At 38.7% G+C, this 248,067-nt stretch overlaps 5 protein-coding genes and 1 long non-coding RNA gene across 12 annotated transcripts; 3 read left to right on the plus strand and 3 right to left on the minus strand.

Annotated features, from left to right (window-relative positions):
* Nucleotides 1-1,812: 1,812 nt before the first annotated feature.
* znrd2.S (zinc ribbon domain containing 2 S homeolog) lies at nucleotides 1,813-8,413 on the minus strand. 2 transcript variants are annotated; one of them, NM_001086048.1, is given in 5 exon segments: nucleotides 1,813-2,476; nucleotides 3,353-3,437; nucleotides 3,529-3,677; nucleotides 6,244-6,307; nucleotides 8,405-8,413. In NM_001086048.1, coding segments are annotated over 4 exon segments (567 nt in total). In that variant the 5' UTR covers nucleotides 6,257-6,307; nucleotides 8,405-8,413; the 3' UTR covers nucleotides 1,813-2,156.
* Nucleotides 8,414-14,182: 5,769 nt separating this feature from the next.
* Nucleotides 14,183-30,996, minus strand: cnih2.S (cornichon family AMPA receptor auxiliary protein 2 S homeolog). Of its 2 annotated transcripts, NM_001094059.1 has the most exon segments (7): nucleotides 14,183-14,532; nucleotides 15,270-15,321; nucleotides 17,940-18,083; nucleotides 19,831-19,943; nucleotides 22,543-22,590; nucleotides 23,508-23,576; nucleotides 29,944-30,412. In NM_001094059.1, coding segments are annotated over 6 exon segments (489 nt in total). In that variant the 5' UTR covers nucleotides 30,025-30,412; the 3' UTR covers nucleotides 14,183-14,532; nucleotides 15,270-15,287.
* Nucleotides 30,997-37,731: 6,735 nt separating this feature from the next.
* sf3b2.S (splicing factor 3b subunit 2 S homeolog) lies at nucleotides 37,732-57,733 on the plus strand. 2 transcript variants are annotated; one of them, XM_018259956.2, is made up of 21 exons: nucleotides 37,732-37,858; nucleotides 41,982-42,016; nucleotides 43,992-44,039; nucleotides 44,220-44,351; nucleotides 45,592-45,646; nucleotides 45,719-45,813; nucleotides 45,971-46,076; nucleotides 48,467-48,552; nucleotides 48,875-49,078; nucleotides 49,624-49,749; nucleotides 50,079-50,159; nucleotides 50,420-50,647; nucleotides 50,944-51,093; nucleotides 51,297-51,386; nucleotides 53,189-53,296; nucleotides 53,410-53,517; nucleotides 54,820-54,962; nucleotides 55,503-55,604; nucleotides 55,896-55,995; nucleotides 56,269-56,454; nucleotides 57,589-57,733. In XM_018259956.2, exons 1-21 carry the CDS (start codon nucleotides 37,840-37,842, stop codon nucleotides 57,658-57,660), a joined length of 2,274 nt encoding a protein of 757 aa, XP_018115445.1. In that variant the 5' UTR covers nucleotides 37,732-37,839; the 3' UTR covers nucleotides 57,661-57,733. The 2 variants fall into 2 exon arrangements, with proteins under 2 accessions (XP_018115445.1, XP_018115446.1); XM_018259957.2 differs by lacking the exon at nucleotides 37,732-37,858 and adding an exon at nucleotides 37,873-38,013.
* A 30,727-nt stretch (nucleotides 57,734-88,460) lies between these two features.
* Nucleotides 88,461-220,730, minus strand: LOC108715122 (pyruvate carboxylase, mitochondrial). 3 transcript variants are annotated; one of them, XM_018259958.2, is made up of 22 exons: nucleotides 220,601-220,730; nucleotides 208,089-208,124; nucleotides 196,908-197,043; nucleotides 193,534-193,718; nucleotides 192,401-192,566; nucleotides 191,589-191,734; nucleotides 189,447-189,564; nucleotides 189,025-189,176; nucleotides 171,778-171,896; nucleotides 152,018-152,180; nucleotides 122,231-122,413; nucleotides 103,133-103,277; nucleotides 102,927-103,016; nucleotides 101,962-102,183; nucleotides 100,628-100,784; nucleotides 98,401-98,641; nucleotides 96,461-96,710; nucleotides 95,544-95,788; nucleotides 90,609-90,788; nucleotides 90,161-90,406; nucleotides 89,356-89,496; nucleotides 88,461-89,097 (listed from the first exon to the last, which is right to left on the minus strand). In XM_018259958.2, the coding sequence occupies exons 3-22, from the start codon at nucleotides 197,041-197,043 to the stop codon at nucleotides 88,849-88,851; spliced, it is 3,534 nt and encodes a 1,177-aa protein (XP_018115447.1). In that variant the 5' UTR covers nucleotides 208,089-208,124; nucleotides 220,601-220,730; the 3' UTR covers nucleotides 88,461-88,848. The 3 variants fall into 3 exon arrangements, with proteins under 3 accessions (XP_018115447.1, XP_018115449.1, XP_018115448.1); XM_018259960.2 differs by lacking the exon at nucleotides 220,601-220,730 and adding an exon at nucleotides 220,521-220,541; XM_018259959.2 differs by lacking the exon at nucleotides 220,601-220,730 and adding an exon at nucleotides 220,375-220,471.
* Nucleotides 106,632-117,059, plus strand: lrfn4.S (leucine rich repeat and fibronectin type III domain containing 4 S homeolog). Of its 2 annotated transcripts, none has more exons than XM_018259961.2 (3): nucleotides 106,632-106,780; nucleotides 112,514-113,909; nucleotides 116,259-117,059. In XM_018259961.2, the coding sequence occupies exons 1-3, from the start codon at nucleotides 106,771-106,773 to the stop codon at nucleotides 117,040-117,042; spliced, it is 2,190 nt and encodes a 729-aa protein (XP_018115450.2). In that variant the 5' UTR covers nucleotides 106,632-106,770; the 3' UTR covers nucleotides 117,043-117,059. The 2 variants fall into 2 exon arrangements, with proteins under 2 accessions (XP_018115450.2, XP_041416601.1); XM_041560667.1 differs by having other exon boundaries at nucleotides 106,632-106,767.
* Nucleotides 220,731-222,734: 2,004 nt separating the features above from the next.
* LOC121393144 lies at nucleotides 222,735-230,589 on the plus strand. Its single transcript, XR_005960762.1, has 4 exons — nucleotides 222,735-223,144; nucleotides 223,282-223,396; nucleotides 226,175-226,256; nucleotides 230,473-230,589. It is a non-coding gene; the product is annotated as an uncharacterized LOC121393144 (long non-coding RNA).
* Nucleotides 230,590-248,067: the final 17,478 nt, after the last annotated feature.

The raw sequence follows: 248,067 nt of genomic DNA on the forward strand, positions 1-248,067 counted from the left end.
GCTTAATATGTGACACATGTGTAACCCCCACCAGTGTTCTCTGCTAGAGACATTGTATAATTACTTGCAGATCCGAATACTGAACCTTGACGTATTTAAAGGGCATTTTCCCTAAACAAATTCTTACCTTAGCTTTACCCCCTCCCCATCAATTCTTCCATTATGGAAGTTAACACTGTATGTACAGTAAGAAATAGAGAGCTCCTGTCCTTGTCACATATATATATATCTATCTATCTATATATTGACCTGTTTGAATGTTTGCTGCACATGTGCAGTGAGTATTGTGTTAGTGCAAAGGCCAGTGCACATGCGCAGTGAGAATTTGGTGACGTTGGTGTTGCTTGAGTTCATTCATAGTGACATTACCCGGGGGATCGTCAAGCACACAATGATGCCGGCACTGCCCCAGAAAGGCAGCTACTAGCTCTGAAGTGCAAATAAAAGTGCAACCCACCGTGTTCTGTGCACTTTGCGTCCTGCCCTGCACATGGATGAATTGCCACAGGTCTTGGCATTCCAAAATGGAGCACAGAGGACTTCTTTCTCATGATGAATACAGCACTCAGTCTTCATTCAGCAGCTCTGTATTCATGAGGGGTGGGTGGAGAGGTCTAGGCCCTATGGCAGGTGGTAAAGATAGGGCACAGCCAGGGTTGGACTGGAGTTATGGGGCCCACCGGGCATGCCACATGATGGCCCCTCAAGGCAGTCACCAGGGGCCCCCTCCCAGCTTCCCTCTGCACAAACACTGGTGTGGTGAATGAATGCCGTCGCATCACGCGCCTTGACGGAAGAGCAGCAGCGAAGGTTTTGTGAAGGGAGTGCCCAATCGGTGGAACATGGCTGGGCTGGCGGGGCCCACAAGGTTTTTTCCCGGTGTCCCAACGGTCGAGTCGAACACTGGGCACAGCTTTGCATTCACTGATGTTGCACTTTGCACCTCACACTGGATTTTTTTTATCTGGCACAAGTTGCAAATTGCAGCCAGACCCCAAATGGAAGTGCTCTTTGAAAAAGAACCAAGTGGTGTGTTATTGATATATCACTAAATGAGTGGATTGCTACTACATTACATGTCAGCACACAAGCTCCACACACTTATAGGTGTCTGTACTCAGCCAGCCACAGACAACATGAAGTATTAGATGATTTAATGTCCTAAGAAGTACACTAGCCACTTAAAGGAGCTCCTTTAATTTCCCAAATATAGAAATATTCCCAAAAAGCGTGGGACTCAAGAGTACGAGGACTGCATAAACGATATGTTTCAGAGAGAGTTGTTGATCCAAATGTTTGGTATAAGTAGTCTAAAACTGCTGAAAAAAACAGAAAATGAGTGTAAATTGCAAAAGTACTTAGGGAAGCACATTAAACGTACATTGAAACCCTACTTTATATACTGAATCGACAACTTTTATCTAAACATAAATGTGCTGAAAGATTTCCCATAGCAGACATCCCCCCTTGTGCCCCCACGTTTAACTTCATATTGATGCTGCACACGGGATATCCCATTATATTATCTACATGGTAATAGTAGAGCTTTATACAGGGCTTGTTGTGTTCACAGTTTAGCCGGCACCTTCAGGCATGGACCAGGCTGAAGTCAAAATCATCTAAAATCAGAAAGGAGTTGTGCAGAGGCTAGAAAGTAGTCTCCCTTTTGAAAGAATACAATGCTTACAAGATTATCAGTAATGGAAATGAAAGCAGAAGCTGTTCGTCTCTACTTCAGTGTGTACTTTCCTATCCCTGCTGCAAAAAAACTTTATGAAATCACAAATGCTCTTTGTCCTCTTGTGACAATTATTACCACTTTAAATACCTTTATTTATCTATGCAGCAATTTTTGCAAACAGCGGAGGCAAGAGATCTGTTTTTAAATATAGGAAAACCATGACCCAAATCTCTTTTCATTCACTTTCAGGTCAACTAAAACACAGTGAAAGAACATGTTATGGGAGTCTATTTGCACAGTAACAATTCTAAAACCTGGTGATGCTGAACATAAAGTAGCCATTGGTCAGAATGGTATCCGTTTACAACAAATACCAGTCCCCCATTGCCATGACAGCTTGTTTCAGTGGAAGAGGAGTTTTGGGGTGATGGAATAGGGGAGTTTTGGGGTGATGGAATAGGGAATTATATGTCCATCAGTGATTGAGGTCACGGAGAAAGCGCAAACTCTGTGCACAAGAGCCAATAAGTGCACAAAGCTGTGAGCTGAACTCCACAGAGGAGGTTGTTTGGAGCTGGTGAGATGCCCAGCAAAGCTTGTCCAATACAGCACTTTCGGCCAATACAATGGCATCAGTATTTGGCAAGATAGGATCAGACTTGATTGGAGGAGAATCAGCCTTTGGTTTTGGGATTGAAACAGATTGTGCTTCTTGGGCCGGAGGATTTTCCTGGCAAGTCTGGAGAGAAAGCTGATGCTCTCGCACCTGAGACAGAGCTGCCTGATGATTGAGGACTGAAATAAGAACAGAAAAAGACATTTACAAATGTGTGCAAGAAGGAGAATTAGAAATGTACAAGTGTGGTACCTTAAATAGACATAACACTGTAAATAATAAAGCTAATTACAACATAAGAGTGTTTATAAGCAAAGAGAGATTAAGCATAAAGATATAAAATGTGAATGTGTGCTAGTATGACATGTGGATAAATACACTTAAATGGGAAGTACCTGCGAATATTGTTGTAGAGCGCTTTCTGCTGGTTACAATTGAGAGACTAAACAAAGTCTCCCCTACATACGGCACTCGCATCACTTTAAACAAGTTTCACATTTGTTCAGTACAAAACTCGCCTTTATGAAACAATTCGATTTGAGTATAAAGGAGATAAATAGCTGGAGAGATTTCTGGAGATGTTGCCCATAGCAACCAATCAGATCGTTGCTTTTGTTTTCTAAGTTATAGGTGTCTGTTTAAGTCTAACTGCTGATTGGTTGCCATGGGCAACATCTCCAGAAATGTCTCCAATGTTAGTAAATATGCCCCAAAGACTGAAGGTAATGGTACACTGCCTCATATCAGAAATCAAGTGTAATCCCTAAGGGTTCCATTGAACAGACAATTCTAACAAAGACACAGAGGAGTTTTCAGACGACTACAGGGTTAATGCTTCCCAATAATATCAAAGGTACAAGAAGATCCCATTATAGGACATCAGAAGAAGAGAGGCCTGGGTCCTGAATTATTAATTCATATCAGCAGACAAAGGCAGCGGAGGTCAAAGCTCAGAGATAAACAATACAAGTCCATATAAGACAGAAAGTAAACGTCAGAAACAGATAAACAGCCAAAGTCCATATAGAAAGTAACGTTTTCTGATCATAATTGACCTGGATTGTCCTTCTCAGTATCCGAATCAAGTTCTTGACAAGAAACGCACAGCAGCTTCTTCTGTTTGTCTTGTAGTAAAATAGTCTGCAACGAGAAAAGGGTTGGGAGTTGATTTATTTTGAGTATTTTTAAAAGAAATCTACATTTGCCCTTTTTTTAGCAACGACTGACTTACCCCACACGACTCACAACTGTCTCCGAGCATTCTGTAGCCTTTCAGTAAATAGTCTCCCATGAGACGACTGATTCGGTCCTGACGCTCTCGTCGCGCTCTCAGAATCTTCAATTCCGATTCAGAGGGAGGAGTCCAGAAATCATCGTCTCCTGAAAAGAGAAGCAAATAAGAACAATCAGAAGACAAACCCAAGAACAAATCTGACAGAGTAAAGGACCAGTAACAAACTGAAGAAATTGAGCGCCGCACGAAGGATCGCCCATCGCGCAAGTGGAGTTTCATTTATTTCTTACTAAAGACTTAGCGACTTTAAAGTTTAATATGTGTTGGTGTCTTTTTTTGTAGCATACTAAAGAAGAACTTTCATAACTATTTTAAATGTGAGTTTCATTTTTTATATATACAGTTACTGTATATACTCGAGTATAAGCCGAGTTTTTCATCCCCCAAAATATGCTGAAAAACTCTTACCTCGGCTTATACTCGGGTCAAGCGCAAAAATGGTCGCCGGCGTCTAAGAATAGTCGGCGGCGTCCAAGAATTGTCTCCAAGAATATTCGCCGGCGTCTAAGAATGGTCGCCGGCATCCAAAAACGAGACGCTGGCACCTCCAATGGGAGCAGAAACCCTCAATTTTTTGATTGAAACTTACCAGAAGCTGCTGCATTTCTCACCCTAGGCTTATACTCGAGTCAATAAGCTTTCCCAGTTTTTGGAGGTAAAATAAGGTACCTCGGCTTATACTCGGGACGGCTTATACTCGAGTATATACAGTACATCAAGTTATACAGCAGTTTACAGTAATAAAACAAACAGGGGTCTTTACAATAACTTAACAAACAAGGGTTACAGAATTAAAATTTATTAAGATTAAAATTCAATTAGTTTAGATTAAGGGCCCTGTTCACAAGAGCTTACAATTTTATTTCAGCCCTCCAGCTTGAACTTTCAGCATCTATCTGGTTGCTAGGGTTCAATTTGTGAGATATCCAATAAGGATTAAATGTGATAATCGGAGGGATTGTAACAGAAATAAACAATAATAATACAATTGTAGCTTTACAGAGCAATATGTCTTCTGCCTGCTCGGATCACTTACCCCCATTTGCAAACAGGAAAGAGAAAAGCTAATTATTACTTTTAAAAATTAAAGAATAATTGAAAAGTTGTTCAGAATAAGACTTTTTAGAACATACAGGTATAGGACCTGTTATCCACAATGCTCGGGATCTGGGGGTTTCCAGATAATGGATCTTTCCGTAATTTGGATCTTCATACCTTAAAGGGATACTGTCATGGGGGAAAAAAATTTTTTCAAAATGAATCAGTTAATAGTGCTGCTCCAGCAGAATTCTGCACTGAAATCCATTTCTCAAAAGAGCAAACAGATTTTTTTATATTCAATTTTGAAATCTGACATGGAGCTAGACATATTGTCAGTTTCCTGGCTTCCCCTACTCATGTGACTTGTGCTCTGATAAACTTCAGTCACTCTTTACTGCTGTACTGCAAGTTGGAGTGATATCACCCCCTCCCTTTCCCCCCCAGCAGCCAAACAAAAGAACAATGGGAAGGTAACCAGATAGCAGCTCCCTAACACAAGATAACAGCTGCCTGGTAGATCTAAGAACAACACTCAATAGTAAAATCCAGGTCTCACTGAGACACATTCAGTTACATTGAGTAGGAGAAATAACAGCCTGCCAGAAAGCATTTCTCTCCTAAAGTGCAGGCACAAGTCACATGACCAGGGGCAGCTGGGAATTTGACAAAATGTCTAGCCCCATGTCAGATTTCAAAATTGAATATAAAATAATCTGTTTGCTCTTTTGAGAAATGGATTTCAGTACAGAATTCTGCTGGAGCAGCACTATTAACTGATGTGTTTTGAAAAAAACATTTTTTCTGATGACAGGATCCCTTTAAATCTACTAGAAAACCATGTAAACATTAAATAAAGCCAATAGGCTGGTTCTGCCTTCAGTAAGGATTAATTGTATCTTAGTTGGGATCAAATACTTTTTAAAATGGATAATGGATCTTTACCTGTACTAAAAGTTAATTTAAATGAGCCATAGGCCTTAGGTCACTTGAATAACTAGTAGGTACTAAGAGCTATTTAGCTCAATATTTACTCATACCATTCTACTATTAGGCATCTGATCCTGCCCTGTATCTGAGCTGGCCTGTCTATGTCTCCTGTACTTGCAAGGGAGGTATTTATTAAAGTCCGAATGCCAAAAACCTGAAAAATGTGAATGTAAAAATCAGAATTTTTAGTGGGGACAAAAAACTAGAATTTTCCAGGATTGATTATACCCTGAGGATGGAAATATTCCAAATCAGAAAATTCCGGCATCTCAGAACTAAGGTTGTATATAAGTGAATGGGAAATCCCAAAGATATATTCATCTGCGCTGGGTTTTGTGAAATAAATCTGAAGATTGTGTGGTTTTTGGGCAAACTCTGAAAAAGCCAAGAGGTTCGTGCAGAAAATCAGAATAATTGGTACAATCTGAATGTTTCAATCATTTTTCGGGTTTTTTCTCGCACAGGAAATTTATTGGAAAATGTATTGATGAATAAGGGGTAAAAAAACGGTCGGTCGTAGTTTTGAGAAAATAATGAGATGAATTTGGACTTTGATAAATGGGTCTCCCCAAGTTGATTATAATGTCAGCCTTGCAAGTAGCATTGTAGCATTTAATAACTCACCCTGTAAAGCCATGGAAGCTTCTGGTTCTTATAAGACTGGCCCGTATCAATGAGAACAAAAGTTCTGGAAGAGATGAACAAAACAATAGAAATAATCACAAAAGTACAAAAAAAATACATTGCAAACTAAAGTACTGGAATTCACAACATTTCTGATGTTGACAAACCTCGATCTCCACTTGTGAATTTCTCTTCTAAACAGAACAGTTTCCAGATTTTGTCTTTCACACAACATTTTACTGATGTTTTTTGTGAATTTGGGAGAGAAATATCCCCTTCTTGGGCCAAGTTTGTGCCAATAGTTAATTGAATAAGGGTGTGTGTATAGTATCATTGCAGCAGCACACCCTGCAATACTTGATTAAATCACATTAAATCAAATCTGATGTGACAGAAGCACAAAGTGACGTCATCACATGACCACACACAACGTTGTGACATCACTCTGCACACGGCCGGACAAATACACTATTTCTCTGCCCGTGTTGAATGAGATAAAGGTATCTATAGAACTGCAGGTATTATAGGAATTGATAGTACAGTGACACTGGGTATTATAGGGTATTATAGGTATTGATAGTACAGCTTCCCTGACACTGGCCCTTCACCTCCAATGAGGAAGACTGGGAGTATCTCTCTACTCTCCCGATTGGTTCTCACACAACATTTACTCTCTGAAAGGCTCCAGTGCAAGAAATCAGGAGCAGAGAAGGTTTCTCTCTACTAGACACATTAAAGGAACAGTTCAGTGTGAAAATAAAAACTGGGTAAATAGGCTGTGCAAAATAAAAAAATATATCTATTATAGTTAGGCAAAAATGTAATGTATAAAGGCTGGAGTGAGTGGATGTGTAACATAATAGCCAGAACACTACTTCCTACTTTTCAGCTCTCTAACTCTGAGTTAGTCAGTGACTATAAGGGGGGCCACATGGGACATAACTGTTCAGTGAGTTTGTAATTGATCCTCAGCATTCAGCTCAGATTCAAAAGCAACAGATATGAGCCATGTGGCACCCCTTATAGTCACTGACTAACTCAGAGTTAGAGAGCTGAAAAGTAGTGTTCTGGCTATTATGTTACACATTCACTCACTCCAGCCTTTATACATTACTTTTTTGCCTAACTAACTATATCAGATACATTTTTTATTTTGCACAGCCTATTTATTTACCCAGTTTTTATTTTTATACTGAACTGTTCCTTTAAAGCTTCCAAGTCTTCTATATTGTACTGCATGTGACCTGCATCTGATCTCACTGCCACTTTATTTGTGCTACACTTGGACTTCATGGTCACTAAACACTAATTACACCATTTAAATGGGTGGATGACTTTTAAGTTACATTTTAGTATGTTATACAATGGCTAATTCTTCATTTTTTTTTTTTTTATAGTTTTTGCATTATTTATTCTCCTTCCAGCTATCAAATGGGGGTCACTGACCCCATCTAAAAACAAATGCTCTGTAAGGCTACAAATGTATTGTTATTGTTACTTTTTATTCCTCGTCTTTCTATCACGTCCCTCTCCTATTCATATTCCAGTCTCTTATTCAAATCAGTGTATGGTTGCTAGGGGGATTTGGACCCTAGCAACCAGATGGCTGAAATTACAAACTGGAGAGCTGCTGAATAAAAAGCTAAATAAGTCAAAAACCACAAAGAATAGAAAATGAAAACCAATTCCAAATTGTCTCAGAATCTCTCTCTCTCTCTATATCATACTAACAGTTAAGTTAAAGGGGAACAGTCCTCTTTGAGTTGTAGTTGAACTACACCAGCCCTCCCTCCCTCCCTCCAATCACAAGAACAAGGGAGACATAGAAACATGATTTCTGGGGTTAAACAAGACTGAGAAAAAGCCACAGATTACACCTTTACCTCCTGCTGAGACAAAATCAAAAGTCCAGCCATGAAACAATGGAAACAAATAGAATTAGACGATAGAGACAATAGAGACAACAGAAAGAATAGTATAGAGAGTCTCAGGAATGTACCAAGTGTGCAGGGCAGTAGGGGAGACACATAAAGCTGCAGTTGCTATAGGTCACACTTCCCAGCCCCTGTACTAGTAAATCAGTCCCAGACTTAATGTTAATAAGATCAGTAATTGATATGAGACTAATGAATTACAATTCAGCAGAACAGGAGGAACTCACCGGCTCAATCCCAGCACCACATGCGTCTCAACCACAACCAGGGCTGAGTGACATCATCAGTAAGAGACCGGGATAGGAAAGCAGCCATGTCATTGGCTACAGCATATGCCATTCAGCACGTCCTGCCTGGCTCAGACGCATAAGGCAGTTCTATTGTGCACGTGGGACCTCTAGTGGTGAATGTTTGTCAGTGCAAGAAGAGTATTTGTATGGAGCCAATGTCTGTACCTAATACACAGTCAGTCCTTGATATTCAATGTAATGAGAGCTGAGTCCTTACCCCACATAACACTTACTCCACATCTTCATGTTTTGTAATTAATAAAATACAAACATTACTGAGTACAAGTGAAATTCTATAACAAAACGACATCAGTCCATCCAGTGACTTAATTGTCAGAGGGGGGTGGATTGACACCTTTGCTGATGATTAAAACCAAACAAAGGGGCGGGGCAGATAGCAATGGGGGTGGAGCAGTGATGACATAAGAGGCAGGCACAGGGAAGTAGGCGGAGTAATGACTCCAGGGTAGAGTTGTCACCTTTAGGCCCAATTAAATCCAGGCAGGGGGCGGGTCGTGGCTCAATGGGGGTGGGGTTGTGATGCTGTTGGTCGTGACATGAGGGGCAGGGCTATGAGTTGGTGATTGGCCGATCACCACATCAATAATAGAGAATACTGCCTGCTTCTCCTAATTTGGAAAACCAGACAGGCAGTTTTGACCAGGGCAGTCCATCAGAAAATTGGGCTGGTACCATTTCAGAGGTCTTCTGAATCCCCCTAGTCCCTCCCCTGCCCCTCCCCTTTATTGCTCTCCCCTCCCTCTGTCCCTCACCCCTACCTTCTCCCCTCCCCTGCCCTCCCCTTTATTGCTCGCCCCTCCCTCTGCCCCTCCCCCCTACCTCATCCCTGCCCCTCCCCTTTATTGCTCGTCCCTCCCTCTGTCCCTCCCCCCTACCTTCTTCCCTCCCCTGCCCCTCCCCTTTATTGCTCTCCCCTCCCTCTGTCCCTCACCCCTACCTTCTTCCCTCCCCTGCCCCTCCCCTTTATTGCTTGCCCCTCCCCCCTACCTTCTTCCCTCTCCTGCCCCTCCCCTTTATTGCTCTCCCCTCCCTCTGTCCCTCACCCTTACCTTCTTCCCTCCCCTGCCCCTCCCCTTTATTGCTCTCCCCTCCCTCTGTCCCTTACCCCTACCTTCTTCCCTCCCCTGCCCCTCCCCTTTATTGCTCTCCCCTCCCTCTGTCCCTCACCCCTACCTTCTTCCCTCCTCTGCCCCTCCCCTTTATTGCTCTCCCCTCCCTCTGTCCCTCACCCTTAACGTCTTCCCTCCCCTGCCCCTCCCCTTTATTGCACTCCCCCCTCTGTCCCTCACCCCTACCTTCTTCCCTCCGCTGCCCCTCCCCTTTATTGCTCTCCCCCCTCTGTCCCTCACCCCTACCTTCTTCCCTCCCTTTTATTATTATTTAGAATCTCTCGATCTTTGATGACCAGAGTTATCACCTTCTTAGTTTTGACCCAAACAGTTAGGTCTGTTCAGGTATCAACTTTCTGTTTGTTTTTCATCCTTGTGAAAGTCCAACAATAATCTGGCCAATAAATTTCAACCATATAAATAGTAAGATCTTTACCTGAGCTGAGTTTAGATATAAGTGCAGTTACACAGTGTTGTGGGCAGTCACAGTTTCCTTTGTATTGACAACAGTTGGTTTAAATGAGTCTCTTTAAGTTCCATTATGGGGAGTTGTCCTTGTTCTGCTTGTAGGGAAATCTCCCATGTCCTCCCTTGTTCCCCCCACCCAACGACGCCCGTTACAATTTATATCCAAAACTGAAGACGTAGTTATTGATGCACAATTACTTGCTCCATGGAACATACAATGGAGATTTCATGGCTGAGGAATTGGGAGATTAGACACTTGCTGAAGGATAAAAGAAATTCACTTAGGGATTGTCACCAGAAATGCAAAGCAAATGTACAACAGGGAAACACTGGAGATTTTCAGTACATTGTAGATAATATTTAGAGCTTATGAATTTATATTATTATCATCCAGCAAGAAACTCAGATTTGACTATTACATTGTAAAAGAAAAAACAATTCCCTCATTTATCTCTGGCCGACTTCTAATAACGACATTCCCATATTCCAAGGCTCCCGGTCTCTCTGTAGGCTTTTTCTGCACCTCTTTTCTTGTATTCCCATCCCCCCTTTTTCCTTTCCTCCTACTCTCTCTCTCTCTTTCTCATTCTGTCTCTGCGTGTCTCTTGTAATTATGTTAATTTCAGGTCATTTTCGCCCCCTCACAGCAAAGTGAGAATAATAATAGAGGAAAAGAGAGGAAGGAGGGGTGAGGAAAGGATGAAGGAAGGGAGAATGAATGAGATAAAGGAATGACAGATATGAAAAGAGAGGCAGAAAAGCCTGTGAGACTGTCCCTTCTGGATAGAGATCGGTGTCTCAGCTTATGTATCTCTCATTTGTCACCTAAGCAACGACTGTCAGGAGAGGGGAACCAGCTGCTCACACTCTGCTATATTAACTGTACCAACTGTCATCTCCTGCAGCAGCAGTGTCAGCCTCTGTGGTTCTGTACATACATGGATCAGGAACACATCACAAATACACAAACAGATATCAAGGGGCCACAAAACCTAAACTTAAAGGAGAAGGAAAGGCTAAAAGTAAGTAAGCTTTATCAGAAAGATCTATATAAATACACCAGTAACCCCTCAAAGTAATGCTGCTCTGAGTCCTCTGTTAAAAGAAACAGCACATTTCTTTCCTTCTATTGTGTACTCATGGGCTTCTGTATCAGACTTCCTGTTTTCAGCTTAAACCTCCAGGGCTAGGGCTTGAGCATGCTCAGTTTGTTCCTCTCCCCCTCTCCTCTATTTCTCTTCCCCTCCCTGCTTTAATCGGAGGTTTAATACGATAATCTGAAAAAATCTGAATCAAATCTAAAAAGACGCCCCCCATAGGCTAAAACAGCAATTCTGCATTTTTAAGGTGGCGAATAGTCAAATTCGAATTCTTAAAGGGCCAGTACATGATAAATTTAATGTTTTTTTAAAAACGGATTACATTTTAACTAATCCCTAGTCGAATAACCTGCTATTTCTTCAATAAAGAAGTTCTCTGTTTGAAGCAACCACCCTGGAATATTATTACTGTCAGCCTGACTGATCTGAGCACCAGGAGACACCCAGGATCCACTTTTGGTAAGGTGCTTAAAGGGGCATACACACACACACACACTGCTGGGAGTTGCAGAGACTTTCCCACAGCACAAGGGTGTCAGGGATACACTGGCAGAAAGTCACACTCCTTCACGCACTTCTCAGGCCAACCCACGGGTGTACTATATTAGTAAATAACCCCTCAAAGACTCTTTTCAAGTCATGTGCTGGAACTGATGCCCTTCTAACACAAAGAAACGGAACCCATTTCAAGTTATGATCTTTTTGGCCAAATGGATGCTACTTTTGTTGAACACGAGGGATCAGTCATTTATTTCATGGGAGTTAGTTGTAGAGGTTGTTGCCTATAAATACAAAACATATATCATTTAATCAACTATTCACTTGCTGGGGATCCAACCCCTCTCCTTGCTTATCAACACTTGGTTGTGTTTGGGTATAAAAGAACATGGCTGACAATCAACCCATTAATATATCACATTATACCTACTTACGTGTGGCCCATGCCTCATATTTCCCCCTACCCAAGAGTTGATCCTGTTATATTTAGCCCCCTCCTATCCCACAACCTATAGCTACATGGAGGAGGGGACAGTATTAATATTCAGAAGTATGTGAGTGTGCAAAGCTGTTCATTGTTTTTAGTGGTGCCATTACTTTGGGGTGGACATGACGGAAGCAGTGCATGTTACAATGTAGCTTTATAGAAAAAATGACCCCACTGGCTAGTAAGGAAGAACTAATCTGGAGTAGGAGGTTTAGGAGAGAAGTAGAGAAGGGATTTGATGTTGGTAATTCTAAATATATCAGATTATTCCTTCCCCATATACTGCGGGTAAATCAAATGTCAGCTTGTACCTCTGTTCTATCATAATACTTTACTTACCTGGGGAATCAGAGCGCTGCTGCTTGTAACTTATAGACTGAACCAGAATACATAAAGATAATCATATAGGAGCATAACGAGTCAAGCAAACAAGTAGCATAATGGATAGCAGGGGAAAATAATAATAAGGCATGTAGTAAAAATAATGGCTGCCAAAGGGAACTTTCAAACGTGAAGCAGAAAGGATAAATGGAAAGGATGACAAGAACTCAGAACACATTGGGGAAGATATAGAACATAGACGCATAGAAAAGAAATCACATGGGAGGTATGCACAATGATGGACATGGGGATTATACAGAATGATGAGGGAACTATAAAGAATGAATGATGTATGCACAATGATGGACACAAGGGAAGAATAGTTGATTAAAAAGGAGAATGTCAATTAAATAACAGTGGAAGTATGCATACTGATGGAAAGAAGAGAAGCATGCATAAAAAGGGTGAATTAGTTCAATATAAAGGGACACAAGGGAAGATAAATAATGTAAGAAGTGGTAAAGAATGAGAATATGAGAAAATGAAGGGCATGTGTAGAGGACAGAGAGTGATGTTCCTGCAATGTATCCCCTGCACCGGCACAGATCCCCATTGCTAAAGGGTTGTGATCTTGGGCTGCTACACAAGCTCAAAACATATCAAACAATCTCAAATGCCTACATATTCTATAAATGCCTAGAGCTTTATAATAGTATAACCATTAAAGTACAAGGGAAGTAGTAAATGATTATTAGTTGAATGTATTGGGTTTATTTAATGGGTAACCTTACATAAAGCAATTTGGAGAGATAGTTGGATGATATGATGTAACTCTTAATAAAGATGGCTCCCTCTAATTTGGCTAAAGAAAGGATTGCATCTAAAGAATCCTTTGGTGTTTCAGGAGAAGCATAGCAGACATACAGCTGGGAACAATAACTTTCCTTTTCCTTTAAGGTAATCTGTGAGGATTTCTTATTTGCTCCTTTTGATATTGTTGGAACTATGACTGAATGGGTGATACAGGTATGGGACCTGTTATCCAGAATGCTTGGAACCTGGGGTTTTCCAGTTAATGGATTGTTTTGTAATTTGGATCTCCATTCCATAAGTCTACTAGAAAATCATGTTGGCTGGTTTTTCTTCCAATAAGGATTAATTATATTTTAGTTGGGATCAAGTACAAGGCACTGTTTTATTATTACACAGAAAAAGGAAATCATTTTTAAAAATGTAGATTATTTGGATAAAATGGAGTCTATGGGAGATGGCCTTTCTGTAATTTGGAGCTTTCTGGATAATGGATTTCCGGATAACGGATCCCATACCTGTACTACATTTTCATCTGAATTACGAGCTAAGGGGGGTCCTGATCAAATGTTGGCCCTCAAAAGAAGTCTTGCACCAAAAAAAGGCCCTCAACCATTATTCTATACAAATGTGATACAGATTGAAGAATTCATTATGCAGCGGCATTCACGTACGTATAAACATGTTGTTTAAAAACAGATTACATCAAGCAAGTCATAAAAATTTGCTATACTAAAATCTCAATGTAATGAAGAATATTACATTGCAAAATTCTACCTGTTGGTTTTTTAATTTCAATGTTTATTTTTATTACTCTTAATGAATAATGAGAAATGTAGGCATATGCCAGTGAACCCACACAAGCACACTCACACCCAAACACTAATAAAACTAGAGAATATATATATTTATTCTTTATTGACAGTAAACTTTACGTTTCTCTAAAGAAATAAAGTCACAGACTTCAAACAGACAAATAAAAGCTGTAAGCCAGCAGCAGTCTAAAAAGTGTCAGGGATATATAAGAGAGAGGAAGGTATAAAGAGAGAGAAGAAGGGCTATTGAGAGAGAGCTGAATAAAAGGAGATACAGGATAAAAGGAATCCGCAATCAAGGAGAGTAGCAACTCCCTGCAGTTCATTCTTCTATCAGTAAGTATCTCTACCTCTCTCTTAGTTGTCTTTTCTCTGTCTTCTGGATTCAAGGATTTGAAGAGGCGATATTCAAAAAGTGACAAGTGTGTAAATCGTACTGAGAAAGAAGCAGATATGGAAAACGGTTAGGGGAATAACATTCAGAAAGAATAATAAAAAGGGTAGGATGGTGAACTAACTATTAACACAAACTAGTAGGAATTAAGGGACGGAAAATATATTTTCATTACTCAAACTTAGTGCAACTTTAAAAAGGGAGCAAAAGTGCTTTGGACAAGGGGAATACAAGGATCACCAGGGGTATCACATAGGTTTTACATCTCAAGTCAGGTTGAAAAAGGACATTAAGGGGGTCATTTATCAAGCTCCGAATATCCGAACCTCGAATAATTCGTAGTTTATGGAGCAAAAAAAAACAAACTACGAATTATTAGAGATTTATAAAAGTCTGATGGTCTAAAAACTCTGAATCCGAAACCCCTGCATCTAAAAGAGCTCGAGTATAAGTCAATGTGGAAGATCCCAGTGTCTGCGCTGATGTCCGTCCCGATATCCTGTGATTTCGGGGATTCGGAACAAAAACTCTGAAAACTGAAAAAATCCTAGTTTTTTGTGGAAAACTCCGAACAATTCTGAGTTTTCGGGGAAAGTTCTGAAGATTTCGGAGTTTTGCCCGATTCTATTTTTCCTTCATAAATAAGGTCCATTCGGGAATTCGGAGTTGGATATTAGAAATAGTGAGATATTTGAGGTTCCATAACAGCATGCAGCATGTGCAAAAGGGACAGACTAGAAGTGGGGGCATTTACAGGAGGGCCAGGGTAATTCACTCACCAGCAGAGGCTCAGCATCCTACGCGCTGACATAGCGTACAGTGGCCCCCACCCTGCGTGCGAGGAAGAAGTGCCATTAGTTCAGGATGCTGTTTCTATGAAGAGCTTTTGGAATTTATACGTCAGAATTGGTAAATATGGAACCAACGTTTGTACATATGTTTTGCCTAGCACTTTTTGTTACTACAAAATGAGAATAAATATAAATACAAACTGGTGAATGTTGCTGGGGCCCTGAGTCATGAGCCTATTAGAAGAAACCAATTTAAATTCTATGTACTACGAATAAAAACAAAGAACCTATTAATGTGGGGATACGTGTTTAAGAACTTAGCCTGCAACATTTGACTTGTTGTCTCCATTGCCTTGTTAATAAGGTCGCTAAATGGCTAAAACCATAAGTGACAGTTAGGGTTAGGTAGACTTAAAGGAGAAACCCTACTCCCCCAATGCCCACCTCCAAGCTCATTCCCCTTAGAATCATTATTCAGAATTATTTTCAGAAGTCTCCCTGTATCCCAAATTGCTATAAACCTGCAGATTTGCACAGTAGAGTTCATTAGGGCCATCCTCCGTCTGTTTCTGGTCATCTTCTGACAGTTGTCAATACAGATGTTGCAGAAGCATGCGCAGTAGAAGATTATTCAGGACATAGTTAGAACTGCGCATGTTCCTCTAAAATCCGTGTCGCCGCTCTCACAGAAGAGGACCAGAAGATGGCACCTTTGAATTCTGATGTTCAACTCAGCATATTTATAGCAGCTCGTCATACAGGGAGACTTCTGAGAAGATTGGATGCTGCAGGGAGGGAGCTTGCAGGGGGCACTGGAGCAGGCAGTGGAGGGAGGTAGATGGGGACTAGGGTTTATTTCTCCTTTAACTCCAAGCATCTGTAATAGGGTTATACTCCAAGTGGAAAGTAGCTTGCATTGTTTTAGAACTCCATCAATTATTGTGAGAATGGTTATATAGATACTGTGCATTATATTGCATTGTTGTTGATGTGCTGTCAACCACTAGAACCTGTGCATCTGTGTTATAGCTCCTATATATTGCACTGCATAACCATAACCACCCTCCATCTACTACCTCTACTCACCTTCTAATGGCCCATCCTCATTGTAAAGAGTATTAAAGAAACTGTTGCGTCATCTCTAGCTTTTAGGCACCGGCTATGTAGTTCTGTTTGTATGTACTTTGTCTTGCAAAAGTATTTCTCACTTGTTCTTATCATTTATATATATAAATATTGTGTGTGTGATTCAGACATAAGAATCCACTCTCTGAACGTGGTTTTGCAGAGCCACCTATTACAGCAAAAACAGGTTTAAATCTTTATGGGTAACTCTGTACAGGATTTTTTGACCCAATCTTCCAAGCAGAGTTGCAGGTTAGTTTCAGATTTTCAGTTGGATTGAAATCTGAACTTTGACTGGGCAATTTTAGTTCTACTTTGGCCTTGTATTTGGGATCTTGGCCATGCATAATGGTAAACATGCTCCCAGTGTTTTACTGTATTTTGGACCACAATATCTTCTTTTTTAACAAAATGCTCAGACCCTAATGACCAAATCAAGCCCTACAGTAGTAGACCACTATAATTTCCTATTGGTATCGGTTCTGAATACCACTGGTTTGTTGTATAGTGAGGTTAAGCAAAATAACCTATCAATCAAAAAAACCATGTCAGTTGGCGGAAAGCATAAGGGCAAGGCCAGACATGGCGTTTTTTGCGGCATTTTTACGTTGCGTTTTTAAAAATGAACAGCCAGGCGTTAATACGCATAAACTGCACTACCACTGAAACTAATGGAAAACGCACTATGGCAATTCACACAGGGCGCTTGCAAGCTGAAATCCGCCACAGGACGCCAGTATTGGCGTTTTTTAGCAGAAACGCCAATACGTCAAGAAACTACCAAATCAATAAACTCTATGGGATCTGCACGTTTGAAACCACACTGTATGTAAATACGCAGCAGATGTTAAATATGGCGTCCAAATTCAATGAGAACAATGAGAAGTGCATGTTGGGAAAATAATCGTGCGTGCTGTAAAACGCATGATGACGGTCGCGTGTGGTTTCAGTAGCGTATTTACGCCTGGCTGTTCTTTTTTAAAAACGCAAAGTAAACACGCCACGTCTGGCCTTTCCCTAAGAGTGACCCAACTGTGGGAAAGGCTTTGTGACTAGGTGGGACCAAGTTCCTTCAGGCTAAAGTTCTAAGCAATATACTATACTTGGCTGTAACCAAACACAGCCCACATCTAGAGAACACCATACCTACAGTCAAGTGTGCTTATGATGATATCAGTTTGTATGGTTTGTTTTACAATAAAATGAGGGTGTTGTCAAGTGTAGAAAGGTTTTGCAGACATTACCAGTATCTGACTGAAGCACTAGTACCAAGATATAGTATTATGTTGTACATATAGAGCAAGAATGCTGTTAATTTCATGTTCATTATGTTCCTTTAGAGATGAAAGGATCCTATCACTACTTTTACACCCTTTCCCCAGAGTTTCCCACTTTGTCATATTTATTTAGAATTCATCACATTCATCCATAGCAGTCTCCCTGTGCCCAAATTCCTCCTCGCCAACACCAATATTTCATTTTTATCCTTTTATTTATCTCTGTTATTTAAGACTCTCCATTCCTGTTACTCACCTATAAAGGTAATAAAAGAAGGACAGCAAATAGAATGCCAGTTTACACCAGGCTTCCTTTTGGCAGTAGTTCAGAATGTCCACATTCATAATGGAGACTGGATCAAACATTACTTCTGAGCCATCTGCGGGCCGGTGGAAGTACCTGTGCAGTAAATACCAGATATATCTGTTAATAATTAGGTCCTGATACTTTTTTATAAGAAATCGTTCTTTTTTTTCTTAAAGGGGAAGTATCATGAAAAACATAATATGTAATGGAAACAAGAAACGTTCTTAATATAATCAATAAAAAAAATTGTTCTTATAAAATCAATTTACTCTTCATTGTCCCCTGTAGCAATCTGTTTCTATACCTGCAGGAGTCAAATTCTGATTGACAAGGCAACTACAATAAGTCAAATAAATCTTTTGGCAGGCACAAGGCAAAGTCTTTAAAATGAATAAATATTATGTTAGGGGCTTGGTGCCAAGTACTAATTTAAATGAATCACATATCCTCCTGGAAACAAATGTGGCATCTGTAGTTTAGAAGGCATATGAACTTCATGATAATGTAAAAGATTCTGTTTTGGCAGTTATTTTATTTGTAGAACTTACTGATTAACACGGTGGAGTAATTTTATACAGATTTAGCAAATTTAAATCACATATATGGTATTAACCTAAAGCTTTTGTAAGAAACTTACCCTGGTGGTCTAGTGGGTAATGGGGGCCACGCCGCGTCCTTGGCGTGGATGCCCGCTGCGCCCCTCCTGTCCTGCCCTTGCCGGCGCCATCTTTGATTCTTAGGGCGCGCGTGGCGCGTCTGCGCGTCTCTTAAAGGCGCAGGCGCGCTGGCATGTTTGCAACGGCGCGAAATTGTGCACGTTTTGGCGCCAATTGGAGCTCTATTTAAGGCCCATTCAGACCTGTAGCCAGTGCCCGTTATAGGATCATATCCTGTGGTTTCCTGAGCTTTGTGCTACCTGTTCCTGAATTTGCTATCCTGACTGATTATCCGTGTTTGTCCCTGCCTGTTCCTGACTACTCTGCATTCTGTTTCCTGACCCTTGCCTGCCTACGACAACTCTTCCTGCCTAACCCCTTGAATGACAATCCGGTTTGACCCTTGCCTGCCTGACGATTCTGATATCCGCCTGCCTCGACCCAGCCTGTATGACCATCCTTCTGCCTTATCCAGTCTGTCTGATTATCTGGTTTTGACCCCTTGCCTGCCTGACGATTCTGTTCTCTGCCTGTCCTGATCCGGTCTGTCCTGTTTCCATTTCCACCAGACGCCTTGTCCTTGACCTTCTGCCCAAAGACTCTTGCTATCCGGTCGTGCCCCTTTGCCAGCCAGAACACCTCACCTTGTACCCCTCATTAAGTCCAGGTGGCACCCAATTAAGCTGAGGGCTCCTCCCGAAGCCCAAAGGTGGTCACACTACTGGTGAAGCCGAGCCGAGACCAGGGTCCTTGGCATTTGTTCTGGTATTGGATGCCGGGCCGTGACAGCTTTGTACACATGAAGCATAATTAAAAGTTGTTTGTGTGTATAGGCCCTCCCACAGTTTAAATAAGGTAATTTGTAGTTTCTATGGATAGAATCCTTATCCTATATAATAAAGTTCAAGTGTCTCTGCGTCCAGTCCCTGTGTCCGTGGGATTGCGCTACTGCGCATGTGCCCCACGGACATCTACCCAGATGAGAAAGAAACAGTACACAGAGCCTTTTAAAGCGCATGTGCCCCACGGACCTCTAGCGCTCGTTAATTTAACGGGCTTAATGTCTAGTTTAATATAATTTCAATAGTGATGGGCGAATTTATTCGCCAGGCACATTTTTACAGATATCAATAAAAATAAATAAGGAGAGTTGACTATGGTGCAACATGCACTGAGGAACTTACCTCCAAAGATGGTAAAATAGGAGAGGTATATTGAGGCCCAAAGTAACCCACTCAGCAGCACACATAAACATCAAGCAGAACAAGCCGTGGATACAATACTCAGGTACTACCAGCTGAGGAAAGAAAAGGTAGTAGTAAGAATGTGTGATGTTTTAAAAGGGCACAATAGGACAGAGAATAGGAAAAGAACTGCACAGATAAAAAAGAAGTGGGAAGTAGAATAAGGACAAAAGAACAGGAAACATTCTATCCATATTTTAATGTTTAAATTTTAAACAAATGTTAAACAACATAATGCAAAGTAGTTAAAGTACAGTAAGGGGCATATTTCTCAAAGGTCGAAGTTAAAAAAACTTCGAACTTCGAATTCAAAAAGACCAACCAAATGGTGGTCGAAGTTTTTTGGGGTCGAAGTGGGCCTACTTCGATCTACTTCGATTTAAAGTTTTTTTAACATCGACCTCCCAAACTCGCCCAATTGCCTCTATACAGGATCTAGGAGGTCCCCCATATGCTAGGGGAACAGCACTATAAACAGCACTTTGGCAGCTTTTAGGTGGCGAATGGTCGAACTCGAAGTTTTAAAGAGACAGTACTTCAAAAAAATTTGGTGAAATTACTTTGAAATTCAAAGTTTTTAACTTGGAACCTTCACTGGAACACATTCCAATATTTAAAAAGGGATTACGATCTCTGCCTGGCAATTATAGGCCAGTAAGTTTGACATCTGTGGTGGGCAAATTATTTGAAGGCTTGTTAAGGGATCACATTCAAAATGTTGTCCTAGTGAATGGCATTATGAGCAGCAATCAGCATGGCTTTATGAAGGATAGGTCATGTCAGACTAATTTGATTGCTTATTATGATGAGGTAAGTAAGGGGGAGAGGCAGTAAATGTGATCTATTTGGATTTTGCCAAAGCGTTTGATACCATGCCCCAGATAATAAACTTGTCTGTAGCAAGCAATGCCAGTCAGCAGCATCAAGGGCAAATAAGGTCTTGACTTGTATTAAATGGGGCAGAGAGTCACGGGAGGAGGGGGTCCCACTGTATAGAGCACTGGTAAGGCCCCATCTAGAATATGCCGTACAGTTTTGGTCTCCATCACTCAAACAGGACATTATTGTATTAGAGAGGGGACAGAGAAGGGCAACTAAGCTGGTAAAGGGAAAATCTTAGCTATGAGGAAAGACTGGCCAAATTGGGGCTGTTCACTCTGGAGAAGAGGCGCTTATGGGGTGATATGATGACTATGTATAAATATATAAGGGGATCATATAATAATCTCTCTAATACTTTATTTACCAGTAGGTCTTTCCAGCTGATTAAAAGAAAGTAGGTACTGTCTAGATAGCTGTGAAGCTGTGAAGATGTGGAATTCTTTTCCTGAATCAGTCATACTGGATTATATATTAGATAGGTTTAAGAAGGAGGTGGACGGCTTTTTGATGGAATACAGGGCTATGCAAGATAGCTCATAGTATAAGTTGATCAAGGCACTGGTCTGATTGCCATCTTGGAGTCAGAAAGGCAAATTGTAGAAGCTTCAAATTGTTGTTTTGTGCCTTCCATTGGATCAACTAGCAGTTAGACAGGTTATATATAGATTCAAACTTGATGGGCATGTGTCTTTTTTAAGCTAACTTACTATGTTACTATGTCTTATGTGCAACAATGGTCAGATAGCATTACAAACTCCGACAGGTTGAGAAGGTACGGTCAGATTGTCAAAACAGTCAGGTTTAGGAACTTCATGTGACAATTAATTACAAAAGTAAAATGATCAACATGACCTATGGGCAACTTTTAATGTTAATATTTTGAAGAAAAGGTTTTTAGTGACATTATCACCTTAAGCTATGGGACAGTACGGGCTAGTAAGGGAGTAAGAGTAAATTCTCTGTCCATTACATATTACATACCTGAAAGCTAGGTTTCTTGGCAATGCAGTGCTATTTAATGAGGTCTTTCACCTTTCAAAAACATTTGTTGTTTTCAAATGGTTCACCAGAAATGAAGACTTTTTTCAATTACTTTCCATTTTTTTTTCCATTTTTGTGCAAAGACCTGATTTAGAAATGCCCCCCCTTACATTGTAGATCTAAATTTCTAGGTAGTCTCCAACCACCATGCAAACCAAACGACAGCTCCAAGCTCCCTCTCCACATGATACTCTCCCAAATGCAGCTGCAAAAACTGTAGACCTGGGTGCTCAGCCTCCAGCGTCCCGACTGTACCATACACCATAAAGCACAAGATAGGCGACACTCCAGAGAAATGTGTCGTTTATTGCAACAGGCTGCACGCCTAATGTGTTTTGGGAGTAACTCCCTTAGTCATAGGCTCACAGACATTAAAACTCTCCAGCCACCAACCATCAATGATCTTAGACGTTCTTCCACCCTAGTGACCGTCTCCCATGCATATCTAAAGAGCAGCTCCGTAGCTGTGGTATCACAGAACATGAAACATTCCTCCTCTCCAGCAGTTTTAAGTTTATTCATTCTCATTTTTATAAATGCTTGTAATAAAAAAAACATAGTTCACAGTGGTTGAGCACATTTCAAATTACAAAGCACTGCACACAATAATATAAAAAAAACAAATGAAAAAAAACATTTTAACAAGACATAAAGCACAAAGACACCATTGAAATAGCAAAAGAAATCCTGAAACAGAACAGACAACAACACACAGGTTTGGTCGCTAACCTTTCTGAGCAAACAGCAAACCCTTTCCACGTTCTTAATCCTTTCTCTCTGCAAAAAAAAGGTGTGATAGGAAGGAATATATAGAGATGGGCAGAAAAGTGGCAGATCAGAATGTAATAGGGGTGGAAAGAATGATGACAGATAAAAATGGCATAGGGCAATGTGAAAGGGGGACAAGAGAGTGAAATAGGGGAGCGCAACAAAAATAAGAAAGACATTGGACAAAACATGCAAAGAGATAAAAAAAAATGAAAAGGTTAGTTACTGTCCAAAAGAATTGCAAAACATCTCCCTGGCACAATTATTATAAAGTAAAGTGAAGTAAATTTCTGTTCTATTTAGAAACTGTGTGAGGTCTAGCATACGTTTAGTCACACAGCATTATTTGGAGGGATGGAGGAAAACCTATATACTGTATATACTCGAGTATAAGCCGTCCAGAGTATAAGCCGAGGTACCTAATTTTACCTCCAAAAACTGGGAAAGCTTATTGACTCGAGTATAAGCCTAGGGTGAGAAATGTAGCAGCTTCTGGTAAGTTTCAATCAAAAAATTGAGGGTTTCTGCTCCCATTGGAGGTGCCGGCGTCTCGTTTTTGGATGCCGGTGAATATTCTTGGAGACTATTCTTAGACGCCAGCGACCGTTTTTGCACTTGACCCGAGTATAAGCCGAGATAGAGTTTTTCAGCATATTTTGGGGGCTGAAAAACTTGGCTTGTACTCGAGTATATACGGTATATATATATAAATATATAAATATATATGTTGTATGTTTCTACGTGTACATATAGTAAAAAGAGTCCGTTACATTAACATTTTTTGCTTCTTACATTTACAAGACAGTGTTTATAGCAGGAAGAATAATTCGAATAAGCTAATCGCCAATCACCTACATCAACAGGGGAGATGCTTTGCAAGGGAGAAGTTCGAGGAATAATATGTCATTTTATAAAATGGCACTTACTGCTCTGGATGGATTTCCCTGTTCAATAGGGTCCTTAAAGTCTGTCCGTAAATCATCAAAAGCAATGATCTGTATAAGAGAAGGGCTGTTGGTAAGGGTTATTACAGAGCAAGGTACAGCATTACACTGTATATATATATAGGATAACTCTTGTGTTATTATGTAGGTAGGCGTTGCATATGCAGTACTACTATAAACAGTTTTACCTCCTCCAAAAAATGTGCTTTACATTTTTTGTCCTATTCGCTGCTTCTTTATACTACTATCATACCCCCCAGAGCCATTTTGACCCGCCTAACCTGTCCAAACCACACCCTAAACTGCTGTGTAGCCATGGGGGCAGCCATTCAAGCACAGGATACACAGTAGATAACAGATAAGTACTACTATAGTTTATATAAACAAGCTGCTGTGTAGCCATGGGGGCAGCCATTCAAGCACAGGATACACAGTAGATAACAGATAAGTACTACTATAGTTTATATAAACAAGCTGCTGTGTAGCCATGGGGGCAGCCATTCAAGCACAGGATACACAGTAGATAACAGATAAGTACTACTATAGTTTATATAAACAAGCTGCTGTGTAGCCATGGGGGCAGCCATTCAAGCACAGGATACACAGTAGATAACAGATAAGTTCTGAAGAATCTCTACAGAGCTTATCTGTTACCCGCTCTGTATTCTGTGCCTTTTCTCCTTTATCAACTTTGAATGCCTGCCCCCATGGCTTTTTTCATTTACATGCATTTTTTCTTTGTTGTGATATTAGTAGTTTTACACTGCTAATATCATGGGGGAGTCTCCAAACACATTTCTACTCAGCTTTATTGCTCCGGTTACGACGTAGGAATAGAAAAGAGCAGAAGAGCACCAGAAGATTCATTAGTAACCTAAGCTTCTGATATACTGCCACTTTAATGCAACGCTAGCTATACAGGCACACATATTTCATAGAGTTCAATCATATATTGACAGAATTGTTTGATACTCATATATCAAGAGCATGTACCTGTGCATGTGGACCCAAGTGATTACTAAGGCAATGGGTTCATCTGAATAAGAAAGAAACTGCAGACTGTGCTGCTACGTTTTATTGCATGACGTGTTTCAGATCACATGGACCCTTCCTCGTGTGTTTTGCCAGTTTTACCATGGGCTTATCTGTTGGATTAGGGCAGTTTGACAATGAATATGTTTAAAGTCTTTGTACTAAATTTAAGCTATTTGTCATGATGCTCTTTTTGAATTGTTTTTTTTATTCTCAATACTTAAAGGGGAACTATCGCGAAAAATTAAAATTTAATATAAATATTTAACATCATACTGAAATAAGAAACTTTTTAAATACAATCAATAAAATATTCTGCACCGTTTCTGAAATAATCAAGTTTATGTTCACTATTCCTCTCTCAGCATCTGTTTCTCTTCATTCTGTCTTCATGCAGCAGTTGGGTGTCAGATATTCATTGACAGTTAGATCCAATATATCTTATAGGGGGGCTCCTTTCCTAGCAGATGTATTAGAGTTCACTCAAATAACTGATTCCAGTACAAACTAAATCTAACAAAATAACTGCCTTTTGCACAAATTCTGCATGTAGAGAGACATGGGAGTAAATTTATCAAAGAGTGAAGTTCCGCCACTAGAGTGAAATTCTGCAGCTCACAATTCATTTCTATGGGATTTTGAAAGGCGTATTTATCAATGGGTGAAAGTGAAAGTTCACCCTTTGATAAATACGCCTATAAAAATCCCATAGAAATGAATGGGAAGTGGCGGAATTTCACTCTAGTGGCGAAACTTCACTATTAACTTCACTCTTTGGTAAATATACCCCCTAGATGTCTGGTGAGTTTAATAGAGTGAGATCTAATACATCTGCTAGGAAAGGAGCCCCCCTATAAGATATATTGGATCTAACTGTCAGTGAATATCTGACACCCAACTGCTGCATGAAGACAGAATGAAGAGAAACAGATGCTGAGAGAGGAATAGTGAATATAAACTTGATTATTTCAGGAACGATACAGAACTTTTAATTAATTATATTTAGAAAGTTTCTAATCTCAGTGTGCTGAAGCTTATATTAAATTTTCATTTTCCCTTTAAGTTAAAGTGTAGTCACTGCAAAACAATAGCAAAACCTCCTCTTTTTGTTGTTTCCCTTTTTTATTCAACCCCCTCTATAAAAACAACCTCGTTATGTGAGTCTACCCTTTGGACTACAGTTTCCAATGAATATTAATGATCTAATTCTTTTTGACCCCTTAGGTCCCTGAGCTGAGACCTCCACAAGCTCTCTCTATTTACCGCTCGGCTGGTTATTATAATAACAAAGCAGTTTGTATGCAAGTGTTTCAAATTGAATTTATATTTTTTGTCTATGCTGTCTGTTTATTTGTATTTGTAACCTTTACTCTTTCCATTTAATCAACATTTTGGTTAAATGGTTTAATATTGATTCAGTTACTCGAAATATATTGCAATACATGAATTTTAGTCTGAAATAGAATAAATATTGCAAATGCAAAGTGTGTATAATTCCAGCTTTCACAATATGCTTCACTCTTAGGGGGTTATTTATCAAAGTCCGAATTTATCTTAATATTTTCTGGAAAAAACTCTGACCAAATTCGCAGGGGTTTTTTAGGCTTATTTATTAATACACTTTCCGGAAAATTTTGTTTGCAGAAAAAAAATCCGAATTTTCACAATTTTTTTCCGGATTTTTCATCCTATTATCATGATTTTTTCCGATTTTTCACCCAAAAACTCAAATTTTTCATATGTTTTTTGCCCAAAAACCTTCGGGGGCAGATGTATCAAGGGTCGAATATCCCCTCGATATTCGACTGCCGAATTAAAATCCTTCGACTCCGAATATCGAAGTCGAAGGATTTTGCACAATTCCTTCGATCGAACGATCGAAGCAATAATTGTTCGATCGAACCATTAAATCCTTCGATTCGAAGGATTTTAATCCATCGATTGAAGGATTATCCTTCGATCAGAAAAGTGTTAGCAAGCCTATGGGGACCTTCCCCATAGGCTAACATTGGCCCCGGTAGGTTTTAGGTTGCGAAGTAGGGGGTCGAAGACATTTTTAAAGAGACAGTTCTTCGATTATCAATTGGTCGAATATTCAAACGATTTTTAGTTCGAATCAAGTCGAAGGTCGTAGTTGAAGGTCGAAGTAGCCAAAAAAAAACATTTGAAAATCGATTTTTTTTTTTCCTCTATTTTCCTCTATTCCTTCACTCGAGCTTAGTGAATGGGCCCCTTGGTATTGCATGAAACCAAGCGCACATCAAAAATTCATTGGGACTTCTCCCATTGACTTATATTCAACCTCAACAGGTCTGAGATGCCGGATTTTCTGATTTGGACTTTTCCATTCTCAGGGTTTAATAAATTCTGTAAAATTCGTGATTTTTGAAAAGTCCAATTTTATATAAAAAAATCTAATTTTTTTTTGTGATTTTTGCATTCAGAGTTTAGTAAATAACCCCCTTAGATTCAAAACATTAACCTGCGCCTTATTTTGTGCACGTTTTGAAACGCTTGTATATAACTTGAAACATGCAGGCGAGCAGCTTGTTGGACAGATGAAGCATAAGATGTTCAGATGGACAGTTCTTGTAGAGGCTCCCGCTGCTGGCAGACTCACTAACATTACACGATGACACTGAACTAATTGTGCAGAAATACCCAGAGGAGAGACAGCTATTATACATTGACCTCATACAGAGAGCCCAACACAGGAGTGTAGAGGTATTGAGAAATGAAACTAAATAAATAAATAAATAAAAAGGAGAGAATAGTAACATGAAGGGCAACACGATGAAATTAAATAAATTCAGGCAGAAAACAATGATAATGTGAAGCTATTCAGAGCAGGCTCTTTAATCCAACTGTATCCTCTGTTAATTTACTGTTAGACCCATTTTGGTTATACAGTTTATCCGGAAACCTGTTATCCAGAAAGTTCCGAATTAGGGAAAGGCTGTCTCCCATAGACTCCATTATAGTCAAATAAGCCAAATCTTTAAAAATGTTTTGTGTCTGTGTAATAATAAAACAGTCGCTTGTAATTGATCCCAACTAAGTTATAATTAATCCTTATTGGAAGCAAAACTTGGCTTTATTTCATGTTTACATGATTTTCTAGTAGACTTAAGGTATGATGGTCCAAATTACAGAAAGATCCGTTATCAGGAAAACCCCAGGTCCCGAGCATTCTGGATAACAGGTCCCATACCTGTGAAACACTGTGGACTTTGCTGGTGCTCAATAAAAATATAATGATTTTTTTAAGATGAAGACAATAATTGCAGTATTATAGAGATGAATTCCAATAGGATATACGTGTGGGTGTGATGGGATAGTCTAATGTAGAAGGTGTGGTTTGGAAAGGGTGTAGCTTTTTCTGGGTACCACTTTCTAAACATATGCAGTTTCCATGGCTACCAGATCAGTCTCCACAGCAACAGAGAGATGCAGAAACACAAAGAATGGAACATACAAAGGTGGAAATAGGGAGGGGGAGCTGTATGACAAATGGTAGTCACATTTTTTGTAATGATACCCCTGATAGATAGATAATGATATACACACACACATACACTGCTATTCATATTTTGGATCTGTGATAGGCACATACACACTGCAATGGGAAGAAGCTCCAGTGGATCACACACACACACACATTACATACAAAAAAACGTACGCAAACAGATGCGCACAAAATGCACGCAGTGACTCATGCTGAAAAAATAGGGGATGACCACTCTCTCAGAACAAAGCAAGATGCAAAGAATAAAAATCTTTATGAAATCTTTGCACAGTCTTATCAATAGTCCATGTTTTAACAAAAGCATAAAGTGGAAAGCAATGAATTGAACACTATTGTTTCTATTGCTTGACACTTCTACACCCCTTAAGAATTCCGGGTACCTGTACTGACAATAGACATTGTTCCGAGAATATGCCATACTAAAATCCTAATGTTAAAACACAGCTACACAATGATCTTTTATTGCTGTTGAAAATCCAGATTATCCACCGCACAGTGGGACTCATTTTCCAGCACAGGTACAATAAGTACTGTAACCCATAGCAACCAATCAGCAGTAAGCTTTAATTGGTCTAATCTATGAAAGCACGGTTTTGATTGACAGCTGATAAGGTTTCTCCAGTTGGGTTCGCCTCCACAATGTACTGCTCAATATAAAACGTTTTTCATTTAGCAGGCGTCATTGTGGCCCTCCAGCTATTGAAAACTACAAATCCTGGCATTCCTGTGAAGCTGGAATTTGGAGATCCCATCAGATCCAGGAGCATTTGTTTAGTTTCATAAACTGAACAAACTCTGCTACACCATTACTACATTGTGACTTATTCTCAATTATATTTACAATATTTATATGGATATATAGGGGGATTTATTTGTAAGTGGTTTTGCTTTTCTGTTGAATAAAAACAAAGAGCCATGGCAGCTGCTAATATTAGTGTAGAAGGCATACTATGGACACAGTCTGTTAAATACCTATTATGTGTATAAAGTGAAGGATTTCATGGGCATTACTGCATCCAGTGGTACAGTTGCGTTATCAACATTATTCATTACTAAATGATCACCATGTTGTACAGCTAAGATATAAATGCAGACATATAGTCACATGTAGTAACATCTCCGCATGAAACGCATCTGTTACATGCACATTGTAGCATTAAATACATTCAAAATCCATTTTGAAAGAGCAAGAACGTTGCACAGTCAGATGCATTTGAGCATTGTGTGTTGGAGTCAGTGTAATAAAGGTTTAGAGCATGAAAACAGCTGAGACCCGCTCACTGATGTGAAGAGAGGTGCACCTGTGACCTGCCTAAGGGTGGATGTGTATAGACAGATAAATTATACAATTTCTGTTCCATAAACGTTATTGCATTTTTTATTTTTGTTATTATTATTATTATTATTATTATGCACTGGCATTTTCAGCACTGAAACAGATAACAATACGTATTGTTAGAAACAGTAAAGCCAGAACTGTTTGTACATTGTATTTGTTTCTTGCTATTCATCCACCTGGTCTGTTTAACTTTAGAATCGAATAACTAGGTTATTACACCCACTTTATAACATGGTAAAAGTATTGTCTTTGTTCCGCAGGCCCACACATTTCCTGCCTTGTTAATTTAGATCAACAAATATCCATCTGTCTTGCCTCACCCAGTACATTATTTACCCTGCAGTAACCCTGCCTTGGTATATAGGTATATCCCCACTAACTGCCTATCTTAGGATGACATATAATATACTGAGCAAATTATTAGTAATAGTATTTACATTCATTATATTATTTCATTAAAATGCCTCCGTCTTACTACCCATTTTGGTACAGGTGTTGTAGACTGAGGTTGTGAGACTCACGTGCCAGATGATGAAGAAAATGAGAGAAGCACAGAGGACGAGTGTCAGCATGTAGCAGAACGCTGCAAAGGTGAACGCCATGGCTGCTAAAGAGACGGCTGTGAGAGACCTTCCTGAGAGGCTGCTTTTCAAAAGGCCACCGGTAAACCCACTCAGAGAGGCAACTCCTTAAAACAGATGACAGAGGCTGGTCCTTGAATGTGGCAAAAGAGAGCAATAGCAGAGCTTCTAGAAAAAAAAAATCCTGACGGAGGCTGCTAATAGACTTCACAGTTTCAGGGGTGCAAAGATTGTGAGGAAAAGTGCAGCAAAAAAGATATTCAAAAAAAGTCTCATTTAATGAGACTGCTGGCACAGTGATATGCTTGGTGTGTAATAGCCAAAATATTGCTAAGAGGCTACTCTGAGACAGTTGCCATATTCTTCTTACAAAGTGTTTATAGCAGAGAAGCTGCTAGTGAGACAGCTGAGGGTGCTTCGCATTATAAATGAAATACTGCGAGAGTGCAGAAATAACAGTGTTAGAGGACAGCCTACCAAAAAGGAAGACGGCTGGAACACTGCTGAGACAGCCCATCAAAAGCCTTTATGCCTAAAGAAGTATACAAATCATGCGGCCTACGGGGCTGCTCCTCATTCTAAAGCAGAAAAGGTTTCCCACTGTGATCCCTGTGTGTCTCATTGTGTGGCACTGACGTGTATTAGTGGATCTTTGTGTGAGTTTTCATAGAGCTTTCCCTTCCCTTCATTATTTGTGCCCTTCTTTTCCTGGACTCTTTTTTATCTATCTTCTCTTACATTCTTTTGTTAATCTTATTCTATTTTCCCTATCTCTGCCAGCACCTCTCAGTTTGCCTTTTCTTCTTTTCTTTGTCTCTGGCCTCTCTTTATATGCACTCCTTTATGTGTTGTGAGGTTGGAGGAGAAATCTATCTATATGCACAGCTGAAATAGCAGAGCTGTAATCCTGGGCTTCTCTCTGCCTCTTGATTTCTTTCTATCTGATATTCTCTCATCTACCTTTCACTCCTCTCTCTGCTTTGCTTCTCCCTCCCTCTCAACTTCATTGTCTCCCTCCTTCTGGTACACCTCCTCCTCCACTCTGATTCCCTCTCTCACTCCTCTAAGCACATTACTTTCATATATTTGTCTGCTACCTTCCATTGTCTGTTTGCCAGTTTCAAATGTATATTTCTATATTCTTTCCTATCTTCTCTTTGTGTGTAACTCTGCTTCCCAATAAAGAATATTGCAGGCGAGTTTGCTACCCTGGATTTGTTCCACAACAATTTCCATTACTGATGCCCACCCATATCCACATATCAGCACAAAACCAAAATAATAAATCATTCATATAAACCAGAATCTATAGGCCACTTTGTTGTTACATGCAATTGACAAATACAAAATGTATACATTTGCATTGAATCTGCAGTCAGGTAATTAGTGACTTCAGATTTGGCTCAGAATGCGTTGACATCCAGTGACAAGGTTTAGGTACTGCACTGGATATTGACAAATGAAATAAAAAGAATAATGGGATGGATCTTCTCTTTCCTACCCAGAGCAACAAAGAAATCAAGGGGTAGCCACACAACATAATAAAGGGCATTTTGGACCATAGATAAATAAGGGGGGCTGACAGATAAGTCCTTTATTCTAGGGTTTCTATGTACTGGCTCTTGGGTTTACATTCTTACTGCTCATCGTAGGATCTACCAATAAGATCATTCCTTGTCATTTCATGGCTTGAATCCATTCCTCAAAAAACATGAAGACACATTATAAGGCTGGGGTCACATAGAGATGAAATCAGTCTGCTGAGATCCACAGGTCAATTTAAACCCTCACTGCTGCAACGGCAGATTTTGGCATGAAATCCAAAGTCTTGCTTTTCTTTAGAGAAATCAGCCAAATGGTTCCCGGATATGAATTTTTATTTCGTAGGCCCACTCAAGCATATTATTCAAAGGCAAAACCAAATGCGATGTGGGTTTTCTGGAGTCACAGGAATACCCTCAGATCACCCCAATGTGCGCAACCATGGCATCATAGAGGTGGGCGGCTATTCCTTGGAATAAGCCCCGGGTATTGGCAATATACTCTGTCCTGTTCAGCTCTGTGCACATTGACCACAGAGGCTTGACAGTTAATAACCATGTTCCCCATATATTTACCCTTTCACCACTAGTAAAAGAAGGTTTACAGCATCTGGATCCAGCCCTCATGTATCTAGGGCGATTATGGACCAGAGACAACTATGTCGTCAATGCCAGGCTTGGCATGTGTACCCTTGTTGTGGCACATGGCTGGGTATGGGGATTTCAAGTAAGTTCTATCTGCCCTCTACCGCTGTTCACATAACGGTGCCCAGTGAAGTTGCTGAGTTGATCGCTGCCAGATAAACCAATTTAAACGAAACCCATGCATTGAGTGCCTTGTCCTAGCCTGTATACCAGAAACCACTTACGTGTGTCCGAGGCCAGTAGGGAAGCATGTTGTGGTGTAGTGCAGAATCTATAAACATAAAGATAAAAACAATAAGTACACCGCAAATGAACAATAGGCAAAAAAAACTTATCATAGTTCAGTTTGTAGTTCAATAGAAACATCCCAGGGGTAAGGACTCGTTCAGGCCCCTAGGAGACAAAGTATTCAATCTGTGGATTCAGCGGGATTCCCTCCGTAGGAGGGCAAGATAATGGTCACCGCCTAGGGTTGCCACCCAGCCGGTATTTTACCGGCCTAGCTGGTAAAACACCTGCCAGGGCCAGGGCCCGTATTACAAATTTACCGGCAATGTAGCTGCCGGTAATTTGTAATACCATTTACAAAATCCCCTGCCCGCCGATGAAAACTTACATTTCCGTCGGCTTCGGGTGGTGGCCCCGCCCCTTTTGTGACGCTACTCCCCCGTGGCTCCGCCCCCTTTGCGGGGCCCCCACCAGTGGCCGGTAATTTTTTTTTAAAAGGTGGCAACCCTATCCCCGCCCCTGGTGCGGCTGGTGGTCAATAGCCATGCATTTGAAGGTGGGTAGCCCATGGCCTTTAGTTAGAAAATGTCTAGCAACCAGTTCTGTGGACTGTCCCTCCTTTAGAGCACGGCTAATAGCCGATCTGTGGTTGCCAATATGTTCCCTGAGTGTGGTGATAGTTTTTCCCCACATAGTACATGCCACACGGGCAAGTGATGATGTAAACCACGTGTGGAGATGCAGGTTAATCTGTGTAGGATCTTAATTCTCTTGCCTGTATGGGGTTGGGGAAAGTCCAGTCCACTTAGGAGATAGCGACAAGTGGTGCAATCAGGACACCTATAGCAACCTAATTTTGTGTTTTTGGAAAGCCAATTGGTCGAGTTGGAGGATTGTCCCTTAAAGTCTGTTACCATTAGCAACTTCTATAAGTTCTTACCCCTTTTTTATCCCATCATGGGAGTGGGAGCCCCGCATAGCGACAGTGATTCATCCATGTTAATCATGGGCCAATTGGATTTTATTTTCCTTGAGAAATGTTCAGTTGCTGCTGTGTAAGTGGTAGTAAAAATCAAGGGTGATGAGCCCTTAAGGGCCAGTGTCCTTGCACTTAATAGAGAATCCTGTGTGTGCTGCTTAGCCCTTTGTAATTGGGTTTGGTGCCAGAGGTTTGTACATAGAAAGAATTTTCAAAGCGGAAAAAGTTCCTTGTGAGTATGAGTTCAAGTAGTTGCAACAGAAATTCACATGGGGCCTGACTTTCTGTACTATTGGTCAAGGCACTCCTACTGGCCTCAATCCCTTGGTAGTGTGGAATTACCGTGTATAAACTTTTTACGTCCATGGTGACGAGGAGACTGTTGGTAGGAATCTCACCTAGTGCTTGTAATTTTCTGATAACATGTGTTGAGTCCTGTGTGTAGGATGGCATAGCGATTACATGAGGTTGTAAACAGTGGTCTATGTAGGTGATGCTGGTTGATAAAGTGAACCCACAGCGAAGATGACTGGCCTGCCTGGAGGGGCTGATTGGGACTTATGGATCTTGGGTAAAGTGTATATGATAGGGGTGCGTGGGTGTTCCGTGGTCATATATTTCAATATGTCCTCGTCAATCCAGCCAGCCCTATGTCCCATTAAAAGAAAACTGTCCAGTTCCTTTTTAAATTTGGATGTGGGGTCACCAGTCAAAGACTGATAGGTTACAGGGTCAGCCAACTGTGTCAGTATTTCGTTGCGATAGTAAGCGTAGTCTAGTAAAACAATAGAGCCCCCTTTGTCAGCAGGTCTGATAACTAGGTACTTGTCTTCCTTCAGGGTGCCAATCGCTTCCCTTTCAATGCGTGATAGATTGGGGACTGAATGGTTTTGTGTACTAGACATAGCCTCCTTATTAAGTACTATTATTAAAGGGGGGATTGAAGATACTTTTCCCTCTAAAGGGTGGCATGGTCCTGTTAGGGGTGTCCCGAAAATGCTCTTTGCATTTCGGTTTTCTTTGGAACCTGTGTATGTCAACTAATAAGTCAAAGGTATCGGGTTTGTGTTGTGGGATGTATGACAGTCCTTTATTTAGTAAGGCAATCTCCCTGGGGGTGAGTAAGTGTTTGCTTAAATTGAAAATTACAGTCTAATGGCTCTGGGTGGTTTGCATCTTGGGTTTCCTCCCATCCCCCCCCCCCATCTGATGTGCCTTATATATTTATATATATTTTTTTAAAAAAAAAAAAAGCTGCTCCTTGAACTCACGCATTTTTGTGCAAAGTGCCAATGTGCCCCGCGAGTCTGTTTTGAAGAACTGATTCCAGGGGAAACTCTGGAGCTACCTCAAAGGTGCCAGTAGCTCCAGGGTTCTCACATCAGCCTGTATCAATTAATGCAACATACAAAGACTTTCAGAAATAACTTTGTCTGCTTCACATAAGGGTAGGACTACATAGCCGACTCTGATGCCATCTGACGCTGGGCGACAAAACGCACATGTCAAGTCAGATGCGACAGGAACAAGGAAAGTAATGTAAAGTTGGATTGTGTCGCAACGGTAATCCACCGCGACACGACTGTCGTATGCAAACGCAGCTGTCGCATCCGACTTGACGCGTGCGTTTTGTCGCCCACAGTCAGATCGTATGAAAGTCGGCCTTAAAGTTCATACACAAGTGGGTATGTTTTAAAGCAGCACCCAGAATTGTGTCAGGTATAGTGATCTTACGCCTGCATTTAAAGCTACAATAGCCTATAAAACACTGCATTGTGGGTAAAAAATGTTGACTTGCCCTAAAATTGCACTTTGCAAACTGCTCATATATGAGCCCTAAAAAGAATTTGCAGTTCAAGTAGCTATTACAGCACTACCACACACCTTTTTGGGAGACTGTGAAGTTTACATGTAAAGTAATATGTTTACGTTTGTATGGTAAGAGGGTATCTTTGTAGAGTCCAAAAAACTGCTGGAACTTTGTTGAATCTTTGGTATAAGCCAGTGTCCAAACAATGAAGGAGTTCTATTATGACTGTAGCTGCATCACAATGTAGTGCAACGCCCAACAATTCTGCCAATATATACCCGGCTCTTCATGTAACAGGATCAAAAGGTTACTGCTGAAAATGATGACTGATCTACAAAATGATCAGTCTTCTAAAAGCTTTGGGACATAACTCAAGAAAAAACAAGTATAGACAAATACAAGAATCCTCTGCACTCAACCCATTATCAATATATTTAAGACAGAGACATTTTGTGCTACTGCTACTGAAAAATGCCTTACCCTTTAAACAAAACAGGGATTGTTAGTCCATATATTGCAATATATTTAAGCTGAACAACTACGTCAAAGTCATCCCATATCTGGCCAGTCCTACGCTCAATTTTCATCTGATTCATTAAGAATTCTATTGCTTCATTATACATTTTACACAGGGACTAAGTTTTACCTGCAACTTACTTGCTTTTCACTTTCGAAAATTTTTCCATGAAGTAAAATAGGACAGATTCACCCGTAGGGATCCCACCTGTCCAGTATTTTACAGGCCTGGCCGGTAAAAATGATGGCTGATCCCAATTTTATTAATAGGGAAACAATATAAATATATAGGAAAGCTGGTATTATTTTCCAGAAAAAGTGACAACCATATTCACACCTCACCAGGGGGTAACTACAGCGGGGGTCCAGGAGGTATTGGGGTCCCTAATACAAATACAATTTCATTAAATATTGGTAAGACAGCTTAACCTCTAGATATTTTGGTGACAGCAGATTTTTGACCCAAAATTGTCTGAAATCGGGATCACTGACCTTCCTATATATTTCTCTTTATTCCCTATTTATAACATTGGGATCACTGACCTTCCTATATATTTATCTTTATTCCCTATTAATAACATTGGGATCACTGACCTTCCTATATATTTATCTTTATTCCCTATTAATAACATTGGGATCACTGACCTTCCTATATATTTATCTTTATTCCCTATTAATAACATTGGGATCACTGACCTTCCTATATATTTATCTTTATTCCCTATTAATAACATTGGGATCATATCACTGACCTTCCTATATATTTATCTTTATTCCCTATTAATAACATTGGGATCACTGACCTTCCTATATATTTCTCTTTATTCCCTATTAATAACATTGGGATCACTGACCTTCCTATATATTTATCTTTATTCCCTATTAATAACATTGGGATCACTGACCTTCCTATATATTTATCTTTATTCCCTATTAATAACATTGGGATCACTGACCTTCCTATATATTTATCTTTATTCCCTATTAATAACATTGGGATCACTGACCTTCCTATATATTTATCTTTATTCCCTATTAATAACATTGGGATCACTGACCTTCCTATATATTTATCTTTATTCCCTATTAATAACATTGGGATCACTGACCTTCCTATATATTTATCTTTATTCCCTATTAATAACATTGGGATCACTGGCCTTCCTATATATTTATCTTTATTCCCTATTAATAACATTGGGATCACTGACCTTCCTATATATTTATCTTTATTCCCTATTAATAACATTGGGATCACTGACCTTCCTATATATTTATCTTTATTCCCTATTAATAACATTGGGATCACTGACCTTCCTATATATTTATGTTTATTCCCTATTAATAACATTGGGATCATATCACTGACCTTCCTATATATTTATCTTTATTCCCTATTAATAACATTGGGATCACTGACCTTCCTATATATTTATCTTTATTCCCTATTAATAACATTGGGATCACTGACCTTCCTATATATTTATCTTTAGTCCCTATTAATAACATTGGGATGAAGTATAATATTCAGTGGCCAGTAGTGGTCAGGTGAGACTGGTTGGCAAGTTTTGGGCTAGTTCATGTCTAGTGACAGGGCTTGGGCAGCAGTTGTTTGTGCTGTGGGGACACTGAGAGGATTATTAGTAGATTAGAAGTAGAATTGCTTCAGTTTATAACACAGGCTGGTTCCCATGTTTATTCTCAGAGGGAATGTTATTATTTCGGATTCTATTACTTCATCACGATGAGGAGAATGTTTATAGCTTCACACAGCAATACTGAGTGTAACCCACGTCATATCCGGGGCTGTTGTAGTTATACAAAATGTTACAATATCTAAGAGCGACTTGTTGGGACTATAAACGAATATGAATTGTGAATCAAGTCCCATGGGTAGAAGTTATTATCAGGTCTGGACTAAAGTCTCCAGACCCCTCACATTGGACGAAACGCAACGGCGCCGGTTACTAATGAATAAAATCCACTAAACAAACATTTGTGTTGGCGCCAGACTCTCAGCCCGTGACGTCACATCCGCCAGGAACACGCGCACAAACGCGTGACGTACTTTTCCGGCGACTCCAGTCGCGGCCTCCACATCTTTATATATCGCGAACATGGCGGAAACTGCGGACGGTGAGTTGTTGTTTTAAATGAGCCAGACTGTGGTTTAAGATACGTTTGTTTTCTTGTGGGTACAGTGATTTGAATAGTTACTGCTGCTGATGTTGCACCGTCTTTCTTACCAACATTATCCCTTTCCCTGGTTTAATTAGTGTGAGGTTTATATGGTGAGTATCTGCCCCGCCGTGGCCTCAGCACATTCCAATCATTTCTCTTTATTATCCCCTGTGACTTCTCATCACTCCTGTCTCTTCTTCAAGGAGATCAATAGGAATATTGTGAGAACGAGCAGAAAAGGCCATTGGAAGTGACTTTTATAGGCGAGGATATTGGGATATTTACTCTACAGCTGAATGGGTCTAATCTACTATATATATATATATTTATTTATATGTGTGTGGGGCATAGGGTCGCCACCTGGCCAGTGTTTTACCAGCCTGACCTGTAAAAATGATGTTTGACCCCAATGTTATTAGTAGGGAAAAATTCTAAACATATAGGAAGGCCGGTATTTTTTCCAAAAAAGGTGTCAACCCTATTGGGGCAACGGGGTTAAACAGGAGACGCGAGAACTGAACGGGTTTAACCCAACAACTGGTCTGTCTGACTTGGGAATATCTTGTGCAGAATTCATATCATTTGCTTACACAGACCTGGGCTGTATTCCAACAACACCCGAGGGCCCATTGTTAAAGGGACACTGTCATAGGAATAACGCATCAGTTAATAGAGCTGCTCCAGCAGAATTCTGCACTGAAATCCATTTCTCAAAAGAGCAAACTGATTTTTTTATATTCAATTTTGAAATCTGACATGGGGCTAGACATATTGTCAGTTTCCCAGCTGCCCCCAGTCATGTGACTTGTGCTCTGATCAACTTCAGTCACTCTTTACTGCTGTACTGCAAGTTGGACTGATATCACCCCCAACAGCCTAACAACAGAACAATGAGAAGGTAACCAGATAGCAGCTCCCTAACACAAGATAACAGCTGCCTGGTAGATCTAAGAACAACACTCAATAGTAAAATCCAGGTCCCACTGAGACACATTCAGTTACATTGAGTAGGAGAAACAACAGGCTGCCAGAAAGCAGTTCCATCCTAAAGTGCTGGCTCTTTCTGAAATCACATGACCAGGCAAAATGAGCTGAGATGCACCTACACACCAATATTACAACTAAATACACTTGCTGCTTCAGGAATGACATTTTATATTGTACAGTGAATTATTTAAATTATTTATTAGAAATAAAAACTACATCATAAAAATAATGTCACAACCCCTTTAAGAAACTGGTTAGTAGACCTTTCAGGTAACAATTTGAAAAGAAATCGCGCTTCCTCAACAAGCAAGGATTTATAGCGCTATACAAATAAACATGTACACAAGATTATATTGTTTTGTCAAATAAATCCTCTTAAATCTCTGGCTGCAAAAGAATTCTAGCTGAGATTCACTAGTAGGAAATGTAAAGGTTCTCGGATAAGGTAGCTGTGTATTATTGCTCACTCCGTCTTGTAAGTGTTGCAGAATGTTGTACATCTTGGATGGGTAGTAGTAACAATGAGCTTGAAGAGAATATAGGAAAAAAAGAAAGGAATCGTCTTTTGGCAAATAGTAGAGTGTCATGGCCATTGAGCTAATATATTAATTAAAAATACAATACAGGTTTGGGAGCTGTTATCCAGAATGTTTAGGACCTGGTTCTTTCCGGATAATAAGTCTTTATTTAATTTGGATCTTCATCCCTTAAAGGGGAAGGAAACCTCGTCGGCGCTAACCCCCCTCCCCCCTCCCGTGTATTGCCCCCCCTCCCTCCTCCCCCCTGGCCTACCCCTCCCGCTGGGCAAATGCCCCATACTTGTTACTTACCCTTCTGCGCAGGTCCAGTCCAGGGAGTTCACAGGCGACCTCTTCTTCCACGCGATCTTCTTCCTCCTTTGACCGGCGCATGCGCAGTAGGATCGTTTCGCCGGTACGATCTACTGCGCATGCGCGTGACTTTTGGCGCATGCGCAGTAGATCCGTACCGGCGAAACGATCCTACTGCGCATGCGCCAAAACGCCGGTCAAAGGAGGAAGAAGATCGCGTGGAAGAAGATGTCGCCTGTGAACTCCCTGGACTGGACCTGCGCAGAAGAGTAAGTAACAAGTTAGGGGCATTTGCCCAGCGGGAGGGGTAGGCCAGGGGGGAGGAGGGAGGGGGGGCAATACACGGGAGGGGGGTTAGCGCCGACGAGGTTTCCTTCCCCTTTAAGTCTACTAGAAAATAATATAAACATGAAATAAAGCCAATAGGCTGGTTTTGCTTCCAATAAGGATTAATTATATATTAGTTGGAAGCTACTGTTTTATTATTACAGAGAAAAAGGAAATCATTTTTAAAAATGTAGATTGTTTGGATAAAATGGAGCTTATGGGAGACATCCTTTCTGTTATTCAGAGCTTTCTGGATAAGGGGTTTCCGGATAATGGATCCCACACCTACACTGGTTTGTCATAATAGCTTTGAAGTGATTCTGGGAGATTCTTAATTTACCAGTTTAACATTACTTATCTGTGTTCGGTTTGGACTTGCCTTCTCATGTTTTTGTTGAAGGGGTATTTGTCAGCTTTGGGGGTGGAGGCCCTTTTAAAGGGGAACTCCGGCTTCCAAACCAAAATTTGATAAAGAGGCCTCATAACACAGAAACCCCTGATAAACCCATCACAGTTCCCTGTTTCTTCAAAATGTCTGAATAAATGGCATTTTCTATGCTGAAATCCAGCTGTGTAACATTTCTTTTCTTTCTGCATCATTTGAAATCCTGGCAGGGAAGGAGGGACTAAACACTGATGTTACACATTGTACTTACAGACAGCATGCCGGAACTACATAACCCACAATGCATTGCACTTTGATGTTCTTTTCCTTATTGAAATCATGTGTGCAGGGAATTGTGGGGTTTGGAGGATGCAGGTTAAGGACAACTGGCTGTTGATACAAAGTAACAGTGGTCAGACAGCTCAGCAAAGTAGTCAGAAAGATCAGCAGAAGAGCAGGGGGCTGGGCTTAGGGAACTGTCAGAAACCATTAAAAATCATGAAAAGTCTGCATATTTTTTAATTGATGTATATTGCAAAGTTGCAAGAAATGGTGTATACTTTTCAAAAAGCTTAAGTTATGTTTTTGCGGAGTCCCCCTTTAGCCTGCCTTGCCTCCAACCCTTATATTGCAGCTGCAATGTGAATCTGACACAGATAAGTAACGAGGCTAGAGTTGTGGACAAGAGTTTAGTTTTAAAAATATCTAAAAAAAAACACAATGTATTTTGCATGCTGTCCTAGAATGGAGAGCAAACATGTGTGACTGAATGCAGTACACTGTACAGGAGGAGTGATACAAGCAAGTGTCCTCTGGAATGCTCCTACCTGAGGGCTATGAAAGTTGCTAGGGAACGCTGTACTTAGAGACTTATGGCAGGTTTTAATTATAGGGGTTTTTCACATGACTGTGAAGAGCTTTGCACTGGATTTTTTTCATCCAGTGCAGATAGTTGTGGTAGAGCTTGACCTTATAGTGCATAGGACTATGCATTTAGCCCTTTCTAAGTGGTCTCTTCCATGACAATATAATTTAAAGGAGACATTTTGTGTAAAAAAAAAAAACAAGAATGTACCAGTGCATTATATGCTTTTAATATATAAGGAATGTTCTTTAAAAAGTAGTGCTTCAGGCTGATTTATTGAATATTTGTGCATAAAATCCCTCCCTTCTCTTCCACTTCTTGCTCCATGAATTCTCTCACCAATCGGCTGCTAGCAGGACCTGATAGGGAACTGTAATTGCTTGTGTGACTGCAGGGCCATGATTGGCTGCCCCCCTCCTGCTGTGCTTCTGGCAGGGACCCTAAGGACATGCCCACCCCTTATTTGAAACTTGCACAGAGAACATCTATGGGGAGCTCCAATAAAGGGGCAATTTTTAAAAGACAAAATTAATTTACAGCCAAAAGTAAAACCAACACCATATGTTCTACATTATTGCCTACAAAATCAGGGGGGTTTCATTTCTCCTATATGTCTCCTTTAATGTTCTCTAAGCATGGCTGATTGCAGTCTTTCATGTTGGCACATTTTCTTTTTTTCTGCAGGAAGTAGAGAGGATATGATGGATCATACTTCTCAGGTAATGGATTTACTGTGTGTGGTTTTAATTTATTTCTTTTTGTCTTTTCAGTGTTTGGAATATCTTATGTTCAGTTACCTTTTTTCTTAATCTTCCCCTTCTAGACTGGTTAACTGACCCAATAACAAGGCACTAATAATTAATAATCGTAAACCTAGTGGCTTATGGCACAAGTGTATATGATTTTAATTTATTTTTGCAAACCAAAGCATTGTTTCCATCTTTTAGGGTGAGGTAGTGCCTTTTAGTTAAGGTACTGGCCATACACTGTAAGCCCCACGGGTAGTGTCCTCCATCCTTTTCTCTCCTTGACACTGAGCACTTAGCAGTGTAATAATATTTTATATATTTTTTTTTTATGTGAATTGTATTTCTAATAATGCGCTTATCGTTACTTATTAATGCAGTGACCCCTTGTTTGTTTCTAATTTACAGTGTTTTGCCCTCGAGCGCTATACAAATAAAAATATACATACAGTACATACATAGCTGGCATAGTTATTTCTTTAATTAGGAGCTTTCCTTTATTGTGTCCTTAAAGGAGAAGGAAAGGTTAAAACTAAGTAAGCCTTATCAGAAAGGTACACCTAAATATACCAGTAAACCCTCAAAATGGTGCTGCTCTGAGTCTTCTGTCAAAAGAAACACAGCATTTCTTTCCTTCTATTGTGTACTCATGGGCTTCTGTATCAGACTTCCTGCCTTCAGCTTAAACCTCATTGCCCTGGGCAAGAGCATGCTCAGTTTGCTCCTCTTCCCCCGCCCCCTCCCTTCTCTACTGTAATCTGATCCCAGAGCAGGGAGAGACTCAGGCAGGAAGTGATGTCACACCATGTTAATACTGCAGCTCCTATCCTAAACAAACAGAGAGTTTCTAGAGCTTTTTACACAGGTATAGTAAAACATTCTACAGAATAAATATAGCATTCTAGCTTGCACTATTGCAGCTAATCTATTGGCAATAAAATGCCTCCGTAGCTTTCCTTCTCCTTTAAAGGAAAACTATAACCCATAACAATGTAGGTCTCTATAAAAAGATATTACATAAAACAGCTCATGTGTAAAACCCTGCTTCATGTAAATAAACCATTTTCATAATAATATACTTTTTAGCAGGCTGTGCCATTGGGTAATCATAAATAGAAAATTCCATTTTAAAAAAAAAAATAAGGGCCGCCCCCTGGAATGGTACAATTCATGGTGAACACAAACAAACCGAACCTGTTAGGTCACATGAGCCAATTAACAGACAGAGTTGTGTTTTTTGCTTCCACACTTCTTCCTGTTACAGTTGTAGTATTTGTGGTCAGGTGATCTCTGAGGCAGCACACAGACCATCACAAAATGGGCAATATTTACTTTAATATATACACCAGTTTGGTAAGATTCTTTAATAGGCCTTGATATAACTATCTGTTGCTTAAATATTAATTTTGTGGGTTTAGTTTTCCTTTAAGCTTTTTATAAAGAGCAACATATTTTTTACTTCTCTTGACTCCGTTTGAATGGACAACAAATAGGGCCTTATTTGCAAACAGTCATCTATTTGCTTTCTCTGTCTAACTTGCCACATACTAATAAAAACAAATTTTATTGGTTGTTGTTTGTGAAGTTTGACACCTATGGAAGACTATGGCTTATGTTTACTGCATTGCTACATTTAGATTATCTTGAAAAGTTTTCCATGAAAAACCTTGTTTTTTCACAGCACAATTATTTAATTTTCTTCACAGACAGGACACAATAGTTACTGACTTTTCATTATTTTATTTCTTTTACTGACAGGCATTTCATTTAATATAGGGTGAAGGGATTTGCCTGATGGCTCTGTGAAGCAATAATATGATTTCTTCCTGGTTGTGCAAAGAACCCTGTTTGCACAGATCAGAGAACCTTTATGTAGTTTCATTTGCAGCTGCCCCATATCCATTTTATAGAAAAGCTTCATCATGTTTATTTTTTTCTGTTATTTTAGGTGCGGGATGATACTGAAATATCCTCTACTGCTGTTAGATTGGCACAGGTGGGTGTACTGGTTAAATTAGGATCACATTAAGTTCTATTTTTACTTTTCATGTCCATCACATTCTTGCTTTTTGACTTTCTCTTTTTCTTTTGCTTTGTTTTTATTTATATTTATTGAATTCTGCCTGTCCATATTCATTCTTATGTCTAAGTTAGTGTTTTCTTGTCCTCCCTATAGATGGCTGGGATGCCTCTACCCACACTTCAGGCTCCACCCCCACCCCCAGGTCTCGGAAGAGGTTTTCCAATAGGCTTGCCTCCTCGCATCACTACTGACCCTGAAGGGGCAAAGCAATCACAAGGGCCAAAGGTAACATTTTATTTTTTGTCCTAAATGATAAGTCTCTAAACAGTGTCATTAATAAGTATCAGTCTGGGATATGAGGATTCTGAGGACCATACTGAAGTAAGAAACTTTCTAAATACAATTTGCATCGCTTTTGAAATAATCAAATTTATCTTCACTATTCTTCCCTTCCTTCCCCCATCTGTTTCTCTTCATTCTCTCTTCATGCAGCAGTTGGGTGTCAGATGTCATTGACAGTAAGATCCAATATATCTTATAAGGGGGCTAGCTTTTCTAGCAGATGAATTACAGCTCATGCAAATAACTGATTCCAGCACAAATACAATCTAACAAAATAACTGTCTCTCTACATGCAGAATTTGTGCAAAAGGCAGACATCTTCTAGGCAAAAGCAGCCCCCCTATAATATATATTGGATCATTCATCTCACACCCAACTCCTGCGTGAAACAATTAAGAGAAACAGATGATGAGAGAGGGATAGTGAAGATAAACTTGATTATTTCAGAAAGTTACAGAATTATTAATTGATGTATTTAGAAGGTTTCTTATTTCAGTATGATGAAGCTTATATTACATTTTCATTTTTGCGATAGTTGCCCTTTAAATACAAGACTATACTGTGCCATTTATTTATGTAGCAACCGGATTCAGCTATATTTAAGAGGACATTTCTGTTTCATTATTTACTACACCATATTTACTCAAAACTGTTTAAAATGAGGGTTTCACTGTTTATATTTTCACTTGATCTCTTTTTTTATAGTATTACCTCAGGAGGTTTGAGAACAGGGTAATTGTGTAGGGCAAGATGGCAAAGTATTCCAGGGACAAGAGGCAATTAGGGAATATGTTTTTTGTGTTATGACTTGGGCTTATTGGGGGACTGTGGTTTCTGGACAAATATAAAGACTGAAAGGGAGTATAGAGAGTATAATAAGTATAAGATCATAGCAGATAAATGAGGAGAAGATGAGTGGATAACTAAGTAATTTCTGCACCACTTGACTGTGTGTTTGGGTGTATATATAATAGACATTTTATTATTTTATCTATTATTTATATAGCACCAACACATTTACACAGAGAATATACATTATTCACAGCGGTCATATAAAAATGTCTCTAAATAACTGTGGCCCATATGTTTTACTAAACATAAGTGGGGGTTGGAAGATCCATTGCCTTTCAAAAGATTCTGCTCAACACAAGCATTTACTTACATTGTACTTCTTTTTTTCTAGGCGACCCTTATCGATCAGGAAGTCTCCAACACACGGTCCCCACTTCTTCCTAGAGGTAAGTATTGATATATTTCTACTCTAGAAACAACTCTGTCCGCGACAATCTGTAACAGTATCTTCATTTCAGGTACCATCCCCATAACAACTTCAATCCCGCCATTGATGTCCTCCACAAACCGCCCTCGAGTCCAGTCACAACCTTCTGGAGAGGATTCCAAGGATGTGAGTCCAACCTCTTGTCTATTTATTGGTTCCTGTCTTATTTTACAGTCTTTCTTTTTTTATTATTTTATGTGCTGCAAAATACATTTTCATTTTATCATTTCCTTCACTTCTGTTTATTAATCCCTTCTAATTATTTCTCTTTTTAATATAACAGGCAGAGGATAGTTCAGCAGGACCAAAAATCCCTCAAGTCCTTGAAAAGATTCTTCAGCTTAAGGAGCTCAGGCAAGAAGAGCTTGTATCTTTGCCAGTGACTACTGGTAAGCTACCTCTATAATTTATGATTAACATTGCCCAGGAAATAATTATTGCTGTAGCCCAGATAATAATTTAGTCCCCTTGTCACATTTTCTCATTAGAGAAACTAACACATACCGTATATACTCGTGTATAAGCCGACCCGTGTATAAGCCGAGGTACCTAATTTACCTAAGAAAACTGGAAAAATGTATTGACTCGTGTATAAGCCTAGGGGCTGATTGAAAATCAATCTGTACTTTGTACAGGAACGCTCCTCTAGTCATATAGACAGCCCTGCTGAGAATAAGGATTGCACTTCCCCAAGCAAACAGCGTATAAGAAATTCAAATCCCGTAATATCGGATCCCTCACCTCCCTCTCCCATAGCGCATCAGGACTCTGTGACTGACGATCGCCGCCCGGAGCAGGTCCAGGAGCTCCGGGCGGCGCGTCCTTCCCTGCCGGCGTCCTTCCAAAATGGCGGCGCCCATGGCCGCCACTTGGGTAGAGGCGCCGGCGCCGCTACCCACGTGGCGGCCATGGGCGCCGCCATTTTGGGAGCGACGCCGGCAGGGAAGGACGCGCCGCCCGGAGCTCCTGGACCTGCTCCGGGCGGCGATCGTCAGTCACAGAGTCCTGATGCGCTATGGGAGAGGGAGGTGAGGGATCCGATATTACGGGATTTGAATTTCTTATACGCTGTTTGCTTGGGGAAGTGCAATCCTTATTCTCAGCAGGGCTGTCTATATGACAGGGATCCGGTGAGGGATTGGCGTATGACCCGCGTATAAGCCGAGGTCGAGTTTTTCAGCACATTTTGGGTGCTGAAAAACTCGGCTTATACGCGAGTATATACGGTAAGCGGTATATGCTCTTAGGATTCACGCATGCAAAAAAAAAATGCCCAGCATCAAAAATAACCTTTGATATGCATATTTCTTTACTATGGGATTTACTGATTAATTTAAGTGCTGCAGAAAGCACAGTACAGAATTATAACTTTGATACTTGTGTGTCTGAGTTTGTCCCTACAAAAACTAATGTTCATTACTGCAGCACACAACTAAAGACAACAGTGGTATGTCTTTCATTTCCCAGGAACATCTGAGTACTGGGGTGTTTTCTGAAAAAAAGATTTTTAGTGAAGCAGTATTCGGTTGTATGTAATGTGAAAAACTGGCTGTGCAAAAATGTGGGTACCCTTGTAATTTTGCCAATTTGTATGTATGTAACTGTTTAATACTGATAACTGGCAACACCAAATTGGTAGGATTAGCTTGTTAAGCCTTGAACTTCATAGGCAAGTGTGTCCAATCATGAAAAAAGGTATTTAAGGTGGCCAACTGCAAGTTGTGCTTCTGTTTGACTCTCCTCTGAAGAGTGACAGCATGGGATCCTCAAAGCAACTCTCAAAAAATCTGAAAACAATGATTGTTCAGTATCATGGTTTAGGGGAAGGCTACAAAAATATATCTCAGAGGTTTAAACTGTCAGTTTCAACTGTAAAGAATGTAATCAGGAAATGGAAGGCCACAGGCACAGTTGCTGTAAAACCCAGGTCTGGCAGGCCAAGAAAAATACAGGAGCAGCATATGCGGAGGATTGTGAGTGGTTACAGACAACCCAAAGATCACCCCCAAAGACCTGCAAGAACATCTTGCTGCAGATGCAGGTGTATCTGTACATCGTTCTACAATTCAATGCAATTTTCACAAAGAACATCTGTATGGCAGGGTGATGAGAAAGAAGACAGTCGCGTATGCAAAAGCTCATTTAGACAAGCCACATTCATTGTGCTTCAAAGTGCTTTGGACTGATGAGACAAAAGTTTGGTCATAACAAAAAGTGCTTTGCATGGTGGAAGAAGAACATCGTATTCCAAGAAAAACACTTGCTACCTACTGTCACATTTGGTTCCATCATGCTGTGAGGCTGTGTGACTAGTGGGACTACTGGGGCTCTTGTTAAAGTCCAGGGTCATGTGAATTCAACCCAATATCAGCAAATTCTTCAGGATAATGTTCAAGCATCAGTCACAAAGTTGAAGTTACGCTGCAGGGGTTGGATATTCCAACAAGACAATGACCCTAAACACACTTGGAAATCTACAAAGACATTTATGCAGAAGGAAAAGTACAATATTCTGGAGTCACCTGATTTGAAGCAGAATGTCCATGCTCGGCAGCCATCAAATTTAACTGAACTGGAGAGATTTTGTATGGATGAATGGTCAAAAATAGCCACATCCAGAATCCAGACACTCATCAAAGGCTGTAGGAGGCGTCTAGAGGCTGTTACATTTGCATAAGGAAGCTCAACTAAGGATTAATGTAATTCATATACATAATATATATTCACATGCATGTAGTATTGCTTTTCAACCACTTGTTTGTTTGTTTTTCTCAAACAGAGGAGGAAGATATTGATGGAGACTCCCGTTATGTTAATACAGCTTCAGAAGCAGAAGAGGATAATAGTGTCCTAAGTAAAAAAGAGGTCAGATGCCATTCTGCAATCAAACATGTCTTTGTATATTGTATAGAAATGTATAATAAAATCAGGGTTCATTATGTGCATACTTTCATTTATTTTGGTGAAAATTTACCATAACGCCTTTGAGGGCTTAATTTATACTAGGGCAACAGTAGTTGCTAGAACTTCCTGTATACTCTCTTTGTGGATATATAGTGCAGTACACTCTTGTAGTATAATGTCCTCTATGGTTTTAACTTACAAAATGCTGTTTAAATCTTAGTCTTTCACGTTCTGTCATGTTAGGGAAAGTTATAAATATATACTTGTTCATTTGTGTTCAAAGAAAAAAAATCGAAGGAGGAGAAATAGAAAGAAGCGAACACGTAAAAGAATGGTTGCCACAGAAGCTGCAGTAGTTGATGAGCTTAATGAAGCTGCAGAACCTGATCTTGCAGGTGGAAAACTGGAGATAGAGTATGTGACAGAAGAACCTGATATCTATGATCCCAACTTTATATTCTTCAAGAGAATCTTCCAGGCCTTTAAGGTACATTTATGTGAGGTGTTTGTGGCTGGACATCTTCCAGGCACTTTAAATATCATTCTTGGCTTGTTTCATATTGGGAAATTAAAAAACCAGTTGTGCAGCCCCTTCAAAGTTTGTGTGGCACCCTTAGGGGCATGTCTCCTCATGGGTTTTTGAGTGAAATGGCAGTAGATTCCATGTGAGTATTTGTTAAACTTTTTGTTTGTTTATTTCAAGTATTTTCCAGTTTTACTTAAATTTGTATAGTTAAATGAAAAGTGACACTTTTTCCCCATTTATCGGGAACATATCACTATCCCTTTAAACTATCTGGCTGCCTCTATTCCTCCCCACAGATCCCCCATTATGGACCTTTGTCAGTCACTGATACAAATTCTGTCCCTGATGTCTCAGTAGATGAGGTTGCAAATGGAGGGCAGGCTAAAATCTTGATATATTAACAGATTAAGAACATTTTCTGATTATTTAACGTATAAGAACCACTAGATAGCTGTCCTGAGGGCTTGACACACAATCCTTCAATTTTTTCACTTTTAATTATACAGCTGACCGATGATGTAAAACGGGAGAAAGAGAAGGAGCCTGAAAAGGTGGAGAAAGTTGAACCAGCAGTTCCAAGAAAACGATTTGAGGAGGAACTAATGGACAGTGATAGCGACAGTGATGCAGATGTAAAGCATTATTTATTTTCTTGTTAATTATTTCTTGTTTTTAATCTGTAATTGATATAAATGGATATGATTAACATTATATTAGAAAGTAATTTATACAATATTACAAACCTGTAAGAGGAAGAAGAATTTATATATGTATTCTCATCCAGAGAATACAGTAGCCTTGCTCCTTGTCTTACCTACACCTGTATTTTTCATTGAAATGAAAACTTGCATTTCACCTCAACAACTTCCTGTTCCTTTTGAGCTGAAATTGAATTGTGTTGCGCATAATCTAGTTTATTTCTGTTTTTTTGAAACACCTTTTTTTTTAATTGCATCACTAGGAGAAAAAGAATGATGCTCCCAAAATGTCTAAGAAAAAGTTGAGAAGAATGAACAGATTTACAGTGGCCGAACTAAAGCAGGTAAGGGCTAATTGTTGTAAGTAAGGATCATGGTGAAATTACTAAGCAATTTAATTGTTCGAATCTAGTGCTATATTAATAAGTCAGCAATAAAATACTGAACCAGTAACGATAATACATTGGCTCTATTTCTTGGTAGGTATGGTATATTTGTTGTTTAATACAAACTTTTGTGAAAGAAGTATGAAAACTAATTAGAATTGGTGCCTGTGTGCCCTCACCTTATTTTCCTCATTGAACTGTCATGTTTTTCTTATCAGTTGGTTTCACGACCAGATGTGGTAGAAATGCATGATGTCACTGCTCCAGACCCCAAACTACTCGTTCATCTGAAAGGAACTCGAAATTCTGTTCCTGTTCCACGTCACTGGTGTTTTAAACGAAAATATCTGCAAGGAAAAAGGGGTATTGAAAAACCTCCTTTCCAACTGCCTGACTTCATCAAAAGAACAGGCATACAGGAGATGAGGGAAGCTCTACAGGAAAAGGTAGGAAATAGTTAAAAGAATAACAGCAAATTAGGTAACATTGGGTTGGTTCTTGATGAAAATGATAGCGATACTATAACCTATTACTAAGTAATATGTGAGCAGCAACTACAATGATATCATAGAACCCAGAGAAACTTCTTTGTATCAAGAGAATGATACCCAAGGATTTACAATCCAGTCCTTATAAAGTAGTTATGTCAACTTTAACAAAGCAGAACATTTGTGGAGATTGCAGAATATGGTATCCTATTATGTATTTATGAATTCCATAATTGTATCATTTTGCCCCCCAGGAAGAGCAAAAAACCATGAAATCTAAAATGAGGGAAAAGGTGAGACCGAAGATGGGAAAAATTGACATTGACTACCAAAAGTTGCACGATGCATTTTTCAAATGGCAGAGCAAACCCAAGCTTACCATTCATGGCGACTTATATTATGAGGTAAATTGTGGGGGATTTTTTTTTTTGTCTACTGACATTACATTAACCATGTAATTATGTAACATCTCATTTATCTTGCTGGTAAATAATACTTTCTATTGGATATATAATAAACATATGAAATTCCATAATATCAACTTTTTGTTATGCTATGTAAACAGCGAGCGTTCTTATCCAACATGCCACTTTTTTATTAACTCAAGGGGAAGGAGTTTGAGACCCGCCTGAAGGAGAAAAAACCAGGTGACCTCTCTGATGAGCTAAGGATTACTCTGGGAATGCCCGTGGGTCTGGTGAGTTTTTTTTAATTTTATCCCTATCTTTTTTTTTTTTTTTTTTCTCACCATAATAAAAAATACCAAGGTTTGGTAATATACACAATAAAATAGCTTTAATTTGATAACATATATAATGTTGACGCATACAGAAAAATGCTAATATTGTACAATTGTTTATTGATCCGGTATTAATGGCTAGTCCCTCATAGCAATAATTATTTTCAATGGGCAGCCGTAGGATGTTTGTTATGCATGCCAATGTGCCAATCAATGACAACCAAACACAAGATGAGCCTACAGATAAGAAAGGTGTTAGTATATTAATGAGATTTTGTGCCTGTTGGTTTACAGGACCAGCACTTGACATGGGGAGCTTCCATGCTGATAGCACCTTTTTTGTGCCATATACAATATAGATAAGGAGATTTAGTGTACTCACCGTTAAATCTCTTTCTCTTCAGTCGCTTGGGGTATAGCTGGGGTATAGCTGATGCAACTAGGAGGAGGACACAACAATAAAAATACTAGCTCCTCCCTCACTGGCTATACCCTCCAGGAGGCAGAGCCTAAACCAGTTTGTACCAGTAAAGTCTCAGACCAAGATTGATTTGCTCTGCTAACCCACGCGATGCCAAGGTGGGTCGAAGGGATGTGCCCGAGGCTGAAAAAATGGAGCGTAGTAAACAGTCTTTTTGTCCATGGGATCCTTAAATGAGGAAGCATCTGGAACAGGAAGGGCAGTGTTTCTAGACAGGCGAGAAACCGGTGCATCTACTGATGGAGGAGTGGACCACCTTTCTGTGATATCATTTGTGAAGTGGTAGAGTTTTAAAAACCTCCTGTTTGCTTGAAAAGCCTTTTGGGCTTATCCCACTCCTGCTGAATAATGTTGTCAAGCTGTGAGTGAGAGGGAAAAACTGGCGAGACCTTGCTGTGTCTCTTAAATAAGGAACCCGAAGTAGAGGTGGAAGACTCTGGTTCCTGAAGATGAAGGGTATCCAATACTGACAGAATAAGAGAATCTACCGCCTCAGAAGAATGTGGTATTGGTTCCTCCTCGTCACTGACTGATAATTCTCCTTCAGATAGATTGGCGTCTGGAGGCAGAGGGGATTGAATTTTGTCTCCATCATCGCTTTCCTCATCCTTCTTTTATGGGCTTTGCTCGTGGGGTTGTCGAGCCTGGATAGAGCTTATCAATATACTGTGCCAGTTTAGGGATTCCTGTTGCTAATTTGGGATGCCCATTCAGGAATGACCTGTTCCCCAGATTGTCAGTGGAATTGTCCCCTGACGCCCCTTGACTAGCTTGCTGTACTTGAGGAGGAGCCATTCCTAGAGTTTCCGGAACCACAGCCGTAGGTTTGCAACCAGTACATAGTGGTTCCTTGTGCCCGAGGGTAGACGCTTAGGAAAATGAAGGCTGGTTGGTCATTGGCACAGTGCCCAGCAGACCCTGGCGACAATCCCAAATTGGAAGGTGCCAAACAATAACCTCCTACTGTGTGTAGGGGTTGGGACACCCCCCAAATGCCAGAATAAAACTGACTAAAGACACAAGTCCAAAATCACGTCCTTCTCCTGAGGACACAACAAAGAACTGGTTTAGGCTCCGCCTCCTGGAGGGTATAGCCAGTGAGGGAGGAGCTAGTATTATTTTTATTGTTGTTTCCTAGTTGCACCAGCTTTACCCCAGCGTTTCCTGTGTCCCCAAGCAGATGCTGGAGAAAAGATTAGTCTTAGTTTATTCTATATACATTTTATGGGATGAGTATATGTATAATACAGTTCTCAGTTATCTTTTCTGTGTTCCTCAGAATTCCCATAAAGTGCCCCCTCCCTGGCTTATTGCAATGCAGAGATACGGACCACCCCCCTCCTACCCCAACCTTAAAATACCAGGACTCAACTCCCCCATACCAGAGGTATGTCATTTCTTTTCTTACTTGGTTGTATGTGGCTTTTCCCTTCTCTAACTGGTTTTTGCTTCTAACTTATTTTAACATTTGTCACTTCACTCACTCATTCATTTAATTAGGGATGTTCCTTTGGATATCATGCTGGAGGTTGGGGGAAACCTCCTGTGGATGAAATGGGGAAACCTCTTTATGGTGATGTGTTTGGGACCAATGCATTAGATTTCCAGGTATGTATTTACTCCCATTTATCGCTTCTTTCCACACCTGCCTTTTCCAGTCTTACATCACATGGCTCCTATTTTCACATGGACGTATGGTATATGGAAATACTAGATTAAAGGTCGAATATACACCTTCTTTAGAATAATCCAAATGAGTAGTTTTTATGAAGGCATAAATGATTCAGAGAAAAGCACAAACACATTCCAAGAGGCTCACCAGTTGTATATTGACACCTTACCACAGTATTAGGGTTTCTTTCTGGTTATTAATGAGTCTGCTGCTCCCTGGTGGTGTTTTCAGCATCATCCCTGAAATGCTCTCTCCTTATCTTATATACAAGTGTGGAATAAGCTCAAGGTGAGTCCAGCTATACTACACCAGTCACACACCACACTGCCAGCAGGATATACCTTGTTCCAAACCCTATGGACAGGACATCAATTCAGGCCTTAACGTGGGACTTATTTATGCAGACCACATTTAGCCTTGGTAAAATCCCATCAACATTATCCGTCTTAGGAGATGAAGCTCTGGAGATCATAATGCCATTATCCAAAGCGTCTTCAATTCCTTTAATTCCAAAGAGAGCCCTTTAACAATGTAATAGTCTTTTAATATAGCCACAAAAATCACATATCACTCAGCATTCCTTGGACTTGCAACTCTGGGCCAGACCTCAAGAAAATGTATTTCAGAATGAAATGATGCTTTCCCAAAGAATGACAAGACTTGCCAGATCCTTGCTATATAAGGACAGGGGTTGTCCTGTCTGCTGTATCTATATCTGGAAAAAGAAATTAAAGGAGAAGGAAAGCTACCGCGTCAGTTTACCGCCAATAGATTAACCACAATAATGCAAGCTATTACACTATATTTATTCTGCAGAATTCTTTACCATATCTGAGTAAACAGCTCTACAAGCTCTCACTGTTTGTTTAGGATAGCGGCTGCCATATTAACTTAGTGTGACACTCAGATTACAGGAGGGAGGAAAGCAAAAGTGGAACAAACTGAGCATGTTCAAGCCCTAGCCTTGGAGGTTTAAGCTGAAAACAGGAAGTCTGATACAGAAGCCCATGAGTACACAATAGAAGGAAAGAAATGTGCTGTTTCTTTTGACAGAGGACTTAGAGCAGCATTACTTTGAGGGTTTACTGGTGTATTTATATAGATCTTTCTGATAAAGCTTGCTTAATTTAAGCCTTTCCTTCTCCTTTAAAAAACAACTGGGCAGCAGTGATTTCTATAGAAGTTATTCAGATACATGAATGCAAAATCTGCTCACACATCTGTTTTTGCTTGCATAGAGCAAGAATGAAGAAGAAGACATAGACAGAACCCCATGGGGAGAGCTGGAACTATCAGATGACGAATCCTCTTCAGAGGAAGAAGAAGAAGAGAGCGATGAAGATAAACCTGATGAAACCGGCTTTGTTACCCCAGCAGACAGGTGTGCTGCTAGCTTTCATTTTTTTTACATAGATGGGTTAAGTTTGAGAAGAATTTTGGGGTCTTTCCCGTGTAACACAAAAATATCACTAACTCTGCTTACGGTTTGTCAAAAGGTTGTCCCTTTCTTCGCTGTCTTCAAATTGAGATCTTTGTTGAGCCCTTAAAATCACACCAGAAATTGCAAATATTATATATATATTTGTTTAGAATCCACCAGTTTAGTATTTATTGGTTGTAAAACCTCTACTTTGCATGACAGATGTTTACATTCTATATGTGTGTAGAGAGCAATGGATGATCTTTTTTTTTCAGCACTTAACTAATAAGACCAATTGTATTCTCAATAACATTCATCTGGTTTACATAAATACTCCCTATTGACCCCTCAGATAGCAAACCCCATAGCTACATATTAACTAACAATATAAACAATACTGGAGATTCTCTCATAACTGCACAGTTTTCAATTATTACAAATATCTGTTTTTATTTGTTTAACTTTTTAGTCTTTTGCTCATTGTTTTGTTAATTCTGACAGTGGTTTAATTACCCCGGGAGGCTTTTCTTCTGTCCCTGCTGGCATGGAGACACCTGAACTGATAGAGTTGAGGAAAAAGAAGATTGAAGAAGCCATGGATGGGTAAGAATTGTTAATTGTTATGTTCCACACTCTACACCAATTATTATTACTTGGATAAATTCATATATACACTCATTTAATTTGTGGTTGTAATGGAACAAGTTGAGTAACAAATATGAATTAATTCATAGTTTTCTACACTTGGAAACTCATTTGGTTACTTAGCTAATGTTACTTTTTGATTACTCTGTCAAGATTACGTTTAGTGTGTGTTTCGACAGCACGCCTTGTTAGACTATATACTCTTGTTTTTTTATTTTTTCATTTCATTGTTTTTTCTTTGTCTTCTAGAACTGAGACACCACAACTCTTTACTGTACTTCAAGAAAAGAGAACTGCTACTGTGGGTGGAGCTATGATGGGTTCCACCCACATCTATGATATGGCCACGGTAAGAAGACAATTGTTGTATAAAACTTATTGATAAAAGAGACAGGAAAATGGTTTTAGGGAAAGAACTGAAATGAAGAAATTACACAAAGAAGCTGTTTTAAGGGGTAGACGAGTCCAGAGACTTAGTTGGTGGTTGTATAGAATGGATTGATCTGATTTTCCTACAAGATATCAAGGTTTTAATAAGGGTGGGAAAAACCGTGACAAAATAAGGGAACATGATTAGACTTTTCAGTAAACTGGTATTAACTGTATTGTAAATCTTCCATAGGCCATGTCCCGCAGAGGTACCGCCACTGAGCCACAGGGTGTAGAAATTGCCCTGGCCCCTGAAGAATTGGAATTGGACCCATCAGCAATGACTCAGAAATATGAGGAGCGTGTAAGGGAAGCTCAGGAGCAGGTACAGAAAGAAGACTTTAGTGACATGGTGGCAGAACATGCAGCTAAACAAAAGGTAAGTTGAAATTGTACAAAAAACAAAACAATGTATGCGCATCTGGTTATCCTGAAAGTCTCCTAAAAGCATTAGTGAGCTTTGTCATTAGGCCTGTCTCACAGTCGGCTTCATCTCATAGGTATTCTGTTAGTCACACCAGTCAAGATCTTTCACAACCATCTCAGCAAATTGCTTCTGTGTGGTTACAATTGGTGCTATAGACATTGTGCTAAAGCAGTAAAAGGCCTCTCCTAAACTGCTGCCACAGAGATGGAATACTGGAATTGTCAAGTGTTCCCTTTCGCTGGATCAAGGGGCCCAAACTATGAAGTACAGCAACAAACTTTACAGTTATTACTACAAAGGACACATTTGTGGTGCCCAAGAGTTGAGTAGTGTTGACCTTTGTGCCAGTTCAGCTAGTGATGTTAGGCTTGTGTATAACGCTCTGTCCATTTAAAAAAAAAAAACAAAACACACCTCGTGCTGGCGCTGCTTCTAAAAACAGTTTGGAACTCTGCTTTTATATTTCTGTTGTTCCAAGTGTTAATGTAGTCCTTCCCAATTTTATGTGGTATAATGCACTTACTACCGTATATACTCGAGTATAAGCCGTCCCGAGTATAAGCCGAGGTACCTAATTTTACCTCCAAAAACTGGGAAAGCTTATTGACTCGAGTATAAGCCTAGGATGAGAAATGCAGCAGCTTCTGTTAAGTTTCAATCAAAAAATTGAGGGTTTCTGCTCCCATTGGAGGTGCCGGCATCTTGTTGTTGGATGCCGGCGACCATTCTTGGATGCCGGCGACCATTCTTGGACGCCGGTGAATATTCTTGGAGACTATTCTTAAACGCCGGCGACGGTTTTTGCACTTGACCCGAGTATAAGCCGAGTTAGAGTTTTTCAGCATATTTTGGGGCTGAAAAACTCGGCTTATACTCGAGTATATAAGTATATTGGAAGTCACTGGACAGTTACGTACATAACACAAAAACACTGCCTTTAAATGAACCACTGTAACTATATTTAACCACAGTGGGTGAAGTGTTCACTATGTGTATTCATATAGATGCACTCTAGCTGTGTGTGTATGTATTACATTATTATATTCAATCCATTTTATCTCTCCTTATCTTCTGTACAACCTCCAGCAAAAGAAGCGGAAGGGGCAACCACAGGATTCACGAGCAGGTGGCAAGAAATACAAGGAGTTCAAGTTCTAGGCCTAATTCCACACCCATTTTTTTCCCCTCTTCCTTTTACATTCTTTTATTTCTAATAAAACTGTTAAATTAACAGAGGTTTGTCCTTTATTTATGCTTACCCTATTATATAAGTGTAATTGTGTGTGTTAAGGGATTATATTCCTTATAAGATGAATATTGAATGGAGGCGGGAGATAGCGACTAGTCTTTTTAAATGTTTTTGCTTGTCCAGAGTGTCCAGGCATATTACTTCAAGGATTTGAATTTGTTTTCACCAGGCACTATGGATTTGAATGCATATCAGTGCGGATGTGGGTTGTCTATGTGGAATTTGCACATAATCATCTTTTTATAATTATAGAATAACTATACAGCAGCATATTATACACATACAAATACATTGTGGAAAAAGTAATGATCAATAACAGATGGCCCTCTAAATGACAACTTGCAGTGTGCACAGGGGCCCATGTTTTAAATGAAATCGAGCTTGGCCTCGGCATTAGCTAAGTGCACAGAGGCAAATCCATGAGTTTACAAGGAGTTTGTTTAAATGGTAAATCTTTTTCAGGAGTTGCAGCTCCAGTTAATGCGACAGTTGACTAACACTGATCAAGGTGGAGTATGCTTGTGACTTGCAACCAAGTGTAGAAGTTATAAAAATGTAGGTAGAATTGAAAGAAATTCCAATTATTCAGCATTTAAACAGTATAAAAACAAACATTCCAGTGAAGTGATCTTCAATGAATGAAGCAATGATTTTTGTTTGAGCTGCACAGTCCTTGACAAATATGAAGCGTTGGGCACAAATGGTACATTTTATTCATCCAGAGTGCGCTCGTCCCATCTCCAAAAAACAGTGAACAAATAATCCTCCTGGACTCCAGCCAGTAAACCATTTACTACAACGAGGAGGGCGATATACTGCCCTTCTGCCTTGGAAGGAACAAACATGGAGTAGTTTCAATTTCCATTTGTCCTGTTGAGCTCAAAAAAGAAAAACCATTGCAACAATATGCAAAAAGTATGCTTAGTGCAAGACCGGTTTATTGAATTTAACAAATGGCTCTTCCAGTCCAAAGAGTTTTGCAGTTTCACTACCAAAGTAGCTGCTAAATAAAGTAGGATTTGGGCTGTAGTACAGGCTGAATGCGTCAGAGACGGATTAAAAGCCAGAAAATGAATACAAAACTGGATTTAATTCCCTTTCTTTGATTTGGGCAACCTTTTATTGGGAATGCCTGCCCTTAGCTGAATGATAAGAAGAACCATGAATCTATATTATAGGCTTGTTAAATAGATTGGCTGGGGAGGCATTTAGCTGAGAGCAACAGGCAGTGAGACATTACAAATTGCCCTTAGTGGAAGAAAGGTTGGCGCATGATTTGCTCACGGTTCCCTTGGCAAAACGAATCCATCACAGTTACTTGAGCAAATGATTTTCCATCATTTATACCTAAAAAGACAGTAATACGGTAGGCACTCAAACCTTTGGGAAGGAAAATAAGTGATGATAAACATGGAACACAATTGTAATTTGGTGCTATTTATATACAAGACGTGAGAAACATTTCTACATTACTAAAACCCATTTGTGACTTTACTGTATCACAAAAAATGTGTCTGCGAAGTCTCTGTCACTGCTGAGCCGTCCGAGTGCGGAACAACTTGAACTATTTTCATTTTATCTACATTTGCAGCTTGGAGACTGTAATGCAACAGAATAAACGGTGATAAGCAAAACCATCCTCTTGTGAAATGAGTGGTCCCGTTATCTTCCTGTATCTTCCACACAGATAACCGTGGACATTAAATAAATACACAAACGCTGCACATGAAATAGAACATTAAAGTCCGTTTTTAAGGGGTAGAGGGTTACTATCATCTGTTATCTCTTATAAATAAGTCTTTTATGCTTCACTTTGAGCAATTGCTTCAGTCATTTGTTAGATTATTGACATTTTTGATCAAATAGTGTGTTTAAGGTTATTTCAGTGGGAGAAGATGATCTCTGTGTAATATTTAGCAATTTGTGTCCATGATTGCAGCTCTTACACGGCTGAAAATGGAAAAATTCAAGGTAACAAGATGACAGCCAAAATAAAAGACCAATAAATTGGGAATAATATATGTGAAGCTTTTAGGATGTGGTGTTAAAGGTACATGCCAAAAGTAACTCATCCAGTTGAGCCCCCGCTCTGATATTGATCAGGTTGAAAGAGAATTGAAGGATTAAAGGACACCAGTCAAAAACAAAGATATAAAATACACAGGATGAGAGGACAACAAACGGTGCAAATAGTAAATGCAGGTATGGGATCTGTTATCCAAAATGCTGTGGACCTGGGGTTTTACAGATAATGGATCTTTCTGTATTTTGGATCTTCATATCTTGGGGTAAATTTAATAACCTTCGAAAAATTGCCAGCGACGGCTACGCTCATAGCGCAAAACTTTGCCAGGCGTAGATTTGCCAGGACAACGCTAATTCACTAAAATCAGAAGTTGCGTCCAGGGCGCCGAACACTGGCGCAGTTGCGCTAGAATTACTGCGGCTAGTGAAGTTGGGCTAGCATTGACTAATTTGCATATGGCGGGAAGTTAAAGTTTTATGGACGTATATGTTGCAGCAAATAAATGACACTACACAAGCCTGGGAACCTTAATAAAATAAAATGGAGTGGTTATAGTGCCCTACACATGAGCCCACTGTATAGTTTAGGTGCCATATGTTAGGAAATGTAGGGGGGAAGCTGGTTACCCCAAAAAATTTTACGCTATTTTTCAGCCTATCACCCTGAAAAAGGAAAAGTCGCCAGCATATTTTGGGACTTGGAAAAATTTTCAACTATTTTTTGAGGAACTCCTATCCTATTGCACTTTGCATGGTCTGAGGTGGCGAAGGCAAGTCTATCGCAAGAGGAAACGGTCAGTAAAATCCACATCCATTCGCCAAAGCGTAAATTCACCTGCCATTAGGGAGTGAAGTATCGCTAGAGTCTATCTCCTTCGCTAGAGAAGTTACGCGACCATTAGTAAATTAGCGAAGTACAGAAATGACGTCACGCTGGCGAATTTTCGCCTGCGTTAGTCACTTCGCTCTTTAGTAAATTTGCCCCTAGCCTTTAATGGTTTATACTCCACTATTTTTCTATGGAAGTCAGTTTTACCATCTTGTTCCCATCAAAAGACTTGTTTGCTAACATAACGCCTTTCAATTTACATTTTTTCTGGAAAAATAAACCTGAGCATGGAATAGACTATAGAAGCATTAGCTTTTGCACAGTTTAGTGTCATCAATGAACAGACAGAAATTGCTTTTAATGCACTTCTCCAAATTCTTAGATAAACTTGGACTGGGCTGCAAACGTGTGTATCCACAGGGAGAGGGCAAAGTAGAAAAAAATATATTTTTGCCTTTCATCCCTTTGAAATGGGGTGCGCTAATCCATTGGGAGGCTCTCCATGTGGGTCTCCAAATCTAACGTAAATAATCAGGAAAAGGATTGCACACTCAATTTATGTAATTTAATATAATACATTTATTACAGAAAAAGGAAAGATAAAAACAAATACAAAAATCAAAAGTGAGCCTACTTTTTGTATTTCTTTTTTTTATCTTTTCTTTAATACATTTATTATATATTTTTTTTGTAGATTTAGTGTGCAATCCTTTTCCTAATTATTTATATGACATAAAGAGGGCAGGGCCGTGACACGGACAGCTGAAGTAGATGGAGAATTGATGAGGAGACCGGGTATAAGAAGTAATGGGCATGATGGAGGGGAGATGGAACTAGGGCAGAACATAGGCAGGCTAGAGACAAAACATCTAGATGGAATATAAGGGAGACATGATTATTAAGAGCATTTTTATGTTTTGTAGCTCTCCATTCTGACATTTACATACACTAATATAATTACTAGGAAGAAAAGTAAACAGGAGAGAGGCTGAACAGAAGGAAAAGTTACAATATGATCATCTTCACAAGTTGTTCTGTTCTCTACTTCCTGCCATTCTTCTCTGACTCAAGAAAAAAGAAGGCATTTTAAATTTCAGTTTTCATACAAGTAGTACGCGGAAAAAGAAGAAACGTCAAATTGTTTAACGTAGTAGATGCTCACTGATGCATTAATGTTGGATTTGGATGTTAAGCCCCAAATCAGCAGACAAGGGGAGTGGAACATTGTACAAACATTATAGGGCAACAAAAGCAAAACTCAAAAACTTCAATGTTCAGTCCAAAATTACAAAAGTCTTTTTCCAAACATGTACAATGTACATTTCACGCCTGTCTGTCACTTAAATTAAATGACATTGAAGAATAGTCAAACAAAAAATGTCTGAAGAAGCCCTGTAGCCCAAAAAAACTGGAGAAAGCCCATTTCAGCCTGTATAGTTTTCTGCTTAAGAACTAGTGCTATGAGACAAGTTTCTCCTTCAGCCTTCTCTGGGGTACCTGGTGGTGTGGATTCAGAAGATCCATCAACAAATAGTGTTTTTTTCCCTTTAAACTACAACCAAAATATCCTAATGTCTGGTTTTGTAAAGGTGTACTTTGACCTTAACCTGGCAGCCTACAGGAGGCTCTACTTGGCACTATACTAGTTTTTATGCAAGGGGATGGAAAGCAACATGTTGCTCATGAGCTACTGGTTGGGGATCACTGACTTACTGTGTCGGATTAAAGAATCAGTGGCTTTATTAAAAGCAATTTTCTCTTATAAGACTGAACATTTCCTTCACTGATTTTGCTTTGCATAAGACAAGAGGTATCAAGAAAGTCTTTCTTATAATACTGAAGAGCTAAAAATACCTGAGCAAGTAATGAAATAGGAATATGCCACGGGGGATGTGAAATCCTTATCTGCAAAGACTGGTGGATAGAAAACTCCAGCCCTTACTATTGTATGTTTCTACACCTGCATTTTACAATATATCCCTTGGCTGCATCATATCAGATAATAGTTTTATTGTGTTTAAATATATGTATAAAGAGCTAAGACATTGCAATGCACCTAAGGAACTTTGACAGATAATAAAGAACTGATTAAATTTTTAGGGCAGATTTAAACAAGAGGATCAAGCAGCTTAACTGAATTGTAATGCTATGAATTTAATATCAAAAGAAGCAATATCATTTGCATCCAGATCATCCGCTACTTTACAGAAATAAGATCTGCAAAAAACAAATGTAATGCAATACAGTCAAATAACAATTGTAATGTCTTTAACAACCTGCTGCACAGACTCTCTCCTCATTGAACAGTTTGATTTCAATGTTTATTACCACTTCATTTTATTTAAAGGAGAACGAAAGCTTAACAAAGAATTAATCGCAACATACTACCTAAGAGATTACAAAATAAATAGGACATATGGCAACCAATCAGATGTAGGGTACCCTAGAGTCCTGCGCGGAACCAATTTATTAAAAAATGAAAATGTAGTTCTACTAGTGCAGAGAATGCAATAGCGCATGGACAGGGTGTGGGTAACCCCATGTTGTTTCAAGCAAAAACAGCCCCGGAGACAGTGCTGGTCCTAGGGTGGAGGCTAGAAAATTGCTATGATAAAGATTAAAGGAAAACTATACCCTTAGAATGAATACTTAACCAACAGATTAATTCTTTCTTAAGGGGGTACAGGCCCAGGTGCAATTGCACTCATTGCACCCCCCAGTAATTACATTACTGGATCACACTTTTTAAAAAATTACCTGAGGAACAAAAGTGTCTTTGTCAGCTCAGTATTATAACTAGTAATGAGCAAAACACACTTTGCTTTGCCTAAAGATTTTGCTGAAATGCACTTGACATGGGGAGGTTGCAATAACGATCCCCACTTAACATTTACCTTCCCCCTCCCCAATTACACCAATAACCAGACTCCAATCTAAATTCATGGGTGGAAAGGCCGCAGCTCAATTTATTAACAATACATTTAAGCAACTTTGATATCACTCCACTTTCCATAAACAAACAACATACATGAAAATGGTAGCGTAACATTTCGCCGCTGAAGGCTGCTTTACAGTTATTAAACTTACAATAACTTAACTTATTAGAGCTCAACAAAAAATCTGACAAAATAACTGCCTTTTGCACAAATTCTGCATGTAGAGAGACATGATGTTTGGTGAGTTTAATAGAGTGAGCTCTAATACATCTTCTAGGCAAAAGGAGCCCCCCTATAAGATATATTGGATGTAACTGTCAGTGAATATCTGACACCCAACTGCTGCATGAAGAGAGAATGAAGAGAAACAGATGCTGAGAGAGGGATAGTGAAGATAAACTTGATTATTTCAGAAACAATGCAGAATATTTAATTGAGTGTATATAGAAAGTTTCTTATTTCAGTATGATGGAGCTTATATGACATTTTCATTTTCGCAATAGTTCCCCTTTATTATTAGTCTTGGGGCCTTGAAACTTGTCACATTAAAACCCTAAAAATATATAAGAAGTCCTAAAATAAATTAAATAACAAAGCTGGGCTAACTTCTCGTTTTACTGAAAACTCATAAACTCTACCTAAGATCAGTTTACAAGGACCAGAACATGTCTGAAGGCAGAGAATTGAAAATTAAAACTTTCTGGACCCCCGCCTCAACCAACCCAGAAGAGATAACAATTCTGTCATAATTCATTTCTAATCTGTAATTTCCGAATCTCTGCTCAGAGTTCTTGAGGAGATAATTTTTTTTTATAAATTGAAACTTAAAACTAAAAATTGGTTTGACTCTGCTCAGATCTGTAAATACAGAATATGGAAGATATTATTACATTGTCTCTCTCTAAAAACAATTATCTTTTTGACACTAGTAAAAGTATAACTGATTCTTTTACGATAAAAAACTTGTTTCAGTTATTGAAAATAATGTTAGATAAGATATTTTACTCTTTTGAACGAATAATACCATAACAAATTTACCTTTAGTTCATATACGAACCTATAGGGAGATTTAGTCTCCCGGCGATAAATCGCCTCTTCTTCAGGGCGACTAATCTCCCCAAACTGCCTCCCGCCGGCTAGAATGTACATCGCCGATGGGATTCATTTTCCGAAGTCGCCAAACGTTTCCTCATGAGACGATTTACATTCTAGCCAGCGGGAGGTAGTTCAGGGAGATTAGTGGCCCCAGAGAAGAGGAGATTCGTCGGTGGGCAACTAATCTCCCCGAATCTGATCGTGTCTCTGCCGTTAGGGGGTTATTTATTAAGTTTTGAATTTTTCTAGTAGTTAAAGGGGAAAATACAATTTTTTCAGGAAAAAAAAAATAGATTTTTTGTGGATTTATTAAAGTCTAATGAAAATAGTACTCCAACACAGACCTGCCAAAAAAAATTATAGCTTTTAGGCAATTTGTAGGTTTCTAGTGCAAAATCCAAAAAAATCATAGAATTTGAATTTTTTTTTCCTTTAAGAGTACCCCACTATAATTTGTATAATGCCAATATCATTTCTAACCATGTTTTACCAGACATAGTGACTTTGACCAGAGAGTTGAAGTAATACTTCATAGTGGTTGGAATATGGTAGCGATTATTGTGATTATTGCTGTACTAAGTTTTCAAAAGGCTGAATACTATTGTCTTGTAACAGTGCACCCAGTGTCTCTATTCAATGTGCTTCCAAATCTTGTAAGGGTCTTCTTCATCTCAACCCAGTGTTTATCTGGTTTAGAGATTGATAGATATAATATTGTTTCCAATATAATGGTTTTATTATGGTATTCACTGATATATGGCACCCAAATATGTATGAATGTATTATTAGCATTTCATTTTCCATTGTGTCTCCATATGAAATCAAATAAAAGATGTTGCACTGAGAGGTCTAATACAAATAATCGGGGTGCAGAATGGGAGTCGTGCATAAAGATATTCACAAGGCTAATCTGCCTAGCCAAGAGACATGGGTCAGTCTATGTGATTTCAGAGAGAAAGAGGGGGAGAGTAATTTATGGTGGTTGAATAGTGAGTGAAATGTCTAAAGTTAGTTTGATCCCCAAGAAGTTGAGTTAAACTAATCTCCAATCAAAATTATAGACACTCTTTAAGTTGCCTATTATAGTTGACTTTAGGACTATGGGAAGGAGTTGCTTCTTAACTTTGTAATATAAGATTGAGTCAAAGTTTCATAAGATCCGAAAGAGCAGGTTTTTGGTCAGAATAATGTCATCTGCATAGAGACCTATTTTGTGATTGGTTCCAGTAACATTCACACCCCAACATCTCTTTGTCAAATCAAACACGCACCCCAAACCCTATTGTATTTACAGTATACTACTGCTGCCTGAGCATTTGTAATCCATATACACAATATAATGTTCACAAAACATGACTGATCGCTAATGTTTTTTTAGTTCTCCTTTAAAAACCACTTACATCATATGCGTTATAGGGTTTTTTTGCTATTTTTTTAATACTGCCTCATACAGATGAGAATTAACTTCACACATTCCAACATATGTGATTTTATTTGTAATTATTTAAGTTTAACTTTTTCACATCTCACAAAAGGTGCAGGCTTTAAGTCCAAACACTATAGATATAGCTGAGGTTCTACTGACCTTGAAACCTCAAACCCTACTTTATAACTTGCTCATTTAACATTTTTAGAACCTGTAATGTCAATGATGATCAATGTAAAGCAAAAACCATTGAGCTATGCCAAGAAATGATTGGCTGTTCATATGTGAGCCTGGGATTTTTTCTGTTGTATTTGTTTTTCTTGGTTCTGCTTTGGACTGATCAGTTAAACTCCCTGACATAGAAGAAAGTGGATTGAGTTTCAGTGACTGGGGACCAGGAATAACTCGTATTTGTTTCAGTATCAGAGGAGCACGTACAGCGGGTAACCTACTCCCTTTAGAATAAAAAAGCTAATAGCAGGGTTGCCCCTTGACTTCTGAATTAATGATGAGTGTTAGCAGCTCGGGATAACAGTACTGCTCAGCCTGAGCTAAATCAAATCAATAAGTCGTGTTGTGTCCATCAGAAGTTCGCTCTAAGATCAGATCAACGCTAGGTCACTGCTTGATGCGCATCAGCTACAACAAATAATATTCAATTCGATTTGAACCTGTGTTGTTTACCACTGGATGGCAGCAGCACTCAAACTACCCTGTAATGGCACATAGTTATTGACGTTATATATGAGAATATAAACAGATGAAACATTAATGTATATTTACATATGAAAGTTTGCTAGCCTTGCAGGCACATCATTAATACACCCATTATATCTATTGCTAAACTGCATTAGGCCACTTTTGTAGAAGTTTCTCTTTTCTGTATCCCGTTTTCCTGGAATGATCTATTTTTCCTTGGTCTACTAAATTCAGATGTCAAATGTATGAAGCAGAGTCTTTTCCCTGGACAAGTCCATGTCAGGCAGGACCTTCCCTTGTGTTGCTCTCAGAAGAACATAGTCACAAATCTTGCAGCATATTCTTTGTTCTTTTCTTTCTCCTGCTCCTAAATGTATCATGGAAATAGAAATACATCAGAAAATATCTAATTTATCAAAAATAATAGAGTTCTGATGACAGATAGGCTGAGCTTGTCGCTTGGTGAGGCCTGGCTGGTCTTCATGCTTAACTGTAGTTGCTACTCAATACTGCATCCTAACTCCTAACTAGGGATGCACCGAATCCACTATTTTGGATTCGGCCAACCCCAGAATCCTTTGTGAAAGATTTGGCCGAATACCGAACCAAATCCGAATCCTAATTTGCATATGCAAATTAGTGGTGGGAAGGGGAACACATTTCTTACTTCCTTGTTTTGTTACAAAAAGTCACATGATTTCCCTCCCTGCCCCTAATTTGCATATACAAATTAGTATTCGGTTCGGCTGGGCAGAAGGATTTGGGCGAATCCGAATCCTGCTGAAAAAGGCTGAATCCTGGCCGAATCCCGAAACGAATCCTGGATTCGGTGCATCCCTACTCCTAATGCCGTTGCACCCACCGCATCCTCTCTCGTCGCGCGCCGAATCTTAAATGACGCTTCTGGGTTTGACAAGAGTGTTTCGTCTCACCTCATCACGTTTTGCACGAAGTGCAAATATTTAAAGGAGCCATGTCCCTTTTCACTTTGGTCTATTTCAATAGTTCCTGGGTGCAATTTCTGAGTGTTCCTGACCTTGTCTAGATATTGCTCTTGTACTAACTACTCTCTCTCGCCTCTTGAATCTGTTCTGCTTCTCCTGATTGGTATCAACTCGTACATTTGTAGGTTTCTCATTCCGAATTCCGTCAGAGATCAGTTGTCTGATTCTTTCCCTGAGACATGGTGAGGTTTGTCCAAAGTATTGTAAGTAACATTTGGTGCATGTAATCGAGTATATGACAGTTGATGGACTGCCTTGTCTTGTAAATCTTTCTTGTAATGGTTGAAATAAAAACTATTTCTGCACATACTCTTCGTACACGTACAATTGTCGTGGTGGGAAAAGCTATTCACTAAAAGTCTAAACAGTCTTCACAAATGATATAAATGTACGACCACGCACAGTTGCCACAATCCCACAAGGATACGATTGCCAGGCTGTGTTCACCCATATTATCATACTATGTTACTCAATACATGAATTGTGTGTATAGACTGCTGTTTATCCACATTCATATTGTTCTTGCCATACAGTTTGTTTTTTAACTGGTTGTGTTTCTGCGGCTGATCAATAATAAGATCAAATATTTCTGCTGACACAGCTCAATACTAGGATTCATTTCTAGGACACTCAGTTAAGTGCTGCATTTCTAGGATGTTGCGCTGCAGTTTTTCCTGCTCTGTTTCTGCTTTTGAGCCTATATATATATATATTTATATACGAGCCACAAAACAGCATTTTCCCTAAGAATTTTAGTACAATTGTGGCCATGAGATGGTGATACACCTGCTGCAATTCACAATTACACTTCCACTTAATCAAGTAGTTGCAACAAACTGTCACTTTGTGCCATTTAAATGATATCTGTGCCCAATTCTTTTGTCTATTGATTAAGTCATTGCCGCTACCATGACCTGTGAGGTGGCCGTAAATCCAGGTCCCTTGGGTGAATAGCCGCACATTTTATCAATTTGTCGCAATAGGCAATAGTGCAACTAATATGTTTTGTGTGTGCAGGGAGATTCCTGCGTCATCAGAATTAAAGCATGTGGTTCAGTGGTATATTTTTTTCATGATGACAATGATTTAATGGTTTAGCTCATGAAAACCCCATTAAAGTCTTTTAAGAAACCTTAAGGGCTGAACTACACGGTGCAGGTTCTTCAGATCTGACGCAATGAGAGGCGGCACGTCGGATGCTCTGAATGTAATGCAAGTAATACAAATGTCGCATGTACAAACTGCTTGCATACAACACAACACAACTGTCAGATGAAGACCCAACGTGCCAATCTGGTAGGGCTGAGAGGTTCGCTTCCCCCTTGTGTCCTTACAAACTGTGATGCTGGCACTTTAGAAGTAATGAATTCCTGACAATACTCTGCTGGCCTCTGGCAAATGTCACCTGGCAACAAGAAACTGACAGTCAGCCCTAAATGTAACTTTATCTGCTAATCTTGCCAAGTTTGCTAAAAAAAAGAAGAGCCCATTGTAGTGGGGTAATGAAGATGGTTGGACAAAGCTGTAGGTACTTCTGGCTGCAGTTGTGGAAGATTTGGGAATCACTCAGTTGCTTTTCCCACTAACTGGATTTTAAAAGCCCGTCATGGCTGCTTTGTGTGTGTGTCGCTCCATTATCAAAATTCCTTGTATCCAAAAGATAGCTGTCCCAAAGGCTTACTTTTCAGTAAAAAATTTCTTTATTTAAATTATCAAAAAATATTTGGTTACATTCAGTCCCCCCAGGCCCACCTGTGTCGCTCCATTATACAGAGAATTTAGAAGAGAACCTGCTAGAAGTCAACCATGGAGCATTCTTATTTTATTTTGAAAATGTTTTATTTGATTTTCATATTAAACAAGTAATAACATTATGACAGCAAATATTATGCAGATGAAGAAAGACGTATTCAATATGATGGCATAGTGAGATTGAAAACGGAATACAATTTTAAGAGACTGACAACAATAAACTGAAAATAACAAAAATGAACTAAGCCAGTGGAAGTAAACATATTGAAAGAAAGAAAAATGTCCATTCGTTGACTGGAATGTCTGAACACGTAACTTACAAATGAGGAAACCGTCCTATTTGTTTACCTGAATTAGAATTACAAGCTTCAAGATAAGGAGACCAAATCAGTTTAAAAGAGTCAATGGAATTATTCCCTTTGGTTTTGGATAATAAGGCTTCTTGCCAACTAAGCTGGTTCATAAAAGAAATAGCATCTGCTAACGAGGGGGGTTCTTTATGTAACCAAGAATTAAATAAAGCTTTCTTGGAAGCAGCTAGGAAAAAAACTGTCAAAAATGTATCTTCATGGGAAATAAAATTTGTGTTAGGAACTGAAGAACATACTATAAAAGATTTCCCTCCAATATAGGACAATCTTTGGACAGGACCATAGATAATGGAAAAGTGATACATTAATTTCATCACATTTAGGGCAATATGAAATAGGGCTAATAGAGGATTTTTTTGAAAACAGTTTCCCATAGCCTAGATGGGCAAGCTTAAAATGTTGTATCCTCCAATTCTCTGCTAAAATTAATTTATTATAATCCCTAATCGATTTGACCAAATCTGAGGGAGTTATTTGACAATGTAAAAATTCAGACCATTTAGAGGAAGGTTTCGATAACGGGTGTGAACCTGAACTATAATTATTCCAAAATTTTTTCATGGAGCAGTCTTTTGCATGGGGCAGAGAGGAGAAGCTCCGACCCTTTACAGTCACTTGCTTTAGTATAAGTTACAGCCCTGAAAATGTTATATATATTATATTATATGCACAGTATATATATATATATATATCTCTCCTGACGACGGTCCCCAGAGGATTGAAACGCATCAATGTCCACAATTGCTGTGATGCACTAAAGCTATATAGCTATATTTGTTTTAATCAGATTTTTTGAAGTCACTTCTTTCATCCTGTTATGTTATATATAGATATATATAGATATTTGGTACTATGAGACCTAGGGGCACATTTATCAAGGGTCGAATTTCCAATTGAAAAAAACTTCAAAAATTCAAAAAGACTAACCGTAATTAAGTTGAAGGTTTTTTTTTGGTCGAATAGGTCTGTTTTTGATCGAATAGGGCCGAATTCAACCAAATTCGATTCAAAGTTTTTCACAAAAAAAACTTTGTTCAATTGACTCCAAATACGTTCCTAACCCATAGGCAAAAACAACAATTTGGCAGGTTTTAGATGGTGAATGGTCGAAGTCGAATTTTTAAAGAGACAGTACATGATAATTCAAATTTAAATCGAATTTGGACTCTTCCCTAGTCAAAGTACACAAAAAATGGCTCGAATTAGTTGAATTTTTTTCATTCGAAAATTCACCTTGATAAATCTGCCCCCTACAGTCGGACATGGTGGCCTCGCTTGCATTATATCCACGTATGTAAAAAGGAAAGCAGTAAAAACAAAAAAACATATTCAGAAGATTCCCTGTTATGATGGTGGGGGGGCTCTTGTGCAGCGCAGGGGGCTTCTGATTGGAGAGGGGAATTAACCCATTGCAGTCTGAGGAATGACCAAGATTTCAATGAATAAGAGGCACTGGCCAGTTCAAAGAAAACTCAATGAGGGTCATTTATAAAGTTAGCGCATCGCATATTTATTTGCAAATGGTTGTGTTGCACGTGCTTTGTACTAAACGCTAAAATATTGCACTGCTGTGCCCGTCTTTCCGGATTTTGCGAATTCACATTGTGAATATTTTTATGCAAATGAGACGGATGTTTGCAGGAGTGCGCCCAGTTTGCGAGGTTGTTGTGCGCGAAAATAGCGTTCACAGTAACTTACATTTTAGAAACTGTTTTGCTTATATTTTCTCTGCCACCAGAGTTGTGGCCTAACCCAAACGCAGAGTATTCGCAGTTTGCTTTTTTCGCCATATTTAAAACGACATTCCAGTGTGAATAAAATCGCTAATTCTGTTTGCACATTAAGTGCACCACTCGTCTACAGCTTTATAAATATATAACCATGTGCAGGGCAAATATGTGCGAATCATTCTGCCCTGCGCGAGGTTTATAAATGATCCCCAATCTCAACGTTGATTTTAATGCCAAATCGTTTACTATGAAATAAAACATCGAACCGCTCTGCAGTAACATGAAACGTTAATGAGCTGAAAGATCAATCCTGTATGTGAATATGTCAGAGAATAACAAGGTCACAGTGTAATAATGAGTCACTTTATAGCAGCAGTTGTTTCCATATTCCCATGAATGTTCCATAATGTACATACATAGGCGCTAGAATAAAATACGCAATACGTTTTCTGTTCCCAGGCTGCGTTGCTATTCTTTATACAGTAGCACTTTGTGTTCAGCACAATATCCAATGGGCCTTTTGACCCCGTAAAAATCAACAATAATAATAATAATAACGGCAGTGGAAAAACCATAATTCTCCAGGAACCCTATTGTCTTGGCAACGGCGTGATTTGCTGGAAACCATAAATGTGAAATAACTATTGTACAATTGGAATTCATATGCAGAATACCATGAACATCGAATCTGTCCAGTTCCATCAAATATCGATAGGGATAAGAGACTAAAATTCATACAGCTTTATATATATATTTATATGTGTGTGTGCAAAAAGCATCATCTGCACTAACGTTTGAGGGAAAGGTGTCCATAAAAAGATTTTGTTATGGACCATTTCCATTTCCCAGTGATCACAAATCATGTGAAAGTCCTGCTCAAATGCAACAGTGACCCCAGCAATTTTATACTCAATGTAATGCTGATAGGGAGGGACTTCATCCAAGCAAATGAGAAGGATAGGGGAAAAGAGAAGGTGTCTGCGCCATCTTGGAAAAAATATAAATATAAATGGAGAGATGGGGTTGTAAATAAAGATCTTGTGCAGTAACCATGCAGGGATTTCAATTAGAGACTGGAATATAGAATATAGAATAGAAAGATGAGCAATACAAAGTGCAATAACAACACAAGATTTTTTCTGGAAAATGGATTGATTTCAGAAAATAATGAAAAATTTAGCATTTTGATTAATAACCCCCTAAGTAGGGTATTTATTAAAGCTCACATTTTTCTCATTATTTTAAAAATAAAAATTCAACCTAACTCCCAACCCCAATTTGGCGTAATTCACTAAAAAAAGAAACGAAAATTTTACATGCAGGAAAAGTTGTGACAAAATCATGCCACAATTCCAACTGTACGACTGTATCGAATTGTTGCACAAAAAACACTTGTTTTTTCTGATTTCTGAAAACCAGCATCAAACAGGCCAAAACCCTCAAAAATCATGAAGGCAAAAACCATCTTCCAGTTGTAAAAGGGTCATTGACTTTTACATGATTTAAGCTGGAGTTTTTTCAGATTCAGATAGTTCCATAGTTCCATAGTTACATAGTTAAATTGGGTTGAAAAAAGACAAAGTCCATCAAGTTCAACACCTCCAAATGAAAACCCAGCCCCATACACACACCCCTCCCTACTTTTAGAGATTGTCGCCCCGATATGTCCTCCTTGAGGTGGGCAATATCGGGCTGATCCAATTGTGGGCCCTTGGGCCCAACGACCGGATCCTAACGATGGGTAACAGGCGATCGGATCGCGGGACCTCATCAACGAACAGATGCGCCCGCGATCCAACGGGATTTTTAGTCCCCTCTGATCGACAACTGTCCCACTTTCAGCCAGATCTCGATCTGGGAAGCCCACCAGAGAGCCCCATACACAGGCCAATAAACTACTGACTCGGTCTGTCTCCGTTTTTATCGGCCCATGTATGGCCACCGTTAGACCTTTAACCCTCTCCTCCCAATCTGAACTGAGTACAGAAAACATTAACTTCCTATAACCCTTATGTGGCACAATTTAAAAATGCAGATACCAAAAAGTTGCCTGTGTATTTCATTTCTTCAAAATTGTCACTTTGATAAAAGAAACGTTAAAGTGTGTGAAGCCAAATGGAAATAATCAGTTGAGCAAATGTGTCCGTCTGATGGTTCCTTGTACTTCATGTACAACACCGGCTGCTGTGCCAAATGAAACGATTCCTTCATTCACTGGGATCGTCCCTGTATAGCAGCGCTACATTGGTTATAGCCTGCGAATACTAACCAGCTCGTACGATTAAATACTAATAGAAATTCTATATAATTCTATATAATGCAACTGCCACTGCAGAGAAATCTTCTGTTGAGCCCCAATTCCCCAGACAGAAAAAGAAGATGATGATGATGATGAATGAGACGACAGACTTGATATATTCCACGATGAGAACATTTCACTTATTGAAAAGAGCTGACAAGTTGCTTCTCATGTTAATACATATTGATGAAAATAAGCAGAGAGACGGTGAAAGAAAACATCAGCAGAGGTGTGTGTAAATAAATAAATATATATATACACTGCTGAATAACAGGGCCAGATTTCTCTTTCCGGCGCCCCTAGGCCAGCCATGGTCCTTCCGCTCCGCCCCCCGGTGTGTTAGCGCATGCACGCTTCCCCTATTGGCACCAAGGACTGCGTGTGCCAGTAAGTAACTAGGAAATTTGCTGCGCATGCATTGGCTGATGGTGCGGCTGGGCGGCATGCCGCCCCTGATATCGTGTTGCCCTAGGCCCGGGCCTTTGTGGCCTTGCCATGAATCTGGGCCTGTAAGTACATAAATCTATTAAACAATAAAAAAAAAATAGGCTGGTTCTGCCTCCATTAAGGATTAATTTTATCTTAGTTTGGATGAAGGACAAGTTTTATTAATACAGAGAAAAGGGAAATATTCTGATTTTCATTAAACTGGAGTCTATAGGAGATGGAAAAACAACAATAATTGCGAGTCCCTCCAAAAATCGAAGGTAGTACAAAAATATTTATAAGGACATAGTAGGCAACGGCCTAACGCGTTTCGTGCCTGTTGGGACACTTACTCATAGGCTAATGGGCATAACCCTGTACATCTCTTCTATAGAAGTGTGACCAATGAAGACAACATACATCACAGCCAATAACCAAGTAAGGAGCCAAATTACCAATTCAAATGGCTGTTTACATACAGGCTTCACACATTGGCTTACCATATGGCTGCATAAACAATCCTGTACTCACACAGGCGCGTGTAGGCGCCGAACGCAGGAAAAATGCAGCATGTTGCGTCTTAACCTGCGTTTGGCACCTACACGCGCCTGTGTGAGTACAGCCCCATTGGAAAAAATGTAATGCGTCTGCGGCTGAACGCAGAAACAAGGAACGCAGGGGAGCGCAGCTTCAACCGCTCGTCACTAAGAGCCCTTGGGGGAGATTTGGGGATTTCTGAACATTTCTTGGCATTTTCTCTGTAGTTCAATTTGACCTCATTTATCAAGGTTTTTCTTTCATGTGATTAACCATTTAGATTCCATTGTTTCCTACAGACATGGGAACTCTCGCAAAGCTGCGCAAAGTGCAGAATTCGATGAAAAAACGAGCGCAAGAAATAGGGATTGTGCCAAACGTACTTTTTTTGCCAATTGTTTTAATCATGAAAATGTGTTATTTTGTGAGCTAAACAGGACAGAGAAACTGGAACTATTCCAGGCTTGGTCCTTACGAGGTTGATTGTTAGACCCCCAACCTTCCCCCTTTAGGGTTAATCCACACGAGGAGATTCGTGGGGGAGATTTAATCACCTGGCGACTATTCGCCTCTTCTTCTGGGCAAACTGCCTTTACGCGTCTTCCCGTCCGCTATAATGAATAGCACACACGTTTTCCCAAGTTGTCTCACGAGGAATCTTCGGGCGACTTCGGAAAACGAAATCGATGCGTGTGCTTTGGCGCAGGCGACTTTTCATTGTAGCGGACGGGAAGACACGCAAACGCAGTTCGGGGAAATTGTTGCCCAGAAGAAGAGGCGATTAGTCGACAGGCGACTAAATCTCCCCGAATCTCCCCGTGTGAACTAACCCTTAATGTTACTCTTTTGTTTGGAGGAGTCCATAATGTATGTGTGGGGGGTAATCTGTGTTTATATAATCTTATTATCTAACCAAATATGGAGTGGCTTCAACTAATACCAAATAAAACCAACACAACCTGAACCTGAAATCCCATATTTTATAATTAAAGGGGAACTATCGCAAAAATGAAAATGTAATATAAGTTTCCTCATACTGAAATAAGAAACTTTCTAAATACAATCAATTGAAAATTCTGTAATGTTTCTCAAATAATCAAGTGATTCACTTTTTTTCAGTCAGCTGCAGGTAGAACAATGAATGCAGCAATTTGATTAGTTGCTGTGGATTTCTGCCCATGGGCAAATTATTATAGTGTTAATAAATGACCCCTGTTATCCAGAAAGCTCTTAATTACAGGGAGGCCATTTCCCATAGACTCCATTATAATAAAATAATTCTTAAAAAAAAAAAATGGTGTATTAAAAGAACAGGCTTGGTCCTTACTCTGTCTCCATCACAAGAACTGATTTTGTTCTGGCTCATACTCACAGGGTTTATTTCCTAATTGATTCCGTTGATCTACTTGCCTGTACTTATTACTCATCACATCTGTATTTTTGTACATTCACATTAAATTGCATTTTTTTACTTTCTTTATTTCCATTAAAATATGTACGAGGTCTCTGGGTGAAATAACTAGAAACAAGGAAAGATGCAGCAAAATCTTGGACAGAGAACTGATGTCGGCTGCTTTTATTTTGCTGGAGGTTTTGGAAGTGAAATTCCTTTTTAGCTGATCTGCCAGAGGTTTTGTGTTCTAATATGTTTGTCTGTTGCTGAAATATCATTGTTATTCTATAGGGTTTGTGCCCTTCAGCTCCCTCTTCATTTTATACTTTATACAAACTGCAGAGGTTTTTGCATTAGAATTTCTACCTTTGCTGCAGAATCGTGATGTTAATTAAGGCAGTGCCTAGAATGTAGACCAGGTTTTTGAAACCACAACTAAACTCACTTTCTTTGAAACCACAAATGTCATGGAATTTATTCAACGATCCGAATATATAAAAAAAAAAACCACTGAACAAAAGTTGTTTGGACAAGTCATAGTAAAAAAAAACATCTAAAAACGTCAAAAATCCCCAAGCACCGGACGCCTCCTTTTTGCATCTTCTCTGGGACTGTCCCCCAATTCAACAATACTGGATAGAGGTACTTGACTATATGGTGGGCAACCTAGAGTTCCCAAATGTACGTAACCCGGAGGTATGTTTATTGAGTCTTGTAGATGACCTCCTCCCACTGAATAAATCTAGATCTCTGGCCAGGACTTTACTCTTTTATGCCAAAAAAGTTATTGTGATGACATGGATGGGAAACAAGCAACCCAAACTGGAGCACTGGATCAACTTGGTTAATACTATACTCCCTTCTATCAGACTAACATACGAATCTCGAGGCTCCCCTGCGAAATTTCAGAAAGTGTGGGCTCCCTGGCTTGATATTCATTTGGTTGAGGATTAGCTCTGCTTATGTGCTTAGTTACATTTGAATTGTAGTTGGGCCGAATGTAAATTGTTCGTAGCGAGTTGAGCCTACTTCTATGGTGCAGTAACATTTCCTTATGAACTATGATAAACACTGTGCATTCTCTCTTCCTCTATTCCTCCCTTTTTCCTTCTCTTCCTTCCTTCTTTGTTTATATGCAAAATGAAAAATAAAAACCTTTAAAAAAAAAAAAACGTCAAAAATCCAAACTGATAAAAAGCGTTTCAATAAGATCAGAGCAGATCCCATTGACTCTTATAGCAGCTCAATAACTTTAACTTGGCAAAGTTTTGCATTAGAGGTTTTCATGGTTTTTACACTTAGGGGCACATTTACTAAGGGTCGAATTTTCGAAGTGGTAAAATGTCGAAATTTGACCATCGAATTGTAGTAATTTTTTTTTAAAATTAATTTAGCTGTTTTCGATCGAATTCGAATCGTTCGATTGATCGCTGAAATTGTTCGAATCGTACGATTCGAACTATTTAATCGATCGATTGAGCAATTTTCAAAAAAAAAACTTTGACTTCTAAAAACTCACATGACTTTCCCAGCTGCCCCAAGTCATGTGACTTGTGCTCTGATAAACTTCAATCACTCTTTACTGCTGTACTGCAAGTTGGACTGATATCACCCCCCCCCAGCAGCCAAACAAAAGAACAATGGGAAGGTAACCAGATAACAGCTCCCTAACACAAGATAACAGCTGCCTGGTAGATCTAAGAACAACACTCAATAGTAAAATCCAGGTCCCACTGAGACACATTCAGTTACATTGAGAAGGAAAAACAGCAGCCTGCCAGAAAGCAGTTCCATCCTAAAGTGCAGGCACGAGTCACGTGACTGGGGCAGCTGGGAAATTGACAAAATGTCTAGCCCCATGTCAGATTTCAAAATTGAATATAAAAAAATCAGTTTGCTCTTTTGAGAAATGGATTTCAGTGCAGAATTCTGCTGGAGCAGCACTATTAACTGATGTGTTTTGAAAAAAACATGTTTTCTGATGACAGGATCCCTTTAATCCTTCTGTTTCTGGTTCTGTTTGGTGCCAGCTGGAACAAGAAAATGTCTGTTTAGAAATGTGACTTGTAATCAATTAGCAAATAAATCCCAGACGATTATTGCTTTCCAACACCTTCTGATTAATCCATTAGACACTTCAATCTTCAGTTCCGGGTTTCGCAAGGGTAACTGAGCCGTCAGCTATCGCCATGAAGCTGTTTCTCTAGATTCTTTATTTGATTTCAGGATTAAGAGGATTTCAAAGAACTGAGACAAAAATCAAATGCTGCATTTTCAGCAACTGTCAGTTAACTGTGAATGAAGATCAGTAAAGTCTAAGGTTCATTTCGTTTTTTAGTTTGCTGCAGAGGCGGCTGCCAAGAGAAACAGTTGCTGCTCCGATATCTCCAGAGGTTTCCAACATGGTGACCAATGTGAAGATCTGGCCTTGTCCTTTCTCCAAACAAAACTTAGCCGTGACTTACTAGTGACAATACCGGATAACTCGCTGCATAAATAAAAGTGCCCATTTTAATACAATGCTCTTATGATACATGATAGGACTTTTTAGCACTTTAATTCATCCGGCGTCTTTTCACAATCCAATGTTTAATAAAAATCAATGTTGCAAAAGAAATAGTTTCTCCTGGAATAAATTCACCAGTGTGTTTTCCCTATAGAATTGTAGTTTGGAAAGTTCTCTAGAGAATTTACGCCATGAAGAAATCCGTACGTTTCTCACGCCAGAGATAACGAGATGTTAAAGTGTCTTTATCTATTATACCTTTATACAAACATTTAATATTCTAATATTAAATGATTATTGTTGATTATAAGAGTGGGGTTTAGGCAATTGTATTGGCCGTACAGAGTTCTTTTTTTATTATTGTTGAGGTTTTGTAGAAGAGACACTGTACTTATAAGTGATGGGCGAATCTGTGGTGTTTTGCTTCGCCGAAAAATTCACGAATATATAGAAATATAGACAAATTTACAAAACGCCCAAAAATGTGAGAAATGCATTGAAGTCAACGGGCGTCAAAATAAATTTGACACCCAAAAATTTAGTGAGTGACAATTTTTATACGCGCGACTATTTTGTCCAAATACATTAAAGTCAATGGGCGTCTGAATAATTTTGACGCGTGACAATTTTTTTTTTGACGCAGTTGATTTTTTGCCAGCGAGTGAAACGTGGAAATTCGCAGTGAATCCATGCCTGTCGAAATTATTCGCCCATCACTAATACTTATACACGTTCAGCGCTGTATTTTGGTTACCGATGTAGACACCGGACCTCAGCGCCCCCCTTGGCGCAATATGGAAATGATGTAACAAGAACGCAAGGAATAAGTCCCTGCCCTGCAAGGGTGTAACTACTGAGGAAGCAGACCCTGGCTGAAGGGGGGCCCCATGAGCCCCAATAAATGAGCAATTTCAATATAAATTGGTAAAACAACATCTGGATATGTTGGGGCCCTAAAATTAATTTGCTGTGAAGCCCAGAAATATTGAATTACACCACTGCTGCTCTGCATTAGCGATGGGCAAATTTATTCGACAGACGCAAATTTGTGGCAAACTTGCGCAATTCACTGCCGGCAAATAAAGTCACGAAATGGCAGAGAAAATTCACCAGTGGCAAAAAAAATTTCCGTCAGCGCCAGTTTTTTTGTGAAAAAAAATGAGACGCCAGCACCGTTTTGCGAATTTTTTGCCATTTCGCGAATTTCACGTAAATTCACCCATCACTACTCTGCATATCTAATAATCTATGATTTTGGTAGGTAAGGGCAGAGACACACGTTCAGATTCAGGGAGATTAGTCGCCCATCGACAAATCTCCTCTTCTTCGGAGCGACTAATCTCCCCGAACTGCCTCCCGCCGGGATGGCACTCGGAGCGTTTCATTTTCCAATGTCGCCCAAACTTGCCTCGCGAAGAAACTTAGGAAAAAAGAGTGATCCGAGGCAGTTCGGGGAGATTAGTCGCCCTGAAGAAGAAGAGATTTGTCGCTGGGTGACTAATCTCCCCGAATCTGAGCGTGTGTCTCTGCCCTGATTAAACGAAAAGGATATTATAAAGAACCATCAGACTGAAACAGAAAATTTTGTTACAGAGTTTTATTGGTTTACATCAGTGATCCCCAACCAGTATCTCGTGAGTAACATGTTGCTCTCCAACCCCTTGGATGTTGCTCTCAGTGGCCTCAAAGCAGGTGATTATTTTTGACTTCCAGGCTTGGAGACAAGTTTTGGTTGTATAAAAACGAAGTATAGTACCAAGTAGAGTCTCCTGTAGCTGCCAGTTCACATAGAGGCTACCAAATAGCCAATCACAGCCCTTATTTGTCACCGAGGGGCTTTTTCATGCTTGTGTTGCTCCCCAACTCTTTTTACATTTGAATGTGGCTCACAGGTAAAAAGGTTGGAGACCCCTGGTTTACAGAATAGATTTCTCCAAATCAGCTCCGGGGCCAATACAGTGTGTTGTAAAACAGATGACACAACAATTCTTAGTGTAAAGTGCTCATGAGAAAGATTTGACCCATTAGCAACGTTATTGTGGATTAGGGAGCCAAAAAAAACATCGACAGCTTCCATTAACATTCAAACCACAACAGCAATGTTTTTGTAAATATTCATTTTAAGACTCTTCATCTGAAGAGTTTCAATCCATGGAAAATAATCCTCCTTCCATTTCCACCCACAGATATTCCCCCTTGTAGTGAAATGTTGTGTCAATTTCATTTGGACCAAGTCCAACAATCACATTCAGTTCAGACCGAAGCACAAGCCCTTAACTCAGGCTCAATTCTCTTCTAATTACTCCGACGGCTTCTTTTTCTGCACCGTAATTAGATGTTAATTAATGTTTCTTCATTAGTATCTGCAAAAATCCTACAGCTTGGACAAGAATAAAATCAGACAAAATAGGAGTTGTTCTTGAAGAACCTGTTGTGGTGAAATCATTTGGTATTGTCACATCATGACAAACATGAGCTTTATAATAAATTAATAGTCAATTGCACATGTATGATGTCACATATATATATAGAGACATTGAAGGATGACACATTCCTGATGGAATTTTTTGCATCTGTTTTTTTTTTTTGTAAATAGCAATGACCAATGTCATTAATGAAGAAATAAAAGTTTAGTCAATAGAGAGAACCCTGCAGCACCTCAATTAGAAAACTGATTCCATTAAATAATTTACCGCTGACAACTTTCCTCTATACACGACCCTTGAACAAGTTCTCTATCCATGGCCAACAGATACACATATGGGGTGGAAGGTTTCAGCAGAAAATATATATATTTGATGAATGTAAAGCTAAAGCCCCAAGCACTTGACACCTCGGGGCAGATTTACTAAAGGGCGAAGTGATGATTCGCCAGCGTTACCATCTGCAGGGAATTTGTAGATTATATGATCATTATGATCATTATTTTAGATATGCTTTGTTGAAAAGTAAATCTTTCAGGCTTTGGAAAACCCAATAAAAACTTTGAAATAGGAATTTGCCGATTTACTAACGGGAACAGGCGTCACTTCGTTAGCTTTCCGCTCTGGTGATTGGACGTTGCTCCACAAATTCACTAAAATGCAGATTTAACAGAACGTTACAGCCTTTTCCAGCTCAGACCAGGAGAAGTACAATGGAGAGTATAGATCTTCCTCAATCTTCTGTTACTTACATCAGATTTTTTGAGTGGAAAAACTTCTACGTTCAAAAAACGCTGGCGTCTTTTCCTTTTTTTTTCAGGCTACAAAAGTCCTAAATAAATATAATTGTGTAACCAGTTTCCCCCACACATTTTAAGGAACATAAACTATAGAGTGGGCTCATGTGTAGGGCAATATAACAACTCTATTGTCTTTATTAAGGTTCCCTGGTCTTATGTAATTAACACAACTTTAAATTTCCCGCGTACACAAATTAGCCTGAGCGCAAGACCTCAAACGAAGTTGCGGTAGTCAGAATTAAACGCTAGCGCATCTTCGCTTTGATTTTCTCGCATTACCGAAGTAACGGTAGCGAAAATTCATCAGCGATCATCGGCCTGGACGAAACCGCATTTTAGTAAATTAGTGCTGTCTGAGCAAAATTTCACCTGGCGAAGTGTTGCGATGGGTGCGAAGTCGCCACTGTCTAATTTTTGCCGGTTAGTAAATTTGCTCACGTGTCCAACATTGTTAAATTGTATAAGTAAATATGTGTATATAAGGAGCAGTTAATTCCTCCAATGATCCCCCCAGGCCTGTGTATTGCACAGAAAATATTATTATATGTGACCGAAATGGCAATTTCCCGAGACATAAAATACATCGCCGTTCGCAGTTTACATTATCGCTCCTTAAAAAGGAAATGGCTCTAAATAGCAAATTGAAAGTGTGGCTGAAAATTAAATGTGTGAACAATTGTTCTTGAAATATATTCAATGTTGATAACGTGAGCAGTGTTGGGGGAGGAAATATCAGAAAAGCCAATTTCCAAACTGTGTTTAAGGCAAAAGGTCTTCATAGAACTTTGGCAGGAAAAACACATTATTGGGATGTGAGATCCATTAGAACTGCTTCAATAAAACCTTTACTACAAGAATACGACTTTTCCATCAGTCTTTGGAACAATCTAAAACCATAACCTGAAGAAAACAATAATCCATTAGAAGAATGAGCCAATGCCTGAAGCAGGTCCTCAAATAATGGAATTTACTAAGACGAATGGACCAGATGAGAACGGCCTGTGTCTACACATGTATTGACCGGCGGGACATTGGCCAACCACTCAATACAAATGGCGGAGTGTGGAGTGAAAAGAAATACACTACAACCTCCATTTTACTTTATTCAGGGGACCAGAAATCAACGAATATCTGGAAAAATGTAAAATCTATGAATGTAAAATGGAGGTTTCACTGTAGTTTTAAAGGAACAGCTCAGTATAAAAATAAAAACTGGGTAAATAAATAGGCTGTAGAAAATAAAAAAATGTATCTAATATAGTTAGTTAGCCAAAAATGTAATGTATAAAGAAAGGCTGGAGTGAGTGGATGTGTAACATAATAGCCAGAACACTACTTCCTGCTTTTCAGCTCTCTAACTCGGAGTTAGTCAGAGACTTGAAGGGGGCCACATGGGTCATACCTGTTGCTTTTGAATCTGAGCTGAATGCTGAGGATCAATTACAAACTCACTGAACAGTTATGTCCTGTGTGGTAGAGTCCTGCAGCGGGTCAGGTACCTGCAGGTTACCCGAAAAAAATCAGGTAACCTGCGGGTTGCGGGCAGAAGTTTTGGGTGCAGGTATAGATGCGGGTCGGCAGTTCTGCAGGTTTGTGGGTCGGAGGTCGGGTCGCGGGTCTTCGCAATAGTGAGTTTTACTCACTCTTTTTTGTGATCATGCCTACTTCCAATGATGTCACTTCCAGTTTACAATGACAGCACTTCCTGATTCTTGATGGTCAGAGGGTTGCGGATGGGGTTGCACATAAGGTACTTGCGGGTCGGGTAGCAGGTCTAAGAAGGTAAGAATGCGAGTTGTGGGTCGGGTTTAACAAATTGGTTCCGCGCAGGACCATGTGGCCCCCCTTATAGTCACTGACTAACTCAGAGTTAGAGAGCTGAAAAGCAGGAAGTAGTGTTCTGGCTATTATGTTACACATCCACTCACTCCAGCCTTTATACATTACATTTTTGTCTAACTAACTGTATTAGATACATGTTTTATTTTGCACAGCCTATTTATTTATCCAGTTTTTATTTTTACACTACGGGGGTTATTTTTTAAAGTCTGAATGTTAAAAACTCAAAAAAATTGACCTTTACGAGATTTGTTATACCCCAGAGGCTGCAAAAAGTCTGTATCCAAAAATACTCCTTCTTCAACCTGTCGAGGTCCTGTAGAAATCAATGGCAGAGGTCCTGTTTGCAATTTGAAGATATTATTGGCTGCGCTGGGTTTCGTACTATAATCCGAACATTTCAGGCTTTTCCATCGATTTCGAGAAAAATTGGGACTTTTCAGGCGTCAAATCTGAAAAATTTGGATTTTTCTTGCGACAATCCGAAAAAGTGATGGTTTTCAGATCATGATATCTTCCAGTTGTTAAAGGGAATCTGCCATTGACTTCTACATGACCTCGGCAAGGTTTGCAATAGAATATTTTCGGATTTGGATACGAAATTCAAGGGTTTTTTTTTTTTCCCACGAAAAAATTGTTTTACCCTTTAATCGTCAGACTAGAAAAAAATCAGACTTTAATAATGAGAGCAGTATGCTAAAGCGCAATGAGTTCTGAGTTGTCAGTAAGTCCCACACAGGCAAATTGTTGCACTTTATAGAAGTTTTTAGATCTCGGCACTTGGTATAAACAGAATTGCTCCAGGAATTTGCTCCATTCGTTATTTAGCACAACGAACAGATGTAAAGAAAAATAGAAATGAAGAGAGTCTGGTGACATTAAATTCTTTATTTCTAATTAGCATTTTTCAAGTAATTATATCCAAAATCTATATCCAGCACATTTATGACATTTAGGGATGACTAGAACTAGTGGCGTAGAAATGGGAGAGTTAATTAGTCTGTAAACAAAGACATTTCAGTAACGAGCATTGCAGCTCAGTCACAAGTTAATGGCTCACATAGAATTACCGTCCATTCGGCCCTTGCCCAACTGCAACTTTTTTAAAATCTCGGTAATTGTGTTTCAGTTCACGGGAATCATAAAGATTACGGGAGAACTTTTTAAACTATAACGGCATTTTACAGTCTAGTTGAAAATGCAAAAGAATGGTTATTGGAGGGCCCCTATAAGAGATGCCGTTTCACCGAACATTGCCTATTTCTATAAACCATACAGTAAATCTTTAAACAACGTGCATTCCGATTGGTTTTCTTTGCAGTCTCGTGTGGGGGTAAGCGCAAAGACACCATTAAAGGGATACTGTCATGGGAAAAAATGTTTTTTTCAAAATGAATCAGTTAATAGTGCTGCTCCAGCAGAATTCTGCACTGAAATCCATTTCTCAAAAGAGCAAACAGATTTTTTTATATTTAATTTTGAAATCTGACATGGGGCTAGACATATTGTCAATTTCCCAGCTGCCCCAAGTCACGTGACTTGTGCTCTGATAAACTTCAGTCTCTCTTTACTGCTGTACTGCAAGTTGGACTGATATCCCTCCAGCAGCCTAACAACAGAACAATGGGAAGGTAACCAGATAGCAGCTCCCTAACACAAGATAACAGCTGCCTGGTAGATCTAAGAACAACACTCAATAGTAAAAACCAATGTCCCACTGAGACACATTCAGTTACATTGAGAAGGAAAAACAGCAGCCTGCCAGAAAGCATTTCTCTCCTAAAGTGCAGGCACAAGTCACATGACTGGGGCAGCTGGGAAATTGACAATATGTCTAGCCCCATGTGAGATTTCAAAATTGAATATAAAAAAATCTGTTTGCTCTTTTGAGAAATGGATTTCAGTGCAGAATTCTGCTGGAGTAGCACTATTAACTGATGTGTTATGAAAAAAAACATGTTTTCTGATGACAGGATCCCTTTAAATACAAGTTTAATTGATTGAATTTAGAAAGTTTCTTATTTCAGTATGAGGAAGCTTATATTACATTTTCATGATCGTTCCCATTTAAGTTTGCACAATTCTTATGGTCCTTCTGTTACGGTGTGTTGACTTTTTTGTGCACAGGAACACAGGGTCCCCATTTATCTGTATAGGGGCTGGAGCCATATGTGTGTGTGTGGGGGAATACGAATAGAAATGGCCGATGTAAGTAATAAAAGGCAATTTCATGCAAAGGGAAGTTGGTGCAGAAGAAAGGAGAACTCTATGGTTTGTATAGCAGGAAAATGAAAGAATGTAAGGGTTAATGTGGGTGGAGCGGAGAAATGGAGGAGCTACAAGTGTTGCTAAGTGGGAGAGGTGAGGGCGAGTTCTAATGCTCAGAGCGTTGCTTCTCACACTCATTAGAAATACTTAACGAGGTGAGGGAGGTTAGATGGGAAAAACGTTAAAATAGGCAGAGCCCACAGGCACCTGGGACATCCCAGACAGGCAGCTGCCAATGGTTAAATATCCAGCATGTACCCAGAATGCTTAGCAATTGTCCTAAATGACAAGGATTCCTCTTTATAAGAAGAGGTTAATCCAAATGACTCATTCGTTTCACAGTTTGTCGTACATTCGTTATACTGAACGAGGCGATTTCTTTGTGAATATAAATCATTGTGTTCTATTATCATATATTACATAAAATAAACATCACAACATGAAATCTTACTTCCAATATTTCCCATGGAAAAGACACGGCCCTATTCCAGCAGATGAGCCAGTGATTGTTAATGGAGGTGGTACTAGGCATTCTGGGTAATTTACCATTTTATACTCCTAGAAACCTCTACTTTGTACGTTTTATGTGGATTTTCAAGTATTCACAGGGCTACTTTAAAGATCTGATAATGGAGGAAAAGGTCATTACAAACAAACAGATTTTATTCAAGTTCATCTCAGACAACTATTCTCCCTTCAGCAGCAGAACCCTGTAATTCTACATTCACAAATACGTATATGTCGTATAGACTGGGTTTCTCTTTGCTGATAAACTGGTCACACAAAGGCTGTTTGTTTATGGGGTGCTCAGAAATACCTGCCAGACAAATAGATGTCTGAAATCAGCCAGAAATCTCTTGGGAAGGGTTGAAGACTTCATTGGACAAGGACTAGAAGGTTCTGATGTGGTTCTTGTCCAATAGGTCCCTGTAGGCCTACAGCATGATCTGATCATTGGCCCTGCACATGGGTGGCCAAATTGGGCAAAGTAAAGCCAGTTTTAGGCTGCACTGATGTGATCTGAGCTTTATGTGTAGTCTTAACTGAAAATGAAGAATCTGACACAAATAAGGCGAGAGAACCTGATATTTGTGTCTGTCAACTTGAAGAGTAAGGAAAGGGTAATAAATCAGTACATCCATAAATGTACCATCGCTTCTGGGCACACTTCAAAAGCTTGATGTTATAGCCATTCTATGGGGCCTGCAACAGGAACACAAAGAAAAAACAGATGATAATGAAGAATCACAAGCCCTCCAACGACTAAAGTGCCCAACCCAACTCTGGTTCCTAAACCATAACCCTAATAAAAGAGGAGCGGAGAACCCAGTATGAAACTAGAATTTTAAGATGCCGTTGCCTCAAGGAAGCAATGGAAGAGCCCTGGAAATTCTTTAGCACAAATGTAACTATTCTAAATGAATTGTAGGGCAGTGATCATGGCTACCACTAGAGATTCTGGCTATGCACTAGGGTTACCGGGTCGCTTGAGAATTCAGGGACACCGCTAGAAAAGCAAACAAAAAGAGCTACAATGATTGTAGTTCAATTTACCTGCAACATACATGCATTTAGTAGATGCATCGCTGAATTTTCACATGTTCTGGTAACCCTGGCATGCACAAGACTTGAAGTCATACCAGCCTCCAGTAACTACTCTGATCAAGCCAACAGTTAGCCAATATAGAACATTAGAGTCGTATTTATGCTGAAGTTCATTGGAACATTTTATGGATGCACTAAATCCACTATTTGGGATTCTGCCGAATCCTTTGTGAAAGATGTGGTGAATGCTGACCGAATTCTAATTTGTATATGCAAATTAGGGTCAGGAAAAGAAATAGTGGGAAACATTTTTTTTTTACTTCCTTGTTTTGTGACAAAAAAAATCACAATTTACATATGCAAATTAGGATTCAGTTTCACGTTCGGCCAGGCACAAGCATTCAGCTAAATCCGGATCCAGCTGAAAAAGGCCAAATCCTGGCTGAATCCCAAACCGAATTCGGTGCATCACTAGTACATTTATTACTGCTCCCCTACTTTTAATGTATATAATGAAAACCAGACCGCTTGGATGTTTAAACCCTCCTATGTGATAACATTCATTACAGTATATGCTATTTATATTTCTTATGTATAGGGGAAAATTATTCCCCCCTAAAAGGTACATGTTAGTAATAAACTGTGCAATGAAGTAGAACAAAGAAGAGGGACAAGATTCTTACTGGTTCAGCTTTGAAATGAATGAGGGTCTATTTAAAAGGCAGTTGGTCAGAGAGGATTCTATAAAGGGCCTTTATTTCTCTCTTATTCTTTATTAATAGTGTCCTGTGCTTCTAGAGATCATAAAGATTGCGGTCGGTTTTTATTCATGGAAGTCGCATATAAACACAGAGGAAAAGCAAGTTAGTGGCAATGAAATGACAAAATACAGCAGCTCACAAATGGCTCTCTAAGCTCTTCTTTTTAATCTGACACTTGGGTAATGTAATACAAGTTGATAAAAGACTTTCCAGCAAATTCTTCTTAAGAAAGAGGGGAAAACGATCATCAGCCTTTGAATGGGAAAAACTCCCAGGACAGACTTGGGTCCCTAAACCAGCAAACACTGTAAACATCTCATATCAACAATGTCCACAAGCACAAGATGAGACATAACTCTCCCGATTCCAAGGAGAGCGGAGGGAGGGGGAACTTGCGTCTCACATCTTCCAGTATTTCTGCTCATCTGAATGTTTATTCAATTTCCAGTAAAAGGTCCTCGCCTTCCAGATGCATATCAGGTTTTACATAGACTTTCTTGACTGTTCCACTAACAGGTGAGTTGACCAATGTCTCCATCTTCATGGCACTGAGCACACACAGAGGCTGTCCCTTTTCAACCTTATCCCCCTCCTTGACCTTCATGTCAATCACCTTGCCCGGCATTGGGGCACCTATCTGGCCTTTCACATCTTTCAGGGCTTTGGGGTGGAAGTGCATCTCCTAAAATGTAAGAAAGTAAAGCAATTGTCTATTATAACTAAACAAATATATTTTAATGGCAAACGTCATTTGTGTAACCTACTTAACACACAAGAAGAAAGCCATCATTGTTCCTAAAGAGAAGGAGAGTCTTGTGTAGAACTGCAGCCCCCAAACTAAAACTGCTCTGCCTTTTAACAGCAGCTAACATTTGGCTCCTTCATCACACACAGAAACCGAATATAGACCGTCTTTTATTGATTTCTAAGTTTAACTTACCTTCATGGCCTGGGTATCTTTGACAAGGACAGATCTGAGTTGACCATTGAGTTCAAAGAAGACTTCCCTCTGACCAGCTTTATTAAGATCTCCCAGGGCAAGAGCTTTGATGTGTAAAGTCTTTCCTCTTTCTAATTCCACCTATGGTTTGAGTTCGAGAGTGTAAATGATTTGGAAATGTATGAAAATCAGTGACATTTTACTCTATTAGTGACACCAAATGCACAATCTAAGACGCCTACATGTAAAGACACCCTTTCAGCAATGCCTTTTAGAAGATATTACGGTTTTGTGCTTAAATGGAAGCTAAAAACTAACCAGAAAAAACACAGTTATTCAAATCTTTAATACATCTATTCACGGAGATCAACCAAGAATAATGTCATCTTTTCCCAAAAAATGTATTTCAGTCCCTTTTTATTAGGCACCAAATCCGAATTCCTGAATCCTTCTTGAAAGATTCGGCCGAATACGGAAATGCAATATGCAAATTAGTTATGGGAAAGGAAAAAGTGGAAACATTTTTTTTTTACTTCCTTGTTTTGTGACAGTCACAGGATTTCCATTCCTGCCCCTCATTTACAAATGTAAACTAGGAGTAGGATTCGGTTCGAATACAAATCCTGCTGTAAAAGGCCAGAATCCCAAACTGAATCAAGGATTCCGTGCATCCCTACTTTTTATAAATTACAACAACACAAGAACAACTGAATAGATACATTTTTCACTCTTAACTAATGCTTTAGACAATGAATATTTAGTTACATTAATTGGAGTAATGATAGTTGGAGCCAAATAAACCTACCTCAAATTCTTCTGCAATCTTAGGTCCTTCCAAAAAGAGACGGGTGTTAAGACATTCAACGGGCCCAAACTGAGTGCTAAAATCCTTGTATTCCTCAAACACTTTTGGGTACATTGCTGCCGACATTATATCTTCTGGGGTAATGTCATCGTATTTGCTTTTCAGTTTTGTCTCCAGTATTGAAAAGTCCATGGGTGGGAGTGTTGCCCCAGGTCTACCCTCAATGCGTGGCAGATCTTTAAGAACCTAAATGAAACGGTGAAATAAATGCATATTCTACGATTCTGAACATTGCACTTTATCTTTATTTTGAAAATACCACAATATATTGAACAAATAAAGCAGATGAAGCTTTGTTTACACAACAATAAAAGATGGCAGAACACCTTTACAGCCTTTGTCTACAAATATCTAGACTTATGAAATAAATATGAATGAAAGTCATTACCTTAGAACGAAAAGGCTCTGGAAATCCCCCATAAGGGATTCCAACATAGCCTTGCAAATATTCCACCACCGAGAGGGGGAAGGAGAGTTCGTCGGCCATTGTTTCCACTGCTTCCCGATTTAGGTCGTTATGCACCATAAATTGCGCCAGGTCTCCTACAATCTTAGAGGAGGGTGTAACCTAAAATAAAAGTGATAAGGGACTGATAAACAGCTGTAGTTTGACGTGAGAAAGATATTATTAGCAAGAATTATAATGGAATATACTTCCACGTTTGTTTAATTAAACATAATAGTCATTTATTCATAAAACCTCAAATGTGCCTTGAATATGGTATTTTACCACAAATAAGTTTCTGCACATATTGTGTATTTACATCTTCCCCATTTAGTAACCTTCCTACAGACCATTATGATCAAGATTGAAACCAGGGGTAAAGGCACTTTCCTAGGGTTCAATCATTTTAAGAAATGATGGCGCTACTTGATGGCCATTACTGATCAGTCTTTCACAACTGTGTGTTTAAAGGATAGAGATAGGACATTTGCTAGAGCAGGGAGCAGTTCCTAAAATGTCAAATGAAGATTGAGTTCTCTCTCTCTGGTGATCTGGGAGTGGTTTGACTGGAAAGAACTACAAGTACATACGGAAGATTTGCAGAGATGAGCTCAGGACTGAATCCCAACACAATGAGTATTCAGCTAATCTGAAATTTTAGAGCAGTGATTCCCAAATTCTGGGGCTGACCTACTGGGGATGGCTTGTGGCAGGGAGAGATCAGCCTGAAGGACAGTTAGGGTGAGATTTTGATCACCAGCTTGAGGTATATTATGGGGAGCTTTGGGTGAAAACCTATATGATGTCCTAGTTATTCTTGGACCAATAGCTGCTACACCTATAGAGAAAGGAGACCCCACAGCCTCGAGGGACCCAAACTGCTGAGTCTGCTTCCGCTTTAGTTAAGAGGAACCCCCCTTACCCAGCTGCTCTCTTACATACGGCAGGGAAGCAGAGATACGGGCCAGAGAGTGGGTGGGGTCAGGGCATGGCAGGAAGTGGGTGGGAGGATGTAGATCACAGTGGGGAGGGGGTGGCGCACTCTAGTTACGCCACTGGCTACACCAATGTTTTCTTCCTACATTTGTAACCTTTTTATTAAGTGTGGGGGGTCCAGACCAAACATTAGACCTCCAAAGGGGGGCTTGCGAATCACTACCTTACACAGTCTTTTGGCTTTAAAGCAATGAATTACTGTCCTGTATGTGACACTTTTTTTTACATGATGCAATTTTGTGTGGATGAGCTCAAACTTGTATATGCAAATAATGGTTTCCTATAATTCAGTATTCTGCAATCAAGGGAATACAGAGACATTGTTTTAGAAGATGGGCCGCAGAACTAAAGCCTCCCCAAACACGTTTAGATGTTGCCGTACTTGACCGCCTTCAGGAATAGTGATGAGCACAATTTATCGTCCATAAAAAAATTGTAGCGCATCAAAAAAAAGGTGTCGCCCATAGACCGTTTTTTGAATTTCCTCGGTCACATTCACTCACTGCTTTTAATTCATTCAATGTCCATCATTGCTCCTACTTTTTCCTCCACTCCAATAGCCGCAAACCAATCAGATGTATCGACATGGTTAATTACCTGAGCAGTTTTTTTTAATTATACCAAGTCTTTATGCTCTTGTGTCTTATGGTCTGGTCTTTTAACTCATCTATCATCGTTCATTCCCAAGCCATTAGCAACTTTACTCAATTAATCTTAAGAAGGAAAGTGTCAAATTGTATTAATTAAAAGGGATCATAAAATTAGCTCCGCAAATAGTCTGGTATTCATCATATTTATTCAGAATAACATTTGAAACCAATATTTTTTCAATCACAGGAAGGATAATTCCTATAATTATGTGTGTTTTCATTTTGGGTCATAACAGCTTTTAATAGTTTGAGTACTAATAATAATAATAATCATCGAGTTAATTCCTTCACACTAATGCATTTTATAATAATTAGTCTCTCTGCTGACCAACTACCAATTCATGGCTTGCTGGGACTATTTAATAAGAGCTGGGATGGACACACAAAGGCTACAGATGAGGAATTAAAACCAAAAAAAATGTAAAAATAACACAAAACTCGGAAAAGCCGAGAGAGTCTTATTATCACTAATATATATTTAACGTAAGCCCTGACATTCTCCAGACATAAGCGATATAAAAGCCTTACACTTAACAAGATCTTAACAAGCAATGCAGAAACTGAAATGAAATACTGACTTATTAATGGGATCAAAAATCATTGTTCTGTTGATAAAGAACATCAAGAATCACGATTTTCACAAAAAGATACTGTGAAAAACTAAAGCCAGAAAAGCAGAACGGTTTGTCACAGTCAATATCAAAAGCAGGATTGGCAAAAGTTTACCAAAAAAGCAACAAAATATTAAGGGGGTTATTTATTAAAGTCAGAATGTCAAAAACTCAAAAAAAATTTAATAAAACCCACATTTTTAGTGAAAAAAAACCTAAATTTTCTCATGATTTATTATACCCAGAAGACGGAAAAGGTCTGAATCTGAAAATCCTGCCAAGGTTGTATAGAAATCAATGGGTGAAGTCCCAAAGATATCCTGGGTTTTATTCAAAAATCCGAAGTTTTTGGGAAAAAAAAATCTGAGTTTTTGGGCGGAAAATTTGAAAAATGTGTTAATTTTCATGATCTTTTCCCCGAACTGGAATTTTTGGGGAAAATATATTGATAAATAACCCATGCTGATTTGGTCGGAGTATATTTCAGAAAATAATGGGATAAATTTGGATTTTGATGAATAACCCCCTAAAGTTCAACCCTTTGAGTGCCAGTCGTGGCAGCAACTAGAAACACTTGCTGCCTCGCAACTTTTTTTTCACAAAAATAAACAGAACCCAGAAATGTAGATGCAAGTTCTAGCAAGCTGGTATTTCCAAGTCAGTGCTCTAGAGTCTTTGGCCTAGAGAAGTGATCCCCAACCAGTAGCTCGTGAGTAACATGTTTCTCTCCAACCCCTTTAGATGTTGCTCCCAGTGGCCTCAAAGCAGGAGCTTATTTTTTAATTCCAGGCTTGGAGGCAAGTTTTTGTTACATAAAAACCAGGTGCAATGCCAAACAGAGCCTCCTGTAGGTTGACAATCCACATAGGGGCTACTTAATGGCTAATCACCCAAAGAACATTTTTAATTTGTTGCTTGTGTTCTCCCCAACTCCTTTAACTTCTGAATGTTGCTCACAGATTCAAAAGGTTGGGGAACCTTGGCCTAGGGAATGAAGGTGTTGTTTACCCTTTGCTATTAGAGCCCATGTTTTTTTCAGAAATCCAAGTTCTTAATACACATAATTATTACATGGCAGCACAGGAACCAGTGCAATTAGCATCAGAATTGAATAATCAGCAAACCTGTAGCATCAGCTTATATTACAGCCAGGGAAGCTCATTTTCTGATGCTGGATAATTAGTGGCGAGCCCTAAGCTTAGCTTCTCAACAGCCAATCAGAGCCCACTGAGCATGTGAGTGTCACAGACACTTTCCAAGATGGTGACCCCCTGTGACAAGTTTGAAGTCCTGGATCATTGCTGCTATTGACAAGCTCAAACTTTAGCCTCCTGCAATATGTTCCCTACATTAAATATTACATTTTTAGCCATAATCATTGTTAGGATATATTTCTCCTTTAAAGTCAGTGGTATGATATATATATCCAGATGCTGCACCTTCGTTGATGGTTCCAATAAAAAGAGACAAGAGGTGTGGGAGAAGACCGTGTGTAGCAGATCAATGACCTTCACATTAAGAGGAATACAACCAATAGCAATTCAGGTAGGGGACACAAACAAATAAATGGTAAGAAGAATAACAACCCCTATATGGCCTGAAATAATAATTCAAGATATCAGAATAACTAGGGCTTTATCTCCCAGGAAGAATATTTTCATCTTGACTCCCAGCACTGCAGATTAGACTCAGATTAACTAGGCTGATGAATGAGTGTTCATGACATTCTGATGGATCCATTCATACATTTGACTGATGCAGAGATATCATTAAACATAATGCTGAACTAGTGAAATATACATTGTGCTGTCCAGTTAGGCAAATGTGAATCTGAAATTGGCCTATTGTGACTATCAATCAGTGCAGAATGAGTTATTAGATTGGGATTGTGTTATTTGCTAATGTAATGAAACACAAAGCCAACACCATAAAAAGGTTTTGCATTATCTATACTCCCAGCAAATGAAGCAGTAACGCTAACTGACTGGTCTCAGCCTATAATGTACACATAGAAGCTCATTTATTTATAACATGTCAATGTGATGCTTCAAGAGGGAGCAACGGGGAAATAAAAACTTGAATTTACACATAACCTTCAAGGGATCGTTCACCTTAACGGCCAGTATGACGTAGAGAGTGATATATTGAGACAATTTGCAATTGCTTTTCATTCTTTATTATTTGTGGTTTTTGAGTTATTTAGATTTTTATTCAGCAGTTCTTCACTTTGTAATTTCAGCCATCTGGTTGCTAGGGTCCAAATGACTCTAGCAACCATGCACTGATGTGAATAAGAGGTTGGAATATGAATAGGAGAGGCCTGAATAGAGAGTAATAAAAAGTAGCAATAGCAAGAAATGTGTAGCCTTACAGAGCATTTGTTTTTTTTTTAAATGGGGTCAACATGGTTTAATAAAAGTCAACGGGAAACAATCATTCTACCTCTCTTTATTCAGACATTCAATTCCACAGATAATAATAAACAAGACTCCTGTGCCCAACAGCCTGTCAATAAGTTACGCTAAACCCTTAAACAGAAAAAGTAAGTCAATATATTATATAATTCCCAATAAATAGGAATAGTGGATTATAGTAACAGTTACAACAAAATGGCAACTTACCTTAATGACATCCCCAAGGATTTTATTGGCTTCAGCATATGCCTTCTTGACTTCCTTGAATTTGTTGCCTAGTCCCATGCTGTGGGCCTGGAAGTGAAGGTTGGTGTACTGGCCACCAGGGATTTCATTTTCATACACATCAGCATTCCCAGATTTCATGGTGGCAGTGCAGTCAAAAGCGGAATAAAGACCACGGGCTACTTCCCAATATTCACTGTAATCAAACACTTTCTCAAGCTGAATGCCTAACAGGAGATACAAAGAAGGTGTATATGAAATATGGTGGGGATCCAGTTTACACTTTTACAGGTGGTTCAACGTAAAGTAGACCATCATCATATTGTGGGGGATCATGGGGAAAACTTTGGTTTAGTTTGAAGAAGGCGCATGGGGAGGTGACAATAGGTAGGTGGTCAGGATGATTAAGCAATAGTCAACTTGACAGTGATTAGTAAATAGTGTTAATAGTAGTCCCCTTACTATTGTGTTTATTATTGTGTCTTCAGCCTGTTTTGCATCCCCAAACTCATTATTTGCATTTACATGTTAATCCATAAAATGGGTTATTTTCTACGTTGTGAATATACTGGGCCCTTGCAATATTCAATTAAAACATATACTCTTGTATATAAAATATACAAGAGTTTGGTTGGTCCTTCTGAAGAACTATTCCTTATATCTGACCAGAGATGAGTGAAATCTTCATTTTACTCTTTCAACTGTACATCAAAGCAGCCTACTGGCTTTTTATTTCTAGTAACCGTCATCTTTTGCAGGGCTCAAAGTAGACAGGTCCCAAAACATAATCTTCCAGGAGATATTTGTCTGAATACTGACAGTTTCTGAATTTAGAATTGTGCAGAAAGTTCATAAATGGCTGGTGCTTTATTTACTCATCTATTCAACGTATTCATTACCTGTGTCCTGGTCTGTGCCCTTAGCGCATGCTACAAGAGCCCCCATGCTAGGCTGAGAGGTCATGCCAGACATAGAATCAACTGCCACATCTACAATGTCAGCTCCTGCATGTGCACATGCCAACATAGACGCCACACCAGCTCCAGCAGTGTCATGTGTATGGACATGGATGGGAACATTGGGGAACTTGTCTCGCAATGAACGGATCAGCATGTCAGAAGCCTTGGGTTTCAGAAGTCCAGCCATATCCTGCAGTGAAATAAAAAACAAATTTGAGTCACACACAAAGCTAATCACGGATTGCATAAAAATAGGATTCCGTTAGGGATTTGGCCCTTGGTGTTTGGCCAACCCAAACCCTAAATGCCATGTGACTTGAATGCAGCAGCCAACAGATCGCAACCAAAGTTAATGACGAGACATATGGGTTCAGCCAATTAAAAAAAGGTTTTTGAACTCTCCAATTCCATTATATTCTATATGCCAGTAATGGAGCCAATTTCAAGATAATGGGAAAAGGCCAAAACGATCCAAAATAATAGCATAGTAAATATAAAGTAGACCTAGAATGGCTTGTTTTTATGGGATTAAGACATCATTTTGTTATGAGGTTACATTTGTGTTCTGTTGCCGATTCTGCTTCCCACTGGCTTTTTACTAACAATATTTATTAGATAACGAGCATGTTTTGTCACTATGCTATAAAGCGAATGTCTGCAGACATTTTATTTTAAATAAACATCCTCTCTCTCTAACAGCATCATGGTATAAAGGAGATGCAATAAACATGGAGGATTCTATACAGCTGCTTTGGGTCTTGGCCTCAATAAAAAGCTTTGGTTTCATTCAACACCGCTATGCGATAATTTGGATGTTGACATACTTTATAAATACAAGCAGAAAAAAAAAAACTAGATCACCTTTCCCACTTCTCCCTCGCTGCATTGTCAGATGTAAAGGACCATTAACCATCAATTAGTTCATTGTTAAAATTGTACTGACCAGTGTTCCCTATAATTTATTTTTACCTAATTGTAACTTTCATGTGTACACAAAGGGACCTATTCATTATACTGCGTACAACAATTAACATTGTAAAAATCTGTGTATAATAAACGGCAAACTTATCAAGACTTGTGTTTTCATTTATACTGTGAAAGGAGTAAACGCAGATAGATCAAATACTCGGTTTAATCCCATTGGATCCAGGGTTTGCAATGTACTGTATGCAGCCAGAGTTTCTACTTTTTCTGTTGCCTCTAAACTGTCATTAAAATGGAGACTTGTTTAGTTGTGTGTTGCAGCAAACCAAGTCTGTGATGTAAGCGCTATTGCTCCATTCTGGTTTTTTTTGGGACATTTAGAAACATTTATATATTTATGTACGTGTCAAGCAGTAGAGAGCTGTGGTGATTGGCGTTCTTATGAATCTGTGACTGTAAAGGTGGCCGTAGACGCAAAGGTCCTATCATACAAATCAAGGATTTCTACGATTTTCGGATCGTGTGTAGAGTGTGCCGACATTTTTCATCCGAGATCGTCGTTTGGTCGATCGGACAAGTGTGATTTTGACCCGACCGATCCCGCCGGAGCCCATTGCGCATTGTAATTGGATCGTTTGGCCATGCGGCTGAACGTTCAGATTACCCCCCGATATAGCCATGCTCGTTAATGGCATATCGGGGAAAGATCCGCTCGTTTGGCAATGTCGCCAAACGAGTGGATCTTTGTGTCTATGGCCTTTACTCCTGTTTTGAAATGTTAAAGAAATACATTAGAAGCACCTTTCAATTAAAGGAGAAGGAAAGTTTAAAACTAAGTAAGCTGCTCCGAGTCCTCACCACATTTCTTTCCTTCTATTGTTTACTCATGGGCTTCTGTATCAGACTTGTTATACAGTATTTCCTAAAGTTAAGTTTGATGACAGATTTCAGGATACCTTGATACACAAGATGTGGGTTCCAGCTTTAACCAGCTCCTCAGCCAGGTTCACATAGTAGTCCAGAGTATATTTAGTGCGGGTTGGGTCAGCCACATCACCTGTGTAGGAAATAGCAGCTTCTACCACTCCACCTGCCCGACCTGCTGCCTCCATACCTAGGATCATGTTAGGCAGGTAGTTGAGAGAGTCGAAAACCCTAAAGATATCCATCCCGTTCTCTTTTGCCACCTCACAAAATCTGCAAGACAAAGTTAGTGGGAAAATCAGAAATGGAATTCACTGTAGCGCTTAAGCAAAAAGCATTCCATATTCTACTCCAATGTATCAGCTTTGCATCAGCAAATCTGTTTCAAGACAACAAGAGGCCTATTTTTTAAACTCGTTTTCTCACAACAAATGCTGAAAGAAAATATAAACACCTCTCAAGAATTTGAGTCTTTCAGATAACTCCAACTGAAAAAAAAAATCTGAAAACTTTAAAAAGTCTGAACTGATTAAAAACAGTCCAATAGGATAAGCCCATTGACTTCTATGGCACCGTGATAACTTTTACCATTGCAAATTTTTACATGAGAGGTTTTCCTGCTTTTTACACTTAATAAATGTCACATTTTTTGAACTTCTAAGAAATATAGAAAAAAACTCAACATTTTTCAATATTTGTGGAAAAATTAGAAATTCCCCTAAGCGAAAGACAAAAAAATTGGGTATTATCTTATGTTTTTTTCTCCCTTTGAAAACAGAGTAATGTAAACATGGTGAAACATTTCTCAGGTCTTGGTGGTGAAATAAAAAGAATTGTCGTCTCATTGAAATGATGTGAACACCAACATATATGAGCATAGGGAAAATGATCTAAAAATAGATTACAGGGCTATAATTACATAGTAGGAAGAGTCAATGCTTTGTTGCTGAGAATCATCACTTGAGATCCTCAAGGCACAAGGGTGTAGCCTACTTATAACTTAGCTGCAAGCATTGCTATAGTAAGTCACTAATACTTGTCCTAATGCAATTTTTTGCCATCTGCTCTGCTTGAAGGAGCGTCTTTATTTGTGTCTCCTATTCACCCAGAAACCGCAGCTATTAACTGGTCCCTTTAATCCATGCATGCCTGTATAAGCAGGAATGGAGAGGAACAAGGGACACTGGAAAAGAAACAATGACCTATTTTAGCCGATAATGATATATTTCATGGCATTGAGGGGAAAGCACTGCATGAAGTCAATGGCTCCCAGTACGTAGGTTGCCCTCCATGGGACTGTAGCCTTGTGACCTGGAGTTTCTTCTTGACTTCCACTGTACTTATATATTATTACAGGTGGCACATTATTCCCCACGTTTCAGTACACTAGTAAAATTGCTATATACATGCACTATACACTATATTCCACTTCATAATCATTTAGTTATGTAGTGCCAACAACTTATGTGATTATAATATAACAAACATAGGACAGCAATTACTAAGCAAGGGTTAAAGAAGGATTACAGAGGACACTGCTCATAAGAAAACACAGAATTTTTGCATAAAACCTTTGAAGGGATTCGGTCATGATTTTTATGGTTTTTATTCCCAAATGACACCGTTTACACTGCAAATAATTGACTGTACAATATAAAATGTCATTCCTGAACCAGCAAGTGTATTTAGTTATAATATTGGTGTGTAGGTGCATCTCAGCTCATTTTGCCTGGTCATGTGATTTCAGAAAGAGCCAGCACTTTAGGATGGAACTGCTTTCTGGCAGGCTGTTGTTTCTCCTACTCAATGTAACTGAATGTGTCTCAGTGGGACCTGGATTTTACTATTGAGTGCTGTTCTTAGATCTACCAGGCAGCTGTTATCTTGTGTTAGGGAACTGCTATCTGGTTACCTTCCCATTGTTCTGTTGTTAGGCTGCTGGGGGGGGGGGAGTGATATCACTCCAACTTGCAGTACAGCAGTAAAGAGAGACTGAAGTTTATTAGAGCACAAGTCACATGACTGGGGGCAGCTGGGAAACTGACAATATGTCTAGCCCCATGTCAGATTTCAAAATTAAATATAAAAAAATTGTTTTCTCTCTTGAGAAATGGATTTCAGTGCAGAATTCTGCTGGAGCAGAACTATTAACTGATGCGTTTTGGAAACAAAAATTCCCATGACAGTATCCCTTTGAGCAGACTTCTTTACAGGCAATACTACAGATACAGGCACAGAAAGAGATGTCCTCAGACTCACTTGAAGACTGCATTATCTGGGTAGTTGGTATAACCTACGGCATTTGCACCTCTAAGAAGCATTTGGAAGGGAATATTGGGAATGAGTTCCCTTAACTCCTGTAGGCGTCTCCAAGGACATTCATACAGAAAGCGCATTGCAACATCAAATGTGGCACCTGTAAAAAAAAAAAAGATGTAAATGTAACTTAGAAACTCCAGATAGAAAAACTGCCATATATTAAGCCACATACTCCAACCTACCCACCAGTCATGAGTAGCAGTGCCGCTGATCAACCCTAAATCGAATATTACGCAAGCTCCTCCCTATTAGTAGCAGTAGCCCACGTCAACCAATAACATTTCTGCTTTCATTATTCATCCAGCAGCTAGCTGAACATAGCTAGTCATTTATTGGTTGCTATTTACAGGTATGGGACCTGTTATCCAGAATGTTTGGGACCTGGGGTTTTCCAGATAACAGATCTTTCCATAATTTGGATCTTCATACCTTAAGTCTACTAGAAAATCATGAAAACATGAAATAAAGCCAATAGTCTGGTTTTGCTTCCAATAAGGATTAATTACATCTTAGTTGGGATCAAGTACAGGTGTGAAACCGGTTATCCAAAATATTTGGGACCTGGGGTTTTCCGGATAATGGATCTTACTGTCATTTAAATCTTCATACATTAAGTCTACTAGAAAAACAATTAAGCATTAAATAAACCCAATAGGCTGGTTTTGCTTCCAATTAAATCTTAGATTGATGACGTACAAGCTACTGTTTTATTGTTACACAGAAAAAGGAAATTATCGATAATCGAAGTACGAAAGATTCTTGACTCAATATTTCGCCAAATAAAAGCTACCGAATTGAATGTTAGCCTATGGGAACATTGTAGATAGTTTTTGGGCACTTTTTATGATCGAATAAAAATCATTCAATTGATCGCTTAAAATAGGTTGAATCGTTTATCGATCAAACCTTTTGCGCTAAAATGATATTCAAATTTGAAGGATTTAACTTCGAGGGTCGAATTCGAGGGATTTTTAAACCTAAAAATTCGACCCTTAGTAAATCTGCCCCATATAGTATATATATTTCTTTTTGGTTTGAATTATTGTATACTTTGAGTCATTAACTCAACACTTACACAGTGTGTACTCCGTTTAAAACTCACTGGGTAATTCATGGACCTTTTCATAATCAGCTTTAGGCAGAGCTTTGGGAAATTGTTCCTATATGTATGTATATAGATATCCACTGTATTATACAGTATCTCCTTGTTTTAACCATTTTATAAAATATACAAAAAGACTACATTTGTAATCAACGGCTATTGAGTGGTTTACCTCCCCAGTTCTCTAAGCTGAAAAGGTTGTTGAAGTTGTGTGACACAAAAGGAGCAATCTTTTTCAGGTCATGGGTGCGGACACGAGTTGCGAGAAGAGACTGGTGGGCATCTCGGAAGGTTGTATCCATAAGTAATAAGCCTTTATGCCGTCGTATAGCTTGAGCAAAACCTTCAGGACCTTCACGCAGGAGAATATCACGAAAGCCAGGAGGTGGATCATCTAAGTGAAAGAAATAAAAAGAACATATTGTACATTATGGGGCACATTTATCAAGGGTCGAATAGTCAATTCAAATTTTTGAGTTCGCACATTCGAATTTTAATCCCCCTATTCGAATGTAAATTTGACATTGGAAACAGCCCTAGTTCGAATATTCGCCACCTAAAACCTGCCAAGTTTATGTACAAGCCAATAGTAGTAATTACGAGTGCTCTACCCTCATTAAAACCTACGTAGGTTTCAGGTGCTAAATTGGAAGACCCTCGCCTGCTTTTTAGGTCAACTGATACCTCCATTCTTTCTTTGTATGTACAAGCCAATGGCAGAGGTCCATTGATTCATTTGGAGATGTTAAAAATTAGATTCATCAAATACGATACAAATTTTCGGGTCAGAACCATGCGATTGCGTATTAGCCAATCAAATGTTTTCTTAAATAACCTGCCAGTCGAATTGTATGTTCAAATTTAAAAAACTTCACATGGATTCGAAATTCGACCTTTGATAAATGGGCCTCTATGCATTCAAAGATTACAATGTAATTATTAGCGTTTCCTTGTTTGTGTTCATAAAGTGGAAACACATTTCTCCGCGTGTGGAGTGGAAATGCCTAAAATGGAGCATTAGAAAGAGTAATAAATGGGATTTTGACAGTAAGAAAATTCTACTGTAGTTTAGGTAAATAGTAAGATACAAGAAGTGATGCTTTCAATGCTTATCTTCTGTATGAAAAATACACTTACTCATTGGGATTGGAGGTACGACCGGATCTACAGAAGAAGGTTTTGCCTTAACTGGTATTGGTGTTGTTGGCCCATTTACCATCACATGGCCTAAAAAATAGAAAAGAATGACTATAGGTTATTTGGTTTTCATAAGTTCATGGCACTTTTAAAGATGAACGAATCTCTTTGTAGAGAAAGATCACGTCTGAGGAATCACTACTTACCTAAATAATGCAGTAGTTTTTGAGCTCTGTTTTGCACAGGCCTCAAATTGAACAGGTCTGGATTCTCATCGATAAATTGAGTGTCTACTGTACCGTGGAGAAACTGATTATTGTTCAAGACATTTTGCAGGAAGGGGATATTGGTCTAGGAGTCAAAAAACAAATATATCAAAGCGGACATTTAGTACTTTTTGAATATGCAGTGTTAAACCTACCTGTAACATTGCTTATTAATATTACAATGTCCCAATGAGGTTTGGTGCCATAAATAATGACAACTGTGCAGAAAATAAATTTACCAACGTATTATACATATGTAGAACCAAGATGCCAACCATATTGGCATTTTGTTTAATCACTCCAAGGCACAGTCACAATATTGCCTTTTAAATATAAATGATGTGAATGTTGGAAGTGCTGGAGAAATTAAACTGCATCATCACTGAGGTACACAGAATCCAAGGGGATCTCCCCTTAAGGGTTTTCTTGATCATTAATAAAGATTCTTTGGCAGTTTTATGCAGCATATTAGAGAGGTGTAATGACAAATAAGGATGTTCAAAATAAAAATAATAAATGAAGGGTGAGAAAAAGTAAACAAGCAGCACAAACACAAAATGACGCCATTTCTCGGACCCAAGGGAATGGATTAATCCTCCACTCATAAAGAGCAACCAATAAAAATCATGATGAGTAAATCAGGACTGCTGCAAATACTGGTGATCATCAGCTTTCTTGCAGCTGTCCTACCATCCTTCTTATATATAACAAAGTATACATTCAGGTATGGGACCAGTTATCCGGAAACCCGTTATCCAGAAATCTCCGAATTATGGAAAGGCCTACTCCTATAGACCATTTAAAAATGATTTCCTTTTTTCTGCGTAATAATAAAACAGTAGTTTGTACTGTAACTTGATCCAAACTAAGATATAATTAATCCTTACTGGACACAAAACCAGCCTATTGGCTTTATTTCATGTTTAAATGATTTCCTAGTAGATCCATTAGTCGGAAAACCTCAGGTCTGGAGCATTCTGGATAACCAGGTCCATAGCTGTACCTTTTTGATGTGGCGTGTATATCGTTTAAGGAAGATCTCCTATTTCACCTGGTTGACAGTTATGGTGGCATATAATGGGCTGACAGTTGCCAAACTGAAATTAGTTTTTGCACAGAACAATGTCAAGACAATCCATTAGGAATTGTATAATGGAGTTCCATATATTTGTGTCTAGTAAGCCTCCATTTCATTTCATTTTGTGCTATTGATGTTTGTTGTGGAGAAGGTTCAATCCCAGTTAATATAACCTCTTTCAACTGCCAAAGTAAATCTAGATTAGTGTCAAAAAGACATGTGTTTACAGTATTTTATAGATATAAATCCACAAATTGTAACAGAGGTTAAAACACTGACCCAATAGCTGAAATAAATGGTTTTCCTGGGAGGGGTGTTAAGGTTTATGGCTGTTTTCACGTAACCACTGCAATTGCATCACAGTATGTTCCTTTAGTTCATTCATTAACAACTTATAAAAATAAAAATATATCTTTAATATGCCCTGATGGCTCTGTGCACTTTTATTCATTGGTTTTTATTTCTACTTATGTAATATTGGAGTTCCAAGAAATCCTTGGATTCCCCGACACTTGGGATACAAAAGGCCTTTCTTTTAATCAAAAACCTTACAAAATTAATAAATATTTAAAGAAGGGCTGCACTGAATTTAGTAGGACATTTTTAGTTTTTAGCATCTCCATGTAAAGGGAAGGTTTGGTGGTAACTAACTGTATAATTACAATTTATAGAATTGTTGACTGGGTCTGGTATGGATATTCAGAGGCCCATTTAACATTCATGTGAATTTTTTTTTATTCGAATATGCTCACAATTTGGACTGGAAGGTTATTTAAGAAACTTTTTTACTGTATGATATTCGATCGAATGACTCCAACCCGAAAATTCAAATCTTATTCGATTTGTATGAATCAAGTTTTTCTCTTGAAAAAAAAACCAAAAACTTGAATGTCAGGAAGACTATGAACATCTCCAAATGGCTCGACGGACCTCTGCCATTGACTTGTACATGAATTTGGCAGGTTTTATGGGGCGAATATTGGAATTAGAACTGTTTCCATGGCCGAGGTGTGAGAATTCTCACATTCAAATTTGCATTCAAATGGGGGGATTAAAATTGGAATGCGTGAATTTTGAAACTCAAAAATTCTAAATTTACTATTCGACCCTTGATAAATCTGCTGATTAGAGTAGACTGCACATTTTTCTATAACAATCACAAACAAGCGTGGCAAATATGTGTTTGAAATCCTCCTCCTCTGGACTTTAAACAAGCCTTACGATGGAACGGATCTGTTTAGATGCGGCGCAGGGGTTGTAACAATCCCCAAGTGAACTCATAAAGAAGGACTAATAGAAGGCCACCATAAAGCTGATAGATGTGCTTGGATTGGAAAAGGTTAAGAAGAGAGTGGAGCTTTAGATGCTGTTCTGGCACAGCAGTGCGGCTGGGATAAAAGCCACTTTCTTTCTCCTCCTCCATTTCCCTCCACCCTCCAGTTTTCTGCTTTAGCTCTCGCTCTCTCTCGCTCTCTGTCTCTCTCATCTTTCTGCGCATCTTTTACATCCACTCTTTTCGTACCTGGATTGAATATGTGAACAATGTTATCCAATAAGGCATGAGAAGGACGAGGAGGGAAACTGGGGTAACAGAGACAATCACATTGTGTTTTGTTGCTAAAGAGAAAATCATCGGCTGAATGACACCACCTTTATTCGGGGGAACTGGAATCGGGATGTTTCTGGGGCTACAGAGCGGGTGAAGTCTAAAGTCTCCCGTAGAATTTCTCTTGCCATTTGTCCCTTTGGCTCTCCAACTTGCCTGTCTGGATTTTAACCCCTATAACTGCTGCACCAAATCTTGTCTGCAGAGTGCTGGGTTCAGGCTGCTGAAACCTTTCTGTGTTTTCTTTGGATCCGCTCAGATTTTGGAAAATATCCTAATTGTGCTTCCTTGGTTAGTAAACATTTTTACCAATCAAAATCATTTCTGTTTGTTTTTCCTGATGCTAAAGGGGAAAAGAGAGAGAGAATAAATGGCTTCCTTTTTGCCACTTATCATGGAATACCAAGCCAATGTGAGGTTGAGGAATGGATTTAGCTGGAGACACATAAAGGAGCGCTAGCTCTTCTTCTTCAGCACCTTCACCAATGCTTCTAAACTCTGCTCCGTACAAGAGAAGATTGATATTTTTTCGGTGAAGATTTTTGTTGTATAAGTAGTGGAAACCTTGATGGTATCAACAGAAACACGTCAGTGTGGATCTTCTGGGACTTTGGATTTGGGCTGCCTAAAGAGAACCATAACTGCTGTGCAATGGGACGGCTGTGCCAGACAATTGCTCCTGTATTTCATGTTCCTTCTGTTCTCTCTGTGGGACACAAAGAAAGAAGACTGCAGTAAAGAGAAGGAGGGTGAGAAGGGTTAGAGTGTCAGCCTTTTGCCTTGCTCTGTTAGCAATGCCACCCTGATAATGGATTACAAATACAAAAAGGGATAGGGGAAGAATCCCTGCGTTATTGGAAGGACACTAGTGAGAAAAGGAAAAACATACAGGTAATGGCAAAAGGTCAGTGTTTTTATATAAGGAGACAAATAGGACAGGGATGGCAGCACGTAAGGGAGGTGACGGTAATGTTGCATTTATTCCATATCCTCATGGTTTGTGGGAATATTGTAGTTTCCAATGTTCCAGCTGAATGCAGTGTTGATAAGGACTGAGCTGTATGAGCACAACGTTTCTGTCCCTGTGCGATTGAGAGATAATAACAATTGTATTCAGTGCAGCTTGGTGTATCTGTATATGTGCGTATATATATATATATATATGTGTGTATAGGTGTGTGTATAGGTGTGTGTATAGGTGTGTGTATAGGTGTGTGTGTATAGGTGTGTGTATAGGTGTGTGTATAGGTGTGTGTATAGGTGTGTGTATAGGTGTGTGTATAGGTGTGTGTATAGGTGTGTGTATAGGTGTGTGTATAGGTGTGTGTATAGGTGTGTGTATAGGTGTCTGCAATTGGCTGTGGGCTGTGCAAAACAACATACGTGGTGATGTAAATGCATGTTTTGTGGGTAGAACTAGGGAGTGTGTGTAATGTGAAAAAAACAGTGTGGATTTTTTGTGAGAAGGATAGTGTGTGTGTGTGTGTGTGTGTGTGTGTGTGTGTGTGTGTGTGTGTGTGTGTGTGTGTGTGTGTGTGTAGGGAATGGTCTGACAAGTGATGTCTGCATCATAGAAAGGAGGTGGGTAATAAATGACTGGGGCGAGATAAGAAACAGAGAAAAATAGATCATATTTAAGTCATGTGAAACATTGTTGTGGTGAAGACAATGACCAGGACAAAGAGCATGTGAAGAAAAGGGGAGCAGGAAAGGGTTAAGAGAAGCCCATATCTGGGGTGGGAGAGGGAGCACCAAATCCTTGACCTACTGCAATGGGAAATGATGCCTTAAAGAAACGGCTGGGGCTTTGAACCAGCAGCTTTATAGAAACCTTGCTGGGAAAAGAAACACTCAAAGGACTTGATTGTATTAAGAGGCAATACGTAGAGAGAAGTCACAGAGATATTCTATGTTTTGAGAGCCGGTGTAGGAAAGGCTGTTGGGAGGAGGCGAAACCACTGAAGCATGAGAAATAACATTCCCACAGTGCTGTATAGTGAGACTGACAGCTCCGTAACATCATTCGTTTCTATAGACATATTGGATCCAGCACAGGTCAACTCAATGTGTAATGTCCACTTACTGTTTAGTTACTGTATGAAATAATCGGCAGTTAGTAACATAATGACAGTGGGGTGTGGGATCAAAATAAACATGTAATATAAAGTATTGCAATGCTTTCTATGCTTTATACTAGTACACAACTGGTTTAGGGATTCAACTTGATGCTCATTTCTCTACCCGATTTAACTAGTTAACCCCTTCATCAGAAATGTCACGACTCAATTCTTTCATCCTTTTCTAACACAAGTCTACGGAAATCTTATTCCTGCCACAAAATCTTTTAGGCAACCAGACAATAACGACTAAGTTTCACTGCTAAAGTTACATACAGTGTATAAATATAAATATATATATATATAGAAAGGCAAGATGGACAGAGTGATTGTGTATTGCCAAAGGAGTAATAAGAAGCCCATGATGTGACAAAGCAGAGATAAATCCATTCCCTGGCAGAGCTTATGAAGAGCCTCATTACCCGACAATGTTTCCTTATAACGTTCATTACATGACTTGGCCTTGGAAAGTGTCTTGTAGCCTTTTTCCTTCTAAGAGATCCATTTTGGCCGTACATTCTCCATCCATGAATCAACATTAATCTGAATCATGGGGTCCTTTCAGTTCATTTTTGCTGAAGAATTGCAGCCTTTATAGAAAGCCATTTACATTTACAGAATGATAGATTATGGCACAGCCACATTGGATTCTCGAAATAAATAATAAACCTAGGAAAGAGCCATCATTTCTACCCTCTATTTATACAGTATCAGTTCATAACCTGCTTAATAAAGAGACGTTCAGTTCCCTAAAGCAAATGAATGTCAATGGCCTGGCTAATCCCATCTGAACCCCTTCTGACAGTGAAAATATGTTGGATTAACCCATGTTTTGGCCAGACATCTGCAGAGCATTTTAGCTTTTATCTGAGAGACACCCCCAATAGCCCATCTGGTTACAGCATTTTCTAGAGGACGTGTCTAGCAAATATCTCTGCTAAGTAACTAGGCAAATTCCACTCTTTGCTAAATCAGAGGCTCAACAACTAAAGGCCCCATACACCGGCCAATAAAAGCTGCCAACAGACGAGTCAGTAGCTTATTGGCCATGTATGGGGCCTTCTGACGGGTATCTCCGGCAATATCTGGCCGAACCGTTATCCAAAATGTTGTGACCTATGTAAACCTAGTGCCTGTGCTTGAATGGCTGCCCCCATGGCTACACAGCATCTTGTTTATATAAACTATAGTAGTACTTATCTGTTATCTACTGTGTATCCTGTGCTTGAATGGCTGCCCCCATGGCTACACAGCAGCTTGTTTATATAAACTATAGTAGTACTTATCTGTTATCTACTGTGTATCCTGTGCTTGAATGGCTGCCCCCATGGCTACACAGCAGCTTGTTTATATAAACTATAGTAGTACTTATCTGTTATCTACTGTGTATCCTGTATCCTGTGTTTTCCAGATAAGGGATCTTTCTGTTTATGGATCCCTATGCAGTAAGTCTACTAAAAAAAATAAAATTAAATATTAAACAGTATAGGATTGTTTCCCACCATTGAGGATTAATTTCATCTTAGTTGACATCATGTACAATAGACCAAGGGGCTGATTCACTAAGGGTCGAATATCGAGGGTTAATTAACCCTCGATATTCGACTAGGAATTAAAATCCTTTGACTTCGAATATCGAAGTCGAAGGATTTAGCGCAAATACTGCGATCGTACGATCGAAGGATTATTCCTTCGATCGAACGATTAAATCCTTCGAATCGAACGATTCGAAGGATTTTAATCCAACGATCGAAGGAATATCCTTCGATCAAAAAAACGTAGGAAAGCCTATGGGGACCTTCCCCATAGGCTAACATTGAGTTCGGTAGCTTTTAGATGGTGAACTAGGGGATCAAAGTTTTTTTTAAAGAGACAGTACTTCGACTATCGAATGGTCGAATAGTTGAACGATTTTTACTTCGAATCCTTCGATTCAAAGTCGTAGTCGAAGGTCGAAGTAGCCCATTCGATGGTCGAAGTAGCCCAAAAAAAAACTTTGAAATTCAAAGTTTTTTTACTTTGAATCCTTCACTCGAATTTAGTGAATCGGCCCCCAAGTGTTTTTTATTACAGAGAAATAAGAAATATTTAGAAATGTAAATGATTTGATTTAAATGGACTCTATGGAAAATGGTCCTGTAATTTGGAGCTTTCTGGATAATAGATCCCATACCTGACATTAAAATCATATCACCCAGCAAGAGATCTTTCTTTGTCCACAAATTTGCCCACATACTCTGGGGTGCAATAAAGCAAACTCATGGCAATCCATTATCAGATACGGAGAAGAAAATTAGTTAAAACAAAAAATGTATATGGTTCTGCCTAATATTTTCAGGACACAACTATGAAGCACACACAGCACCAAAATGGATACACCAAATACACAGAATATTCTCAAAAACCATGCTATGACTTAGCCTTGAAAAGTTTGTGTATGTGAGAAAACCTAGGGCTATAAAAAGGTATTGGTGCTATACAAATAAAATAAAACTTCTAACTTTCATAGTACAGGTATAGGACCCCTTATTCAGAAACCTGATATCCAGAAAGCTCCGAATTACGGAATGGCTGTCTCCTATAGACTCCATTTTATCCAAATAATCCAAATTTTTTAAAATGATTTCCTTTTTCTGTGTAATAATAAAACATTACCTTGTACTTGATCCCAACTAAGATATAATTAATCCTTATTGGAGGCAAAACCAGCCTATTGGCTTTATTTTATGTTTAAATGAATTTCTAGTAGACTTAAGGCATGAAGATCCAAATTACGGAAAGATCCGTTATCCGGAAAACCCCAGGTCCAGAGCATTCTGGATAACAGGTCCCATACCTGTAGTTTAAACCTTTTGATGTCATTAGTGGTTGATGTTGCTGCTCCACGTGTTACCATTAAATACATCGCTAAACGTTCATCCAGATCTGATGGACTTTATGGAAATTAATATTGACGTTACTATAAGAGAGATGAGAATGAAAATGTTATACTGTTCACATTAACTACATCAAACAGATCCAGATCTAATGATCGACTGCACCGTCAGGCACTTTATTGACTCCTTAGCTGAACAGAAGGCCATTTTTATTACTTTCATATTCAATTTTAAGCTAAAACTAATGTCCTGCTCTAATGGTCATAACAGTAATATCTGAAAAATATTCGATATATTAGACATACTATTAACTGCCCATAGGGCTTCTGAGAGCTCAAAATACATCTGAATGATTGAGAATGTCAGTTTAATTGCCCTGGAATCCACATAACTGCAATAGATCAAACCGTTCTTAAATCACAAGATAGGTTACTGCTTATGGCTAGTATATGAAATACAGGTATGGGACCTGTTATCCAGACTGCACAGGACCTGGGGTTTTCCAGGTAATGGATCTTTCCAGAATTTGCATCGTCCTACCTTATGGGGCAAATTTATCAAGGGTCGAATTTCGAAGTACAAAAAAAAACTTTGAAATTCGACCATCGAACTGAAAAACTTCAAATTCAAAGTTTTTTCACCAAATTTGGCAATCTTACGATCGAATAAAAATCGTTCGATCAAACGATGAAATCATTCGAATCAAACGATTAGAACGATTTTAGCAGGATTTTTATTCGATGTGTAAAGACTTACAAAAAGTTTGTAGAAGGTCCCCATAGGCTAACATAGCAATTCGGCAGGTTTAATTTGGCGAAGTATTGAAGTGGAAGTTTTTTTTAAAGACACCGTACTTCGATTATTGAATGGTCGAATATTCAAACGATTTTTACTTCGAATTGAAGTCGAAGTAAATTCGAATCCTATTCGATGGTCGAAGTATCCAAATTCCCTTGAATTCACTTCGACCCTTGATAAATCTGCCCCTAGTCCACTAGAAAATCATATAGAAACATGAAATAAAGCCAATAGGCTGGTTTCTTCAATAAGGATTAATTATATCTTAGTTGGGATCAAGTACAAGCGACTGTTTTATTATTACACAGAAAAAGGAAATTGTTTTAAAAAGAAATTTGGATTAATTCAGATAAAATGGAGCCCATAGGAGACAGCCTTTCCTTAATTCCGAGCTTTCTGGATAATGGGATTCCAAATACCTGTACTATGGTACCTGTAGAAAATCAGGCTTTACGGAGTCATAAATATGGAGATGGAACTTGGACTTTGTTTTAAAATGATGGCAAGTTGCAGCCTGAAGAAGACAACAAGGATGAACTAGGGGTCTGAATATGGTGGGCATAGAATTGAAGTCACTTCATATAACAACAGCACACATGACAGTTTTTGTTTATAACTAAAAAGAACAACAGCTTTAAGGGAGAATGAACAAATATAATTTTCTTCTGTGTTTGATCAAACAGCTTAAGCTTCTGGATCTTTATAATACAACTTTTGCACTTTTGAACCTGCAATATGCTAGAGCTTACAACTCAGATAATGTCTTGCCTAGATATTAGCCAGGAGTGCATGAAAGAGCATGAATGCTAGAACACCTACCAATGAATACTTTTTTTTTTCTTCCAGAGGCAAAGACTACCATGGAAAAATTGTTCTGGGGTGTCCTGTTGGTAGGAAGCCTTGTGAAAGTCGCCCATACTTGCCCCTTTCACTGCACCTGTCAGAATCTCTCAGAATCCCTAAGTACACTTTGCGCAAACAAAGGACTTTTATATGTTCCAATTAACATTGACCGCAGGACTGTAGAATTAAGGCTCGCTGACAATTTCATCCGTGTGGTACAGCAAGAAGATTTCCTTAACATGACCGGGCTTGTGGACCTAACATTGTCCAGAAACACCATTGACAATATCAAACCTTATACTTTTGGAGACCTGGAAAGCCTACGATCTCTACACTTAGATGGGAATCGTCTCATCGTGATACATGACGAAGCCTTAAGAGGGATGCTTAACCTTCAGCATCTAACAATTAATAACAACCAACTAGTAACAATTCCAGTAGCAACATTTGATGATTTCCTTCTTTCCTTGGAGGACCTAGATTTGTCTTATAACAACTTAGTTAGTGTACCATGGGAAGCTATTCAAAATATGGTCAGTCTTCACACTCTCAACCTTGACCATAATCTGATAGAATCTGTAATGGAAGGGACCTTTTCAGAGCTGTATAAGCTCTCACGGTTGGATATGACATCCAACAGACTTCATACTCTACCTCCAGACCCACTCTTCGTGCGTTCTCAGACTGGGGTCATTATCCCAACACCTTATACATCCACCATTGTGCTCAACTTTGGAGGCAATCCATTCCACTGCAATTGTGAGCTCCTTTGGTTACGCCGCCTGGTTAGAGAAGATGATATGGAAACTTGTGCTTCTCCTTCTCAGTTGGCTGCCCGCTATTTTTGGTCTATACCAGAAGAAGAGTTTACCTGTGAGCCCCCTCTTATCACCCGTCATACACATCAGCTGTGGGTGTTAGAAGGGCAGAGAGCTACTCTAAAGTGCCGAGCTATTGGAGACCCAGAGCCAGTCATCCACTGGGTATCTCCAGACGATAAGATTATGCAAAATTCCTCCAGAACAGCTTCATACAGAAATGGGACTTTAGATATATTGGTTACTACAATCAGGGATGATGGATCATACACTTGTATAGCCATAAATGCTGCTGGAGAATCAACAGCCCAGGTGGATTTAAAAATGATCCCTTTGCCCCATCGCAACAATGGGAGTATCAGTGTTTTCAGGCAGGACCCAGGGTCTTCTGATATTACTACATCATCTAAAGCATCTGCAAATGTCACAGAGGGGAAAAGATTGCATGAACATGCGGTTATAGTTTCAGATGTAACTTCTTCATCTGCCTTGATTCGTTGGTTCATGAACAGGTCAGCCTACATAGTGTGGATGTATCAGGTCCAGTATAATTGCACAGATGATGAAACCCTTGTGTACAGGTAGGAAGGACTCCTTTTAACTTCCTTTAGACTTCCTTTTGTTTTGTATCCTATTCCTATTACATAAACCTTCTTCATTAAACTAATTGACACTTGCTTATGATCTTTATGGTTTGAAATACTATATTGATTAGTACAGAACAAAAAGTACCCTAGGGTAATAAAGGTGCACTGGAAGTCCACCAAGTGTCCATGATAAGATTGCGAACCACTGCATTGCAGATACTGCTTTATACAGGTGTTCCAAAGCTCAGGTTTGATTGTTCCACCCACTATGCTATATCCCTTACCATCCCAGTATTTACTGTCTCTCCTACCCCTACACCAATACCATGTAACACACAGCCCTTTATGCACCTAGACTATTCAGTGTCCATAGTAAATTGCTCAGACCATCCTCTACCAATGCTGCTTTACTTATGAAATCCTCAATAATAGGTCTCGGTTATCCAGTTCTAATTTCTTCAGAAAATATAATGGTTGAGTAGATTATATAGCAGAACTGTACTGAATATACTATTTGCTGACAACATGTTTTGGGTAACAACAGCCTTTTTGTTTTATATCAAGTGTCCTGAGTTGTCATTCTTTTAACAATTTAATATTCATGTGGATCCATCATGCCTCTTCTGCTTGTTTGAGTGCACTTTAAGTTTCATTCAAGTGTTTATAAACAGTTAGAAAAAAAATGTTAGAAAAATAACATTTCACGGGAAGCAATTGAGGTTGCCTTTTGGTAGTGCCTAGAGGGGTTCTAGGAATCACATCTTTAGTTTACAGTAACAATAGGCAAAATAAACTGGCACAAAGTGCTGAATGAGTCGACATCCATAGTGTCACTGAGACCTCACCATAGCACCGGAGGTCCTGTCTATATACATAATATACTGTACATATATATATATATTTATATTTATTAAAAAACACACCTATCTATATGACATGAACAAACAGTGCAACTCACTTGGGACAGCAGTTTATATAGGAATTGATACATCCACTTACATTTTTTGGTTGTAATTGCTGTTGTGCTGGGGCCTACTAACCTAAATCCCTCCTCGTGCTAAATACAAGCATAATCCATTTAGCTCCATGTTAATGACAGAAGCTACTACAGCCAGATTCTTAAGCTTTCTTAAACAGTGAAATTGCAGACTTTGCTCAACAATGTCAACCTTTAAGGTTATGTTATGGGAGATTTCTGGCTTGGTGTTTTCCCTACGATTGCTTGAAAATAGCCTTATTATAGGGTTTCTATTGGGGATCCAAAAACAAAACATAAAAACATGAGGGATATTTTAGTGGATGTTAAGAGTTTTATATTCAAACTTTGAAGGGGAGACAGAACATTGGTCAACGTAATCCCCAGGCAAATACAAGCATGGGATATTTTATCCCGAAACCCATTATACAAAAAGCATCAAGCTACCAGAAGGCCATCTCCCATAGAATCCATTTTAAGCAAAAATACTAATTTTGTTTTTCTCTCTGTAATAATAAAACTGTTCCTTGTACTTGATTCTAACTAAGTTGCATGGATACAAAATGGAGGCAAAACAATTCTATTGGATTTATTCAATGTTTAAATGATTTAGATCAGATTTAAGGTATGGCGATGCAAATTTGGGAAGAATATGTAATATGTTGGCAAAATGACCTCGATTTTGAGAATGTACCTTACGTACTGTTGCATCATTTTGAATTTTACTATTGTCATAATAGGGGTAAAGGCATATAGTCATCACTACATGGAGTAGCTTAGGTGTTTCAGAGGAACTACACAGTGTAGCAATGCATCCCAGGCATTCGAATAGCTACATGATATGCAGAGTAATGCAGACTGAAGAACATTGTATACATTAAATAAATAGGTCATAAAATGGACCACTGCAATTATCCATTGCAACTGATATGCCTTTGCTTTCATTTACTATCTTTTAGTTGACTGATCAGAAGTAACTGTCAATTTGTTGCTATTTTGTTATCTGCTCTGGTGCAGTTTAGTTTAATCTGCCCCTTTGCATCTCTAAATAATAACAGTACAGAAACTGGGAAGAATGAAAAGGAGATCAATATAGGGCGACAATCATGTCCAAATATTGCAAACTCAACTTGAATTCTTTGTTATATTTGTTGAGAATCTGGGGGGGGGGGGAACGCTAAGAGGTTGGAAACACCTGACCCAAACATCAGTCATATTAAATACTTGGTCAAACACAATTTAATGCATAGAACTTTTATGAAATATAATTTGAGTTTTCTTGCAATATATTAACCAATTGTGTTTGATACTATGTAAAATAGAAATATTCACACATATGGTTTAAATTTTTCTCATCATTTTTTCAGGATCCTGCCATCTACAACCAAGCACTTTGCCTTAAAGCACTTGGTATCGGGAGTGGATTATGACCTCTGCATACTGGCCATTTCGGATGATGTTGCCACGTCCTTAGCAGCGACTAGGTCACTGGGTTGTGTTCAGTTCAGTACTGGAGAGACATACCCAGACTGCCGGTCTTTGCATGCTCATTTCCTCGGGGGTACCTTAACCATCATCATAGGAGGAATCATTGTAGTCACATTGTTGGTCTTTACAGCGGGCATGATGGTCAGATATAAGGTTTGCAGTAGCACCCATACAGACATTCCCAAGGTTACTAATGTTTACTCACAGACCAATGGAAGTCAGCTTGCCCACAATAGATTGCCTCTTCAATATAGGATGAACAATGACTCCGCTAAACCTAGCTGCTCAAATATAACTTATAGAGCAGATACAGGAAGGATTGTGCATGGTGTCAAGCCACAAAGAAGAAAGACCAGACACAGAGAAGTGAAAGAGAGAGAGGAGAACAAAAGCGCTGTGGAATCAGACGTGGCTAGGACAGTACATGGTTCAAGTCCAGAAGATTACATTGTTTTTGGTGTTCCAAAAGCCAAGCGCAGCTGCTCTGTGGATATGGGGGAAATGGCAACTACTACTTGTTATAGTTATGCAAAGCAACTAAGTATTGTATGGACAAAACGAAGTCAGTCTGTGCATGGCATGCTCTCAAACTGTGGGACTGAGTTATCCAGGGGAAAAGTGTTATTTTCTAGCTCAGATGAGCTTGAAGAAAGTGTGGTGTAGACTGCTTCAGTGTTAGATTTGTTATTTCAATGGGACTTCCTCCCTGGTGGAGTTACAGTGTATTTACTGTATAAGACCGTAAACTCTGGATACACCAACAACGAGCCATGAGCACACTACTTTCATTCCAATGACTCAAATATCACGTACTGTTTCAATAACTGTGTGAATCTTAAAAGTCATTGGAAGGATCCAAAAAACAAGGACACAGCAGAGAACATTAGTGTGGTTTGAAGATGGAAATTTGCTGACAGTGACACGTTCTTATGTTCTTCATGATACACGAGGCAAAAACTCTTTCAGGTCTCAGAGGATTTCTTTTTAAATCAATACATGTAAAGACAAAACCAAGAAAGCAGCTTAATGCATCTAAGGAGGAGCAATGTGAGCAAATGGTACCCTTTCAAACATTTTGATAGATTCAGAATCAAACCGTATTATTGGTTTTCTTGCATTACAAAACTCCTCCACAAATTAGGTTTCTAGGGCAAATTCACAAAAATTCCTATAAATGATTTTTAAAAAAAAAAAAAAAAAAAAAAAAAAAGGTAAATGGTATCTTAAAACATATTTTCAGAAGCTGGGTTCACAAAACCATGGGTCAACAAGAAATGGTTTCACCGAGCATATTACACCCCTCCCACTGAACTATGCTATACAATGAATGAGTGCAACAAAGCACCACGGTTGGAACCAAAGCATTTCCAATCACATTTCATGTCAATGGATGCTGGTGTGTATGTGCGTGTCTGCTTATATTCTGCTTGGAATAACTCACAGTAAAAACTTGTCTTTGAGTAGTTCACCTTTCTGCTAAATTCACAATTCAGAAGCAAATTAATGTTTGTCATATGAGCAAAGGTGGGGTAAAAAAAAAAAACCTTTAGCACTTTAAAGTCTTCAATGTCACAACCTAAGATACACACTTATGACTATCTTTGCTCATTGGTATTTTTTCTATTATTTGCCAATAAAGAATAAAATTAAAAATGCTTTTTTTTTGTAATGTGAAATAATTACAGAAAACATACATTATAATGTTAATATATTAGTAGTGCACTGCTCCAGCATATGAGTTAAGTATCCCCTAGCGAAGGGATCCCCAACCTTTAGAACCCATGAGCAACATTCAGAAGTAAAAGGAATTGGGGAGCAACACTAGCATGAAAAATGTTCCTGGGTGCCAAATAAGGGCTGTGATTGGCCATTTAGTAGCCCCTATGTGGATTGTCAACCTACATTGAGGTTCTGTTTGGCAGTACACCTGGTTTTTATGAAGCCAAAACTTGCCTCCAAGCCTGGAATTCAAAAATAATCTCCTGCTTTGAGGCCACTGGGAGCAACACCCAAGTGGTTGGAGAGCAACATGTTACTCACGAGCCACTGGTTGGGGATCACTGCCCTAGCGTATTCTCGGACATACAAGTACAGTGAATCTACCATGTGATGGTGATGTGGTATGGAATCCATTCCACAAAGCAAGGTTACATTGGCACTGCACCAGTCCTGTGTCCCCTACCAATCTTCCAGAACTTCACTGTGATAAATCAAAGTTGCACTTGCAAATAAGAATAGGAAAGGGGCACTGCAATGTAGCCAATACACTTGGGTCACAACTATATACAAGTTCTATGCACATTGCAAAAGCTACATTCTCCACTCCCATTACTCTTTGGATCTTTATATTCTATTTTCAGTGCTTTAAAATATCAGAGTACAAAACTTCAGCGTTGGAATAGGAATATTGGAGTTGGAATATTCATTAAAATGAGTAAATTGGTCAAGGGTCTGAAAAATGTTGCAAGGCACTGTATATATCATTTGTGGCTTTCAGGGCTGTGAAACTCCATAAGAAATGGCTGCTAATTCAGTTTTATGGCAGAGGGAAAGAAGACTAAGCTTGAAAGCAAAGAGGAGATGCTACCAATGGAGCGTGTCAGGCTTAGGGTACAACCAACAGGCAATTTGCTCTGGTGACTTAACGATTATCATGGTTTCATTTGAAGACAATTACAGATAGATGGTAAAAATCAATAGTATTCACTGAAGCGATACAGAGAGGATAAGATGAGACAGTAGGATACAGTAGAAAACAAAGAGAAGAGTGGAAGAAAGTGTGGAGAGGGTTAGACGGTAGAGAAGAGAAAGCCTGAAGATGAAGAAAGAGCAAATTATCTGTATGGGGGGGAAGTTATCAGGAGTAAAATAAAGAGAAAATAATGTATGCACAGTGAAACAAAGAAAGCAGTAAAATAGACAAGCAAGACAAAAACTTGGCCAAACTCATAACAAGGCTGAAAATCTAGAAGATGTTAAAGGGCATCTTGCAGCGGCTGTTCCATACTTATTTTTGTACATAAGTGGAGCTGAGGTTTAATCTTTGGGTCTCTTCATTAACATTAAATAATTCAGTGGGTGATGGGGAGGTGGAATCATTAAGGAACCTGGAAGATGCATAAGGGATTGCCGACTATCAGACTAGAGCAATCATAAATTATTCTTATCTCTGAGAAGAGAAGCAATTATTTATGAATTAATAATTAGCCAGTTAAATTCAGTTGTCCATACACAGGGAAAAAGTGCTCATAGATACTTCAACCCAGCATGCAAAATGTTTGTATTAACCTTGTCTATAAAAGCATTATTGTTTGTAATGGCACACAGTCCATTATACATATATATTATACAAAGGATGAGAGCTGCTAAAATGTCTTCACTAAAATTCCCATTATGCTGCTTGTTGTCTACATGTTCTATTTCTATACTTTACTTTTTCCTGAGCTCTGGTGACACATCTCCTTGCTTTCAACTAATGCTGGGACCAAGCTGTTCTACCACCCAAAGCAAACATTGTTTATTGTGAACTCCTGCCCTGCAATTACATACATATGGGGGCATATTTATCAATGGTCGAAGTTCAAAGTTAAAAAAACTTCGAATTCAAAATGACCAACCAAATGGTGGTCGAAGTTTTTTGGGGTCAAAGTAGTGCTACTTCGAATTGTACGATTTGAAGTAGCGCTACTTTGATTCGAAGTTTTTTTTTACTTTGCCTCCATACAGGTTCTAGGAGGGAAAACCACACCGGCTCTAAGTTCTTCTCCTCTTCTTGTTTCTTGGTGTCTTCTTGCGGCTGCGCATGTGCAGTAGAACGAGAAGACAATCGAAAGGCTGCTATTTAATTCTACTGCGCATGCGTCTGCCCCGGGAAATTTGAAAACCAAAGAAGCCGGAAGAGAGATCCTCCGGGGGGCTCGCTAGAAGAACTCTGAGCCGGTGTGGTTTTCTGTTGATAGGCGCAATGGCCTGGGGTATCAGGTAAGTAAAAGCAGTCACTTAGGGGGTTCCTAACTTTTGGCACCCCCAAGTAAATACAGTCTTTCCTTCTCCTTTAATGGGGTTGTTCACTTTCCAAACACTTTTTTCAGTTTAGTTGTTTTCAAATTGTTCACCAGAAATAAAGACTTTTTTCAGTTGCTTCCATTTTTTATTTTTTACTGTTTTTCCAAAATAAAAGTAAATGTGTCTCTTGTCAACCAGGAGCAGATTCTGAACTGTTACAATTGGATGCATTTAGGGGGTTATCAAAATCGGAATTTATCCCATTATTTTCTGAAATATACTCCGACCAAATCCGCACGGCTTATTTCCCGTTATTTATCAATAAATTTTCTCAAAAAAATCAAGTTTGGAATAAAAAAAAATCGTGAAAATCATCAGAAAATCAGGCAGCCTTGGATCAAATATAGACAATTGATGGGAGTAGAAGGTGGTAGATAAATCTTAGAGTAGATGATGGTAGATTCCCACCTACTAATTAAAAAAAAAAAAAAAAAAAAAGATATGGAAAATGTGTAATAGTTTGCCAAGATTGGAATGTGAGGTGTAAAATTGCCCCCCCCCTAATACCCCTTTTTTTTCTTTTTCTCCTTCTTTTTTCTTTTTTTTATATTTTATGTTTGTACTGTTTGGAAAATGTTAAATAAAGAATTATAAAAAAAAAAAATCATCAGAAAATCCAAATTTTTCAGATTTTTGCCAAAAAACACGATATCTTCAGATTTTTGCACCAAACCCAGCGCAGATCAGAATATCTTCAGGACTTCTCCCATTGACTTATATACAACCTGCCAGATTTTCAGATTCTGAATTTTTTCCATCCTCAGGGTATAATAAATTATAAAATTCGAGGTTTTTTTTCCGCTACAAATTTGGATTTTATAGTCCAAAAAACTCTTATTTTTTTTTAGGTTTCGGCATTCTGACTTTGTAAATAACCCCCTAAGTGACTACATGAGTTGCTTTAGAAAGTGAAAAATGAAACTACTGTAGACTTTAGTATAGAAAGTCTTTACTTCTGGTGAACAATCTGAAAACAACTAAACTGGAAAAAGTGTTTGAAGGTGAACAACTCCTTTAAGGCAGTGATGACCAATAAGATCAATCCCTGCCACTACGTAGAAACCCAACTTGCAAATAGAAACTCACCTGAGCCAATAAGAATAAACCAAATTATCTATCTTAAATAATGACAATGGAAAGAACTATCCTGAATTCAGGACATTAGCTTAAAGCATTCTGCCATGATTTTTGAATAGCAGGAAGAACTTTTTCATAATTTTATTTTTATCTGCCAGTTTTAAAACATTTTATTGTTGAGTTTTGACTTGAATCTGTGGCTTGATGTGGCCATCCATAGTTCCAAAACAAGGCTTTTCACCAAAGTGTAGTGAAGTGAACCTCTTATCATTGTCAGTAAGTGATAACAAGGAGGCCACCCAGGATTCAATATACTGCCAAAACCCACAGAGGCCCAAAGGTGAGACTACTGGCTTCCCTAAAAGGGAAAAAGTTATGCTGCAAAGTTACAGTAAGTCGAAAATCAAAAACAACGCTGTGGAGGAATGACAATCATGGGGATTTGAGGTACTATTCTTTTGGTAAGTTGGGCCATTTGGTTTCCTTCCTAGGGGTGGGGGAATGTTCTCAGTCATTGCTGGCAATAGAGAAGTGAGGAATATAATCATTATTATTATGATGTCAGTACTGAGGAAACCTCACCATATACCCAAATATAATAGAGTTCTGTTCAGTTCATTATTGCAGCATTTTAAAATGTTGTACCTCAACGTTTCCCACGTATTCGTATATGTTAACAGGAAGAATTGTGCAGCGCTTGTTCTCCTACCTTAACACCTCTAATACGGAACTCTGCCAAAGCTCTGCTCATTTTTGTGGCTGCAACTTGTTGGTCTTTTGCGTGCGCAATGACCTTGACCAGAAGGGAGTCGTAATGTGGGGAAATGACGGCCCCCTGAAAAGCTGACGCACTGTCCAGTCGGATTCCCATTCCCTCTCCACTCCGGAAAACCTGTAAGTGAAAGAATTGCGTTAGAAGATTAGATACTGAACTGAATTTGATCCCTAACATTCAGATTCAAATTTGAGAAAAACTCTATGAATGGGAACCAAAATGTTTCCGAACTTTAAAGTCACACGTCTGGAACATCCAAGTAGTTCTGGGATTTGTGCAAATCCTAAACTGAATCTTGAATTAATCAATTCCCTGTTAGACCTTCACTGTACCTAAATGACAAGTTGCCCAGTACACTAAGGAGTCAACATTCAGTGTTTATTATTGAAATTATGATAAATTTACATTAAAGGACAAATCAAGTTGTAAAATAGCCAAAAAAACGTATTTACATTGATTAAACATAAACAGAGGTGTGGCCATAGGGAGTAAATTATAAAATACAACATTTTATGTTTTCTAGTCATCATTGTGAGCACTTGTGCAAATAAAGGGACAGACACACAACTGTAATTAAATGGATCCCTTATTAAAGACAATGTAACCTGCTGAAAGTACAGATAGTCTATAAGTATAGAGTTGAGAAAGATTTTTTGTCGTCAGTGGTTGCTCATCTAAGATCTGATCAAAGTGATTGAGCCATTCTAAACTATACAAATATGTCTAAACGGAACTAGATGGCATTTTTAGTCGATAACATACAACAGGGTGCAATGTCTCAGAATGTTTTGGTTAGAAAGACAGTGACTTTAAGGGCCTTATTTATCAAAATCCAGAGTATTTTGATTAAAAAAAAACTAGAATCCACAAATTGGACCTTGAAAACAATCAGCGAAAAGCCCAAATGTGAGATTTTTTCCCAAAAAGCCAGAATTTTTCAGATTTTGTGCTGAAAAGTTTGAAATAGTTGGATTTTGAGGCAATTCCAGCACAGATCACAGAAACTTCTAATTAGGATAGCGAACTCTCGCATTGACATATACAACCTCGGCAGGTCTGAGATGCCGGATTTTCAGATTGGAATTTTTGCAGGCTCTGGGTTTAATAAATCCTGAAAAATTCTAGGTTTTTTTTTCCACTAAAAATTTGGATTTCCTAGTAAAAAAAAAAAAACTTACATTTTTCGAGTTTTTGAAAACTGATAAACTGATAGAGCCCCTAAGAGTTGGGAAATGAGTGAGAATTACTGTGACAAAGCGCAACTTGCTGGTTTTTCTGTAGAATCATTGGCTAAGGAGATCTCGGCAAAAGTGTGCACTGGGGTTCATTTGGAGGGGATGAACTTGATGGACTTTTTATCTAAATAACTATGTAGTAGCTCTGCCAAACACTATTGCTTTTGTTACACCAAGATCAAAGAAGAGCCAAATTTCTTTGCAAGGGGTTGTCGGGGAGGGGTTAGTGAGGGGGTCGGAGAGGTTGCCATCCAATTCGGAGCACCAGCGTCCAAATTCGGCGTGCTGTGTTAAGTTTTCGGCGGCCCACTCCAGGACTGTCCATGGCCCGGCGGTTGGGGACCCCTGATGTAAAACATTGGTGTAAGAGTTGGAGTACGCTCTACTCCTGCTGGAACAAGGTGGTGAATCCTCCTCTCTTGCTCATTTGGACAGTGATCCAGAGTTTGCCCAGAATACTACCCTATAGATTTATAGTTGTTTTCACTGTGCTCTACTTTTCTGCTTGATGTATGTAAATATATCTAATTATTCTATTGTAATTGGCTTTTCCAAATCTCATAACATTTCCTCCATGCTTCATCAGCTCATAACATTAATAACAATGGCATTATTCATGAGTTAATATAGACCGACATCAATTGTTCATTTATTTATACATGCAATTATGTACATCCATCCTCATCCGAGTTTATCCAAAATTTTTACTATTTTTATTTCCTTCTTTCAGTGTTGATACAACGCATACTTTATACATTCAGACTATATTCTACGTCATTTTGCAGAAAAGGAGTGAATCCATACTGAATTTGTTATTTATATGGGTTGTTTTTATACTGCTACGTGTTCTGGGGGATTTAAAAAATAAATAAAAAGTTTCCTCTGTAAACATATGCCACAAAAAACTCCAATAGGACATTTATAGTCGGCCAAATTCTTGTGCCTGGCTGAACCTAATCCGAATTTGCATATAGGAAGTCATGCAACTTTTTGTCTCAAAACAAGGAAGTAAAAACAGGTTTTTCAACTTTTTCCCCCTTCCTGTCCCTAATTTAGATATGCAAATTAGGATTCAGATTTAGATTTGGCCGAATTTTTCATGAAGGATTCAGCTGAATCCCAAGTAGTGGATTTGGTGCATCCCTAATTTATTTGCCGTAAAAATTCATTTTATTGCACTATGACCAAATCGAATTACATTTTTGAGATAAAAAGTCAGTGGCTGTGATGGTATGAATTGTGCATAGATGGGAACATTTTGGGGGTTATTGATCAAGCTCTGAATATCCGAACCTCGAATAATTCGTAGTTTTATGAGCAAAATCTGAACAATCTGAAAACAACTAAACCGGAAAAAAAAAGTGTTTGGAAGGTGAACAACTTCTTTAAGCTTCTCTGAAAACAAAGGTCAAATTCATTATTAGTTGGTTATTAGAAATAGGTTCATTCTTTTGCCTACACTGCAATATAACTATTGTAGAATTCAGAGGTTTTACAAGACAGAATGGAGCTCTAATTGATTTTCATGCATGAATTTATAGAATTAGAAAACTGAAGGGATTAAAATATGACTTTCTATCATCCTTCTAAAGAGAGAGAATCTCATTACAATAATACAGTGGAACAAAGACAAGCAGCGATTAGGAAACATAGAAAAACAAATGTTACCAGTGGAAACAGAATAAAACAACCACCTAACACCAATGTGTAAAATCAGTTAGTTCGTTGTGTTCCAAACAGCAATAGCGAGTACAACTCTAAGGTTTAAAGGAGAAGGAAAGCTACGGAGGCATTTTATTGCCAATAGATTAGCTGCAATAGTGCAAGCTAGAATGCTATATTTATTCTGTAGAATGTTTTACCATACCTGAGTAAAAAGCTCTAGAAACTCTCTGTTTGTTTAGAATAGGAGCTGCAGTATTAATGTGGTGTGACATCACTTCCTGCCTGAGTCTCTCCCTGCTCTGGGCTCAGATTACAGCAGAGAAGGGAGGGGGCGGGGGAAGAGGAACAAACTGAGCATGCTCTTGCCCAGGGCAATGAGGTTTAAGCTGAAGGCAGGAAGTCTGATACAGAAGCCCATGAGTACACAATAGAAGGAAAGAAATGCTGTGTTTCTTTTGACTCAGAGCAACATTACTTTGGGGCTTTAATGGTATATTTAGATGGACCTTTCTGATAAGGCTTACTTAGTTTTAACCTTTCCTTCTCCTTTAACATTCATAATACAACAGAAAGCCCCGATCCAGACCCAACAGACTAGTACAGATAAATCTGGCAGCAGAAAACATTTATACAATGGACTTACTATCAGATGGTACTTGGGCATAGAAAACCCTAGAGCTGATTTATATTGCCAAGGAAACACTGCTCTATTCTATTCTAGAAGTGCACATCAGTTTACAGGTTACACCTACAATACTTACTATAGGTCTCTCTCGGAGAAGAGTGTCAATAAGTACTTTATGTCCACTATGTGACGTTTGGGTGCTGCTGTATATAAAACGTTCTGTCAGATCTAACCCTGTTGTCTACTACTACTACTACTAGACATACATTTGCTACTATTTCTGCTACTATAGCGTGTGACATGGGGTTATTTATCAAAATCCAAGTTTTTCTGATTTTTTAAAATAAAGTCCAACCAAAGTAGAATCCACAGTGACCTTTATTATTAAAAAAAGCACGATTTCATCGGATCGGGGACAAGCTTGATAAAAACGAACAAAAACCCACATCAAATTTTTTTCCTGAAAAAATCGACTTCAAGACGTAAATTTGCTACTACTTCTGGTACTGTAGAGTGTGGCATTTAGGGGGTTATTTATCAAATCCAGATTTTTCCTGATTTTTTTTTAAATAAAGTCCAACAAACTAGAATCCACAATGAGACCTTTTTTATTATTAATAAAAGCACGATTTAATCGGATCAGAGACAAACCTGATAAAATCGAGCGAATCCCAGAATCATATGATTTTTTTGGTTTTTTTTTTCCTGAATCATACGATTTTTTTGGGGCCTTTTTTCCCTGAAAAGCCAGAATTTTTGGTATTTTTGCCAGAAATAGTTGGATTTTCAGGCTAATTCCAGCACAGACCACATAAACTTCCAATTAGGATAGGGACCTTTCTCTCATGGACTTATATACAACAGCGGCAGGTCTTGGTGGATTTTCATATTTAGACTTTTTTCAGCATCGGGCTTTAATAAATCCTGAAAAATTCAAAAAATTTGAGCTTTGCCCCAAAAAGCCAAACCGGACTTTAGTAAATAACCCCCTTAATAGAAAGAAATGCTCTTCAATGAATGGGAGTGTAAGAGCTTGAACGCAGGTCCCTCACTGTCCACATGTCAGTGTTATATAGAAGCTTAGAAGGCAAATATAGAACATCTCTGAGCAGCAAATTGAAAGCAGAAGGGTTAAATCATCAACAAAGTGGCAACATTCCAGAAGTGGATTAATCCAATTATCTCACTGGCATTGTCATATTTCTCAAGCAGAGCCTGTACTTTATTTGCTTTTACGTCTGCTTGCTGAGCTTGTGCTCATACGGAGTGTTTGCCAGATGCTCAGAACTTCATGCAAGTTTAATAACCTTCTACTAAACTGCTGGCTGCCATTACAAACTGTCATTGCAAGGCCCACTATCCTCATGGGCTGCAGACTGGATCACATCCCGGCAGCTGATCCCTAAAGGCTCCCTCACTTTAAAGAGATTTTGCATGACTTATTTCTGAAATGCTTCTTACCCTATTGATCCCAAGGAAGTTGGCAATACCGAGAGGGCATGAGTATTGAGAAGACATTTTCCTGCAACTGCCATCAGACGACAATCAATATGTGATCAATATTATTGTATTTGTCTGCTGCCTTCCCATATGCAACTGTATTTCCAAAGCTTAACTGAAACATTCAGCTAAAACTGCACTCTCCACCATTGCTTCTCATTGCTCTGGCCTTGCTTTGACATTATCACAATATGGTTGGCCAGTTTGTATAGATGTAAAGAGAGTACAGAGATAAAGTACAGCCAACGAATAAAGCTGGGGAGCCAGAGACAAAGCAGATACAGAAGTAAAATAGGACAAGAAGAAGACAATGATTTGGGGATGGAAAAGAAGAAAATGATCTTATACTGGTCAGTGTAAAAATAAAAGTTTCATAAGGTGGCAACAGATAACATTCAGCTAATACAGTTACCTCCATGGGGACATTTTAAGCAGTTTGTTGAGCAGGGATTCAGGCACCTAAAATTGCCTCCAGTTGCAGTTACCTTAAAGTATAAGTAAACCTTTAAAATAAGTCAATGTAAAATTGATGAGGGCGCTATTTCAAGCACTTTTGCAATGTACATTCATTATTTATTTATTTTTTTAATTCCAAGATATTAAAGGGATACTGTCATGGGAAAAAATTTTTTTCAAAATGAATCAGTTAATAGTGCTGCTCCAGCAGAATTCTGCACTGAAATCCATTTCTCAAAAGAGCAAACAGATTTTTTTATATTCAATTTTGAAATCTGACAAGGAGTTAGACATGTTGTCAGTTTCCCAGCTTCCCCTAGTCATGTGACTTGTGCTCTGATAAACTTCAATCACTCTTTACTGCTGTACTGCAAGTTGGAGTGATATCACCCCCTCCCTCCCCCCCCCCCAGCACCCAAACAAAAGAACAATGGGAAGGTAACCAGATAGCAGCTCCCTAACACAAGATAACAGCTGTCTGGTAGATCTAAGAACAACACTCAATAGTAAAAACCAATGTCCCACTGAGACACATTCAGTTACATTGTGAAGGAAAAACAGCCTGCCAGAAAGCATTTCTCTCCTAAAGTACAGGCACAAGTCACATGACTTGGGGCAGCTGGGAAACTGACAAAATGTCTAGCCCCATGTCAGATTTCAAAATTGAATATAAAAAAAATCTGTTTGTTCTTTTGAGAAATGGATTTCAGTGCAGAATTCTGGAGTAGCTCTATTAACTGATGTGTTTTGGAAAAAAAAATATCATGTTTTCTGATGACAGGATCCCTTTAAGGGATACATGTACTGTTAATATGAATGAATTGTGTTACAACAGCGCCACCTGCTGGTCAGTTTCCCACCAGTCTGACCAGCAAGTAGTCAAGGAAGTTGTCAGGAGAAATAAAGAGGCTGCTCTGATGCTTTTAAGGTTAGAAAAGGTTTCTAATTTTATTCCTAAGCAGAAGAACCTCAGCTTTGCCTAGAGTCAATGCATTACACCTAACTGACCTTTAAAATAACAGACTGACACAAAGCTACAAGTAGAGAGACAAAATGCTGAGGGGGAGATAATAAAGAACAACTTGTTGACTTCAGAAAGGGAACAGAAAACAAGCAAACTAACTCATATCTGTTAATCATCAGCTCTAATAATAACATATACTTTTGTGCTCAAAACCCTTTGACAGTGTTCCCAAACAAATACACATAATAAAGACAATTTTAAAAAGGTTGTAAATATTAGAAGAAACAGGTCATGTACAAAATCTAATCTTGCAAAGACAGAAAAACTTGCTAGTTTAGTACTAGCCATCAAGCTTTCCCTTTATACAGATGTCATCTAAAAAACATATAAATATAGGAGTGATCATGGCAAACAAGTGCCCGGGAATAGTAGGAATGGCAGGTGTGAGAATTAGATAATTAAACAATTAAAACATTGTTCAGAATCCTGGCCAAGGGACAACTGGAATGCTAATGAAGATATAAATGAAGATGAAAGTCAGGATCAGACACAGGTCAAACATAGGAATCAATACAGGAATTGCTGGAAATAAACAAGACAGAACCTACATTGGGCAGCAAGAAAATGGACCAGGTGCCTTTAAATATTTGAATTTCGCAGCAAGTAAGAAAATAAAAGGACGCACACTATTGATGCATGCCAGAAATCTGCGTCGCCACTGAAAGATGAGGATGTCCCCGCCGCCCCACTAGACCATTTATTGCTATATCAGCCTTATATTGTGACATTTCTATTCTATGTGTACTGTATATTGTGAGTGGCTCCCTAAGCTCAGTAAGTGACAGCAGCACAGAGCATGTGAATCAGTGAATCAGCAGAAAAGAAGATGGGGAGCTACTGGGGCATCTTTGGAGACACAGATCTTTACTGCTAAAGGGCTGTGGTTGCCTTGGGCTGGTACAGAAGCACAAAACATCATGTACAACATTTCTAACTACTTCTTTAGTTAGGCTTTAGTTCTTTAACTTGTAAAATATGAAGGTTTATTTCCAGTGCTGCATGACAACTTGCTCTCTACAGGCACTTTGCACACTTCACTGGAGCTTCTATGAGCCCTTATATATTTTCATTCAAAAGATTATTCTACTTTCCTAAGGTACCATGGTTACGAAGGTCAGGAAATTCAACATTTAGCCAACAATTCTGGCTGCATGGATTCCCACTGGTAACTGCATTAACTGGTAAGACAAGGGAGATTTTCCAGATATTGAAACCATCAATTCACTTTTCACCTTTAATAAATACCTATAACAATAATAAGAAAGCAGATAATTCATGTTCAATAAACCATATTCTGCCTATTAACACCTTGTAACGTAAAATTCAGAATTATTGGGGTCACCGACACAAACAACCCAAAAGACAAACTAGGACAAGTGTCCTCGTTATTCTTATTTTGAATTGTTCATAAATCTTCCTCTCTATGCCCTCTCCTATTGATATAACATTCCCTATTGTAGTTTGTGGATCTGCTGATAAATAAAGTACACACACACATGTATCTTGGTAATTAAGGCATAATCAGCTTTCCTACATCAGAATGTATGACTTATAATAATAATCCAATTGCAGGAGGCCACACATTGGCTGATCTCATTCACTCTCTGACCAATTAACCTATGGAGCAAATGGATGGAGATCATCTACAAGGAGACATACACAGTATGGCTGCCTTTCTACAGCCCAAGCAATTGTTAGAGCAAGTGAAGAGATTCTGTTGTGAATTAACTGATCCAACTTGTTGCTGGTTTTGTTCTTTTACCTTCAACTATTCGGACAATAAATGACTTTTCCAATGAAAAGGACTTGGTGAAATAAAACAAAAATCATCAATTTAATCCGTTTTTGTTGTTGTTGTACTAAGTGAGCCTGTGAATGCAGTCTGATTTTATTTTCTCTATTTTATTCTGTCATTGCACCCAGGGATTTGTAGGGGCATCTCTGAAAGTGGCCCATTTGGTGACCTCAATCTAGAGAAATGATACAGAGTTTCAAGCGTGGAAATGGAGATACTGCACACAACCTGCTATAAAGGATTTCATTCTCCGTGTTTGACTTTGCCAAAGGATATTGGAGTAAACCCGTTTATGGTTCGTCGCACGTCGGTGTCAATGGAAGATTTTGTTGTGAGATAATTAGGAATAAATCTGCAGAAGGGAAAATACAATACATGGCAATCACTCTATTCACTTTCTATAATGCGGCTTGGTACAAAGGAAATAAGAAGTGTGCTACAAAACTTCACTGACGGGGCTCTAAATGGAACACATTTCTTTATTTTGATAATTGCGAGTGGGCATTTTACAAAAATGAAGGTGCTTATGGGACGAATTAACACAATTAATATTTAAATAAAGGAAAAACATCATTATCTGAAGGCTCAATCATAGAATGTGAAAAAATAGTTTTAATTTAAAAAAAAAAACGTATACAGTGTAATATTAATAGATAGTTCTTTTGTCCTACTTAGAAAATTGTGGTTTTCATAGAAATTCCAGCTTTGAGCTCCTTCAGTCTGTCACGTCATTATCCCAGCTATAAATAATATGTTCTGTTTCGGGTTTCAGGAGCCCCTGGGGAGGTGTTCATGTGCCAGGCCTAGCAGCACTAAATCAAAGTTTTCTATTCCATTTCCACTGGAAACGCATAAAAATGTATGTATTCAGCCTTAAACACTTGGGTTGTTCAACAGGACATCAAGAAGAAGCTCTTCACTAAATTTAAAGAATTTAATTTTTTTTGCCATTTAACCTGGAAATAAGCATTTGACAAAGACTGATAGTTTTGCTTATTTGTCCATTTCATCGAACATGTACAGCAGGGGTCCCCAACCTTTTTTACTCGTGAGCCACATTTAAATGTAAAAAGAGTTGGAGAGCAACACAAGCATGAGAAAGTCCATGGGGATGTCAAATAAGGGCTGTGATTGGCGGTTTGGTAGCCCTTATGTGAACCAGTAGCCTACAGGAGGCTCTGTTTGGCAGTACACCTGGTTTTTATACAACCAAAACTTGCCTCCAAGCCTGGAATTCAAAAATAAGCTCCTGCTTTGAGGCCACTGGGAGCAACATCCAAGGGGTTGGAGAGCAACATGTTGCTCGCGAGCTACTGGTTGGGGACCACTGATGTACAGGATCCTTTATTCGGAAACCGGTTATCCTGAAAGCTCCGAATTACAGGAGGGCCATTTCCCACAGAGTCCATTTTAAGCAAATAATTCAAGTTTTACAAAAGGATTTTCTTTTTACATAATAATAATTACAATATAGTACTTTTTACTCAATCCCAACTATGCTGCATGAATCCATATTTTTTATTTAATTTCCACTGAAAACGCATAAAAAATGTATGCATTCAGCACTTGGGTTGTTCAACAGGACATCAAGAGGAAGCTCTTAACTAAAATTAAAGGAAAACTATACCCCCCAAACAATGTAGGTCTCTATAAAAAGATATTGCATAAAACAGCTCATATGGAAAATCCTGCTTCACGTAAATAAACCATTATCATAATAATATACTTTTCTAGTAGTATGTGCCATTGGGTAATCATAAATAGAAAATTGCCATTTTAAAAAATAAGGGCTGCCCCCTGGGATCGTAGGATTCACTGTTCTCAGAAACATACCAACAAACTATACATGTTAGGTCACATGAGCCAATTAACAGACAGAGTTGTGTCTTTTGCTTCAACACTTCTTCCTGTTACAGTTAGAGCTGCAGTATTTCTGGTCAGGTGATCTCTTCCTGTTACAGTTAGAGCTGCAGTATTTCTGGTCAGATGATCTCTTCTTGTTACAGTTAGAGCTGCAGTATTTCTGGTCAGGTGATCTCTTCCTGTTACAGTTAGAGCTGCAGTATTTCTGGTCAGCTGATCTCTTCCTGTTACAGTTAGAGTTGCAGTATTTCTGGTCAGGTGATCTCTTCCTGTTACAGTTAGAGCTGCAGTATTTCTGGTCAGCTGATCTCTTCCTGTTACAGTTAGAGTTGCAGTATTTCTGGTCAGCTGATCTCTTCCTGTTACAGTTAGAACTGCAGTATTTCTGGTCAGGTGATCTCTTCCTGTTACAGTTAGAGCTGTAGTATTTCTGGTCAGGTGATCTCTGAGACAGCACACAGACCATCACGAAATGGTGGCTCAAGGCAACAGATGTAAAAGGGAAATATTTACTTAAATATATATACCAGTTTTGTAAGATTCTTTAATATGCCACTTAATATGATTATAAACTATCTGTTGCTTAAGTGTTCATTTTGGGAGTATAGTTTTCCTTTAAAGAATTTTCCTTTTACAATTTTTGCCATTTAACCTGGAAATAAGCATTTGACAAAGACTGATAGTTTTGCTTATTTGTCCATTTCATCGAACATGTACAGGATCCTTTATTCGGAAACCTGTTATCCTGAAAGCTCCGAATTACAGGTGGGCCATTTCCCACAGAGTCCATTTTAAGCAAATAATTCAAGTTTTACAAAAGGATTTTCTTTTTACATAATAATAATTACAATACAGTACTTTTTACTCAATCCCAACTATGCTGCATGAATCCATATTTTTTATTCCATTTCCACTGAAAAGGCATAAAAAAATTATGTATTCAGGCTTAAGCACTTGGGTTGTTCAACAGGACATCAAGAAGAAGCTCTTCACTAAATTTAAAGCATTTTCTTTTTACAATTCTTTCCATTAAACCTGGAAATAAGTATACGACAAAGTAATATTTAACGCTCCATTTCATCCAGCTTATTTGTCCATTTTATCAAACAGCTACAGGATCCCTTATTCGGAACCTGTTATCCAGAAATCTCTGAATTACAGGAGGGCCATTTCCCAAGCAAATAATTCAAATTTAACTAATAATACAGTACAGTAAATACAGTACTTTGTGCTCAAGCCCAACTATGCTGCATGAATCCATATTGGTGGCAACATTTTTAATGAACATAGATGGGAAAGTCCCTTAGAATAACATTTTATTCATTTTTACTTTTGAATTGATATCCCATTTAAAAGCAATCAAAGAAAAAAAAATGGACAGTATTCTATAATCTACTGTAAGTGCTGGGAATGCATTTGTTCACATCAGTTCTACAGTCCCGATTAAAGAACAATTATACATTTTCTCATGACTATACTTGAAGATGACAATCATATAAAAGTCAGACACATCTAAAAAGGTGATATTCTTTTGAAGTTGGAAAATAAATTTATTAGGGATTTTACTACGGCAGAAATAGAAGATTCGTAGACACTTAAGGATTGTCTTAGTGATGTGGATTGTATTAATATTGAAGATTGTTTTATCAGCCTCTCAATGTCATCTTTGAATTCTTTTATCTTAAGGCTCTTTTAAATGTGGCACAATAAGAGATTGTAGAGGGAGCGCAGTATCTTAATTAGATCACAGGCAATTTATCTAAGGGAGCAGTGCAGCTGCAAGACAAGCCATTTAATCAGGAAGATGAGGAGGCCAGGGGAAAATATACCAACATCTACTATATGACCCACTTTGGAAATAAGCTCCATGGTTATTAAAGCTGATTATTCCCCTAACTGACATATATTTGAAACTTTGTTTTATATATTGATGTACAACATTTTCAAAGCTTGGATCATGTATGCAGCATAGTGATGAGCAATATAACGGCTCTGCATTAGTAGACTAGCGTGAAAGATACCCCCAAAGTGACAATGGTTACAAATGAATACGTTTCTTACAGGGATATTCCTACTGAATTGAAATTGGGTTCTTTTATTTTGTAGCGATGGACAAATAAATGGCTTTAAAATAAAGTCTGGTTTTCTATGGCACCCTACTGGAACAGGCAGTCATTTAATGTGTATTAATCAGTATTGTTACAACTCTGCTCTGTTCCTCAGCAGTCTCGTTCTGAATTTCCAATGAATTTCTGCCACTGATTATAACACTTCAAATATTCTCTTCCTCTAATTCTCAGGTCTTGATATTTCTCCCAATTACAGTGTTCTCTTGTAACAACACTCTCATAATCTTATGCCCTACTTTCCTCTGATTAGCAAATGGTAGTCTTGCTCACATCATATTGGCAGATTCACAGACTGCATTTCATGTGTGTCTAATATGTATTGATTGCCAATGCCATTCTACGTCTGTATCGTATTTATCATGATTATGCAGCTCTATAAAGAGAAGCTAAAAGGACTTAAGTAATATAATTACCTTACGATCATTTGATATGACATTTTAGGTCTTCCTAGCTTGTTTATTATCATCAGTAACTGCTGGAGTGTGTTAAAATCCATCCATATTATGCAGTTCAAATAAAAAGTCAATAGTTTCTAGTGATATCTTTCAGTCAAACTTCCAGTTGTTTTAGCAGCTCCACATTCAAGGCATGACTATACAAGGTTTTGTTACTGCATATACTCGAGTATAACCCGAGTTTTTCAGCACCCAAAATGTGCAGAAAAAGTCTACCTCGGCTTATACTCAAGTCAGTACTGGGTGCTCGCGAGCGCACGGGGGTTTCGCGTCTAAGGGACCCGATGCTAGGACCAGGTGGCAACAGGAGGGGGTGCTCGCAAAGCGATAGGTGAAAGATGGAGGATTTCCTATGGAGAGTGGCTTGCTCTTGAGGGCAGGGATTGCTGCGTATGTGCGCTGTGGAGCTGGATGCTCTTGGCGGCTGCATGGCTGGCTCCTCCATAGTGTGGAAGAATGAGGGAGATTTGAAACGCGTGCTGCAGTGTTCTCCCTCTTCCTCCTCCGCACTAAATGTTGTAAGTGCATGGAACAGGCAGCCCTGGGGAAAGTGAGCCCAGCTTGGGAAGCCAGCGCGTATGCGCTCTCACCTGCACAGGGACTAGGTTTACCCGATGCTGCTTGTGCTTTGGCGCTAGGTGACATTTTGTGACTTGGCGTCGCCAATAGTGAAACAGAGGCCCTAAAGCAAAAGCCTTGTCCATAGCTCTCATCTAGGCTTATACTCGAGTCAATACGTTTTCCCAGTTTTCGTAGGTAAAATTAGGTACCTCGGCTTATACTCGGGTCGGCTTATACTCTAGTATATACGGGTATTTATCCGGATTTGGGTTTTTTTGCGGGTCGGATATAGCCTGACCCACAAATTCTAATGAAAATCTCCTGTGTTTAAGGCAACTGTAAGAAACCTTTACCGCCTATTGAAGCACAAGAAGTTTTTTTCAGATAAAAAATAGTAAAGTCTCAATTGAGGGGATAAAACTCACCAGATGTCTGTTCAAGCAATTTCTGATTTTATCAACCTACACGTCTTTAAAAAAAAAAAAATGTTTCAAATCTATGTTTTATAGATTCAATTTATTTTCGAATAAAAGTCAGTAAATGCTATGTTATTCTGCAAATGGAATGTGTGTGTTTAATTTAAGGAAGGCTATTGCACAAAGCAAAAACAAAAAGCATTAATGGAAAGGTGCATTTTGAGCAAGACTGTAGCAGTTCTAAAGAAAATCTATGCAATGTCATCTATAGACAGCGTCTTGCCTTGTCTGTATGAAAGAATGGTAACTCAATGGTGGATACAAGGTGATTGCTCTTGGCACCTACAGTGGCAGCACCAAAGCTCAGAGATAACATACCAAGAGAAAAGTCTGTATATTAAAGGACATTACACACACAAAAGGCTAAAAGAATATCCAGGTACGCTTGTGGACAGTACAATACTGTATTAATATCACTAATTCCCAATGCAACTATTTACTATTTAAACCTTAAACATAATCAGTTGGCCAACAAATATTACTATACATACATAAGGCTTGGTATAAATTGATGTACAATATAATCATCTTCATTGTAACCAAAATATCCTCGTTAAATTAAAACTCAGAAGTGCCGAGTTCTAGTTTGCACCTGGGCAGTAACCCATAGCAACCAAATCTTTGCTTTTATATTGTTCAACCTGCGGCTGGCTGAAAAATAATAATTACTCACTGGTTGCTATAGGTTACTGCCTGGACGCAAGTTTGCCCAATAGCATCCAATAAATAAAGCCCAGAAAGACCAATCCCCAATTTTGTGATACGGTATTTTCTATGTTTTAATTCAGCTCACATAATACATTGAGACTAGTCATATCAAGGCAACAGCAATATAAGCTAATCTATGAAGTCTAACCAGCAGACTCTCTTTCAGTATACAGGTATGGAACCTGTTATCCAGAATGCTCTGGAGTTTTCCAGATAACGAATCTTTCTGTAATTTGGATCTTCACACCTTAAGTCTACTAGAAAATCATATAAACATTACATAAACCCAATAGGCTGGTTCTGCTTCAAATAAGGATTAATTATATCTTAGTTGGGATCAAGTACAAGCTACTGTTTTATTATTACACAGAAAACTGAAATCATTTTAAACATTTGGATTATTTGATTATAATAGAGTGTATAGGAGACGGCCTTTCCGTACTTTCTGGATAACGGGTTTCCGGATAATGAATACAGCCTATATAAGATATAAGGCCCCTCACACCCCACTAGATTCCTATTTTAATCACTAAGGACTATGGTACATGGAATGTTTTGTTGCCTATGTTCAGTCTCTTACAGAATTTTGGCACTTTTCCATTGGTGTCTGTTTCACCAGATGGCAGTAGACATGTAATAAAAGGGGCAACATTTGCAACTTATCAGCTGCATAGCAACCAATCAGCATTTCCTCGTCACCTGCTTATAACAAACAGCATATTGGTTGCTATAAATTGTCTGCCTTTTAGCACATAGGGTGAATGAATCCTGTAAAATGCGGGAATATGCAATTTAAATTAACTTGCCCATTTCTGGTAGCTAAATATGCCCATGGTACTGCCAATTAAAAAAAGGTGGCAGTTTGATCCTGCAGGGAAAATGCTTCAGAGGCCAACTTTAAATTATATATTTAGTTTTGTTCTTTGAAAAAAACAAAGCAAGCAAATTTTCCTACATTAATCCTCCTAAAGTTAGACCCTAACGTGCAGCTCATTAGACACAAACATTCAATAATTACCTACTTCCTATTTACAACAAAATAAGAGGTTTCTTAAATAATTGGTAAACCACCATATTGTCTGCTGCAGAGGTTCCTATACAAAACAACCTAATAGAACACAGTGAGGCTCATTTATCAACACTTGGCAAATTTGCTCATGGGCAGTTACCTATAGAAACCAATCAGTGATGAGCTTTTTAATACCAGCTGCAAGTAGAACAATGAATGCAGCAATCTGATTGGTTGCCATGGGTTACTGCCCAGTGTTGATAAATGACCTCCAACGTGTAAGTATATTTATACCGATAACTATTGCACATACAACAACCATCCACTTACTGTTGTAGCCACCAGTGCTCCTGTAGGACTACGCATGCAGCCTTTGTGTAATCTCTTTTTATTGGTATTTTTTACTCATTCGGAAGAAATGTAATCTTGTAAGTGTCGTATGGTAAGATACAGACAGATTGGAGTTGAAGAAACAAATAATTTATAATTTGAAGTACATGAGTGTTCATGAGGCAAATGTTATGTTTATTGTGCAATAATCACACGGTGTATTCTATTTTGCCTGTATAGGAGTTTCTGCTCTTCCTGATATGATAAAAAGGATTTAATGAATACAAAAATAAATATTAGACTTACACCAACCGATATCATGGTATGGGTACTTGGTATAATATAATTTGTCTTCAGATTCAGGGTCTGTTTATCAGCAGCCTCCAGAGCTATGAAGAACCACATCACCTTTCCATTGTGTCATTATTATATTATGGCTCCAATGCATTTCTATAGCTCTGCGGCTCACTGTTTTGGGATCACACTTCATTTGGAGTTAGGCAGCTCATGCATGGAGGCAGGGACTATGCCAGCAGCATATTAATCACCCAGGCCTGGAAGGAGTGAAAGTCAGACGTGCTCATTTTCTCCTGGTTAATATGTGTTCTGTCAGGGGATTTATGGCACTCGCTATAAGAAAATCCTGAACAAACATAATTAACATTTAAGCTTCCACAAAAGAGGGCAAGAAAATAGGTTTTTTGCGGAGGAAAAAGATATGATACAAAGGTCGTGTCTGATTTAATACTTTGTAAATCCATATCCACTATGAGATATAGATATATAGATAGATATATATCTTTTATAAAAAAAAAAAAAAAATGTAAATGTTTAATATATCATCTCTATGCAATGATATTGGATTCCGAGTGTGATCCGAGTGCCATATACGGATGCACCGAATCCAGGATTCGGCCTATCTTTCTGCCCGGCCAAACGCTAATTTGCATATGCAAATTAGGGTCCGGGAGGTAAATCGTGTGACTTTTTGTCACAAAACAAGGAAGTAAATTTCCTCCCTTCCCTCCCCTAATTTGCATATGCTAATTAGGGGTCGGATTCGGTTCAGCCGAATCTTTCACAAAGGATTCGGGGGTTCGGCCGAATCCAAAATAGTGGATTCGGTGCATCCCTAGAGCCATACCATTCAACTGGCACAGCTACTTAAAAGGAAAACTAAAGCTTAAAAAAAAAAAAAAAAAAGGATATGGCTAGAAATTCGGTATCTTGTATATAGGACTTCCTGATATTATGTAATGATCCACAACATTTAAAGCTTTCCAGAATACTTTCTAATCTTGTCAGGTTATCTTTGGAGTGTCAGTGACACTGCACATGCTCAGTGTGCTCTGCGCTGCTGTTGCTAAGCTTATGGGGCAGAAAAGATCAATCCATTAGCAAAAAGTAAGGCAACATAGCTCACACAATTTGATGTTACAGTGCTTATAAATATTAGGGATGCACTGAATCCAGGATTCGGCCTTTTTCAGCAGGATTTGGATTCAGCCGAATCCTTCTGCCCGGCCAAACCAAATTCATATCCTAATTTGCATATGCATATGGCGGGAGGGAAATCAGGTGACTTTTTGTCACAAATCAGGTAAGTAAAAAATGTTTCCCCTTCCCCCTGTAATTTGCATATGCAAATTAGGATTTGGTTCGGTATTCAGCGTTCGGCCGATTCCAAACTAGTGGATTCGGTGCATCCCTAATAAATATAAGTTCTTAAGAATAGACAGGTTTCTACGTTACCATGCAATGACTGTGCGAAATAAATACTGATCATTTTGTATCATGAATGTTATTTTTTTTACATTTAGGGGCCTATTTATTATTATACTGTGGTTTATCAGGGGACAGAGAGAGAGAGAGTCCCTAAGATAAAGCAGTAGCTGAAATCCTGTGCGTAACTCAGCAGAAAAGAACATGGATCTACTGGGGGAATCTGTGGAGAAACAGATCCAGCTGAAAAGGTATGTGGTTGCTTTGGGTTGCTACAGAAGACAAAAATAAAAGGTGTAGTATTTCTAGCCTTATTCGTTGTTGAGCTTTAGTTCTTCTTTAAAGCGACCAAAAGGACCTACACACCTTTGTGTTTTTAGAAATATTAATTGTATTAAGTCAGGGGTGTCCAAACTGCGGCCCGGGATGCATATGAATGCGGCCCAGTTTAGTTCCCGAGGAAACGTCATGTCACAAAGGATATAGGAGATGGGGGGGACTCTGCCCATTGCCCAGTTAGTAATAATAATATAATAATAAGTCTATTTAATATCCAGATGTCCCATATTCCAGTGGATAGCTCCATCTGGTTATCCAACTGGCATTGTAGTTCTTTTCTGTGCATTTCCTTTACTTTTACAAATCAAATGGGTTTGTTTTGTGGCCCCAGACAAATTTTTCTTTTTCCAATGTGGCCCTGCGAGCCAAAAGTTTGGACACCCCTGTATTAAGTCAAAGGACTGCTGTACCACAATCAATGGCAATAGCTTAGTGCAGAAGTCCCCAACCTTTTTAACTGTGAACAACTTTCAAATGTAAAAAGAGTTGGGGAACAACATCAGCTTGAAAAAGTCCCTGGGGCTGAAAAACAAGGGCTTTGATTGGGTATTTGATGTCCCCTATGTGGACTGGCAGTCTAGGAGTCTCTGGCAGTAGTTCCCTCCAAGCCTGGAAGTCAAAAATTAGCAACAGCTTTGAGGCCATTGAGAGCAACTTCCAAGGGGTTGGAGAGCAACATGTTACTTACAAGCCACTGGTTGGGGATCACTGGTTTTAGTGTATCTTAAGTTGAAGATCTCTGCTTTCTCTTGCTTTGGTTTTCCCTTTCTTGTCAGCACTAGAGGAACAGAACCTTGTTAAGACATGTGCTTTTCCCCTCTGTTAACATCAGATTTCTTACCGACATCTTTGCTGACAACATTGGCATTTGAATTTCAGCATTTGTGTTGTTGAGAAGGAAAGGATCGTGGCGGATCAGATTCAGTGCTGGTTAAAAAAAGTGAATAGTAGCTACTTACAGTATAACCGATCTGAGCCTAAAATCCATGATAAAGCTGAACAAGTAGTTGTTGATAAACATTAGTTCAACAAGCAATGGCAGCAATGATAAAGTATCCTGGAAACACCTAAATAACAGAGCGTTAAGTGCATTTATAAAGTACTGGCTAGTATCATTTTGACTGCTAGTTCACAAAAATCATTTTCAAACAGACTAAGCTAACGATGACAATTAAAGAGGTCATTTATGAAGACAAGCTGGCCAAGCTGACATTATAGAGGAGGTGATTAATGTGGATCTGTGTATATTTAGATCTTCTACCTTTAGCTCTTCTCTGATTCAAACTTTCATGAAATAAAACCAGATTTGATTAATCATGCAGAACTGGTTATATTCTGTTAACTACTATGTTAGGTCTATTAGTACGGATGGGATCCTATATATCCTATTACATGATGTCTGTATGAAACCATGTAACTTTAAATGACAGCATTCTCCATTTTACATCTGTATAATGGCCGGTATTTCCATTTTTGCTGCTGTATGCTAACTATGTATATTATATCTTGTAAAACACAATAAAAATTATTGAAATAAAAAAGATTTGATAGCTGAGCTGTAGTGAGGAAAAGACTATGTTAAATTTTAATAGGCTTTGGAAAAACTCTCTCCTGATTTGTACACAAAAAAACGACATATTTTAGCACAACTGACAATTGATGTTCCTAAGGCAAAAATGCCCAATCACTTTTACAGAGGAAAAATAGATGACATAAATATTTGCAAACTCCTTATCTTTTCAGAGAGAGAATTACCGGATTACAAACAAAAATAAATCCCTTTCAAGAAATTGAGAAAAGATATTAAGATGCCCCATACCGAGGTTCTGATTTATGATGAAAAACAATTCTAGCTTTGGTGAAAAAGGTTGATTGCAGGTTTCCGTAGCTATAATCCACAGAAATTGTTCTTGCTACAGCCTCTGGGTCCAGTCCTCGTGGTGAAATACACTTTATGTAATTGTTCTCTTACATTACATAAGGATCCCACATGCACAATCATGAAACCGCTGCCCAAGCAGCCTGAGGAGAAGTCTTATTGCCAGTGGTATTCTATTATTGTCTAGCAAGGACAATGATTGTGCAGTTATACTTCTCATGTGCTTTAGATACAAGAGCAACTCTCCTGCTTTGTTTTTCTTTCTCTAATAGGCATTGGGCGTCCTGTAAGCACTCTACAATTGGCAACCACATTCTCTTACCGATTGAATGTGTGCTTCAAATTTCCTCTGTTTTGGACTATTACTTCTCATCTTTATCCTGACATTCTACTGTATATAGGTTGGCAGTAAGTTTAAATTGTTAACTTTGCAACAAGACTTGAGAGTGCTGGACTTCGTTTGTATATATCTCTACATATATATATATATATATACACATATATATATATATATATATATATATATATACACACACACATATATATATATATATATATATATATATATATATATATATATATATATATATATATATATATATATATATATATATATATATATATATATATATATATATATATATATATATATATATAGTTATAAAGAGAGATAGAGATACTCAAAGATGCCCTTATGAGTGGGTCTCCAGCTACTTAGCTTCCTTAAAGCGTATAATGTATGTAAAGTTTGGCGATACCTTTTATTGGCTGTCTGAATAAGTAAAAATCACAAGTTTTTGGAGCACCAAGGCCTCTTCGTCAAGCAAAATACAAATGAAGCCTGAAAAGGCAAAGCATATATACTGTTAGATCACTGAAAAAGGGTTTATGGCCAATAAATTAGAAGGTACAGATAATAAAAGTAATTAGGGTAGGTTGTAAATAGTCCAGGGGTCTGGATTCAGTCAGGTCACATAATGTGACCTAGACCAAGACAGAATAGGGTTAACAAGACAGTGCACAATTAGGAATTGGACAAGAAAAAAAAAAAAGTGAAGATACAAGGTAAGGGTCCATTGGGTGGGATAATGTATGGATCCAGAACTTATCCACAAGTCCATACCAGACTAGAACAAATAATACTACAAATAGAATTGTGTGTTCAGTGAGCCAATAAAAAGGTATCACCAAACTTTTCATTTTCTGCATTTTTTTCAATGGCTAAAACGGTACAACGTGGTAAAAGGTCATAGTTCGAGTTCTATCATTTACTTACAGTCTTGTCCTGGAGTAAAGCGAAGGTTCTACTCATGGTCGGATTCCCTTGGTGTATATACATGACAGTATTGTGCAAATGTGTGGACAGGCTTATCCTGATATGGATAATAGAACAAAGCTTATAATGGAAACCTCTTGTGACCAAGACACAAAAAAACAGCAGCCCTGGTCAGTATTCCTAAAGCAGAACTGCTAGAACCGTTATTTAACCACTTGTTTTAACTTGAGCAAGTCATAAAATTGTCTGCAGACAAGGGGAGCTAGCTGGCTGCATTTTTATGTTATTATTAACATCAATGGCCTTCAAATCTAAACTTTACATGCCTTTGCCTCAGATGCCTTCAATGTTTCCAGTCCTGCTTGACAAACGGTTTTAGGTTTCCCCTGTTTTATGCAATTAAAGGCTAAAAAGTGAAGGACATTGGAGGATTTTTCTAGCAGAACCATTTGCCCAGTTCAGTCACACTGAGCACGTGCATGTGAGTTTAATTGAGAAGAGAAGATGGAATATATAAATCTAGGAGGCAGCGCATATTCTCTAGGGATCCAAACACGTCTGGCCGCAGTAAATAAAAAAAACTCAGCATCAGCTCAATCCGAGGGGTTTTTCATCCACAAGTACAGAAATGGTAGAGGCTGCAGATGTTCTAAACTCCTTTCAGTAATTAACGCGAAGGAAATAGGTGTAAAAAAAACAAAACTGCCAAAAAAAAACCTGGTTTCACAGCTTTAATGAAAGCCTTGATAGTCTGCTACTTAGGGTTGCCACCTGTCTGGTTTTGACCCAGATAGCCCGGTATTTTGAAGGGTTGCCCAGATCAAAACTGCCTGTCTGGTTTCTCACCATCATTACCACCCGCAGGGACATCGCCAATTTGCTAGCGAACAGGACCACCACTATTGTTCATTGGTACTCTATCGCCAGGCGTCTATTCGCTCTGGCTAACTATCTTTACTCCTCAAATTCACTAAAGTGCAGATTTTACTGAATGTTACCTCTTTCGCCAAAGTTGCCTTCATCAACTCAGACCAGACGAAGTGCTATAAAGCAGCTGGATCTTCCTCAATCTTCTGTCACATCATATCCCGAGTACCGAAAATGCATTACAGTTCAAAAAATGCTGGTGACTTTTTTTAAGCGGGATTGGTTGCAAAAGTCCTAACTTAGATTTTTTTGGGGTAACCGTTTTCTCCAGACATTTCATAATTTATGGAACATTCATTTTACAGTGGGCTCATGTGTAGGCCATTATATTAACTTGTCTTTATTAAAGTTCCCTGGACATGTGTAATATAAACTGGTAACAAACCATTTGCACCAACATTTATAATAAAGACGTCCATACAACTTTAAATTACCCACCCTATGCAAATTGACCTAAGCGCAAGATCACTAGGGAATTTTCAGTAGGCACAAATGAACAGTAGCGCATCTTCGTGAGCGCTAGTGAAAAGACTCCAGCGTATGACGCCCGGGATGAAACTTCGCATTTTAGTGAATTAGCGTATTCGTAGTGCATTTGCGCCTGGCGAAGTGGTGCAAAGCGGACGCAGGTGAAATCTATACTTAATATTAAATCTTCACTTATGTCACTAGTTCTTTCAGCTTTTTGCTTGGATCTTATGGCACTTGCATGTTGCAGCACAGACGTAGTTAGTATACAACAACCCTAAACTTCACTCATGTTCCTTACCTACAGGGGCCCTTACTACACAACGGAGACAGGGCTTATGGTACATCTACAACTGATAGGACACTACTATATGATCAGATCCTACATGAGCTTCAGAAAAAGAACACTCAGAAAGGTCCATCTGCATATATAGAAAACCAAGCAAAGATTGACAGATTAATCTGCACATTAAAAGCTAATAAATGGCCTTGAATTTCTAACAGCATAAGCAATAGGATTCTTCATCCTGATGAAACAGCTGCTGACAGTTCTTAGATTATAAAACATGTTTAATAGAGTGAGATATTGGCACATTTAATCTCTCTGTCTCTTTACAGATTATATATAAATATATATACACACAAAACAAATAGTTGTGCTTTTTTAGAAAGTTCATTCCTTTATTACAACTAAAAAGATTTTTTGTTTAGTTTCCAAAAGCAACAAAAAAGGAGGTCAATTTATTTTTTCTCAAGTGTGATAGGATTGATCCACAATACAGAATTGCCTTAAGGTCTAATATAAACTTCAGGGTTGAAAACTGCTCTGGGAAATGAGAACATTCTACATAATTCACAAAGAATGGCTTAGAACTGAAATTCATTTTTGCTAGAGGAGGTTTTGTGGAATAAAACAAGATCACTCATTAAGGCTCTGAACAGAAAGCCTGGGTCTGTGGAAAGGACAACTGTGTAGCTCTATTGTAGTTCTGGGGGCTTGCGCTCTTCCACGTACACAACTCAAGTGCACACATGCAGCCTTCTACACGCTTCTTCCTATATAATATATATATATATATATATATATATATATATATATATATATATATATATATATATATATATATATATATATATATATATATATATATATATACATACACACACACACACACACACACACACACATACATATACGCCTAGGTGCAAGTTATACATGAGTTTAAAAAAACGCACTCTCAGGACTTCAACGTTTTGGCTATTCACTTAAGCCGTCAACTTCCTGATGGCTTAAGTGAATAGCCGAAACGTTGAAATATCTATATCTCAGACATTTGAGTTTTCTAAAATATAACTCGAATGTGTAAGTTTGAGTGCAAACATTTTTAATTGTGGAAAAAAATATCAAATTAAATTTTTTGATAAATCTGCCCCCAAATAGTCTACCTGCAACAGAAAGATCAAAGGTAACTACTGATTGGTTGCTATGGTTTTCTTTATAGGGGCAAATTGGTTTCGTTTCTTTTCACTTTTGCCACTGAAGAAACACCTCTATAAAACATTTCATGCTCAAAGTTAGTATTTTCACTTAAGATACGACTGTCAACATTTAGGGGGGTTATTAATCAAAATCCTAATTTTGCTCATGTTTTTAAGAAAAGTCCGACCAAACTAGAATCCACAATTTACACGACAACTGCAACTTTTTCAGATTGTTGCGTGAAAAATCGACATTTTTCAGGTTTGACACCTGAAAATTTTTTAGTGAAATCGGCAGAAAAGCCTGAAATGTTTGGACTTTTTGCATCCTCGTGATATAATAAATCTAGAAAATTTGTGGGGGTTTTTTCCACTTAAAAAACTAATTTTTTGAGTTTTTAGCATTTGGACTTAAATTAACCTTACTAAGGAGGTTATTTATTAATGTCCAATTATATGATGGCTAATTTAGCAATGTTCTGTTAACGATTAGTAAAAAACAAATGTTTGTAATAATCCAACTATATTATTTTCAAAAGTTCTATTCCTATGATAACCTGTTAATGTCTGTCCTTATGGTGTAATAAAGCATTCCATGTGAAGAAGCAGTTTTTCAGAAGAGAGGCCCAAACATGAGAAGTTCAACTGCCCCTCTCAGCAAATCAGCCATTGAGTCCATTGCACTCAGTGAAAGATCACAGAACAATGTCCAAATGGCCGTAATTTAAATGTTGGCCAAGTCTACAGAGGGAACTGAATGGCAAATGCTTGATCCAAACAGCTTGAAGAGGAGATGTTGAATGAACTCATTATAGCATAACTGATCCTGCAGCCTAAAACATTGAGGGTCATATTTAGAAAGTTGTATAAAATGTTATACACACATAAAAACATGTACAGCTCTATAATTCGGAATGTTTGGGACTTTTTCTTTTCCCATGATCTGAATTAAACGTTAATTCTACCTAAAACTATTTAAAAGAACCCTTTAAGATTGTTTTCCCACTGACATGGATCCATGCAGCTTAGTTTGGATCAATTACAAGGTACGGTTTTATTATGACCAAGAACTGCACCGTCATGGTCTTATGAAGTCATTTCGCAAAACCAGTTGTACCCCACGGTGCAAACACTGGTCCCTGATGATGTTTCCATATTCCAAGTTGTAAACGCCCCATAAATGCGGCTATAAAAGACGTTTTATGAACACCGCCATTAAGTCAGTGTTTTCCATGACCTCATCAATCACCAGCACTAAACATAATAGAACCTTTTGGGAATGTTCTAATGCACAGTGCACAAAATGCCTTTTTCATCCCTCAAAATACTGTAAACTTTTGCACATTTCAATGGCGTAACTAGAGTGAACCGGCATCCTCCCGCCTATGTCCTGCCTCCACTCCTCCCATTCACCACCCCAACTCCACCCATTTCTCAACCGACTCCGCCCGCTCCCACACAACTTAAGTCCCCCTTCCTAAGAGAGCTAAGAGAGCGGCTGGGGAGGAGGGTTTTTTATTGGCTATAGAAGAAGCAGACCCCACAGTCCGGGCCCCCCTGCGGGTTCTGCTTCCTCTATAGTTACGCCACTGGCACAGTTTAAAAGTCTGAGGATTAAAAAGATTTATTATGAGATAGAGAGAGATAGAGATAGAGAGAGATATATATATATATATATATATATATATATATATATATATATATATATATATATATATATATATATATATATATATATATATATATATATATATATATATATATATATATATATATATATATATAAATAAAAAACAAGGGGTATACTCATGTAGTAAAAAAATCGGATAAAAACGGATAAAATCGGTTCTAGCAGAGAAATAAGCATATTCATATTGATAAATCTACTGGTTCCTCGGGTCAATCGTGCCAACTCCTTACAACATGAGTTTCATGACGAATGCAAATTACCGCCATTGTATCTTTTCTCTTTTACATCGAGATGCCAACGGTCTCTGCTGTTTTACCACTTGGGAATCAGCTATTTCCTTGCCAATCATTTTGCCGCACCTTTATCAGTTCCAGTCGCACCGGGCTTAGTACCAAGAGCAAATCATTGGCAACCACTTCCCAGTCCTAAATAAATACTTGTCATTGACTCCTCAATTGTCATAGGGTCCATGTGGGACATGTTTTGTGCGGTGGTTGGAGACTAATAGGAAATTACAGAAGAGTAAATATTAGAATAACTAGTCTTTTACCAAACAGGACGATTCTGCTGAAAGTACGACACACAGAGGAGGCACAAAGAACCATTTATAGCCAGGGGACTGAAGGGTTAATGCAGAGACCTATATGTTATTTAAATAATGAATAAATGGAAGGTGCTGATGGTAATAGGCATTTCTGCAGAAGATGAAAAGCCTCCTAGTTGACGCTGCTGATAAATAAATGATATCATAAAGGAGAAGGCCGTTTCTTTACTGCAGCCTAAAAACAATAAAAGCACCATTCCCAATATCTGTTCTTATGGGCCAGAAATGCACTGGGCTATTTATATAAAGTGTCAGTCCGTGCGCTTTTTATAAACTGTAGAACAGAGATAAGAGTAAAAGCAGATTTATTTCTATATTTATATACAAAAGAGGTGAAAAGGTAATCTAACAGACTTGGTTTGAATATTTCACGGCAACCTCTAACCCTGTTTGGCATAGACAATGCAGATGTTAGTATTAGGACTGTCTGCTAAATAAATACATCAATATATTATACAAATTACAGAATGAGGTTCTGGACAAAAGAAACACACTTGGGGTCATTTATAAAGTTTGCACAGCGAATATTTAATTGCAAATGTATCGTCAGTGTTTTTTCCTGAACGCTAAAATATTGCACTGCTGAGCCCGTCTTTCTGCGAAATCGCATTGTGCACCGATTTTCCCAAATGGCTCCCAAATGAGACGGGTGTTTGTGTGATTGGCCACTGTGCAAAAATAGCATTCACAAGCCATTTCAATTCACAATTTCTGAAACGGTTTTGTGAATATTTTTTTTCCTCCACCAAAGTCGTGGCATAACTCAAGTGTGCGTGTAAATATTTGCAATTTTTGGCATATTTAAAAAGCTCTTATGGACAGTTGCAGCGTGAAAAAAAAATTGCAATTCTGTTTAGAAAACACCACTTTTATTCAGTATATACATATATAAATATATATATATATATATATATATATATATATATATATATATATCCATGCGCAGGGCAAATATATTCTGAAACATTCTGCCCGAAGCAAAGTTTATAAATGAAAAAAGCCAAGAGCAGCTGTAAAATGAACAAGGTGACTCAAAGTTAAAGGGGTTTTTAGTATGTTATAGAATGTCCAATTTTGCAATTGGTCTTCATTATTTATATTTTATAGTTATTTGCCTTGCTCTTTTGCCTCTTTCTAGCTTTCAAATAGGAGTCATTGATCCCATTTGAAAAGACAAATGTTCTTTAAGGCTACACATTTAGAGGCCCATTTATCAAAGGTCGAATTTCAATTCATGTGAATTTTTTTTTTAACTCTAATATACTCACAATTCGACTGGGAGGTTATTTAAGAAAAAAGTTATAACGTCTAATAATAGATCTAATGGTTCCGACCCGAAAATTTGAATAGTATTTGGTTCGTACAATTTAGATTCGTACGAAAAGCCTCTGCCATTGACTTGTACATGAATTTGGCAGGTTTTTGGTGGCGAATATTCGAATTAGGACTGTTTCCATCATCAAGGTGTGATAAATCTCACATTCAAATGTGTCAATTTTGACACTTAACAATTCGAATTTGAATTTACTATTCGACCCTTGATCAATCTGCCCCTTGTTGCTACTTTTTATTCCTCATCTTTCTATTCAGCCCTTTCCTAATGATATTCCAGCCTCTTATTCAGATCAATGCATGGTTGCTAGGGGAATTTGGATCTTAGCAACCACATTGCGGAAACTGCAAACTGGATAGCTGCTGAATAAAAAGCTAAATAACTCCAAAAACACAAATAATAAAAAATGTAACCCAAATGCAATTTGTGTCAGAATATCACGCTCTACATCATACTAAAAGCTAATTTAAAGGTGAACAAAACTTTTGAGGCAAAATATAAAGGTTGGCCAAGGTGAAACAAGGCAGCTATTTGATAGGGAAATGAAAGACTAACAGAATAGGACAGAAGCAGAAAGACTACTGGAGAATGACATATTCTGGCAGAGAAACTCCACATATGCCATCAGCCTAAAGGTGGCCATACACGGAGAGATCCGCTCGTTTGGCGATGTTGCCGAACGAGCGGATCTCTTCCCCCATATGCCCACCTTGAGGGCAATATCGGGCTGATCCGATTGTGGGCCCTACGATCAGATCCTAACGAATAGTAACGGCCGGTCGGATCGCATCAACGAACAGATGCGGCCGAGATCCGACGGGATTTTTAGTCCCATCCAATCGAGATCTGCCCGACTTTCGGCCAGATCTCGATCAGGGAAGCCCGTCGGGGGGCCCCATACACGGGCCAATAAGCTGCCAACTCTGTCTGTGGGCAGCTTTTATCGGCCAGTATATGGCCACCTTTAGCGGGACAGCTAGCAGATCATTGCCTCTCTAGATGGATGGAAAAGGCTCATCTCCTTTCTTATGGCTCCTTTTGCATCATAACCACATTGCAAGAAACCAGAAGACGGGAGTTGAACAGAAGTACTGCCCTCTATTTACTGAAACCAGAGACCATGGGGGTTGTGAGCAAAACCAATAGAAAAAAGTCATGGAAACAATATAAACATTTTTGGTAGTAATAAATTCCTATTCCCAGTTGTTGAAGATGTTGCCTACCAAAGTTTATATTTATGCTTTCTCATTTCTAGTGCTTTGCTCTTTAATTCTCACAGGATCTCGGCATATATTCCAGTATAGTAAATAAAACACAACCAAAACCATTCAGAGGATTAGCAGCTCCTCTGCTCCAATTTTATTCTAATGAAATAGTTGTAAAGCCGTCAGTGAAACAGTGATTTACATTATCAGTCTAAACATCAGTTTATAAACTATTATGAGAAATGAAAATTCATAAGTCCTACATTTGCCTTAGAGAACCTCAGGCTGGCACTAGAGTGCTTTCTTGAAGACAAAACAGTCAGAAATGAACATTTGTTTGTAAATGATTCATACACATGAATAATTCACTGCAAATTAGGAAAATCTAACATTCAGAAATTAGGAAAATCAGAGTAATCTTTATCTCAAAATCATTTTCTGTAAAATGTTGGGAGTGCTAACCAAAACCTGTATGAAAATCGGCATGGTTAAGGATCAAAGTACAAAGGAAGATTATATCAAATTTAGGATTAAGGGTTTTATGAATTTGTATTGGTTTTTTAGTACCACCTTATATTGTTCAGAAGAGAGAGCCACAAGGCAGAGGGACGGCAATTTATTTTCAGAACACTCAGGGTGAGAAACGAATAGAGTGAGTATCTTTAGGCATCGTTTTGTAAATCGGTGGAGAATAAATGGGTGCATATAGGTAGGTCAAGATTCAACTTTGCGTCCCTCAAACTAGAGTCCAGAGAGTGGGTCAAAAAAGAAGTCTATGCATTACATTCCCTTCCTAAAAGTTAAGAGCTAATAAAATTTGCCATCTTTCAATTGAATTAATAGTTTGCCTTGTAATAAATGCATCCTGGAGACTATTGTGAAAACGGACAATAGGCCTATTAATTAATACACACCCGGAAGACCTTGAAATTGGCTTAGCCATGAATGAACTTATTTCAGAGACTCACCTCAATGCGACCAGTGTCCGGCTGAAAGCCACGTGAAGGATCTTCTGTTGTGACTCTGCACTGAATGGCACAACCATTGATACGGATGTTTTCTTGCTTCAGGCCAAGGTCGGGAAGGCTTTTTCCCTCTGCAACATGGATCTGGGCATGGACGAGGTCAACGCTAAAAACGCAGAACAGAAATTAAAACTTTTGTATTTTTCCTTGGAATATTTATGTTTTCTAGAGGTATTAAAGGAGAAGGAAAGTCATCTTGCACTTTGGGGCGCCAAATGTTAGGCACCCCCAAGTGAATGTATTTACTTACCTGAAACCCCAGGCTTGTGCTCCTATCAGCAGAAAACTGCACCGGCCCGGGGTTATACCAGTGAGCCCAACAGAGCGATCTTCTTCCGTCTTTCGCTTTCTTTTCACAGCTGCGCATGCGAAAAGCTAAACTTTAACTAAAAAGTCGCTATTTCCCTTAACTGCGTATGCATCTGCCCCGGGACATTTAAAGAAAGAAGAAGCCGAAGTGGATCGCTCAGTGGTGCTCACTGGTATACAGGCCCGGACTGGCAATCTGTGGGTTCTGGCAAATGCCAGAGGGGCTTCTGTATGGTTCAATAGAAAGGTACCATATAGTGGGCTGGTAGGGGGCTGTTTGGGCTGGTGGGGGGCTGCTTGGGCCTCTGTGTACTTGGAATGGCAGGGCCTATTTTGACTCCCAGTCCAGGCCTGCTGGTATAACCCCGGCCCGGTGCAGTAACATTTGCCATCCCCACGTGCAAGACAACTTTCCTTCTCCTTTAAATTCATGCAAAAGTTGAATACAACATTTTCTGAAAAAACTATTTTGTGTCAGATAAATATACAGTAGATGTAAAAGCTATACAAAAAACCAAAGTTTCACGAGAAGCATAAATCTTAATGTATCATTAGGATAAGCTTATCGCTTTCCCATTTGGGTCCGGGTGCACATGCCCCAGACCTTCAGCATAGGGGAGTACTTCACAACAAACCACGTTAGGCAGGCACCAATCCGGAACATCCAATGAAAATAGATTTCATGAGCCAAAAATTGTATATTAAAAATATGATACTTTATGTTACATCACATCTAAAAAATAACGCCTGACGCGTTTTGTGTCGCACAGGGACACTTAATCATAGGCCATAATCATAAGCCCATGATTAAGTGTCCCTGTGCGACACGAAACGCGTCAGGCGTTACTTTTTAGATGTGACGTAAAATAAAGTATCCTATTTTTCATATACAATTTTTGGCTCTTGGAATCTATTTTCGTTGGATGTTCCAGATTGGTGCCTGCCTAATGCGGTTTGTTGTGAAGATATAGAAGCTAGACATGATAATTCATTTAATAAATTCAGTACAGTATTTTTGCAGTTTTAAGGTTTGTGTTTCAAATTAAGGAAAGCCCAGCAAAATTCCCCAGGTTGCAAATATTCCTTATAATAGATACCATAGTTATATGTGCCTGCATATGAAAATCTCTTTCTATAATTATACAGAGCCAACTGGGAGTCCTGCAGAATACAGGTTTCTACGTGGTTAATTTTACAGCAACATCTGACATTTCACTGGCATTAATCCATCAAAGACGGCTCCACTTCTTGCTAAGCAACCACAGAATAAAAAGTGCCATTTGCAGGAAAACCTAAAACTCCAGAGATTGCTGCCTCATTAAGCAGGTCTGTGTGAATAATAAGAAAACCACTCATGATTATACCTGTGTGTATTGTCTGTCTAAATGCTAAAGGGATAAGTAGGCAACGGACTTGCTATAAAATGAATGTAGCAGATTAATGTTATTTACTGAAACCATGGGCACTGCTTAGAGCAACAACTTTGCCATAATTCCATAATGTTCTAAGGGAATTAAACTTTGCTAAAAGAACATATTGCATTTATTTTTAACAAGTGCCCATATTGACAGTTTTTTGATTTGGCTGTGCACCAATACATTAGGTATTTGTTTGTTCAACCTGCCTCTAGTCAATAAAACGCAGTATGTGCCCTACTGCCACCCTCCCATTAAAATATATGATCCAAGGTGTCCAAAGTTGGACATCTCTTCCTTACGTTGCTCCCCTTCAAATGTAACAGTAACGGTGCTTCTCTGACCCACTGAACTCAACACAAGGGCAAACCACCTGATTTTACACAATTTAGACTATTGTTGTCGTGACATTACTGCACTATACAATTTATTGGTATATAAATAAATGGCAGAAAAATGCATCAGTCAAGAATGCAAATACAGTGTGAGTATGGGAGGGTTAAGACGTTTGAATGTAGATTTGTACACAGTAACACATACGTGCCATACTAATAACTGAAAAAACAACCACCAGTTCAAATGTCTCTTTTCCTCCTTCTTCTTCTACCCTGTCCTGAGTATGTTAATATGAACCACTGAATGTACGTTTCAGTGCCAAGTATAGTACTATTGGTGCTGATGGGAAAGATGACTAAAACAAATGCCAAAAAACCATGCATCATGGCAGGGCTGGCCTTAGGCCTATTGGACCAATTTGGCCCAATAGGGCCCCGCACCTCTGGGGGCCCCGCACCACAGGGCAGCACAGATAATATTCCCCTCAGCACATGATGCTGCCTGGCCTGCCCCCAACTTTGAGAGTCCAGCCCACCCCCAACTCTGATAAGCCAGCCTATCCCCCAACTCCATAGGTCTAGCCTGCCCCCAACTCTCATAGGCCCAGCTTTCCTCCAACCTTGATAGGCCCTGCCTGCCCCCAATCCAACCAAGTCTGCTCCCAAGCTGAATCGGCCCAGCCGATACTTGGTGTGTCAGTAGCCAGCAACACTTTGTCTAGGGGCCCCGCCAACATGGTCCCAATTGGGCCCCACATTTGATAGGATCAGCCCTGCATCATGGTATCTACAGTGAAATCTCCATTTTTAATCTCCTGATTTTGTTTTTCCTAATTTTACTTTTGTGTGGTCCCACGTGTATATGATGCCGAATACATTTCATTTTCCTGGATTTAATACCTTTTTTCTGGTCCCCTGAAAAAAACATAAAATGTTGTTCTACTGTATATGGTTTCCACATCAAGGCAGTGTAAGAGCAAAGCTACAGGCCTGAGTGTCGCTAAAGTCAGTGTGGTCCAACATTCTATGTACTGAAGGCCAGTATGATTTTTAATTCTATCTTCTGGATGGTTGATCTGAAGCAGGAGAAGCCAAAACGCTATTGAACATGGAAATCTTTTTAGCCTCATCATGACACTTTTTAGCCCACATTACCCTACTTTTACAACGGTGTGTCTACACAATGTAAGCAAATATGCCTTTATTAAAGGGGTTCACCATTCAGTACAATATTTATATAGGAAAAGCACTAAAACACACTACACATAGAAGCATAGCAAGGACCCTCACATTTTTTATACAGGAATTTTAAAGTTTTCACTACAAAGAAACCTTTAGGGGTAAGATCTATGTATCTAGCTTTGATTTAAAGATCCAAAAAACCTATATTAGTATTTACTTTAAGTACAGATAAGTTGTTTAATGTGCAGCGACTGACTTTATTCTGCAGAAGATCTGCTGAGATGCATTCTTCACATCCGAAAACAGGTGGCTGCTTATCTAGATCAACCCACAACATCAGAAGTACAATTATAATCAAAAACTCTTTATCTGAAAGTGGTGATTTCTGTACAAAAACAGAGTATGATTTGATGATGATGATATGTAGAGAGACACAAGAAGGGAAAATAACTCTCCCTATGAAAAGCTCCAGCAAGGGATGATCAGTCAGTAGAAATAAATGCATTGGTCAGGAGATGTTGTTATTCCCAGATGTTTTTCCCAAAAGATGCAATCAAGCAGTAAAGTGAAAGCATATGACAAATAGGACCGAAGGTAAAAAGTAAGGGCCACCATATGGAGTTTCTATATAATCTAATGGAAATGTATGCAACAGCAAAGAATGAACTACTGGTAAAACATAGGGTTCGGAAATAATTATTGATTCAAAGTTTTAAACAATATTGTATTTGCCTTTCCATAGTTGCTTTGGTATTGCCGCCGGTGCACCCAACCGCATCAGGGGAACCCCACATCATTGTTTCAGGAATCAAAGACAAAGGACAAACTAAAAGCTTCTGAAATTGTGACAAATAGGGGCACATTTACTAAGAGTCGAATATCGAGGGTTAATAAACCCTCGAAGTAAAATCCTATGAATTTGAATATCGAATTCGAAGGATTTAACGAAAAATCGTTTGATCAGACAATGTAATCCTTCGAATCGAACAATTCGAAGGATTTTAATCTATCGATCGAAGGATTTTACTTTGATCAAAAAAACCTTAGAAAAGTGATGGGGAAGGTCCCCATAGGGTAACATTATACCTCGGTAGGTTTACACTGCCGAAGTATGTAGTCAAAGTATTTTTTAAAGAGACAGTACTTCGACTATTGAATGGTCGAATAGTTGAACGATTTTTAGTTCGAATCGTTCGAATTGAAGTCGAAGTCGTAGTAGCCTATTCGATGGTTGAAGTACCCAAAAAATACTTCGAAATTCAACGTTTTTTTACTTCGAATCCTTCACTCGAGCTTAGTAAATGTGCCCCATAATGCATCAACTTGACATAGTTGTTTGTTATGTTCTATCATATTTCAGGTGTTTCTCTGTCCTTTCTCGTGCAAAATGTGGAATGAAGAACTAAAAAAACCTTTGCTTTTTTTTTTCACACAACATTATGTTTTGAGTTTCTTCACAAAGCAGATTTATCCCTGTAGCAACGGATAACACTTGTTGTACCCCTGCTTCTCTTTGCAATGGAACCCCGATCATACCATAATAATAAAATTATGTTGTACATGTGAAAATGTAATAAATTATTGACAAAAATTAAAAAAGTTGGGTGTTTCAACAAGACCCCAAACACAACAAGCAATATCTTGGTTCCAGAACAACAAGATTTACTATGGCGTGACTAGCCCAATCCCCAGACCTAAAACCAAAAAAAACTTGTGGGGTGACATCAAAAATGCGGTTTGAGGCAAAACCAAGAAATGCAGAAGAATTGTGGAATGTAACAGGTGCCAGAAGTTGGCCGACTCCATGTAAAACATACTAAATATTACTTTAGTAATTCAAAGGAAAGCAAAATCTTGCAACATTTTTCAGTTTATACAGTAAATGTTAGAGTTTGCTTAATGCAGACACCATCATTAGGAACAGCCTACGATTCTCTTTTCTACACTTTCTGTAAAGGAATAACACAAATCATGTTTTGATTTGGAATAGAATGTGCAGTGTTCCCAATGCATTTGTGCGTTTGGAAATAAAAGCCATTATAAGGATTTTGAGCTTTATTCACTTTTTTAATCGCACGGCTATTATTCTGAACACAATTGTATTTGCCGGTGTGTGTAATTATTTTTTAAAAACTACCTCTTTACATAAACGTAACTTTCCATCAAGCAGATAAATATTGAAAACTTTGAAACATACATTTGATATACAAAAACCTCACTTGACACTTTATAATTGTTTATCACTATAAATGTTTAAATAGAAGCCGGTACTTTGGCAGTGCGAAGCTTTCACACAGATTTAAGATAAAAAATGAGGCTTGTGAGGAACAGATGCAGCTCTTCTGTATTAAGTAATGGAAAATCTGCACAGTGAGATATAAATAAACCCAAAGCAGCCAGTGAAATGTCAGTCCCATTAAGATGTGGGCTTAACACGGGGGAGATAATTGATTGTGCAAATTATTCAATTAGGTAAACAGTTTAATATTTGGATGAATCTGAAACAAGTGAGTGATCCCAGCCTAAGTGTCCGTGACTAAAAGAAAGGGGTGGATGTAGGGGTGTCATTATAGAGGAAGCAGACCCTGTGACAACTGGGGGGCCCAATAGGACACTGATAAGCAATTCCAAAATGGACAAAATCTTTTTTTTACCAAAACGTTCCGAAAAGACCGAAAGTGATGTCCATTAACTTAACCTTACAACAATGCTCTCAGGAGACCTTCGTTAGCTTAATAATACTGCCAATAACTTACCAGTTGATTAATGATCAATTGTCCTTGAGACACTAGACCAGTAGCTCGTGAGTAACATGTTACTCTCCAACCCCTTGGATGTTGCTCCCAGTGGCCTCAAAGCAGGTGATTATTTTTGAATTCCAAGCTTTAAAGCAAATTTTAATTGCATAAAAACTAAGTATAGAGCCAAGCAGAGTCTCCTGTAGGCTGCCAGTCCACATAGGGGCTACCAAATAGCCAATCACAGCCCTTACTTGGCACTCCAAGGGACTTTTTCATGATTGTGTTGCGCCCCAACTCTTTTTACATTTGAATGTGGCTCACAGGTTAAAAAGGTTGGGGACCCCTGCACTAGACATTCTCTCATGTGATAAACATTGTGACACTTGAAAGAATGAGCTTGGGGTGCTACCACACAATTATTACAAAGAGTAAGCAATTCAGTAAAGAATTAACAGAACACTGAACAGTGTACATGAATTCAGCAGGTTTTAGGTGGTGAATATTCGAATTTGGACTGTTTCCATGGTTGAGGGGTGATCAATCTCACATTTGAATTTACATTCGAATAGGGATATTAAAATTCAAATGGGTGAATTTTTAAACTCAAATTGACTATTCAACCCTTGATAAATCTGCCCCTTAATGTACAATACTATAAGTAATACTACATTAAGACAAACGTAATAAGATATTAAGATAATATTAACAATTGAGCAACCCAATGAAAAGTCTTTAATATCTACCAGATAACCTTATATTGCCCACTATTGTCTAAATATAAAATTGCAAGTTGCCTGGGTCACTATGCTGCAGAGTTATGGCCAGATAAATCGCTCCTGGAGCAGAAACAAAACCACCTTAAAAAAAAAGTAAAAATGTATAGACGTGCTAAACAGGTCTCTCCTCCTAGGCAGCAGTTGTTTCACTCTTATTATACTTAAACTTAGTGTTATTGTTATAACCAAATATTAAACATGGTAGGCTTGGCACCTAATGACTCTTTGCTTTCAGAACTTATATGGTTCAAAAGGCCTAGACACATATAGGGTCAAATTTACTAAAGGGCACTTCGCCGATTTACCAATGGGCGCTGGCGTAATTACGCTAGCAAAGGAGATAGACTCTGGCGAAAGAGCGTTACTACGCAAATTCACAAAGTTTTTATTTTTACTGAACGTTACCTCTATCGCCAGACTTGCCTTCGCCACCTCAGACCAGGCGAAGTGCAATAGAGTAGATAGGACTTGGTCCAAAAAATTTTTTAATTTTTTCTAAGTCCCAAAAAACGCTGGCATCTTTTCCTTTTTACAGGATGATAGGCTGAAAAAGATTGTACATTTTTTTGGGTACCCTCCTTTCCCCCCTACATTTCCTAACATATGGCACATAAACTATACAGTGGCCACATGTGTAGGGCAATTTAACAACTATTTAATTTTATTAAGGTTCCCTGGGCTTGTGTAGTGTAATGTATTTGCTGCAACATATACGTCCATTGAAATTTAATTTCCCACTTTATGCAAATTATCCAACGCAATCGCAACTTCGCTAGGCCTGCCATAGTAACGCTAGCGGAACTTCGGAAGTGGTCGGTGCCGGCAACGAAATGCAATTTAGTGAATTAGCGTTGGCTGTGCGAAGTTGCGCCTGGCAAAGTGTGGCAAAGGCAGCAAAGCCGTCGCTGGTGAATTTTTGCCCATAAGTGAATGTCCCCCATAGTATTCCTGTGAATAATTCTTGCAAACTGAAGGCAATAGGAATATACTGTAAGTGGATATTGCCATGAGGAATGACCAAAGAAATTCACAGAAATAGCAAAGCAAAAAGATTCAATAAACCCAATCCAAAACAGGGAAAACGTTTATGGAAAAGAAAGGGTTAGACAAATGAAATCCAATCCAAAACAGGGAAAACGTTTATGGAAAAGAAAGGGTTAGACAAATGAAAGCCAATCCAAAACAGGGAAAACGTTTATGGAAAAGAAAGGGTTAGACAAATGAAAGCCACAGAAAATAAGCGGCAGAAAGCATAGAGACACGAGGGACACTTCAATATGCTTCTACATGTTAATACAATAGACTTATTATAAAGCTTAAAAGGTTTATTAATGTTTGCAGGTCACGGCTGGGCTTTTCTCTTCTCTTATTGTTTATTTCACTCAAAATCCTCTCAAGCAGAATTGTGTTCCAAACCCGAAACAATTCAGAGACCCAGATCACTTGTAACATCACCTCCCACACACGGCTATCCAGCAGCTGCAGTCGCATACAATGCAGGGCTGCTTAGGTAAGAACTTGGGGGGTTTATTCAATGTTGGTTGTTTTATACTCAGAAATTAGCACAATAATGATACACTATCTTATATAGCAACTAGGGATGGCTGAACCCCGAATCCTTTGCTAGAGATTCGACCCAAATACCGAACCAAATCCACATTAGGGGTGGGAAGGGGAAACATTTGTTTTCCTTGTTTTGTGCCAAAAAGTCATGCGCTTTCCCTCCCCGCCCCTAATTTACATATACAAATTAGGATTTGGAATCTGTTCGGCCTGGGCTGAAGGATTCGGCCGAATTCAAACCCTGCTGAAAAGGGCCGAATACTGCCTGAATCCCGAACTGAATCCTGGATTCGGTGCATCCCTAAACCTGGCCATCGATGTTGAGATTTTTTAAAAGATCAGATCCTCATAGTGAGACCACGATTTTCTTGGAACGATCGAATTGACCATCAACTAAAAAAGACCAATTTGGCAGGAAAACAAAGGGGAGCTGCTTGGCCCTGCAGACATAGATACATTGAACTGGGACCCACAAAGATTTTTTGACCTGGCCGATCAATTTCCTGGCAGATGTCGGCCGAAAAATCGTAAAATGCACGATCGTTCAAATCCCACTAACCGCACGATCATTTCAAAGGATTGGTCGGACTTCCCTACAATTGGTCGTTTGGCAAGAAGAATTGTCGCGTCTACGGGGAGTTTAAGGTGGCCATACATGGGCCGATAAAAGCTGCAGACAGACCGAGTCGGCAGCTTATTGGCCTGTGTATGGGGCCCCCCGACGGGCTTCCCAAAACGAGATCTGGCCGAAAGTCGTCCAGATCTCGATCGGATGGGACAAAAAAATCAGTTGGATCGTGGCCGCATCTGTTCGTTGATGCGGTCCTGCGATCTGACCGCCCGTTCACATTCGTTAAGATCTGATCGTTGGGCCCTAGGGCCCAATATACACACACACACACACGTACAGGTCTATAGACAAGGCTGACAACCACAACCTCGCTGTCCTGACTGTGAGGAACCCCCTACTCTGTTCCTTTAAAAATGAAAGTTATTTTCCTCTAGTCTGAAGGGGAGGCCTCTGGTACGTGATTCTCTTTATGGGTAAAAAGGTCCCCTGCTATTTGTCTATAATGTCCTCTAATGTACTTGTAAAGTCTAATCATGTCCCCTCACAAGCGCCTTTTTTCCCCCAGAGAAAACAACCCCAACCTTGTCAGTCTCCCCTCATAATTTAACTCTTCCCTCCCTCTAACCAGTTTAGTTGCACTTAGTCTCTGCACTCTCTCCAGCTCATTTATATCCCTCTTAAGGACTGGAGTCCAAAACTGCCCCCATACTCAAGGAACATGTAGTTCCCAGGAACAAAGATTCTGTGAAATTTGAAAAAAATATAAACATGCACTAAAGAAAGGGCAAATTATTCCCAATATTGTTACAGGTATAGGATCTGTTATCAAGAAACCAGTTATCCAGAAAGCTTCAAATTACGGAATAGCCTCCCATAGACTCAATTTTTTCCAAATATTCCCCATTTTTAAAAAATGATTTCTTACTCACTGTAATAATCAATCAGTAGCTTGTACTTTATCCAAATCAAGAGATAATAAATCCTTATTGGAAACAAAACCAGCCTATTGGATTTATTTAATGGTTATGTGATTTTCTAGTAGACTTAAGTAAGAGACCCAAATTACATAAAGATCCATTATTCAGAAAACCCCAGGTTCCAAGCATTCTGGATACCAGGTCCCACACCTGTATATTTGTATCAGAAGTCAAACAGCAGGTTCAAATGCAACACCAACTACCTTGGCCTTGTATTCTAACAATGGACAACGCCTAGAATTATATGTGGATGTACTGATGGATGGAGCTCTATATAAAGTCCTATGGAAAAAATCTTTGAATCTACTGTCGTTTAGCTTTAATATATATATATATATATATATATATATATATATATATATATATATATATATATATATATATATATATATATATATATATATATATATATATATATATATATATATATATATATATATATATATATATATATCTTACTCTAGATAGAAAATGAAATGCAACCACGTGTGCCTCCTACATAACAGATATATGTAATAAAGCAAAATCCACTTTAGTACACTAACACAGCTGTATAAAGAAAGGTGGAATAGCATTACAAGTTTTACATCCTTAACAAAAATGAGATTGCAGGAAGAATACAGCTGTGATCTTTCTAATCTTATACATAAAAATAGGTCTCACTTCTGCCGACACAGTAAATACAAGGTGTTCTGCTTCACGAGTCTCCAATACTTGAAGTGCCAAGATATAAAGCCTCTGATTTGCTCATCAGAAACACGCAGTGAGCTCCCAGATATAGGACTTGGGAAATAACAGGAGCAAGTGAAGAAAATGAACTGGGGGAGAAGCCAATGAGGCAGAAGAAAGTCCAACCCACGGGAGCCGACATGTCTGTGTAAAGGGCTTAGCCTGATAAGAGTATTCATCTTAGACACAAGCTTGATGAAACCATCGTAGGAATTTATTATAAAAACCCAACATGATAACATTTACATTTCGCTATAAGAAGTACTGAAAGTCAATACGTTTTCCCCCCTGTAGCAGAAGCTTAATCCTGGGAGTGTTGGGACTTTGTATAAGTCAATAGGACCTACAAACTCCTCTTCTTGTATAATGTCCTCAAAGACTAATCTATTCCTGCCAGTGTCTGCTTCTCAAATGTTCCATTAAGAACAGGACAATATCAACTATGACTTATATCACATTTTCACCAAGTATTTTAATTTGAAGATGACTTTTTGTGGCCGTAGCACAACAGTTGGAGTGAGTGGAGAAATCTAAAGAGCACAAATTGTAACTTGTACAGATGCAGAACGGAGGTCAATGTATGAGCTGTGCTACATTCTGTCTCTAATGATAATTAAAGCCTCTGCATGTAGCCTCATAATGAGGCTTATTTTTAAACACATTGCAAATCTGCATCTTGGCAGTAGCCCATGGCAACCAACCAAATTTTTGCTTTTATTGTTCTACCTGCAGCTGAGTGAAAAAAAACGAATCGCTGATCTGTTGCAATGGTCCCAGTTTTAATCAACAAGGTCTAATAATTTCTGAGACATTATATTTTAATTAATTATGACAAATGCCTTTGCTCCTTACTATAAGTAAACCCATCTGCATTAGAGGTAGGGGATCCATTATCTGGAAACCTGTTGTCTAGAAAACGCCAAATTACTGAAAGGCCGTCTACCATAGACTCCATTTTATCCAAATTTTTAAAACGGATTTCCTTTTTCTATGTAATAATAAAACAGTAACTTGTGCTTGATCCCAACTAAGATATAATTAATCCTTATTAGAAGCAAAAAACAGCCTATTAGGTTTATTTCATGTTTACATTATTTTCTAGTAGACAAGGTATGAAAATCCAAATTATGGAAAGATCCATTCTCCAGAAAACCCCAGGTCAAGGGAATTCTGGATAACAGGTCTCATACCTGTATTTCTTTAAACCAAATAATTAGCATCTACGGAGGTCAGTTCTGTAGGCATTTTGCCATGTATGTGTATTTCAATGTAAACTACAGTGGAACCTCAATTTTACATCCCCTAATTTTAAGTTTCCCCTCATTTTACATTGTTGTTTTGTGGTTCCATCTATACATTATGTATAATACTGGTCCCCTGAAAAACATAAAATAGGGGTTCTACTGTATATAAATTAGGGATGCACTGAATCCAGGTTTCGGTCGGGATTCTGCCGAGTCCTTCTACCCAGCCAAACCCTAATTTGCATATGCAAATTAGGATTCAGATTCAGTTCGGTATTCGGCTGAATCTTTTTAATTAAAGCATCCATAGCTGTTGTAAGCTCATTTAAACATCTCAGCTGTCAATCAAATATTGTCTGCCCTGGGCATAGAGGCGGGGCCGACAAATTACTTTCCATTCAGCACAATCACTGCTCTCCCCACATTCCCCCGTTCTCTTCACCATTTAATTCTGTAGCCAGGGCATGGGGATGGACATCCAGTGCCGGATTTGTTTCCCGACCGCCCCTAGGCAGTGCGTTCCGACCAGGCGGCCGCGCGGTCCTAGCGCCTGCCTACACTACCCCTTCCCAGCACGCAGACGAAAGCGCTGTGTCATTGAATGGGGACGCACACGTCCCCACAATGCGGCTGGGCGGCATGCCGCCCCTATTTTTTGCCGCCCTAGGCCCGGGCCTATGTGGCCTTGCCACAAATCCGGGCCTGTGGACATCAGGTCCCCCATTCTGGTGCACAAACAAGATTCTGAGATGATACAAGACTTGTCTTAATAACAGTGTCCCACAAAATGGCATCTGCCTGCTTGTTATAATTATGAATTCCCAGACTGATGGAAACAAGATTCAAATAATTTATACAGTGTAATTAAAGTTCATTTTGCTTGACTAATGTGATAAAATAGGATTATGAATAATTTTTTTTGGGTGATGGGTCCCCTTTAAGTTAGTGTTGCCTTTGCGTGATCAGTAATCAGTGTTGCAGCACATGACCATTCCTAGATTAGCCTGGCCTTGAATATGTATTGATATAAACTGTAGCAGCAGCAGAAGTTGCTATCAGCCAGATGTACAATTTCCTTGCTTGGGTGCAATGATAAATGGCAGCATTTGGCATTTAATATTCTGCTTATAAGTTTAGATACAAGTAAAAGTAATAATCTTTTCAATTATTAATATAATTAATTTATTTCTGCATGTCATCCGATATGGTGCAACCACGTGATTTTTCATGGAAACAGGAGCAGTCTTCTGAGATTTAATAGAAAAGTTCTTTATCCGTCAGTGAGAAATCCATCTGTTGTTCAGACAGAAACACTTGTGCCTTAATCATAAAGAGCAACGCGGTACAGTACACAAACATGCCATAATTAATAGCCTTTTATTTAGTGCTCTTAGAATTTAAATAACATAAAGGCTATTAAACGTAAAATGCAAGTAATGCAAAAATAAATACAGCTTGCAGCCGGAATCTCAGGCAAAGCCTTCGTTTTAATGAAATGGATTAAGGCAACTGACACGTACCCGTAAATATCTGAATTAGGTCAGTATCACTCTTACTACTTAACTGCCACTGATTGTAACATTTATGCTACAGATGCTAAATTTTTTGGTCTCTGATACTTCCAGAAAGGGGCAATTCTATCTCCAGTGCTTACTTTTTTTGCACAGGGGCGGGTCCCAGGGAGCTGTTCCGCAAGCACATAGAGTGCAACCACGCTTTTTGCACTAGAAGAGACAAATTTCCAGTTTAATAACCAGAAATTCAGCTCTTAAATTTACCAGGAGCAGGATTATGCCGCCCTTGTAACTTGCAGCCTGCTGCCGTCTGAGGAAAGTTTAACTCACTGCGCTGCTGCTTCCAGGTTTAAAGGAATTCTGTAACGTACGGTGTCACAAAGACAGAACTAACTCCAAGGTTCTGGTCTCAGCCCGCTCTTCTGCCTATAGCAGTCGCCTTGGGCTTCGGGTGGAGCACTTCGTTACTCAGATGCCACCAGGTCTTAATGTGGGAGAACCAGGGAGAGAGATGTGAGCGAGCACCAGAACCGAACGCAAACGGATAGGACGGATGAGCAGAAAGCGAAGGAAAATAATCATGTGTACGATATTACATTTATACTGGTGCACCCTCATTGTACAGTAAATCGGTTTTAATATCTGAAACCAGTTAGATTTGCTTCCCATATATGTAAGTGACCAAATGTTCTGAAGCATTAAATTAGGGTGAGAATGACATTGCCCTTTGTGTAAGCAAACAATGACATACTGCTGTTGTGCAATTGTATTATTATTATTGTCAGGGATCCTGTGAATAATAGATGCAATAACCCTAAACCCAACGGCCCTATAAATTGTACCAGGTAACAACCCAAGGGATTTGAACATAAAATCCTTCTTTAATGGATTTTATTTTTTTCTTCTTCAAACTGCCATTTTTCGAGCAACAAAAGCTTCTTTTAGGTCTATTTTATGCATTTCTAAAGGTTGCCTTTTCTTTTTACAGTAATAAAAGGTTAATGAAGGGAGAAGTTAATTTTTATAGGTAAAGTGGGCGGTTTATAATACCTTAATGGTTTAAGTTCTGGATAAATCAAGATAAAATGATAACAATGCAATAAAGAAAATACATTAGGGCTTACTATGGTCTCCTTTATGTCCTTGTGATTTATATCCTTGATATATAAACTTTCTTTTTGTTTTCCCCAAGGACTGGCTATGTGCTTTTAACTGCTCTTGAAAAAACTCAAAGGCAAATGATATATTTACACAAGAGATCCGCAGATTTGCTCTTAAAGAAAAATGGACCCTATTAAAGGGGTAGTTAAGGTTTAGTTCTATAGTTATATAATATATATATATTGATAAATTACAGCCTCCCCAAGCTATAGTAAGTTTTATATTTGTTCAAGCCATTTCCTATTTATCTTCCAGTCGCCCCTTCAAGTCTCTGCCTGGTTTCTATAGACTGGGATCCGGGAGTTTTGGAACACAAAGCTAAATTTAAAAACATTTGGTCTGCATCAAACTAAACGTTACTTTAAAGATGGATACCCTTTTAAGGAAGGGTTCATATTTACTCAATTTTATTAATTTACAGTATCCAATAAAAAAATGTTTTTGGTAATATGCAGTTGTTTGTGACTCCCACCTCCCCTTTCTCTCATAAAGGAATACTGTCATGGGAAAACATTTTTTTTCCAAAGTACATCAGTTAATAGTGCTAATCCAACAGAATTCTGCACTGAAACAGTTTTTTTTATATTTAATTTTGAAATCTGACATAGGACTAAACATGCTGTGATTCTCCCAGGTGCCCTCAGTCATGTGACTTGAGCTCTGATAAACTTCAGCCACTCTTTACTGCTACACTGCAAGTTGGAGTGATATTAAGCCCCCCCCCCCCTTCCCACCTATCAACAGAATAATGGGAAGGTATCAGGAGAACAACTCTTAGGTATATATCAGAATAGCACTCAATAGTAAACATCCAAGTCCCACTGCGACTCCTCACTTACACTGAGTAAGAGAAACAATAGCTTATCTGAAAGCAGCTCCACTGTGCTGGCTTATTCTGAAAGCACATGACCAGGCAAAATGACACCAGATGGCTTTCTATACACCAATATTACAGCTATAAAAATTAATTTGTTGGTTCAGGAATAAAATTTCTAGATATTACTAATTAAACTTATATTGTGTATCTTGCATTAAAGTTATACTTATATATATTGTGGGTTGGCTCCAAGCTCAAGCAACTGACAGCAGCTATGAATCTGCAGAAAAGAAGACTAGGAGCTACTGGGGGTGTAATCAGTTACCATTTTAGATGGTTAGTAGATCAAATAGGTAGGTAAATACAAAGCATGGCAATTCTATAAAATGTCAAAATATCGTCCTTCAAAAATATAACCCGATTAGCTCAACTGGGGCATGCTTGAAATCCTTAGCCAAAAATGGAGCCACAACTGTAGATTAGCCCAACTGTCCAGTTATACGTCACTGATATCAGATCAGTAACCTTTTCTATACATGTGCCCAAATATTATTACATAGAAACTCTACATCATAGTTCAAATAAAAGGATGACCTGCATAAGCTGGCCATAGAAGGGCAGATATTTTTGTCCCCTTTTGATCCAGTCAATATGGTTTGTGTATGATCGACAACTGATGATTCTGCATGGGCTTGCTATCTTTCAACTTCTTCCCATTGTCCCTTCAAGAGATGCCTTTAGGAAACGGGCTAGAGCACTTTAACAATATTTCCCTCTTCAAGTTTGTATGAGAATCACTAGAGGGTGCCAATATGCCTAAGTACATATGTAGTCATATAGGCAAGAGTAATATCTTATAGAATTGTGTCAATATTGCCGTCTGTAAAGTCGTATGGGCAATTAGTGAGTTGAAGTTGACAAAGCAGAATTGACCCATCATATTACAGTATTAAAGTACAGACTACCTAAGTTAAAATTAAATGTGTTTTATATTGTTTTGAAATTACTTTTGTGCACCCAGCAAGTATTGTCTCAAAGAATTAGAGCAATGATTTCAGCTTTCAATGCAAACTCAACATATGCAAAGCTTCCAATACAAAACTCAGCATATGTGAAGAAGTATAAACTATGCTCTTTTATTTTATCTGGAGGGAATGGAAGAGCTGTTTCAGTGAAGAACCTTGCTGAGCAATATGGCAACGTTTCCCATAACATTCTAATTATGTAATAAAATAGAAAGGGCTTTGGAAAAAAGAAAAATCTTCCTAGTCTCGAGGACAGCTCTACTTTGAAACTAGAAACAACTGTTACTCTCCATCATATCATACCAACATCAAGCTTGCTAGAAAAATCAGTCATGAATATGCAGAAGAGGATTTTATGCAGTAATCCCACAAAGACCGAGCTGCAAAGATGAACAGTGGAGTTCACTGCAAAAAGTCCTCCATAGAGGACAACTAATTAGGGCTCAGAAAAAATTGAAGTAGCCATGGATAGTAAAATCCATCATGGGACTTTACCTAAAATTGGTGCAAACATCACTGTTGTTGCTTTCTTGTAGAGAACATTGGCAAACAAACTGATTTCTAGGGGAAGTAAGAAGCACTAGGCAAAGCCAGGGACACCATGACAGGTATGTGAAAATCTGATTGACAGGGGGCAGGGCTTGAGGGTAATTGGTTCATACATAGGGTTTCAGCATCATTGGGTGTGACTGGGTAGATCAGTGGTGTGGTACATGCACAGGACTTTTTTTCCATTGGGATGTGATGGCCTTGAGTACATGTCCCTGTCTGCATGTACATTAGACATTCTTCTTTCACTCATTTAAATTGGCCTTAATCGATTTTATTATATTTTTAGAACAGGATTTGGAAGGGCATCAGGTATAGGGTCACACTTTTCATTGCAGTTTGGAGAGTGGTTGCTTTTATACCCAGCTTAATGCTAGTACCTGCATCAAACGGAGTAAGGAACATTGCGTTGAAGAGCTTTTTTCTTTCTTTTTTACTAGTTCTGTACTGAGAATTCTTGCCTTCCCCTTCCATCTGCAATATTTAGTACACCTCCTGTTTTTGGATCAGAATACCTTTGTAGCAAAGTGCACTGCAACACATTTCCAACAGTTCTGGTGGAAAAAAACCAGACTAAACCGTACACTGTCTATACAAAACATAAGCCTGTAAATGGAATTGTGTGCAGTAAAATTCTCCATTATTCACCCTGCTACAAAATCTAATGTCAAGGACTGAACAAGCAGAACTATTTTGTGTTTGAAAAGATCCACTGAAAGAACAAAAGTGTTTATCTATATTAGTCTGTCTATGAGAATGTTTCTGTACGGACTCTCCTTGGTGGGGTTTTTTCTGTGTATCTGTGTGTGTGTCGACATACAAGGGTGCAAGGGGTTTCTGTATCCATGTTTGTGAGTGTGTATGCATTCTTGTTCTCCTGTGCAGATTTCAACATATGGTTGCACATATTCCTTCATACACTGGTCTGTGTGACATTTCTGTGTTTGTATGCATTCTTGCATTTATAGCTCTACATATTTTGTATGTACACACATTGCTTAGCCGTTCTGTGTAGCATTTTACAAAATCTTGGGGCTCTGAGGAGTAGTACAGGCCGGCCCAAAGACTATAGAGCCAGGCCAACTTCCACAGAATTTTGCGGTGGGTTCGGACTGAACTTTAGCCTTTGTCAACCCCGCAGGAGACTTTAAAGTGCCACGCTTACACCCACGCCTATGGGTCTGTAAATACTCGGGTCTGTAAATAGGGAAATTCACTGAGTTAGGGTCGGGTGTTGAAGGGCCGGGTTAGGGTAGGGTGTGAGACAAATTTTTGTCAACCCGCACATCACTATTTGGGAGGTAGTGGTGTTGTTTTGGTAGGCCATAAACCGAGTGTAGAAGTATATTTTATACACACTGCAACATTTTTAGGCATGTTTCCCATATTTTTATATAAAAGGGCCATGGTTGTGTATTTAGGTGAAACCGTGTCGGACTGGGACACCAGGGTCCCACCCAAAAACCTTAGACCAGGGGCCCACTCTCGGTACTATTATCTCACTCAACCTCTGTTCTTCTAGTCTCTATTCTTTACATAATGTAATCTATAATTCCATCTATTTAGCATCTTTGTTAAATAGGGAATGGCCATGAAATAGGCCAAATCTGTAGCAGCACAAGGTCCCCCTGACACCTGGGCCCACCGGGAGTTTTCCTGGTATCCCAGTGGGCCAGTCCGACAAGGAGGTGAAACATAGAATATAGGCTTTGTGCTTAACATTTCATTATAAAAAAGGAATTGGACAATCTATATGGCCCCTTAATGAAATTTACCACCAGTATAATATATTAAGAACTTTTTAACTAAACTGCAAGTTCACCAAAATTCAAATGGGTATCTAGCATTTAAAGGGGTTGTTCACCTGCCAAACTTATTTCAGTTGGGTTGTTTTCAGATTGTTCACCATTCTGAACCAATATGAAATAAAGACTTTTTTTCTCCCCGATATTTAAGTTTATTTAATATTTAAGTCTGATGTTTGTCAAATGTGTTAAATATAGCAGTTTATAAATGTCGATAAATTTCTTAGCAACATCTATGGAATATTATTAGCAACCATTGTATTAATTCTAACAGATAACTATAATGAAACTCGTGGATTCTGCTCAGCAGGGACAAAGATAAGAAATGTATCCACTAAATGTATCAATTTAGAACAGTTTACAGGGTCAGCGACCCCACCTCCCAGAGCTGCTTCAGAAAGACATAAGAAGGTGAAAATTTTAATTTCAAACTTCAATATTACAAAAACGGCCACAAACAGAAAATTTAAAGTGATTGGGAAAAAAAGTTTTTATTTCTGATGAACCATCTCAAACCAAGTGAATTGGAAAAAATAGTACGATTAACAACCCCTTTAAATGGTATCATTAAAAAAATTCCCTATTTGAACTAAACATTTCACAAAAACATTTGTTTTGGGTGGTTTGTGGTTTTATTAACCACTAGCGGACTGTATAATAACAGAAAGCAGATTTGGGCCCAGCACTGAAGGCTGAAATACCAATGGGAATGTATATGTACTACATGCAGGTGAATAGCTGAATTCTAGTGGAGAGTTAAAGCCATAATGAATAAAGGGCAATGTAATCACACCTAGAAAACTTTACCAAAGATTTTGTGGCTGTTTTGCAGACTGTGCAAAGTGAAGAACAAAACATGCACAAAAGAATTTGCAATTTTTTGCTCTATTTTTATTCTCATTGCACTAAATGTTTCCAGTTTTCTATAAACCGGCGATACCTTTAAGTTTAAGTTCTTTTCTTCCCGACACAAGTCACAGTATTACTTACTCTGTAATTTCTTCCGTAACTGTATGTTCTACTTGGAGTCTGGAATTGACTTCTATGAAGTAATGCTTGCCATGTTTATCCACCAAGAACTCCACGGTGCCGGCATTCTCATAACCCACCTGCAGACAAGGCAAAGGCATAACATGGTTACTTTTCTCTAAAGCCCATGTTCATTATCCTGAAGATCCAGCACTATTAACTGATGCGGTTTGAAAAAAAAACATTTTCCCATGACAGTATCCCTAAGCATTTGTACTGGTGATTCACAGCCTAAAAAGTCAGCAGTGGTTTTTGGAGCTTCTCTGGCTGAAATATATTAGCTGGAATAATGCCGTGTGCCTCCAGCTTGTACTAAGCAGTTGTTATGCGGACATGCTTGATACATTCCTATGCCTAGTCTTAGCTGAATCCATAAGGATACTACACAATTGTGCAGCAAGAAGAAAGCGGTGAGTGAATTATTAGCGCTATATTAGGCCACCAGTTAGATGGCACTTTGTATGCTCACTGTGCGTCTTTTCTTTTCCCCCTTAGGCATAAGGCAGGCTGCAAACACCAAATACAAAAAAAACCCAAATATTGCAAACAATTCCCTTCGCTACTTACGCTGTAAAAGAACAGGAGGAGAATAAATGTGAATGTAGTATAGGAAAGAACGTTTAATGGTAATGTTGAACACATGCATCATTTGCACAAGAAAAGCAAAGTTATTTCATATTTTTTGCAGTGAACCCACACGCTACACGCATTTCAACACTTAGGGGGTTATTTATCAAAGGTCAGTAATGTGAATTCTTTAAAACTCGAATAAATTCTATTTTATTCACAATTCAAATGGTATGTTATTTATTAAAAAATTAGAACGTCTACAATTTTATCAAATAGTGCCCACCTGAAAACTCGAAAGGAATTGGAATCCAAAATGAGTTTTCCTCCGGAAAAAAACCCTTGACTTTTGCGTGCCAAATTGTTTTGACACGGGACACTTTTGACGCACAACTAATTTTTTTGTTTGATGCATGCCAATTTTCTTTTGACGCAAACCAATTTTTTTCTCCTATTGGAGTCTATTTGGTGTCATTTTCACAGCAAAACTTTACAAATTTTTGATTTTTGGCTCATCACTACTATTAACATCTTCAAATAGTTCACGGGGCCTCTGCCATTGATTTCTACATGAACTCGGCAGGTTTTAAATGGCGAATATTCGAATTAGAACGGTTTCCAGGGTCGAGGGTGATAAATCTCACATTCAAATTCCAGTTGGTGCATTTAAATTTCACATCTGTGAGTTTTGACCAAAAGTTTTTCAAATATACCACTGAACCTTAGAAAAACTGCCCTTAAAAAAACAAAAATTTAGAAGTTATATCAGAAACTGGATTGCACATTTAAATCGACTCCCATCACCCCGGCTAATGACGGATTTGTTGTGTGAGCAGAAGCTGAATTGTTCGACTCTCCGCTGCACTAAATCGTTACCCCTGCGGTTTTCCAAGGAGAGAAATCCTCTTTGGAGTCAGGTTATAGCCAACGTATGCAGCTAAATCTTCTTGATAAAAAGTGCTGTAGCAAAGCGTGACACCTGCAGTAATAAAACCATACACCGGCGGGGTTTTATGGTGTATGCTTGGAAAAGGGAATGTAAACCCACAGAGAGGCAAGATAATGGCAAGATGGAACTTTAAGGGATCAACAACATCCTAGAGAAAAAAAATAAGCTAATCACAGAGATGTGCGGAAAAGGTCCAGATTAAGGTCGCCCAACAATAATATACATCAGCTGCAAATGGATTAATAAATAATTCATTGGTCCTTCAGCACCCTTCAAAACACTCTCTATGGTATAAATGAGCAATTGAAAATCTGTAGTATGATTTAATCATATAAACTGAATAAGCCAACATAGTTCACTTCACATACAGTATATACCAAATATAACCCCTCCACACACACCAATCCCAATACATTACAAGAACCATCCAAGTTATATGAACCTGTTTAATGCTGTGACGGGTTTATATATTTATAAATAAGAGATATAGATAGATATATAGATAGAGAGATATAGATAGATATATAGATAGAGAGATATAGATAGAGAGAGAGAGAGAGAGAGAGAGAGAGAGAGAGAGAGAGAGAGAGAGAGAGAGAGAGAGAGAGAGAGAGAGAGAGAGAGAGAGAGAGAGAGAGAGAGAGAGAGAGAGAGAGAGAGAGAGAGAGAGAGAGAGAGAGAGAGAGAGAGAGAGAGAGAGAGAGAGAGATATATATATATATATATATATATATATATATATATATATAGTGGGCATAAACATGATTATCTGTTTAATGATAAAGTGGTCATGCAAGTGAATTTGAGAGATCTCATGCCTAATTACACACATGTAGTATGCAAAGGCTTTCCCATTTCATGTGTTAATAGGACATGGAAATTATTAGATTCGACTGCCTGAAGCTGTGTGAACTGATAACACTAACTGTCTTGCAGGGTTTTTAATGTAATGCTAGCTAAAAAGCAGAATGGGATTTCCTCAGAGGGAAAAATATTATCATTTCTAATGTGTGAATCTATTACACAACAATGTAGAAGAGCATTAGACATATAGAAAGAGATGTCACATACACTAGGCCAGGGATCCCCAACCTTTTTCAACCCGTGAGCAACATGCAGATGTAAAAGAGAGAACACAAGAAAGAATAATGGTCTTGGGGTGCCAAATAAGGGCTGTGATTGGCCATTTGGTAGCCCCTATGTGGGCTGGCAGCCTACAGGAGGCTCTGTTTGGCAGTGCACCTGGATTTTATACAACCAAAACTTGCCTCCAAGCCAGAAATTCAAAAATAAGCTCCTGCTTTGAGGCCACTGGGAGCAACACCCAAGGGGTTGGAGAGTAACATGTTACCCATGAGCCACTGGTTGGGGATCACTGCTCTAGGCAAAGCCAGATGTAGCAAAATCTGCAGAGGTTGGATGGAGAGAACCTTGCAAGTGAGAGATTGTACAAAATGCTTTATAAACAGATAGATTGGTCAACCGTTTATTAATAGTTATTCAAAATAGTTTTATACCAACCAGCATCATGTTACTCACCAACCGATTGGATGTTGCTCTCAAGTGACCCCAAAGCATGGGCTTCTTTATGAATTTCTAGCTTAAAGCATCATTTACGGCTAATGATTAGTCAGGCCTTTTAACACATCAACACATGTCAATTATAGCTTGTGCCAAAAAAAGGATGCTCTTGGTATTAAAGAGGTAGTTCCCCTTTAAATGAACTCCTAGGTAGGATATATTGTGGTTAAATTGGGTTGAAAAAAACCCCAAAAACCAAAGTCAACACCTCCAAATGAACCCCACATAAATACATACACACTCATACCAACACATGTAAATTTTATGTATAATTATTGTAGATTTTACAATAGCCTTGGATATTACACTTGTTCAAGAAATCTTTTTTCTCAGTTTTTAAAGGTTTTGCATTGGCATGTGCTTCTTTTCTTGTTCAAAAAATCATCCAAGCCACTCTTAAAGGCATTAATAGAATCTGAGAATTAACAGAATCCGCCAAATTCATTTACATCAACTATTAAGTCAATGGCAGAGGTCTGTTGACCCGTTTGCAGAAGTTAATAGCCTTCCTGACATTCAAGTTTTTTTGGGAGAAAACCTTGAATCGAGTTTCATTCGAATTCAATTTGAGTTTTTCAGGTCAGTAACATTCGTTCTAATTTTAGACATTCAAGTTTTTTCTTAAATAAGATAACATTCAAGCTTTGAGGACATTCAAATTTATTAGCGTAAAAAGAAATTCACATTAATTCGATAAATCTGGAGTCAAGTGTATGACTCACATTTATATTATTTCTATCAAAGTCCGTAACTTTGCACTTAACTCATTCACCAGTTTGCTGCTCGGTTTTCTAATTTATTGAAATCACTTTGCAAAGTGGCAGCATCCTGCATGGAACTTATAGTTTTGCACAATTTAGTATCAGCAAAAATAGTACAGTCAAAGTTAAAAAGCAAAGAAGCAAGGACAGAGCCCTGTGGTACTCCACTAACAACAATGGTTCAATATGGACTACCACTATTTGTAATCTATCCTTCAGCCAGTTCTCTATCCAAGTGTCTACAACTATAGTATGATGTAGAAAGCCATATTCTATGACAAGTCTGATCTGTAAGCATTTTAACATATTTGCATAGATTTCATCTGCATCCATTAGCCTAAGGGCAGGACTACACGGCTGATTTTGCAGCAATCCGACACGCAGCGCAAAACCGCAGGCGTCACGTCGGAAATAAGGTAAGTAATTCAATTCTCGCATCGTGTCGCATTGTTGATGTGACGCGACTGTCGGATGCAGACGCTGCGTCTGCATCCGACAGTCGGGTCGCGTCAACAATGCGACACTGCCATTACTTACCTTGTTTCCGTCGCATCCGACGTGACGCCTGTGATTTTGCGCAGCGCGTCGGATCGCTGCGAAATCGGCCGTGTAGTCCTGCCCTTATTTGTAGATTCTCACTTAGTCGATTAGAGGAGTCCATGGCTGTTGTGTGACAGTCCAAAATTTGGGAGTGTCAAGAGTTTATAAAGCTGTGCAAGTCAACAGATTGCAAGCCCTAATGGCTATTAAGGCCTAATCAAGTAATAATGGAAAGGGACTTGTATATATATCACTGCACAAGTAGAGAAGGGTTCCAAACTTTAGTGCAAGCAACAATTTCCTACTTTTCAAACATTTACATTTTAACTACAGAGATATATATATTAGACAAATAATGGACAATCTATATTATAGTTGTTCTAGGTGATTAAAAAAAGGTCAATTAACAGATGGCAGCAGAATGGACCATTTGCAGTGTGGCGACTACTTTCCAAACTTCAGGATTAAGACCCCCTGCGTTGTTTAAATTGATTCTCTATTGTGTGAAATGGGTCACACCGACTTTTGTCTGAATTCATAATGACAGACTTTGCTTTCAGAATTATTTAATGGTGGAAAGCCAAAATCCAAAGAGTTTTTTTTTTTTTCTATCCAGTGGGAGATCAGTAAACAACTGTAGTTTCTAAGCAACTAAATAGAAATGTCAGAGAGTGAGCAGGATAGGAGAGATGGATAAAATAGCATTTAGAAAGCGGCCTAGAAAATAAAGCCTACAGTACTTGATGGAACACAGCATGGACATTGCAAAAATGGCAGAATAATTTACCCTCGCTCCACATTGCACTAGATCAGACGTCATCCAGCAGGGCCCATTTAACTAAATAATAAAACCAGCAACAGCATTTGATTCACATGTAAAAGAAAACAGACACATTGCTTTTATTTGTAAGCATTTTGTTCCTAATTTCATCAAAGATGTACGATACGTGCAGCTTATGATGTGATTAAAATTTGAAAGGTTCAGTCAAGTGTTGAAATACAGTTTGGAAACAAAGAGTAAAAAATTAATTGTCTAATTATCAAGCAAAATATTTCAGAGAAAAAGGAAAATGTACATTGAAACAGCTCATATTCCTTGTTGTACAGGTATGGGACCGGTTATCCAGAATGCTCAGGACCTGGGGTTTTCCAGATAAGGGATATTTTCGTAATTTGGATCTTCATACCTTAAGTCTACTAGAAAATCATGTAAACTTTAAATAATCCATATAGGTGGGGTTTGCTTCCAGTAAAGGTGGCCATAGACTCAAAGATCCGCTCGGCATGGCTATATCGGGGGTAATTCGAACGTTCGGCCGTATTGCCGAACGATCAAATTACAATGCGCCAAGGGGCTCCGACAGGTCGGTCGGTTAAAAATCAAACCTCCCCGATCGATATCCAGGCCAGATATCGACCGGGAAGACCCGTCGGAAGCCCCCATACACGGGCAGATAAGCTGTCAAATTGGTCCAAACGACTGATATCGGCAGCTTTATCTGCCCGTGTATGGCCACCTTAAGGATTGAATTTATATTCGTTTGGGATCAAGTACAAGATACTGTTTTATTATAACAGAGAACAAGGAAATCATTTTTAGAAATCTGAATATCCTTGTGAAGTTTAGCCTCCCCTGAATGGTGTCTAGGGGAGGCGGCCTTTCCATAATACGGAACTTTCTGGGTTTCCAGATAATGGATCCCATACCTGAACAATTATCAGACTAAAAACATATTCACGCCATCCACTGCCACCTCTAGTCTCAAACCTTCCTATCACGCTGCTCCGTAACTCTGGAATTCCATCCCTGAATTCCTCCGCAAGGAGTGCTCTAATAATTTCTTCAAGAAAAAAACAAAAAAACTTCCATTTGGAGCACTAGAACATTAGTCTATTCCTGGTACATATTGGACAATGCTTTTTACTTTGTGCACGTTTTTCCCTCCAATTTGTGGCTGTATGTTAGCCACCCACTTGGACTGTAAGCTCTATGGGGCAGGGACCACCTTCCCACTGCGTCTCTTACCACATCGCACTTAAACTTTCTGTATGGTGTATATTTATTACGTACTTTTGTACATTTATTTATATTGCACTTTTATGCATATACTGCTCCGTGGCTCCTTACTTTACAAATAAAAGTTATACATATATATTATATATACAGAAAATCAAAGATGGAAACATTACCATAGAGACTTCAGAATGAAATAATGCATTGTAATTTGTAAATCTCAGAAAGTAAACATCATGTTTATGAATAGTGCTACATGTTGTCCATCTGTCACATCATTCATGTCCTGCAGTATCACCAGAATGTCTCTTATGAGAGTGTCAGATCAGCTTAGAAGAAATAAAGCGCATCTCTCCCACACATCAAACCAATGCATGCTATAAAATATGCATGATGTTCCCGAGAGATTATTACAAAAGAGATTTTTTTCCCATTTTTCAAGGACTCAAACAGTGAACATCCTTTGTCAAACATAAATAAATAAGATACTAAGGCACTAGAACTAGTGATGGGCGAATCTGACCCGTTTCACCAGACATTTGCGAAATGGCAAAAATCACCAATGCATAAGAGTCTACGGGCGGCAAATTTTTTGACACGTGATGTGTGTGATGCGCATCAATTTTTTTTTTTGTATCACAACAATTTTTTTTATCCAGTGAAGTCTATTGGCGTCATTTGAAGTGAAACATGGCGAAAATTTTCACTCATCAATAACTATATCTATGAGAAGGTACCCTTTAGTAGTAAATATGCCTTCATTTTGCTCATATTTGGCTAAATCTTTCATGGAGGATTTGGTACTTAAAAATTCTTACTTTTATGCCGGATATTCACCAAGCATATTGTAGTAATATATATATAGACCGATTGTAATTAATCCTTAGGTAGAAGGTATCCTGCATTTTTATGACTCCTTCAAAGGAGCTCATCCTGTCTTGTAATAAAATGCAAGATAAGAAATAGGTGGGACACATTCGAAGAGACCATCTGGAGAGGGTCTTTTACATTTCAAAGAGGAACTGTTTGTACAGTTGTTATTGGTAAAAGGGACATCTAAAGAAATTAGCTGGTTTTCCTGTTTAACTTGTCATCAGCCAATCAGAACCATTCCCCATTTGGGTCAATGTCATAGAAACAGTATAACAATGGAGGAGGAAAGAAGAAGAAAGGGGAAGGAGGGCTGAAGAGAAAGGGAAGGAGAGGAAGAGAGATTAGGAAGCAGAGGAGAAGAAGAAGGGAAGAAGAGGGAGAGAGAGAAGGAAGGAAGTATAACCTGTGGGCACATTTTGAAAGATCTCTGTATCATTTGCTGTCTCTGAGCTGGATAATCTGAATAAATCGTTTCATCTCTGGGAACCTTGGTTGCATCTTTTACCTGGCTGTGGTAAATTGCGGACTCTACATTTCTCTTATACACTATACGGATAATATTGCGGAATACACAACACATATTTTGAAGAGCTTCAGTGGAATTGCATCTGATTTGTATTTAACTGCATGTACAATCACATTCGTTTTTATGGCAAGCGCAACAGCAGAGGAAATCGGAGAAAAGTTCTCCATTATTGGGGGAAAAACATGTTAATTCCGCTGAAAACTGCACTTGTACAATTGCGCTGCACTTGTGGGCGTAAATGTCCCTTATTGTGATCAGCTAAACACATGCCAAATAATAGTCATGCAACGTTAATGCAAAGAATAAGTGACATTTTCAAAATTCCCCCAAATGATGAAGGTTTGGGTGGCTGCACAAATTGGGATATGCAAATTAGTCATCTCTAAAGTGCTACTTCACACACGAGTGGCCCTCTGTGTAGTGTACAAATTAGAAATTACAGTATTGCTTTCTGCAATCAAATATCTACAATTCCAGAGGCCAGATAAGCATGAAAAATAACACTTACTGTATGTAAATTTGGGACGCAATCTTACTCCGACAGACATTCATTTTGCCTGTTTTACTCTATACAATTACATTAAAAATTGTAGCTTTCAAAGGAAAAAAAAATGACATTCATTTGCTTGACTATTACAATACTCCACAGGGATTAGTGCCGTCTATTTATTCCTACTAGGGCTGCAAATGTAGAGAAAAATGTACACTAAATAATCCATGCGCTCAGACTGTACTATGGAAAACAGGATTTATTTCCAATACAGTTTATGGATGTGTATGAAAAATCTTGATCGTCTCTTCCCAAAGGGTCACTAACAATAGAGACACAAGATCTTGGTAAAAATAAAACTGATTAAAGGGATACAGTCATCGGAAAACATGTTATCAGTTAATAGTGCTGCTCCAGCAGAATTCGGCACTGAAATCCATTTCTCAAAAGAGCAAACAGATTTTTTTTTATATTCAATTTTGAATTCTGACATGGGGCTAGACATTTTATCAATTTCCCAGCTGCCCCTGGTCATGTGACTTGTGCCTGCACTTTAGGAGAGAAATGTTTTCTGGCAGGCTGCTGTTTTTCCATCTCAATGTAACTGAATGTGCCTCAGTGAGACCTGGATTTTACTATTGAGTGTTGTTCTTAGATCTACCAGGCAGCTATCTTGTGTTAGGGAGCTGCTATCTGGTTACCTTCCCATTGTTCCTTTGTTAGGCTGCTGGGGGGGGTGATATTACTCCAACTTGCAGTACAGCAGTAAAGAGTGATTGAAGTTTATCAGAGCACAAGACACATGACTTGGGGCAGCTGGGAAACTGACAATATGTCTAGCCCCATGTCAGATTTCAAAATTGAATATAAAAAAAAATCTGTTTGCGCTTTTGAGAAATGGATTTCAGAGCAAAATTCTGCTGGAGCAGCGCTATTAACCGATTCATTTTGTTACCTGTTGCGATAAATGGGGTAAACTTGAAGTTGTTAATGTTAAAATAAAGTCAAAGGTGTTTGGCTATGCACATGGTTTCCCACTGCTATTAAATGAAAGCAAAACTCTTGAGATTCTCTGTTCTCTGTGGACCACAGGCCTTAAACAGGCTGAAAGTAATTATTTTACAGGACAGGTTATATCCCAATATGTGCTTCCTTTACAAATCAAAAACTCATACCATAACAGTGAATGAAATCACAGTAGGAGACCACCAAGCTATTGCCGAGCAAGTAGACAAGCCATCAAAAGGAAGGATTTTGCCGATTTTGTAAATGCCTATTAATATTCAAAATGTAAAACAATACCAGTCAAAACCAAGTCCTCCTTCAATGGGGAGCAACCCATTACTTGCAGTAATCCACACCACCAGAGGAGTTACCAACAATACAATTGATAGGATTTACAGACAACAAACATTTAACGTTCTTCATGACATGAAATTCGATGGAAAGAGAATATATGCAAGTGTAGCTCATCCTCTTAGCATATACCTGGCAAATTTGTTTAATTTAAATGATTTAAAGTATGGAGTCTGAAGGAGGCAGCCAACTGCCATCTGCTGTCTCTGTTGAGCTTTTGAAACTATACACCTTCCATTAATGTTTCAGCTGCATATTTCTTCTGTATATATAAAGAAGGTTATAATATCAGAAGAAGAAATCGAAAAATATGGATTTGAGAACTTAACTAGAACACACATCTGCAATTATCTGACTCATCCAACAGTGACCTGGAGACTGGAAAACACTGCTCCAATGTACAAGACTCTATTCAAAGACATCATTCCCTTTGTTAGGCTTGTTATATTCATTTTGTAACTTGAAATAATTAGGTCTCACGTTGACTGTATAAGTCACAAACAAGAGCAACACACATGGGGCAAACTCACGGAGATGATTCGCCAGGACAACACTAATTCACTAAAATCTTAAATTGCGTCCAAGGCGTTGAACACCGACGAAGTTGCGCTAGCGTTACTGCGACACGCAAAGCGAAGTTGCGCTAGTGTTGCCTAATTTGCATACAGCAGGAAGGTAAAGTTGAATGGACGTATATGTTGCAGCCAATACATTACACCAGTGGTCCCCAACCAGTAGCTCGTGAGCAACATGTTGCTCTCCAACCCCTTGGATGTTGCTCCCAGTGGCCTCAAAGCAGGTGTTTATTGTTGAATTCCAGGCTTGGAGGCAAGTTTTGGTTGTATAAAAACCAGCTGTACTGCCAAACAGAGCCTCAATGTAGGTTGATAATCCCCATAGGGGCTACCAAATGGCCAATCACAGCACTTTATTTGGCAACCCAAGAACATTTTTCATGCTACTGTTGCTCCACAACTCCTTTTACTTCTGAATGTTGCTCACGGGTCCAAAAGGTTGGGGATCCCTGCATTACACAAACTTGGGAATCCTTAATAAAATAAAATAGAGTTGTTATATTGCCCTACACGAGTCCAGTGTATAGTTTATGTGCCTTATGTTAGGAAATGTAGGGGGAAGCCAGTTACCCCAAAAATAATTTACGCTCTTTTTCAGCCTATAACTCTGAAAAAGGAAAAAAGACGCTAGTGTTTTTTGGGATTATCAACTATTTTTTTAGGACTTCCTATTAGGGATGCACTAAATCCAGTATTTTGGATTGGGCCGAACCCTTTGTGAAAGATTAGGCCGAATACCGAATCCTAATTTGCATATGCAAATTCGTGGTGGGAAAGGGGAAAAAAAAATTCTTTCCTTGTTTTGTGACAAAGTCAGGTAATTTCCCTCCCGCCCCTAATTTGCATATGCAAATTAGGATTCGGTTCGACAGGGCAGAAGGTTTTGGCCGAATACAAATCCTGCTGAAAAAGGCCGAATCCTGACCGAATCCTGGATTCGGTGCATCCCTACTTCCTATCTACTATATTGCACTTCGCCTGGTCTGAGAAGGCAAAGGCAAGACTGGCGCAAGAGGTAACGTTCAGTAAAATCCGCATCATAGTGAATTTGCGTAATTACGTCCATTCGCCAGAGCTCAAAATTCGCCAAGCGTTAGGGAGTGAAGTACCGCTAGATTCTCTCCTTCGCTAGCAAAGTTACGGCAGAGACCGTTAGTAAATTGGCAAAGTTCAGAAATGACGTCACGCTGGCGAATTTTCGCTTCGCCCTTTAGTAAATTTGCCCCATATAAGGTGTCATTTACCACTGCAAGTGTGTTCCCCTCCCAACAGGCGGAGCTGCACTTGACTCGTAATAGGAGTCAGGAGAACTGAGGGCAACTATATGGTCTTTTTACACAAGTTCTTTTAATAAATGGGACTTTTCACACAACTGAACTGTAGGGAAATCTCCAATAGCACAACTATGCTAGCTGTTGTAAATTAACTTTATAATATTTTATAGTTCCTACGATTGTTTATCCATAATGGTTAGGGTAAAACTCCACAAACGCTTTTCATCAGCCTTGTGGGTCAAATGTTATGTGATCCTTCAATGCAACACCACGAGATATTGTAGGATGCTACCAAATCTGATCCTCCTAGGCTAGAATGTAAAGTCGGATCAGATAAAGTCGGATGGAGTCTTCTTCATGTGTTGACAGTCAATATATTTCAAAGAGAAAAAAAAAAAAGTCTGACACAATCCTTTTCCTATCTTGTGGGTTGAAGACGCATCGTTCACATTCGACAATTGTGTTAGATGGAAAATTTTACGTGTAGTTTCTGCATCAGATTTTTCTAGGCAGTCCCATTATATTTTGACCCAATTCGACACCATCCGACTGGTCGATCCAACCCAAGTTGGCTTGTGGTGGAGTTTAGCCCTTACTGTTACCAATTCTACAGGAACAGTGACTTTAGCCACACATTTTAAAACACTGTATCCATTAAGATAAGACTTTCATGCTGGTGCTGCTGGAGGTAGGGGCCAGGGTATGTACCTTAATTGCCCCTAACAGGGCCGGGCCAAAATATTTTGGCACCCTAGGCAAGGACTGCAATCAGTGCCCCCACTGGGTCCTACATTACCATTTCCAACCTTACCATTCAAATTGCACACCCATTATGTTGCCCCATGTACTTGTGCCAGCACCTATCATATTGCCCCATATGTACCTGTGCCAACGGCAGTCAATCTCTCAGATTGCTCCCAAGCCCCCAATCTGTACCTATGCCAGCAGCAGCCAAAATAATCCATCATATTGCCCCTAATTTGTACTTGTGCCCGATGCCAAGAGGGAGATGGGGAGTGCCAGCAGTACAAATCACAGGCAAGAGGGGGTTGGAATAGGTGGTTTATAAAATTAAAAACTATTAAAGGCCAAGCATGCCAGCGTTTTTAAAAAAAAGAAAACAAGAGTCCCTTAAATGTGCGCCCCCCATCATGATTGTGCCCTAGGCGGGCGCCTACTCTGCCTACCCCCAGTTCCGGCCCTGGCCCCTACAAATTATATATGTCCCCTCTTTCTGTAGCATTACACTTTCTCAGATATATGGCCCAGTTCTATGTTTAAAACAAATATAACATTTCTAAATTTTCGAGATTTATTAAAACCCAATTGTGTTAAAAGTCCAAATAAAAAAAGTACTCCAACTCAGACCTGCAGAGATCATGTAGAAGTCAATGGAAGATGTCCAGTTTGACATTTTGATCTGGGTTTCATTCAATAATCCAAAGATTTGGTGGTTTCGGGAGTCAAATCCGAAAAAGCCACAGTTTTCACTGACACATTCCGAAGTCTTTTCCAGCGCAAAAAATTTTTGTGAAATTTTGTTTTAGAAATAGGGGGAAAAGTCTGTGTGGATTTGGTCTGAGTGGTTTTCAAGAAATAAGTGAGAATTTTTCAGATTTTGATAAATAACCCCCAAAAAAGTAATGTGTTGAAAGTGCTGGGTTCTAGTGTATTCACTGTATTGTTTTATCTGATGCAGATTTTGTGGTTTTGGTTGTCAAATCTGAAAAAAAGTTGCAGATTTCAGGCATCAAATCCAAAAAAAGCCTAAGTTTTCACAGAGAAATCCCAAAAATTAGTGCAATTGGATTTCTTTTCTATTTTATCATGCAAACGTATTGATAAATGGGGGGGGGGGGGGAGTCTGTGTGGATTTGGTCGGGGTGGATTTCAGAAAATAGTGAGAAATTTTTGGATTTTGATAAATAACTGGCTGAAAGAGCTGGGTTCTTCTAATTTACTGTATTGCTTTATCTGATAAATAATAAGTAACAATTAAGGATCCATCCAAAGTAAGAAACCCTGAGGTTGATTCAGTGTACAGTAAGAAAAATATGTAACAGTCCTAAACATATGTGTCAGCATCAATGTGAATTTCTTTGTGCAACGCCAACTCATACAATCTCCTTTGTGGTAGGAGGAGTAATTCAATCTAATCAGGTCACAAAAGGTATAGATGGAGCATGGCCTAGAGGTTTTGCTACCAATGTTACAAAGGGCAAACAGATGTAGATTAACTTAACAGCAGGATAATTGGTGTGGGAGAAAAAACCAAGAGGACCAACAACAGTGCCATGCAGCTCCCTCTACAGATCATATAACTATGAATCTAGTAAGAGAAGGTCCTTCTAAATTCATGTTTGAATAACCAGGATTGTTCCATATAATGCTTGAAATACTCAAGAGGAAATCCTTTGTTGTGATATTATTTAGAAGCGGACTTGGCACTGCAGAGGAAAATAACAGCATACAAAGCTCTATCCAGCTACAATACCAATAAAATAATAAAAATAGTCTTTGGTAATTTCAAGTGTTTGGGCTGCCCTCTACTGGAATGCCCTTTAGTAATAAAACGTTGCTGCGTAACTGCTAAACTGTCAGAAGTACTTCAATATTAATGGCATTCATGTGCCCTTAGAACCTGGATTCTCTTTGCAGAGGAGATAGATGACCCCACCAATAAGGTTTCAAGATACTTAAACGGTTGTCATAAAATGCCGGTTTCATCTAGAAATGAACGTTACCTCGTCTGTAGCAATATAAAGGTATTGTCATAAGAGGAATTTACTTTCTACGCTTACAAAAGGAATAAACAAAAACCTTCATAAAAGTACAAAAGGAGCCCCCCTATAAGATATATTGGATGTAACTGTCAGTGAATATCTGACACCCAACTGCTGCATGAAGACAGAATGAAGAGAAACAGATGCTGAGAGAGAAACAGTGAAGATAAACTTGATTATTTCAAACAATGGAGAATATTTAATGGATTGTATTTAGAAAGTGTCTTACTCCAGAATGAGGAAGCTTGCCTTTATATTAAATTTTCATTTTTGTGATAGTTGCCCTTTAAATCTCTACTATCTCTATTGCCATATTGACTGTTATCCTAACACAAATGTATTATTTTCATTTTCTTTAATGCACATATCACATTCAGTCTGGAAGCGTCAAGATTGGTTGTATCAAGTAGACAAGTATTGTTTTAATCTATATTGTATAAAAAGGCATGAAACAATTGGAGCCCTTGGCAAAGGCTTTGCACCCAGATTAAACAACTGGACAATAATAATCCACAGTGACTATTATTTTAGGATTACCTTTTAGTCTCCACCAAGAGTTTTTCAAGGACAACACCAGAAAAGTAGTTCAAAGCCCCACACGGCTCACATGTGGCCACAAAGGAATAACCCTGACTGCAACTTCAGACAGACCAAGGAAAGTGGAGGAATTCTAGTCAAACAGACTGACATCTACACAAACATATCACACCACATTACCAATTATTGCTGGTCCATTACAGTAAATAATTGTTTAATTGACAGCTCAGAACACAGACAGAAATGCGTTTTGCATTCATTCAAAATAAGAATCTCTAAAAATAAGAAAGCCATTAATGAAGGCGATAGTGGTAAGAATTTAATTGGTAGAGAGACAGTGCTTAAAGGGACTGTGTAAAGCCATGCACCTGGGATGTAATAATATCCACTTATACCCTTAATGGGACTGCACTAGGCAAATCCATAATGGAGACGGAGCTTGGAGTCCTTGTAGATAATAAACTTGTCTGTAGCAAGCAATGCCAGTCAGCAGCATCAAGGGCAAATAAGGTCTTGACTTGTATTAAATGGGGCAGAGAGTCACGGGAGGAGGGGGTCCCACTGTATAGAGCACTGGTAAGGCCCCATCTAGAATATGCCCTACAGTTTTGTCTCCATCACTCAAACAGGACATTATTGTATTAGAGAGGGGACAGAGAAGGGCAACTAAGCTGGTAAAGGGAAAATCTTAGCTATGAGGAAAGACTGGCCAAATTGGGGATGTTCACGCTGGAGAAGAGGCGCTTAAGGGGAGATATGATAACTATGTATAAATATATAAGGGGATCATATAATAATCTCTCTAATGATTTATTTACCAGTAGGTCTTTCCAGCTGACACAAGGATTCCGATTAGCAGAAAAGAGGTTCAAGCTAAATATTGGGAAGATGTGGAATTGTCTCCCTGAATCAGTGGTACAGGCTGATACATTAGATAGGTACAAGGAAGGGTCGGATGCTTTATTCACCAGTAGCTCCTCCCAGCAGACAGGAGGGAGCCAATGAGATTAGAGGAGGGAAAGGGGTGTTACAGGGAGAGCTGGGAAGTGAATCAGGGGTACAGGCTGATGCATTAGATAGGTACAAGGAAGGGTTGGGTGGTGTTTAGCAAGTGAGGGAATACAGGGATATGGAAGATAGCTCATAGTACAAGTTGATCCTGGGACTGATCCCATTGCATATATGCATATATGCATATATGCATATATATATATATATATATATATATATATATATATATATATGCATATATATATATATATATATATATATATATATATATATATATATATATATATATATATATATATATATATATATATATATATATATATATATATATATATATATATATATATATATATATATATATATATATATATATATATATATATATATATATATATATATATATATATATATATATATATTTTTATTTTTATTTATTAATTAGATTAAAAAGGTTGAGAGATCAGTTATTCTGAAAACACCAGGTCCGAAGCATTCTGGAGAACAGGTACAATACCTGTATTTCCATAAGTTAATGGTTTATTTTCCTTTAAGATTAGATAAAGGTGTTACTGTCTCAATGAAGCCTAAGCTGCTATTATCAGTGTGCTTGCTAGGCAAATGTACCTGATGATCTTGTATAGCCCTCTAATTGTGTTGTTACGTCCATGCAAGAAGCCAGAACGAAGCAGAGCTTACCAGTCCAACACTGTTGCCATAACCAGCACTGGTAGAGAAGAGAACATTGTCTAGTCTATATGATTAATCGCTTGTAATCATCACAATTCCAATGAAAACTCTTAGGCCATGTCAGAGGAAGCATGATCTATCAGTGTTGTACATACTGGGGGAGAAAACGCAGATCCGCTTCTTTCCACTCCAATATCCCTGGGCATGCCTAAGCACAGCATTGGCCTGTTATTCAGGATTTCCCCATTAAGGGTCAGGACCAAGGGTCGTCCGACAACAAATCTCTTTTTCAGGGCGACTAATCTCCCCGAACTGCCTCCCCGCCAGCTAGAATGTAAATCGATAGCGGAATGGCAGTTGAAGCGCTTAGTTTTCCAAAGTCGCCTGAAGTTTCCTCTTGAGGCAACTTCAGAAAACGAAGCTCTCCGAGTGCCATCCTGCAGGCGATTTACATTCTAGCCGGCGGGAGGCAGTTCGGGGAGTTCAGTCGCCCTGAAAAAGAGGAGATTTGTCGCCAGGCGGGTAATCTCCCTGAATCGGAGCATGTGTCCTGACCCTAAAATGAATACCTTCACACTCTGAGACAAAATCCAGTCTCTCTGTGCAGGCTGATGCTGTGCCCATCAGTGATAAAAAAAAAGGCAATATCAAAGCTTGTAAACAAATACTTATTTAGCTGTTCACCTGTTTTGCCAGTTTGACCGAGTCATGGGTCAGTCTGTCTCTGAGCTGAGGGTCCAGCTGAGCTGCCGGGGCGATTTCAACCACTTTCTGGTGCCTTCTCTGGATGGAGCAGTCTCTTTCATACAGATGCACCACATTTCCATATTTATCACCTGATAGGGGCAAAAGCAACGCACATTTTTTATTTTTCAAAAACATGTGGGCACAAGGTATACCAATCGCCTTAGATTAGGATATAAGTCTTAAATCAGCCCCTTATTGTTACTAGAACAGCCACAACAGCCATCAACTTGAGACCAAAAACAAAAAGCTTCTTCAGTTACAATTATGGAGAAAGAAAACAAAGAATTAAATTGCTGTATTCACCGTAGTCAAACCTACAGGAATATGTATGCCCCCAGCTGCACAAAAATCCCACTCACCAAGTATCTGAACTTCAATATGACGAGGTTTTTCAATAAATTTTTCCACAAACAATGCTCCATTTCCAAAGGCAGAGAGGGCTTCAGAGTAGGCTCTTGTGTAATTTTCCTCCAGCTCCTATAAAGATAAAAACAACAAAAATGGAGGAACAATATAATAAAGAAAGACATGACTCAAATTATCTCCCAACACGCCTGAGCAAAACCTTGATAGCAGTCCTCTAACGCCTTTATGTAATTGTACCTAAATACAACTAGAACATTGACATAAATGCTCAAATAAAGTGCAAGTTTAAAAATGTAAGTGGGCCCATTATCCTGAAACTGCCATTAACAATTACAAGATAAACATGCAGGAGGAGCTCCTATTAATATATCGCCAGCAAGAGGAGAACACCAGCTGTTTGTTACACAGCAATGTATATGGAAATAAAGTCTTCTGGATGCAGATTTTGGCCAAGGGGTGAAAAATAATGAGAAGAAATTATGCAGAGGTGGGACACTATAGCTAGCACTATTTATGGCTAAGGAAAACATACAAAAAAAACTGTTTATTAGCTACAAGTGCCCTACAGGTTTCCTCCAGCTGATTCAGATAAACAAAATGTGGGATATAAACAAGTATCTATAAAGCAAAGAGCATTTTAATGAATTGGTAATAATTGGCTCAATTCAGATTTAAAGGAGAAGGGAAGCTACTGAGGCAGTTTATCGCCAACAGATTAGCCACAACAGTGCAAGCTATAACACCATATTTATTCTGTAGAATGCTTTATCGTATCGGAGTAAACAGCTCTAGAATCTCTTGTTTGTTTAGCATAGCAGCTGCCATATTAGCTTGGTGTCCAATACAGAAGCCCATGAGTACACAATAGAAGGAAAAAAAGTGTGCCGTTTCTTTTGACAGAGCAGCATTACTTTGAGGGTTTACTGGTGTATTTATATAACCCTTTCTGATAAAGCTTACTTACTTTTAGCCTTTCCTTCTCCTTTAATATATACACACACCCACATTGGGTGGCTTTGCTTCCAATAAGGATCAATTATATTGGAGTTGGCATAAAGTACAGGCTACAGTTTTATTATTACACAGAAAAAGGAAATACTTTTAAAAAATTTAAATTATTTGGCTATAATGGAGTCTATGGGAGACAACCTTTCCAGATAACGGATCCCATACCTGTACTGGCAAATTGCATCAAACTGTTTAAACGTGCAAAGGAAATAGGATGGATGTAGATATCTGTGTTTGTTGCATTAACGCCCCACTCAATGTGCTTATTGTCTGCCTATTTCTGTTTGGCTTTTGTAGGGGTAGGTTTCATAGGTGAGGAATAATGAAGGTTTAGGGAGAAGACACACAGAGCTACTAGTAGCAGCTGCTTTTTGTGGCTACAAAATACTCTTCCATAGACAATACTCAGAGTTGCCTCTGCTAAAACACAGCGCTGAGGCTCATTTATCAACACTGGGCAAATTTGCCCATGGGCAGTTACCTATAGCAACCAATCAGTGATTAGCTTTTTGAAGCCAGCAGCAAGTAGAACAATGAATGCAGCAATTTGATTGGTTGCCACGGGTTACTGCCCATGGGCAAATTTGCCCAGCATTGATAAATGACCCCCAGTGTCTTAGAAAAGCATAATTACCATTGTCTATTTTAAAGCCATGTCAAGTAGCTGCTACCAGAAACTCTGTGTATCTTCACCCTTACGGAGGCTTATGCTCCACAAAAAAAGATCAGACACATTATATAAAGTATTCAACCATATGCTCTGCCATGTACAGTAAACAATGTAAAATTGTTTTGCAGAATATCTCTTAGCTGCGTCATACACATTGCCCTATATCTGCACAAATGGAGCCTCATTTTCTAGCTAATGGGTAAATTTGCCCTGGTGCAATAACCTACAGCAAGCAACCAAATAACAAAGGTACTTTTACCAGATTAATGCAGGTAGAAGAATGAATGTTTATCTGATTGCTTGCTATAGTTTTCTGCAATGGTTTGTGTTAACAAATGAACACCACTATGTTATGGGTTTTACGTTTATGCATTAAAGAACAAATACAGTCTACAGGGCAAGAACTGTGCACACAAACATCAGAAAAGAGACTTGTATATAATGTTTATTGGCATACCTCATAGCTCCGCACTACTCTCATACCACGTCCACCACCTCCATATGCAGCTTTGAATATTATAGGGAAGCCATATATGTTAGAGAATTCCTTGGCCTCTGTTAGGCAGCTGATTGGAGAGTCTGTGCCTGGAACAACTGGCACCCCTACGAAGGATTCCAAAAAAAAAAAAAAAAAAAAAAAAAAAACACTAGTTCAGCAATATGTCTATGAAGATTCTCATTTATCCAGGTCATGATATACGGTATCTAGTGGAATTAATTCAAAGGCAACTGGGCATTTATAGTTTTTCTTGAAAACTTTTCACCCCTCAGAGTGGCTTCTTCAGGTCAACTGTGGCCAACATCTTAGTCCCCTTATTTAGCAGCACGGTACACCACATTAAAAACTCCATGGACTTTGTCAACAAAGTGCATGAGGTTAAACTGGAGACCAACAGTAGCAAACCTTTACATGGAAGAAGTGGAAAAGAAAGCCCTGAATACCTTCAAGGGAACAGCACCAACACCTTGGCCAAAATTAAAGCACACAAGGTACCAGTAACACAAAAGAAAAATAAAGGTTTTACATGCATGTTATAAAATGTAATATTACCCTGCCCTGGTAAAAGTTGTGTGCTTAACTCAAAATCACCTATATAATTAAGCTACAAAGTGGTTATAGGAGCTGCCATTCAATTTTGGCATCCATTATCTATTCACATGATATGGATAACAGAATAAAAATGGTTATACTTAAGCTGAGATAAACAGGTCAGATGCGATTTCTATATCATATATATTTACATGGTTGACACCTAGATATTCTCTTACCTGCACGAATGGCAATGGCTCTGGCCTCTACTTTGTCCCCCATCTTGCGTACCACCTCAGGGGAGGGTCCAATGAATCTTACACCTGCGTCTGTGCAGGCCTGAGCAAAGTCAGAACGCTCAGAAAGAAAACCATAACCAGGGTGAACCGCATCAACCTCATTCTCCTGTTAAAATGTTCAGTCCCATTAGCAGGGGAAAGACAAGGAATTAATGTATCAATATCTTGTGAAATAGACAAAACAAAATATAGGATCAAGTTGCACAAAGTGCTTGGGACCTGGGCTTTTAGCAACAGATTTTTCCCAATAACTGGAAAAAGACATTTACTTTCAATGTGAATCTGTTTAGTTACCAGGGAAGTTTCTTTTGCACACGAAAAGCAAATGAGGGCTGAACTAGGCGTGATTTAAATAATAATTTGTGGAACAGTAACATAAGCATTCTGGATAATTGTTTTTTCTATCATAGAAACCTTACTGCTATAAAATATATAGAATACTACATTCAAGTATCTTACACCCAAAAATAAGTTGAACACTCAGAACCAGGGCCGGAACCAAGGGTAGGCACAAGAGGCATGTGCCTAGGGCTCAAAGGTCAAGGGGCAGCAAGCACGTACCTCTTCTGCATGGCTGCCCAGCACAGAACTATTTTAAAGGCTCACTTAGCATCCATGTTTTGTTTTCCCATAATTTTTTTTTTACTAAATTGGCACTCCAGCCAAAACCTGCATAATGAAATAAAATGTAATTCTAAGTAATAACTCAATTTTTGTTAAAACAAATTCAATTATTAAAACATTAAGGTGGCCATACACAAATAAATCCACTCATTTGGGGACATACATAGCCCAATAACATGCTTATTCTGTCTGGAGATTTGTTTGATCACCCTGTCCATGGGCAGTTTTATTTATTTATTATGTGCCGCATACAAGAGGCATGGTGAAAGGGCATCCACTGCTAGACCTCTACATATTTATAATTAATGGCACTCTGTGGTTCTGTGTTAATGTCGCTTTAATAAGGTGTTAAATACAGGGTTCCCTTGGGTTGCATGTACCATTGAATGCATACTTGCACTGGGGCAAGTTCTATGCATAATTCACATTGCTTACTGGAAATCACTTACCTTAGCAACCTTGATGATATCTGGTATGTTTAAGTAGGCCTGGACTGGTGGCAATCCTTTCCCAATGAGATAAGCCTCATCTGCTTTCTGTCTATGTATCTGGCCTGTATCTTGCTCTGAATAGACCGCTACAGTCCTTATCCCCAGTTCCGTGCATGCTCTAAAGACACGTGTGGCGATCTCACCTGTTTTGATATGGATAGAAAAAATTTAAATTGCTGCTTGGAAATCATCTACCAAAAAAAAAGGAATAAAGGCAACACAAAGTACCACCAGGATCCTGTCCTCCTTAGCAATTTTTGGGTTTGTGATGCAAAATATTTTAACACTAAGGGCAAGGACAAAGTAGAGTTTAGTCTTCCTCATTTCATTGTGACGACCAAACTCCAGAGAATTCCTAGCATTCGTGGGCACTGAGAATATTACAAGGATATTGTGCATTCTAAGCACCAACAGCAGCAAGTCATTTTCTGCCGGTTTGTTGCAGCAACAAATGCAGGTGAAAAAGCACCCCCATGGTCATTGCCCTAAGACATATATGACATTAGGGAGATGTGAAGCTGTAAAATATCTTCTCTGTTCCCCAATAGCTGTAATGACATTTGTGAAAAACATTGCAGGCAGTATCTAGTTTACATAATTCTAAAACAATTGGACTTGCTGAGTAATCTTTGAAGACATTTCACTACTCATCCGAGCAGCTTCTTCAGTTTAATGGACTGGCGTGGGAACTCCTCAACGAATAAACTCTTCCACTCACAATGGCACATTGTAACTCTTCAGAGAGGCAACATCTGAAACTCACAGAGGTGTGATCCTTGAGTTACAGTGATAGGATTATCCAATGTCTCCTAGAAACAGGTGTTACTTGTGACAGTTGCATGAATGGATGTGTGAAGTGTTCTGAAACCGCTGGGGTACAGATGTTAGAACAGCATTGTATGTAGCAGACAGGTGGTGTTGAAGGCCCCCGCCTCTGTTCAGGGATGGTTTCTCCACCTTCACATGAATCTCCTCTTTCAAACCAGCGGTCTTCTGTTGTTTTAGAATTAATTATACTAGATATACCATAACCTGGATGAATGAAAATCTCCATAGTCACTGCAGGCAGTGTTCTCAGAGCAACATTCACTAATCACATGGCAAATGCGGTGTCTTAAAGTAGATAAAGTGGCCAGTGCTGTACATTGACTATACAGACATTTGACTGAATTGAGATACTTGGTAGTGCATCCAGTGCCGTCTAATCTGTTTACATGCTGTACTCGCAGCTCCATGAAAGTATAGAAGGGGTTTGTTTAGAAGGAGGACAGGTCTCTTTCCTTGCAGCTGCATTGGAATCAACCAGTCAAGGATAATAGAAAATGACACTTTTTCTGAATGTTTTCTCTGCTGTAGATGTTATTACACTGATCAACACTCATTCTAGAGACTGGCAAGTTACTAGACAAGGGACAGCAATAAGTGGATTTATATTCTGAATACTAGATAAGCAAAACTGGACAATGGAGGTATTAGGTGTACAAGTTGGAAGTGTGGCGGTTTGGAGCAATTATGTCAATTTGCATTTAATGTTAACATGCCCCCCCTTTACAGGTCAAACAATATACCTCTCCTGCAAACCTCTTCAGTCACTTATAACAATGCGAGAACAGAGTTGGCATCATATGTGAATGGTTAAGGGTCATAAAGTCAATAGAACAGGATCAAGTACCGAGAACTCCAAAAGAGATTCCTAATGATTACAGATGACATATGTTTGAGTTCTCATTCATCCAGGTCATGGTAGATCTATAGAAATAAGTCAAATCAACTGGACTTGCTGTGGTTTTTTCCTGAAGACGTTTCACCAGTCTCACAGAAAAAAAACCCACAACAAGTCCAGTTGATTTATTTCTATAGCGATTACAGATGACCAAGTGCAAGTAAGTATAAACTATTGATGAAGCTATTAAAGATGAAACACCAATTTTAAATTAGGCCATAGGTGCCAAGTGCTTCACCAAGGTTTGCTCCATCTATTTTATACTGTACAGAGACCTGAAATATAAAGCAGTGCGCAGATTTCATTCTGAGATGGGATATTGTAAAGAACAAAATAAATGTAACTGTGCTTAAATTAATTACAATGTCGAAGGCAATGAAGCATCTGTGCTACTAAAGTTCATCAAAATCCTCTACAACTCATTACCCATTAATGCTGCAAATGTTCTTGAAACAAAATTAATGCCACTTCCATGTTTACTAATGTTCAAAGAGACAAATTTTTCTTGTGCTAACTGCCGTTATCTACGCAAGGGTGGCAGCTAATTTTACCATTATTTCTGACAAGTTTTTTGGTGCTTATTTAGGCCAACTTCCAATAAATCTTGCAGGTTTTCTTGGCACCACTGCAAAATTAGATTTTTCAATATACAATATCAATTAATTCACTAATAATACTTTTCTAAATATCTTCTTACCCAATGATCACAATTTTCACATGACAAACGTTTGACATCATATTTATCGCATTATACAACTATTGTCGTATTTTCACAGGCCACCTATTTGTGTCTGTAAATAACCCATTATCTACTTAGATTGTAAGTTCTACAGGGCGGGGACCTCCTTCCTCAAGTCTCTAGCACTTAGTCTAAATTTTAAGTATGACTGTACTTTATATTTATTTGTATTGATATTTTATATATATATATATATGTAGTTGTATTTCTAATAATGCACTTAGTTTTTTTATTCCAATGACCCCTTGTTTGTTACTACTAATTTATTGTTTTGCTGTACAGTGCTTTGCCCTCAAGGAGCGCTATACAAATAAAAATATACATACATGGATACCCGATTGTAGCATCATTATATTATTCTGCTCTATAACCCTTCATACATTAATATATTCTAAAGATGCAACAAATCAAGGATTTTCCTGAAACCAAGCCTTTTCAGCAGGTTTCCGCTGAATCCTAGAGCCTGGCCAAGCCGATTTCTAAACCCTGCAAAGTGTTAAAAATGTTTATGTGCATGCATCAATTTGAACACATGCATGTGTCAATTTGAACACGTGAATGTCTTTTCCATTTATGGCCCCAGGGAAAGGATTCAGAGTTGGTTTTCAGAGAATCCTGCATGAAGGATTCTGACAAATCCTGATAATTCGAATTCAGTGCATCGCTAATATAGATACATACATAAGAATATAATCACATTATCATACTTCAGTCATCCAGTAGGCAGTTTGGCTAGTCCCATGCCCTCACTCCATGTGTCGTATACCAAGCAGCTGCATCTGAACAAAATTTTCTCCAGTAGCTTCTCCATATATTTGTCTATAAGAAATGAATGCAACAGTATATTTTTATCAAGGTTTTTTTTTTTACCTCTGTTGGCCACTAAAACTTTTTTGATAGGCTTGTACTCCACACGCTGGGTGCTCTGAAAGGCAGCATTGAGCACGGAGATGCGCTTCACACCGAGGAAGGTCAGGCCTCCTTTGACAAAACGGAGCTGCAACATCTAAAAATAAGAAACAGGAGCACAGGTAAATAAATGGTGATTATATTCATACTCCTTACCTAGAAACAAGCTACTACTTTGCATGTTACAAAAGAACACAACAGTCTCTCATCGCCCTTTGAGCTGAAAGTCATCGTTTGCCCAAGAGACCTGCATATCTTAAATTGTTACAATTGTCTCTTTGCTGATCTTAAATTGTTATCATTTCCTCGCTTATCTTGATTTGTATAGTTGAATTGTTAAGTTAGAAACGTTTTCTGGAAGTTCAGTGCAGGAGATTATATATATATATATATATATATATATATTATTCAGAATTCTGCTGGAGCAGCACTATTAACTGATTCATTTAGAACCATGACAGTATCCCTTTAAGGATAAATAATGGACCAGGGCCTATTGGTATTGATCCTAGGGTATTAAAAAAGCTTAGTTTGCCAACCAATAAATCTTTCATAGTCTGTTATTTGCCAGACTGGCCTGTTGCAGTTGTGGTACCATTATATCTTCGTGTGCTTGGATAAAGAAATGGCTGAAAGACAAAGTAGAAAGTGTTGATAATTTATTTTGTAGAAGATCCAGAGTTGTTAATGGAGTACCTTAGGGGTCAGTTCTTTGCAGAATCCAATAAGATTTTAATTTGTATGTAAATGACCTTGATGCACAGCTTGAAAGTAGTTTATGTGTGTATGCTGCTACTGTAATAATAAAACACTCCAAAACCACAGGATCCATTGCATGGTTTTACAGACAAAGATTAAACATCACTGAATATTGTTGACTACAAGCTTATGCATTTGGGCAAAAATAACACATACTAGTTATAATCTAAATGGAATTTCGACAATTTTATAAAAGAGGCCACACTCCTTCATAAATTAAAAGCACCTAAAACACATCAGGCTTTAAACCACAGCAGCCGTCCAGTGCTTTTAGCAATTAAATAAAGGTCTGATTTTGATTTTTGCAGATTTGGTGCAGCTTTTTTTAGTACCTCCCAAATGTGCCATTTTGAGATCTCAACCCTCAGTCCTGCATTAGTTACTGAAATGTCCTGACTTTCTCTTTGATCTCCTGCACCGAACAGCCAGAAAAAGATACAAAGTTTCTAATGTAATTAGGATTCAGCGGAAAAGATACTTTTGTAACAATTTAAGATAAGCAAAGAAATAATTGTAACAATTTAAGATAAGCAGATCTCTTGGGGAAACTGACTTGCAGCTTAAAGGGCACTTGACCTTCATTAGCAAAACTTTAGGGATATAAAACACATAGGGATATATCAGTGACATGACAATTAAGTGTGTTTTGCGCGCATGTAACAAAACTCCATGTAAGACATTAAAGAACAAGGAAAGGCAAAAAAATAAAATCCCATTTTTACTTTCTTTAATGAAAAAGAAACCTATCTCCAATATAATTTAATTAAAAAATGTGTTCCGTTTTTATAAAAAAACCTGACTGTATGCAGTGAAATTCTCCCTTCATTTACTGCTGTGGATAGGAATTGTCAGACGGTCCCTAACTGCTCTGCAGGGAAACAATCATACTTATGTACAGCAGGGGGAGCCCCCGCCTTACTTCCCAGCCATGCAGAACTCAAGCAGCTTTGTTTATGACGATCCCTAAGCAGGCCAGACCACACTGAGCATGTGCAGGGTCAGGGTAAGGAAAGCTGTTTAACAAAGTTACAAGATGACAGCCCCCTGTGGCCAACTTTGAAAGCATAAATCATTTGTTTGATTAGGCTTGTGGTGCAGTAAGTTCATGCTTATGTTTAGTATACAAAATACAGCATTTCTAGCTTATTCTATTTTAGACTTTCCTTGTCCTTTAAACTTAAATCAGTAAGACAAGGTGCACCAGAAGCACAAGCATGAAAAAGTCCCTAGGGGTGCCAAATAAGGGCTGTGATTGGCTATTTGGTAGGGCCATGGACTGGCAGCCTACAGGAGACTCTACTTGGCAGTATACTTTGTTTTTATGCAATTAAAACTTGCCTCCAAGCCTGGAATTCAAAAATGAACACCTGGTTTGAGGACAAAGAGCAACATCCAAGGGGTTGGAGAGCAACATGTTACTCACGAGCTACTGGCGATCACTGGCCTAAGGCATACTTTTTCAAAGCATGAGAGAGCCAAACCAATGGACAGCGGACCCAAACTGTAGGCTAGTTGCAGTAAAATATGAGGTGAATGTTTATTTGCTTCTAGATATTCTCAGAGGATTAATCTGAAGGCCAGTTAAGGAAAGAGATGTGTTATTTATAAAAGGTGGAATACAGTCTTCAAAATAATGCTTACGTTCACCTAAAAACAATATGAAATATCGGGTAAAGTAGTGTAATGCAAACTCTCATTTTGGCACCAAAATCTGGCATGTGTGCCTGCACCCGGTCTGACACAATAGATGCGGTTACATGCAAAATAAGGGGCTCATTCTCAGGCTGTGTGTAAGGGAACTTACTGCCCTTGCATTGCAGAATCTCTTCTAATCTGACTTTTTCTGTTTTCTTTCTCACAAACATCAATGGCCTATCTCATTTTAAGGCAGGAATTTTAGAGATAAATCCAGGATCAAAGCCAATGTTGGGTAAAATCACACACAGTTTTAGCCATGTGACCTAAATTGCCTCCCACAGACAAGTCAAGCAAATCAGACAACTACTGCCAAACAGAAACTCCTGTAGGCTGCCAATCCACATAGGGGCTACCAATAGCAATCACAGCCCTTATTTGGCAGTGTACCCCCAGGAACTTATGCTTGTGTTGCCCCCCATCTCTTTTTACATCTAAATGTTGCTCACAGGTGAAAAAGGTTGAGGACCCCTGGTCTAGACAGTATATGTCAGAACATCACTATTGGCAATGAAGGTGACCATGATATAGGATCCCCCCAGCACTGCATACACGTGCAACTATGATCAGGGTGCCACAGATATGTGCAGTCCAGGCAAATTTGGAAGGCTTGAGCAGAAGCAATTTACTTTCTAGCCTGTGCCGTCAAAAAGTGAATCTTGTCTTCTGTATAGGGTTGCCAGCCTTTTTGGGGGGTGAAAATAGGCAAGGGGCAGGCCGGTGATGTAGGGGGGAGGGTGGCGTAGGGGGTGGGACTGATGACGTGGCGATCAGTGATTGGTGGATAGAGGGCAGCGGATGAGTGGTTTAGTTCTCTTTTTATTGATTATATTTCTTATTGCCATGAGAATATTACATTTTTTTTTTGTTTTCCCAACAGTTGCCTTTTAAGCCAATGAGCATGCCATCTTGATTTTGACATTCAGGTCAGTCAAAGGGAAAATGAATGGATTGTGTATCAAGGTGAGACTTCGTACTGTATCTGAAAATATTAGTTTGTATGCCATTGCAATAACCCTTTGGTCACATAACAATACAGGACAAAAGTTAATTCAGATAATGAGGGATTTACACAGAATAGTTAAAACTTGTGATATCAGAGAAAGGAAGATAAAAGGATTGAGAGAACAAGGGCAAAAGATAATCTGCAAACTATTTGGTTATTCCAACAGGCAACCACTTCTCATGCTGGAATGTTCAGGACACATGAATTCCACTATTAACCCAAAAAGCTCATTCATTCCAACAGACTTTGTCATCAAACCTGGTGATACATACTGGCACTTCTGTATGATCATAAGCAATGTTCTGTTTTTAGGACTTTTGTAAAGAAAAGAAGAAGAAGCCACAAAACTGCAGGGATTGATGCAAGGCCCCCAAAAGGGGCTATTTTGGGGGCAACAATAAGAAATGGGTTTTACGTTCAGTTTACTATAATGGAAAATGAAACATTTCTGACATTTGTCACAAAATATGAAATTAGTGTAACTCATAAATGACGTGTCAGTCTGCAACAAATTAAACTTATTTTGCCTAGCTAAAATGCTGAATGTTCAAGAATCAAACTAAAAAACACAAGAATCATCTGGACACCAAGGGGTATCCTTTAATAAAGTCTGTTTTTTTTCTCATTGGCCTTAAAGGGGAAAAACAAATTTTTAATGGAAAAAAAAAAATAGAATTTTTCGTGAATTATTAAACGCAGAGGGTGTTAAAATTCCAAAAAAAAAAAAAAAAAAAGTACTCCCAACTCAGACCTGCCGAGTTCATGTAGAAGTCAACGGCAGATGGTCCAAAGATATTCCGATTTGTTCTGGATTTCTGAAAAAGTCACGGTATTCAGGCATCAAATCAGAAAAAAATCACAGTATTTAGTTTGTTCTGGATCTATAAATTTTAGGGAAAAGCTTTTGATAAATAATCTGGTCATTTTCAGAAAACTGAGAAATTTTCAGATTTTGATAACCAAACACCTTAAACTGGGGGAAAAAATAAAGCAACAAAGAAGGAAGATAAGAAGCCAGTGTAGAGGACACGGCAATAAAAAGCCACAGAAATGAATGAGAGTTTGTGAATGAGACACTTACTATGGGCTGGTCACTTCCAATATGAAACAAGCGCTGAGACTGCAGGATTTATACACGTGGAGGAGTCAAACGACAGTTTCACTACAGACAGATAAGCAACTGTACTTTGGGTCCCAGCCAGACACAGGGGCGGGGCCTAACATGCTTGCATCATAGGAGGTGTGGCACGACTTTCACCTATACTTCACCCTCTTATTTTCTGTTATTTACAGTTCTTGCCCTAAATAAAAATGTATACCACAGAACTAAAACAAAAAAAAACATTTTAAGCATGCTATTAGGTGGAAGCAAGGACTTGTATTTTATGTCCCTACAATGAAGTTCACAGATTCTCTTTGTATGTGTGATTTGCGGGCCGGGCCGAAACCAACAGGACCCGTGGGTCGTGCGCGTTTGAATTAACTACCACACAAAATCTTCGGGTCGCGGTCGGTATCTTCTCCATGCTCTCCCCGCCCACGAACTAGCACTTCCAGTGCTGAAATTTATAGACTTGTGCACGCCCCTTTTGTGACATCACTGCGGGGTGGGTTGGGTCTATAGAGAGGCAGCAGCAGGCCAGGGTGGGTGCAGGTCTAGAAATTCTCGACCCGCACATCACTATTGCACTGAATCCAGGATTCGGCCTTTTTCAGCAGGATTCGGACAAATCCTAATTAGAGAACGGGAGGAAAATCACGTGACTTTTTGTCACAAATCAAGGAAGTAAAAAAAAAATCCCTTCCCAACCCTAGGATTCGTTTCGGTATTCGGCTGAATCTTTCGTGAAGGATTCAGGTGGGTTTGAACAAATCCAAAATAGTGGATTTGGTGAATCCCTAGTAGGTAAATTCTACAATGCAACAGTTCACTAGAATAAAACTTTACAGAGACTGGGCAGTTAACATAACATTTACCATACAAACTATTTCAATGTATGGATTTCACTTCTTTGGGTTTCTTTGCTAGAAATGAGTAGAAAAGAAATCACTGCAGCACCTCTTTGTTGTAAAAGTGAAAAGCTGTGTTTATTCAGTCAGAAAAACAGGCAGCGTTTGGGGCTTAATCTTGCCCTTTCTCAAGCCTCACACATCTTTTCATTATTTGGATAATCTTTGCTAGAAAGGAGTCTCTGTGGGTCTCTTCAGGCAGGACACGTGGTCCCTGCACAATAATGTGTTTAATTAGTGAGGGTAGATACTCACAAGTATTTATGAGGTTACAGGTTAAATGATCTGCCTTTGAGGTCTCATGCTAGAGACCTTGATTCAATTCCCTTAAACTTGTAGTGAACCCAGACACAAGAAGGTTCAATTCCCTCCAACTCCTGGTCACTAAATGTCCTGGTATCCCACCATACTTCTTATGCCTATCATGGCTGCATGGATTACTGTAAAAGCTCTTTATCCTACAGTAGAAAAGCACTATATAATGAATGCCTCTTCTTTTCCTTACAAAATGCATGCATATTTAGAGGTGAATTAAAGAAGTACAAGTGCTGCTCATTATATTTTGGGGTTCTGTACTAGTGCAAGGCAAATACAGACCTATAGCAGTGGATATTGGCGTCTCCAAGGATGCCCATAGTAGTTTCAATCTTTTCTGCCATTTAACAGCTATCACTTACCAGAGTTTAGGGACTAACTCACAATGTACTGTAAATACAGAATATAAATGTCACAATACAAAACTCATTTGTAATCCAATCAGCCCCGTAGCATCTGTTCTATGACAGACAAACCTAATTATCTGCTTCATGGTTTGCAAAAACATCTAAGCTTAGCTTTTCAACCGCAGCCTAGAGCACACTGAGCATGTGCAGGGTCACCGACACTCCTAACATGACCCAAGATGTAAGCTCCTGTGACAAAAAAGGCCCGAAACATTATTATATCTATGATAAATATTTAGGCCAGTGCAATCAGTTTAGGTATTTATTTTAGGGTTAAAATGCTTTCTGCATGCAGCACCTATGCTTACTTTATATATTTGACAAGCACACAAATGTCTTGGCTTATAAAACATCCCTGTCAAGTGTGACAATCATGCCCCGTTATCTGCCTTCACCTCTTATGTTGTTAGGGATCTATACCCAATGTGGCCACCCGTGTGCTAGACCAAATCAGGCTGGCCAATCACTGACATTCACCTAAATTCATACCGCTCAACTCTCCTGTTTTTTTGAGGGACAGTCCCAATTTTGACAGCTCAACCCGCAGTCCCGGAATTATGGAAATGTCTTTCTCTTTGTATCTTTTTCTGCCTGTTCAGTGCAGGAGAGCAAAGATTCTAACTTAATTGGCTTTTGGCAGATGGGGCTAGTGGCCTGCATTTGAAAACTGGAAAAAAAGTCAGAAGGCAATAAATAAGCAAAACCTCGACTATATTCTCCTTTAATCACAGAACATGCAAGGCATAGTGAGGAGATTTAAAGCATGACACCATATGGTAAAGTGGAGTCCTTACAGTTATACTATGGGTCCTGCTTACTGTCAAAATATGAGCTCTGCCAAGGCTAAGAATATTCCATGGAGTGGTTTTCAGTCTGGCGTGAGATTTGCAGACCAATAAGAACTCACACAAACGCTTCCCACTATTTCCCATTCAAGTGAAAGGACTCATGGAAGGTTATCATGGGTGCTTAGCCTACTAGGAGTTTTCTAACCTGAGCTGAAGTTAGACTTTGGTCTGCTTGTTGTACCAATATGAACAAAGGTCTCCCAAAGTTACTGAGATTGTGCTCTCGTTTGTGAAGTAATCAAAGGCAGCCCTATGAGGGGACTATTAAAGGGACAGAGATAAGGGAGGGGGGGGGAGACAGGTTAACCTTCCATATATCTGAAACTATTTTTTAATAGGCTGTATGTAGAGAATGGTATTTAACTGTATATCACACACACCAGTTAATGACTTATTTCTCATTTTTGTATATGCTAAACTAGTGAACATTTTTATTTTTACCGTTTTAAAATTAAAATATTATATATATATATTAAAATGACAGTAGGATCAAATGGGACCAACACTACAAAAAGAGTTTATTGGAAGTGTAATATTTTGGTAGTGTCCAAAAGAGGAGCAGCTAGCTGCAAAACGTTGCAACATCAAATCCCGTTAAATGTTATGATTTAAAAGTCTTCACCTGGCCCTACACAGTTCAGTATGATCCATATTGTGCAGGTCAAGAAAAATTCAACCCGCACATGACCCGTAAAATGCACCAAATCTGTACTGTGCACGCTTCTGGTCCCAAGACAGGGAATCTTCAGGAGCACAATGGATGGCCAAACTCCCACCTGAACCTGCCTAACTGGTGGTCAACCCTTGGGTCACAGTGGGTTTCATGGGGCAACCTGCACATCACTAGTTCATAAGTTTTTCCAAACGAGCTATTCGGCCAATGAAACTCTTTTCTCACAGAACTAGTGCTGACTGTCTAATAACAAAATGCAGGTCGACCAGCTATCCCCTGACAGGTGTACAGGATAATCTAAAAACTCATGAAGGTTGCATTTTTTAAGTTTTGCAGGATTTGGAAAAATTGTATAAAAATGTCAAATTAAACTGGACCACCACATGTAAAGTGCAGATACAGCCATTTCATTAACTAAATAATTAAGAGCAAATTTTTGTTTGCCATAAACATAACTGTGGCCTCCCCAGGTTTCTGGTTCAAAACCATCAGTTAGGCTAATATTTTTCATTTACTAACTTGTTTTTCCCTATGTGTTCTGTTAGTGCATTGTAAAAATATACAGCAGCACTAGTAATGGGCATTGAGGAATGTCGGAGGTGTGTCTGGCTACTCATACTCCATTGGAAAGTTAGCAGATGACCTCTGCCGGCAAAACTCAAGGTTACTGTTCACAGGACCGAATCTCACATGCTGAAGGAGAAGACTGTGGAGCTGAACAAACAAAACCAGAGATAAGTACTTCTAAATCACACAGTCAATGGCTTGTTTTACATCGGGTTGTTTAAAATGAATTATTTAATGCAGAAATGTAAGAGAGGCTAGGAAGGTTGCCCATAAGTGCTACGGCACACTGCGGTGGAAATCGCTTGTGGAGAAAATCACAGGTACAGGCCAAAACCCCCATGTGTGTGTGTATTGACAACAGGGAATTACTCCTTTCACAAGGGGAACATTTTAGCCGTAAAAACACTGCAGCTTGGATTTTTCTCTGGCTCAAATGTGCAGCAACAGGTGTATTGTTCCCATCAGTGGCTCATAGAGGCCGTCTCAGCCCATAGCCGACTTTTATCCACATAATTTGTGCCATAATCCTAAAAGCCTGTGTAATAAATAATCTCTTTACTGTTATGTATAAAAAGTCTAATGTGTTTTCCTAGGTCAATACAACAGGTAAAGTATGTTACAGTAAAATAATGGTGCAATGGAGAATACAAAGTTTTCCTATTTTTAATGTGTATGTCAGTTTATGAAAAGTAAGATGTAAATTAATTTTAAAATCATTTCACTTTTTTTTTTTTAATACAAATCCTACCCAAGAAATGTAAATATTCAGGATTGGATGTAAAACTTCTGCAGCAATTGCAGGCAACAGTGTACTTTTTGTTTGCAGGTCTTTATACGGAATAGTAAAGCCCAATAAATATTTATATTTTCTTTGTGTAGGTCTGTGCAATATCTGCAATTATATATTTATTACCAGGGTGTTCTCTTTAGTTGAAATAGATCGATGTTATGGGCTATGTACAGACTGTACTACAGGATTACAGCAGACCACTCCAATAATCTAACTGCAGCCCCTGTTACTACATTACTGGCCCCTAGCTCAAGTAAATGGTGTCATATATAAAGTAATGGCTAGCTGATATGAACAGCTGTCAGATCTCTGGCCTAGTCCCCAGTGCAGCTCCCTTGTCTGTAATATAATCATTCCAGAGCATGAAAGCTGCAGGGGTATAGGGAGTCTAAGCAAATGACTTACCATATAAAGGATACCACAAATAGGGGGATTTCTGGCCCACATTAATTACCGCTGGGATAAATAAAAAGACAAAGAATGCATTTTTCACACAGGTCCATTAAATTTCAGCATAAAAGACATTCCCATAGAGTTCTTTCAGCATGAGCTTTTTTATCGGCTTTGACTTTTTAGCATTCCCCCACATGAAAAGAAATAACTCCGCACTAAAGGGCAGATATATAATCTCTTATCTCACTGCTGGGTACATGCACCTATACACGTTCCTACCAACTTGTAGTGAACTCAACTTCACATATTTAGTGCATAGGGATGAATGGTTTACTGCCAGCTTAGACCTGGGGCTAATTCCATGGTTCCCCAGTATGTTGCTCCTAGGATGCAATTAGTCCAAAACTGCATGCATTCTAGCTCTATGTGCTGCAACATGTGGCTGCTACTTTGCAAGTGACTGCAATGATGCTGGCAAAAAACAGTGTTGTTGAAAAGATAAAAAGCAAATTGCATCAGAAAGTACTCTTTGCACTTGTATAGTAAACAGTGGTGTAATTAGAGTGCGCTGAGCAAAAAAACCTCCAGAGGGGCCCGGCGCACTCTGATCCCCATCCTCCTACCCACTTCACTCCCAGCCTCCATCCCACCTGACTTGCGTCCAGCTTTCTCACCCGTAAGAGAGGCTGGGGAGGTGGGGTTTTTTTAACCCTGGATTTCTAGGTGGTGATTACCCAGGATTGCAGAATGTAATTAATTTCATACACAGCAATTCAGACTAAATGTGAAGGGACAGCTATTGCATGGCCCATAGAAGGGATTTCCCACCTGTCCGGATTTGACCCAGGCAGCCCGGGTTTTAGAAGGGTCTGCCCATGGAAAACCGGGCAGGATCTCCCTTGATTGATATGGCGATTAGCTTATCGCTGATCTCTATGTCATAGCCCTGCCCCGTGATGTTTCGCATTCTGCCCGCAACATCACTGGCCCAACCCTCTGACATGATGGCTCCACCCCCTGCCTAGATCGTTGGCCACGGGAAGGTGACAACTCTACGCTGAGCACTGAAGCTTCCCATGTTTCAAGGCTATAAGAGCGATAGCACACAGGGTACTTTGCCTTTGAAGGGGAAATGGATTTCCCGTTGATGACAATGTCTTGGCATTACATAGAAAACACAAAGATGGAGAAAAGACAAACAGCCAGTGCACTGCCATTCACTCCTTGATACAAACACACATGTATACTTTCAGGTTTATATGCCAAAAATCTGCTCCTCGTGTGCCTGCCATGCACTTGTCAGACGGATGGGAGTGCATTTATAGCATTACTGGTATGAAATAATTCATATCATTCATATAAGTGTATAAAAATAATAGGGTAGGAGCTTAAAAAGGGAGATTCCCCCACCCCTCCCCAAAATGATTCTAGTGAGAGTACACATTTTCAGTTTGGTATAACAACCTCAGTGCTACATACAGGGGGCCCAAATGGTTAGACACCTGCAAATGTATAACCTGAGAAACTTAGGGTTTAACCAACTAGCAAATGTCAAACATAGCGGACAACAAAAACACATGCAATGCATTTAATGATAGGTTAAACAATGATGCAGTAAAATACATGTTTAGAAGTATTTTGTCTTCATACTAAGAACAAAACTCCAATTAAGCGCTTACCTTAATATTGGGTTACTCCGATTTCAGTATTTCCACCTAAAAGAAAAACATATATTCATATAAATATACTTGTATATTCCTACCTGCTGCATGAAGCGCATGAAATCCAACGATAACTGTTAATATTCACTCTTTTTAGCTTCGTTATGTGTGAGCTGACCCAAAACTAACAAGACTTTTGATCTTATGGATGCTTGCAAAGAACAAAGGAAAAAGTACTCCAATAATAACATTAAATCAGCATTCCAACACAGAGGGATGCACTCAGTTTCACTGCAAAGCGTGTAGAACTCTGGTGTTCCCCTGCAGTGCAAAAACATACTGTACCAACCTTATTCTGTGGGAATGACTGCATGCCTTCAGCAGGGAAAATTAGACTAATTTATATATATATATATATATATATATATATATATATATATATATATATATATATATATATATATATATATATATATATATATATATATATATACATATATATATATATATATATATATATATACATACATACATACATACATACATACTCTACATGCGTAGTAGGAAGGCAAAGATAGAAAATGAGGAACTGATTGCAGCACAGGTCAAAATTAACCACAAAAAAAAAAAAAAAATAGTAAAGATATGCTGGATGAGAGTGTGGCTACATTAAATAAGGACAATAATTTGGTTTTAAAGGATAATGAAAAATGAAACGCAATTGGTTAATTTCTTTAGTGCATACAATAGAGGAGTAAGAGTTTCTAGATCCATTTGATAGAGGCATGGACAGCTCATCAATTCAGTGGCTGATGCGGGATATGGTACAGAAAACGTTTATTCAAAGTTCATGTGAACAAGGCACTAGCGCCTGAGAGAGAAAGAGAGAAAGAGAGAAAGAGAGAAAGAGAGAAAGAGAGAAAGAGAGAAAGAGAGAAAGAGAGAAAGAGAGAAAGAGAGAAAGAGAGAAAGAGAGAAAGAGAGAAAGAGAGAAAGAGAGAAAGAGAGAAAGAGAGAAAGAGAGAAAGAGAGAAAGAGAGAAAGAGAGAAAGAGAGAAAGAGAGAAAGAGAGAAAGAGAGAAAGAGAGAAAGAGAGAAAGAGAGAAAGAGAGAGAGAGAGAGAGAGAGAGAGAGAGAGAGAGAGAGAGAAAAAAAAAATGGCTAATAGATTGTGTACAGAGGGTGGTTGTCAATGGCTCATTCTCTACATGGAGTAAAGTTCTTTGTGACGTTCCCACAAACATTTGCAATAAGAACCTCCATACACTAGGTTCTGCTCCCTTTCCCTTTGTAGGTTCACAGCACTTAAACAGTAACGTCAAAAAATAAGTGTTTTAAAGAAAATATCATGTACTGTTGCCCTGCACAGGTAAAACTGCTGTTTGCGCTTAAGAAACACTACTATAGTTTATATAAATAAGCTGCTGTGTAGCAATGGGGGCAGCCATTCAAAGGAGAAAAGGTTACACAGTAGATAACAGATAAGCTCTGTCTGTCTAATGGTGTTATCTGTTATCCATTAGTTAACCTGTGCCAAATAGCCGTTTTTACCGCCATTGCTCAACAGCAGCTTGTTTATATGAACTATAGTAGTGTTTCTGAAGCAAACATCAGTTTTACCAGTGCAGGGCAACAGTACATGATTTTTTTTTTACTTTAAAACACTTAAAAAATTTTGGTGTTACTGTTCCTTTAAAGGAAACTGGCTCTTTCCACCCAAAGCCAAGCAAACAAAATAATAGAGTATGCGGTGTACAGAGGCCCTTCAAGCAAATCCCTTATCCACAGGGGAGCATTAAATGTTGGGTTGGATAAATTGCTAGCTGTTTTTTTTTTTTTTTTATAACTCTTTATTTAGAATTTTGTCAAGCAATTATGTAAAATTGTACAATCATGTTATTTTTCACATCACAGTAGGTGGTTCAATGATCCATTATATACTATAGCGTATTCTATTCCCCTGGAGTGGGGACTGTTTACATAGACCATTTAGTTAGTACAATCATTTATAGCTAAAGAGAAAAATACATAAAACATGAAATAAAAGACAAGAAGAAAAAAAAATTAAACTTTAAACCATAAACCATCTGAGCCCGGGGGGGGGGTCCTAGGCTAGCTGTTTTTCTATGATTCTCAAAAGGTGTTTAAAGGGATCCGGTCATCAGAAAACATGTTTTTTTCAAAACGCGTCAGTTAATAGTGCTAGAGCAAACAGATTTTTTTATATTCAATTTTGAAATCTGACATGGGGCTAGACATATTGTCAATTTCCCAGCTGCCCCTAGTCATGTGACTTGTGCCTGCACTTTAGGAGAGAAATGCTTTCTGGCAGGCTGCTGTTTTTCCTTCTCAATGTAACTGAATGTGTCTCAGTGGGACCTGGATTTACTATTGAGTGCTGTTCTTAGATCTACCAGGCAGCTGTTATCTTGTGTTAGGGAGCTGCTATCTGGTTACCTTCCCATTGTTCTGTTGTTTGGCTGCTGGGGGGGGGGTGATATCAGTCCAACTTGCAGTACAGCAGTAAAGAGTGATTGAAGTTTATCAGAGCACAAGTCACATGACCAGGGGCAGCTGGGAAATTGACAAAATGTCTAGCCCCATGTCAGATTTCAAAATTGAATATAAAAAAATCTGTTTGCTCTTTTGAGAAATGGATTTCAGTGCAGAATTGTGCTGGAGCAGCACTATTAACTGAATCATTTTTGAAAAAAAAATTTTTTTCCTATGACAGTATCCCTTTAACTTCTTTTACCATTTAAGAAAAACAGAGATAAATTATACCTTGTGGTTTAGAGGTTAGGTTCAGTTTTATTTGCTGTCCTGCTTATGCCCCAAAGATGTAAAACTCCAATTTACAAAAAGACCATTAAAAAAAATGGTCTAAAAGCCATCAAATGATTAGATGTAGTCCCCATTAATTACTGGTGAAAAACAATTCATTGAAAACTGGGAGTTTAAAAAAAAACGACAAAAGACAAAACTGCTCCACATTTAACTGCAATTCAAAATAGGAATAAAAGAATGAGCATACAAAAAAAAAATAGAAATCTTTGGGTCAGAATGTTAAACTGCAGTCAAATATAGGAGACAGTTGGATAGCTCAAAAAACAGGCTACAGAGTAAACCATATTGTATAGGGGGCTCATTCACTAAGATCAGTGCTGAAATGCAGTTTAGCGCCTATGTTTGTAAAGACGCCTTTATATGTACAAATCTGAAACACGACTGCCCATTGAAAAGAAAGTAGGATCAACTTCAATAAAAACTTCCTCCTGGCAATTTTGAAAAGCCGCTGCTCAGGATGAAAACGAGTTAATTCTAGAAATTTGCAGTGCATCAAGTGTAGAGACCTACTAGCGAAAATGGGTTCTATATTAATTAATTCTCACTAGAACACCTTCAATATCTTAATCGCTTCCTCAAGCACGTATACATATTTCAGGCTGGGAAATTAGGTTTTAATGTGCATTACTTTTAAAAGTGCTATGTAATAACTTAGCGCTAGAGCCCAAATAAAAACTAATTAATGGGTAGTAGAAAAGTTTCCTCCCCTGTGATCAGGTTAATGGCTGTTCCTGACAGTATAGGGCCACAGTCACACACAAACCATTAACATTAAAATCCAACACACAACACACAGCAAACACAACTTAAACACTTGGGTAAATACCCTAACAAAGACGAGAAGGTGCAGGTATAATACACAATTAACAGTGCTGACATAATTAGGTTTCATCCCTTGAGTTAATGCCCTTTTTTATACAAGAACTTTATTTGCTTTAGTAGCCACAGAATGACACTGCCCAGAATTAGACAACTTGTTATCTACAAAGACCCCAAGATCCTTCTCATTTAAGGAAACTCCCAACACACTGCCATTTAGTGTATAACTTTCATTTATATTATTTATGCCAAAGTGCATAACCTGCATTTATCAACATTGAACCTCATTTTCCAGTTTGCTGCCCAGTTTTCCAGTTTAGACAAATCACTGTGCAAAGTGGCAGCATCCTGCATGGAACCTATAGTTCTGCACAATTTAGTCTCATCTGCACAAATAGAAACTGTACTTTCAATGGCCACCTCCAGGTCATTAATAAACAAGTTGAAAAGCAAGGGATCTCTCCTCTAATAAGAAATGTGTCACTTTTTGTCCTTCACATGGACCATTCTACAGTAGATCAATTCTTCCACTCTCAATGCCCTCTTCTCTAAACTATTAGAATAGATAAAAGCAAAAGGTTCCTATAGCACCTAAAGTTCTTCTCAACATTCCATTGTGCCCCACACAAGGATGGAAATTCATGCTCAGTAAATTATCTTCTTCTTACCATTTTGTCACGACCGGCACCCAATACCAGAACAAGTGCAAAGCACCCTGGTCTCGGCTTCACCAGTAGTGTGACCACCGTTGGGCTTCGGGAGGAGCCCTCAGCTTACTTGGGTGCCACCTGGACTTAACGAGGGGTACAAGGCGAGATGTTCTGGCTGGCAAAGGGGCACGACTGTTAGCAAAGTCTTTTGGGCCGAAGGTCACGGTACAAAAGGATTAGGCAGAAGGATGGTCAGACAGGCTGGGTCGAGGCAGGCGGATATCAGAATCGTCAGGCAGGCAAGGGTCATAACCAGGTTGTCAATCAAGGGGTTAAGCAGGAAGAGTTGTCGTAAGCAGGCAAGGGTCAGGATACAGAACGCAGAATAGTCAGGAACAGGCTGGGTCAAACATGGGTAATCAGACAGACAAGATACAGATCAGATGCACAAGGCTCAGGAAACCACTAGAAACAAGTTCTATCACAGGCAAAGGGCTGTACACTGAATGGCCCTTAAATACCTTTCATAATTCGCACCAAACGTGCGCCAAAACGTGCTGGCGCAAACACGCCAGCGTGCCTGCGCCTTTAAGAGGCGCGCCTTAGAAAACAACATGGTGCCGGTGCTAAGGACCATGCAGCGCGCGTCCCCGCCACACAGGTATTTTTCTTACACATTTACCATGGTAAATAAGATCCTAGCTAGGAGCTTCCAAACTGGAAAACTACAGAAGAACGTTTCTCCATAACCACTTTGTCATCTGCTGAAGTGCTGATAGAATTACTGTAGAGGTTTTCGTCAAAGCTCTATTTCAAGTAGAGCAAATATTTAATTGCCCAGTTCAGGCATCAACAGGCATCTCGTCACATTTGCTTCCTTTTTAGAATTTGACAGGGGGCACAATGATGTATCTGAAGTCTAGATGTCTCACTTATTACAACTAAAAGATCAGTTTCTCCCACCGACATTTTTATATTTATCCAAGCTTTTCCTCTTAAATAGCACGGAGCTCAGAGGTTGCGAGAATCAATGGGGCACACCACCATTTTCCATGGAAGATTTTGAATCTCAGCTTGAGAAGTCTTGAATAAATCAAATCAACTTGATAAAAGCCTATGTGAATGTTGCGTAACTTGAGAATTATCAGGGGTCTTCATGCACAAGAAATATACTAGAATATAAGTAGGACCATTGCTCAGCAAACAAAACTGTACTCTGGACAAGTAAGATGAATCAAGGAAAACAAGATCTACCCTTGCCAGTACTGGAAAATATAAAACATTAAGCCACCATCTGAAGTTCCACCATGAGAGTTTTGGCAATTTTCTTCTCATACTGGTCCCAGACAAACAGAAGCAGTGCCGGGCCCACGTTCTTCCCACCCCTGAACAGGAGAAATGTTTGTAGAAGTCACATGTACATCTTGCTCCTGAGTCTAATGGAAATAATACTTCTAAGGTTTCACTGCGTTTCTCTTATCTGGATAAAGGGCGACAAGACCTTGACCTTCATTTTGCTTTGAGTTTGTGTTAGACTATTCTAATTAGGATTCTTAAAGGAGAACTAAACCCTAAAATGAATGTGGCTAAATAGCTTGTCAATAGCAGCAATGATCCAGGACTTCAAACTTGTCACAGGGGGTCACCATCTTGGAAAGTGTCTGTGACACTCACATGCTCAGTGGGCTCTGATTGGCTGTTGAGAAGCTAAGCTTAGGGCTCGTCACTAATTATCCAGCAGCAGAAAATGAGCTTCCCTGGCTGTAATATAAGCTGATGCTACAGGTTTGCTGATTACTCAATTCTGATGCTAATTGCACTGGTTTCTGTGCTGCCATGTAGTAATTATGTGTATTAATGACTAATCAGCCTTATATTGTGACATTTCTATTCTATGTGTACTGTATATTGTGAGTGGCTCCCTAAGCTCAGTAAGTGACAGCAGCACAGAGCATGTGAATCAGTGAATCAGCAGAAAAGATGGGGAGCTACTGGGGCATCTTTGGAGACACAGATCTTTACTGCTAAAGGGCTGCGGTTGCCTTGGGCTGGCACAGAAGCACAAAGACACATGACCATCAAGTTCAACCTTTTAACTGTATTTTAACCTAACTGCTAGTTGATCCAGAGTAAAGCAAAAAACACCATTACATTAGTTTTATATGTTTAGTGGTTTCTCATATATTAACAGTATTAGACTGTTTTCTCTCTTGCATTTAGAGAATGTTGTTAAGTGAAAACAATCTTATTGTTAACCAACTATACAGAAAGTGCATAAAACAGTCAGGGCTACGGAGACTCTGTTGGGCTGAAAGCCAGGTATTAGCAGTCTAAAATTGTCAAAACTTTATCCAATTTATCCCAATCAACTAAAAAAAAAAAAATCAAAGTTATACGTTCTCAGACGATTACCCTTGGTAACTGTATATCAATTTATTTGTGGGCTGTAGATCCTCAATAATAATAATAATAATAATAATATCATCCAGGCTTTTTATAAAAAAAAAAAGTTCACACATTGCCCTGATCAGTGAACAGGGTGCAGCATATTAAAAATAAGGTTAATGTAAATGAAATCACATGACCCTAATGTAAACCATGTGTTGGACACCAACTGTTAGGGTAACCTGAAGGGGTTATATTTTCCAAACCATTTGTGGAGGTTTTTGTTCCAAGCCCTCCATAACTTTTTAGTTAATTTTATTTAAGGCAAAAGCAAACAGGTCGGCTTTTGGTAACTATAGTTAAACTAGAATAAAATATATATGTCCTTAAAGCTGCATACAATTGCTTTAAAATATGCCACAATACTGTATAGACGAGGTTTTTCTAATTCTAATTTTCTATTGTTGCCAACAAGCAAAGCAAAAAGTTACAGCTCTCGGTCTCCCCTATGTGGACCATCTGCTTACTACAACTACCTCTCACCAAATTCTCATTGTTAATTCATGTTCTCAGGCAGGGTTAAAGTCATGATGGTAGGACTCTTTAAAGGGATTCGGTCATGTAATGTAGTTTTTATTTCTAAATTTACACTGCAAATAATTCAATGTACAATATAAAATGTCATTCCTGAAGCAGCAAGTGTATTTAGTTGTAATATTGGTGTGTAGGTGCATCTCAGCTCATTTTGCCTGGTCATGTGATTTCAGAAAGAGCCAGCACTTTAGGATGGAACTGCTTTCTGGTAGCCTGTTGTTTCTCCTACTCAATGTAACTGAATGTGTCTCAGTGGGACCTGGATTTTACTATTGAGTGTTGTTCTTAGATCTACCAGGCAGCTGTTATCTTGTGTTAGGGAGCTGCTATCTGGTTACCTTCCCATTGTTCTGTTGTTAGGCTGCTGGGGAGCAAAGGGAGGGGGTAATATCACTCCAACTTGCAGTAAAGAGTGACTGAAGTTTATCAGAGCACAAGTCACACAACTGGGGGCAGCTGGGAAACGGACAACATGCCTAGATGCTATAGACAACACTCCTGACGCAAGAATTTTTGTTGTCGCGGTGGATTTTTTGCCGTTAATGTCGCAGTTTTGATAATTTATTCAAAAACACAGAGACACAGAAGTGCCGCCAATCCATGCCTGATCACTACTATGTACTACTAAGGGTGACAGGTCCCCTTTAACATCTAATAACATGTTCCATAAAATAAAAAATGCAGATTTCAACTCCTCGGATAAATACAAAACTCTGAAGTAGAAGAGCTTTAGAGTGATTCTATTGTCAAAAATCTCATTTAGGCAGGTTAGAAAAGCTCCGAATTACAGAATGGCCGTCTCCCATAGACTCCATTTTATACAAATTTTAAAAACGGATTTCCTTTTTCTCTGTAATAATAAAACAGTCGCTTGTACTTGATCCCAACTAAGATATAATTAATCCTTATTGGAAGCAAAACCAGCCTATTGGCTTTATTTAATGTTTAAATGATTAAGGCATGAAGACCCAAATTACATAAAGATCCGTTATCCGGAAAACCCCAGGTCCGGAGCATTCTGGATAACGGGTCCTATATCTGTACAACAAAAGCTTCAGATTTACAAAGCTGAGCAACCTGTTAATAGAGAGAGGCCAAGAAGAATGTGAAATCTGCTAAATCCCTGAAGTGGTTTTCAGAAAGAAAGCCTGTATTTAGCTGCCGCTGGGCCCCTCATTATTCTGCTTCAGTACATCAGTCTCCCACACTAATGTTCTCTCTTCTACTTCTTTATACTCCAGTTCTGAGCAGAAAGGGGTTTTACTGGCCAACTAAGCTGCAAATTCAGCACTTAATGAAACGAATACACTATTAGACTATACAATGATCTGTGTAAGAGACAAAGTACAGCTGTATTGGACATTTTAACAACACATTTAGGGGCAGATCGAATCGAATGATTTGAACGATTCAAAGTAAAAATCGTTCGACTATTCGACCGTCGAAGTACTGTCTCTTTAAAAAATACTTCGACTTCATACTTCGCCACTTTAAACCTACCGAGGTTCAATGTTAGCCTATGGGGACCTTCCCCAGCACTTTCGATCGATCGCTTAAAATCGTTCCATCTGAAGGATTTTATTGTTCGATCTTTTTTTCCCGAGCTTTTGCGGTAAATCCTTCGAATTCGATATTCGAATTCGAAGGATTTTACTTCAAGGGTCGAATTCAAGGGTTTTTGAACCATCGAAATTCGACCCTTGATAAATCTGCTCCTTAGTGTAGTTTGCCCAGAAGCAGTAACCGCTAGCAACCAATAAGATGGTTTTATTTTAAACAGGTAACCAGTAAATACTACCTGTGGATTTGTTGCTATGAGTTACTGCTCCTGGGCAAACTTAAGAGCATTTTATTACCTAACCCAGGGGAGCCCAAAAGATAGATGGGGGATCTACCAGTAGACCTTTAGCTGATGTTCAGTAGATCTCAAGACTCTGTCATCAAACAGCTTCTCTAAATCCCCCTCCTGTTTCATTCAGATATTTTATTAAGTTAAGGGAACATAAGAAATAATGGTTTGTTAAATATAGCAATACAAATTTTCTCATAAATCAATATAATATTGAAGTAATTTTCCATGGAGCAGAATGGTAACAATACTTTTATGGATGTAGATTTCCCAGCTGCCCCCAGTCATGTGACTTGTGCTCTGATAAACTTCAGTCACTCTTTACTGCAAGTTGGAGTGATATCAGCCCCAGCAGCCTAACAACAGAACAATGGGAAGGTAACCAGATAGCAGCTCCCTAACACAAGATAACAGCTGCCTGGTAGATCTAAGAACAACACTCAATAGTAAAATCCAGGTCCCACTGAGACACATTCAGTTACAATGAGAAGGAAAAACAGCAGCCTGCCAGAAAGCATTTCTCTCAGGCACAAGTCACATGACCAGGGGCAGCTGGGAAATTGACAATATGTCTAGCCACATGTCAGATTTCAAAATTGAATATAAAAAAATCTGTTTGCTCTTTTGAGAAATGGATTTCAGTGCAGAATTCTGCTGGAGTAGCGCTATTAACTGATGCGTTTTTTGGGAAAAAATAAAAAAAAAATCATGTTTTCCGATGACAGGATCCCTTTAAATCTCACTACTATAGAAGTAGAATAGAAATGCTGCACATTATGTTTTGGGGTTCTATACTGTAAACCAATGCAATCACAGCCCTTTAGCAGTGACTATAGCGGTGTGTGTATAGATATAGATCATAAAAATGTTATTATACAGGTTGATTAGTATTTCAGATTCTCATTACATAACAGCTCAGAAACCAGCACCATTAGCACCAGAATTTAATCAGCACTGTATTCTACTCTGTTTCACACTTCTGCACAGAACCAATTTGTTAAAATCGACCCGCTTGGACCCACTACCCGATCCGCGACCCACTGACCATCAAGAAACAAAGTGCTGTCATTCTAAACGGGAAGTGACATCATTAGTAGTTGGCGTGCTCAGAAAAAAAAAAAAGAAAAGGAATAAAACTCACTACGGAGAAGACACACTACCCGGACCACGATCCGCAAAACCCCTGACCCACATCTATACCCGTGTCTGTACCTGTGGGTACACGACCCGCTGCAGGACTCTACTCTGTTTGATTACATGTGACGACCCCTAAGCTTAGCTTCTCAACAGCTGCCAAAACACAGGGTTATGGAAGATAGCTCATAGTACAAGTTGATCCAGTTCAAAAAACGTGAATCGAATTTGAATAACTCCCTAGTTGTATCCGACAAAAAAAAAAATTTCAAAAATTATAATTTTCAATTCAACCCTTAGATTTCAAAATCAGCTGACAATGTAACGTTTGGCGATACATTTTATTGGCTAACTAAATAGGTAAAAATTGAAAGCAGCCAGGCCCCTTTGTCAGGAAAAATACCAAACTTTCCATTTTCTGCATTTTTTTCAGTGGCTAACACAGTACAACATCATAACTATGGAAAGAAAAAGGAGTTGGCCAATTTCTGTTGCATCATTCCACATGTCTTACAGTTGTACCTCTTCAGACTGAATTCTGTATTGTTTAACCATACCGCCCAACATTTGGAAATAAAAAGAGGGACAAAAAAGTTGTGATTTTTGTTTGACCACGCCCATTTGTGGCCACACACCGTAATTACCAAGTTCATTTTACAAAATGTGGCAGGTTATGAAAATTTTAACATATTTGTGTTTTTTTCCAGTTATTACAGTTTTGCTAATGAGGGTGAATTGCCCTTTAAGCTGTGAGTCCAACTTTTCCCCAGGAGCCTGTTATCTTATATTGTTACAATTACTTATTTGCTTATCTAGAAATTGTTACAAAAGTATCTTATCTTCTGCTGTGGCTGTTCTGGGCTCTCTGACAAAAGCCAATTAAGTTAGAACCTTGGTTTCTTTTTCTGGCTGTTCAGTGCCGAGAAAAACTGGACTTTCCAGTACAAATGAGAGACTGCGGGTTGAGCGGTCAAAAGAGGGTCGGTCCCACTAAAAATGGGACAGTTGGGAGGTATGGTTTAGCCTTTACATGTGTCTCAATAACATGATCACGCAGGCTGAAGGAATTGTGCCTTTTAGATCAGGGAGGACTGATGAACAAGAGCAAGTCCAACGGCACATGTTCAGGAAACACAATATCAAGATGTAAACGTAACAATACGTAACAATATGGTGGCCAAGAACCTGTACTCAAGCACCAAATGTACAATGCAGAAATAAGAGTAAACATCATGAATCACTATTCACTATTGAAACCAAGCGAGTGAACAAAATAATGAAATGGAACTTGAACTCTTCTTTTGTCCTTTCACGGTCAGCATGAACAGTTCATTTGCATTTAATGCCAGACAATATTTGAACATATTCACTTTATGGACATTCCCTGGTGGGGACTTAATGAAGCTTAAATTTGCCTAAATCAGTGTGCAACTTCACAGATCTATAAAAAAAAAATGTAATATAGAGAAACGTTTTTAATACAATTCATTTACTCCGGAAAACTATATATTTTTGGAAAGCATAAAATCTGTAAAAAATAAATAAATAAGTTTCTGACTTTAAAGGGCCCTATGAACATCTGAAAGTGGGAAACAATAGCATTGGTAATAAAAGATCACTTAAAGGGGTTGTTCACCTTTAAATGAACGGTTAGTATAATGAACAGAGGGATATTCTGAGACAATTGGCAAATGGTTTTCATTTTTTATTATTTGTGGTTTTTGACTTATTTAGCTTTTTATTCAGCAGCTCTGGAGTTTGAGGAGTGTGAGAAACTAAGGGAAGTGACTGATGTGCAGCAGCAGCAGGGGAGGAGGGGAAAGAGGCCAATTAATAAGGGACCGGTGTAGAAGGAAAAGGAGAGCAATTAATAAGGAGAATGAGGTTATTAGACAAGACTGGTGACTTTACTTGCGGATAAAAGACGTGAAATAATTCCACTCCCTCCACAGTCTGTGCCCTGAACGCGTTTCCCCGGATTTGAATCTTTACCCCGGTCCCTTGTACAATGTTCTACCGTATTTACCACAAGTGGCGCAACTCGTTACTTCTTAGATCCCAGATGTAGCAGCGAATGATCCCACGCGGCAGACTCTGCCCTGCTAGTGCTCCTGTATTCACGTATATATAGTTGTATACACACATATATAGTCACACACACCCGGAACTTACAAACAACCTCTCGCACAGAAGCAGCGGCCGCTTAGGACAAAGGTAAATGAAGTGACAACGCGTTACTAACATCTCCTCACCTCAGCCTCCTGCACTTCCCTCTTCACATCCCTGTCAATGGAGACACGCCCCTATAAAAGAAACGCTAGATGTAGGCGGGGCTACATGTTAAGGCATAACTGCCGCCATGTTAATAAAGGGCAACGATGCTTCCCCGGGCCCTTCTACTCTTACGACACAGCCCCGCCCCTTCAGCACGTCATGACGCACATTCGCTAGTTGTAGCCGCACAGACGTTGTACAGTAAATTCGGTGTTTGAGTGTAAATAAGCATAATGTAACACACTGGCGCTTCTGTATTCCTTTGTGCTGTTTTAACAATCACCATCACATTTCTACTGTTAAACATATGAAATAGATCCCTCTAGTCCTGCACTGACACTGACTATCCTCTGACTTACGTAGTGTCTGACACGAACCAGCGCTAAACACTCCCGCCCATCTCTAATCACGTGTTCGTTACGTCACGCGCTGCTGCTTCAGTCAGTCACAGAGTTCACTGTAATGTCTCATGGCAGCCTGAGCTGCTGGGCCAGGGTTGTCAGGTTGGAGGTTTTCCAGGCAAATTGGGCTACTAATTTAAAGCCCAGGTGGGTTATGAAAGTACAAACTAGCCAAGGTTCAGATTTGGGCTACTTTTTGGGCCTTTGGTTAGTTTATACTTTGGAAACCAGCCAATGTTTTTTCGTTGCCCTAATGTGCCAAGCCTGTGTGTCCCAGTGCATGTTGGGTAATGTGGTTTTTGTGGCAAGTTGAATGTAAGACTACAATACCCAGCATGCAATGGGACTGACTTGTGTAGAAGTCGGCAGTTCCCACATTTTGGCCTCTGTACCCCAGTCTCCCGTCACTCTTAAAGGAATAGGAAACCCTTTCAGCGCAAAACCCCTCCCCCCTGGGCAAATATTGGTAAAACAGCTCAACCTCTAGACATTTTTTTACCCCAGAATTGTCTGAAATTGAGGAAAGTCAGTGGAAAATGAGAATGCTTAAAGAAGGAAACCCTTTTGGCGAAAACCCCTCCCCTCCGTAGGCCCCCCTCCCCTAAGTTGCTACTTACCCCTCAGCGCAGGTCCTCTCCCGTGGAGTTCACAGGCGCCATCTTCTCCTGTGCGGTCTTCTTCCTGGAGCATTTGCCATTTGGAATCTACTGTGTCTACATGTGCCGAATGTCACGAAGTTGCCGAAAAAAGAAATTGGAAAACGTTGTGACTTTCGGCTCATGCACAGTAGATTCCAACCGGCAAATGCTCCTACTGCGCATGCGCCGCCAAACGCTGGGGAATCCAGGAAGAAGACCGCACGGGAGAAGATGGCGTCTGCGAACTCCACGGGAGAGGACCTGCGCTGAGGGGTAAGTAGCAACTTAGGGGGAGGGGTTTGCGCCAAAAGGGTTTCCTTCTCCTTTAAGCATTTTCACATTTTCCACTGACTTTCCTCAATTTCAGAAGATTCTGGGGTAAAAAAATGTCTAGAGGTTGAGCTGTTTTACCAATATTTAATGAAATTGTATTTGTATTAGGGACCCCTTTCTGTTCTTACCCCCCTGGTGACGGGTCAGTCTGTCCCATTTTACTTCATGAAAACATTTGTGAAACAGTGACAATTTTAAAAAGCATCAATTATTTATTAGAATTTTTTTCACTGTACAAATTGTGCTCTTTTTGGGCTACTGTTGAAGTGGCTCTGGGCTAGTTTTGGGTTGGTTTTGTACATTAGACCTGACAGTGACCCTGCACTGGGCAGACATTGCCTCACATGCGCCACAAGTGAAACACGGGACTGAGGCGGCTGTGAGGGGGTTAAACAGGGGAAACACTTGTGGCAAATTCATGTTACTCACAAGCCACGAAAAAGGTGACAAATCTCTGTAATTCTTTTTTGTTTTAATGAAAGAAAACATTTGCTCCGCAGCATCTGTCACTGCTAATGTTTCATGTTGTAATTAAATGTGTGTAATTAATCACAAGGGCAATGGAGCGTTTGGGGCAGATTTATGAAAGTGCCAATTTACATCTTACCACAATACAACTCGCTCACTTTCTATTCATTCCTATGGGATTTGTAGTATTATGTTTAACAAGGGACTTCGCCGTCTGATAAATATTCTTTTAAACAATCCCATAGGAATGAATAGAAAGTGAGTGAGTTTTATTGTGGTGAGATGTAAATTGGCACTTTCATAAATCTGCCCCTTAGTGTATTTACTGTACCCAGAGCTGTATTTAGCTCCAATCACACCCTACGTACCTAAACATGCCGCTTACTCAGTGCATGTGAAGTCACTTCTACCCCTCACCCCCCAGCTCCTTCATTGAATTTCATATGGAAATCCATGGCAGAGGCTGGGTGAATTGGTTTTTTTTTTAAATTTATAGGCACCCGAGGGCCGCCCCCCAAAACTTATTGCCCTAGACACAGGCCCTCAGTCCTGCACGGGTGCATTTTTGGAACCCGTACCTGACCCATACCCCGCAACCTGCAATCCGCAACTCAAAACCGCGACCCGCTGACCATCAAGAATCAGGAAGTGCTGCCGTAAACCGGAAGTGGCATCATCGGAAGTAGGTGTGATCAGGAAAAAAGGCGTAAAACAGGAAGTGCGGTCATTGTAAACTGGAAGTGACATCATCAGGTGCCTTAATATAAATATGCCCCTGACTGTACCCCAATAATTATCTTTTGTTTGCCTCTTGTACAGATTTGTATCTGGAACAAACTATCATCTGACTCTCATATCAGGACACACTCCATATAAAAAGGGATAAGATTTTCTACTGGAGAGATGTCTGCCAAATATTTCTGCTCCCTTGATGGTAAGTAAGACTTAAAAGTCAAACATTAAAGAACTTGGTGCGCAGTATGCCAGTACTGTTCCATTATAAATTGAAAAAAAAAAAATATCCAAAACAATTTAATGAAAGCAGTAAAATACTCACAGTTCACCCCAGTCCATGGGTGCAAAAATCTGGAACAGCAAAAAGTTTTTCCCAAAATTAAAGACCGAAATTATAATAAAAATTCAAATAATTTATTAGCATATACTGATGACCGGCTAACGCATTTTGTGCCTACTGGGTCACTTATGAATGAGTCTGGAGCAGGCACTCAAATAAAGGCAATCTTCCATCCGCAGAGGACACGATAAATCTTTTCTACTTGAATTCAGCTATCTGATGGAAGATTGCCTTTATTTGAGCGCCTGCTCCAGATTCATTTATGGTTGTCCTCTCACCATGCTGAGGGCTCAGGGCGGTGCACATGGGCCACTTCCTTAATGTGGTGAGTAAATACTCCACTTTATGGAGACCCCCTCTTCGTCTTATCACAATACTGGGTCACTTACGCATAGGCTTATGAGTAAGTGCCCCAGTAGGCACGAAACGCATTAGGTGGTGATTTGAATTTTTATTATAATTTTGGTCTTTATTTTTGGGGAAAACTCACAACTTTTTGCTGTTCAAGACTTAAAAGTATCAACAAAGCTTTGTGTATAGTAGGGATGCACTGAATCCACTATTTTGGATTCGGTCAACCCCCTGAATCCTTTGTGAAAGATTCGGCCGAATACCGAACAAAATCCTAATTTGCATATGGAAAGGGTAAAACATTTTGTACTTCCTTGTTTTGTGACATATGTTACACAATTTGCCTCCCTGCCCCTAAATTGCATATGCAAATTAGGATTCAGATTTGAATTGGTCGGGCAGAAGGATTCAGCCGAATCCTGCTGAAAAAGGCCAAATCCTGGCCAAATCCCGAACCGAATCCTGGATTCGGTGCATCCCTAGTTTATAGTCAGCTAGAAAGCAGCCCCTTGTTATTATTAATCTGCCATTTGGGAATCATCACAATACCAGTCACACTTGAAAAGCAGAGTCAGTCATTCTCATGTGACAGGCAGATAATTTGTAGAAGAGAATATGATGGATTTGTATGGAAATTAGACTTGCTGTAAGACTCAGCATAACTGTTGTGCTGCTAGGGTGTTGTGTTAAAGAGATCCTTGACCCATAAAATGTTTATTGCCTAATGAAAGAAAATGTTATTCTAAAAAACTGCCAAATATATATACATTAAATATGTCACGGCTAGTAATTTTTAAATGCATTTGGTATAGAAAGCAGCATCTGTCTGGCTACTTATTATTCTCTGACTGAGATGATTGAGAGACCTGCATGAGAATTGAGGTCTGCTACATCATTTCAAAAGTCAGAACCAGGGAAGTAGAGGATCTCTTATCTGAAAACCTGATATCCAGAATGCTCTGAATTACAGGAAGACATTATGTACTCAAATTAGTGATGTCTGCCTCCAGTGGTGTAGTTATAGAACAGATCCAGAAGCTGCTAAGGGTAGCCATGAAGAAGAGGTGCCAATTGTGGTTGTGAATGATTATCCTCTGTTATATCTATATATTGTGCCAACACATTTAGGCCAGTGCAACATGGAAGCTGATATTGGCCTGCGGAAAAGAGCACTTTGAGAATCTGCACCTAGAACCATTGCTTTTGCCCATGTGCAAGGCACAGGCAGGGGAATTAGGCAGCAAAATAGAACAGTTTGCATTTTCTTGCCAATATCCACTGTATGTCAGGCTGATGCAGTCATTCCTGGTGAGTGTTGGACTGATGAGCCGGCTTAAGCCTTACACAGAGTTTTACAAAGATGATACATCATTAACTGCCCCAGTAGTGGTAAGTTTCCTATCACAGTTCAGTTTAACTTGTCTGCATGTTTTTGGAGTGTAAGAGGAACCCCACACAGACACTGGGAGAACATACAAACTCCCTGCAGCCCAGGTTGGACTAAAACTAGGGACCCCAGTGCTGCAGAGCAGAAGTGCTACCCAACGAGCCACCCTCTTGCTCAATAATGCCATTATTTTGTTTCATTATGTATGAGGAAATCAAATCATGTTATGCTTCCAGAATGCTTGTCCCTAAAACTGCTTTCAATTGCACTTACAAGACCTCTGATTTATTGTTTTGAATTTATCTGCACGCAAGCTATACTACATTCTGTATTTTTTGCTCTTTCCCAAAGAATTTCAGGAGTTCATCACAAGAGGGTGCTCCAGATCAGCATATTGTTTATGACTTAGTAAACCCTTTAAACAGATATTGACAGTGGCTAAAAGTCTTAAGTATATTTTAAAAAAAAAAACAATAATTGATTGAAGGTGGAAAAACAATATTGTTCAAAGACTTTACAAAACTCAAATTTTCACTAACTATATGTAACCTGTGACCCAGAAGGGGTCATTATGTACCACAGGCAACAGCAAATAACATTTTAGAGCAATGTTTAGGGCACTTTAATTATTAAAGTAAAAAATTATGGAAAATTCCCTTATCTGAAGAACCTCAGGATCCAAGCATATGCACACCTACATTTTTGTTGTAATTTCTGTACTGCAAGACAATGTACATAAAATGATGTGTGCTGGGTATGTTTAATATTTCAAGCTTCTGAATAAGAGAAAAGTGAAGTGAAAGAGATGCCCCTTCTTGCCCGACCGAGTCCTATAGTTATCAGTGTTTTTATGCAATTTTTATTATTTGATTTCTAAACTATATTTTCTTTTTTCCTAGGGAGTATAGTGCTCTTTTTCTATATTAATTGTCCCATGGATCAACGAGATAAAACTCTTACATCAGATGTGCTGCCAGCAAAGTAGGTATGAATTATACTTTATATTATTTATACTTTTATACTATATTTTTTGCCAAATACATGGAAATGGTCAGCTATTAAAACAGCCTCCTAACAGTCCTTACTCTGCAGGGCTGTTATGTAAAAGAACAATAAATGATAGAATGGAAAAACGATGAACAGTATTCATGTGATACTTTAACAAATGTCCATGTTTTTTGAAAAATAAATTTACTGTAATTCTGATTAAAATATTATATGACCCCATAGTGTAACATATAAGGAGGCGTTCCATAACTATATAAAGTCAAGGTGCTGCAGTTTGAATTATACAGGGAACTCCGAGTATCATATACTGAAAGGAATAATATTCCTTATCTGCCCTACCATTGTCCTGTCCCAAACTCTCTAACATTGGGCTGGTATTTCACTATAAGAAAAGTGGCAACTCTACATGTGATGCAAATAATATCTCTACTTATCACTAAGCTCCATTTGCAAGGATATAATTTACAGGGCATTCAGAGCTCTTGTGTATTATATAGTGAATAAAATACCCCTAAAGTAAAATATAAGGATATTATTAGTCACTGAGGAGTTCCGCAACATAAAGGCATGAGGCTGAAGGGCAAGTGGCTTTATAATGGTTATGGATGATGTAAAAGTGGGATATTTACAGATATCTATATTTCAGTATTATAAGGTTTTTTTTAATAGGCTACTTAATATGATAAAATGGGGTGGATTTACTAAAGTTTAAATGGTAAATTTGAATTTTCGAATAGTTTTTTTGGTCAAAACTCCCAATTTTGAATTTAAAATTACCAATTTGAATTTGACTGTGAGATTTATCACACCTCTACCATAGAAACAGTTCTAATTCGACACTTCCTCATCTAAAACCTGCCTAGTTCATGTAGAAGTCCATGGCAGAGGTCCTTTGAGCCATTTCGAGATGTTAATAGCTTTCCTGACAGTCATGTTTTTTTTCAGAGAAAAACTCGATTCAAATTTGTTTTGTTTAGATTTTCGGGTCATTCCTATTCGATGGAATATTAGACGTTCTTGTTTTTTTTTTTATAAACAACCTCCCATTTGGGTATGAAAAAAATTCACATAACTTCTAAATTTGACCTTTAGTAAGTAACCCCCAATCTGTTGGTAGTATTCATTCTGGAGGTTTTCCTTTTAGAGGCTACTAATACACTATATTTCCTTGACTTTCACACACAGGGGTATACTTATGAAGATTTAAGACAAACATTCTCGGTAATGTTACCCATAGTAATTAGATTTGCACAGTTACCTTCAAGATAGAAAGCAAAAATCTGATTGGTTGCTATGGTCAACATCACTGATGTTTGCCTCCAATGTTAATAAATATGCCACACAGTGTTTAAGTAAGTACACATCCATATGATCCACAACAACATTGGCAGTGGAATGAGACTCAATGAAGTACTCACTTCATGCCCAGTTACTAAGTTTGCACCTGGCAAGCTGCCCATGGCAACCAGTCAGTGTTTAGCTTTATTTAGTAAGCCATGGATTATAGAGTCTTTGGCACTGGCTCTCAAGTACCTGACTTCTAGCACTGGAAACATAGGGTAGTCAAAATAAAACATTTTACAATATCATCACTTGAAAAATGAGTTTCCGATCTTCCCACAAATTAACACAAACACTTGTTTTTTAATAACAACTTTTATTGTTCTTCAGCATTTCCAATTACAGAATGGGCAACTTTCATGCAGTACTGAAGGAAAATATAGATTATTAACAGACACTTTATCATTACAACTTGTCATTAACCTTTAGCATTTTGTCATAGACTTTAAAACAATTATGTGAACTGAACTTGCAGGCATCCCCCTATACTTATTCCCAGGCAATTCTATCCACCTTATTTCATTAGCCGTTTGGATAAAGTCTCAGTGCTAAAGATACGATTAAAAGCTTCATGGTGCTATTATTATTAGACAGATCACACAATAATGTGAATTAATTTATGAAAAGCCATAAAATAATAAGAGGTAATACAGATTAACACAGAGCTAACTCCTTCAAGGAGAAAAAACTTTCAGTGAGTTATTTGTGCCTTTCATCCACAGGTATCCACCAACATTTTTTTCTGGCATGGGAACTGCACTAAAGCTTGCCTTAGTTAAGGCATTTCTACTGATAATGCCCATTAAGGATACTCTTTCATGAAAATCTGTAAAGCATGAGCCCCCAAGCAAAATGAACAAAGTTCCTGGGGGTTGCCAAATAAGGGTTGTGATTGGCTATTTGTTAGTCCCAAGAGGAGTCTAGATTTCCCAAGAAATCTAAAAATTACTTTGAGGCCAATGGGAGGGGGCATTAAGCAACATGTAGATCACAAGCCACAGGTTGGAGTTCCATACTGTAGAGTAGGGATCCCCAACCTTTAGAACTCATGAGCAACATTCAGCAGTAAAAGGAGTTGAGGAGCAACGCTGGCATGAAAAGATGTTCCTGGGGTGCCAACCAAGGACTGTGAATAGCCATTTAGTAGCCCCTAAGATTGTCAACCTACATTGAGACTCTGTTTGGCAGTGCACCTGGTTTTTATGCAACCAAAACTTGCCTCCAAGTCTGGAATTCAAAAATAAGCACCTGCTTTGAGGCCGCTGAGAGCAACATCCGAGAGGTTAGAGAGCAACATGTTGCTCCCGAGCTACTGGTTGGGGATCACTGTAGAACAGTGTTCCCCAACCAGTAGCTCGCGAGCAACATGTTGCTCACTAACACCTTGGATATTGCTCCCAGTGGTCTCAAAGCAAGTGCTTATTTTGGAATTCCTGGCTTAGAGGCAAGTTGTGGTTGCATAAAAACCAGATGTACTACCAAACAGGGAATCCTGTAGGCTACCAGTCCATATAACAGCCAATCACAGCTCTTATTTGACATCCCCATGGGCGTTTTCATGTTTGTGTTGCTGTCCAACTCTTTTTTACATTTAAATGTGGCTAACAAGTAAAAAAGATTGGGAACCCCTGCTGTAGAGCAATGATCCCGAACCAGTGGCCTGTGTGCAACATGTGATCACCAACCCCTTGGCCTCAAGCAAGGTATTTTTTAATTCTTGGCTTGGAGGCAAGTTTTGTTCCATAAAAACTAGGTGTACTGCCAAACAGAGCCTCTTCAGACTGGTAATCCACATAGAGGCTACCAAATAGCCAATCACAGCCCTTATTTGGCACCTCAAAAACTTTTTTCATATTTGTGTTTCTCCCCAACTCTTTTTACAGTTGAATGTGGGTCACTCCTTTAGAGAATACCTCGCTCTATTAGTAAATGCAAAAATGAAGCTATACCATAGACTTGTAATATAATAAGCTGTACAATTTAATTTACCCTCTGTTTCCAGGTAAATAAAGCTTAAGCCATGCATAAATAAAGTATCATTTCCATTTCAGGATAAAATAAATATTATGTTGTGGTTAATTAAAAATATGTCCTCAGTCCAAAATTTCTATATGCATTTACATCAATAAATTATCCAAAAGAATACTGAATTAATTTGCAAATATAGATGTAAAGCTATTTTTTACAAAGTGCATCAACCTGTAACTAAGAATCTTTGTCACTTTTTAATACTATTTCATGTGCATTGTGTTTACCAGTATTTTTCTAAATCCTAAAGATATCACAATTACATACAAATTACACATTAGATAAAAAACAAGCAATAGTGACAATTTAACATAAACATAAAATTACATAAAAAAATTCATATTTAAAATTTGTAGTGCAGCAGATATAGATGTCTGAAAGTACAATATACCTTAAATTAATGGAAGCATATTCCATTGTTTGAAAGGTTACCTTTGGCAACTTCAATATTATTTGTGAAATCAAGTATGAAAAATGAAATATTCAGAACTAAAAGGAAGTGCTGAATGAGAAATGTTTAAACCTACGCTATGAGCTAAAAAAAAACGATTGAAAACGTAAAAAATAATCTGCTATTAAAAATCTTTATATTTACATGTCATAAAAGGAAAACAACTGATGCAATTAAAGTATGTTAATAGGGCTTACTGAATATCTTCTATTACTATATACATGCAGTTGTACAATCTTGTAAACATGGTTTTTCATTATTTCCATGGATTTTTTTTTTGCTTAAAGTAAGACTAATAGCCTGAGATTTCTGGGAAATGCTTTGGCCAAAAATTACTTAATTTCAAACTTTAATATGTTATCTGTACAGAGAAGTGACTGGTGTGGTTGCAGGCTTACACTGATGGCATACAGGGAGATTTATTAACCACGAGAAATGGTCGCTGCCTGCGGATGACAAATCTCCAGGAAATACCGGTATCAGTTTTAATCACTTGTGGTAAAACATATTAACTACTGGAAACTGCCTTCTCTGACGGTTACGCAATTCATATTCTGCCATCAGCAATTCACATTGAAACCAATGGCAGGGTAATTTCAGGAGATTTGTTACCCTAAGGAAGAGCAGGTTTCCAAGGGCAATAAATCGCCTCTAAATATTATTATTTTTACCTATTTATTTTTAATAAACTACAATTTTGAAGGAAGCATCTCTCAAAAGTAGCATGAATATATCTAATAAAGACATTAGCCCAGAGCTAATGATCCTTAAGTTGTCTATTCTTATTGCACAAAATTGCATTGTATGCATTATTGATTCTATGGAAATTAAAAATAATTAAATGTTGTACACCAACCTTTTGCGACTAGCTGTAAGCTCACACAATACATGTTTAGGTGTGTTGCACCATAGCACCATATTTATGCCATAATCAAAATATTGAGTCAAAATAGCCAAAATCGCTGCCTGTTCCTGCCTATGGGAATTATGTGAACATTTTAGTAGTTACTGATAATAATTACATATATTTCTAATGTTATATATGATCTTATAATTATAATGATTTCCCTAAAAATGAAATGAGGCAGATAATGTCGCATTCTCTATGGCCTACAATGTGAATGAAGTCCAGGTTGATATTGATTCATACTGAACCACCAAACACACTTTCTAAATGAATCTAAAAAGTGTGCCTTTCTCTCCATTATGCAGGCATCAGTTTTATTGAAGCAATCCTGAAAGATAGTCTTTATCCATTCAGAAAACCATTCTACTCTAAGTGTAAATATATGTAAAATGTATCTCGCAAACATTTCCTATTCAATGGAATGGTTATTATATATATATATATGGTGTTTACTTAGGCTTCTTACAAATGAAGGCACATTTGTTTAGGATCCTTTGCTGATCATTTAATTAAGAGCAGCATTCATAGTATGTGGAAACCATAGTCTCACTGCCATTTCATAGTTTTTAGTAAATTGCATTGATTGTTGCTGTTCAGATAAGCAGATGAGGTATCTTAAAATGTCCTGGTTAGTGAAATTGTGTAGATGTTGGTGATGAAATTGCTCCAGCCACGACGGAAGGCACGATCAATGGTCTAAAACACAGAAAAAAAATGTCAGGTAACATTTTGATTGGAACATCTAACACAATGTAAAGTTCAGAGAAACATGGAAAAAGGAACAGGAAACTTGAAACATGAAATTACTTTTTAAAATAAAGCTATTTCCCTCTGTCAGGACACATTCATTTGTGTCTATTTGGTGTCTAGTTCTGAAGTTACTAATCCATTTCCTTGAACATTTTGGAGGCAAAAATGTAATGGCAACCTTGATTTCTGGATGCATCCTCCTGTCAAGAATATGAAAAGAGAAGGAAATATTCGATAATACAGCCGCAGAAAACATATGCAAGATTAAAGAAAATCCACATACACTAAGGAGGTTACTTTTCAAAATTCAAAAAGTTCTCACTATTTTCTGAAAACGACTCCAACCAAATCCACATGGACTTTCCCCCCCTATTTCTCAATAAATCTTTCTGAAAATTTCTTGTGTGGAAAAAGCTTAACCAAACCGTTAAGTCAAATTTGTCGCCAAAAACTGTGATTTTTTCGGATTTGATGCCCGAAAAACCCCAAAATCTTTGGATTATTGAATGAAACCCACGCAGATTAGGATATCAACGGGATATCTGCCATTGACTTCTTCATGAGCTTGGCATGCCTGAGTTGGAGTAATCTTTTTATTTGGACTTTTAACACCATCGGAGTATAATTAATCTCAAAAATTTTTAGTTTTTTTTTCTATGAAAAAAGTGGTGTTTTTTAACATTTAAAAGTATGCTCAGAAAAAAAATCTGAATTTAATAAATAATCCCCTAAACATTTGTAAAACCTGCAAAGTACTGTAGTATTGCAAGCACTAATCATGGTGGCAGTGTGAGAGACCTATGGAAAAATATCAGATACTTGAGTGGTAAGTGCACAATAAACCTGGCTTTACACTCTTCTCAATGCTGGGATTAATCTTCTTAGTACATGAACAGTTAAAAAAAGCCTAATTACTTAGGTCTTCAAAGGAAGGAGTTAATAGGGGAGTTTACACGAGTGTAGCACCGTTGCTTCACAGGTTGGTGCCAACCAAGGTTACTTTTTCCCTCCCTGCCAACTCACCACCAGCCCTTCCCTCTCATGTTCTCAGATCAGTCTGGGGAGGTGGTTAGATCAATAGTGTGGAGAGCACAATTAGACTCTCCTATAGTAAAAAGACAAATAATAATGTTATTTGTCTCTAAGGGCAATGACATACCGGTATATATTTGTAGCCAGCGTTTTCTCGAGGCTACAAAACTCTAGAAAATACCCTGCCTTAGACAATATTGTAACACAAAGTGTCTCTGCTAAAACCCAAAAAATCTTGTAATTTCTCAAAAATGCCTTTGTTTGGAATTTGATTTGGTTTTAGCAAAGACAATTCCCAGTGTTATCTATGACAGTATTTTCTGGCATTTTGTTGCGGCGTTAAATCACTAGCTACAAATACCACCACTTGGGGGCAGATTTATCAAGGGTCGAATTTCAAGTTTATGGGAGTTATTTAAAACTCCCATGAACTCGAAATTCGACCAACTGCAATTTACTAACAAATTTGAATTTTTTGAAACTCGGGTGAATGGGATCGACCCGCAAACTCTAATCAAATTAGAATCTAATTTGATTTTCAGGAAGGCAGCAGAGCAGACAACTCCAAATTGATCCCAGGATGCCCCAGGGTCGGACTGGAGCAGGGTGGGCCCTCCGGGTTCCAAACTTCCAGGGCCCCCCGTGCGCATTGGGCAAACGCTGGCGCGCAAATTCCTGCGCTCACCACTCTTCGGTTGATGTTCAGCAGGTTAGGGGCACGTGTCTGGGCCGGCACGGGCCCATGAGGACTGGGACCAACTGGGTTTTTTCCCGGTGTCCCATGGGTCGGTCCGACCTTGGACATCCCCCATAGTATAAAACAGCAAATCGGCAGGTTTAAGGTGGCGAATTAGAGTTCTTAAAGGGGCAGTGTATGATTGTTAAAAAAACTCAAATTGAATTTTAAAAATTCCTTAGTTCAATTTGACAGTTTTGGCCATAAAAAAACTTAAAAATTCGAATTTTTGACCCTCACACATTATACTTCAAAAACCAAACCACCTGTGCACCATCAAGGAAAAACATCAAGATTTAAAAGCAATACAAGGTCAACATTACTTATCACAAATATTATTATAATACACAACTGCAATTCACATCTATAAATGATATCCTTAGAAATGGTGTTATAGCCTAATAAATTAGTGATGCCGTCACTTATAATCATGTCATGATGTCATTTTTGTCACATGATTCTACTATACTAAACAATGTACCCCCCTGTTGTAAAATATGAGGATATTAGAAGTCACTTCGGAGTTTTATGATCTGTATATGGTCATGGAACTCTCTGGTGACTTATAATATACCTATATTTACAACAGGAGGTACTTGATTTATATAGATAGACATAGAGAATGTGTATTTCCAACAACAATAGACGCACTCCAGGACTTCATAATGAGGTGAAAATAAAGAAAATTTATTGTCAAAGTTTTTATTTATTTTCAATTATGAAGTCCTGGAGTGCGTCTGTTGTTGGAACACTGTCTATGATGTATGAGACTGCACCCAGGAATGTGCTGATTAGATATTGGAGTGCAGCACACATGGGACTATATATATATATATATATATATACTATATATATATATTTTTGTGTGTGTATACATTCTTCCTTACATATTCTCACAAACTTGCTCTTATAAGCTATATTTTGTTATTTTGACCATTTACCATTTTAGGTGCCAGTTAAAGTTACGGTAGAGTTTAGAAAAAGCTAATGCTTGTGACAGTTGCAGAATTTCCCAGCTACATGAAAAAACAAAATGCTTTTGGCATGATGCAAGGGTCATATGCCTGATGGGGTCAGTGATCGCTGTGCTCTAATAACAGTGACGTCATTAATAGAATCAATGTTCAGCCTTATCTTTGCTGTCATGTAAGTACAAGGTAACAAAGAAATAATAATGTGAAAGGTCATAACGAAGACCAAGTGGTATAATGTGAACTAGCTAGAAGCTCAAAATTAGATTTTATGCTGTTTACAGTACTTGTCATTAAACTAAAGCAGTAGCAGATATTTGGATATCTTACCTTCTTATAGCTTTTCATTTTTGTGCTCCTTTGCTTTTCTCCATCATTTTCTATCTCTCTCTGTGTATGAGAGTCCACTGAATCTGAGGACTCCTCGCAAGAGCTTTGATCTTCTGGTTCTTGCCATGAACTGTTATGCCTATTAATGTCTTTTACTTCTGTCTGACCTTCAACAGGGTCTTCTTCTTCCATCCTTGTTTTTGGTAGCCTTAAACTTTTGGAGCTCCACTTCTTCCTGCAGTAATTGAGTTTGGGTGGATCAGTGATCAATGGGATGTCCCAGGAAAAATTTGTGTCTGTGGCTCCCAAAGTCTTCTCTAGATCCGGAAAGTCTTCTGGATGTTCTGTCTCCTCGAGTCGATCATATAATCCAGAGGACTCCACAAAAGCTGTTGGTTTTGGTGACCGGGGCATTCGCAGTGAATATGCCCGTCTAAACCTATTAGTGGTCATTGTTGGTGTCTTAGTTTTTCTGAATAAAGTTGTCAGTTCCCGTGAGGAACAGATACTAGCTGCTTTGCTTTAGCTCTTTCTCTCTCAAATAGCTGTGGCAACGAAAGTCTCTCCTTTACAAGATTGTTATGTTTAACTCCACCCTCAGCAATTACTTAACCCGCCCTTAAATCTGTCATGCAGTGACCAATACAGTTTGCACCTTTAAACTCAATTGGAGTAAGTCCCTTAAAACTAGAATATTACATATATTTTCCCATCTGAGTAGTCAGAAGTTTTGGTGGTACAACAATCAGAGTGGTTGGCTTTGTTATATATGTTGTTGTTGTCTCGGTTATTGCCTGTTGATATTATGTGTGTGTTTCTCTCTCTCATCTGTATGCCAACTGATTTTGTAACAAGAAATGCACTTATGGAGAAGTAAATGCTTCCTCTGTGAATCCTCTGTATCCCGTCTGGCGATTAGGAGATTGTGAGTCACGGCATGGCACGTTGGAGCCTGCACACAAGCTCCACATCTCACTGTACCCTGGACTTTACTTATCAAATGCTGATAGAGCAACACAAAGGTTATTTGTGCCTGGAACATAAAGGTGTATATGATTGCTTTACCTAACGTTTCAGATGTGGAGACTACAATGTTCATGTTATAAACACATACTTTCCTACTAAAATACATTTTCTTTCTATCTTCTTTTATAAATCGTCAGTTACTACAATTAATCATTTAAACTAAATTTTAATGCATAAAAGTCTTTGATTTTCTAAAATAGATTTCCCGTCTGTCACTACAGAATACACTCGGGGTCATTTATGACCACAAGAGCAGCCGTGGGCTTCCACAGCCAGTAGCATGTAAAACCCCACTCATTAAAGCTTCTTCCTTCACGTTGCTCTCCTTGCACTTGTGTAAAAGTTGTGCAACAGTTGTGCTCCATGCCACTGCCTTTCTTTTGCCTCCTGTGCCGAGTTTGGTGCTGCTGCACGTATTGACATGGAGCAGTACTGGAGCTACCCAGGGCCAAAACTTGGCGTAGCCAGAAGAGGCACCAGCCTAGGATGCAATGATAGGTGGGCACTGAGCAGGTCCCTGTTAAAGGGTCTTCTGCCTACCCCTAGTCCGTGTTCGCTCTCCTTCCCTTCACCGCTGATCCCTGTGTCACCCAAGCCCCTGGGTGGCATCATGGCACAGGCACATTCTTGCATGCATACACAGGGGTGGAGGGAGTGAGGTGGCTGGCCAGCTTTCCTAGGGCATCCAGTTGGCTTGGCCCGACCCTGGAGCTACCTGACAACTTCCAGCAAGGCAGCGGCTGTGGATTCCCTCAGTGCCCTGTGTCAAAAGGCACAGTACAGGTTTGCCAAAAGAATCGCATGTTGATGCTACTTGGATGGCGAGAGGAGAAAGTACAAAAAAACAGACCTTTCAGCAATTCGAGCACAGTTGCTTCTAATGTACATTGAAGTGCAAGTGCAATTTTCAGCAGTTAGGGGGCGTCAAAGTTGGGGGTGCTGCTGGAGCTCTGTATTTACTGGTCTAACTTTAATCCGATGACTGCACTGTGCATTTGTTATTTGCCACAAGGTACAGAGCACAGGCAGACCCTGGATACAAGTTCTCTTTAAACAATCATTTATGTTTTTCACTGTTTAGTGCTCATGCCCTTATATCGGATGTCTCTCTAAATGACCCTATGGAACCTAAAAGTCAGAATTCATCAGGGCCTAAGAATATCCACGGCACCTAGCCTTGATGTTCTTTCTGCATCGCAAAACAGAACCCTCGCTTCTCCATCCTACTGTCTAGCTCCTTTCTCTTTTGGTGTACATTTATTTCTACTCTTCGCTCTTTCAGACTTATCCTCTCTAGTGATGAGCGAATTTATTCGCCAGCCATGGATTTGTGGCCAAATTCAGAATTTCGGCATGTGCAAATTATTTCGCAAAACTTTGGCTTCTACATTTGTATAGTCTTGCTTTTGTATTGATACTTTTGTCCTTCTCTGATCCAATCATATTTTGCTTCCCCTAATCATATTTATTTTTTAATATATTCATTCATATATTCATATATTCATACAGGTCCTGAAATGCTAAATTAGATTTTATGGAGGAGCTTAGGAGTATTCTGTTATATATTTTACTTAGGAGTATTCTGTTATATATTTTACTTAGAAGTATTCTGTTATATATTTTTTAATCTGTAGAAAATAAACAGATGTTCACTAAAGTAGTTGAAAAGAAAGTGTTGTCCCTTTCTGGTTTCAGTATGATAATTCCCTCTTACAAAAAGCTAGATTTGTACAAAATGGCCCACTGAGATGGTGAGGGGGACTTACCTGTACAGAGCCCTGGCCTTAAACATACTGAGCACCTGTCGTATGATTTGCCTAAATCATTGTCTCTAAGATCTTGTAGCTGAATGGAAGCAAATCTGTCAAACAACATTCCAAAATCTAGTGGAAAGTCTTCCCAGGTGACTTCATGCATAAAAACTTTTTTAACCTTTATTTAGCAAGTAAGTATTCATAGCATTATGAACCACAAATATATACAGTATAATAAATACATACAGTATAATCAATGATGTGGTTTCAAAATGAAGTGTCAACATACATGGTTAAAGGATATATATAAACCCTGAAAACAACTTAATGTACAATTGGCCGTAGCTCCTTTTCTAAGCACTTTTTCAACTTACAATATTTTTTTCTGGTTTTCAAGATATTAGCAATTGGTAACTGCTCATATAATGAGTGTGAAACAACATCGCCATCTGCTGGTCATTTCAACTGACTGATTTATATCACATGATAAAAAATATGTGTACAGTAATAAATACAGAAAATGAAGATTTCACCGTCATTTTTCGCTGAAAATAATTTTAGCAGGTTGAGGTTGGCCACTGTAAGGGCGCAGAAGCCACATTAGCATCTCATGGATAAGGACTTTTATGCTTCTCTAGTTATCTTCAAATATATTGGCTCCTGGCTGAGTTAGCAATGTTTCCTTATCTCTGTTACCTTGTTAGCAATTTGATTTACATGCCGGTGTAGTTATATTAAATATTTTCCCCAGCGATACTGCGGGACATTATGCTCTCAATGGCACATTTACAGTATTTAATAATTATACAATGTTGTTCCCAAAATACCTCCCAACAATTTGGAAATAGAAAAAACGGGCAGTTGGGAGGTATGAAATGATGTAATGAACTTAGATGGAAAAAGACAAGTAGAGTCTTCACATCTTAGTAAACATGTCCCAAAACATCATCTAATCTCAGTTTGTCTCAATGATGTATAAAAATGCCTTCTAATTCTAAAATGCAATGAGACAGATACTTGGACAAACATAGTAAAACCTGTATTATTTTCCGTTGCTTTAGGTGGGATGAGTATATGTTTATAATTTATATAATGCTTATTGATGACTCTGTCCCTGCCACAGTGCAACCTGTACTTATATCACCCAGTCGCTTGTGCTTAGGATGGCAGCTTTTTTGGGGCGACCCTTGGGTGCCTATATCATTGAAAAATGTTTTCAAAAGAAAAAAAAAATCCCCCCACAGGAGATTTTACAAACTTCATAGAGATTTGCCTTCTTCTGGCTCATTCCAGCTTTCATACAGGGGTCAGTCGCCTATGTAAAATAACAAATGCTCTGTAAGGCTACACATGTATTCTTATTGCTACTTGTTATTACTCGTCTTTCTATTCAGGCCTCTCCTATTCATATTCCTGTCTCTTATTCAAATCAATACATGGTTGCTAGGGTACATTGGACACTAGCAACTAGACCGCAGAAATTACAAACTGAAGAGCTGCTGAATAAAATGCTTAATAACACAAAAACCACAACTAACAAAAAATTAAGACCAACTGCAAATTGCAAAATGTGCAAAATATAACTATCAACAACATACTAAAAGTTAATTTAAAGATAAACAACCCTTTTAAGGTAGAGCAGTAATTATACTGTAAAAAGTTTAATGAATGATGTCTCCTCTGGGATGAGGAGGGTCTATATTCAGGTGATGGTTTACTACTTCCACCAATTATACTGGTTTGCAGAGCACTGCAAATGTGGAATGAGCGTACTACTAGAAGGCTACTGTTTTAGGCAGCTATGAATGTATAAAAAATAAATATTTTGTGCTTTGTTGATTTTGGTCCCCATCTCTATTGTTGTCACCTGGAAGTGCATGGCAAAGGGCCTAAAAGAAATCTTTAAAAGTTCATGATAGGTTGGGCAGGGGTTGAGGAGGGACTGGTTAAGGTAGGTGTGGGTCAGAAAAATTATAGCCATTATTATTTTACAGATGTAATAATACAGATGTATAATATACAGGTGTGGGACCTGTTATCCAGAATGCTCGGGACCTGGGGTTTTCCGGATAACGGATCTTTCCGTAATTTGGGTCTTCATACCTTAAGTCTACTAGAAATTCATTTAAACATTAAATAAACCCAATAGGCTGGTTTTGCTTCCAATAAGGATTAATTATATCTTAGTTGGGATCAAGTACAAGCTACTGTTTTATTATTACACAGAAAAAGGAAATCATTTTTAAAAATTTGGATTATTTGGATAAAATGGAGTCTATGGAAGACAGCCATTCCATAATTCGGAGCTTTCTGGATATCGGGTTTCCGGATAAGGGATCCTATAGCTGTATGATATTGCAGCCAGGGATTCCCATGGAAACATTGTTTAGATCAGAAGAACATTGCAGTTTGGCAGTAAGACGTACAGATATTTGTGCTAACGTGTTGCTTTTTTTCCCTTACATAGAAGCAAACCATAAGGGATTGGTGATGAACGTATAAAGTATTTTCAGAACAGTAAATTAATTACCATAATTATTTATGTGCGGAATAAAACATGATGACGTTTAACATTCCAGAAGGCTGAGAAGTAAAGGCCTCACCCAAACTTTCATGATGATCCGAAACAAAGGTGATAACTCTGTAAGGCTGAAAATTGTTTCCCTAACCAAATGGAAAAGTTAATCATGGGTTTGTCTTTGGACTAAAAATCAACCTAAGGCACATGTGTAGATTTTAAAACAGAATCCGAATGTATTTGTGGTCATTATGGCAACTTTACCCGTTTTACAATCCAGGGTGCCTTCGTAAAAACCCAATCATACATTTTGTGCCATGCTACACTAGTAATTGAAACATTGGCAACAAAGGGGTTACACTACTATATATATATATATATATATATATATATATATATATATATATATATATATATATATATATATAGATATATATATATATATATAGATATATATATAGATATATAACAGAAATGTAGAAAATACCCGCACTTCTTCACATACGTTTTTTGCTGGGTGCTAGGTCAAATGTAGTTATATATGAAAAAATGGCAGAAAGGACCAGCACTCCGTGTTCCAAAAGAATTCAATGGTTTATTCAAAACTCACAGTGTCTCCAATATAGATATATATATATATATACACATAAAAGAGTCCTCTGCACTCAACCCATTATCAATATATTTAAGACATAGACATTTTGTGCTACTGCTACTGAGAAATGCCTTACCCTTTAAACAACACAGGGATTGTTTGTCCATATATTGCAATATATTTAAGCTGAACAACTACATCAAAGTCATCCCATATCTGGCCAGTCCTACGCTCATGCTACACTAGTAATTGAAACATTGGCAACAAAGGGGTTACACTACTATATATATATATATATATATATACTTACATACACACACACATCTATTGGCACAACAGTTTTTTAACTGATTGCCGCCAAACAAACAAATCAACTTTCTGATAGATGTGCTTATAGAAGTATAGCGGCACTTATAATGAGTTATAGAAGGCAACCCCATAGTTGACCAGAAGTTGTAGCCCACTGTAGAGTTTAGTTTGTCTGGCTGAATAGGCAAAGCCACAAAGACGCAGGTTTAGGGCGGCACAAATAGAGGGGCGGGATGCCCTTTATATCGGGAACACTAGGGACTACATGTGCCCTTTTCCCTGTGCTCCTGGTGTTGGAACAAATGTGCACTAGGTTGCCACATATTGGGATTTCACCCGTACAGCCCAGTTTTTGGAAGGACTGTCAGGGTGTAAAGTTCCAGTCCAAATTAGGAAAATCCGGACAGGACATTGAAGTGAATGACATAGCAATCAGCCGTGCGCTGATTTTGTTTGCTTACCATGCCATGTTTAAGCACTGTGCTTTTGTTTCATGAATAACCGCCTGTTTATTATTTCTTTATGTTTTGAAATACTTCATGTGGTGTTGGAAGAATCACATATTTCAAAATCAGTCCTATATCTACAGACTTGCGTAACTCTGCTTCCGCAGAGAAACCACAACTGTGATGACGGATTGCTGCCAATTACATGTTTGAAGCTTTTAGTTGTATTAGTCTACTCATTATGGCTAAGTTTTCCTTTGTTGTTTTATATTTGGCAAAAAAAAATAGCTGAAGAGCATGTGAATTAATATTTACACCTGGTTACATCATGGGCGATCTGTCTGCTTAAAGGGATACTGTCATGGGAAAATTTTTTTCCAAATGAATCAGTTAATAGTGCTGCTCCAGCAGAATCCTGCACTGAAATCCATTTCTCAAAAGAGCAAACAGATTTTTTTATATTCAATTTTGAAATCTGACATGGGGCTAGACATTTTGTCAATTTCCCAGCTGCCCCAAGTCATGTGACTAGTGCTCTGATAAACTTCAGTCACTCTTTATTGCTGTACTGCAAGTTGGAGTGATATCACCCCCCCCCCCTTTCCCCCACAGCAGCCAAACAACAGAACAATGGGAAGGTAACCAGATAGCAGCTCCCTAACACAAGATAACAGCTGCCTGGTAGATCTAAGAACAACACTCAATAGTAAAATCCAGGTCCCACATTCAGTTACATTGAGAAGGAAAAACAGCAGCCTGCCAGAAAGCATTTCTCTCCTAAAGTGCAGGCACAAGTCACATGACTGGGGGCAGCTGGGAAATTGACAAAATATCTAGCCCCATGTCAGATTTCAAAATTGAATATAAAAAAATCTGTTTGCTCTTTTGAGAAATGGATTTCAGTGCAGAATTCTGCTGGAGTAGCACTATTAACTGATGTGTTTTCCCATGACAGGATCCCTTTAACCAGTGGGCAGAACAGATGAATATTGTACAAATTAGGCATAACACACAGCATGGCTGCCTTTTTATTGTTCTATCTTTTGGGTAGACAACTGTGTCTCCCCCATAGTAAAAGAGTTCATTTTTGGCTGTTGGGGCTGCTGCTAAAACACTGCACAGCTGAAAAAATATACTCATCCTTATTTATGTATATTGTAACGTTGCTTAAAGGGGTTGTTCAACTTTAAATTAACTGTTAGTATAATGTATAGAGGGATATTTTGAGACAATTTGCAATTGGTTTTCATTTTTTATTATTTGTGTTTGTTTTTTTACTTATTTAGCTTTTTGGCAATCCAAAGTATAAGGGACTTCAATTTAAAGTAGAGAAACGGATGAATTCTGCACCTTGACCTATAGATCTTAGTAAGAAACTGTTTTCAAATAATCAGAGGGAGAAAATATGGGCGGCAGCTTTTGAAAACAGTTGAAACCACATTTTCAGACAGATAATGTCCAATGGCTCAGTTACATGTGATGAAACAACTGTCTGGTCACATTTTATTGTCACCACGATGACGGCAAACTGTAATGAAACGTATTTTTAGCTCGTTACAATTAGTCACTGTATCACATGGCCGGCCATCAGTATAAAGCAGCACAAAGCCAGCGTTTCAGTGCTATAATGATGAAAGTATTTTATCAATGTATATAGCTTAAATAGAGGGGGAAATTAAATGTTATTGCATTATAATTTTATACTAGAAATGACACAAAAAAGTCCTTATAAATGATTGCAGAGTTGCTTTACACGTGCATCTAGTAACGCACACGCAATAACACAAGGGAGTCCGAGTGACACGGAAACGTTGAATAATAAAAGAGCTTATTAGAGTTTATTAGAATTTATTGTGGTGATGACTGATAGACCAGTATTATTTAACTACAAATAAAAATGTATTAAACTGACAAAACAGATCTTTCCACTTTCCTAGACTTCATTGGAGTCACCTGTATGTGTGTCCCAGGTGTGAGTAGAGAAGGGGGTGTGGTCTGTAAATGATGGAGCCTGGTCAGAGTGGAATGGAGTCTTGCCAAATTCACTTACATTCATATAGGAGGAGTTTGTAATGCAGGAGAAGGACTTTACTTTGGCTTAGGCAATTAAAAGCAGTCTTTACTGCTCATTCTGAAAGGGTCTGGCTCAGGTCTACTCCCAGCGCTGGACTGGAAAACTGCTACTAGATGCAGAGCCCATGCACTGGTATAACTATAGAGGAGGCAGTCCTGCTCAGACCAGATCAGCTTCCTCCATAGCTAATAAAAACCCCTCCTCCCCCGCTTGGGAGTGGGCGGGACAGGAAGTGGGCGGGAGGATGGGGATCAGAATACGCAGGCCTCTATGAAGTTTTTTTGGCACTCCAGTTACACCACAGGGGGCAAGGCAGCCCTGTCCTTATCACCTGCCCTATAAACTATATATTTGTTATCTATAGGGCCAATTTATGACTGCCCAAGTCTATAGCACTCTCTGCACTAGCAGCACTAGTTGACAAAAAACGCAACTTTTTGAGATTTGACGCCCAATAACACGACATCTTCGAAATATTGACAAAAATTCAGCACATGTCAGGATAGCTTCAAAATGTCAACAGGTTTTTTATTTAGGCTTTTACCACCATCAGGGTTTAATACATTTTGAAAGGGGAGAAAAAAATAGTTTCTCCCCTTTAAAAGTCTGACCAGAAAAAAATCCCCCTTAAGTTTAGAATAAATATATTTATTTTATATCTTTCTATATGCGAAGGGGCCCATTTACTAACAATAGAATATCAGTTTTTCCACGAATCTTCAAAACTTTGTGGTTTTCCTATATTTCTAAAAAAGCTCTAAAAATTCAAGACTTTTTCTGTGCAAAAAAAACACGAAAACCTCGAATGGGAAACTTTGGCAAGTAGAAGTTGTCGAGTTGCTATAGAAGCCAGTGGGACCCTATTGGACCGCTCTAAATCAATTCAGACATTTAGAGGTTCTTAAATTTTTTCTTCGCTAGAAATTGCTCTTTTTTTAGTTCCCACTTTTTATAATCGGATCTTTAATAGATTCACAATCCTGTTTTAGAGTTAGCGAGTTTAGTAAAATCCGACGTGTAATAAATAAGCCTTGAAGCCTGTTGTATCTTTCCCAGATAATAAAGAGCTGTTCACCAGATCATTCTGAAGAAAAAGGTTTTCCTTCAGTTTGGGCTCATTTTTAAACAGAAGGTTTTCCCCCGATGTGCAGGGAACAAACTGCCTTCTCCTCCTCAGTGTTCCCCTATTTTTCAGCTGGTGCAGTTGTTCAGGTCTGTTGGTTGGGGGGAATGAGACTTTTCATTGATGGTATCAGCAAGAGAGGCTTGTAAGTCCATCTTATTCCTGCTCCCTGGGGGAATCCCTGTAGCAGCTCCCTATAGGTTTCAGGTCATGTGACCCCTCATCAGAGGGTCGATTCTTACTTATCTTTTAACCAAATATTTAAATATTTAATCATTTTGCATTCAAGAGAATTTGTGCTTTCCAAAAATATAAGAGTTTCTGGGGTAAACTTACTCTTAGGTGCTCTTGTTACACATAAAATGCTGACAATGCGCTTATTCTGGGCTCCCTGCAAAGCACATACTTTGGTAACCTTAAATATATATATTGTGCAAACTGGTCACATGATTGGTATTTATGAGGATTATTTTATTTTAATACCTAAGGGCATGTGGGTGATGCTGTAAAATGCAAGATTTCATCAAATACTTGTATGAATGAGACACATCCTATTTACACTGATGATTTCATACAAATCCCTTGTTATTCTGTATTTGTCATGATCTGTAATATTCAAGGGCCGCTTGTTGGCTGCAAAGCAAGGGTTTGAGGAATGGGAAGAACAGGAGTGTTGCTCACAGAAATTAGTCAAACCAATAAGAAATCATTTATTATTTTTGTTCTTGCACGATTTGCCTGTACACACCCTTTTTTGTGCCAGTTGAACTGCATTTATTGAAAGACATGTCAGTTCATGCCCCATCCCCTGAGCAACTTCTAGTGTAAATCTTTGTAAACCCCTTGTATCTGGCACAAAATGTTCATCAGCCTCATTCACGATGTTCCCAGTGTGGGTCAGAACATGTTCATTCACTCGTATTCTTTTTCACTGCTTTAGTATATTGGCCCTTTAGTGTTATAAGGGGTAAAAGCTGAGCTATGAAGTACAGTACAGTCAGCAATGTCTCAATTCTCAAAGGTTTGATGGAAGGGTTTTTCTCCCTGCGCTAAATGCAGCAAAATTACATTATAAAACCATTGCAGACTGGAGTTAACTCTACTGGTATTGAAATACAAAATGCAATATAACAGCTTATTATAAAGCATAAGGCTGGTGACGCGCTAAGATTCCGGGGAGATTAGTCGCCTAATGACAAATCTCCTCTTTTTCGGGTGACTAATCTCCCTGAAAAGCCTTCCTGCCGGCTATAATATAAGGCAACTTCGGAAAACGAAACGCTCCAAGTGCCATCCCGCCGGTGATTTACCTTTTAGCCAGTGGGAAGGCTTTTCAGGGAGATTAGTCGCCCAAAGAAGAGGAGGTTTGCCACTGGGCGACTAATCTCCCCAGAATCTTAGTGTGTGTCACCAGCCTTATGCTTAAAAGAATCTTAATACCCCCTGCCACATTACTCCAACAACTGGTATGCAACTGATAGCCTTTGCCCTATCTAATGTTAAGTGTAGCCAGCCGCATTCTTTGCTATGTGACCCCCACTGTGAGGGCAAAACTATAACACAATACACATAGTTGTTCCCAAGAGTTGTGCACTGTCTGCTTTCTACACACAGACTAAACTGGGCATGCTCATCAAATGGCACCCCATTGGTCAAGCAGTCTAGGGCTGGATTGGTCCCTATAATGGCCCACCCAGAATATAATGTGACTGGCACCTCTGGAAAATGCCTTTGTGGTTGGCAGAAGGAATCAAACCCTGATCTGCATTTACAACAGTGGCTGTTCCCTTTCTGGCTTACAGAGCTGGCTACCAAGAATTCCAAATTGTTAGTCTTTTTACATACACGGAGGACCACAGAGACTGCCCAGCTATAACCATCAGAGCTGTCCCCACATGTCCCAGTGACCAGAATATCAGTGGCCAACCCTGGCATCATCTACAGGCAGAACTAGTGAATGCCGGCTGGCTACCAACTAGACTCTGAGGAAAACCTGTGATATTGACACTGCCGTGCTACATGTTGTGTGAGTCCTGCCCTATGTCCACGACTTCTCTCGGCAAGGTGTTATGACAATAAACAAGAAATGTAGCAAAATGACTAATATAATACTAACTAATATGATAATATGAGATACAAAGTATGATATAAAGACAACTTGCAAAGCATTTTACTACCACCTTGTGTTCATCTAATATCAACACAGTGCGCTCTCCACAAAATACACAGACAACACAACTCTATTATTAGTCACCTTCAGTGACCTGAGCTATGGGGAGACAATAAAGTACAATAAAGTGTGAGATAATTCCTGGGTACTTTATTAAAGCCATAGACACACTTGATAATGTGGAAAGTGCCTCTATCTTGTTTGGGTGAATGTTTATAACAATGAAAGGAAAGGGCTCCATTTTAAGGGAATTATCATGTTTTTCTGAATATAGTTTGTAGTGTAGACTTTTCACGTAGATTAAACAGAAGTACCAGCTATGTGTTAGAGATGCTTTATTCAAAAATTATTGAAATCCAACATTTGTTTTTGTGCCATTGGCAATGACTCTTCTGATGTATTATGTATATGCTCACTCTATTAAACTCACCAGACATCATGTCTCTCTACATGCAGGATTTGTGCAAAAGGCAGTTATTTTGTTACATTTTGTTTGTACTGGAATCAGTTATTTGAGTGAGCTCTAATTCATCTGCTAGGAAAGGAGCCCCCCTATAAGATATATTGGATGTAACTGTCAGTGAATATCTGACACCCAACTGCTGCATGAAGACAGAATGAAGAGAACTTCATTATTTCAGAAACGATACAGGATTTTTAATTGATTGCATTTAGAAAGTTTCATATTTCAGTATGACGTATATTAAATTTTAATTTTCTTGATCATTAACTAGTAATTGTGCTTACATTTATTAATGGCTCCGGAAAGAGTTTAGCACCAATTGTACCCATACAAGCAAATACATTTTCTGTAAAAACCTCTTATTAGGAAGGGTTTGCCTTCTTTGGATATTTATTCCTCAGCAGGTCTAAAACAATGAGCAAAATTCACTATGTCCATATAATGCAGTGTGTTTTCTAGACATCTACGTTAGTTTTGGGCAGCAGTGGAGAAAAATCGGAAAAAAGTGAAAAATTAGAGCCAAGGCCGTACTTATCACTGTATCCCTTTTATTCAGGCAATTCACACAATGGGGTAAATTTATCAAAGAGTGAAGTTCCGCCACTAGAGTGAAATTCCGCAGCTCTCCATTCATTTCTATGGGATTTTGAAAGGCGTATTTATCAATGGGTGAAAGTGAAAATTCACCCTTTGATAAATATGCCTATAAAAATCCCATAGAAATGAATGGAGAGCGGCGGAATTTCACTCTAGTGGCGGA

The sequence above is a fragment of the Xenopus laevis genome, chromosome 4S (genome assembly GCF_017654675.1).
Source record: "Xenopus laevis strain J_2021 chromosome 4S, Xenopus_laevis_v10.1, whole genome shotgun sequence".
NCBI lineage: Eukaryota > Metazoa > Chordata > Amphibia > Anura > Pipidae > Xenopus > Xenopus laevis.

Coding starts and splice junctions, on each gene's coding strand:
- znrd2.S (XM_041591145.1), bottom strand. Junction 3,438..3,528: donor ACAGTTGTGAGTCGTGTGGG/GTAAGTCAGTCG, acceptor TTCTCGTTGCAG/ACTATTTTACTACAAGACAA. Junction 2,477..3,352: donor TACTGAGAAGGACAATCCAG/GTCAATTATGAT, acceptor TTCTTATTTCAG/TCCTCAATCATCAGGCAGCT.
- cnih2.S (XM_041591360.1), bottom strand. CDS start 30,024: ATGGCGTTCACCTTTGCAGCGTTCTGCTACATGCTGACACTCGTCCTC. Junction 22,591..23,507: donor AGGGAAATCCATCCAGAGCA/GTAAGTGCCATT, acceptor TTTTTTTTGCAG/AGAGAAAGGATTAAGAACGT. Junction 18,084..19,830: donor CTATTTTACCATCTTTGGAG/GTAAGTTCCTCA, acceptor TTTACTGCACAG/GTACTTCCACCGGCCCGCAG.
- sf3b2.S (XM_018259956.2), top strand. Junction 48,553..48,874: donor GTGTCCTAAGTAAAAAAGAG/GTCAGATGCCAT, acceptor TTGTGTTCAAAG/AAAAAAAATCGAAGGAGGAG. Junction 51,387..53,188: donor TGGGAATGCCCGTGGGTCTG/GTGAGTTTTTTT, acceptor TGTGTTCCTCAG/AATTCCCATAAAGTGCCCCC.
- lrfn4.S (XM_018259961.2), top strand. Junction 113,910..116,258: donor GATGAAACCCTTGTGTACAG/GTAGGAAGGACT, acceptor TCATTTTTTCAG/GATCCTGCCATCTACAACCA.
- LOC108715122 (XM_018259958.2), bottom strand. CDS start 197,043: ATGTTGCAGCTCCGTTTTGTCAAAGGAGGCCTGACCTTCCTCGGTGTG. Junction 103,017..103,132: donor AAAACTACTGCATTATTTAG/GTAAGTAGTGAT, acceptor TCTATTTTTTAG/GCCATGTGATGGTAAATGGG. Junction 89,098..89,355: donor AAGATACCCAGGCCATGAAG/GTAAGTTAAACT, acceptor CTTACATTTTAG/GAGATGCACTTCCACCCCAA.